Source organism: Stegostoma tigrinum, chromosome 7, assembly GCF_030684315.1.
Source record: "Stegostoma tigrinum isolate sSteTig4 chromosome 7, sSteTig4.hap1, whole genome shotgun sequence".
NCBI classification, from domain to species: Eukaryota; Metazoa; Chordata; class Chondrichthyes; order Orectolobiformes; family Stegostomatidae; genus Stegostoma; species Stegostoma tigrinum.
This window is the reverse complement of record NC_081360.1, coordinates 26,070,932-26,278,665: the sequence shown is the minus strand read 5'-3', so window position 1 is coordinate 26,278,665 and position 207,734 is coordinate 26,070,932. Positions and strand designations below refer to the sequence as shown.

At 42.0% G+C, this 207,734-nt stretch overlaps 2 protein-coding genes across 3 annotated transcripts; both read right to left on the bottom strand.

Moving 5' to 3' along the window:
* Window positions 1-1,007: 1,007 nt before the first annotated feature.
* On the bottom strand, window positions 1,008-10,758 carry prlh (prolactin releasing hormone). Its single transcript, XM_048535112.2, has 3 exons — window positions 10,636-10,758; window positions 10,237-10,400; window positions 1,008-2,374 (listed from the first exon to the last, which is right to left on the bottom strand). Exons 2-3 carry the CDS (start codon window positions 10,334-10,336, stop codon window positions 2,211-2,213), a joined length of 264 nt encoding a protein of 87 aa, XP_048391069.1. The 5' UTR covers window positions 10,337-10,400; window positions 10,636-10,758; the 3' UTR covers window positions 1,008-2,210.
* An 11,563-nt stretch (window positions 10,759-22,321) lies between these two features.
* On the bottom strand, window positions 22,322-142,948 carry mlphb (melanophilin b). Of its 2 annotated transcripts, XM_059647120.1 has the most exons (17): window positions 142,693-142,948; window positions 128,451-128,523; window positions 125,344-125,498; window positions 108,220-108,441; window positions 93,373-93,509; window positions 83,949-84,002; window positions 77,072-77,157; window positions 74,266-74,394; window positions 69,816-70,026; window positions 66,415-66,659; window positions 63,158-63,241; window positions 59,361-59,597; window positions 41,764-41,967; window positions 32,513-32,605; window positions 29,947-30,013; window positions 26,884-26,984; window positions 22,322-25,409 (listed from the first exon to the last, which is right to left on the bottom strand). In XM_059647120.1, exons 3-17 carry the CDS (start codon window positions 125,451-125,453, stop codon window positions 25,383-25,385), a joined length of 2,007 nt encoding a protein of 668 aa, XP_059503103.1. In that variant the 5' UTR covers window positions 125,454-125,498; window positions 128,451-128,523; window positions 142,693-142,948; the 3' UTR covers window positions 22,322-25,382. The 2 variants fall into 2 exon arrangements, with proteins under 2 accessions (XP_059503103.1, XP_059503104.1); XM_059647121.1 differs by lacking the exon at window positions 63,158-63,241.
* Window positions 142,949-207,734: the final 64,786 nt, after the last annotated feature.

Sequence of the window (207,734 nt, the reverse complement as noted above, 5' to 3'; positions counted from 1 at the left end):
ACCATTAGTCACCTAATCTGCAAAACAAAGGAGCAAGATGAACAGTGGAATACAATGTGATACAGAGGGGTATTGCTTTATTATGTGTGTATGTTCAAACCAGTTTCCACCCAATACCAGCTCAATAACTTCTTCAGACAAGTTCTCCAATGATAATGTTAATAAAATGAATGATAACATTAATGAAAAACAGCAGGAAAAAAGTAGTTCTAGTCTTGCAATACTTAAATTTGGCACTTACAATTGAAACTCCTTTAAATAAAACTTTTCTAACAACATGTAATCTTTCTGCACAGTACATGCTTCACCTGAATATACAATCACACCACAACCTCATCAAATGCAGAACTAACACAAAGGTACTTCTGAAAAGGAAAATGAAATTGCTGAACTTCAGAGGCAACAGATGTTCCAACAGTATTTTATCTTTAAGATCAAATAGCTTGAGATGTTTACTGTAAACATCCTATGTCAAGCATTTGACAGATGGCCATTATTCAATACACATTTTACACTTTACATTTAGCAATGTCAGTAGTATGAAATACAATTCTTTTCCAGATGTTACTATATCCATGTGCAAAACCTGTCTTCCCTTGACATCCACACATTTTGAACTTGTTGACAGGAGTTTTTGTATAAAGCAACCATCAGAGCTGTGTTTTTTAGTAACCCTAGACAATGAAATGGATGCCAGATACTTCTCCAGAGGAATGGGATTGATAATTATATTAAAGCAATCTTAGGAGAGCAAGGAAAGACAATGCTTTTGAATCTTTGTTCATAACATCCCAAGGCCAAGCCCAGAGATAAATGGAGCACTACGAAGCTTCAGGTGAAGAAAAATGAACAGCTGGCTACATTATGTATACAAATGGACTAGGTTAATAAGCTGGAAACATGAAGAGGCAAAAAGTTGAATTAGCATCAATTTATTCCTACAGAAAAACTGTCACTTTATCTTAAACTACACTCATTTCCCCACCACCCCCCCCCGCCACCCCCATCTCAATTACTGGGAAACACACCAACGTCATTAAAACGACATTTTTGACTGGAGGCAATGCAATAGCCTGATACAATGTTCCACAGTGATACAACAACAATCTCGCCAAGAGCTAGTGAAAGCCTTGGAAGAAATAGGAAAATTGGTAGATTAGATTTCTGACCCACATGGTTGTTGCAAACACTAATACAGGACTCAGACTCACTGCTTTGCATCATGCTTTAAAAGTCATAAAAAGGTAACAAAAAAACCCTTAGAAAAATTGTTAAATTGGTTTAAGCTTATAGTAGCATAGAACACTTACAGAGGAAAAACTTTTCAGATTTGAAATCTAAATGTCAACAAGCACTTTCAGGAAGGTACCACATTAGTGAAAGTTAGAATAAAAAGATTTCTGTTTTGTATCAATAAGGTACCTTAACCATAACTATTGAAGAACACCATTGTTAGTTTTCTTCTGTTTTACGTTTTGGCTACTATGAACAGAAGATGGCAATTTGCTGTCAAAGTAGCAGGTGTATGAATCAAGAAGACAGAATATGCTACGATTTTACCAATATTTGCGTGAAATGTCTTCGACAGTGCTTCCACAATATAGGAAACTTTACATTTCACATATATTGACCAATCTTGCTCAATGCAGGATAGTCTTAAGGTCAAATTATATATTCATTACTTTCACTGAAAAGAATAGTTTTGGAGTTGAATCTGAGCAAAACATTTTTAAAATGCAACAACTGAAAAAGAAATGAAAATCATTGAAGAGGAATCAAAATTTTGCAGAGAAAGAAAACAGGAAGATAGAAAAGACACGTAGTTGGAACAAACAGCGAATGGAAATCTAAGGCATGAGTGAGAACTGCTGGTTTAGGGAAATGTAGTACCACAATTTCTGACATGGTTCAGCTATTTCTTAAACAGTTCCCTATAATCCTGGCAAATAACACCAAATGACAATGGTAGGCACAGAAGTGTGGATGCACATTGATTTCTAATTGAGTTGAAACTCTGAAACTACTTCAGTTGAAATTTCAGCAGTCAACGTTAAAGTTTTGCTTTTGCACACAAGATGAACCTTGTCTTTTTAATACTGTTCATGTTTTGATAGTTATTTGAGAGTTTTTTTATTACACAATTACAGAAATAAAGTTGAGAAAAAATGAAGCTGGCTTTGTGAGAATAGAGTTATAGGCAGGAGCTTAATTTAATCATCCTGGTTGGATTCTTCACTTTCTTCAATTGGGATACAGACACGACGAGTGCCAAATTCATATTTTCTGATGTTTTCCAGGGTTAGTCCCCGCCTTCCAAAACGGCCCACAGGCCTTATTCCACGTCCGGTATACCAAGAGGAATCGATATCAGCATCTGTGAACAAGGCATAAAGATTTATATAAACAGCATATGAAGTCTGTTACAGCTGATATAATGCAATGAAAAATGTCTGCATCAGACTGTCTTTCACTTTGCTTCAAAATGATATGCCTCTGGTCATGAAGATAGTGATTCATAAGTTCTAAGCGTATCAGAAGTCTTTTACACCTTGCCTTTGTGTAATTTTCAGCAGTTTCTATATTGTTTTATATATCTAGAACAACATTATGAGCATTAGCAAACTGTTCATTTTTGATGTTAAGGATCATCAACTTGATGGAAATGTATAGCAATCCCCCTCCAATAATCAGAGGGAAATTGAGGACCATTATGTAGAGAGATCTCAGACATAAGTAAGAATAGTATGGTTGTAATAGTAGGGGATTTTAATTTTCCAAGCATTGACTGGGACTGCCATAGAGTTAAAGGCTTGGATGGTAACAAATTTGTTAAATGTGTTCAAGAAATTTTCTTTATCAATATGTAAATGTACCTACAAGAGCAGGAGCAAAACTTGACCTTCTCTTGGGTAACAAGGCAAGGCAGGTGACTGAAGTATTAGTAGGGCAACACTAGTGATCATAATTCTATTAGTTTTAAAATAGCAATGGAAAAAGATAAGCCTTCTGTAAAGTTGTTGATTGGAGTAAAGCAAATTTTAATGGTATCAGACAAGAACTTTCAAAAGTTGACTGGAGTAGACTGTTCACAGGTAATGGAACGACTGACAAGTGGGAGGCTTTTAAAAGTATCATAACGAGAGTTCAGAGGCATTATGTACCTGTTAGAGTAAAGGGTAAGGCTGGTAACATTTGGAAACAATGGATGAATAAAGATAGTGAGGTTCTAGTCAAGAATAAGAAAGAATCATTTATTAGGTATGGACAATGGAAATCAAATGCTCTCTTCAGAGGAAAATCTGGATGGCAAAGAGAGGATATGAGAGCCTTGGCAGATAAAGTTGAGGATAATGCAAAGAAATTCTAGGAGTACATTAAGAGCAAAAGAGCAACTCGAGAGAGAATTGTGCCCCTTAAAGATCCACAAGGTCTTCTATGTGATGAACCTCAGGTGAAGGGAGAGATATTAAATGAATATTTTGTATCAGTTTTTACTGTGGTGAGAGAAGTGGAGACTAGAGAACTCAGGGAAATAAATATTGATGTTTTGAAAACAGTCCCCCTTACAGAAAAGGAAGTGCTGGAGGTCCTGAAAAACATAAAGGTGGGCAAATCTCTGGGACCTGATCAAGTGGGAGGCAATGGCCGAGTGGTATTAAGGCTGGAATGTTAATTCAGAGACTCAGGTAATGTTCTGGGGACCTGGGTTCAAATTCAGATGATGGAATTTGAATTCACGAAACACCTGGAGATAAAAGTCTAATGGTGACTGAGAATCCATTACTGATTGTCAGGAAAAACCCATCAGGTTCACTAACCATCAAGTCCTTTAGGGAAGGAAACTGCCACCCTCACCTGGTCTGGTCAACATGTGATTCCAGACCCACAGCAATGTGGCTAACTCATAACTGCCCTCTAGGGATGGGCTATGCTTGCCTAGCCAGCGATGCTCTTGTCCCATGAATGAATGAAAAAAAAATTGTGGGAAGAAATTGCGGAGAGCCAAGAAGTAATAGTTGTATCATTTAAAACCACAAGTGAGGTGCCAGGGGCCTGGAGGGTAGCTAACGTTGGGCCCTTTATTTAAGAAAGGCTATAAGAAGAAACCCAGGAATTATAGACCTGTGAGCCTGATATTGGTGGTGGGTTATTTCATAGATCATAGAATCCCTACAATGTGGAAATAGGCCCTTCGGCCCAACAAGTCTACACTAAATCTCAGAGCACCCACCCAAACCCATCCCCCTATAACCCACCTAATCTACATATCCCTGAACACTACGGGCAATTTAGCACAACCAATCCACCTAACGTGCACATCTTTGGACTGTGGGAGGAAACCCACACAGACACGGGGAGAATGTGCAAACTCGACGCCGACAGTCACCCAAGGGTGGAATTGAACCTGCGTCCCTGGCGCTGTGAGGCAGCAGTGCTAACCACTATGCTACTGATTCTGAAAGATAGGATTTACATGTATCTTGGACAGGAAAGACTGATTAGGGATAGCCAGCATGGTTTTGTGTGAGGGAAATCGTGTTTCACAAACTTGATTGAGGTTTTGAGGAAGTAATCAAAAAAAGATGGATGAGGGCAGAGCAGTAGACACCGTTTACATGGCCTTTAGTAAAGCATTTGACAAGATTTTGCATGGCAGACTACTTGGTAAAGTTAGATCACGTGGTATTCAGGGTGAGCTTGACAATTGGATGCAAAATTGGCTGAATGATAGGAGAAAGAGGGTAGTGGTGGAGGATTGTTCTTCGTACTGGAGGCCTGTGACCAGCAGTGTTCCACAAGGATTGGTATATGAGTCCACTTTTGTTTGTATTTATATGAAAAAATTGGATGAGAATATTGAAGGCATTGTCAGTGAGTTTGCACATGACTCCAAAATTTGTGGAGCAGTGGACAGTGAAGAAGGTTATTTAAGATTGCAAAGAGATTTTGATCACTTCGGTCAATGGGCTCAGGAGTGGCAGATGGAGATTAATTTGGAGAAATGCAAGGTTTGCATTTTGGAAAAGGAAGGGCAGAACTTTTACAATTAATGGAAGGGCCCTGGCTGAAGGTACAGAACAGTGAGACCTAGAGTTTTGGAATTTGCAACACAGATAAACAGGATGGTTAAGAAGGTGTTTAGCATGTTTGCCTTCATTGTTCAGACTTCTGAGTATAAAATTTGGGAAGCCATGTTGAGGTTGTACAGGACATTAGTGAGGCCTCTTCTAGAGCATTGAGTGCAGTTCTCGCCGCCCTGCTATATGAAGGATATATGAAGTTGGAGAGAGTTCAGAAAAGATTTACCAGGATGCTGCTTGAAATGGACCGTTTGAGTTATAAAAAGAGGCTGGATAGGTTGGGACTTTTTTATTGGAGCATAAAAGGTTGGACAGTGACTTACAGAGGTTTATAAAATCATGAGAGGCATAGATAAAGTGAATGGCAAAGGTCTTTTCCCTTGAGTGGGGGAGTTCAAAACCAGGGGACATATTTTTGAGGTGAGAGGAGAAAGTTTTAAAAAGCATATGGGGGCAACTTTTTTTTATACAGACATTGGTTCATGTGTGGAATGAACTGTCAGAGAAATGGTGGATGTAAATAGAGTTACAACATTTTAAAAGATATTTGCATAAGTACATGAATAGGAAAGGTTTGGGGGGATATAGGCCAAACACAGGCAAGTGGGATCGCGAGAGTTTGGGAACATGGTCAGCATGACTGGTTGGACCAAAGGGTTTGTTTCCATGCTGTATGACTTCATAAGGGGTGGAAAGGAGTTTTAAAATGGACATCAAAAGCTACTATTGTGCAAGGGAAGCTCTTGATCTTAAAACTGATGGAAGATAAGACATGGATCAAACATCGTCATATGAAAGGGAAGAAAATATGAGGTCAGAAAAATAATCGCAAACAGCTTGTTTTGTACACTTCCTGCTATTACAGTGGCTCTAGTGTTGACCTGGCAACAGATGTCCATCTGTCCTTTCAGAAGCCTACATATGCAAACATAAAACAAAATCAAAGGATTTAAGTAAATTTAAAAAGAATTTGTTTAAAATGGATAATGATTTTTTTTAATATATATATGTATGAATGTATAAACATATATAAATATATATATGAAAAGTAAGCTAAAGCTTTTGCAAAGTGTTTAATCTAACAAATATATAGAAATAAGAATTCTTGAAGTCTTAGGTGCAAGAGAAAACCATTAAGGTCACCAGTATTTTCATATTTCATTTGATTATATGCCCCAATCCTTGCCCTCACTGCCAAAATTCACAAATCTTGAAACTTTTCATTCTGTGTTTATGATACTTGCATTTAATGCCCTCCTCTAATTTATCGCTAAACTCCGATATCCTCCATATGATGTTCCAGTTGAATTCCCTTAATCCACAATTGCTAAATTTTGTGTTTACTTTTCCTTCAATGCAGTAAACAGTTTATTTTGATCAACCTTGCTAATTCTATTCACAATGTTGAAAACCTCAATTAGTTCCAAGGAAGTCAAAATTAGTCTGGAATAGTTTTGCAGCTAAACACGCTGGAATCAACAGTAATTTATCCTTGGGACTTAGCAACACACTTGTCACATGTCAGTCAATACAGCCACAGTCCAAATGAGAAAGTTTTGACTGCCCTGCCAGATAAATCATGGAAGCAATATTTGAGTGGGCTACATAACAGTACATTAGGCGCCTTTGGCAAGCATAAGGCCCTTATTTACAAATTTAATGAGCCTGGGATACCTAATCGGGGTCTCACAAGATTAGCCATGAGACCTATGCTGATGTAAATTAGTATAAGGCAGCACATTACAATGTTAGTATGTCACATCTAGCAACATAAATGCAATTCAGTTGGAACATTGATTGAAAGCATAAAACACTTAACGCGATGTGTTTTCAATTAGGTGGAAGTTTACTATCAAACCATTCTTTAGTAACTTAATAGACAATTTTAAACTGATTTAAAAATAGAAGTTGAATATGTCAATAGTGCAATTTACCAATCACACAATAAACTATTCCCCTTTACAAGCTAAAATCCACTAATTTAACAAATCCTGCAGAGCACTTGAATCCAAGGGCTTCCCTTCAAACCGTGTTTTCAAGTTACAAATTTCAATCAGCACCACAGCTTTTAAGGCAATGTGTTTAATTTTATTCATATTTTCAAACAATTTCACAATTAAATAGATTTTAAGTTGACTGATATGCATTATCATTCAAAGCAAAAATAGAACCAAAAAAATCCCTTCTCTTAATAATCATTTAAGGTTCTCATCAGCACTGCCATTTCTTTTGCGGGGCAGGAAAAATACTCTTACTAATGCTAAGTCAACAAGAATGTCCAACTGTGTTGAGATAGTCGGCAAAGCTATCCGTGCAACTTTATTTTTCTTCCTTTTGTCTTGTACTTAAAATCATTCATTTCCTCCTAGAATGGCAAGACTTTAAAACCCAAACTTGGTCTTGTTGTTCACTGCTTTCTCACTTATTTTGTCTTTTCTTTCACTCATTTCAGCTGCTAGCTTTATCACATTTCACTTCAAATATTTAACTTTCCAAAATAGAGCGCTTTTGCACCCAGCTAAGAGGTCATTTTTGCTATAACCATGTGCAATAAATAAGGCAGACCTACATGACTGAAAGAGTTAACACAACTGAGCTTGATTTTGTCCTCTTACGAAAACCTTATCTATATTGACTTTCTGATATAGACCTCTAGGGAAAAAAATCAGGTTCAGGATCTTTGGAATTGATTCCTTCCTCGACCAATTAGTAGCGTATTGGTCATTGTCCTCAGTAAGATGAACCAATGCAGCAAAGCCCAAGGATTAAACTTCGGCCTTGCCTATAGTGTTCATGCAACATTGTGTGGTTCTTTTATATACTGGCGTATTGGAAGAGCAACTTGTTCATGCTTCAACTGCATCCAACAGCTCCCCCTCAAGCCATCCTCTTTCCCACTCCAAAAATTCACAGCAGATATAAAATCATGACATTTAATTTATGAGTTTAAAAAGTTGAGGGTTGTTAAATTTGTAGTAGTGCTGTAATGTAAATGAGGCTGAACAAAGCACCATTTCAAAATATTTTGCTCCATTAACTTTAAATTTCTCTGTACAGGTTATGATTGACCTACAGTGTATCACCTCTGTTTATCTTTTCTCAGCAACAGCTTGTATAGTTCTTTTTTAAAATACCAAATCTCAACCCTCACCTCTCTTGTGGCTGCTCCTGGAGAATTTTGATATAATGATGAAAAGCAAAAAAAGAGATTAGGTGAAAGTTGCACTGGCCTTTACAATTTGACATACTAATTATCTTCCTGTTTTAAAAATTTCCTTGACAAATTTTAAAATCATGAATTGAGAACATCAGTGCAGGGGTACAGAGCCCCGAGTTTGTACTTCTCTGTCATGTTTGTTGGGGACAAGATTGAAAATTAAATCATTTCTATTCTGCTTTGACAACCTTGTCCAGTTTAGATGCAGAATGGATTAAATGCAGAATGAGATTCTCCCTACATTATCTAAAGTTCTCCCATAATACTACCCCACTGAGTCCAATCCTGAAGCACAATTGAGATGCAAGACAAAGTTCCTTTGCTGTTGTCCCAACATATGTTCCCAAGTTGGAGGCAATTATGTTCCTCTTACTCTGCACCTTCAATATTCCTCTGCTGCAACTTCAAGAGAAGCAGCTCCAGATGCACAATCTCTCATTACAGCTATTCACTGGCATTTATAAAATGACAGTAACAGTTTGGAGCAATAATGGTGCAGAACTGTGTGCAACATTAGGTGCTGTTATCAATGGCTAGGACTGTTCTGAACTGAGGTCACAGAAATTAATTTTATTTGACCCTCTGTAACTGGCAGGGACTATTTTGGATAGGATTAAATTTCAGGCAGAAAGGCCCTGCAATGTCCTGTGAGAAATCCCCAGAGAAGCAAACCTATTCCCTCTTCCTTAGGATTTTGAACTTTCTAATGCACTTTGATCAATGTGGCAATGGCACCCACCAATAAAATGGTACTGAAAGCAAATTACCATAGATGATGGAAAATATGCTGAATTTCTCCATGACTTTACTAAAAATACAAATAATGTTTGTTAACCATTTTCAAAAATCCACAATTTACAGAAATCCTATTGCAGTGATAAAAACAACATCCATCTTGCTATTTCTTAATGATAAAACAGAACTTTGAAGCTTTTTAAATTTCATACATGCCATAATAAAGCTCTGAATTCTCACAAAAGTGATCAATTTGTTTAGAAACTAGAGTTTATGTTCTAAATCAAGAATACTTCATAAATGTTTTTAAAGTGGGCTAGCTATACATTAAAAAACACTAAGTGATTTGGTTTTAGAATCCCCCAGACAGGGTTTGAAGGTATGAGGTTGAATGGATTACATTTTAAAAATTATTGCAGAGCTATCTGCAGCAGGTAGCTTGACATCAAGTTGAGTTTGTCTGACCAGCTGCAGCCTAAATGCAATTACAATAAAGTACAGCATAAAGTTTCCTGTTGTTCAAAGCTCTGACATTGCCATGGTGTTAGCAGCAACTCAATAACATTCAGCTAGGTCTTCGCAAGTTAGTATTTTGTTTTTAGTATGTTGTTCATATTTCCACACTTGCAGGAAACATGGTTCCAGTTAAGGGAGAACAATTTCTCTAATGAAGTAGAATCTCAGCTGCCAGGTCTGCACATCTTGCCTCGCCCTCCATTAATCTGGAATATTGGCTACTGTGTACTCATTATGTCCTGATAAGTCATCAACAGTGGAATTATCTTGCTAAACCTCTCTACCAGTCTTTCTTTCAGATGCTCTTTAACACTTGTCTCTTTGACCATTTGCTCCAAAATGCCTGTTTTTGGTGTCAAATTTGATTTGTGCCCTCTGTGAAGCACTTTGGATTTATTTTTCCAATCGAAAGCTGTTATAAAGGCACAAGTTTTTTGTTGAAGATGGGTAACATCCTGGGCTGGGCAAAATGACCCGATGTAACTCAAGCAACACTCTCTCACCAACCATAACCAGGCATGGAAAAGGATACTTGGTAGCACTATAATACTGTTTATCCGCCTGCCTTTTACAATCTCAATAAGCAAAAGTTGTCCCTTTTCTTTCTTATTCGTTTGGATGAGTTGGAGAGACCTCCTGATCGCTGACCTTTTACTAATGCAATTCAGGAATAAAGCGATCACTTACTTCTGACCTCCACCGAGGAGCCTTGGACTCGAGAATCCGCGTCAGGAAACGCCAGGCATACCAACAGGCACAAGATACAGCAAACCGACAGCAGCTTCATTCCCTCACGATGGCTAGGGGGCAAGTTTTTGCCGATGGGTAGTGGACGGAGCTTGAGCTAAGCGCTGCGGGGAATAAGTGAGCGCAGCCAGTTAGGAACATTATAACATGACAGAATAACTTTCTTAAAAATGCATCATTTTAAATAAAAGAAAATTCTGCGCTTCGAACAGTTCTGAACTGCAAAAGAAAAAAAAGTTGCAATGCGTGTTTGCACCACAACAAAAATGCATTCACTGTCTATCGAATGCAAGCAGAACTCAGGAGGATTTGCTGACTCCCAACCATGTCTGTACTCACCGCTCGATATCAAACAGGCGGGTTGTGAAGCTGCTGGTCCCATTCACTGCCATCCGCTTTTTATTGTTATTTCGCGATTACGTCAATGACTGGCAGAATCCACTTTGCCAAGTTCCACTTTTCAGGCGTCACTCAGCCAGCACCCTTCCAAGGGTATCTTGCTCATCCACCCTGGCGTCACCTGCACCCTGCAGTGTGTCGCCTCTCAGCATCCGCTTCCTCACATGCCTCTTCCCCTGCTTTTTAAGCTGTTCAGCCTCTCACGGGGCGATTTCTGTGTCTGTATGTATCTAATTACTTGCAAAGTCATCCTCATTGCTGCCTAAGCCCAGAAATTAATATTAACAATAATAGTGGACACTTCCTACATTTGTATGACATTTTGCACTATTTAATTGGAACCGTTAATCCTTAATGGAAAGCATTAATCCAACAACATGGACAATGTAGCCTTGCGTACTCGTGTCTCTCTTTGTGTTTGGACATCATTGACTCTTGAATAAGCTCTCTCTCTCTCTTCCTGACTGTCTTTTTGCTTCAACCTCTGTACAGAAAGCCTTCTCCTGCTACTGTATCCAACAATGTCTCTGATCACCTCTATTAAAATGCAAGAAACAGATGAAACTGCGACCTTATCATAGCATTCTTCTATCGTATAATTTATCAATTATTAAAGTTGATATAATAGTAATACTAACTAAATTGCAATGGGAAGATTATAAATCTCAACTTGTTGACTGCTGAAGGGGCAATCTTATTTCATAACAGCTCTGACAAGGAACAGAAGACATTGAATGGAATTGAAATGACTTTTTCTTGGTTGGCTCAGTCTTCACTGAGATTTAACTTCTCTGCCTAGACATTACATCCATTCTATTTCTCTTTTCATAGGTACCATGCTATTGCTGTTACTTTTGTCTTATGCCTAAGCATTACCTTAGTGCTAACATTCTCTTCTTTGAATCAGTTAATGAAGAATTTGTGCCTCATTGAGTGAAAACCATAATATTGCATGAATCTGTTTGACATTCACTGGGGTGCATTTGACCCAAGAAAGTTCATGAGAGGTTTGCTAGATTGATATTCAGAATTGTCGGTTGTCGTATGAGAATAAGTTGGACAGGTTGGTTTTGTTTCCACTGGAGTTTAAAAGAATGAGGAGTGACTTTATTGAAGTGCATACAATCCTGAGTGGTCTTGACAAGGTGCATGTGGAAAGGACATGTCCTCATGTGAGTCACTTTGTAACTAAGGGGTACTTTTTTAAAAATTAAAATGAAATTAAAATTAGAATTAAATTGTTTTAAAACTTTTCCAATTATCAATGTGGATAAAATATAGGATGTATCCTGGATTACTGAGGGAGTAGGGATGCAAATTATGAGTGCTTGGCTCACAATCTCAAATATCACTTTCATAAGTCATTCTTGCCTGAAGATTGGAGGATTACGATGTTATTCCTCTGATGATTGTCCATTTGATTAGTGCCAAATGGAAATTGGCATTTTGCACCCCATCACATAATAAATCTGTTAGCAAAATTAAATCTTAGTGACTAACGAGGTAGCATGTTTGACAGAATTGGCTAAAGAATGAAGGACACCGGTAAATTGTTAAATCATTACTTCACATCTGTCTTTACTCAGGAGGAGGATGTAGTTTCAGAGCTTAAGATGATGATGGACTGTAAGATTCTTGTATAAAGAGTGAGGAGACATTGAAAGTTTTGGCAGCTTTAAAAGTGGATAAATCCCCAGGACTGGATGGGGGATGGGAGAAGAAATCACCAGGACCTTGACCTAAATTTTTAATTCCTCTCTGGCCATAGTGGAGGTGCCAGAGGGCTGGAGGTCATCTAATGTGGTTCACTTTTCAAGAACAATTGTAGAGATAAATGAGAGAACAACAGACCAATGAATCTCGCATCTGTGGTAGAGAAACTTTTGGAGAAAATTAATCTCCATTTATAGAGTAAGGGTTTGATCAGGGATAGTTAGTGTGGCTTTGTCAGAGTGAGGTCACGCTTAACAAATCCGTTTGAATTTTTTGAGGAGGTGACAGTTGTGTAGATGAAGGCAGTACAGTTGTAGTTTATTTCAGTAAGGCTTTTGACAAGGTCCTGCATGGGAGACTAATAAAGAAGGTAAAAGCACATGGGATAAGTTAGCAAGGTAGATCCAAAATAGGCTTAATGGTATGGGACAGAAGATGTTGGTAGAAGGCTGTTTTTGTGACTGGAGGCTGGTGTCCAATGGATCATTGCTGGGTTCCTTATTTTTTGTGATATACATAGAATATATAGTTGAGGGTGTTACACAGGTTGGGGCTGTTGAGGGGTGAATGAAAAGTGAGCTTGCGGATGGCACAAAGATTACCCAGGTGGTTAACAATGAGGAGGAAGGTCTTAAGTTCTAGGGGGATATAGATGGATTGGCCTGGTCAGTGGAGAATGGAATTTAACCCTTATAAGTGTTGCACTTTGGAAAAAGTAACACCACAAGGGAATACTCACTGAACGACAGGATACTAGAAAGCTCAGAGAAACAGAAGGATTTTCGGGAACCTGTCTACAGATACCTGAAGGTGGCAGGGTAGGTCAACATGAAGTTAAGAAGCCGTATGCGACACGTCTTTATCAGTTGAGGCATAGATTATAAAAATAGGTAGATAATGTTGGAGCTGCATAGAACTTTGGTTATGCCCCAGATAGAGTAGTGTGTGCAGTTTGGGTCACCACATTATAGGAATGGTGTGAATACTCTGGAGGGTTAACAAATGAGATTCACTGGATTAGACCATCTTACCTATGAAAAGAGACTGAATAAGTTTGGGTTGTTTCCTTTAGAGAAGAGAAGGTTGGGGGGAGACCTGATGAAGGTGTGTAAGATTATGAGGGATATGGACAGGATGTGTGGAAAACAATTGTTCCCCTTAGAAGAAGGCACACTTTTAAGGTGAAAGGAGAGAGGAAACTGGATGACATGGACAAGTTGGGCTGCAGGGCCTGTTTCTGTGCTGTAAACCTCTATGACTATGACTCTATCTAGGTCAAGAGATTGTAGGTACCCCGATTCACAATCTTTCATTCACAAGTTGAAGGTTAATCCTTTCAGTGTCTCTAAAGGTGGTTTTTGGGCTATTCATTTCCAGAAGGGAATTGGCAGAGATAGAGCGAGTAACTAGTTGTTCCAAAATTTCTTTTATTTAGTCATCCAAACAGAGTGAGAGAGCGAGATTTAGGTAATTTCTCTTTGCAAGGTGGGTGTTTGTCTTGCATCGTGCATACACAAAGTTGTAGCTACTGTACAAGTAGCTACTTGTCTAGGAGCCAGTCAAGAAGTTGTTACTATGTTGAGCACTCCTGAACACTCATAATTAAATAGAACAGTCAAAAATGTATGTCTGAACAAAACGGCCATGGAGCTATAGTGCCTAAAATTCTCCCCTACTGTTTGAATAAGGCAATATTGTAGATACAAATCACAATGAGTTCCAGCAACTCACTTTAACACCGCAAACAAGTTGTTCCACAGCTCTTGGTGTAAATCAGTGCATTTTCCCATGTTTTCCTTCACAGTCCAAAAACAGGTGATCTTTAAAGGTAGGCCAGGCACTCCTCAGATCTAAAAGCAACAGTCTTTTGTCCATTTGCAAGTTTGCGTGATACACATCAAATAATGATCTGGTCATGCTTGCTATTGTCCTGCAAGGCAGCTTTGATGCATTTTATTTCTGCGTCCAGCTTGCAAGATGGGCAAACGCTATGGCGCTATATACAAAAATTCTGAAAAGGGTAATCTTTGTGGAGAGGTATGAAGCCCAATGTGTATATTGACTGGTGAATGTGGAATTGCAACAGACAGTAATGAAAACCCCAGGAGTTAATTCTCAACTAGTACTAATGAAGGGGGTGCATAAAAACACCATAGCACCTGAGAATGCATTGTGTGAGCATTCTTAAAAACACAACACATTATCAGTTGAACGACTGTCACTGTAAACAGAGGGTGCAGATTTCTAAAACGAAGCATTAATGGGATGTGGAAGGTGTCGGCTAGACTAGCATTTATTTCTCATTGATCGCTCTGTTGAAGGTGATAGCGATGTACATTCTTGAACTGCTGTGGTTCTTGAGTTGCAGTGTCAACCACAATGCTGTTAAGGGAGTTCCTGCATTTTGACACAGCTATGATGAAGGATTGGTGATGTAATTCCAAGTGAAGAAGTTGTATGGTTTAGCAGCAATACGCAGATGGTGGTGTTCACAAGAACTGCTGTGCTTGCCTTTCTAGTTTGTAGATGCTGCGGTTTTGAAAGCTGCTATCAGGGCAACATTGTTGAATTCATGCAGCACATTGTGTAGATGTACACACTGTGACTACTGTGTGCCAATGGTGAAGAAAGTCAAGAAACTCTGGTTTTTGAACTTGATTGACAGTTCCATAGCCAAAATCTTCCTAACATTGCAAAGGACTAACCACTGCTAATTTATACAAACCAGACAGCTTGCCTTTTCTTCTTTTCTCTTTCTGCCCCATTCAAATTTTCTGTCTCTCATCCACTAGAGACATTATTGCTAAATCCCTTAAATGGTCTGCAGATCATGTTTGTGAACTATGGCACCAGTAGCATGGTGATCAAATTTTCTTGCTTGGAGGTCTCCATTTCAATTGAATTAGTTTTCACCAGCTGCTATAATAATGAAGTTAAATTGACTGGTATAGAACTGTTGAAACATTTATTGGAAGAACTTTTTTTTTTAAGTTATCTTATTACTTGTCTGATTCTGTTACAACAACAGGAATCTGATCAGGAAGATTAAATTAATGGCTGAGCTATATAGAGATAGATAAATCCAACATAGGCCAACTACCAGTGTAGTTGTGGAAACAGTGGCTTGTGGTTTGGTGGGGGTTTCATCAATAACATTTTCTGGACAATGTGTGGAACTTAGGCTGTTAAGAGACATTCTTTGTCGTTAGAAAGAAATAACTATGAGAATTGGAGGCTTCAGTACAGACCATCAGCTTGTCCTTGTGCGCATCCAGGATGCATCCCCAGTGAGACAGGGGAAATTGCTACTGATTGTCTGTTATTTTGATGAAACTGAAGATACAAAATACAGCAGCTATCGTTATCCACCTGAACAATCCAGTCACTTTGCTCAGCATCTGCTGGTTGCAATCATTGGCTTCCTCCCACTTCACCCATCCTCCTCAAATCTAACACTCACCCTTTCCATGTCAATTTGCACTGATTTGGCTTCCAGTTTCACCCGCCACTTATTGCTCCCATTAGACATTTTTGACTCTGCCTCCAAAACAAAAACATGAGATTTGACAGTTCCGTTGTGAGATCACAATTTGGGGTCAGAAATTGCACCTCATTCAATAATTGATATATCTATGAATGATTGAACAGCCACTGTCCCTATGCACCATTTTTACAATAACGGATGAGAGGCAGGATGTAACTGAACAATCGTGTAAGTGAAAGGAACAAGATGTGAATGTTAATGAATGAGAGACCCAGCAAGAGAAAACACGTCAGCACCGTTGGATACATGTGAGTCCTGACAGAGTAAGCGAGTGAGAGACTGAATGTGAGTGAAAGTGTGTGTGTGTATTTTATTGTCACAATAAACCTCTTCAGGTGGAGATTTCTTTCTCAGCTGAATCATCTCTGATGATGTTGGATGCACAAAAAGAGTGTCATATGTCTGTTTCACTAACAATGTGCGTGGAATTTAACATATAATTAATGAAAAATATTGGTAGTCATTCCATTACATAAAGCGATTGCATCTGAACAAAATATTCAATCACATTTGCAAATTTATTTGACTACTTTATACATTAATACTTCTGTCATTGACGGTTTAGCTGGATAGGGAATGGGTATGTATGCCATGGCAAACAGAACTGTTCTTGTCGGGAATGGATTTCTTGAGATTAAAGCACCTTATCAGGCAAGGAAAGAACAGCATTACTCTATATCACTGATTATATTCAAAGTAGTTAGGGTTAGACTGGAGAACAGGAAGGGCTTCATTTATGGCTTAACTGTCGCTCATCATTTCAGTAATGAGTCTGAGAAATCATTCTTAAATTCAGGCGTGGTACAAAAATGTGTACTTGAAATAAACTAATTGATTGGACCAGTGTGTGGCACATAGCATTGTTATGAACATTTTGTTGTGATAACAAAGCATTACAGAACATAAGGGAACCATTGAGCCATAATTTGTCACTTGTTACATGTACACAAACTATACTATGTAACTATAGGAAAGAACAAATAGAATATTACACTGTTTTGTTAGAGCATCAAATTTAAATGATAAATTTAGCATACATTATGTACACTCTTGTGGTATTTTGCAGTTTTCCTTCCTGATAAAGATTACCAATGCACGACAGAGCATGTTGGGTAGACGGATGCCAAATTTTACAGCATGATTTAGAACAAGAAGCATGAAATTCTGAGGAAGGGTCACCAGACACAAAATGTTAACTCTGATTTTTTCTTCACAGATGCTGCCAGACCTGCTGAGCTTTTCCAGCAACTTCTGTTTTTGTTCCCGGATGAATTACACTTGCTTTGGAGAAAAGCACACTTAGAGGGGGCATAACTGAAATTTAAAAGAAAGGTCAAATACTGTCCAAGTAGAAATTCTGCTACCTGCTCTGTACCTTGAAATCCAGCAGTTCCTTCTGTAACACAAACCCATTTTTGAGGCCGGTTGCTTAGAAAATTTGAAATTGTCATGACAGTAGCAAAATATATATAAAATATGTATCAATTTTTAATTTCCATCATCTTATTTTAATACCTGAGACCTTTCCTGGGATAAAAGGGTTTCAACAAATTGAAAAACCCGAATGTAGTTTAGGCAAGTTCAGGAAACCATCTGAACTGAAATTGCCATCTTATCTAAACATATTAAACAAGTCACTGAATCAGGGCATCGGGAAACTGGTATATCACACATGCCCGATAAATGCTACATATCGGACAAGCTTGCCTGCAGGGTATCTAAGTAGGAGAGACAATGTGAGACAAAGATGGGACGCACAGATGAAGCTTATTTCAACAGCTGCACATGAACAAAACTAGTGAGAAAAAAATATGGATTGGCACAGCGAGGGTCACCTCCAAAACAGCACCCAGTGAAGATGCATACCAGAGATACATTTTTCACAAAAAAACTCAAGGATGATTACAAATTTCACCAATGTGGGGATCCCAGTTATCAATTTAATAGTTATGGTCTTCGGTCAAAATCAAACACCTCCAAGGCCTTGAGGACTTTTAAACTGCATAACCTTTCTTCTTCTTCTCTGCGCCAGGTTGTCTCTCACCTTTATTAAACGCTATAACTGTGCGTTTGACGTTGCACATAATCACTTTTCTTGGAATTAGTAAATTTAAAAATTCAACTTTCTTTCAGTCAAGTAGATCTTATCAATTGCCTCCTCAATTTTCGTTCGTACTGTTTTAATTAATGGGAAGGATGTGTGCCTAAAAGAAATTAAAACATCTATTGTAACTGAATGAGGTAGGGTTGAAGAGGAGAGCCAGTTCAACCGTCACCAGGTTTAGATAAATTTGGGGGTACAGCTGGTAGTACATTCCCACAGGCAAATGACATAATTGGAGTGGATGATAACAAATTATCCCTTCAAAAGCTGCCTTCAAAAACTCTAAAAACGTTTTCTTGTTCTGTAATATTAAAATGCTAAAATTTCTATGTTTAATATTTTCTAATCAGATTCATAATTCTTTAAAGTTTGTATCACATATAGGTAGAGTTGTTGAGAAGGCCTTTAGCATGTTTGCCTTCATTGTTCAGACCTCTGAATATGCACGTTAGGATGTTATGTTGAGGTTGTACAGGATGTTGATACAACCTGTTCTGGAGTGCTGTGTCCAATTCCAGTTGCCCTGTTATAGGAGAGATATTATTAAGCTGGAGAGGGTTCAGAGGAGATTTACCAGGATGTTGCCAGGAATGGAGGATTTGAGTTATGAAGAGGGGCTGGATAAACTGGGACTTTTTTCACTGTAGCATAAGAGATTGAAGGGTAACTTTATTGAGATGTATAAAATCATGAGGGATATATATGAGGTGAATGGCAGATGTCTTTTCCCATCATTTCAAGACTAGGGAGCATACTTTTTAAGGTGAGAGGAGAAAGATTTAAAGAAGACATGAGAGGCATTTTTTTTTAAATGCAGAGTGATTTGTGTGTGTAATAAATTTCCAGAGGAAGTGGTTGATATGAGCACAGTTACGGTGTTTAAAAGATGTTCAGATAAGCACATGAATATGAAATGTTTGGAGGAATATGGGCCAAGTACAGGCAGGTGGGACTAGTTTAGTTTGGGATTACGGTTGTTATGGTTTGGTTGGACCAAAGCATCTATTTCCATGCTGTATGATTCTATCACTCTAACCTGTTCTGAGATGTTGACATGCCTCTAGAGCAGGTTGGACTTGAACCTTGGCCTCCTGGTTCAGAGTCGGAGACACTACCAGTGCAGCACAAGAGCCACGACACCTATTATTAATGTTAAAGATTTTGTTGAACAGAATAAGATAAATAAGATGGACGTGTTGTCCCTGGAAGTATTAAAATGGGTAATTAGGCACTCAGAGATATGTTTCTGCCCAAAATGAGCTACAAAGTAAGGTTCAAAATATCTGGAGTTGGAAACTGAGGATAATGATGCAGATGAATCTAAATTGGAATGACTGAGATTCCAACTAGAATTCCAACAGAAATGAGGGAAGAGAATTGCACAAAAATGAAAGAGAGGCACAGAAGGGCAAAAGACGGTGAGATAGGAAAGAAAAAAAAAAGAAAATGAGACAGAATGCCAGGAAATGGTGTTCAAATTGAGAGTGCAGGCTCAGATGGGAGAATAACTATGGTCGAGGAACCTTACCTAGTTCAGAATTAACAGCTGAAGTATTCAAGCATGTTCCTTTTGCCTGTACTGTAACGAGGAAGAGGTGGATCCCGTCTTTGTCTCTTTTGTAGGACGAGCACAGCAGTTAAAGTCACATGTCCAGCAATGGACATTGCTGTTACAGAACAGGTTGACAGGGAATGCTCATAGCACTTCATCTTACCTGCTGCAAGTGTCACTGATTCAGAGGCAGCAACACGTGCCAGAGGCACACGGGCAAACATTCCATATCCTCCAGAAGTGTCATGACCAGAAATTTTGGGAATGTGAATGGTTTAAGCAGTTTTCCTTTGGCCAGTGATTACAGGTACATAATGCTGAGACCACCTGTGAAAATCTTCATTTAGGTAATTCACCTTGAAGAGTTCAAAATTCAGTACCCTTTCCAATCCAGACGCATGTATGGGAACAATGAGTAGCAGGTCCCAGTAACAACAAATCTGGCTGAGAGCTGAGCTAACATACAATCTTTGGGAAGCTGAGGTCTGGTAACTATCACAGACTGAAGAGGGAGATCGGAGTGATCTCAGGTAAATGCATTCAAGAAATGCCATTGGCTATTTAAAGAAAATTCTCGATGGGAAGTGATGGGAAATGACCCAATTGCAGGTTTCACTGTCTCTCAGGAACTCAAGTTGCAAAACCAGTATCTGTAGCTTTAAAGGTGGTCTGTGTCATTTCAGGCATGACTGTTGGATCAGAATAGCTGTCAGGAGTTTGGCAAAAGGAACAGCGACCACTGATTGTTTAGAACACCAGACAGAGCAATCAGCATTCTCTGAGATGCAGGGCACTTGCAGACATTGCTGGTGGGTAAAATAAACGATTTTCCAACTGAAAGTATGGAAAGATACAATGGATGATAATAGGGCTCATTGTGAAGAGTGTAGAGATGCCACTAGTTAAAACTGACTTAGTGTGAACTTGTTATGGGTCCTGTAGCAGGAAGTGAAGTTCCAAGCTTGCTAATGGAATGACTTGATATTTTATTGGGAAACAATTTGGCTGCCAGCAAGATATTCCCCTCCAACAGTAAACAATAGTTTACACAAAATGGAAAGGTTGAAGAAAGCCAGCAGCATGCGGGCGAAAGGATTAGAGTTTCAGCAGCTCCACAGGATACAGCAAACCGCATGAGGTTTGGAGAGGCCCTGGAAGAATCACGTAATTTAAATCACTGGGAAGCAGTAGAAAGGCTGGGAATTGAGAGTTACAAAAGCCCGACACATGACAAAAAAATCCATGAGGATGGGGGTGACTCAGGAAGGGCCACTTGAATTAAATAAGGCAAAGGACAGGCCAACAGCATCAGAAAAGTTCAGGACAGATCCGAAGGAGTTAACAGGGCCAGAATTAGGCCATTAGCCATTGAAGAAGGAAAGAAACACCCGGGAAAACAGAGCTGGAGAAGTCGCAAACAGATACCCTGTTGGTATAATTACAGGGGCACGGTGAAGGTGAATCCACACTTGGTGAAAGAGGCATGGAATGTATAACATTCTAAACATCTATTGATGGCAGTGGTGTTCCAAGGAAATTGAAATAGCTTAAAGGGAAACTATTCTGGTCTTACAGAATGATCTGCTAGCTAGCTGTATTTTGGGGCCTAGTCTCTTTCTTTGAATACCTTGTGGAGTCAGTAAAGACTTTCTTAGAGATTTTACCCAAATTTTATGTTTATTTTGCTTTTCCCACACAATAGAAGATTAAGTGAGGGTTTACATTGTTGCACCCGTTGACTTTGGGGGGGGGGGGGGGGGGGGGGGGGGGGAAGAGATTGGATTTGATGAGCAATATGCTCTTTGCTCACGGGGGGGTCTCGGTTCCAAAACTGGAAAGCATTCCACAATCCAGCAGAGACTTTCATCATCAGCACAAACCATGCCAAAATTATAATGCACACTTCAATATTTGCATTGAAAACTTTAGCTCTGCACCTAAAATTTTCTAGAGCTGAATGGTTTAGAGATTATTTCAAGTTATTTCCTCTTACAGAGCAAATATTCAGGCTAGATGGGTTTCCTGGACTACCACCCTCAAGTGTAGAGCGTGATCCAACTTCAATTCTGAAAGGCCCAGAATTAAGTTTCAGACTCTGCCCCCAAGCTCTGAACTCCCCAAATAGCACAGTTTCTCTCTATGTACCTTATTACCTTAAACTTTGATTAATACTCCCCTTAACTTTAGAAGTTCAGGGAATACAACCCTAATTTATGTAAGCCGTTCTTATAATTATTATTTGAAGCTTAGATTATAATTTTAACTGTCTACACTGCACTCCCTTTAAGAGCAATATGTGCTTGAAATGTGATGACCATTGCTCAATGCAAGGTGTGCTCCAATCAGGACTAAACATAGTTCTAAAATAACTCCTACCCATTTGTAATCCTCTATGTATAAATACCAACATTATACAACCTTTTTGATTACTTTCTTTACCTGTCTGTCCTTTTTGTTTAATCTATCACTTCCCTAATTTAATGATTTTATAATGATCTACGCATCTCAGCACAAAATTCTTTTTTTAGAACTGTGTCTACCATTTTTCACCATTTAGAAAGTGTTCAGTTCTATCGTTTTTTCAGGTCCAAGTGGATGAACTAGCATTTACTTACATTTAAATGTGTTTGCCACAGTTTGTTCCCATTCCATCAATCTATTGATAATCTCTTTGTACCACTTCCAAGTCCATTTTGACATGGCCCCCCTCCCCCTCTCCCTCTCCTCTTACCTGCCCTCATTTTGGGTGGTTTGCATCATCCACAAAATAAACTTTGCTAGTCAGTATTTAATTGGCTACATGAGTGATTACTGGTGGTGGTTAGTAATTTACATAAAAGCAAAGACACAGTGATTTTGGTGATGGGAAAGTTGTTCAGTTGTATGTAATAACATTTCTGGGTATGATAAAAAAGGGAAAAAAAACTCTTTGTAAGTGCTCATGGTAGCATTCCTACTTCCGAGCCAGGAGACCCAGGGTTAGAAGTGTATAAAACAAACTTGAACAGGTTGATATAAAAAAAAGTAATTACTTTGTACCCCTTCTGACTCCATTTTGATTTAGTCCCCTCCCTCACCTTTATGACCTGCATTGCCTTTAATGGGTTTAGCACCTAAATTAATCAATTGGAAATCATGGGTGATTTACTGGTGATTGTTAATAGGCAACAAAATACCACATGAAAAAATACCACAGGTGTACAAGTATCAGGTGTTGCCAAAATACTACAGGTGATTTGGTGCTGGAAAAAAACTGGTCAATGTTGTAAATTTATACTATCTACCCATAATCCATACACTCTGATTTATTCTGCTTAACCAATTTCCCATCCAAGTCAAGAAAACTCTCTTTGGTTCCATGAGGTTTAAGTTTAGCTAAGTGCCCCTAATGAGGGTTTTTAATGAAATACCTTTCTTTGGAAGTCATAATATCCATAGATAATCATTTCTCCACACAAAATACTGGATTATTTTCATCAGCTATCGATACTTTCTAATGAATCTGTATAGAGATGTTACTACACCCTTCTGGTGCAGGTAGAAGAAGAAGCCAGGGCTCTTGGCTTAGAGGTAGTAACACTATCACTACTCTAGAGCAACAGCGCCTTGCATTAGGTATAGCCTGCCAATAACTGATCTGCTTTGGCTGTCTCTAATCAGCTGACTATTTCAAGGTATTCTGTCTCTTTATCCTTTATTGTATGCAATGAAATTAGGCCCTATTTTGTCATGGTGCTTCAGTCATGGTCCATGGTCCACTTTCTATGCTGGATAGGCACTGGATTGGGTATGGTGTGTGATGTAATCAGATTGTGACATCAACTGTCTCTGAAAATTTCATTGTGCCAGTCCAGAGAAAGCATATGTTAGTCACTCTGTAATGAACATGGGTGCAGATGTACAAAAGTCATACTCTTCTCTGGAAATGCTATTCAATGGGCCAGTGCTCCAACTTGCAGGTTAAATGCTTTTAATTTATCTCAATCTGGTAAAGATTGTGGAAGTGTTGTGGTTTTTCCCTGGAGGTCTTTTGGTGAGGTAGTGAATCTATTAAGGGACATTAGAAGAGTTGCATACCTATATAAACTGAGGACTGGATCTTCTGTGGGTGAAGTGTATTTTGCCCTTTTAAAAGTACTGATTGGAGACTGCCACTAATTCTGCAGAGAAGACCTGATGAAATTCAGCCAGCAAAGTGCTACCTCTGCAATTCAGGGCTCCCGGGGCAGCAGTTCCACCCCTGAGAGCTCACACGAAATGAGAGGTTGGTCAGGAACACACAATAATGCTCTAAGAACTAAACCAGGTTGTCATTATTGGGTCCCTAATCTCAAGTGAGGGAGGGGCAAAATGGCAGTTGCAGCAAATCAGTCACTGGTGGGTTGGGGGAATGGGTGCGGGAATATATCCTATCATGAGGAGCTGCTGCCAGATGCAACAGGGTTTGGGCTGGGTGGCTCTAGGGAGGCATGGTAGATCCTTGCGATTCCCATTAAATCACTGAGCCACCACTGAATTTTGGTTGCCTCAGTGATTGTTGGTGTCCAGTAGCTCTTTAGTGAGCCTAACTGGCATCCTGCCACAATCAGGTGCACATTGGCCTCCTCTCACTTTGGACGCAACCATGGAAGGGTTCCCTCCCAACGGCTTAGTCGGCCTTAGTGCTGCATCATGTGCAACAATGGTCTGAATTAAATTCTGCCTTGCATTTGCATGAGGTATAGAGACTGTAGTTCCATCTCAATCTGCAATATAACCAACATGTAAAGGCTGTGGACTGGGGAAACTCTGAACATTGGGAAGAGATGTCCATACAGGGGCTCCTTCCCACCACAGATTTTCTGAGGACACTTTTCCTGTCAAGCAGCAATGCTTGTGGTGACTTTGATGCAACAAGAAGATGGTCAAGAACCTTTACCTCCTTGAAGCTGATCTGCGAGCATAGGCCAGAGAGAAAATTGCTCTGCCAGTGCTGTAAAGGTCACTGCTGTATTCAACCTCTTATATAACTGAATCATTCCAAGAGGAAGCAGGTATCATAGCGAAAATCTCCCATTATTTGCCTTTTATTCAGTTGGAGAAAGGGACAACTGCCTTTAGGAGCTGAGGCTATGCGCTGCACATGCTTTCCCCATATCCTGGTTGATGCCCTGTTGAGCATTTAGACAGCCAGCAGTGTGGGTACCACACAGCTCAACCCTACAATCTGGTAAATGAACAGATGGCACAAAGTTTGTGTGCTGCCTACAGGATCTGACACAGAGAGAAAAGAAATGTCTAGCCCCATGCCCAACAATAGGCGTTGATTAATTTTTGCTCCTCGATTCAAGTAATTCCCTGAAACAGATATTCAGCTAACTGGTCTACTGCAATATTATCATTATGTCTCAACCATCATATCCACTGAGACCATTTACCTCTCAAATTTTAGCATCCGATCTTCACTTGCCACATAAAATTGTCACAAAATAAGCATGAAAATGTAGTAGTATGCAAAGCATCAGTGTATCAAAACATCATAATTGTAAAGGGCATTAGAGCTGATGCAATATGGCAGAATGCACTTGCATACATTTCAATGCAAGGAATATCCATTACTCACAATAACAATTGTACATAACTCTGCATAAAATAAACATATAACACACAAGCTGCTTGCATTATGTATCATTTAACAAGCTGATTGCTCTTGGAAATGTAGATCTGTATTCTGATTCAGGGACTCATGCTTTTCTGATGCTCCAGCACACAGGTCATTTTGATGGCTTTTCTCTTTAAGGTTGCTTGGTCATGACTGGTTTCTGTATAGCATAAAAACAAAAGTGCAAACTTAAGGAGAACAATCATGAGTAAAAGTAACAGGCCAGCTGGTTATAAATAACAGGTCAGTCCTTACACCCCAAGACTGCAGCATTTCAAAAAGGCAGCTCACTACGACTTCTCTCAGGGTAGTTGGAGATGGGCAATAAATGCTGACCCAGCCAACAACTCCCACATCTTTTGAATGAATAAAAAAAACTGTTTTGTCCCTTGGGCTTATGAAGACATAATTCTCCATGCTTTTATCCCTGCATATGTTACATCAATGTTTTAAGGACCAAGTCTGAGGCTGAGTTTTTGATCCAACCAGGAGAAATAAGTTACCTTCTCACTACCTTCATAGAAATCTGCTAAAACTACATGCATGATCACAGGTATGAATGACAATAATAGATTTGCAAAATTACAAAAAAATACGTTGCACTTTATTTCTATGTAGCTGGACAAGAAATGTGAAATATACCCAATTAGAGAAGGGTACAGATCTGATCCTGACACCCATTAATGCCTCCATGAATTATCATGCCAAATAGCATGTTTATAAAAGAGTTCTATGCGCTAAAACATCTCTTTAAAAATGTTTGTTGTTTTTCAATTATCACATCTGCCAAATTAAAATGTTTTTTTCCAAATATCAGATCTGCCAAATGATAAATTTTCACTAAAACATGGCCATAAACATTAGAATTTTTCTAAATCTGTCCTCTACACAGCTCACAACAGTTTTATCCAAGGTTACTTATATTTTTATAAAAAGTTACAATGTTTTATATTATCCAGTTTGAGGAACATAAGAGTCCAAACTCTCATTCCCTCCTCAATGTGCAGAGTTAGAATGTTTCCACCCAATATCTACAGTTAGATGAATTAACTTCTCTTTCGGCTCACAGATAATGGATAGGAAAACTGATATCTCCCGTCATTGTCTCCATCCTTGAAGGAGTTGCCATTTTCAAACTTTACTAACAGTAAGCCTCCAGGATAGTGGAATAAAGAAGAGTGGCAGACTGAATTATATTGAACATTGCTCCCAAACACTCAGTTCTGAAGTACAAGTGATAGTGATTTGGATTACATGCAACAAGATGGTCTAACTGAGCAGCCTGTTATCGCAAATATCAGCCTACAGAATTGCTGCAACTATCAAAGGCTGTGCAATATTCCCTAACTTTCTGTTGAGTACTGCATTCCAAAATATGATCACTTTGATCTCAAAAATACTGTAATGCAGAAGTTCAACTTTTTTGATGAAAAGCAACAATGGTTGAGATGGCCAGATGCCAAATCAGGTAACATTTGGGAGCTGAACATGCCATAGGTAGAGGCCCTGAATCACATGGCACTGCAGGTAAGGCCAAAGGGAAAGCAAACCATAAAAACATTCCAAGCTATCTTATAAACTGTATGGTCCTTTTCTTACATTAGGACCTTCACAAAGATGGAGACTCAGCATACCCCAAAAACACGGTCCAATCTTCTGCTTTTGTTAGTCGGATTCCGTTGGGTGAGTGATCCTCTGTTTAGTATGTTTCGTTCAAAAGATTCACTCTTGCTACCTGTAGAAAAGGCATGTTATCACCTAAAACAATGTACAGCTACAAATTGCATAGTTACAAAATTCAGCAAACCTAAGCAGGCTGAGACTGTCCTCTGTCATTAAGAGGGCTATTAGGGGTGATGTATAAAGAACTAAAAAAGGTAAAACGTTTGACAGATGGATTGGGACAAGCTATTTTCATTCACAGCAGCGTTCAAAACAGCCATTATCAACATTAAATTGTCACTAAAAATAGAAATTAATAAGTAATTGACCAGCTGGACCAATGGGCTGAGGAGTGGAGGATGGAGCTTAATTTAGACAAATGAGGTGTTGCAGTTTGGGAAGGCAAACCAGAGCAGGGCTTATATGCCAAATGGTAAGGTTCTGGGGAGTGTTGCCAAACAAAGAGAACTAGGGGTACAGGTGCATAGTTCCTTGAAAGTGGAGTTGCAGGTAAATAGGGTAGTGAAGAAGGCACTTGGCATGCTCTATGGGATGACCTTAAGATGTTTATAAAACCATGAGGGGCATGAATAGGGTGAATAGCCAAGGTTTCTTTTTCATAGGGTGGAGGAGTCAAAAACTAGAGGGCATGGAGTTAAAGTGAGTGGGGAAAGATTTTAAAAAGGACCTGAGTGATAATGCTTTCACACAGAGGGTGGTGCATGAATGGAATTAGCTACCAGAGCTAATTCAATATTTAAAGGCATCCGGATGGGTAAACAAATAGGAAAAGTTTACAGGGAATTGGGTCAAATGCTGGCATATGGGACTAGGTCAGATCGGGATGTCTGGTGGGCATGGCTGAGTTGGACCGAAAGCTTTGTTTCCGTGCTGTATCACTCTATGGCCCAAAAATACTTATGATCCGAAGACTATAAATTCAGTGGGGAGGTATTGGCATAGTGATAACGTTACTGGACTAGTAATCCAGAACTGGGGGTCAGGAGGAATGGGATACAGGGGAACTTAGCTGCTTGGATACAGAATTGGCTGGCCAACAGAAGACAGCGAGTGGTAGTAGAAGGAAAATATTCTGCCTGGATGTCAGTGGTGAGTGGAGTTCCACAGGGCTCTGTCCTTGGGCCTCTACTGTTTGTAATTTTTATTAATGACTTGGACGAGGGAATTGAAGGATGGGTCAGCAAGTTTGCAGACGACACAAAGGTCGGAGGTGTCGTTGACAGTATAGAGGGCTGTTGTAGGCTGCAGCGGGACATTGACAGGATGCAGAGATGGGCTGAGAGGTGGCAGATGGAGTTCAACCTGGATAAATGCGAGGTGATGCATTTTGGAAGGTCGAATTTGAAAGCTGAGTACAGGATTAAGGATAGGATTCTTGGCAGTGTGGAGGAACAGAGGGATCTTGGTGTGCAGATACATAGATCCCTTAAAATGGCCACCCAAGTGGACAGGGTTGTTAAGAAAGCATATGGTGTTTTGGCTTTCATTAACAGGGGGATTGAGTTTAAGAGTCGTGAGATCTTGTTGCAGCTCTATAAAACTTTGGTTAGACCGCACTTGGAATACTGCGTCCAGTTCTGGGCGCCCTATTATAGGAAAGATGTGGATGCTTTGGAGAGGGTTCAGAGGAGGTTTACCAGGATGCTGCCTGGACTGGAGGGCTTATCTTATGAAGAGAGGTTGACTGAGCTCGGTCTCTTTTCATTGGAGAAAAGGAAGAGGAGAGGGGACCTAATTGAGGTATACAAGATAATGAGAGGCATAAAATGGTCACAGAAATTTGAGGGTGCATACATGAGGATCAATGGTCGGCACAACATTGTGGGCTGAAGGGCCTGTTCTGTGCTGTACTGTTCTATGTTCTATGTTCTATAACATTCAAGGGACATAGGTTCAATTTGCACAATGTTAGATGGTGAAGTCTGAATTCAACGAATATCTAGCCTAAAGATGACCAAGTAATCAATTCTGATTGTTGTAAAGACGCATCTATTTCACTAATGTCCTTCCTGCAACAGTGTAGAAACAGCAATATAGCTCCAAGTCAGGTAAACGTGTGGCTTAGAGGGAATTTGCAGGTGGGCTTGTTCCTGATCACTTCTTCTCTTGTCTGTCAAGGTTGTGCAAGCCATGGTTTGGAAGTTGTGGTTGGAAAAGGTTTGGTATGTTGCTACAGTTCATAACAATTTGTGTGTCTGTGTATATGTGTACTACTAATAACACTACTAATAATGTATGGACTATATTTAGGGGGATGTGTGTTTGTGGGTGGGGTGCCACTTAAGTAGGCTACTTCAACATGGATGGTCTCAAGCTTCTTGAGTGTCACAGCTGCATTCATCCAGACTAATGGAAAGCATTCCATCATACCCCTGACTTGTGCCTTGTGGATGATAGAAAGACTTTAAGGAAGCAAGAAGTGAGTTACCGCCTCTGATCTATTCTTGCGGCCACAGTATTTACATGGCTGGTCCAGTTATGTTTCTGATCAATGTAACCTCTGAATATTGCTTGTGGATTCAGCAAAGGTAGGCTGGTGTCAAGAGTGATGGTTAAATTCACTTTTGTTGGAGATAGTTGTTTCCTGGTTTTTGTGTGGCAAGCTATTGATGTGCCATTTATTACTCCAAGCATGAATGTTGTTCAGGTGGGTCTGTCCTACTTGAGGAATGGGTCACAACCAGGGAATGTAATAGAGGAGAATGAGACATTGGCTGTAAGATAGTTTAGTGAGTATGAGTGTGTTGTTTGAACAGTTCTGAACAAGAATCAGATCAGATTCAAGATTAATGGTGTTTCTCTCTCCACAAATGCTGCTAAATCTACTACGTTTCTCCGACCACTTCTATTTATCAGTTCTCCAAGCATGTGCAGTCTTTGGCTTTAATATAGTTTAAAGCAACTTTCTGGGACATTGAAGACAGGTCTCACTGTATTACCCAACTCATATTCAAATAAAAGTTGTCATAAATTCTATTAAAAATGAAATGAAATTGTGACTATTGCCAACTAACTTTTTGATTCCTTATTTCCAGTTGGAATTGAACTTTTTTGACGCGGAGGCTGTTGCATCATCATTGCCTGTAAAAGAAAGGTACATTAGTCAAACAAATTGGTCGTAAAATGATTCAACATCCATGCATATCTCTCAACTCAAAGGCTAGCGATTGCTTCTCAGCGCACAAGTGAAAGCTCCGTGTATAACATAATTATGAAGGGTTGTGACGAGTTTGTTGATAAGTGTGACTGACTGGTGCTTTCCAGAGGCACTCCCTGCATCAATGAGCTGATTTAGGATCTTTACACAAGACACATTTTAATATTTAGACTTGCAGTTAACCCATTTTGAAGAACGAGTAGAGAGAGAATGGTGGGAAATCCTTCTAATACCTCAGTAAAATAAAGGACCTGGGGAGGGGGAGGTCTGGGATTGTGTTGTTAACATGGGAACGGCATTTACCTAAATTTAACCTTCACAACAAGCATGTTGGCAGTGGATAGATTGGACAATGTTTATTGTAGGAAGCCAGAAAGTAAGAAGAAAACATTTTTTAAACTTTAATTGTCCTTTATCATGTACCGCAGTACCTTGAGAGAGTGGGGTCCATCTCGGGGCTGCAGCTTCTTTACAGTAAGCAGGCATACATATTTGTTTAAAAAAAATCCTTAGTGACATTTCAGTGCACACACTGAACTCTGTCGTACATAACTCAAATAAAATAACTTTATATTTCAGAGATAATGGGAACTGCAGATGCTGGAGATTCCAAGATAATAAAATGTGAGGCTGGATGAACACAGCAGGCCAAGCAGCATCTCAGGAGCACAAAAGCTGACGTTTCGGGCCTAGACCCTTCATCAGAGAGGGGGATGGGGGGAGGGAACTGGAATAAATAGGGAGAGAAGGGGAGGCGGACCGAAGATGGAGAGTAAAGAAGATAGGTGGAGAGGGTGTAGGTGGGGAGGTAGGGAGGGGATAGGTCAGTCCAGGGAAGACGGACAGGTCAAGGAGGTGGGATGAGGTTAGTAGGTAGCTGGGGGTGCGGCTTGGGGTGGGAGGAAGGGATGGGTGAGAGGAAGAACCGGTTAGGGAGGCAGAGACGGGTTGGACTGGTTTTGGGATGCAGTGGGTGGGGGGGAAGAGCTGGGCTGGTTGTGTGGTGCAGTGGGGGGAGGGGATGAACTGGGCTGGTTTAGGGATGCAGTGGGGGAAGGGGAGATTTTGAAACTGGTGAAGTCCACATTGATACCATATGGCTGCAGGGTTCCCAGGCGGAATATGAGTTGCTGTTCCTGCAACCTTCGGGTGGCATCATTGTGGCAGTGCAGGAGGCCCATGATGGACATGTCATCAAGAGAATGGGAGGGGGAGTGGAAATGGTTTGCGACTGGGAGGTGCAGTTGTTTGTTGCGAACTGAGCGGAGGTGTTCTGCAAAGCGGTCCCCAAGCCTCCGCTTGGTTTCCCCAATGTAGAGAAAGCCGCACCGGGTACAGTGGATGCAGTATACCACATTGGCAGATGTGCAGGTGAACCTCTGCTTAATGTGGAATGTCATCTTGGGGCCTGGGATGGGGGTGAGGGAGGAGGAGTCAGGAAGGCAAATGCAATGTTGACATTTATTTTGAGAGGACTTGAATATAAAAGCAGGGATGTACTAATGATGTGATAATGGGAACTGCAGATGCTGGAGAATCCAAGATAATAAAATGTGAGGCTGGATGAACACAGCAGGCCAAGCAGCATCTCAGGAGCACAAAAGCTTACGTTTCGGGCCTGGGTCAAAACACTGAGTTATTTGAAACATGAGATATCATTTTTCTGTTGTTTCCTGCCAAAACAACTATCCACCTATTCCTAAGTGTTTAAAGATATTAGAAGGGAAACAAAGGAGATTTTGGCACAGCGGTAATAACACTGGGCTAGTAATCTGAAGGCTCAGGCTAATGTTCGGAAGGCACAAGTTCAATTCCCACCAAAATAGAATCTAAATTCAATTAATAAAATCTGGAATTAAAAGTCTTAGTAATAGTGACCACTGTCAGAAAACTGATAAAATTGAATCCAGATCCACTATAATTTGGTTGACTTTGTAATGGCTTAAAGAAACAGAAAAGGCAACAAATGCTAAACTTGCCAGAATAGCTCCAGAAACTATGCCATTCTGTATTTCTTTCATGCTTGAACCTTGAACTTAGGCAGGGGAGTGCGAATGAACAAGCTATTTAATAGAAGAGTGTATTGAACTGCAATCTTTCCTGAGTTGATGTCTGCCTGCATGCATTATGTAGCTGAGTAATGATCAGAAAGTGTGAATCTACAAACTCAGTGAAACAGGGACTGAAGTAATGTGCTCATCTTGACTGTAACATCTTGAGCAGCAGAAACACTTCACAGCAACAGAGCATTCCAATTTATGGACTTGGACTCTGTTTCTCACTACAATATAGACAGCATCAGTGATAACACATTGATGGCACACACACACACACACACACACACACACACACACACACACACACACACACACACACACACACACACACACACACACACACACACACACACACAACACACACACCTGTCCATCTTGCTTCCTTTTGGGCTTATCCTCAGTTGAAACATTCATTCCAGTAGTACTCAGAGCCGCAATCCAGTTTTCTATGTCAGAAACCTGCAGTATAAAATTGCACTGACATTTCAAACATCTAACACATTGATTTTTCTCATTTAAAAACACTTTACTGGGAGAACAATTCATTTCCATTGGTTCTACTTTCAGACTTTGCCAATTCTTTAGGGACAGTCACTACATCAGTGAGGAATGTCACACACAAGTAGCAGCCCACAGCAGTATATGACCCTGGAGAAGTGTCTGCAAGCAGCATTCGAAGGCTGTGCTAACCAAATGAAGTAAGTATCCCTTCATGCACTGCACCTTTTTGTCTTTGCCCTTTGTTCAGTCCCAAACTCATACATTATTTTTTGAACAACACAGTGGCTGGCATATTGGTCCCATGTTACAACTACTTTACATGCATAATCTCTCCTGGTCAATTAGTCAGCTGTTCTGTGGCTTGAATTGTCATTAGACAACAGCCAAACAAAGAACGAGACAAAAACAGATCAGAAAAAGTCCAATCAATAGACACCTATTGATGATGTATCAATACAAATGTATATAACCAGAAAGACACAGTGAGAATGCAAAGCTAGAGTCAGACACTGTAGGCTCTTACTTTCATAAACTCAAGGATACTGAGCTATCCTATAAATTAACACTTCTGCACTATGGCAGCCACCATACTCATATCATAAGAGCTATAAAAATGTCAATCACACATTCTTGAAATCTTGGCAAGTTTCTCCAATGAGTAACTCAGCCACACAGACTGACAAAATCTGAGGTGTGATCCTTCAACTCTACTGTTTATAGCTGCGTTGCAAGGCGAGGCACCAGATTCACTCTCAGAAGGGAAATATTGGGAACGTTTTCTGTTTCTGTTTATTATCCAGTGGCTTCACTGAAAGCATGCACACAATTAGATTCTGCTGTAATTCCCTGTTAGGGCTCACCTATGAACAATGAGCACTTCAGCAAGGTCCTGGAAGACGTCTGGTATGTGTGGAATTGCTATTCAACAAGAAAGGCTAATGAAATGTAAGAGCAAATTACTGCAGATGCTGGAATCTTTTTTTCAAGGTTAATGGAGCACTATCCTTTATTATGAGACAAACTGCACACAAAAGTAAGGATTATATGCTACAGTTACATAGGGGATGCATGAGACTACATCTTGAATATTTTGCAAAGTTTTGGTCTCCTTATTTAAGGAGTATGAAAATGTACTGGAGCTGATTCAGACGACACTTACTGGATTGAAACCAGGAATAAACATGTTGTTTTATGAGAATTTGTTTTTACTGGAGATTAAACAAGTGAGGTGTGACTTGATTAAAGTGTAGTAGATCCTGAATTGAGAAGGAGAATAAAGAAAGGATGTTTTTCTTTGTGGGTTATTCCAGAACTAGTGGGTAATGTTTTAAAATTAAGGGTTGGCATTTTGGGATGAGGATCAGGCAAAATATTTCTCTCTCAAACCAGTGGAATTGGGATGACCAAACTTTTTTTAAGATTATGGTAGACAGGTTCATTCATTTGCAAAGGAATAAAAGGTTTTCAGGAGTAGATGAGAAGGTAGAATTCAAACCACAAACAGATCAGCCATGATCTTACTGAATGGTGGAGCAAGTTTGAGGGACCAAGTGCCTTACATCTGTTCATATCTCATATGTAAAAGATTCCATTCTGATGTTAGTTCACAGACCTGAAATGTTATTGTTGGTGCTCTGTTCAATGTTTCAATATTTTTGTTTTTACTTAAGAGAGAGAAAAAATGCGAGAGTGAAAAATCAGAGGAAATAAAATAAAATCTAGTTATGGTCGATAATGAAAACAGAACATTCAGAAAATACTCAACAGCAACTGTAGAGAGAAAACTGCTAACATTGCAGATAAGTAACTTTCATTGGATCTAGTACTCCATAGCATCGACGAAAGGTCATCAATTTGAAATGATAACTTTGTTAGCCACGGTTCCTGATGCAGCCAATGCTAGAGGCACTTCAGTGCCATTAGGATCAGAAAAACTGGCTTTGGTTTGGGACATACCGATTCAGAGAGATGTTAATGGCAGAGAAAAGATGTTAGAGGAAAATAAAATTATTTACAGTTTCCAAAGACAGTGTAACCAGTACAGAAGAAAACAATTGAATGAAGACATGTTAACCAGTCAATCAACATGTCATTTGTATAAGACTGTAAGACAGAGGAGCAGAAATTAGATCACTCGGCCCATTGAGTCAGCTCTGCCATTCAATCATGGCTGATAAGTTCCTCAACCCCATTCTTCTGCTTTCTGCCCGTAACCCTTGATCCCCTTAATAATCAGGAACCTGCGTATCTCAGTCTTAAATGTACTCAATGACCTGATCCCCACAGCCTTCTGTGGCAGCAAATTTGTAGATTCAATACTCTCTTGCTGGAGAAGTTTTTCCTTATCTCTGTTCTAAAAGGTCTTAGCTTTTCTCTAAGGCTGTGCCCTCGGGTCTGAGTCTCTCCAATCAGTCGAAGCATCTTCCCAACATCCACTCTCTCCAGGCCATGCAGTATTCTATAAATTTCAATTTGATTCCCTCTCATCTTCTAAACTCTGATAAGTATAGTCCCAGGGTCCTCAAATGTTCCTCATATGTTAAGCTTTCCATTCCTGAGATCATTCTCGTGAACATCCTCTGAACCCACTCCAGGGCCAATACATCCTTCCTGAGATATGAGGCCCAGAACTGCACATAATACTCCAAATGTGGCCTGACCAGAGCCTTATAAAGCATCATTAGTACATGATAATAAAGTGTTAAGCTGGATGAACACAGCAGGCCAAGCAGCATCTCAGAAGCACAAAAGCTGACGTTTCGGGAAGGGTCTAGGCCCGAAACATCAGCTTTTGTGCTCCTGAGATGCTGCTTGGCCTGCTGTGTTCATCCAGCTTCACACTTTATTATCTTGGATTCTCCAGCATCTGCAGTTCCCATTATCACATCATTAGTACATCCCTGCTTTTATATTCAAGTCCTCTCAAAATAAATGTCAACATTGCATTTGCCTTCCTGACTATGAACTCAATCTGCAAGTTTACCTTGAGACAATCCTGGACCAGAACTCCCAAGTCTCTTTGCACTTCAGACTTCTGAATTTTCTTCCCATTTAAAAAATAGTCTATGCTTTTAGTCGTCTTACCAAAGTGCATGACCTCACACTTTCCCACGTTTTACTCCATCTGCCACTCCTTTGCCTATTCTTTTAACCTATCCAAATCTTTCTGTAGCCTCCCCACCTCTTCAATACTACCTGTCCTTCCACCTAACTTTGTATCATCTGCAAACGTAGCCAGAATGCCCACAGTTCCTTCATCTAGATCATTAATGTATAAAGTGTAAAGTTGTAGTCCCAGCACTGACCCTTGTGGAACACCACTTGTCGCCGGTTGTCATCCTGAGAAAGACCCACTCTCTGCTTTCTGCCAGACAGCCAATCTTCTATCCATGCTAGCACCTTGCCTCTAACACCATGGGCCCTTATCTAACTCAGCAGCCTCCTGTGTGGCATCTTATCAAAGGCGTTCTTGAAGTCCAGGTAGATAACATCCATTGGTTCTCCTTGGTCTAACCTGCTCATGACTTCCTCAAAGAATTCTAACAGATTTGTCAGGCATGACTTCCCCTTGATGAAACCATACTGACTTTTCCCTATTTTACTATACATTTCCAAATATTCAGAAATCTCATCCTTCACAATAGATACCAAAATCTGACCCACGACTGAGGTTAGGCTAATCGGCCTATAATTTTCTGTCTTTTACCTTACTATCTTTTTAAACAGAGGTGTCACGTTAGTGATTTTCTAGTCCTCTGGGACCCTGCCTGACTTTAGCAATTCCTGCAAGACCACCACTAACGCTTCCACTGTCTCATTAGCTATCTCCTTTAGAATTCTGGGGTGTGGGCTATCTGGTCCAGGTGGTTTATCCACCTTCAGGCCAATCAGTTTTACTGGCACCTTTTCCTTAGCGGTGGCCACTACACTCAGCTCTGCCTCCTGACTCTCTTGAATTTTTGGGATATTACTCATGTCTTCCACCGTGAAGACTGACGCAAAGCAATTATTCAGTTCCTCAGCAATTTCCTTGTTCCCCACTACTATCTCTCCACCATCATTTTCCAGTGGTTCAATGTCCATTTTTGCCTCTCTTTTTCTGCTTATATATCTAAAGAAACTCTTACAATGTTCATTTATATTACTGGCTAGCTTACCCTCATATTTAATCTTCTCCCTCCTTATTTCTTTTTTTGTTGCCTTCTGTAGGTTTTTGTAAGCTTCCCAATCATCTAGTTTCCCACTGCCCTTTTCTCTTCTGCTTTTATACTATCCCTGACTTTTTTAGTTAGCCATGGTTGCGACATCCTCCCTCTCCCATGCTTCTTTTTCCTAGGGATGAATTTTTGCTGTGTATCCTGAATTACTCCCAGAAACTCCTGCCCGTGCTGTTCCACTGTCTTCCCTGCTAGGCTCCTCTTCCAGTCAATTCTGCCCAGCTCCTCCCTCATACCTCTGTAGTTGCCTTTAATCAGCTGTACTACCATTACCTCTGATTCTATCTTCTCCCTCTCAAATTGCAGAGTAAATTCTATCACCTTGTGATCATTGCGTCCTAAGAGTTCCTTCACCTTAAGCTCCCTTATCAAGTCAGCCTCATTGCACAACACTAAATCCAGTATTACCTGTTCCCTTGTGGGCTCCACCACAAGCTGCTCTAAAAAGTCATCTCATAGACATTCCACAAACTCCTTTTCTTGCAATCTACTACCAACATGATTTTTCTAGTCCACCTGCATGTTGAAATCCCCCATGATCACCGTGACTTTGCCTTTCTTACACACCCTTCTAAGTCCAGGTGTATTTTGCGCCCCAGCTCCCGACTACTGTTTGGAGGGCTGTGCACAACTCCACCTATGGTTTATTTACCTTTGTGGTTCCTGAATTCTACCCAGATTCTACACCGTCTGACCCTACTTCGTTTCTTCCTATTGGTTTAATTTCATTTCTTACAAATAAGGCATCCCCCGCCCCTTGGCCCACCTGCCTAGCTTTTCAATAGGATGTATATCCTTGGATATTTAGATCCCAATCCTGATCCCCTTGCACCCACGTCTCCGTGATGCCTATCATGTCATACCTGCCGATTTCGATCTGTGCCACAAGTTCATTTATGTTATTTCTTATACTGCCAGCATTCAGATATAACACCTTCAGTCCTGCTCCCGCTTCTCATTTTCCTTCCTTTTTCCGGTGTTTGACAGCTAGCCCTTTCCAAACACTCTGTCCTATTGGTGTCTATGCTGGAGACTTTAATAACCTCCCCTGAGTTCTCCTTCCCTGTCATTTCTTCCATATTTTTCCACATAGTTGAATTCACCACCACAGATGTTAACCTGCTGCTTTGTTTCCCATTGGGGCAAGTTCCACCATTCCCTTACCCACCACTTTCTAGTCTAAAGTCCTGTTGACCAGCCTAGTTACCATTTTCACTAGAACACTGGTCCCAGCTCCATACAGGTGGAGACCGTCCCAATGGTACAGATCACTCCTGTTGCAATACTGATGCCAGTGCCCCATGAAAGGGAACCCCTCTTTCCCACACCGCTCTTTTAGCCAAGTGTTTACTTCCCTTATTCTCATGTCCCTGTGCCAATTAGCACATGGCTGGGGCAGTAATCCGGAGATTATAATCCTCAAGGACCCATTCCTTAATTTCGTTCCTAGCTCCTGATAATCCCTGAACAGATCCTCTTTCCTAGTCTTGCCTATGTTTGTTCTGGCGTCGACCACAACAACTGGATCCTCTCCCTCCCGCTCTGATATCCTTTCAAGCCAGTCAGAGATATTCCTTACCCTGGCACTGGGCAGGCAACGCACCATGCGGGACTCTCGATCCTGCTTACAAAGGATACTATCTATCCCCAATTATAGAATCCTACAACTACTTGTGTTTTTGCTCCCCCCTCTTGAACGGCCTCCCTTACCACAGTGCAGCGGTCAGTTGGCTCATCCACCCTGCAGCCCTTTTCCTCATCCACATGGGCAGAGAGTACCTCATACCTTCTGGACAAGGTCAAGAGCTGAGGCTCCTCTGTTTCTGACTGCAGAATCCCTCTGCCTGCCTCGTGTACAGTCACACCCTGCTGTCCATGGCCACTGACCAAATTTGAAGTACTTAATCTACCAGGTGTGACTGCCTCCTGAAACACACAGGTACAGGTACTTCTCCCCTTCCCAAATGTGCTGCAGTGTTTGAAGCTCAGATTCCAGCTCATCAACTCTGAGCTGAAGTTCCTCGAGCAACCAACACTTGCTGCAGATGTGGTCACTGCAGTTCACAACGGGATCAGCCAGCTCCCACATCTCTTACGCCAGTGTGGATTTAGTATTCCGTCATGGCCAATGGCCAGTAATGGAGGGAGTCTATTATGAAGTGAAGTCATAAGACAACAATGTATGCCAGAAGTTTGGATTGTAATTGAAGAGAATGGAGGGGATGAAGATGGATTTCTTGAAGATTTTGGTGATTCATGTTCATCTTCAAACAGACAAAGGAAGAGAGAGAGAGATTTTCCAAATCTGTATTCATGGACCTAAAGACGTTGCAAATGGAAGTGAATTTTAGTTGCGGGCTTTGATCAAATGAGAACTATATAACAGATTTTAGCCATCAGAACTAAAGGTAAAGTGGTCTCATAAGAGAAGCTGAAAGCCTCACAGTAGGGTTTGGTGGTGGTGAGTATTCATAATCTCGAACAGATGAGGCACTGAAGGTAGACACTATATGGCAAACATGGACAGGTACTGATGCCATCAATGGCAGCAAACCAAATGAGGGAGGGTCAGGATTAATCTTAGTGTCCTGGTTGCAGAGCCACCAAAAACCTAAATGTTCAGGTTCACAGTCACTTACCTTTGAGAATGAGTGCATCTTCTATGTCACCCAAACATGCTAACTTTGGTAACGAACTGTGCATAAACCAGGCAGGATTTAACAGACTTATTAGAAAATTACTGTCCACCAGAAGCATTTGTTAATTACAGCGACTTTTTAAAAATGGGATCATGTCTGTGCTCCAATTTCTATTACAATTATTATACATTAACAATTGTGAACTAAAATTACATGTAAACTAATTACGGAGGTTGAGTTTATTCTGAGTTTACCATATTTTTAAAGGTGTGACATGATCAAATGGACATTCCTTTTGAACCGTAATTTATCTTCTCACTTTGTTTCTTCCAGGGGACTGACTCATCTAGCATGGCACATTTCAACCAACTGCTCACCAGTGCCTCAGCTAAACTACCACTCCTTATAAAACAGTCAAGATCATTACTGCTCACAATGCATCTCCGTAACACTGTGTACCTCATCTTCCTTGTATCTATAATGCTTGGACTTCCATAATGCTTTCGCACATTTACTATGTCAAGAGAAGGTATGTAGTACTAAAGTTGCTGCTGTTGATGGCAAGTTGTGCAGTGTCCGTTGAGCTCCAGCACCTTATTTTCTTGGTCTCCAGTCAATGGAAAAGCTTTGCCAAGGGTTACCTAACTTCATTGGAGCAAGTAAAACGGCCTATTTGAATACAACAGATTAAAAGGAAAATCCAGTCTTTAAGGCAAAATTTTTCATCGGTAATATTGAGGATGACTCATTTTTCTCTGCTTTTTGGGGAAAGCAGGAATATTTCAAATTGGCTCAGATAAATAAATGTGCTAGAATTGTGTTGAAATGGTAGACAAAGGAATGCAACTCCCTCACTGAGGTCACTGCTGATAAACAGAGATATAATTTTCTGCTCCTTTTCCACGAGACAGTGTCCAGCCTCGATTTGTCAACTCCCCAGTGGCAAGACTGAAATCAGGAGTTTACGGTGTAAGGAAATGCACTTTCAGAGATCCATCAAGAACTTGACTGTGGTTCTCAATGAAAAAAATTTACTCAGTAAACCCTGCCAAAAACATGAAGTTACTAGTATATTTGAATGGGTTGAACATTATTGTCAAGCCTGGTATATCCTCATTCAACATTTCAACAGTGCACTTCCAGCAGAAATCACTGGATAATAATCAATATTGAGAACTAGCCTGATTTATTTATTAATTACCTCCTCTGTAATTCAGAGGCAAGTGAAACTAATGACATTTTCTCTTCTACAGTGCCAGCTGAGACCAACTGTACCAGCACAGATCAAAGATCAAACCTGGCAAGCTTTCTGTTCTGTACATGCAATGGGCAGTGTTTTTACCAACAAAGCTTTTGGACCTGGGCACCCATCTCTCCTCAGGTTCAACTTGCAGCTGCTAAACTGTCTTTTAAATCTGAAGTGCTTTTACACTGTACCTCACTCTCACTGCATTGAACCTGAGCAACTGCTGAAGCCACCTTATCTTCCAGTTCTGAGAGCTCAGAGTCTGTTGTTGTGGCGGTGTAACTCTGTCTGCTTTGTGCTCGTTCCTCCAGGTCCTTCAGCTGCCTTTCCAAGCCGTAATTTGTGCTGGCTGCCATATACACCTACAGGAACACAATGTGCCAAATTACTCCCTCTTTCTATCTACGACAGTACTTCATAAGCTAGAGGCACATGTGACGATCATTGGAAAACTTTCATGCAGAGACACTGGTTGGTCCAGCTGGAAATATTACTGTTGTGTTTCCTATGTGCCATAAGTTTAGGTTGCATCAAATGATTAGCCTTCTTTAGTGTGACTTTCAATCTGAAAATAGAAGGCTCACATGGCCCTAATTTCCTTCCCCTCCTGGGCTATTAATTCCCAGTAGTCCTCTTGCTACGTGGTTGCTCCATACATCAACTTGATAATGTGCTGTCAGGTTATGCTTGCACAGAAGGCCCCTAAGTAAAAATTAACCTAAAGTTCTCTTTTTTTAAAACTTTCCACTGAAAACCACAGCAGAGCTATATAGCCATGGGTTGCAGAATCCAACAGATGTGTCCCAATTCCTTCTTTCTCCGAGATAAACTAACTTGGCATAGATAGGCACAGGAGATGCAGTTACTTAAGAACAAAAGTGATGATCAATTCAGACCTTCTGTTTATATAGCCATTATATATGCAAGAATTGTAAGGAAATATGAAGCTATCTCCTAAGTACAGGTATTAATATTAACATGGATTTCTTCTTTGAGGTAGACTGTTGCTCTTACATTTTCCTCAAGTTTTCTGTATGCTTCATCAGCTGCGCTCACACTTAGGTCTTTTTCACTGGCCTTTAGGTACAAACTGAGATTTCTGTGAGGTTCGTTAACTGCACCATCTACTTCTGCAAAGTCATGCAATGCTTTTTCAGCTGCGTTAATGATCCTTAACGTTTTCGTTGTGATGTCACAAAGATCCACTGCTGATGAGCGCTGTGAATGCCACATACACAGTAGAAAAAAGTTAGTAAAACAGGCAGGAAGTTAAAAAAAAGCATGAGTGTAAAGATATCTTAAATTCACTCTGGTTGAGGGATTAAATATCTTACCAGTAGACTGAATCCAATTTAAATTCTGTCAACATTCCAACATGGAATATTAAGTGTGATTAGATAGAAATTACCATGTTATCGTACAAACATTTAATGTGACTGCTTAATGTAGGTTTCCCTCTCTGATCTCTTGGTGGAGGCTTTAACTCATTTAACTACACACACAATACCACTTGCAACAAAAATATCTGCATTTAAATAGGAAGTTTCATCCAGAGGGACTATGTGTAGCTCTTGTGCAAAATGAAGAAAATATCATACTGAACACAGTACAGATTGCTAAGTTTGAGTCCAAAAAACACTGCTGAGCTATTGTGGGAACTTCACTCCACATCTAACAATACTATAACTAACAAATACACCATCAGAGTGTATTTTTCTGACACACTGCAGAAATGGAAAATATTTATATTTCCAGCACTAAGACCCATCATCTAAATTAGTTTATGTATGTATAAAGCTTTGAAAGGTATATTAATTTGAAAGGATAAGCTTGTCATTACTCATTAGCAAGAGCATGTAGCATTTTCCAACCGCACTTAATGATTAGAAAACGTGCTGCTGCTTCTGTAATACACTTCTATTTAGTTAAAAGGCTTTGCTATTGATTTAGTGGAAGTCAGTGAGGTTCTGCAATGGCATGCTTTAATTATGCCTACAAGCTTACACTTTCATCTGCTTCCCTCTTAATAGGTCACCGTGCTTTCTATAATGGCTGTGCTCTGTGTACCTTGTTCAATCAACTCTTCCCTCTTCACAATCTTTATTGTTCTTGTAATCTTTGTACTGCACTAAAGGTTACATTATATGAAGTATTGAGCTGAAATAAAAGAGTACATTTGGTTCTACTCAGTTTATAAATGTAGGAGTGTTGCCCATGCCTTAACTTGCAACAAGCCTTGTTCACTTCTCACCCCTGAACTCAGTGACATATATTCGTTTTCAGTCAGGCAACGTGCTGGGTTTAAAATTCTTGTGGTTGTTTATAAATCAGTCTAACGTCTCCCACTCCCTCACCCAACATTTCCCTTCTGGGTGAGAAGCACAGAATCGGTACAATTGCTAGCTCTGTAAACCTACCTCAGGAAAAACCCAGCGGATTCATGCTGTCCCACCAAAAGGCAGTTACAAGGCTGCTGGATACAGGGGCTAGAGTACTAGGGCTGAGAGGAAGTCCTGGGAAAGATGATCCAGGTCTTTGTTCTAGTTGTAAAGCAAAATTAAAAACAGACCTCCTACCAATCTCACTACCTTCCCTGCAATCTCCACCACCCCACATGCCCACTTGGTCCATTCTACTCTCCTTTCCAACCTCTGCTACTCCATCCAATTCCCATGCTCCCCTATTCCCTACACACAAATCTATACCCCTCTACTCAGGCCCAGGACCTTAATAGCCCCCATACCAACTTTGTACCAAGATAATAAAATGTGAGGCTGGATGAACACAGCAGGCCCAGCAGCATCTCAGGAGCACAAAAGCTGACGTTTCAGGCCTACACCCTTCATCAGAGAGGGGGATGGGTGAGGGTTCTGGAATAAATAGGGAGAGAGGGGGAGGCGGACCGAAGATGGAGAGAAAAGAAGATAGGTGGAGAGGAGAGTATAGGTGGGGAGGTAGGGAGGGGATAGGTCAGTCCAGGGAAGACAGACAGGTCAAGGAGGTGAGATGAGGTTGGTAGGTAGGAGATGGAGGTGCGGCTTGGGGTGGGAGGAAGGGATGGGTGAGAGGAAGAACAGGTTAGGGAGGCAGAGACAGGTTGGACTGGTTTTGGGATGCAGTGGGGGTAGGGGAAGAGCTGGGCTGGTTGTGTGGTGCAGTGGGGGGAGGGGACGAACTGGGCTGGTTTTGGGATGCAGTGGGGGAAGGGGAGATTTTGAAGCTGGTGAAGTCCACATTGATACCATCGGGCTGCAGGGTTCCCAAGCGGAATATGAATTGCTGTTCCTGCAACCTTCGGGTGGCATCATTGTGGCACTGCAGGAGGCCCATGATGGACATGTCATCTAAAGAATGGGAGGGGGAGTGGAAATGGTTTGCGACTGGGAGGTGCAGTTGTTTATTGCGAACCGAGTGGAGCTGTTCTGCAAAGCGGTCCCCAAGCCTCCACTCGGTTTCCCCAATGTAGAGGTAGCCACACCGGGTACAGTGGATGCAGTATACCACATTGGCAGATGTGCAGATGAACCTCTGCTTAATGTGGAAAATCATCTTGGGGCCTGGGATAGGGGTGAGGGAGGAGGTGTGGGGGCAAGTGTAGCATTTCCTCCCAGATGTCCAAGTTCTTCAAGGACCGCAACTTTCCCCCGACAGTGGTCGAGAACGCCCTTGACCGCGTCTCCCGCATTTCCCGCAACACATCCCTCACACCCCGCCCCCGCCACAACCGCCCTAAGAGGATCCCCCTCGTTCTCACACACCGCCCCACCAACCTCCGGATACAACGCATCATCCTCCGACACTTCCGCCATTTACAATCCGACCCCACCACCCAAGACATTTTTCCATCCCCAACCGTCTGCTTTCCGGAGAGACCACTCTCTCCATGACTCCCTTGTTCGCTCCACACTGCCCTCCAACCTCACCACACCCGGCATCTTCCCCTGCAACAGCAGGAAATGCTACACTTGTCCCCACACCTCCTCCCTCACCCCTATCCCAGGCCCCAACATGACTTTCCACATTAAGCAGAGGTTCACCTGCACATCTGCCAATGTGGTATACTGCATCCACTGTACCCAGCATCTGCAGTTCCTATTATCACCAACTTTGTACCATCCCATTTTACCCTTATTCGCTCAATGCCAACTTGCCTAGTACCCACTATGGGTTACTTTCATGACTCACACATTGATTGAATGAAGTCTTTAAGTATCTCTTGTCAAATTTATTGTTTTATTTTAAAAAAACACTCTACTTGATAAAAAAATTTACTGGACACAGCTTCCTTTAACGTCCTACAAAATCAAGCATTTATACCCATAATCACACTTTAAAGCCTTTATAAGTACCTGGAACAGTCAATCAGATGGTTATTTGATAGACACCCAGCTGTGACAATGATAGTTTGTGAAATCAGTTATTCAGCATAAGGCTGTTGTCAGCTGACCTAATGAAATAGTAAGCTCTGTTTCTTAACACTGAAAACAGTTGTGCTTTTCAAATATTTAAAAGGCAAGAGATCGGAATGCCTTGATGACAGTTCCTTGATTGTTCTAATAAGCTGGTCAATTACAAGGTCTTTATCCACTGTAACTACACATTCGGGGTCTCCTTTCAATCATCCCATGGGGCATGTGACTTCTCACAAAGTGCAATGGACATTTTCTGAAATGTATCCTGCAGCTATACTTGTGGACGTATCTCCAAAATGATACCTTCCAAAGAACTCTGTAATGTTTAGACCTCCTAACCTGCACAAGTTGCATTTTCCAACTCCTCCTTGCAAAAATCAGATCAGAAGGAAGATAGCTGTAGTTTTACATTAGGAACTGCCTTTGTGAAACATATTCAAATTGTGATCAACTCCAGTTGCTACCCTATTCCCAACTTTCCATCCAGAGAAAAGGGCTGGGGATCAGGTTTAAGACCAATACTTGCTGATTCAGACATCCTGGTTGGAGCTCAAATGTTCAGGCCCTCATCTTTATAATCTGCTCCATTACTAAACCTCCTCTAATCCTAATCCTAAAAACTGACAGTGGACAACTGTAAAGCAGTAAGAGAAGAAGATGAAATATGAGGGAAAGCTAGCTAGTAACGTCAAAGAAGATCACAAGAGTTTTTTTTAAAGATATATAAAAGGTGAAGAAGAGTTAAAAGTGGACGTTGGACTGCAAAATGAGGCTGGAATAGTAATGTGGAACAAAAATGTGCAGGTTTGTGGAACAAAAAATGGCAGAGGAACTGAATTGGTACTTTGCATCATTTTCACAGTGGATGCACCAGCAGCACAGCAGAACTTCAAGACAGTTGGGGTACAGCAGAAGTAAGTGTAGTAGACATTAATAAGGAGAAGATGCTGGGGAAGCTGAAAGGCCTGAAGGTGGGTAAATCACCAGCACCAGACAGACTATGCCCTGGGGTATTGAAGGAGATAACTTGGGATATTGTAGAGGCATTGGTAGTGATTTTTCAGGAATTAGTGGAGTCAGGAGGGCTAAAGTAACACCCTTGTTTAAGAAGAGACGGACGCCAAAGACAGGAAGCAAATGCTGGTTGGCCTGACCTTGGTGGTTGATAAGATTTTAGAGCCCATTATTAAGGATGAGATTGCAGAGTACTTGGAAGTGCATGGTAAAATAGGGCTGAGTCAGCACAGCTTCATCAAGGGGAGATCATCCCCGACAAATCTGTCAGACTGTTTTGAAGGGGTATTGAATAGAGGGCAAAGAAGTGGCAGATGGAATACAATATGGGAAAGTGTCAGTCATAGAGTCATACAATATGGAAACAGGCCCTTTGTTCCAATTAGTTCATGCCAACTATGTTTCCAAACTAAATTAGTCCCACATCCCTCCAAACCTTTCCTATTCATGTACCAATCCTTTAAATGTTATAACTGTATCTGCATCCACTATGTTCTCTGGAATTTCATTCCACATATGAGCCATTCATGTCCTTTTTTAAACTTTCTCATCTCACCTTAAAAATATGCACCCTAATTTTGAACTCACCACCCGAGAGAAATGACCTTTGCTATTTACCTTATCTACTGCCCTCAAGATTTTATAAACCTCTAATGGTCACCCCTCAACCTGTTACACTCCAGTGCAAAATGTCGCAGCTTATTTTTATAGCACAAATCCTTCATTCCTGGTAACATTGTGATAAATCCTTTAACGAACCCTCTCCAATTTAATAATATCCTTCTGATAGCAGGATGACTAGAACTGCAGAAGGTACTCCAGAAGCGGCCTTACCAACATCATGTATAACCTCAACGTGACGCCCTAACTCCTATACTCAAATGTCTGAACAACAAAGGCAAACATACTAAATGCCTTCCTAACCACCTATCTACCTTTGATGCAAATTTCAATGAATTATGTATTCGGATGTCTAGGTCTTTTTGTTCTACAACAGTATCCAGGAACCTGCCATTAATTTCTGATGAAGGGTCTAGGCCCGAAACATCAGCATTTGTGCTCCTAAGATGCTGCTTGGCCTGCTGTGTTCATCCAGCTCCACGCTTTGTTACCCCTACCGTTAATTGTCTCGTCCTGCACTTCTTTGCAGGTGTTCATTAGCTCTCCAAGCTGGATGTTTTGTTACCCTTCTAGGCATCATAGTGTGACCTCTAATCGAGTGTTGGTGTTCTGCTTCCTTCCTGATTTATATGATCCTCAGATGTGATGGTCTCGAAGCTTCTGGTTCTGTTGTTTTTAGCAGCGGTCTGTATACGGGTCTATTTCTATGTGTTTGTCAATGGAGTCCCGTGTTGAGAACCAGGCTTCCAGAAATTCCCTTGCATGTCTGATGTTTGCTTGACCTAGTATGGTCACTCTGTCCCAGTTGAGCTGATGGCCCTCATTGTCTGTGTGTATTGAGACAAGTGAATATTGGTCATGTCTTTTAACTGCCAGCTGATGTACGTGTATCCTGGTTGTCAGTTTGTCCCTGTTTGTCCAATGCAATGTTTATTGAACTCGCAGGATGGTACTTTGTATCTCAAATTGGTCTTGTTTACTGTCGGTATGGGGTCGTTACTCTTTGATAACATTTGGCGCAGTGTTGCTATAGGTTTGTGTGCAATCATGATCTTATGCGGTCTTAGGAGTCTGGCACTCATCTGTAATATATTTTTGAAATAGGGTTGTGCTGCTCGTGTCTTCTGTTGTAACGTGTCCTCTGACTATCATTTGTTTTGTCGGCATCTGCAGACGAAACTTCTTGGGTATCCATTGTCAGTGAAAACTTTGTGTAGGTGTTCCTCATCCATTCTCTGGAGTTCACCCCAAAGTGAACATAAGACACTAGCAATACTAGCTGACTTCAAAATTTGGTCTTACCATGGCCCCATACAACTGAAGCAAAATCTCCTTTCTTGTTGTACTCCAATCCTCTTAGACTATAGGCCACCGTGCTACTTCCTTTAATTGCTTGCTGTCCCTGCACACTGATGTTTTGTGTTCCATGAACAAGTATACCTATGTTTCTCTGAACATCAACATTGATAAGTTTTGTTTAAAGAAGAATCTTTCGACTGAAGCCATATCAGACTAAAAGCATTAACTCTGTTTCTCTTGCTATGAATTCTGCTGGATGTGCTGAATTTCTCCATCACTTCCTCATTTTAATTCATGTTTCCATCATCTACAGTATTTTGCTTTTATCTATGTGTCAGATAATGGTTGACTAAAAAGAATCAAGAAGTAATTTTTGCTTCAGAAAATCTCCTAGGTAAAAAAAAAGTTGTTTCAGTTAGCAGTGGATCTGTGTGGGGTCAGATGCAAGAACAGTTTCTACTGGAGAACGGAATTAGTTCAGAACCATTAGGAACCATTGTGTAAAAGTACTTGTTTGAAAATCCCAGACCAGAATGTTTGGTTATAGCCATCAAAGGGTTAATTGAAGCTAAGAAAGATTAAGCTCAGCAGTGTGAATAATGATGACAAAGACTATCAAGATCTCAAGACCAGGAATTGAAGAAATAGTTAAGTCAAACCTAAGAATGCGGGAGTAGAGCAGGGAACTGTCTCTGCTATTCAAATACAGTAATGTGACAGTTTTGGTACAGTTCAAGTTTTATTCCACCATGTGTTTTGAAATCTTGCAAATAGTGCAAATTGCCTCTTTTATTGCCAAAACCAAATCTACAGTATTGCAAGCTCATGTTTCAGTGAAATATTACCACATTAAATTTTTAAAAATCCATATAATCCATCTGTTTCAGTCGAGATGTCCCAGTAGTAACATCAGCTGGGTTCACAACGCCACACCACTTACTCACTCTTACAATTCATCAGTCTCCATACAAGTTGCCATTTTTGTGACTTCTCAGTTCCGCTGTTGGGTCAAACAAGAAAAACCACTGACCTTACACATAATCATTCAGAGCCAGCTGATGTATGCCACTTTCAAGCAAATGTGAACCTGGTTCCAACAGCATTTGTGCAATTCTGTTTTCCCAGAAGTCTCCTAGGTCGCTGACATGTTTGCCACACTGAGGCTGGTGCTGTTACCATGCTGATCACCATGATGCACGGTGTGTGCTGCCATCTGTATCCATTACATATGGGGGTTCTTTAGAGTTGTCAGTCGTGTGCGAGGCTACCCATTCTCTGGGCTAAAGAAAGAGTCCTTTCGACTAGCCAAGATGCAGTTTAATGCATCTCTGTGACTATCCACAGGGTGTAAGAGGAGGCTGTAAATTGGGCGGGCCTAGCCTTAGGCTTATCTTCCACTAGGTTCTACTTTGATCTCCCGCCAAATCCTCACGCCATCATCATAGTGGGCAGTTCTTATTGCACTCAACCAAATATTAACCCTTTCAAATCCTTTCAGATGTATATTTATGTGGACAATTGTGTTTTTTTCTTCATTCTTACATGTGACGTGGGCGACACTGGCAAGGCCAGCATTTATTGCCCACGCCTAATGACCCCTGAACTGAGGGACTTATGAGGTCATTTCAAATGGTAGTAATGAGTCAACCACAATGCTAAGAGTCTGAAGTTACATGTAAACCACACCAGACAATAAATGCAAATTACCTTCGTTTGGGGTATTAGCGAATCAGAAAGACTATTTTTTTGACAACAGACAATGATTACATGCTTGCCATGAGGCTAATATTTCAATTCCAGACATTTTACTGAATTCAAATTTCTCCAACTGTCCTGGTGGCATTTGAAACCATGACCCTGAGCATTTTGGCAGGATGTGCATGGAGGGTAATTTTGAAATCACAGGTACAATTCTAAAATGAGTGCAAACTGTACAGATGTCAATTTATCAAAAGTGAAATAGAAAACAAAGGCAAAGCAGTTAAGTAAAACTTATTGAGACCACTAGTATGGCCTCAACTGGAGTACTGCATCCAGTTCTTGGTCATGCACTTCAGGGAAGATATGAAGCTATTAGAGAGAGGCAGAAAAATTTATAAAGTAGATTCAGGGTTGGAAACTTAAGCTAGGGAAACAGATAGAGTAGACTGTTTTCCTTGAAGAGACATAAGAATTCTGCAACTCTGAGCCTGAATAGAACAAGAACAAAGAACAAAGAAAATTACAGCACAGGAACACGCCCTTTGGCCTTCCAAGCCTGCACCGACATGCTGCCCATCACAACTAAAAACCCCTACCCTTCTGGGGACTGTATCCCTCTATTCCCATCCTATTCACACATTTGTCAAGATACCCTTTAAAAGTCACAGTGGTATCTGCTTCCTCTACCTCCCCCGGCAGTGAGTTCCAGGCACCCACCACCCTCTGTATAAAAAACTTGTCTCGTACATCACCTTTAAACTTTGCCCCTCGCACCTTCAACCTATGGCCCCTGGTAACTGACTCCTCCTACCTGTTAAAAAGCTTCTGACTGTCCACTCTGTCCATGCCCTTCATAACCTTGTAGACCTCTATCAGGTCGCCCCCCTCAACCGCTGTTGTTCAAGTGAGAACAACCCAACTTTCTCCAATCTCTCCTCTTGGATAATGCCTTCCATACCAAGCAACATCCTGGCAAATATTTTCTGTACCCTCTCCAAAGTCACCAAATTCTTCTGTTAATGTGGCAACCAGAATTGAACACCACATTCCAAATGTGGCCTAACTAAGAGTCTATAAAACTGCAACATTATCTGACAATTTTTAAACTCAATGCCCTGGCCGATGAAGGCAAGCATTCCATATGCCTTGTTGACTACCTTTTCCATATGTGTTGCCACTTTTATTGGCCTTTGTTACCTGTACAGCCAGATCCCTCCGCCTATCAGTACTGTAAAGGTTTCTACCATTTACTGTATATTTTCCATCTGGATTAGACTTCCAAAATGCATTACCTCACATTTTTCTGGACTAAACTCCATCTGCCATCTCTCTGCCCAAGCGATCTGTATCCTGCTGTATCCTTTGACAGTCCTCATCGCTATCCGCAATTCCTCCAATCTTTGTGTCATCGAATATGCTGTGGCATCTCATGTGCGGCCCTGGATAGTGCCAGCTTACTCAGGAAAACACAGCCAAACCTGCTCTTGTTTCGGTCAACCACTTCCGCTACACTATACATAAATTAATGGTCAGTGATGAGCAATGGAAGTTATGATTCATTCTCTTCTCTTTTTTTATCCAGGGATTAAGAAAGACAACAGTAAAGTAAGGTAATAAAATGTGAGGCTGGATGAACACAGCAGGCCCAGCAGCATCTCAGGAGCACAAAAGCTGACGTTTCGGGCCTAGACCCTTCATCAGAGAGCTTGCCTGTACCAACTGTGATGAGTTAATTCATAAGCTAGGTTCATTCCAGTTTAGATGGTTTACTCAGGGGCAGAAAAATTAGTAGTTCCTCCTCTGAATTCTTCTGCACTGTTGACCCCCAACCCTCTTAACTTTAATTAATGTTTATACCTCGAGGAAAAGGCTTTATTTTTACCACATGTTCAAAACAACAAGATTGTCCTCTGGCAAGAACAGGAGTAGGGGAAAGGTCAATATGATACAAGACATTGCTTATTGCTGATTCTGTTAATAGGTTATATTCCCTAGTGCTATCAATACCAGACTAGATTTGAATATGTTTGTGTGCCACATTTATATAACTTAATAGCAAAACAAACTAATATGTGCACAACATGTTTCAAGCCATACTGAATGGCTACTTAAAAGCAAAAGGAAACTGAGACAAAAGAACCATTAGGAAACCAAATGAAGCAGAGTTTCTTTTCCAGGTTAATGGAATGGAGGGGTAACCTCTTCTATCATTTAATAATGGGCTAATGGAACACTAGAAAATCTTTTTCCTTTCATTAAGATATGGGTCTCATAGACTATTGCATCAGTGAGCTGTGACCAAAGACTGTCACCTTTCTTCATTAGAGATTCAGCTTCTTGCTTGCTGATAGCCATATAGCCTACTCAAATGGGTTCCAGAAAAATAAGTACCTCCTGTTTACAAAGCTAAATTCATTGGCGCAGGAAATTAGTCCTTTCCTTGTTAACACTGTCAGCTGTACTGCAATGTTGGTAACAATCCAAAATAAGCAAAATGGTAATATGTTCCAATACAGTCACAAAGGGTCAGTATCGCAGATTTTCTGGTGGTTTGTTCAGAAATACTGGTTCATCCCAAGTTAGTTTTACATCCTATCATTATGTTACAAATCACAGATAATCACTGCTTCACTTTGGAATTAAGTCATTGTTGCGTACAGAAATATGAAAGCCATTTAATGCACAGAAAGTCTCACAATCATCAAATGAATGAGTGATTAATTAATCTGACTTCTGGCACTGGTCACTGATGGAAGAATGTTGGTTCAAGTGGACTTTCTACTCATGCAGTCCTGGACATTGCTGGGCAAGCAGTGTGACAAAAAAGAAACTGTGGATGAGTCAAGGAAGTGATGAAGTGGTTAAGCAAGTTGTTGAGAGTGTACACGCAGAAACTAATGCTGCATTCTCAATGCTGAGCGGCAGCAGGTCAATGGGAATACGGAGGAGGCAAAGGATAGATCCTTGGGAGATGCAAAGGGTAACTGTGTAGGAGCAGAAAAATAAGGCATTGTAAAGTTTAGGTAGATGAGAATGGAACCAGAGAGGGCAAATTCACCACAGTGGTCAAATTAGCAGAGTGGATCAGTGGTTAGCACTGTTGCCTCACAGTGCCAGAGATCAGGCTTTGATTTCACCCTGAGCTGACTGTCTGTGTGGAATCTACACATTCTCCCTGATGTGATTAGGTTTCTTCCAGGTGCTCTGGTTTCCTCCCACAGTCCAAAGATGTGCAGGTTAGGTGGATTGGCCACAGGGAAATGCAGAGGGACACGGTGGGGTGTCTGCTTCGGATGCGGTTCAGAGAGTCGGTATGGACTAAATGGCCTGCTTCCACATTGTAGGGATTCTAAGTCACTGGAGGAGAACAGTTTATCAAAAGCAGGTCAAGCAGAACAAGAATGACTAGTTTAACTTTGTAATAGTCACACAGACATCATTTGAGATGTTGATCTGAACTGTTTCAATTCTATGGCAGAGTGGAAATCTGTTTGGAGAGATTCATGAACGAAGTTCTAGGAAACACGGTCACGGATTTTTGATAGGAAAAGGAGCTGGAAATGGGGTAGCAGTTTGTGTGGACGGTGGGGTTAGGATTTGGTTTTTAAAAGATGAGACAGGGTTTTGGCAGGGAATGAAGTAGGTGGTTTGCAGTGAAGGAATGGCTTGGGCCTTTCCGTTGCATTTCAGGATCATCCTGGGCTAGTGAGCAAAAAATGAAGTGTCTAGGCCTGAAACGTCAGCCTTCCTGATCCTATGATGATCCTGCTTGGCCTGTTGTGTTCATCCAGCTCTACACCTTGTTATCTTGGATTCTCCATCATCTGCAGATCCTACAATCTATAATGTTTTAGGTGGTCTAACCAGGTATGGCAGGAATGGCTAAAACCAATTGTCCTTCATATTTGAGATAATGGGAACTGCAGATGCTGGAGATTCCAAGATAATAAAATGTGAGGCTGGATGAACACAGCAGGCCAAGCAGCATCTCAGGAGCACAAAAGCTGACGTTTCGGGCCTAGACCCTTCATTTTTCATATGAAGGGTCTAGGCCCGAAACGTCAGCTTTTGTGCTCCTGAGATGCTGCTTGGCCTGCTGTGTTCATCCAGCCTCACATTTTATTATCTTGTCCTTCATATTTGTTCAGTTCGGTGTTGGAGGGATTCTTGCGTGGAGTTCTAGGGAAGGAGTCATGAATTTGCAAGGCGACAAGAGATTCAAGGGCTTCAGAGAAGAAAGGGAAGCTGTAGATAATAGTTTGTGTGGACAGTGGGATTAGTCCAAGGAACACGGGGATTTGAAGATGAGGGCTGTGTCATGGAAATGGCAAAGGTGACAGACTATAATGGTTTTAATGGAGAACAGAGAATTAAAGATGGTGGTGAGGTGCAGTTCAGCAGGTTGGTAGCAACATAAATGTTGTAACGAATAAAGGGCCAAAGGCTGGAAAGTTGGAAGTGCCTTTGGAAGTGAATTGGAGAAAATCTTTTCCACATGTAGATGGATAGGAGGCAGAACTGGGAAGGAAAGGAGAATGTAGATTGAGAGTAACATAAGGGAGTATTCAGATCTGACCTTCTCTTTGACAGATACTCTGGAAATAGTGAGGTCATGTGAGTTAGCAAGGTGAAGGAGGTGGGTTGGAGAGATTCTAGAGTTAAAGTTTTAGGGAGGAGAGTGAACAGAGGGGATAAAGCATGGTGAATCACAACAGAAGTCAAAATCGTAAGCGTACAGATGCTCATTGAGAGAAATGGTATGGTACTTATATTCATGGTTGAAAACAAGGTTTTTAAGTCACAGAACAAAGTGAGAAGCTCAAAGCAGGAGAAATTGCAATGAAATAAGGGAACAAGTTACGATTGGAGTCACACTCCTAGTGTGACTATCTGGGCAAAACAAATCCTGGAAGTGACATCCATCAATTTGAAAACTGATTATTATATTTCCATTTTTCAGGCACAAACAAAATCTTATTATGGTATTTTTATTAGTTTTGAACACTGCATACGAGGTGTTAAGATTAAAGAACATGTCTGTTGAGGAAGACATTAATGTACTTTCAGATTGACTCCAGCAAAGTAACTAACTGACATTTTTGGAAGCAGACTTCAGCTGTTTTACTGCATAGTATGGTATGACGAACATAATAATTCACATTTCATGATTGCAAACAGTTGTCCCTTAATTCTTTCTCCTCTTTCATGAACTGAGAGTCATTAGGGATATGAGACAAGGACTACCATTTAGAAATTTCCATTTAACTTTTTTTTGAAAATTACGTGTTTCCTCAATTCAGGTACATTGCCCTGACTTTGAGCAGCAAAACCTCATCAAGTGTATGCATGGGTCAAGAAAGACAGTCCACAGCAAAGAAGGACTCTGAGTGGTGACCACACCAGAGTTGTTGTAACCTGCCAATTATGGTAATCATACTTAGGCAGATTTCATCTTCTTCTTAGGAATGATGCGGTCTACCCTCTCAACTTGACCATCTAAAATGTAGCCTAGGAGAACCAAAGTACATTTCCTACCAAAGTTGGACTCAAAATTTGGTATTAAGGTGGACATTTAAATACGCATTGATAGTTAGTAGCACGTTGTGAACTGCATTACTTTCAGAAGTCATGAGGAATATCAATTTCACAGTAGCTTGTTCCTTATTGCTAACATCATTCCACCATTTTTTTGCTGGGCAAGTTGCAAGGAAACTTGTTGAGGATAAATATCTTTCTACAGGTTCCTGAGAATTTTGACAGTTCTGAAGAGGTTCACCAAATGACATGCGTGGTAACGTTTAAGGAACAATGCCACCAATTGCCAGTTACTAGGATTGCTGGGAACTGAAGGTCAATTACCAGGGATTGAAATTTATGAGCGCCCATCAGGTGACTTTTAGCTGGGTGGGAGAGTGACACGTAGAATAAAGTGGGTGCCCAGCCCACCACCAACCGACCAGCCAACCCCACGAGGTCGCTCCCACCATACGGTGGCTGGGTGTTCAGTGAAATTGGCAGCCTGCCCACCATATGCAAATAAATAAGGGGTAATTGATCTTGTTGAAATGTGTTATTATGCTGTTCAACTGTGCTGGCTCAGGGCTGAAGTGAGCTTGAGCTGAAACTTGAACCATTGCTTCTCTTTGGAAAGCTATTGCAACTTCATGTACTTTTCAAGACAGGATTATCAAATGAGTCAAGAGCCTAACCAGAGAAAAGTACAGTTTTCCAGTTCCCACACCACCTTATCTTGTTGTCTCTGACAATGAGATTGCCTGTTTGTTAAAAAAAAGTGGGTACTTTTTTTGTGGCTGATCAGAGTCAAGCCAGAAGTGGCTTTGATCTTTCGGTCTGCCTGGATTTTAACATAGGAGTACAAGGACAGCCTGCCCACCTGTTCCATCCAATTTTCATTTTCCACTTTGCACGTCAGCTTTCTTCATGAGTTACACTCAGGTTTTAGGCAACTGGCAATGAAGTATCTGAAACTGTTCACACTATGAACACTGTAGTCAGTCCTTCTGGCGGTTATGGTGCACTCACCTTGTGAAATTACTATGGTTTTTCAGGCTGTTGCTGCGGCAGCTATCAGCCAGAGCCAGGCATTTTGCTTTGAGTGAACATGCAGGTAAAGCAGCACAGCATTTCTGCAACAATAACGTCTATGCGTTTGTCTCATTATCATTTTCATCCCACATTGCTGGAAGCTGGAGACTGATCCTGGGTACAGTTTAATAGGCTGGGTGGATCTCCCTGGTAACTTATTTAAACAACTATCAATATATGACATTAATGCCGGTAACTGGAGGCACCTCATCCGAGCCTGAACCTATTCATGTCCAATATTATCTCTACCATGGTCAAGTTATCCCAAATTAAAAACATGATTATTTGCCTTCTTCTGTTTTCCATCTGATGTGCTAAAGCCAAACATAACATTGAGTGGAAATAACATCTAACTCAATGAAGATCAGGGTTTGACCCTGGAAATTTCTGGATCATGGTTAAGTGAGACATGAATTATAAAATCATAAAATCTTATAGCACAGAAGGACACTATTCAGTCAGTGTGTCTGTGCTGGTCATTATGTAGAACTCTTCACTTGGCTCCACTGCCTTGCTGTGTCCTGGTACCCCTGCTAATCTTTCCTTTCAAGAAATCTTCAATTCCAGTTTGAAAGTTGATACTGAACCTGCTCCAGTGAGCCCTTAGGTTCCGCATTCCAGATTATTAACTCACTCTGTAGAAAAAGTTCTCATCTCCCCTCACATCCTTTGCCAGACATCCCAAACCTGTGTGTTTTGATTACTAAATACCCAGTCACTGCAGACAACTGCCTTTTCTTCCAATGTTCCCAAAACACCTCATCAATTTGATCGCCTCTATTAAACTTCCCCTTAACTCCGTGTGCTCTAAGAACAACAACGCCAACTTCTCCATCTTTCCACTTAACTTAAAGTTTTCCACCCTTGCATCACCATGCAATACACTGAATGGGCCTTTCAGTCAATCTCGTCTCTCTTGCAGCATTCATCCGCTTAATTTCACACAACGTAACATGTTCACTTAGCTTGTTTCATTTTCTTCACAACACTCACATTTAAGGACGTGATTGCACTGGAGTGGGGAGCTGGGAGATTCAATAGCATGTCACCTGGATGGCACATCTTAGCTATGAAGAGGGGTTAGATAAGCTCAGGTTGTTTCTTTAGAGCAGGGAAGACTGTGAGAGGGGACCTGACTGAGATGTATAAGATTATAAGAGGCATGGACAGGGTGGAGAGAAAGCAGCTGTTCCCTTTAGTTGAAGGGTCAATAGCAAGGGGTCAAGAAAGGTGGGAGGTTTAAGAGAATTTAAAAAAACACAATAAAATTTTTCCCAGAGGGTGGAATACCCTGCCTTGGAGAGTAGTTGAGGTAGGAACCTCACAACCTTTACAAAGTGCTTGGATGAGCACCTGAAATATCATAACACTGAAGCCCAAAGTCCAAGTGCTGGGAAGTGGCACTAGTGTAGATTTAGACTAGGTATTGTTGTTGCAGTCTCAATGGGCCAAAGAGCTTGCATACTGTGTGTTTCTATGATGTAGGTTCGATTTCATTCAGCTGTTTTTTTACATAAGTACACATTTTCCTGTCATCACTCAATTGGTCAGATTTCAACATCTGTTTTCTCCATTTTTTGCCCTTTTATCAAACACAAATCCCCTGGAAGAAAGCCAAGGGAAGTCCGATTACCTGGATAGAAAGCAGAGACAAAGTTTCAGGTCCAGTAGCCCTTCTTCAGTTCCAAACGAGGGTCACTGGACTTGAAACATTAACACTGCTTTGTCCCCCACAGAAGCCACCAGACCTGCTGGGTTTCTCCAACTATTTCTGATTTACTTTCTGATTTCCAGCACATGAGTTGATTAAAGTTAGATTTCCACATTGCTTCCAATGGTGCTATCAAACTAGCCACTAGTATCAGTTTCAGGACAATCCCAGGGAAGGATTCTGAAGTTTTCTCTCAGTCAGTAGGGTATTATCTAGTTATTGCAAGATATCTTCCACTGCAAAGAAGTTACAAAATGAGGAGCTTAATTGGAGGTAAATAGTAGGCTTGAAACCAAGCCTAAAGAATATGATCAGAGATAATGAGAACTGCAGACGCTGAAGAATCCAAGATAACAAAGTGTGGGGCTGGATGAAGACAGCAGGCCAAGCAGCATCCCAGGAGCACAAAAGCCTGATGTTTCGGGCCTAGAACATTCATCAGAAACGGGGGATGGGGAGAGGATTCTGAAATAAATAGGGAGAGAGGGGGAGGTGGACTGAAGATGGATAGAGGAGAAGATAGGTGGAGAGGAGAGTATAAGTGGGGAGGTGGGAGGTCAGTCCAGGGAGGATGGACAGGTCAAGGGGTCGGGATGAAGTTAGTGAGTAGGAAATGGAGGTGGGGCTTGAGTTGGGCGGAGGGAATAGGTGAGAGGAAGAACAGGTTAGGCAAGCAGGGACGAGCAGAATCCTCTCCCCATCCCCATTTTCTGACGAAGGGTCTAGGCCCGAAATGTCAGCTTTTGTGCTCCTAAGATGCTGCTTGGCCTGTTGTGTTCATCCAGCCCCGCACTTTGTTATCTAAAGAATACGATGCTACAGCACATTACAACTACCACACTGTTAACACAGTGTCACTTAATCTGATGAGGGGTGGATTGTAAATGACTGAACAGTAATGATACACTCAGCAAGTGACTATAACATTTACCAGGTGAGCTAAAAAGCAATCTTTCAATAAAAATCAAAGGAGCTGTGGATGCTGTAAATCAGGAACAAAAACAGAAGCTGCTGGAAAAGCTCAGCAGGTCTGGCAGCAGCTGTGAAGAAAAAAAATCAGTTAACGCTTCGGGTTCTGAGAAAGGGTCTGGTGATCCGAAACATTAACTCTGATGTTTCTCTTCACAAATGCTGCCAGATCTTCTGAGCTTTTCCCTGCAATTGCTTAAACTTTACCAGGTGAGCTTTAGCTGTATATTTCCTCTCAAGAGGATAAGTCTGATCTCACCTCAACGATTATTCCATACCTTTAGAGCCTCAGTGTGTGGGTCTTCACCAGGCGAAGTTAATTCTTGTGGTCTTTCTGTTTTCCTTTTTACCTCTTCCTCTTCAGATGAAGGAGCTTTGTCACTGATATTGCTGGCTAACTCACCCAATATCTTCTTTAGTTTTTCTTCTTCTACATCCGCATCTGTCAAATCAAGACCCGATGCTTCTGAGTCAACCAGGGATGATGCTGGAGCCCCACCAGTGTTGGCTGATGACTGCAAATTCAATGAGAATTTTTAAAAAGATTAAAGCTATTTACATGCATCCTACATCCTCAGGTCTCAAAAGAAGCTACTTATGTAGATACCCTTTGAATATAATGTACAGAAGTAGGTTATTTGGTCTGGCTAGCCTGTATTGCTACTTATTCTACACTGAAGCTTCCTCTCATCCTGCCTTATTTAATTACAACAGCCCTATTCCCTTTCCCTTCCATTGTTTTCAAATGTCCTAAACACATCCAGACCACTCACCTCAACCACTCCCATTCATTGCAATTTACACCTTCTCATCATTCTTCTGGTAAAGAAATTTCTCCTAAATTCTCTATTTGGTTGCTGGGCAACTATTTTACCGATAGTTCTCCACACCTCCAGCCACTCTTAGTTTAGCACTTTCATTAATGGAATAATTCCTACGTCTACTTTCTCATAATTTTGAAGGTCTCAATTGGGTAATCCATCAGCTTTCTCTGTTCAAGAGAAAAGAGACCCAATCTGTTCACCCTTTCCCATAATTCTGGTATCATTCATTGAATCATATACAGCATGGTACAGACTCTTTGTTCCATCGTTTTTCAAAAAAAGAAACAAGCTATATTTCACTAGTAAATACACTACATATGTTATTCAAATGGAATTTTCTTATAAACCTTCAGCAAAGCTTTCCAGTTGTATTTACTTCTCAGTTTGTTTAATAGAATGTTTATTCAAATATCATATTGAATATAATTCAATGCCCGTCTCTATTCTTTACATTAAAATGTTTTGCAAGAAAATAATTCAGCCTTGGGATGAGATAGAAATCTACAACAAGTGACTCAACCTTTACCTGATCAGAAATTAGCTATACTGTGGAAGGAGACAGAGGAAGGATGCAGCTCATTAATTTGATGCAGAAGTGTATACAGTGTCACGTTCATTAGCAAAACCTTCAATAAAACACATATGGGGCACAAAATTGCTTCCCATTGGAGACTTTGTGGTGCTTATCAAATGTAGCTCACACTGCATTCAAGTCCTGGATGAGGTGTGTGTGTGTGTGTGTGTGTGTGTGTGTGTGTGTGTGTGTGTGTGTGTGTGTGTGTGTGTGTGTGTGTGTGTGTGTGTGTGTGTGTGTGTAAGACAACCTCCACATCATCTATTATTTCAAGTCAGATTTTGGTGTTGTTTTTACTGTAAAGTGTCTTGAGGTGAGATTCGGGATGTGGCACAACTACACCCTCACTGTGGGGGACAGGAAGGTTTGTTCTATCCACAACGGGGGGGAGGGGGGCAGCACTGACAGTGCCTTGATATCTTCAGGATAAGATGGACATGGAGTAAAGGCTGCAAAGAGGCAATTCAATGCCATATACTGTATGTGGGACTGAAGGTGTTAATACTGAGAAGTGCCACGGGCACCTGTTAGTATGGTGACTAAGTTATGGATGGAAGAGCTTAATGAGTGAGACCTACATCCAGTCCTCCTCAAAGTCTCTGTAAGAATGACCATCATACCAATGCAGACTGTAACTCACTGCTAACATTTGATAAAGAAGCTCAAGCAGGATGAAGCCATTCAGTGAGCAGGCTGTCAGTTCAGGTACAGCCCCTTGATCTATGCCTGAAGGTCTGAAACTCAGGCACACTGCCAGCTGCGGAGAGCCACCTCCTTGCCCTTGCTTCCAAATGCCACTGACCGCCACCAAGCAGACTTATCTTTCCCCTGGGTCATACTTCACCTGGGTGTATGGAGGGTGGGGAAGGGATTTGGGTTGCTGTCCTGGAAGCGGCAAGTGTTAGGTCCACTGCTTTCCGTCTTTTATATAAATGATTTGGATGTGAATATAGGAGGTGAGATCAGTAAGTTTGCAGATGACACCAAAATTGGAGGTGTAGTGAACAGTGAAGAAGATTATCTCAGAGTACAACAGGATGTTGATCAGATGGGCCAATGAGCCAAAGAGTGGCAGTTTAATTTAGAGCATTGAGGAAAGAGTGGCAGTGAGTTAGAGATGAATGCAAGATGCTAAGAAAAGGTCATCTCTGGCTTGGTGTTTAAATAGCCACAAGTAGGCATATGCACTGCATGTTGAGGAAGAATCAGATGTGCTACTAATGTGCTTTGAGTTAATGAGATATTCCTGTCCTACTACGTGCACATGGTGTATGTAGAGCAATTCCAGGTCATCCATGTTTGACTGGGCGCATGCTGGAATTCAAAGACTGTGCAGGAGTCAGGAAACCACGGCAAAGATGAGAATTTTCAATCTCGGCAAGTGGAAGAATAGGATGACTGGAGCAAGATGGGGGCAAGGTATTTAGATACTGAGGCAAGTTTGAGATGATGGCACAAGAAAACCTGCTAGGGCATTGCTAGATGCCCTCCTAGTGCTGCAAGAAGTATTGATGAAAGATGGCCTGAAAGCATCAAGGACATGCACAGAGTCGGAGTTTTTCAGATTGCGAAGATGCCCTTTCTCCCATTGTATCCAAACCAATCATGTAGCACCAAAGTTCATGAAACTGATTTTCGAGCACTTGGCCTGTAGCCTGTATGCTGTGGCTTTTCACTTGTTCATTAAATATATCTTAAATGTTATATGTATTCCCACTTCTACCACCCTCTCACTCAGTGAATTCTGGATACCTCCACCCTTTTTTCACCCTGGGTTAACAAAATGTCCTCAAATCCCCACTAAACCTCCTGCCCCTTACATTTAAATCTCTGCACTCTGATTACTATCCCCTATACTAAGGGGAAGCATTTCTTCCTACCTAGCCCATCAATATTCTTCACAATTTTGTACGGCTCTGTTAGGTTTCTCCCCCCTACCAACTCTACTTTACGGAAAACACCAGTTGCTCTCAAAGTGTACGGGGCATACAGAAATTAATTAACTGTCTGAGATCGTTTTTCCAAAGGAAATAACTTAATGAGCAATATGCCGCCTGGTAACAGACTGGTCGCCAAACATCTGCCTCCATCTGTTAGAACTGTCAATGGACAGGCTTAAGGTGAGTTGGTTTCGATTTGAGGTTTTGGTTTTAACATGCTTCCTTCTTACTTTACTTAGCTCAGCCATTCTAAGACTTTAAATCTGACCCTATTATAATTCTACCTACCTAATTTTCTTTTATTAATTATTTCTCCCCAGCATAGATACTAAGGATAAATAAGAAACAAAGCAGGATTGGTTTGAGAGAGCAAATATACTGGGGTACAAGTAAGCAAGTTACAATTTCATCCAAACTTCTCCAGCTATCCTACTTTAGGTGCTTTCAGATTGGATTACCTTCCCCTCTGATAAATCATCATCTGGATAAATTAATTGTTATCATTCAGGCAAGTTCAAAATCAATATAATTGCAGCCTCTTAGATGTTTTGTACAAAACCTCAGCTGCCAGGCAGCAAACCCAAACAGCAACTTTAAAATCACTTTCCTTCGCTGTCTTCAATCAAAGATATTTCATATTTATTGATAACATAAAGACACAACTATATTTCTTCATTTTTAACTTGCTTTGTCTGAAAGCACCCATTAATCTGAATTTTTCAACTGTGATTGATTACCTCTACAGAACAAGCAGTCATCTTCTCTTCCAGTCTGCTTAGCATTCGCTCAATAGAAGACATGCGCCTGGACAAATCTGAAATCTGTGGGTAAGGAATACTTCAAGCCATCACCAGCTCACCACCACCAGCAGCAGGATGAAAAAATTATGCAATTCAACAGACTTAAAGAGGATCTTCAGTGTCAGAGAAAATGGTGCACACCAATCTAAATGTTTGCTACTGAGCTAATTGTAAATAACAGATTGCTTTTACCTTAGTCCCAAAGGAGTGGCACAGTGGCTCAGTGGTTAGCACCGTTGCCTCACAATATCAAGGACCTTGGTTCAAATCCACCCTCGGGTGACAGTGTGGAGTTTGCATATTCGCCCTGTGTCTGGGTGGGTTTCCTCCCGCAGTCCATGCGGGTTTGGTGGATTGGCGGTGCTAGGTTGCCTACAGTGTCTGGGGATGTGCAGGTTAGCTTGAATAGCCGAGAGGATTACAGAGATAGGAAAAGGGGGGTGGGCCTAGGCGAGATGCTCTTTGGAGGGCTAGTATGGGCTGAATGGCCTGCTTTCATACTGGAGGGATTCAAGGAGTCCATGACTAATTAATGGATTAAGTGTGCACCATTCCTCATATTTACTCTTGTCGTGATCACCTTTCAAAGCTTACCAGCAAAGCATAGGCTGCATGTAGCGGAGGATCAAAACATAAAAAGCATGAGAGCGAGATGCAGAAATGAACTAGACTGACAGAATTCAATTGAAGCAGCAGCAAACTGAAAAAAATGGGGATTTGCAATACTTTGTGACAGGTAAATTTGTTGAATCTTCAATTTAAAAATGTACAACCTCTATCTTGACTGTTACATCAGTGAAATTGGTGCAGCTTTCACTTCTAGTCTTGGCTCTTCTGTTAGAAGGTAGACGTTCAGCTGAAGTTCACCACAGTGCCCACCCCGTTGACACAGTGAGTTCAACTTTCACTTTTAGTGGCAAAAAACGGGGGCCAGGGGTATTCCTTGGTCCCCCGAACACAGGTTATAGGTTGGAATTTTAAGCACTGTACCTCCTTAATGGCTACAGAGACAAGTTCCTTTGCCAGTTAGAGTTGAGGTTGGTTCTTAAAACTGAAATAAGTGGGTTCTTCAATAAGGAGGCTTAGCAAGAGGATTTAAACAAAAATACAAAATGGCAAAAATATTCTGCCAGGTCACCAGTACAGGGGAAATCCCTCTGTACGGCACGATTTGGCTGAGCCCTAGCCCATGTAGGCAGGAAGGGCTTATAGGCTTCAAAGTTAAACTGTGATAGCATCCTATCGAGAAACTGGTAGGCTGAGTGAAAAATCTTGGTTGCCTAAACAAGAGATAATGTGCTAAATTGGCTGCCAGCCTCATGTGGATGGGCATCCACGACAGATCCAAATCTGCACCTTTCGCAATGACCAGCTATGAAGAAGGCTGAGAAGCAGTCACGCCAGCCAGACATATTCAGGACTACCTGCCTCTGTTCCCAACCTCGGCAGGGCCCAAAAAAAAACTGCACGTTACATTGAAAATGCTGGTGCTGAGAACAAATTCTATTTTCTTCGCAAAGTATAACTGCAGCACCAGTAACAACACTGAAACATCAACACAATGTGCAATTCCAAGACAATCATCTGAACTTAAACTTTTGGCATTCTTTCCTTTTGGAAACCCCTGTAAGCCAACAATGGGGCAATAAAATGTTTCATTGTTCTACATTGTTACAGTCACAGAAACAGTTTGTGCCATCAAAAATTGAAGCAGGGAGGTCAATGTTAGAAACAAGTGTAATGAAGCAAAAAGGACAAACATTTGGGGTGCACTCATGATCAAATTGGATAGCAAAGCAGGTTTGAGAGACTGAGTAGACTACTCCTAATCCCTTTGTTCCTCTAGAGGAAGGTTGAAAACTCATTGTACACAGTGAGAAAAAATCAGTCCATTAAGATTCTTGCTTATCACGGGTTCATGTTTTCCTTTGGCAACGCACCTACATTTGCAGATGGGTGTTATTCACAACAATACACAGTGCCAGAAACGACTGTAGCAGTCACCTGATCGATTACACCAGTTACAGAACATTCTCATCATGTTGTTTGCTAAATTTAAAGGCTAGAATACAAATGCCCAGTTAACGAGAAGTCTGTCTGATATATAATTGTCACTAGGTTGTGCAAAACATGAGCACTGCTGAAAAACAGACATGCTGATGAAACTTTGTGTTGTACTCATCAGGACTGATTTTAAAAAATGCCAAATCTTAAAGGGACCAACAGTTCATATTACATGAGAAGATGGCACTGATTAATTGGCAAGTGGATTGTGATTGCTGAAGCTTTGCCATTGACAATGTGTCATGGAACAATTAACCTCCAAATTTTTGTTTAAATTCAAACCAGGCGATTCAATTCTGAATGGTTGAAGCATTGCCAGGGGATTGCATCAGGGAATAGTTATCTCCAGGATTTTGCTTTGTTGAAAAGACTCAGCGTGGACACATTATGAGTCACATTACAATTGACTGCTGGCATAATTCTTAGCACACCTCAGATTGTTAAGTAAATGTCCAATTATGGAATCACACTAAATGCTGCTTTGAGTTTAGCAAGCACGGTCTAGTTGGTTATACCAGCAGCAAAGAGCCTAAGGGACATGTTGTTTGGTACAGTCCATCAGTTATTGGAATGAATAGGCTACACGCGGCATCATATGGCAATGGAATCCATACGCCACATTACTCATTTGTATGGTTCGTATTATGTCTTTATAGTTTAACGGCAACATCTTGATTGTGAAGAATTCATGTTGCTACTGCATTGTAGCAATGTGTCCGGACTATCTTCACGTGTAGCTCAAATATTTGGGACAATTACAAAGTAATCTAAGGTAGACTTGGCACCTTTCAGGACCAAAACTGGTAGCATTAGGTCCATTTATGAGTTTGAGTGACATTCAGTGAGCAATGATCTAATCAGGATAGGCATTCTCTCGCAAGATTGCTTCGATGTGCCTTATTTCAACTTCAAATCTGTACAATGAACAAATAGTTTGGACCTTATTTACAGCCACTTGTCAATTAATCTATCCCTTCTTTTCAAACAATGTTAACTAATGTTGCCACTGGAATTTATATTCTTATAGTGCAAGATTATAAGCTTTGACAACACATTTGTTTTTCAGCAATACCAGTACATATTGGGTACATTGGCAGGATCCAGGTTGCTTGCATTTTTTGATGACATACCTGACTTCCTCCAGAGACTTGATGTTCCTGTGACGAGCTCCTACTCCTGCGTCGTACAAAGTGGCGCTGATACACTGGAAGTTCAGGAGCTTCGTCATTGTCAGAGCTATCCATGTCAGCGTAGTACTGGGCACCATGCTTGTGATAAGGAATTGAATGCTGAGCCTCTGCTTCTCGAAGGGAGGTCCAGATCCCAGGAACTGAGCGTGTGCGGGGAAGTCTGTACTCATGATGCACCACCTCATCTGAATTCAATTAACATGAAAGTGAATGACAAAGAGAAACAAAAAGAGATATTAACATGTGTTGAAAGGGACCATCATTTATTGTGAAATGTGTGCAAGAATTAGCAACATTGGTCCAGTCCATCTCACAGAAGTTTGATTTAGTTCCAGGAATGGAAGGTCTCACATTAGAAACATGTCATCAAATTGTTCTTAATATCTTTGTCAGCCAAATGTAAAATTTCGGATGTGAATTTCCAACTCATTTTTGAACAAGGAGGGCAAGAGTTCTGTGTGGCACACTCATCAGCGCCATAAGCACTTTATGAGGGCGTGTGCTGAGTATATGGAAGCCCCATTTTCATTCACTGGTTGAGGACAACTTAGTTGATCTAAACTACAGCTATGGAGCAATAGCTATCCCACAGCTTTATGTTAATAAAAAAATGCTTCTGAGGACAGTTGATACTTGGGTGGGGTTTCACACTGTTGCCATCCCAGACATGAGTTGTAAGAAGAGCGGAGAAAACAGAAGGAACAAAAGGGAAATTCTTTCGAGCTTCCATCATACTCAACCAGTCTAATATACTTCATTTCATTCAACAGAGTGCAATGGATTTGAAGTTGCCTTCTATATTAATTGTCATAAAATTTTCTGGATTTCCTAAAGTCAATGGGCCCTAACATGGTACGTAGATGCAGATGTATGAGAGTAAAGTTCTCCTTTCCATTGCCAAAGAATGGTCAAAGTGGGAATGAGTTGTAATCTTAATGGAAAGTCAAGGAGGGTACATGAGAGTAAACCACATCATGTAGGTGCACAGAAATACTCGGTTAAGGGTGACAACAGAGTTTTGTCTCATTTCTCCTTTTGGCTACTTTCAGCAAACATTTAAACCCTTTCCAAACCGGGCATTTATGTTGAGGATAGATAGTAAGGATGGCAGATGCTGGAGAATCTGAGATAACAAGTTCTGGAGCAGGATGAACACAGCAGGCCAAGCAGCATCAGAGCATCAGGAAAGCTGATGTTTCGGGCCTGGACACTTCTTCAGAAATTGGCGGGGGGGAAGGGGATTCTGAAATAAATAGGGAGAGGGGAGAGGTGGATAGAAGATGGATAAAGGAGAAGACAGGTGGAGAGGAGACAGGCAGGTCAAAGAGGCGGGGGTGGAGGCAGTAAAGATGAGTTAGGTGGGGAGTTAGGGAGGGGATATGTCAGTCCAGGGAGGACGGACAGAGCAAGGGGCGGGATGAGGCTAGTAGGTAGGAGATGGGGGTGGGGCTTGAGGTGGGAGGAGGGGATAGGTGGGAGGAAGGACAGGTCAGGGAGGTGGGGACAAGCTGAGCTGTTTTTGGGATGCGGTCAGGGTAGGGAAGATATTGAAGCTTTTGAAGTCCACATTGATACCATTGGGCCGCAGGGTTCCCAAGCGAAATACGAGCATTTATTTCAATTGTTTTCCAATTTTGATTTGCTTCACGTTCAACGACATAAATGGACTTGTGCCAATTCCCAACATATTTTTAACAATACATTCACAGTCTAAGTCCTAAGGTTGGGGATTGTGTTTATCAACATTGCTGTGACAAAGGAGCAGTGAGTCTTCTCCACAAATTTCTCGGTCTTCATGGGGGTGGTGTGTCCTTGATGTAATTAGGTTGCATTTTCCAAGGTTTTGGAGTAGATCTGTAGCTCGGGTTGTGGGTGTTGAGATTGGTTGGCTCGCCAAGCCGGTTTGTTGTTCCACAGACATTTCATTACCGTGCTTGGTAACATGCTCAGTGTGGCCTCTGATGAAGCATTGGCACGTTTTCCCACCTGGGTTTTAAATTCTAGGGTCCGCTGCGATGGATTGCCTCACTTCCGGGTTTCCTCCGTAGTGGAATGTATACGGGGTCGAGTCCAGTGTGTGTATTAATAGCATGCTTCGTGGAGTGCCATGCCCCCAGGAATTCCCATGCCTGTCTCTGCCTAGCCTGTCCCAGGACCTTGGTGCTGTCCCAGTCAAAGTTGTGGTTCTCCTTGTCCGTGTGGATTGAGATGAGTGAGTATTGGTCGTGTCTTTTTGTAGCCAGTTGGTGTTCATGTATTCTTGTTGTTAGTTTCCTTCCTGTTTGTCTGAGTTTTTTGAATAGAAAACTGTGAACTAGTGGACTGCTCAATAATTTTGCTGAGGCTTTTAAAACAGAAGGATAGTGATTGCAGAATGTTCAAAATATGACAGCAGCCTTTATCCAATGCTCAAGGTCCTGAAATGATCCAGTAAAACTTTTGTTGCTTTTGTGGCCGACTAAGGAACAGGGCATTTTATCACAGAACAACGTTTTTTTTGTACAGCACCTTTAATGTTGTAAAGCATTTCAAGGCATTCTGTAAAAACAAAATCAAATAAAAATTGACACTGAGTCAAAGGAGGAGGCATCGGGGTGAGTTTTACAAAGCAGGTGGGATGTAATGCTGCTGGCTCAGCTGATCCCCTGAATCGATTGACTGCTAATCTACCACACGTGACCCTAACAGGATTAGTGTGGGATTTCCACCCTCAAGAGCTGCTAACCAAGCTGACCAGCTGGGACCTCTTTTATCCCAGCAGTGTCGGTCTTCAACCGTGGATGCTGCTTCCCACAAAGAAGACAACATTGATACCAGACTCAAGCACGTACGGAACTTTCGGATAGACAGGGATTGGTGGGATGATCAACTCTTGGGGAATAAATTAAGGGACTTGATGGCAAACAAGCATGGTTGGTGGGCACGGGTTTTCTAGTTAGTGTTAAAGAGCGAGAAGGGTTCACTGGGAGGAAAGCGTGGTGTATATGTTTAGGTGTGCTTTAGAGCCAGAATCAAAGATCAACACCACTGGACAAACAGTACTCTAGCAGTAACCAAGGAGGGACACGGGGCGAGCACCTTTAATATGGGACGGTTCTGTAAAATCCAGAAGTGTTGGTCACCCCAGACTTCAGATATCTAGGGGAGGAGCGTTTCTTCTATACATGAACAGCGAATATATAAGAGATTTTTATTTTGTCAGTAAGACAAGATGTAGATCCAAGGTGAAATAACTACCTTGGTGCTTCACTTCAGAACAATTTTGATTTTCAAATGTTATTATATAGTTTTATGCAAATGGAGTTAACTCAATGCATAAAATGAAAGGAAATGAATAGTACCAGATTTGGAAGATTTGTCCAAGCTTTTCCTTCTTTTGTTGATCTCCAATCGGACTTCAGTGCTAAGCACAGAGTCTGGCATCAACTTCTGTCCCTTCTCCTGCAGGATATTCCGGAATACTGAGGTTAGCTCAGCTTCCCCAACATAAGACCCTTGCCTGGAACCCTCTTCTGCTGTACTGTTGTCAGTGAAAGGGCACTCCAAAAATGACTGAAAAAGGAAATGAAGAAGAATAATGATCTCGGTTGAAGCGTCTGTTAAGAAAGGATTGTCATTGAAGATGTTCTAACCATGTGTCAATAAAACTGAGGACCAGTACTTCCCAAAGGCAAAAACTAGAAATCTGAAATAAAACCAGAAAAAAGTTGGAAAAGTTCAGCAGGTCCAGGCAGCACTCATGGAGGTATAAAAACAAAGTTTAATGTTTCATATTAAAGGACATTTCACTAGACCGGGAAAGGCTCACTGATGGGTGGGAATTTACCATTTTAGAGCCAATTTTGATCGCACAGAGTCCTTGTTATTGTAAGTGAAAGCAGAGAATGGATTGGCCATTTTCCCATGCCATTATGACAGTGGTGAGGCAACTGGAACATTCCTTTTCCATCTTGAGGCCGATTAAGGGCTCTTCATCACTTCTGTTAGTGGGCATGCAGTGGTGTCTTGGAATTGTGACTGGATGAGTCACCCAGGGACCAGGCTAATGCTTCGTAGGCACAGGTTCAAATCCACCATAACTGGTGGCAAACTGTGGGTTGAATTCATAAGAATTAAAAAAGCGTGGTCCAATGACAACCCACGTAACCTCCATCAATTATAACAAAGTGTGAAGCTGGATGAACACAGCAGGCCAAGCAGCATCTCAGGAGCACAAAAGCTGACGTTTCAGGCTAGACCCTTCATCAGAGAGGGGGATGGAGAGAGCGTTCTGGAATAAGTAGGGAGAGAGGGGGAGGTTCCAGGGATGCCTAACCTGAAGACGTTACCCTCCTCCCTCCGGACCAACCTCAGGGAATCTCTCTCCCACTGCAACTCTCTTGTCTTCTTTTCTCTCCACCTCCAGTCCGCCTCCCCCTCTCTCCCTATTTATTCCAGAACCCTCTCCCCATCCCCCTCTCTGATGAAGGGTCTCGGCCCAAAACGTCAGCTTTTGTGGTCCTCAGATGCTGCTTGGCCTGCTGTGTTCATTCAGCTTCACACTTCGTTATCTTGGATTCTCCAGCATCTGCAGTTCCCATTATTTCTGATACAATTTTAACCTCCATCAATTGTTGGTTTAAAAATAATAGAAAATCTACTGCACTCATGTCCTTTAGGCAAGGGAACCTGCTGTCCTTACCCGTTGTGACCTGTCCCTCAGTGGCTCAAGCACGCCACTTAGCTCAACGGCAATTAGGGAAGGGCAACACAAGTCACCCACATCCCATCAAAGAATAAAAGAAAATAATTAATCAGCTGTGGCTGTGTCCTTCAAACTGTGGAATGATAGCAAGGTCAATCCCATCAGCCTCATAGTGGGCTGGGTGCTCTCCAATATGAGCACATTTCGGGCCACAGACAGTTCCCTCCTCCAGTGAAAATGAGGAAGGTAGGCACAGTGGTGCCAGACTTCACTGAGCCAGTGCCAGCCTGGCTCGCTCATTGTCTCCAGATACCATTTTCCTGGTTGGCATTCTTCCATGGTATCCTCCTCTCCTAGGTACTGTCCCCGCAATGGCCACCTAGTCAGGTTCAACAGCTATGCAGTTCAACAGCAACCAATTAGTTACACGAGCCCCATAAAACATGGCCTGGCATCGACATGTGGCAAAGACAGGGTTGTCCCAGGCTTGTGTAGCTGTTGTTGGGATCAGCCTGTTCCTCACTTGACAGGAATGGCCCCTGTCTATCAATTAGTAAAGATCTTGCCACATTAAATTTTGCTAAAAAGGCCAGGGATTATGCAACTTGTGGTTACCTATTTATGTTAGTCCATACAAGATATGCCACAGATAGTCAGATTCTGCTGAGTCAGCCATGTTGAAGTTCATTTGCAACATTAACTATTTAAAAGTTTCAATATCATATATCTAACATGAAAAGTTTGTTTCTGTGCTTGCTGATGTGACTGTACATGATACACACATTCTGCCACCATTATACAGCTAGTGAATGAAAGAGAGAAGAACACTGTTACAGCCGAATGTCACCTGTCATGATATCACATAACTATTTAAAAATTACAGGCTTGCTGTGGCCTGGGTTCGACATTGTAACGCGAGGAAGTCTGTAACCCAAGGCACTTTAGATTTACCTGGTCTTGCTCCAGGTGGCTACAAGTTTCCACTGGAACAGTGAGCTGGAGAATGGGAACAAATGCAGCCAAGGTCTGCGCTATTGATCTCTCTCCATCACTCTACACTGAAAAAATGTCTGTGTGTCGATGCTGACTAAGGATTAGTTAACAGCCACACTGCCCATCATGGAAAAAAGGAACAAGTAGACACTGCCGAGGCCAGCAAATGAAAAGCGGTCAGGCGAGCAAAGGTACTGGAAGGCAATCAATGTACATGGAATCACACCAACATGAATAAAAGCTTTTAGTGTGAAAGGACTAGGGCAAATAGAAGGGAGAAACTTTTTTTTTAGGAGAACCAAATGCAACTACTTTTGCAAAATGTTCCAGATTTTCTGCTGGAAGGAAGGGAATAATTTCAAATTTGGTTTAGTGAGAATGGCCTTTATGTATTTCAAGACATCTTGTTGACTTAGACTAGTAGGGCCTTGGCACCACTTCTAATTAGCTATGACTCCTCAGGGCTGACAACAGGATGCCTGAAATGGGAAAATGTCCCAGTGCTCAGTAATTTTGCATGTTGAACTGATAAACAGAAAATTCTCCAAAGAGAGGAAAAAATACATTAAAAACTTGGCCTAAGTGTTGGCTTGAAAACTGTAGGTGCAGTGAAGTGTGGAATTCTTAGAATGTTTTGAAAATCAATATGTAGTTTGGAATGCCTGTATTACCATAATGTGTGGTGTAACGTTTTCATGCATTTTAAAAGGAAGTGAATTTTCCTCAGTTATTCCAACAACACTAATGCAGTCCTCAATTAACTCTTTGGAAACTGTCAATGTGTTTCTGCACCAGCGTGAAAAATATGAGACACGTGGAATTTCCGAAGTAACATTCACGGTTGAAAGTATAAATATGCTTGAGATACATTAGTGAAGCAAGAGATTAATTTAGGGGCTTTTATGCACTTTCTATTCCTCTGCTGAAGGTATTAACTGATGCCAGGCTCAGATGCACAGATGTCAGCCATACTGGAACTGAGCAGAATGGCTTACTTTTCAAGTCAGCAGCCAGACATCCGGAAGCTGACTGAAATCACAGCCTTGGCTAATGTTATCCAACGTTTTGAGAATTATTCAGGTGGAACGAATGGGAAAGCAAACAGGAACAAGAACCGGAGACAATGGGAATTGCAGATGCTGGAGAATCCGAGATAACAAAAGTGTGGAGCTGGATGAATACAGCACGCTAAGCAGCATCTTAGGAGCACAAAAGCTGACGTTTCGGGCCTGGATGCTTCATCAGAAAAGCGGGAGAGGGAACTGAAATAAATAGGGGTGGGGTGCCGGATCGAAGGTGGATAGAGAAGATAGATGGAGAGGAGTTAAAGGGGCGGGGATGGAGATGTAGAAGTGAGTGTAGGTGGGGAGGTAGGAAGGGGATAGGTCAGTCCAGGGAGGACGGACAGGTCAAGGCGGCGGGATGAGGTTAGTAAGTAGGAAATGGAGGTGCTGTTTGAGGTGGGAGAAGGGATAGGTGGGGGGAAGGACAGGTTGGGGAGGCAGGTACGAGCTGGACTGGTTTTGGGATGTGGTTGGGGGAGGGGACATTTTGAAGCTTTTGAAGTCCACATTGATACCACTGGGCTGCAGGGTTCCCAAGCGGAATATGAGCAAGAACCAGCTCATTTTCTTCTCCCCAGTCCGTAACAGGAGGGTTTATAATCAGAGGGCATCGATTTAAGATGGCTGGCAAAAGAACCAGATGGATGTTGGGGAGTTTTATTTTTATGCAGGGAGTGGTTATAATTTACAAGTCATAGCCTCAGTGAGTGGTGGAAGCAGATTCAGTGGTAGCATTCAAAAGGCAACTGCATGAACCCAGGAAGGCGAAAAATGCAGGGGAAAATAGAGGAATGGAACCAATTGGATAACCCTTTTATGGAGGTGGCAGAGACACAGTGGGCCGAATGGCTTTCCTTTGCATGGGAGGATTCTATGAATCTAGTCTAAGCATACCAAGGCTTATTGTGGAGCTCCCACACAAGATCAGCAGCAGCCCACAACTCCCTCAGCTGCACAGCTCAGCAAATATACCGTATTTTGGCTGTTGAAGCAACTTTGGAGTGGGATAATTAAAAGGCTGTAATACCGCTGAAGAACTGAGGGGATTACCTGTAACCCGCTTCCATCATAATGTGGTGAAGGAAGCTGAAGAGACTGGCGGCGAGACTGTGCAGAATATTCCGAGTCCACATCAAAGTCAGTAGGATGCACCGAAAGCAGACGTTTGTTTCTGCGTAACTGGGGCATATTGAAAAGAAAAGATTGTCAAATATTTTTCAATGCCTTGTACATTTATTTTGAAAAGTTGTCTTTCAAAACAGAACCATGTGGGAAGAATATTGGCAGCTGGCCAGTGTATGATATGGCCTTGTTCTGTGCTACTCGATTCTATGATGTCAAAGTATTTACTGCATCTTTGCATGGATCACAGGTTTGTCACAGCAACCAACTGCCCCCTATTTCAGTGCAAACTCTTGTCAGATAATGCAGTTAGTGCGAAGAAGCTAAGCAAAAGTGTGGTCTACTAAGACTGGAAAACTCGATGATTCCAGGTTACTCACTGTGTTTTGGGTCACCAGAAAAGGCATGGACAGTGGCCACGTGAGGCCATTCCAGAGGAGGTTACTAAATGCTAATCAGGAGAGCAAACACACTGTATTTGTGCTTGTCAGGATTTTAGCCACTGTGCAATGCTATACATCCCAGCACAAAAGATGGTATTTTCTTATTGCGCTCACTGTCCCCATCATTAGTTGTGTTAAAATCAGTAATAATGGATTTGTACCCAATCAGCAACTGAGGAAGTAGCTGTCCACGGGCCTTCTTGCCGGGTCCTTCATTCAGATAGAGGCAAAAAGGCAACAGGGTCTCCACCCATCAACATCCTTGCTTGTTTTTTATACCGTCACTGATGGTGAGTATCACTGACGAGGCCACCATTTTATTGCCTATCCCTAATTGCCCTTGAGAAGGAGACGGTGAGCCACTTTCTAGAACTACTGCAGTCCACGGGGTATAGGGATACCCACAATTTTGTTAGAGAGAGAGTTCCAGGATTTTGACCCAGCAACAGTCAGGAAAGCTGGTATATTTCCAAGTCAGGACGGTGTGTGGCTCGGTGGGGATTATAGAGTTCCCACATGTCCGTTTGCTTTGTCCTTGCAGGTGGCAGGGATTCAAGGAATTAAAAAATTTCAGTTTGAAGTGTCTTTCCATAAAATAACATTTAAACATAAAAGAGCAGCACAGAAGATGAACAAATGTACTCTAGACTGGATATGGAGCAAATGGCCTGGCCAGCGAGTGGATAATACAAAGAAGGATGCAGTTTAGAGTATACAATCAGCAGAGATGGTTGGGCTTGGATGAATAAAGAACAATATCTGATGTATGTACAGCAGGAATAAGAAACTATTCTGTTTACTTATGCAGTTATAAGTTATAGAATTGAGTGATAGTATGTGTATACGACTAAAACAGTACATAACAAGTGAACACTTTTGGCTTTTCAGAGTACAGAATTGCCTTTGATTGCCTAAGACTAGTCTGCTTGCAAAACACTTGAATAAATGATCATTACAACATTTAAGGTGGTTGATGGAGTGCCCTACAAAATGCTCCTCTGCCACCGAACTCACCACTCTGAGGGTGTGGTTTTCTGCCTATGGAATTATGAAAGCAAACAGATACAGAAGTGAGGAAATAGAATCATTAATAAACAAAAGATAAAGATTGGGAATACAAACCAGGAGTGAATGTAAAGAAAATTGAATTTATTATCAAACTAGATACAGAAATTTGCAGAAGTTGCTACTAACAGAAATAGGTATAAAAACTTGGGGGAAATTACATTATTTACAGAAACCATATGCCAAGATTAGAGAAAGGAATTAACATTGTACCAGACACAAAAATTGTCACAGATTCTATTCTTGCACTATCACTTTCCTAGTCGTGTAAGATTTAAAACTATCACGTTATGAGGCTGTCAATTATGAAGAGAAGCTAGTTAAGTTCCAGTTGTTTTCTTTAGAGCAGAGAAGGTTGAGGAAGAACGTGTTCGAGGTGTCTAAAATATGAGGGGCATGAATATCGTGAATAGAAAACAGCTATTGCTCTTAGTTGAAGAATCATTAATAAAGTGGCATGATTTAAAGTGAAAAGTAGGAAGTTTAGAGAGGGCTTGAGGAAAAAGGTGGTTGGGGCTTAGAAATACGCTGCCTGGGAGGGTATCTGCGATGGAAAACCTCACAACCTTTAAAAAGTATTTGAAAAGGTACTCAAAAAGTGTCATACCTTTTTGGCTGTGGGCCCAGTGCGGCAAAGTGCGACTAGTGTAGGTAGCAACATATTTTTGGTGTTACAGTCTTGATGGGTCAAAAAGCCTCTTTTATACTATATGATTCTATGAAATTTTAAAGCTTGCAAGATTTGTAGAATGTAACATTGAATATTTAGTTGAAAACAGTGCCTAGTAAACTTTCACAATTTTGTCCACAACTCTTGACAATATTTGTCCTTTGTTGATATTTTCTAATCAACCTGTTCAGAAAAGTTATAACACACCTCTGGGAGCAGGTATGACACGAACATGCACCTCCTAACCTAAAGACAGGGACAGTACAATGCATCAGAACAGCCCTTTTGTCTTTTGTATAGACGTCTTTTCAGATGTACATTTAGCTTCAATTAGGTCCCATTTCCAGTAGTGTAAATGATTCAGTAGCACAGCATATATTTTTCAATGCAGTCGCATCTGGTGATTGTCAGCATATAGATCATGCAATAAATGCAATACCTAAATTACCATGATGATTAAGGAAGTCCTTTCAAAACTGAAAACAACATTTCAAGTAAATTCTTACTCCACCAATGATTGTCATTTTCAAAGCCAAACATCTAAAAAGGACATTACTACACTATAGCGGTGAGCCTCTTCATTATCTATTGCATTTTCATCCTCTTCAATTACTTCCGCCATCATCTGAGTATTGTGTTCACCTTCAGCAAAGGAAGATAGGAGAGAAAAACACATCATTAATGTTGTGAATGGTGCCTGGCTGTGAAATCTTAGCGTCCTACAAAGCTGCATGTTCGAAGGTCACGTAATGTTGTGCACTTCAGGAGAATGGTAGAGAACATCAATTTCACTTATAGTTCAGTATCTCAATATCCTTTCCTAGCACGCACATCAATTCAGAAAGTTAACACTTGCACTAAGATGCAGGAAGCAAATCTGACTGCTTGACGTAAACTGGTATTAATCAACTCCATGCTTAATTAGTCACTGTGAGGGATTAAGGTAACTTTTGTTCTTGTTGTTGACAGTGGGATGTTGTTTAAATTTAGGAACTATTTGGTCAATCAAATCTCTCGCACTTAACAAATGCATCAGTCACGCAATAGGTAATAAACCATGGGAGTTGACAGGATATAGGCACCTACAGCAACAGGTCTTATGTAACTCTGCGAAATTGTTTAATTGACAAGAAGTAACCACGAAGTTTTCTTTTTTCTCTTCTTGTCGAATAAAGGATGGAAGCCTATGATAGATCACAGAGTAGCTGCATGGAATGGGTTTGTGATTTTCTCACACTATTTTGTAACAACAGTGAAACAGTTAGAATAGCAAGGTAGAACTTATTTGGAAAGCCAGTCACTATATGGTATAGGTAATGCAGCATTTCATCTGCCTTGGTTTATTCCATGATATAAAGCACTCCATCCCTCACCCTCTTTCAGTGTCCCATTTAATTTTGCAAAGCCATCTTTATGTACTAGGTAAGTGAGATTATCCACTCGATAAGCAATCTGCGAGCAGTTTTTGCCACAGTGCAAAATCCAGAAAAAGATCTATGTCAAGACTGCAATGCTGAATCTTTCCAAAAAGTATTAAATTCGAGCAGTGAACGCTGGGATTTGTGTCCAAATGCACCATGTCACTTAGTCCCTTCAAAGGAAGGGACACATTTCTCCCTTTTGATGTTATTAACTTACAACAGAGTACAGTTTGACAGATGCCCATCACTTCAGGTAATTTCACTCGTGTTCATTCTTTCTGTGAACTTTCACAGCTTATTGCTGGTGGGCTACATCACTGAAGGACCCATCATGACTGACCAGATCCTATTATCATGTAAATCGTCTCTTAACGTTGTGGTACGACAATCAGAAGTGAGAAACTGGGCAGGGCATTTGTCTCAGAGATAGTAGGAACTGCAGGCGCTGGAGAATCTGTGATAACAAGGTGTAGAGCTGGATGAACACAGCAGGCCAAGCGGGATCAGAGGAGCAGGAAAGCTGACATTTTGGGCCTAGACCCTTCTTCAGAAATGGGGGAGCGGAAGGGGGTTCTGAAATGCAGCCCAATGGTATCAATGTGGGCTTCACAAGCTTCAAAAACTCCCCTCCTCCAACCGCATCCCAAAATCAGCCCAGCCTGTCCCCACCTCCCTAACCTGTTCTTCCTCCCACCTATTCCCTCCTCGCACTTCAAGCCCCACCCCATCTCCTACCTACTAGCCTCATCCCACCCCCTTGACCTGCCCATCCTCCCTGGACTGACCTATCCCCTCCCTAGCTCCCCACCTATACTCACCTTTACTGACTCCATCACTGCCTCTTTGACCTGTCTGTCTCCTCTCCTCCGATCTTCTCCTTTATCCACCTTCTATCCCCCTCCCTCTCTCTCCCTATTTAGAAAATTTGCACTGCCTTTTCTTCCATAACACCAGACTGAGGAGGTCAGAGGGTGGCACACCTCCATCATCCACCACCAGCTGCTCTGAATAATCAAGAATGAGGCCTAGCACTTACACACTCCACTTCCCCACAAGAACCTTTCATTGATGAACAGTCTCATGTCCACCTCTCACTTCTTCCTCTAGCTATTCATTCAGGGCAGGCCTAACCATCGAACATGGTGCTACATAACCTCTGGAAAACTGCCTTCTTTCTTATATAGCAAGGTTTCACACAATTGAAGGGAGCAAATCTGACTTGGTGTGGCTGAGAACATCTCTATCACTTGAGGCTGGTGAAGAACATGGTACTGTCAGGCAGGATGCAACATAATGGTGTAGGGCTCTGCCCAGATCACACTACTGCCCTGAGCCTCTTGTGTTCCTGAGACTCAGAGGTGGTGTCAGAGGACTGAGGAATTGCAGATGTTTCACATCTTTAAAAGAACTGCAAGGGTAAAACCAACAACTGCTGGCATGTCATTTTACATTTGGTGTTGGCAACCCTTTAGAAATGATTATCTGGGACAAAATTCAGAGCAACTCGTAAAAATGTGGGTTAATGAATGAAAGCCAGCATGGGTGTCCAAATGGAAAATCATCCTTGTCTAACCAGGTTTGAGTTTTTGCAGTAGGTCACAGAGACACTTGATGAGGGTAATGTGACTGATGTAGTGTACAGGGGCTTTCAAAACGTTTTTGATAAAATGCTGCACAACAGGCGCGCACCAAAACAAAAATGAAGTCCATTGAATGCAAATGATAATGGCAGCATGGGTAGGAAGTTAGCTGAGTAAGGAGAGAAAGAAGAGCAAGATGTGACACCTTTTTCAGATTGAAATAAACCATTCTCTGATTCCTACCTCACTCTCAGAAAAACATTGAAAATAGGAGCAGGAAAAGGTCATTTGGCCCTTCAAACTTGTTTTGCCCTTCATTATGATCATGACTGATCATCTAATTCAATAGCCTGTTCCTGCTTTTCCCCTATATTGAATACCTTCTCAAAATTATGTAACGTTCTGGACTCAACTGCTTTCTGCGGTAACAAATTTCACAGACTTACCACTGGGAATGAAGAAATTTCTCCTTAACTTGGTCCTAAGTGGTTTATCCTGTATCCTTAGACTATGATCCCTGGTTCAGGAGTACCCTACTATCAGGGACATCCTTCCTTCAAGGATTTTGTCGAGTCCTGTTAGAGTCTTACGAGTTTCTATGAGACCTCCCTTAATCTACTGAACACAAGAGAATATAATCCTGACAAATTCAATGTCACCCCTTATGTCAGTTCTGCCATCCCAGCTAACGAGACCAAAATTGCACACAGCATTCCAGATGTGGTCTCACCAAGGCCCTGTAGAATTGCAGCAAATCATGTTTGTTCCTATACTTAAATCCCCTAGCAATGAAGGCCAGTACACCATTTGCCTTCTTTACCACCTGCTGCATTTGGATGCTTACCGTTAGTGACTGGTGGAATGAGGACACCCAGGTCTCATTGCACATTCCCCACTCTCTGAGTGCATAGTCATTCAAATAACCCGAGAGGGTAGAATGCAAATCGTGCGACTAGCTGGTCACGGTGGGGGAGGTTGGGGGGAGGAAGGGGGTGGGGAAGGAGACAGAGAGAAAGAGAGAGAGAGAGAGAGAGAGAGATACAGAGAGAGTGACAGAGATGTGCAAGACCCCAAACACATCTTCCGGGTGAAGCAGCATTTCACTTATGCTTCATTCAATCCAGATTATTGTATTTGCTACTCACAACGTGGTCTCCCTTACGTTGAGAACAAATGCAGACTAGTGACAATTTTGGAGAACACCTTACCGTGAGCACCCAGCTGCTTGCCATTTCAATAACCTACTTTGCTCTCATGCTAATATTTTCTGTCCTGGGCCTGCCGTTGGGTTCCAATGAAGCACAACACAAGCTTGAGGAACAACACTTCAGCTGCTGCTTAGGCCCATTTCAGTCTCGAGGTCTCAATACAGAATTAAAAACTTCAGAAACTGGCCATGTTAAGTCTGTTTTTCATTCTTCTTACAAAATCTCCTCCCTGACCCATCCTGCCCCTCTCCCCCAGCCCTTATATTGTTTATGCTTTGTTTACTTTGCACTCAGGGCCAATTCTCTTCCTTTCATACCTTATTTTACTTCCATATTACATCTTATTCTTTCTGCACCATTATCAACCTCATTTGTCTTTTTAACTGGACCCCTGTCAAGAGTCTGTTATTAAAATGTTTTCCAACAGCTTTCAGCACTGAAGAAGAATCATACTTGATTCAAAACATTCCTTGTTTTTCTCCTTCCACAGATACTGCGACAACTGCTGAGTTTCTCCAGCATTCTCCACAATTTTTTTTTCAGATTTCCAGCATCCTCAGTACTTTGCTTTTGTACAAGGATAAATAATTCATCTCTGCTTGGATTGTTGCACTGGATTAAAAAAACCAATGTCATACCAAATTGGTTTCTTACATTCCAGGCTTTTGTTGAAGAGATTTGAAAATAGTAGTGGAGCAATGGTGGTGAGCGGTTTCTATCCTAAGAGAATCTGAGCTTGAAGTGTTGCTCAAGGCAGCTTGCCCGGAGCAACGGAGTTCCAGATGCTTTGTCGATCATCCTTTGTGTAGAATTTCGCCTCACGGCAGCCTCCATTCCATTTCCCTATTGTATTGCTAACCTAAAGGTTCTGCAACTGCAGCCCCCATATCTGTGCGATGATGTATCGACACTGCAGCACATTAACTCTTTTTGGCCTAACTATGTAGTTGACATCAACAGGTATCCATTTGCCATTGTCTACTGAGCTGGTTCCATGATTTAGAAAGCTAAAAATTGGTAGCTCTGCAGAAAATTAGTCCACAGAATCACTACAGTGTGGAAGCAGGCCATTCAGCCCATTGGGTCCACACCAGCCTTCCAAAGAGCAACACACCCAGACCCACTCCCCCAACCTTGCATTTCCTATGGCTAATCCACCCAGAATGCACACTAGCATGACCAATCCACCTAATCTGTATGTCTTTGGGCTGTGGGAGGAAACTGCAGCACCTGCAGGAAACCATGCAGACACAGAGAGAATTGGCAAGACAGTTGCCTGAGGGTGGAATCGAATTCAGGTCGCTGGTGCTGAAGGCAGCAGTGAAAACCACTGAGCCACCAACAGCACTCATGTCTCCCCGTTACAGGGTGGTTACAGCATTAATGAATCACGCATGAACCACCATCCTGGAAACGTCAAAGGTGAAACAAACAAACAAAGAAACCTACAACACAGGAACAGGCCCTTCAGCCCTCCAAGCCTGCGCCGATCAAGATGCTCTGTCTAACCTGTCATCTATTTTCTAACGGTCTGTGTCCATTTGCTCCCTGCCCATCCATGTACCTGTCCAAATATATCTTAAAAGACGCTAACGTGTCTGCGTCTACCACCTCCGCTGGCAACACGTTCCAGGCGTCCACCACCCTCTGTGTAAAGAACTTTCCACGCATATCTCCCTTAAACATTCCTCCTCTCACTTTGAACTCATGACCCCTAGTAATTGAGTACCCCACTCTGGGAAAAAGCTTCTGGGTATCCACCCTGTCTATACCCCTCATGATTTTGTAGACCTCAATCAGGTCCCCCCTCAATCTCCATCTTTCTAATGAAAATAATCCTAATCTATTCAACCTCTCTTCGTAGCTAGCACCCTCCACACCAGGCAACATCCTGGTGAACCTCCTGTGCACCATCTCCAAAGCATCCACATCCTTTTGGTAATGTGGCGACCAGAACTGTACACTGTACTCCAAATGTGGCCGAACCAAAGTCCTGTACAACTGCAACATGACCTGCCAACTCTTGTACTCAATACCCCGCCCAATGAAGGAAAGCATGTTGTATGCCTTCTTGACCACCCTATTGACCTGCATTGTCACTTTCAGGGAACAATGCACCTGAACACCCAGATCTCTCTGTTCATTAATTTTCCCTAGGACTTTTCCATTTACTGTATAGTTCGCCCTTGAATTAGATCTTCCAAAATGCATCACCTCGCATTTGCCCGGATTCAACTCCATCTGCCATTTATCTGCCCAACTCTCCAGTCTATCTATAATCTGCTGTAATTTCTGACAGTCCCCTTCACTATCAGCTTAATTGGCTAAATATGCTTAATTGGAAACATATTTCTTTGCTCCTGCTTCCTTCTCCTAAGAAGGAACAAGTGGATGTTATGTTTCTTTTCTTTCCCATTTCTTTTGTTTCACAGTGAAGTATATTAAATGCTAATGCTATTATACAAATTCATGCAATGTGCCTCGGTTAATAATGTGTTATAAAATTATATGGAATGTACAATGCAGAAAAAGGCCATTCAGCCCATGACATTTGTTCATGCTCCATTCAAACTTCCACCCATGTTTTCTGATCGAAGTTTACTACCACATGTATCTATTCCCAGGGCAGCAAATGATGTTTGGAACCAAAAGGGATCGATCTTGACTATGTGTGACAATGACAAAGGCACTACACTTCTTAAGACCCTAACCATTCACCATGAAACTCTTACCTTGATTTGACTTTCCAAACTGCAACACCTCAATGCTATTGAGTCAGCAATTTTTTTTTACATTACTACAAATGAAGTTAGTGTGTCTCAGGAGGTAATGGACAAAATTACATTAACACCACCACAATTCTTTTAGCTCCAACACAAAGTGATATTGTACTAAGCAGTCATTGGCATTTCAGAGCCCTTAATGTAGTCTAATGCATTCACTAATCCTTTGCCATGGACCACAAACCCAAACATCATCTCGTTTGTAAGCCATACTCAGGAGATGGTTGACATGCTGCCCAATTGAATACTGCCAAGTGGGACTACTCGACACCCATTCTATACTCTGTGCTCTTCACTTTGTTTAGCAGGCAGACCAGCTAATCTGCTGAGAGCCATTTGTAAGAAGTAGTTAGATTCTTACTATTACTTAACATCCAAAAGTGATATCATTAAGGTAATGATAAAATGGAAAACAAATTAAAGATTCTAAAGTTCACTCACCATGCAAGAAAGCATCGAATACATTGTCAAATCCATCTCGTTCACAGCGTGTGTCTACAAGAGGTCAGGCATACATTAGAATAAAGCATCAACTGGATTTATGCTTTTCCTCAATATAACAGAGAATTAAATGCATCGCATAATACCAATAAGTTCATTAGCCTGGAAGATAATTTTCCAATCACTGATGGTGTCCCTGTTGAAGGAAAAAACCTGTACAATCTGCACCGAGGGATATAGGCCAGTTTCTCAAATAGGCAGACCATTCTCTCACCAACAGAACCCAGTGTTACCATAGAAACCCCATACAGATCTGTGCTTCCTAAGAGTTTTAGAGAGGCAGTCACACCTAAGGTGCAGGCAGAGAGCAGCTGAGTGGCCACCAGAAAGGCAAAAGGAATAGGCATACAGTGCAGGAATACCCTGTGGACATTTCCCTTGAGAACAGGTATATTATTCTGGGTAGTGTTGGTTTGTGTGCGTGTGTGTGTGTGTGTGTGTGTGTGTGTGTGTGTGTGTGTGTGTGTGTGTGGGGGGGGGGGGGGGGGGGGGGGGGGGGGGCGTGAATGACCGATAAGGGAAAAACTGCAGTTGCCAGGTGGGCTGACGGCGCTATGACTGGCTCTGGGGCACAGCACGCAAGGGTAATGGCAAACAGGACCTCAGTGATAGCAGACTCAATATTTAGGGGGAAAGACAGGAGGTTCTGTGGCCACAAATGGGAATTCAGGATGGTGTGTTGCTTGCTGGGTGCTAGGGTCTAGGATGTCTCTGAGGGTCCTACTTGGGAAGGGGCAAAACTCAACCTACTCTTGGGAAATAGGGCAGGACGGATGACTCAGTTGACAGTGGGGGCACATTTTGAAACTAGTCACCGTAATTCTTAAATTGTAAAATTGTTACGGAGAAGGTCAAAATTGGTCTACAGATTCACGTTCTAAACTGGAACAAGGTGAATTTCGATGGAATTAGCCAGGATCTTACAGGGGTTGACTGGCGTAGTTTGTTTGCAGGCAAAAGCACCTTTGGCAAGTGGGAGGCCTTTAGAAGTGTGATAGCTAGATTTCAAGGTCAATATGTTCCTGTGAGGGTAAAGGGCAAGGTTGGCAGGAGTAGGGAACCCTGGATGACAAGAGATATTGAAGCTTTGACCAGAAATAAACAAGGCATGGCTCAGACAGTGCAGGAATACCCTGTGGCCATTTTCCTCAAAGACAAGTATACTATTTTGGATTGTGTTGGTGGGGGGTGGGATGCTGGGTCCCCGGAGGTGTATAGGGGATACAGGGGTTTACTGAAAAAGGAAATCAGGAGGGCAAAAAGGGGGCATGAGATAATTTTGGCTGAGAATATTAGGGTGAATCCAAGGAGATTCTTTTAGTATATTAAAGGAAACAGAATAACTAGAGACAGAATAGGATCCCTCAAGGATCAAAGAGGACATGTATGTGTAGAACCACAGGAGATGGGCAAGGTCCTCAGTAAATATTTCTCCTCTGTGTTTACCATGGAGAAAAACATGAAAACTTGGGAACATGGAGAAGTTAGTGGCAATATCTTGGGGACAGTCCACATCACAGTACAGGAGGTGTTGGGCGTATTAGACTGTGTGAAGGTGGATAAATTTCTTGCTCCTGATTAGATATATCCAAGAACTCTGCAAGAGAATGAAAAAGAAATTGTGGGGGCCCTAGTTGATATATTTGCATCATTGTTAGCCACGGGTGAGGTCCCAGAAGACTGGAGGGTAGCGAGCGTTGTGACCTTATTCAAGAAGGGCTGCAAAAACAAACCTGGGAATTACAGACCAGTAAGCCTGATGTCTTAGGAAGATTCTGAGGGATAAGATATACATGCTTTTGGAGAGACAGGGTTTGATTAGGAGTAGTCAGCATGGCTTCGTGCATGAGAGATCATGTCTTACAAATTTGTTCGAGTTCTTCGAGCAAGTGGCCAGGGAGGTTGATCAGGGCAGGACGGTACATGTAGTCTACGTGGATTTCAGTACAGCCTTGGATTAGGTTCCACATGGTAGGTTGCTCTGGAAGGTTAGATCATATGGAATCCAGGGAGAGCTAGCAATTTGGATACACAATTGTCACGATAGTGGGAAGCATAAAGTACTATTGGAAGGATACTTGACAGACTGGACGCCTGTGATTAGTGGTGTGTCTCAGGGGTTGGTATTGGGCCCATTGCTGTTTGTTATCCATATCAATGACTTGGATGAGAATGCACAAGGCATGATTCGTAAGTTTACGGATGACACTAAAGTGGGCGGTATTGTGGACCAGGAAAATCAGAAGTTGCAGCTGGATCTTGATCGGCTGGAGAAGTGGGCCAAGAAAGAGCAAATGGGCTTTAATACAGATGTGTGAAGTGCTGCATTTTGTAAAGTCAAAGCAAGGTAGGAGTTTCATGGTGAATGGTAGGGCTTTAGGGATTATAGTGGAACAGAGGGAGTTCAGGTGCACAGTTCTCTGAAAGTGGAGTTACAAGTAGACAGGGTAGTGAAGAAGGCTTTTGATGCACTGGCCATCACCAGTTAGGGTATTGCGTTTAGAAGTTGGGAAGTTATGTTGCAATTGTACAGGATGTTGGTGAGGCAGCATCTGGAGTATTGTATTCGGTTTTAGTCACCTTGTTATAGGAAGGATATTGTTAAACTAGAACTAGTGCAGAAGAATTTTTACAAGGGTATTGCCAGGACTCAAGGACTGAGTTATAGGGAGAAGTTGGACAATCTAGGGCCTTTTTCTTTAGTGCTTAGGAGACTAAGGGAAATTTCTAGAAGTGTATAAGATAATGAGAGGCATGGATAGGGTGAATGCACTCAGTCTTTTTCACACAGGTGGGGGGTCGAGGATGAGAGAGCATCAGTTGAAGGTAAGAGGGGAAAGGATACATGGGAACCTGAGGGGCAACCTTTTTACACAGAGGGTGATACGCATATGGAATGAGCTGCCAGTGGAAGTGGTTGAGGCAGGTACATTAACAACATTTAAAAGTCATTTAGACGAATGCATGGGTTGGAAAGGTTTAGAAGGATACAGGCCAAATGCAGGGAAACGTGGCTAGCGTGGATGGCTATTTTGGTCAGCATGGACTAGTTTGTACCAAAGGGCGTGTTTCTGCGCTGTAGGACAATGTGGCTCAGTGAGTGCAATTGCTGCATTTCCATCCTTTACTGCAAGCCTACCTCTCCTGTGCTGAGTAGCAGTGAAAGCCCGGAAGAGGTCTGAGAATAAGATAGCTGCTTGATAAAGCAGAACGAATGTGGACGTAAGGAGGTGAACATTCCAGTCCCTACATACTTGAAAATGTGAGAGGCCAACTCTGAGGTAGTAGGCTTCTTGGTGTATTTTGATCATGCTATGACATTCATCTTATTTAAACAGCAACTTGGAATGTGCCAAAGACCAAAAACTGTTTCACTCAGATCAATTGTCAAGTCTCTGGGACTGCTCCCATTTTCTGCCCGATGATCACATGAACAGGTACGTCACATCATGTCTAGTGGTACATTTCTCTGAACATCTTCACTCCATTTCTTTTACTTCTTTTCTCTTTACTCATTTTATAGCATTGCTAATTATTGGAACTTACTGTGCACACATTGGCAGTAACTGAGATGACAATTAAAAAGTACTTCTTCGACCCATATACCAAAGCTAACACCTCTTAATACTTCTCTCTTCCTACAGGAAGAGAAGATGCATGGCCAGCACAAACATGGGATGCCTGACATAAAGCTTTTCATCCCCTTCCAACAGCAGGAAGAGCTGGCAGTAGGGCACAGAGAACTTGCCGATGATGAAGAGGAGATCACATATTTACTATTCTCTCCTGAGCAAGCATATAAGCTGCTACTCCTAGCTGCACCTCAAGAACCATGATCTGAATAAAACCTTGAGTAAGGGTGATGGCTCCCTTCACTGTCAAATCTTTAGATTTTTTTACGCAGCTTCCTGGTGCCATTCCCAATCCATGTACAGAGTATAACATTGGGGTGTAATTTGGTGAGCATCACATTGACACAGGCTGCAAGTGGAGGAAGCTGTGGTTTCTGACACTTGGTGAACTGCTGATCCCAGTATATACAATGAGCTCTTGGAGTGTGCCATTAATAGGCTTGACTGAGCTGTGTAAGCAGGCTGGGCAGTATCTGGCTCAGGTCCCAAAGATCACGCTCAGCCTGCAATGAAGGGCACAGGACTCTGCCCCCAAGTCAGGTCTAATGTTGCGGCTCCAGTGTGTGTTGCATGGCTGCTTGCAGGGGCAGGTCCAGAAGAATAATCACAATCTGCTGCATGTATGTGGCAGCTTCAATCTATTGCCCCCAGTCTTTGATGCACATGTTTGCTGGATAGCTGAGAGGAAGCTCAGGCATCTTGATCTCATTCCAGGTGCCCTATCCAGTAAATGGGTCAGGAAGATGCCATTGTGCATCGGAGTTAATGCCCATGGCAAACAAAACAAAATTAGATGCACTGTCAGCTCCAGGACAAATACATTTTTCTGATCTGAGTGCTATTACAGAGATGTCACGTACTGAAAGTGACATAAGGTGACGAGAGCTGATCTACATTATAACAGCTAAATATTAAGGTCAATTTGTAATGTGGAAGGAAAGGAGTGAGGGAAAGGTGGTTGGATTGTTGTGTTAACTAAAGATGAAAATAGTGCCAGAGTGTGAGAAATGTTTCTAGCTTTAATCCTCGAAATGTAGCATCAGTTTAATGCGGAGATGAAAAATAGCAAAGCTAAGAAGTTGTTTGTAAGAACAGTTTGTAGGCTGACTAACAGTGACCACTCTGTCGGAAGGTATAGACAGGGGAAGTAATAGGAGCTTTTAAGAAATGTGAGGCAACAATCATGGGTGATTTAAATTTAAACACAGACTGGAAAAATCAGATTAAAGATCATCTAGAAGATAAGCTCATAGACTATTTTTGGGTCAATTTCTTACAGTTGCAGATTGTACAACCAGAAAGAGAGCTGGCTATTCCAGACCTGGCTGCGTGCAAAGTGTTGGGAATGATTACTTAGCTTTAGTAAAGGAGTATGTATGGAGAAGTGACTATAATATGACTGAATTTTACATTCATTTTAAAGTAGGGATGAGTGGGCCGAAAGCTAAAGTTTTAAACTAAGGCAACTAAAAGATTATCAAGACAGCTAGCTGGGAAATTAGAGGAGAGGTTAGAACATCAGAGATGCAGTGACAAAGATATCAGAAGACATTTCATAACTTTCAGAAAAGTTACTTTCCAAGGAGAAAAACTATTATAAGGGTACACCATCTGTGGGTAAATATGGAAATAAAAGATATAATGTATGATTTTGTGCAGATTATTGGTAGATCAGGAGATTGGGCAGAATTTAAAAACCAGCAAAGAATGACTAAAAAAAGGAAATTAAAGTAAGAGAAAAAGATAGCAAGAAATATAAAAACAGATGATGTGACTGGATATAAAATGAAAAGCATAACTAAATGAACATGGCTTCTCTAGACAACAAGGGCAAAATCTTCTACTGGTGGCTTCAAAGCTGGACAGATACTCATAATGCATCTTCTAAGTCAGTCCTGCCAGACTGTTCACTAATGAGGCAGCTCCAAGGACACTGGAGGGTCTTCTGCTGAAATTAGGGCAACAGGCATGGAAGTCCTACCCAGGAAATGCTTCCAACCAATCAGAAGCCAGCAGCTTCTGCCCTTAGCACTACACAGGAGAGTACATTAGCTCCTGATAGATTAGTACACTAGAGAATCTAGGAGCAAGGTGAGCAATATTGTGGGGAAAGAGGAGTGGGCGGGACAGTGTCCAGGGACAGGAGTCACAATGAGGAGGGGCAGCTAGGACTGGAAGGAGTGGCTGTATCTCCCAGCAGACAGAAAAATATTGAACAGATATTTTGTGTCTTGTCTTCACTGTAGAAGACAGGAAAGCCATTCTTCAAATGCAAGTAAATTAAGAGGTCAAGGGGCACAATAAACATAAAACAATTGCAAGTAAAATGTACTGGGAAAACTATTAGAACTAAAGGCTGACAAGTCAGCAGGACCTGGTGTAATTTGTCCAGTTGTCTTTTAAAAGAAGGACTGTAAAACTGGGTAGATGGATTGGGTACAATGTTCCAAAATTCCATTGATTCTGGAAAGGTTCAAAAACATTGGAAATTAGCAAATGTGACTCTTCTATAATAGACGTTTAGTGAGGTGAAGAGCAGGACAGACTAGTTAATCTAACATCTGTCACAAGAAAATGCGATGTTATTGCTAAGGAGTTTATAACAGGACTCTTCAGAAATCTTAATGCAACCAAGCAAAATTAACATGGTTTTGTGAAAGGGAAGTCATGTTTAGCTCATTTACTAAAGTTCTTTATGTAAGTAACTAGCAGACTAGATAAAAGGGGATTTGCTAATGTGGTACTCTTTGATTTGTAAAATTTAATAAAATGAAAAATGAAAGTTGACTCCATATAATGCGAGCTCATGGTGCTGTGGATAACAGATTAGAATGAAGAGAGATTGGTTTGCTGACAGGAAGTACAGAGTAGAGGTACATTAATTTTTCAGCTTGGCAAGATCCAACTGCTAGAATGGCACAGGAATCAGTGCTGTGGCCTCTATTATTTACAATCAATGTCAATGACTTGGATGAAGAGACGAGTACATGATTGTTAAATTTGCTGTTGACACAAAGCTGAGTCGGAAAGTATGTGAAGAAGAGGATATAAGGTGTCTGCAAATGGATAAGTTAAGTGAGTGGGCTAATAATTGGCCAATTGAACATAATGTGGGAAAATGCAAACAAGTCCACTTTGGTAAGAAAATTGAAAAACAAAATATTGTTAAATGAAAACAGATTTCAGAACAGGGTGATAAAGAGAGAACTTGGTACTGTGTAAAGAGAATCCCAACAGGCCCATTAAGTCCACATCGATCCTCCAAAGAACATCCACCTCATCCCACCCTCCTTCTCTATCCCTGTATTTCCCAGGGCTTACCCACCTAGCCTGCACATCTTTGGACTGTGGGAGGAAACCGGAGCACCCGGAGGAAACCCACAGAGACTTGGGAGACCGTGTAAACTCCACACAGGCATTCACCCGAGGGAAGCATCAAACCTGGGTCCCTGGTGCTGTGCACCACCCCTAATCACAAAACACGAGTAAGTAGGCACAGCAAGTGATTAAGAAAGCAAATTGAATGCAATCATTTATTTCAAGAGGAATAGACTGTAAAAATAGGTTGTTTTACTACAGAATATTGGTAAGACGACATCTGGAGAATGGAGGACAATTTCATTCCCAATTTGAAAAAAAAAGTAAATATTAGGAACAGTCCATAGAAAGTTTGCTTGAATAAATCCTTAGACAAAGGACTTATGAAGAGAAGTTCAACAAGTTAGGTAACCATTTATGTTTAGAAGAATGACAGGCATATAAAATCCAGAGGTGACTTGATGTGGTGAATGCTGAGAGGATGATTACCATTACGAGAGAGACTGGAATTTGAGGACATAGTTTAAAAATAAGGGGATTCCATTTGGGGCAGAAATGAGGATAATTTATTTTCACTCAGAGTTAATAGTCTGTGGGATTCTCTTTCCAAAGTAATAGTGGCAATCAGTGAATATTTCTTAAGGCTGAGTTAGATTAATTCTTTATTGACAAGGGAGTTATCCAGTACAGAAGATAGCGAGGAGCATACAGTTGAGACTACAGTAAGATCAGTTGTGATCTTATCAAACGAAAGGGCAGACTCAAGCTTTCCAAACAGCCTACTTCTGCTCCAAATTCAACTATTCTAATTTTCCCAACCCATGATCCTGATCAACTTTTCAGCTTAGGAAACTTTGTTCATCCCATTGTATCAATCATATGTAAGGCTGTTTTGTTCACTTCCTTGTATTGCTCTTCCTAATAATATCCTACCACCCAAAAAAACAAAGAGCAAAGAAAATTGCAGCACAGGAACAGGCCCATCAGCCCTCCAAACCTGCAACGACATGCTGCCCATCACAACTAAAACTCCCTATGCTTCCAGGGACTGTATCCCTCTCTTCCCAAGTATTTGTCTGGACTCTCTTTCAAAGTCCCTATTGTAACTGCTTCCACTACCTCCCCCAACAGTGAGTTCCATGCACCCACCACACTCAGTGTAAAAGAAGTGCCTCATATATCACCTTTAAACCTTACCGCTCGTACCTTAAACTTATGCCCCCTCGTACCTGACTCTACCACTCTGTCCATGCCCTTCATAATCTTGCAGACCTCTATTAGATAGCACATCAATGTCTGTTGTTCCAGTGAGAACAATCCAAGTTTCTACAACCTCCCTTTATAACTAATGCCCTCCATACCAGGCAACATCCTGTTAAATCTTTTCTGTACCCTCTCTAAAGCCACCACATCCTTCTGTTAGTGTGGCAATCAGAACTGAACACCATATTCCAAATGCAGCCAAACTAGGGTTCTATAAAACTGCAACATTTCCTGGCAAGTTTTAAACTCAGTGCGCTGGCCGATGAAGGTAAACATGCCCTATGCCTTGCTGACTACCTTCTAAAGCTGCATTGCCACTTTCAGTGACCTGTGTACTTGTACACCCAGATCCCTCTGCCTATCATTACTGTAAAGGGTTCTGCCATTTACAGTTTATTTTCTGTTTGGATTAGACCATCCAAAATGCTCTACCTCACATTTTTCCAGATTAAACTCCATCAGCCATCTCTCTGCACAAGTCACCAACTGATCTATATTCTGCTGTATCCTCTGGCAGTCCTCATTGCTATTTGCAATTCCACCAACCTTTCTGTGTCATCCACAAACTTTCTAATCAAGCCAGTTACATTTTCCACCAAATTATTTATATATATTACAAACAGCAAAGGTCTCAACACTGATCCCTGAGGAACGCCACTAGTCACAGCCCTCTATTCAGAAATGCACCCTTCCACTGCTACCCTCTGTCTTCTAAGACCGAGCCAGTTTTTTTTATCCATCTTCCAAGTTGACCTCTGACCCTGTGCGACTTTACCTTGTGTGTCAGACTGCCATGAGGGGGTCCACCCTTCCCCTCCTGAGCCTACCTTCTCTGTATCTGCCTTTGGAAAAGCTCTCCCTCAATACACTTACAACTAATATGGGACATGGATTGGGAGAGGGTGGACAGAGTGTGGGCGTCTGTGTCTTTCTGTGTGCATGCGTGTGTGCGCGTGTGTTGCGTGCGCGCACAGGCGCATGTGTCTTATCTTCACAGCAGCTCCTGTGTAACCTTGACCGGTTAGTGCTGTGGCATATTCAACATATCACCACTTCTCTTAATTAGAAATTACATATTTTCAAGCACTTGGACTGTAACTTTAGGTTAAAAAGTCAGTAAGAACACAACTGGAAAGAAGGAAACTGCATACCTAAGTTTCGTAGGGAGTGCTTTTCTCCAGACTGAAGTCTTCTGCATAAAGACTGCATCACCTTTGCACTTCCAAAACTTTTGAAACGAGACCTCACATGGTTGTAAAACCAATCGAGTGACCCAGTATTTACAATCCTGAAAAGTATACAGGCAAGCAATTGAAACCAATAGTGTAAACTTTAGCAGCAATGCTTCTTGACAAAAAGAGTTACAGACACAAGCAATGATAATGCCCTATCTCTTATCAACGTCAATTTCCTACACATGAAAAAGCACCAGATTTTTCAAAATATCCTTCTTTTTCCTTATCTACCTCAAGGTTAAATTTTATCTGACCTCACCACTTTACCTAATCCTTTCTCAGCCCCTCCCTGTTTGGTTCTTTATCTCTTCATCCATATATACCACCCACTCTCTACCATTTTAAATTCCAGAACAAAGAACAACATAGCACAGTAACAGACACTTCGGCCCTCCTCTCTGTGCTGATACATTTTACTCTTCCATACTAAAGCTGTCCTCACTTACAGGATCCATATCGCTGTACACCCTTCCTTTTTTGTAATCGTCCAGGTACTTCCTGATTTCCATGAAAGAATAAACACACAGCTTTTATGACATAACCAGGACAAAATTACAAGAACTGTACATTGATTTAGCTAGTTAGCTCAACTGTCACTTCCCCAGATTAGCAGGTTACAGTTGAGCATACTGGTCCAGAATCTGCTGTGTGGATGGTCATTATTCAAGTGTAGATGGGAGTTGCGCACAGAGACCGTGCGGGATCCCCAATTGGAGCAGGCTCCAAAAGAACTGCCTGGAAAATTTGAGATTCCGCCCAGCAATTCCTCTCCACTTGGAACGCTCAGAAAGTCTACATTTAAACTGCATGATTCTGATGAAATTAAACAGTTACTCAGGAAAGGTACAGTATTAAACACATAGTCTAACTCCTAAGAAATTACTCAACTGACCCAATACTAAGCTCGCAAACCTCCAACCACACCTTCCCAGATCACTTACACCCATCGGATCCTGGCCCAATTATGCCCTGGACACCCAATGCCCACCCGTCTTACTCTGGCCCAGATCACAAAGATGCTGACTGCCCTTTCCCACCAATCTCCCTTATTTCCCCTGCTCCCCTTCTGCAGCTAGACCTGACTCTCCTAATCCCCATATCTATAATTTCCCCTAGGCCCTATACCCACCCTTCCCTAAACCTGATTTCTCTTGCTTACCCTGACCTATACTGAATGGTGTATCACTTACCTGATCCCTACCCACTTGGCCTCAATAATGGATGAACTTGAATGAAGGCATCAAACATACTGTAGCCAAACTGGGTGACAACACAAAGATTGGTAGGAAAGCAAGTTGTGAGGAGCTCACAAAGAGAAGTAGATCCATTAAGTCTGTGGGTAAAACTTTGAAGATAGAGTATAATGAGGTAAAATGTTACGTCATCCATTTGGCAGGAAGAATAGAAAGGCAGATTATTATTTAATTGGAGAAAGACTGCAGTATGCCCATGTGGCAAAGGGATCTTTGTACATGAATCACAAAAGATTAACATGCAGGTACAGCAAGAATGCAGGAAGACAAAATGTTGGCCTTTATTGCAAGTGGGATGGAATAGGAAGGAAGCACAACTTTACAGTACAGTGGTAAGGCTGCATCTATAAAATTGCGTACAATTATAATCATTTTACTTGCACTGAAAGCAGGTTACAGAATGTTCACCTGGTCGATGTCCCTTGGTGTTTTGACAAATGAGACGTGGCCTTATCGAAACAAGTTTTTAAAAATTCATTCACAGGATGAATGCATCACCAGCTACAACAGCATTTATTGCCCACCCATAATCGTTAAGGGTCAACTATGTTGCCATGGGTCTGGAGACACATGTAGGCCAGACCAGGTAAGGATCATAGTTTCCTTCCCTAAAGGATATTAGTGAGCCAGATGGGCTTCTCCTGGTAATCAGCAATGGATTTGTGGTCATCATTAAACTCTTGATTCTAGACTTTTTACTGAATTCAAATTCAGTAAAAATTCAAATTCACACCATCTGCTGTGGAGGGTTTAAATCCGGATCCCCAGCACTTTACCTAGCTCTCTGGATCAACAGTCAGTGATAATATCACTGGGCCATCATCTGTCCTTGACAAGGGTAAATGCTCTTCTCTTGGAATGTTTGGAATTCTCTTCCACAAGTAGCAGTGGAGGCTGGGTTATTGAATGCATTCAAGGCTGAGATGGTTACATAATTGATTGACAAGGGATTTGATGGGAGCGGGGGAGTGGTAGGGCACAGACAGGAAAAAGGAGTAAAGTGGAGTTCAGCTATGATCTTATGGAATGGCATAATAAGCTTGATGGACTGAATGGCCTATTCCAACTTCTATTTTGTAGGCTTTCATATTCAGCTGATGGCGCAAAGTTGATATAACACCTCATAAAGTATTAGTGGCAGTGTAGACTGTACTCAGCAGCACTGATCAAATCACTCACAGATCTCCAGTACTTTTCCTCCCACCCTCTCAGGTCCTTTGCCATTCTTCCTTTACATATTGTGATCACCTCAATACAAACTTTAATATATATCATATACATATATATGCTTATTTGTGTTAGCTCAAAAATGATCTCTCCAAACCAGATCATTAATACTTAATTGTTAAGGGTTAATTCACTTGATATTAATGTGCACATCTTCTTGTATTCATTTTGATTAGACCTTAAAGAACCCATTAGGGACTTTCAGCCTAACAGCTGCCTCTCTTCTAGGCAACAGATTCAAATCAAAAGGTAGTTCCACCATTAAACAATTTTCCTTTAAGGAGTTCCAAATTATCTCAACAAATAGTTAAACAATGTTTTAAAATCAATTCTATATATTTTTCCAAGCAGGCAGAATGTGAGCAACTGATTTCTGACACATGGCTTGATGCTGGATCTTTGATACTTGATACGCTTTAAAGAATAACATATGCATTGTTCTCAAAAGGATCTAGAATTTTATTAACTGATGTTCAAGTGCCAACTGGCCTATAAACCAGATAACTCATTTAGCTAGTTACAAAAACAACAGCAAAACCCATGGGATAATTGGCTGAAGTCCATTTAAAGAAAGAGAATCGAGGGCACTGGCGAAGTTAACATTTCATTTTAAAAGTGCAGCCCCTGACTTTTGTGGTAGGTGCCCTGATCTCATTGTGTAACTTTAAGGCTGCTGGTAATCAAAACAATCTCTGGAGAGATGATAGGCTATTTGCCTCATCTCCCTGATGACCCATAGGGATGATGGGAAAGCGTGATAACCTGTACAAAATGTTAGGGTTAGAAAGACCAAGGTTTATAATCTAAGAGCACTTCGTCCAGCATGCAGGTCCACTATGAATTTAAACCAAGCAGAGAACACACAAGCAGATAAAGGCTTAGTGATTAAGAAATGAATAGATTTTAGGTGGAAGAATATGTTGAGGGCGGCATGGAGGTTCACAGTTCTTTACATGAGAACAGTGTGTGCTGGAGACTGAGAGAACTAAACGAGGAAGAGAATGAACATACGAGGCAGAGTGGTGGGAGCTTAAGAAAGGCAAGAAATAATACGCACAGGAATGAAGATTATCATCAGTAATTAAACTGAAAACAAGAAAAACATTTGCAAATGATAAAAAAATTACAGGATAATAGAATTCTTGCAAAAAAAGGTAACTGATTAGAAAGTGAAGTCACCATGTTGGTTCACAGAGTGTCCCAACACTTCCCTCTACCAGAAGATGGTGATCAAGCTCTGTGAATGTTGAGCAGTGTTATTGATATATACGTATAGGGATTTCTGTATATCCCACATGTCCAGTGAGAAGGTCAAACTTACAAATTTCCAATTAGGATATTGCGACCTCTTTTACAGCTGCATTGCAACGCTTACAAGCTGGTTGCAGAGAATTATCCCAAACTCATTTTTAATTTTTTATTGATGAGGTTAGTAATGATGTTTTATTGATTCAGAGCACAGCCTAGTGTGTTTGATGGCACGCTGTGCTGCGCAATGTATTACCATAATATGACAAAAGTTATACATGACTTTTGTTTCATTATTTACCAAGAAATATTCATTGTTGGGGGGGTTTACCTTCTTTACATTTCAACCAATGGCAAGAGGAAACGTCAGAAAATAAAAACATCAATAAACATGACACAAATGTCCTCATTGTTTAAACTAATTTATTGATCGTTGTACAGATGCATTTTCGCTCATCAAAATGGGTCAAATTCAGGTAAAGTCTGTGCAGGATGTTGATTCAAAATTGCATAACTGCAGCTGTAAAGAGCCATGTTTTTGATGTTTTGTTCTTGAAGAGCATTTTATTTCTCCTTGCTAAGAACTATCTTGTACTATCTGCTTCTATTAATGCATCAGAAAAATAATCTAAAAACGTCTATGACTATATGTCTATCAATGTGCCTAAGTAGCATGAACTGCAGATTTTCCCACAGGTAATATATGTTGTCTGTCTGGTGTTTCCTTCAAGTTCCATCTGCTTGTGCAGGTTGCTCCTTAGTTACACGATTTTAGAATATATGTCAGAAAATCTGAGTGCATACATTGGCAAAATGACTGTAATTTCCAGTCTGGTATCTTGATTGCACACACAAAAGAAATTCCACGCTGTTTCAATCACTTTAGGACTAGGACGTGACCAGCATCAAAGCACTGACATTTACATCTGCATTGTAAATGTCTCCAGGACATAAACTCTGCAGAGGACGCAAGTGCTATCAGCTGAAGTTCCACTGGGCAGATCGATTGCAAATCACAGGCAGTGGGAGCTGTTTTAATAAGAGAAGTGAACAAACAACATGCAAGAAACTCTCAAGCAAAAAGTACAAATGCATCAACAATCATTTGGCTGAACTATCAACTTTAGATTTATATTCTTCTCCCACCTACTCTTTTAAATAATGGTGACGTGTTGTATGTTGGCAGCTGAACCTTCACCTTCAAGACAACTGGGAAACTACAGTGAAATTTGTACACATAATAAAATTGATTGGAATACTTTTTCACTCCTGGATGGCTATAATTCTACTCATTACAGCTAATCATCTGAAACATCTTGGTATTTTCAGTATAAATGGAATACAGATAGGCAATGCTGAATGAAGGCAGTAGGAACTACAGATGCCAGAGAATCTGAGATAACAAGGTGTAGAGCTGGATGAACACAGCAGGCCAAGCAGCATCAGAGGAGCAGGAAAGCTGACATTTAGGGCCGAGACTCTTCTTCAGAAATAAGGGAAGGGAAGGTAGTTCTGAAATAAATAGGGAGAGGGGGGAGGTGGATAGCAGATGGATAGAGGAGAAGACAGGTGGAGAGGAGATGGACAGGTCGAAGAGGCAGGGATGGAGCCAGTAAAGGTGAGTGTGGGGGGGGGGGGGGGGGGGAGTTAGGGAGGGGATAGGTCAGTCCAGGGAGGACGGACAGGTCAAGGGAGCAGGATGAGGTAGGAGATGGGGACAGATGGGAGGAAGGACAGGTTAGGGAGGCAGGGACTAGCTGGGCTGGTTTTGGGATGTGGTTGGGAATATTTTGAAGCTTGTAAAGTCCACATTGATACCATTGGGCTGCAGGGTTCCCAAGTGAAATATGAGGCGTGTTCCTGCAACCTTCGAGCGGCATCGCTGTGGTACTGCAGTAGGCCGAGGATGCACACGTCACCTGAGGAATTGGAGGGAGAGTTGAAATAGTTCGTGACTGGGACGTGCAGTTGTTTATTATGAACTGAGCGTAGGTGTTCTGCAAACTGGTCCCCAAGCCTCCGCTTGGTTTCCCCGATGTAGAGGAGGCCACAACGGGAACAGCGGATACAGCACACCACATTGGCTGAAGTGCAGGTGAACATCTGCTTGATGTGGAAAGTCTTCTTGGGGCCTGGGATGGGGGTGAGTGAGGAGGCACAGGGGCAGGTGTAGCACTTCCTGCGGTTGCAGGGAAAAGTGCCAGGTGTGGTGGGGCTGGAGTGGAGTGTGGAGAGGACAAGGTAGTCACGGAGAGAGTGGTCCCTCTCTGCTGAGAGAAAGCCTTGTTGAACTCCAGTTTGCATTTTGGCAATGTACTGTCAGAAATAAAATAAAAAGGCACTGTCCAGGCTGGCTTCCAGCTGCTGAACAGCAACATAAACTCACAAATACCAAACAGCAGAGGAACTTGGAACAGCTAAGGGGCGTCAGGTTCAAGCTCCATTTCAGCAGATGTGCGGATTTCCATCTAAGTGTTTCAAAGTAGCTTTAGCCTTGACACAGTGCTAGATTTTCCAACCACTTCCTATGCCTTGGCAGAAAATCAGGCGTGTGCTATATTTGAGTTCCAGCTCCCCACTGCAATGTTTAGTTGTGACAGTGTTGGATGATGCACAGATCAGGTGTGAATGCAACAACATCTCCTTTAGTTGCTCACTGCTAATCACTATTTAGACTTACAGGTAAATAAACAGAACTTGAGCCAGCTTGCAGAGTAGCAAATTAATTGTGAAGCCGTATGGTAAAACAAGGTTATCTGTTGTGCACAAAGAATAGAAGAGCAGGATATTATTGAAATGGACAGAGGGGTCTGGGAGTCCTGGTGTATGAATCACAAAAGGTTAGCATTCAGATGTGAACATAATTGGGAAGTCAAACAGAATGTTTGTCATTATTGCAAGGGGAATGGAATTTAGCAGTAGAACAAAATTGTTACAAATATACAGAGCAGTGGTGAGACCGTGCACAGTGTTGGCCGTCTTAAAGAGGGATATACTTGCATTGTAAGCCATTTAGAGAAGGCTGACTCCTGGAATGATGAAAAATTGAGCTGGTTGGATGTAAAAATCAAGTTTAGAAGAATAAGTGATTGAACTTATTAAAAGAGTTAAGATTTTACAGGATCGATGTTGGTCTTTATGGGACAGAATCTAGAAGTAAGGAGCACAGTTTCTAAATAAGAGGCCAAGTCCGAGCTAAACAGCTTTCGAACTACAGAGGATTCAAAAGGGACAGGAGGAAAACCTGGAATTAAAGCTTCAATCAGATCAGCCATTAACTTATTGAAAGGCAAAGCAAGGTTTGATGTGTTGAATGGCTAGCTCCTCTTCCTATTCCTTATCATCTCATCATTGTTAGGGTGACAGCGCTTGACTCAAAGCTGGAACAAAGTATTAAATTACAGTTGGATTTCCGTTCTTATAGGATAAAGTTATACGAGCACAAAAAGTACAACTGTGTAAAGGCTCTAGTTTGTGGGATGCCCGTGCCAATTTGAAACAGAAAACTGCTCTATTGTTTTTTTTCAAAATTGTGATATCAGTAGGCCTACGTCCCACACATTCTCGGTGTGCATTTTGGTCCAGATCTTCTCTGTACATTCCACAGAGTGCCAGGTAACATTCTGCAGATATTTCTATTTGAAGCTGCACACCCTAGAAAGGAGATGCTGCTGCAAAGCACTGCAAGCTTCTGGACAGCAAAGCTACGTCTCATCAAGGAATGAAGGGGATACCGAATTTAATGATGCCATCTGGACCATATCAACCAGCAGGTTATATGCTGCACTGCCATTACTTCCCCAACAGCATCCTCACCCCCGACCCAATGCAGACCTCTCGCAGTGCTCAATGTTTCATACCTCCGTCCCTCACCAAGCAACACCCGGGTTACACCCGAATGTCCTTGCACTGCACCTCATGCCACACACGTTTTTGAAGGTACACACCTATTATTGCCTCTAAATTTTGTCAACCACCCATCTGTGGCAGGCAGCATGCAAGAAATCTCACTCAGTTGAAGGTAGTCTGCTCTCTACTACAGGAGCAGGTGCCACAAGCAGGAAAACCAGAGGTCCAGGATGAATGCATTCCATTAATGCCTTTGAGGTGGTGATCTTTGGGTCAGCGACAGCAGGGCTCAGATGGCAGTGGTATCATATGCAGCAGAAGCCATCTTGGATGCTGTTAAGATGCTGTCTAACTATCTGCCCTGCTCACTTCTCACCTTCTCGCAAATGGCGCCATGACATGAAAACAGGAGACAGAGTGACTGTGGGTCTTCTGATTTCCTGTTTATTGCTACCCCACGCCCCCCACCACCATCCAAAACAGTACCCCACAACCTGCTCTCCACATATTCTTTTAGACAGTCAAAAACTTCAGGGTGGCACGGTGGCTCAATGGTTAGCACTGCTACCTCACAGCACCAGGAACATGGGTTCGATTCCAGCCTCAGGTGACTGTCTGTGTGGAGTTTGCACATTCTCCCCGTGTCTGCGTGGGTTTCCTACGGGTGCTCCGGTTTCCTCCCACAGTCTAAAGATGTGCAGACTCGGTGGATTGGCCATGCTAAATTGCCCGTAGTGTTAGGGATGTGTCGATTAGGTGGTTTATGAGGGATGGGTCTGGGTGGGATGCCCAGAGAGACTTGATGGGCTGAAGGGCCTGTTTCCACACTGTGGGGATTCAATGATTCCATGAACTGATGGTCTTATGGCCTCTATTGAGGCAAGTGGAAGGGTGAAAGGAGGATGAGCGCAGTAAGAAAAAGAGAGTGGCACTATACAAATGTTAACAGGCAGTTCAGAGACAGGCTCTGCATGTTGTAAATGACAGGGCATGGGTGGACAGTGACCAGGACATGAGATGGGTGAGCTTACGCAGGAGGGTGAGGGTTCACATCAGCCCTGCTGCAGGGAATCAGGCAAAGGCACTGCAGAAGTGATCCATAGGAAAAGGTGGCAGTGAGACGTTCATTGGCAGGAGTGCCACCTAGCTGACAGTCACTGGCTAGAAAAGAGCAGGTGTCTAGTTGCATCATGGCATAGGTCATCATGCAGAGCCTGGAGACTATCTATCTGTTTCACCATGGAAGTGATGAGCACCTCCATGGCAGGATGTGTGAGCACGACTGCCTGCTGTCTCAGATTCCACGGCAGTCGAAACAGAGGTCTCCAATAATCGATGCTGCAATGGATGCAGGCGAAGATCATGGCTGCTGGCATGAGGCTCACAACCTGTGACATGCTGCCCACGTGGATGTAAATCACAGCGCTCAACCAGGCAGGCAGGCTCTCTCAGCAGGCCAGCAATCCGTGCTCCTGTCGGAATTGCTTGGGTGGCAAGGATTCGGGAGGGTCTGCCCCACAACAGCAGCAACGGCACTGTGATGCACAAATGTGGTCCACTCTGTGAATCATGCCCACCGCTGCTGCTCTGTCAGTGCCCTTGCTGTTGTCTCTCAGCCACCCGAATTGCTGCCAACCATGTTGAGACAGTCCAGTCTGATGCCAGGTTCTCAATACCCAGGGTCCTTGGAGGACTAGTTGCAGCTGCCCCAAGTGAAAGTCAGTGGCCTTCCCTCAGCTGCAGTGCAGTCACTGGATCTGTACTTGTGTACAGCAACAGACCATGTAAGGCCACCCGCAGGAAAAACGTGAGCTACTGCACAAGGATGATTAGCTTTGTTTTTGCACTGCTGATGATAATGTCCTTTCCTCCTTCCCTTCTATCCTTTTCTCCACCCGAGAGGGCCTCCAGGTCCCAAGAGCTAGTGGCTATGCCTTTTAACTGCACACAGCACACTAGCATTAAGAAGGGGTAAAGTCTAGGGTATGGATCTCTCTGTGTAAGCAGTAAAAATTTGCTCGCAGGCCAATTGCATGTGTAATAATTGTGGTTCTACGGCTCTTGTCAAGACCTTCATGATAAAGTTGCTGCAGAGGAGCTTGAGTCATATGTGGAATGGGGGAGCCTTTTTGTAGGGCATGTCTCGGGCCTGAAAACAGTGGATGGTGCAGACAGCCAAAGGAGGAAAACATCATGGTTGCTGACAGCAGTAACAGCAACTCTATGTTCTTGTAAGTGAATATTAACAGGGTTTTACCAAAAATAACTAATACGCGGGGTAGTAAGAAAAAACATCTCCTGCAACCTAACAGACTCAGTCTCCAGTTCCATGAAGTCTGATATGGCACCTTACACATATGCTCAGAAATTATTCTTGAGTAAGCATGCTATTAACCTTTTACACCACATTTCCCAAAGTTATTCAACAGTAGCTTTTTCACCATGAATACTTAACAATGAGCATGTAACAAACCACCAACATTTGACCAAGAGCACTTATCAGGCCACGAGCATATAATAAACTACAGACACTTAGCCAGCAGCACTTAAGAAAACGTGGGCACCAGAAGACCAACAGGTAACCAGGACACACAACTATGAACACTTAACAAATCAAGGACGCTTAACCACGGACACCTAACAAAGAGCACTTGAGAAACCACACACACCAAACTATGAACACATAACTCAGAACTCTCACTCCAACTCCAGCTACCCCCCAGGCCTAGACTGATTGAGGCATTAATCTCTGACAGCATTCTCAGCTCTCATGGAGGAGGTATAGGTGGGAAACGCTCCCTTATTATTGTCTGAGAAGATGATGGTTGTGGTGGTGTGGAATGGCAAGTTTTCTGCAAACAAGAACATTTCTAGAATTGCATCAGAAAACATCCCCATTACAAAAGAAATAGGTTTCTGTACGAGGAAATCCAGTTCCTTTGTCACATTGTGGTCTGCTGGATTAATGGCAAATCGGTTTATTTCCCCTGCTATTTCTAATTCTTTTCTCAAAGGATCATTCTTGTTCTGCAGGTGATCACCATCAGTAACAAGAAGCTTCATTACGATAGTTTTCTGAGAGTCTAAACAGAGATTTTTGCTCTCTTTCTCAAGAGCTTCTTTTTCAAGCAGAAGATCAGCATTCATTATCTGTAGCAGAAAGATTTCCTCAGCATATAATTCACATTGATCTTGGATCTCTAAATATTTCTGTAAAACAAAGACTATTTCCTCCGTCAAGTATCTCTTTCGAATGTCAATTGCGTAAGAACACTGGCTGTCTTTGCCAGGAGTTTTTAGAAGTCTTCTTTAAAAGGCATTTTAGATATGTATTAGAAGCAAAGGGTAGCTAGGGAAAGACGAGGCCCACTCAAGGCTAAAGGAGGGAGTGGAGCCACAGAAAATGGGTGAAATACTTAATGAACACTTTACATTAGTATTCGCCAAACAGAGGGACATGTGGGATGCTGAGGTTAGGGACAAGTGTGTGAATACACTCAGATAGGTCAACATAATGAAGGAGGACGTTTTGGGTGTATTGAAATGTAATAAGGTAGGCACATCCCCAGGGCCAGATGGGATCTATCCTAGGATCATTGTGGGAGACAAGGGAGGAAATAGCTGGGGAATTAACAGATATCTTTGCATCCCCTTTGACCTCAGGCAAGGTTCCAGAGGACTAGACAATGGCTACTGTTGTTTCTTTGTTTAACAAGGGAAACTGATAATCTAGGTAACTACAAGCCAGTGAGGCTGACCTCAGTGACAGGGAAGCTGTTACAGAAGATACTGAGAGACAGGATCTATTCATTTGGAAGCAAGTGGATTTGTTAGTGATCGGCAGCATTGGTTTGTATGGGGAAGATTATGTCTCACCAACTTGATTGAGTTGTTTTGAGAAGGTGACAAGAATGATTGAAGAGGGAAGGGCAGTGGATATTGTCTACATGGATTTTAGTAAGACATTTGATAAGGCACTTCAAGACAGGCTGGTACAAAAGGTAGAGTCTCATGGGATCCAGGATGTGCTGGCTAGATGGATACAGAACCAGCTTGATCATAAAAGACACAGCAGTAGTGGAAGTGCTTTTTGGAATGGAGATCAGTAATGAGTGGTAACGAATGCTGGAACCTTTGCGGTTTGTAATACATAAAAATGATCTGGAGGAAAACATAGGTGGTCTGATTAGTAAGTTTGCGGATGGCATCAAAATTGGCAGAGTTGCAGTGGGGAGGATCATCAAAAGATACAGAGGGATATGGATAGATAGCAGAGTTGGGTAGAGAAATGGCAGATGGAGGTTAATCTGAACTAATGTGAGGTGATGCATTTTAGGTGATCAAATTCAGGTGCAAATTATACAACAAATGGCAGAACCTGTAGAAGCATTGACATACAAAGGGATCTGGGTGTACAGCTCCGCTGATCCCTGAATGTGGCACCACAGGTAGATAAGGTGGTCAAGAAGACATATTGCACGCTTGCCTTCATTGGCCAGGGCATCAAATATAAAAGTTACGCTTCAGCTGTATAAAATTTTATTTAACAAAGTGTGAAGCTGGATGAACACAGCAGGCCAAGCAGCATCTCAGGAGCACAAAACCTGACATTTCGGGCCTAGACCCTTCTCTCTGATGAAAGGTCTAGCCCGAAATGTCAGCTTTTGTGCTCCTGAGATGCTGCTTGACCTGCTGTCTTCATCCAGCTTCACACTTTGTTATCTTGGATTCTCCAGCATCTGCAGTTCCCATTATCTCTGATTAAAAGTTTAGTTAGGCCACATTTTGAATATTGCATGCAGTTCTGGTTGGCATCCTACTAAAAGGCCATGGATGCTTTGCAGCGAGGACAGGGAAGGTTTACCAGGATATTGCCGGGACTGGAGGGTTTTAGGTATGAGGAGAAGTTGGTTAAACTCGGATTGTTTACATGGGAAAGGCGGAGGCTGGGGGAACAACCTGATGTAGGTCTACAAAATTAAGAAAGACACAGATAGGGTGGATAATCAGGGTTTTGTTTTCCCAGGGTGCAAAAGGTCCACTAAAAGAGGCCTCAGGTTCAAGATGAGAGAGGGTCAGTTTAGAGGAGAAGGGCAGAGAGAATGTGATGGGTGCCTGGAATGCATGGCCATTGGAGGTGGTAGAAGCAGGCACGTTAGCAACATTCAGTCATATCTTGCTACACACATGAACAGGAGACGAACAGAGGGATAGAAACCTCACATGGGCAGTAAGTAGCAGATCAAAATAAAGATTAGGAATCGGTGTAGGCTTCATTGGTCAAAGGGCCTGTTCCTATGCTGTGTTTTTCTTCGTTTTTTTGTTCTGTAACATTTACTTTCTCAGCCTCTGAGAGTTTATAGCATTGTGTAACAGCTAACAGCTGGATCATCAGGTCAGCAGTCTCTTTCAGGTAGTTAGACCGCTCTAAATTCAATTTGACTTTGAAATATTTGGGCTCTTTTTGATGCTTGGCTTTAAGCTGCTCAACACTAGAAGCTCTATAGTTTGGGCCTCTTTCAAGCATGATTGAAGATCCACTTCTAACTCCATAATTCAAAACACCTCAGATGTTGTTGTCACTTCACTAGCTGTAGAAACATTTGAAGACATGTTTCCATTCGATTGTGTTTGAGCTACAATCAGCACTTATTCAGCTGCTGGCTCTTGAAGTGTCAGGTATGTACCATTTGTGCCCATTTAGTGTACCCAACTGCAACACTAGCTGGTCCTTTACCTTCGGCTGTGCTGTCTGCAACTTTGTGAAGGACATATTCATGTTTGGTATATATGTGTGGAGGAGCAGCTGATGGTTTAGGATGCTGGTCTATTTCTGCTTCCCTGTGCTGCTCTAAACTTCAACACAAGGAGGATGTATTTATCTAACTATGATTACAGTTACTATTGCTTCTGTGATGGTCTCCACTGGTCTCAAAAGAGACAGTGGAGACCTCACAAACAGTGCTGCCTGAAGCTAAGAGTACAGGAAGGTGAGTTCTCTCTCTGCTCCTCAGATCTTGAAACAGAAAACTTAGATCTAGGATCCCTTGTCGTGGCTGGTCAACTTTGTCTCTAGCAGCTTTGCTCTCTCTGGTTTTGAGTCCATCGTTTGGAGAGAAATGAATGCTGTGTGTTACCTTCTTGTAACCCTAAGGCTGTTTCTATAGCAAAGAGTGATTCCAGGTGCATTGAGTCAACTTCAGTATCTCTTGCATTCGCTATTGATAAATATTTAAAACTACATATGCAGCTCCACTTCATGTGGAAGCATAATGATAATGAATGCACATAAGATTTACGGGATCTCTCTCTTCCATTGTAGTGAATGTATCTGCCCTTCTACGCTAATTTTATACCTATTGTGCCTCAATTTAATGAGGTTAATGGGTCTAAGAAATCAGGGAAATTAAATGCGTCTCGGACGGCTGCTTTATTTCTCAAGAGGAATTCCTCTTGCTCTTCAATGTCTTCTAATGCCTGGACATGTTCAAATCTTCTGTGGTCTGTTTTCCTTTCTCTGTGCTGGCAATCCAGTTCTGTTCTGGTCTCTCTATCAGCACTGAACCCTCTGTAATTCTGAGTGGGCCTGGTGCCTGCGTGTACGATCCCTTAATGCCATCCACTGGGACTGGTATCTCCTCGCACTCTCTGTGGGTGCCTGGGTGAGCCTGCATATCTGTTTCCGATTGCACCCTGTTGCTATTGTGCTTCTCTTCGGGTACTTTGCCACAATGGGGCTTAGGTCATTGGGCTGGCATCAGCTTTCAGTTACAGCACTGTGCTGAAATAATTGGAAGCTGGGACATAACAACTGTCCTCAGGGCTGAGCAAAGAAAAAAGAAAATCAGTCTGTGTTTCACTCCTGATCATTATAGAAAATGTATTTACAAAGTACTGGGTACAGAAGGATCAAGTTTAACACTGAATTGCTCCACCTCGCTGGCCGACGCTCAGTCTACTAATGTATAAAAGCAACGGTAGCTATTCACAGCTGTTGAAAATCCAGTATGAGTCTGACGAGAAAACGGCAGGGGAAATAAGTAATTGAAGGTGACATCAAAAAAAGGAATTGCATGGAAGTGACGGAAATTTGAGAGGTAACTGCATAAGGAAGAGGTATTCCACATAATGTAGAGGAAACAGGACGTGCACGCACACAGGAGGTTGGTTCCATGCAGTGCCTCACCTGGCAATTCGGCAGGAATCGCACACCCAGCCAAGCTCCTTTTTGTTGAATTTGCTACAGCTTTTGCAGGTGTACAGACTGCAATCCAGACACTGACGCTTGCTGTTCACCAGGAACTGAAAGGGTTCCAGGCAGTGAATGCAATGACCTTCGTTAAACTTGGCTTGCTTTGTAAGAAACTTCCTCTTAGTCGTTTCTTCCTCAACCTTCGTCCTTAATTCTCTAGACAGCAGGAAGCAGGAGAGAAGAAACAGGAAAAAATATAGGAAAAGAGATGAGTGAATCAAAGCGAGGAGGGGGGGAAATCTATTGCAATATTTTGTGCATGCACTGCAGTTATGTAAAATTTACATTCTTGTGTTTGCCATAAAAATAACATATTACAGATGGCAGCAAATTGCAAATTTATTTCCTTAAATTTAGGGAATGTAAAAATTATAGGAGAAAATGTAGAAATGTGTGCATTGATTGGACTGTTTAGGAATTCAGATTTGAAGTCCAATAAGATTCATTGACCTCTCAAACTGTCTAAGGTATGCACCCAATATGTACAACGCAGTGAAAATTAGTTATAACTATCTTTATGTATGAAGTGCAATATGTATACCAGTTTTTGCAATAGTTAGATCCAGATGCTGAAGCCAATAGAACAAGAAATAAGACAGAAACATCCACCTGTTCTAAGAGCTTACATCCATGAACTCTCAACATTATAAAATATATAATCTATCAATATTATACAAATGACACAACAAGTTATAAGTTATACATTTTGTGCCTAACTCCAAATGTTTTCTGTTTGGATTTATCTGACTTCAGTACCACCTTTCTTTGAAACATTCCCACTTTGGTAACAGTCCTTTCATAGTCATTAAAATGTATAATGGAATGTTTAAAATGTAAGATCATAATAGTCATAGAAATAAGATGCATTTTAAGAACTTATTTTTTTGCTTCAAAAGCCCAAATATAATGCTGTGATAGTTGCAAGACGATGCTGCAGTTTTAGACTATACATTTACGATCCAGTGTTTCCTTTTATAAAATCTGTTCATGAGATGTGGGAATTGTTGGCTGGACTAGATTCATTGCCTATACATAGCTGCCCTTCAGAAGATAGAAGTGGATTGCCTTCTTGAACTGCTGCAGTGTATTGCAGCATATTGAACAAGCACTGCAAACCTGTGTTAGAATAACCATGGGAGACCGGCTGAATGCTATGATGTTTGATTTCCACTCGAAAAAAACTGAGCAACAGCCAGCCAACTACCTGCTCCAGCCTGCCCCACTGATGGCCTCCCTTTGTGCTGTACAAGTTATGTGATTTTATGTAAATTTTTTTTTGGAATTCTTTGAGGACCTAGCAGGCAACAAAGAACTTTGGTTCACCCTACAGGTGTGGCATACTTGGATTTCCAAAAGGCATTTGATAAGATGCCACATCAAGTCTTTGATGTTCCAGGAAACTGTTCCGTACCTACTCAATTAACACTATTTCCAAGCTACTTTTGCTGATTTTATTCACCTAACCTACATACTGATTATAGTCAGCCATGGTCATTGGAGCACCTTAACAAGTCCCATTTGTTTATTCCTTATGTACTGTCTTACACTGTAACTATTGTTAAGGAGCCTATAAACTATGTCCCAGCCACATCTCCAATGTGGCAGCACAGTGGCTCAGTGGTTAGCACTGCTGCCTCATAGCGCCAACGACCTGGGTTCAATTCTACCCTCGGGTGGCTGTATGTGTGGAGTTTCATATTCTCCCCGTGTCTGCGTGGGTATCCTCTGGGTGCTCTAGTTTCCTCCCACGTTCCAAAGATGTGCAGGTTAGGTGGACTGGCTAGGTTAAATTGGGTCTAGGCCCGAAACGTCAGCTTTTGTGCTCTTGAGACGCTGCTTGGCCTGCTGTGTTCATCCAGCTTCACATTTCATTATCTTGGATTCTTCAGCATCTGCAGTTCCCATTATCACAGTTAAATTGCCTGTAGTGTTCAGGGACAGGTGGGTTATAGGGGGATGGGTCGGGGTGGGATGCTCTGAGGGTTGGTGTGGACTTGTTGGGCTGAAGGGCCTGTTTCCACACTGTAGGAATTCTATGATTCACCCATATCCCTTTGCCTGTAACAGGCAGTCAGTAAAAATTTAGACACCTTCTTCAAAATTCCCCCCTTCAATTCTAATAGGGTCCTGAAAATGATAGGCTGATCAGCGCTAGTATTTGTAGCCCCTTCCCAAAGCCTCCAATTCGGTTTGCAAATGTCCCAAAAATTTAGCCCAACGGAACTTACACAGAGGCTGATGTTTTGATCTATAAATATCATTGAAGGGCACAGACTGGCTTTGTAGACTGTGTATAAAGCAGTTGCTGTTTCGATAAGACAAGAAAATCATGAATTAAGAAACCATAGCCAGTCACTGTCATGCGATATTTGCTCAGCCTCATGACTTGTATCCTAAAGACATGATTTTCTAGCTTAATTTTACCTCAAAAAGTGTAGCAAAAATAATATCAGGAAGTGAAATCAGTAGCATTGGAAAGTTGTTGAATTAAAAGATCATCCAAAATTGCGAGGAAAAACAGTTGGTCTCCATGTGACTGTAGTGCCCTGAGGCAAAAACTCCTTGTGATCCGTTGTCTGTGGGAAGGGATTTATCATCCAAATTTGATTTTTCTTGTTCGATACATTCTTATACTTCCACATATAATTTATTATTATTTTCATGTGCATACTAAACAGACAGTATTAACCGTAACTTCAGGATGAACCAATTTCACAAGCAAGGGATTGGATCAAATCTCTGAAGTCATGCCACTTCCATTCATGAATGATATTAAGATAACAAATCAGAAGCCGAGGCTCAAAAATGCCCTTATCCTTAGTGATGGCAGAGCCCAGCATGTTGGTTGAAAAGTCGAGACTGAAAGAGAATCACAGATTTATTACAGCACAGGAGGCCATTTGGTCCATCATCTCTCAAACAAACATATTGACATGGTACCATTTTCCTTCCTTTTCACTATAACCGAGCACATTGTTTTCTTTCAGTTAATTATGTAGTGACTATCTGAGTTGACTCAGCCTCCATTCACTTCCAGACAGTACATTCCAGACCCAGAGCCCTCACATTTGCTACATTTGAAAATCACTTTATATCAATGCCGACTTGTTCTCGAGCCTTCATGAGGGGGATAGTTTCTCTCTATTTACTTTGTAAAAATCCCCTATGATTTTAAAAACCTCCATCAGATCACCTCTCCGCCTTCTTTTCCAAAGAGAACAGACCAAATTTCTCCTTTCTAAGTTTCTAAGTCTCCTCTCTAAGTTTCTCGTTCTGGGAGCTATTTTTGCAAGTCTCTTTCGCACTTGCTCCAATGTATTCACATCCTTCCAATGGAATGGCACATGGAATTACACAAAAAAAATCACAAGCTGAATTCCAACAAGTGTCCTATAGAAATCTGACATCAAGTCCTTGCTCTGGTACTGTGTACCACCATTAATAATGCCCAGAATTTTGCATGCTTTATTGGTTGTTCTTTCTACCTATCTTACCATATTTAGTTTTCTATATGCAGGGACACACACAGGTCCCTCTGCTCCTGCACCCCCTTAAGTATTGTATCCCCTGTCATATGTTGGCTCTCCATGTTCTTACCAAAATGCATTACCCCACACTTCTCTGCATTGATCTTCACCTGCAACCTTTTTTCACCCCATCAATTTGTTTGCATCTTACAGGAGTTCTACATTGCAAACTATGAGGACAATGTTTAAAATTTTGTTCCATTCACAATGTTTGAAACTGTCCCTGAACTCCAAGATCAAGATCATTAATGCATATGAGGGACAAATGGTCCCAATAATGATTCCTGGAGAACTCTACTACAAATTTTCCAGCCCAAAATTAACTAGTAACCTCTACTCTCTGTTTCCTTTTGCTCAATTAAGGTTGTATTTATGTTGTAACTGTTTCTGATAATGCATGATGTATAACATTTCTCACAAGTCTGTTATGTGGCCCTGTATCGAATGTCTTTTGAAAGTCCACGTACACTACATCAGCAGCATTATCTCCATCATCTCTTTCTGTTACTTCTTCAAAAGTATTCATACAAATTAGTCAAACACAAGTTCTCCTTTAGAAATCCACACTGGCATTTCCTGTTCAATACACATTTCCGTGTAATAGCTAATTCAATTCCAAATAATTGTTTCTAGAAACTTTGAAGATGATGGTTCATTTCAGCCTCTCATTAAATGCTCATTAACATGGACAGCAGTGTTCAAACAATTTGACTCGCTCCATATAATATTACTGGCATCTACTTAAGAGCATGAAAAGCTGCCCACGTTAAGTCTGGTATACAAAAGGGAAGGCCAATCCAGTCTGGTCAAATACCACTCCATCAGTCTATTCTCAACTATCAGATGAAATGTTTCAAAAATAATGTTATCAAATGGCATTTACACCACAAAAACCCGCTCACTGATGCTCAGTCTGGATTCTGGCAGAGCCATGTATCTTGTGGCCACTTTGTAGCTTTGCTTTCAACATGGACAAAAGAACCATGTTCCAGAGGTGAAGTGACAATGACTGCCTTTAACATCAAGGTAACATGTAACCAAATGTGGTATTAATGGACAAATTGGGAGAAAAGTTTCCACCGGCTGCACTCATACCCCAGAGTTTATGGTGGCTGGAGGTGGGTCATGCCAATACCAGGACATCATTGTAACAGTTTCTCAATGTAGTGTCCTAGATGCTACCATCTTTAACTGCTTCATCAATGGCCATTCATCTAACATGAGATCAGATAATTGTTTGACGATTGCACATTATTCAGTTCTATTCATGGCTGCTCAGATACTGAAACATACTGTCCCAGAATGCTGCAGGAGTTAAGACATAATTTGTCCTTGGGCTGTTAAGTGACAAGTAACATAGGACATTAAATGCCCAGCAATGACCATCTTCAATAAGAAAAAATTCTAACCATCTCACCTTGCCAATCAATGGTATTACCTTCACTGATTTTCCCCACCATCAATATCCCAGGGGTAAAATTGATTCGAAATTTAATTAGACCAATCACATAAGCACTGTGGCTATGTGAAGTTTGCACCACATACAAGATGCACTTCAGCAGTTCACCAAGGAACCTTTGGCAGCACCTCCAAACCCATAATCTTTCTCACCTTGAGCGATAAGGGAGGCAGATGCATGGGAACATCTATAGGTTCTCCCCCAAGCCACACACCATCAGCCTTCTCAGTGACATCTTGTTGAACCTTTTCTTAAAAGCCATACAGGCAATATTCACCGTGCTTCCTTCATCAACCTTTGCTCATACTATATTAGATTCGTCAAATGTGATCTGCTTGTTAACAATCTCTGCCATACTCCCTAAATAATTCAAATCTCTCCAACTGTCTGTTAACCTTTTCCCCCCGATTAGTTTGTGAAACATTACTAACCATTGGGCATCCTGAATTACGAGGAATGTCCTTGCATTTTTTTCTTAAATAATTGTGTCACATTTTCTGGCCGTCTGACATCTTCTCTGTATCTACGGCAATTAGAAGATTATGGCTAGCCCTTCCATTCTTTCCACTCCAACTCCTTTCAGCAACCTGGCTCAAACAGACCAGACGATTTATTGATTCTAAGCATATCCAACCTCCCCTGTGTATTCTGAATATCAGCTTTCACATAATCCATGGCCTCTACCACTTTTGCATCTCCCGATATTTTGTCAGCACCTCCTTCCTTTATAAACTCTATTTATTAAGTATTCTAGCATTGCCCTGTGTCTGTGTGAACGTTGCTTTATTTGTCCTCAGTAGACTCTACTCCACTTCTTACTTCCTATCTGATACTTGGAAAATTTTTGGGTTACTTTTTACCTTCACTGCCCTTCTGGGCTCATAACCTTTCTTTGTAGGTCTTATTTTTTTCTTCCCTTTGCCTCTGAACATATTGTATTTGGTCTGATTCTCATTTGAAAACTCCCTTTTTTTGTTTCATCACATTTTTTGCCTTCTTTGTCATCTAAAGCATCCTGGCTTTAGGTTGCTCAACTTGTTGGATTGTACCTAGACTATAGCCAGGTCATCATCATTTTTAAGTATCACCTAAAGTTCTTCGATACATTTTCCTTGCAAAGTTTCCTTTCATTTTACACTGGTCAGACTCCTTCTCATTTCATTTATGCTCACTCTCCTATAATTTTCTTGCTGCTTTCCATTGATGACCTGCTAATTATTTTTACAGTTTAGACTCTACTACCTTGTTGAGACATGTCACTGTCTCTCGCTGAGGTAGAAGTGGGAGACCCTAAGTGGGGTTATGGACTTCTACTGCATGCCCTCCTCCACCTTCTGCTCAATACTTAGCATCTCAGTTACTGGAGGGCAAGGGAGGCCAGAGCCCAAAGATGGCACAGAAGGGGAGAACTGGGCATATTATGTCAATTAGGTGGCACAGAAAGAAGGGGAGTGTGACATCTTCTGGGGTAGACTGATATGTATGGCCAACCCTAAAAGACAAGGCTGGTATGTCCCTCAAAGGCGAGATCACCTGGTCAGCCACCGAGGAATTAAAATCACCGGGTTCTTCTGGTGTCAGCTAGCATCTGAACTAATTTTAGAATTCAAAGTGCCAATTCTTTGGCGTTAAAGTGACAAGACCACAGTCTGTTCTGTAGCACCAAGGTGCAGATGCCTGAAAATCTACTAGGTTGTGAGTTTATCACCATTTATTTTACTTTCTCATTTACAACTTCAAATAATGCAGCACTCTTGCTGAAGTGTCTGCATTACCTGCACCACAGACTTTAGTACATTGGTTGTTTGTTCAATGCTCCAGCCAATATTCACTTACATTGGCTTCAATAGGACAATGATCAGTAAATATATTTCCACCGTAATGACATCCCACCCATGTCCAGTTTAGCCCTGTGCATTTCTGACTCATATATTGTAATGCCAATGACTGAGCCAAGCTGATAAGAAACGGCTGCTTTCCTAGCTAAATATTCAGTGTAACCCTTTCCTAAGTACTTTGTTGCAAAAAAAAAGTGAACAAGAGCCAAGAATTCACCGCAACTACGTACTGTACTTTTGTTACGCCAAATGACACCTGAGAATTATTCGATGGATTGATTATTGTCTATTATGAATTTGTTGAATTTTTAACAATAAGAAAATTGAAACTTTAGTCTGGAACATTTTAGTCACAGGAACAGCTTGTGCCTACTTCAAGTATAAACTGAGGGAATTTTATTTGCTCAGTGGGTGGTTCTGATCAACGGGGATGTAAGTTTTACTAAACACTGCACTGCCCAGATTGCTGAATGACTATCATATGTCATCTCATTGAAGCAGAATGGCTTATGGGCAACTACAAAAATAAAACAGCCACAAGCAAAAGATTTTTTTTCTCCCTTCTGGCTGAATTATGTTGAATGAGCTTCTGCATAATCTCATTCCAGCAGGTTTGGCCAAGAAAATGGCATTTTAAATCCATTTCAAAATTGTGGGGTAACTCCAGTGGTTGAAACGAGAACACTGAAAATTTCAAACATATTCTTCCAATAAAAGAATGATAGCAGCACTCACACAGTGCCTGATGTTAGGTATATTCTTGATCTCCCTTCATCGTGTCTCCAGTGAATCTCCAGCAAGAATTACGCACTTGTGTCGTGTGGCTGTTTCTGTTCGACAAATACAGTTGGCTCTTCAGCACCTCTGGAAGCCAAGGGCCCTGCAAATGGCTCATGCAGCAGTTCTGACAACGTCCAACGCAGCCTGTAGGGGGAAGGCCGCGCGCGCAGACATACTGTGCTGTGTGCCAGAAACTTCCCAACAAGCTACATCGTGATGTCAAACAGCTGCTTCAGTCGGGTTGACAAAATGCTGTCGAAATCTTTACCCACTCTCAAATAGCATGCATTCAGCTCCGAACCCATTCAATATGGTTCAGGGGTTTTTTTTGTCTATTAATTACCCTTTCATGGGATGTGGACATGACTAACAAGGCCGGCCTTTGTTACCCATCCGTAACTACCCTTGAATGGAGTGGCTTCCTTATCTATTTCACACGGTCATCCACATTAGAGCAGGTCTGGAATCATATTTAGGCCGGACTAGGCAAGGATGACAGATTTTCTTCCCTAAGTGTCATTGGCAACTGACTTGCAGCTTGGGTGATTGAGATTAACCTCAAAGTTTCCAGAAGAACATTGCAGTGTTTTAGGAGGTGCTGCCACAAGTTCATAGATTAGCCAGCAAATGTTGCCACACCCTTACAGGAAACGCAGAGGATTTGGCTAACTGCCCAGACAAAGGCTGTAGCAGGAATGGAAGGGTCAGGACCCGAAACATCAGCTTTCCTGCTCCTATGATGCGGCTTGGCCTGCTGTGTTCATCCAGCTCTACACCTTGTTATAGCAGGAATGGAGGCTCCAGTGGCAGAGGCATTTGGGTCTGCAATGAAGCACAGGGCAATGGGGCATAGGGTGAGAAAGGGGATGCTCTGTGGAAAGGCTGAAGGGGAAAGAGAAGGCATGCATCTGAAACTATTTTATTCCAGGCAGGCTGTTCATGCGTACTCTGTTCAGTCTCTGGTTTCCTGAGATAAACTATTCACCACCATTTCCTCATTGTATTCACTTTGTCATTCATCTGCAGCACTCCATCACAGTGTTCTCTTGTTCAAGTTCCAGCACTGAAAGCCACCAACATTAGAAAAACAAGTCCATTGCACCTCTATCCAATGACATACCAATTATGGAAACAAAAGTGAACTACTCACCCTTTTACATCTCCTCAGTGCCTGCCTTACGAATGCCCTGGCCGACTGATCACACACAATGCCACCCCAATGGCTTAAACATGGGTGGCGGAAGGCTGTTACCTTTCACTTGTGGAGACGACAGGTAATGCTGGAGGACAACCAGAAGCTGCTTCGGACCCAGAGGGCCAAAATGCCCACGGCATCACCTCAGCAAGGGTGGCAGCAGTCTGAGCTGACTGATTAATAGGCATTAACAAGGGCAGTAATGGGGTGGCAATGATGGCAGAGTAACGCTATCAACTTGAGGTAGCTCAACAAGGTTCTTGTTGAGCCATAGCCATACCATGTTCTTGGAGAAGCACCTTAACAATATCATTCATCTGTTAGAAGGCAGGGTTTCCATGCCCTGTTGAGCCCCGACATCCATTGCTATGAAAGAAGATGCATGAGCCAACATAGCAGTAAGTTTAGATCTTGTGACCTTCATTTAAACTTCCAATTCGGCAGTGAGACAGAGGCAAAAAAACTGAGGCACCACTCACCAGATGCTGCATTGCAGAAAGTAAACCCTCGGGAGCTAAGAAACACCCTGAACTTGGTTCTGTTAAAAAAAATGGTGGAATGTTCTGCTTTGTGTTTTGAAGTATATGTTCTCTTCACATCTAGTGGTTAGTCAATAGTGCATTTCATCAGTTATAGTAAACATCTCATGAATAAAAATCTCATTTTATTATCCTTTCAGCTATTATCAGAAGTTTGAAATTATTTTACACTTTATTAGTGTCTATGGAGAGCATAATACTGTGTCATTCTGAGTCTGGACCTTGAGGTTCTATGAATACCCCTCAAACATATGTATTTCCCGCATCCGTAATGCCTCTAACGTTGTATCTGTTACCACAGGTCCTTCTGTTTGCTCTAATTTCCATTTTGCAGGAATTAAGTTCTCAGCAACTTTTTTCCATGTTCTTCCAAGGCATAGCTTGCTGTCAATACTTGGTTCTCAATTAATGCTGCTGTGCTGAGAGCTCAATCGCAAGTTTAGGAGAAAACAGTAATGCCACAAATGCTGCATCAAATTGAAAATCATTCAGATGAGGTGTGTTCACAAAATTTATCTATTTCTCCCTTTAATCTTAGCTCTTGTAGGAAAGTTGCAGGTAGTGAATAACTCACCCCCCCCCAAAAAAAGGCTGGATCAATTTCTAGTTTCATAGAATCCTTACAGTGTGGAAGCAGGCTACTCAGCAAGTCCACATTGACCCTCCCATGAGCATGGTACCCAGACCCAATCCCTGTAACCCTGCATTTCCCATGGCTAATCCACCTAACTTGCACATCCCTGGACACAATCGGAAGATTTAGCATGGCCAATCCACCTACCCAGCACATCTTTTCGAGTGTGGCAGGAAACCGAAGCACCTGGAGGAAACCCAAGCAGATGCAAGAGTAATGTTCAAACTCCATACTAACAGCCACTCAAGGATGGGATTGAACTCAGGTCCCTGGCCCTCTAAGCCAACAGTGTTAGCCACTCAGCCACTGTGCCACTCCTGTTCATCTCTCACAATTGCTCCATAACAGAATTTTGAGAAGAGACTTCTTTTGGCTCTTTCTCTGTAAATAATATTGAGAATTTTGCATGATATTAAATCAAAGAGGGAAATGACAAAACTTTGGGCGTTTACTTGAAGTTGCCGGCGAGTATCTCTTAAAAATAAGTCACATAAATTGAACGCCTGTGACAAATAAATCATCTCAGTTAGTCAGCTTGTCATAAGTACCATTGGTGCGCAGTATATACAACCTATTAAATGTACTGCAGCTACATGTCATCCTTCCTTGAAAAAGACCTTTCAAACCTGAGACCACTACCATCTAGAAGAACAAAGGCAGTAAATTCATAGGAATATCAACACCTGCAAGTCATAGAACATCCTAACTTGGGAACTATATTGCCATTCAATTCATTGTGGATAGGTCATGTCCTGCAACTCTGCTTCATAGGAAATTTGACATTGTACCTGGTCTCGCCTACATGTGACTCCAGACCCACAATGATGTGGTTGACACTCAATTGCCATGTTGGCAATTAGGGATGGGCAATGAATGCAGATCCAGCCAACGCTGTCCACAACCTAAGAATTATATTTTTTTGAAAAAAATAGGCAAAACAAAAGGAATTAGCTAACTTAAGAGAACTTGGAATTTATTCTCATGTGCCAGATCAGTGATAGCCAACCTTTGTTGGATTTATGCACAAAAGATTCTTGCAACTGAGACGTTTAAGCCTAAAACAAGGTTAGTTGCCCATATTTGAAGAGTGCTTACACAATACAGGAGTCAGAATGGAATCTCTAGTGGGTAAAATAATTCTAAGAGTTATCTTATAGTTTTGACCATAAATGCACGGCAGAATATATCAAATGGCACGAATACCACATTTTGCACAGCAATAAAATTCAGGGGCAAGTGTTTTGAAAAACCTATCAAGAGACAAGCAATCAAGCCGGGGAACTACAAAAACAAAACAAATGCATTTATGGCCTCAGTGATGTCTTGAGAATTTGGTATTTTTCAGTGAGATCTGATTTGTTCAAAATAAGCTGTAGTCAACGAAATGAAGATCCTGAAATATTTTATTAGTGTCTTATAAGGAAATTTCAGCCATCCTTGTGATGCACATTCATGATTTCTTATGGGTGATACAATGTAATTTGAGAAAGGTGCTATAATACAATGATGCTAGAGTTTTAGATTGTAAGTCAAATTTAGGAGCTTTTGAGATATTATGCAGATAGGGTCTGGAGTCATTTTGAATCAGTGATTCTACTTTGAGAATGTAACTTCCATCTGAGTTAATCATGCAACATCATCAAAGAAAAGTTAGGTCATGTCTAAAGAAACAACATAGCTGTTGTGAAACTTAATTGACCAGTTGTACTGGTTACACACTCAAAACATTTCGATGTATCAAAACATGGTTCATGAAACAGTCTAAAGCTGAGGACAACTTGAGGGAAAATAAAACATTAAAAACATTAAATATGGTGAAATATGTATTTTTGTTTTCAAATAAAGAAATGGTTTACTTTTTAACAATGCTTCTGGGATATTCAAGTGCAGCAAGTTTCATAATATTTTTAGTGAGGAAAATTTGAAAATGTTACCCCTTTAGCCTGGGAAACTATGAAAATAAAAAGGGTTGTTAAAAGCAGTCTCTGATGAAGGGTCTAGGCCCGAAACGTCAGCTTTTGTGCTCCTGAGATGCTGCTTGGCCTGCTGTGTTCATCCAGCCTCACATTTTATTATCTTAGCTGTGAAACACAGGTTCTTGTGGAAGCAGTGGTAATGGGGTTATATGTCATATACTTCAAAGGAATAATCTATACAAGAAATTTGCCCGTTTGGTGTTACAGATGTCATTGCTTCTTGTGGTGTAGTGGACATTCAAAAAATAAGTATCAGTGCATAATGTTAAGAATAGGTTTTGCTACAGTGAAATTAATGTTTGAAAAATAGGAAATCTAGAATTTCACTAATTTGAATCAAATCGAATCCCACCATCTGCTGTGGTAGAATTCGAACCTGGGTCGTCAGAACATTAGCTGAGTTTCTCAATTAATAGTAGAGCAATAAAACTACTAAGCCATTGATATCCCTTGCCTTCTCATTAATTTACAATCTAGCTTACCGAATGGTACCAAAGTATCAGACATGAAGACTTTTGCTTCTAGCCCTCTCTTCTGACTGTTTTGTAGTCACAACTTTGTTGTATAACCTACTTAAACTATGATTTTGACTGCCACTTCAATGACTTCCATGTCAATTAGCACAAGACCTCTTACATGTACAATCAGAACAGGTGAAATATTCAAATATGCAGAAAAAGTGGCATTAATTGTAGTCTCCTATTAGGCGAGGGAGGACAGAAGGCAATTCAGGATTTCTGTCAACAGGCCAATTGATAGGGAAATACCTTCCAACCAGGTGAAGCAATGTCATTGGATGAACTGCCTGTGTGGTGTAGCCATGATGTAGAGATGCCGGTGTTAGACTGGGGTTGACAAAGACAGAAGTCACACAACACCTGGTTATAGTCCAACAGGTTTATTTGAAATCACAAGCTTTTGTAACATTGTTCCTTCGTCTTCACCTGATGAAGGAGGAGCACTCTGAAAGTTCGTGATTTTAAATAAACCTGTTGAATTACAACCTGATGTTGTGTGACTTCTGACCTTGTGTTAGTGCCCTTGTCAATCTGCAACTTGGTTGATCTGTTAAAATTTTATGCAACATTTCATCTATCACTGCACGATACCTCACAGAGTCCACTGCTGAAGGTCCTAAAGCTTATCATTAGCAACTTCCCTCCATCCCAGTCAGAAACTTAGCTGGTGCATCAAGTCTAGTCTTTATCAGTTCTCCATGACTTCATCTACTGTCAACCCTTTGTCCTTGTCATTTATTACTACAGCATGACTAAACTCCCCCCAGTTAAGGAGCATTGTGGATCTACCTACCAAACATATGCTGCAATGGTTCAAGAAGGCAGTTTACCACCATTTCTCAAGAGTAACCAGGGATGGGCAATAAATGCTAGCCAGCCAGCAACATCCACATACCACACGGGAATAAAAGGAAATATGCTTGCCGTTAGTATGAAGTGTTAATCAAAATATTTCTGTGTTTTATACAATCATGGCAACAACTTCACTGAAGTCATATGCCAACAGAAGGTTACAACAGGATGTGACAATGGCCTCTGCTATTTAATACAAAATTAACATTCTGTAAAAACCGAAAGAAATGCAGATGCCGTAAATCAGGAACAAAATCAGACCCGATACGTTAACTCAGATTTTTCTTCACGAATGCTGCCAGATCTGCTGAGCTTTTCCAGCAACTTCTGTTTTTGTTCACATTCTGTACTCGTCGTGTTCACAAGCCTTGTACATTCCTCAGCAATGACAGCGTCCTTTAGCAGGATTTCAAATTTTTGACAAGAGGCCGAGTGGATTGTCTGTGCAGCTTGAAGACAATTTGTTTTATCCCTCTCTGCTTTTAATCATGTAATGCTATTAATTCTTAAACAACATTCTGATGGCAAACATAAAATTTTTGTTAGAGGAATATACTGACATGCTAATGGGTAAGCTGCAGTTCAACTAACTTTCTGCTCCACGTCCAGTGTTATTTGCACATTCTTCATGGAAGCCTTACTTAACAGAAAATGTATCTCTCTAGAGACTACATCAGAACTAATAAAGTGGTTTAGTTCGTTTATTTTACATGGGATCCATACTGTTTTAATAAGCTTCAATGTGTTAACACCTCTGAAATTCTCACTCCTGTCTGAACCTTGGATGTGTTGCATATATTGCCGATGTGCAACCACTGTCTGACTCTACACAGTTAAATTAATCCACAAAGAATACAGTTGCCACCGAACTCAATCTTTTTGTGACTAGTATGATCCCTTCACAACAGCCATCATCATAATCTCCTCCTTCCAGATTCTCTGTGTCATGCCCATCTGTTTGGCGCAGTTAATCACATGATAAAATTTTAAGTCAGATCAAGTGTTAACCATTCCTTATGCATTCCTGGCCTTCATTCATCTGCTATTGCAGCTTCAGTACTGTCATCTGTTGCAGTAATTGGAACTGTGCAAAGTGCTCTCATTCTCATCCCTTCTGTCTGTAACTGTTCCTTTGTACATGCACTGGCATCTGGATGAGCTCGAAACATTGTAGTCATGAAGTGTCCCATCCTTGTTGCCACTGTGGGATGTCCCATTTGTGCCACCAAGTCTGCTATAAATGACTGTGACTGCATCCCCAGAATTGTTTTTGAGGCAAGTACATCCACTCCAAAAGGAAATTTCCCTTCAAGAATAAAGCCACAATTAAGATACAGAGTTTGTCCACATGCAATACTGAATAAGGAATCTCCAAATTGAGGTTCTGCAAACTTTTACACTATTTGATAAAATCTATGATATTTTTGTTCACATAATGATTGTTATCTTTGGAAATCTAGACATCTAATAGATCAGCTCCCTGGAAAAATTTCATCTATATTTCTGGTAATTATTGTCCATGAATCCTATTAAAAGATCCAAACTTCTCAATATCCAATGGACAGGTAGGAAGCTCACAAAATACTTTTCTTCCAATTTTACTTTCTTCAGAGATTGGCCATGCCAAGGGCATACTTTATTTCCTCATTAGTTTTGAGGTTTTGGGTTTAGCTATAACATTGCATTTGTTTCAGCCGAGAGTGATCTGAGACAATGTCCTATACAATGCATAGAAAATACGGTCAGCTGAGCTTGCATATTCAGCCTGCAGTGTGGTAAGTACGAGATTGGACACTAATCTGACCATTCAATAAAGAGTGAATAAGATAAATTGTTTCTTCAACACTAAAGAAATCCTAGCCACTCTCTAACCATCAATATATGACAATCATGAGGTATCCAAGCTTGCGTTAAGGAACAAACATGTTGGCCACATGAATAAAGTAAAACCAATGTGTTCTGCAATATCTATCAGGGAAACTTAAATTTGAAAAATAAAACAAATATCCAAGCCAACTTTGTGCTCTCCTTGAGCCTCATGTAATGGCAATGATTTTGTGCAGGAACATTTTTGTTTCAGAGCTTCCCTATATGGAAGTGGAAGTCTATTATGATCCATCCATACTGTGCTGTTGTCAGCTGATGGTAAGTTACATCGCTGAATCGTCCCCTCCATTCTGGAATCACACACGTCTCCTCTGCACTTCAAATATTAATTGTAATCATGCAAGAAATGGGAAGAAACACAAACCTTCAGTTCCACTTCCAGGCATGGCATACGACAAATCGAATTCTATGCCTCGGGTGAGGTTTTTACATTCCAGTTAGGGACATGTATTAAGAAGACTCCCAATTACACTTATAGTCCAATGATAAAGCATATATCCAAAGTAATTTCTGGATGTAAGTGTTTTAATTGGGCAGAAGTTGCTTTTGTCAACCAAATAACAGCAGCAACTGTGGAAGTGAGGTAGGACCAGTTCAGGAGCTGATCTGACTTGAAGAGAAAAGGGCGACCACTTCCAGTCATTTAGGATTAGGGAGGCTGAAGATAGGGCAGCATATCCCTAACCACCACGACCACCTTCCTTTCTGCTACGTTTGACTCCAACAAGTGGACAGCTTTCCACTTGGCTTTCTTTCACTTTAGCTTTGCCCGGTTTCCTTGATGCTACCCTTATTCATATGTTGTCTTAGTGTCATATGTAGTGATACCTCGGCAATTCAGCTCTTTTGTCCAATGTTGGACCAAGCAGTAATGAGCTTTGGAGCTCAAAGGTCTAGACAGAACCTAAACTGAGCATCAGTGAGTGGGCTCGTGTTGATCAAGTGGTGCTTGCCTTTGCTGAAATCAAACATTGATAAGATTCTACTCTTAAAGAACAATTCGATAAATGTACAGCAAAAAGAACCAGCATTAGATCTTCTTTTTGTACCCCAGTGTTTCATTGAATAAAAAACTAGGAAGATTAAATCTAAATGGCAATACAGCTCATTTTGAGCAAATCTTCCCAAGTAAAGGTTCTTTAGATTAAATGGTACAACAACTCTGAACGATTTTATTCTTCTAATTCTTTCCCCTCTTCCTAATGGTATGATTCCAAATGTTTCATTTTAGTGGTTTGCTCAAGTAATCTGTTTTTCCTTTGTGAGATTTAAACGACAATTAGGAGGGGTTACCAAGTTCACATAGAATGATTCACAGGTAAATCCGATCCTGACCTCAAATGTAACCAGGAACAAGGAAACTTTGGGTTTTGGGTGCTGTGAACATGACAAATTGAAAATGAGGTACACATTAAACTGGATTGAATACACACTGTGATCAGTTGAGCACATAAATTTTACAGGTACTTTAAATGACAGAACAGTGTAAGGAAGCTGCCAACTTATGGTGAGACTGGAGAACCACTGGGGAAATATTTAAAATTCATACTCGAGAACTGGTTCTTGTTCACTAGAAATGCACCATTCTCAAGGTTTCTCATTCCCAACCCAGTGCCACTTACAAAATTTCACTTTTCTACTCCCAACAATGTTTTCCTCATGACATCAAGTCTGCAGGCCATCTTTTCTATCTCAGTTGGTCCTTCTTTTCAGAATTAAAGGATTTAAAAACCCAACCTTTCTGGTGTATAAAAGGGGTCAGTTTCTCTCTTGGTCCCCTCAGTCAGCACCAAGTCCAACCTTATGTTCCTTCAGATTGGTTTCTCTCTTTTAATTTGCTTTACAGTGCTTACCCAAGTCTGTCTTCTTCTGTCTTGCGTAGATTCAGATCTCGTTGAACAACATGTAAGACATGTTGGGCTTCGTCTTCTGTTAGTTTTGTCAAGTCTAGCTTCCTTGCCATATTCGAAGTGTTCCCTTTGCCTTAACAGTGTCAATTGTGCCAGTTCTAGTGGACAGAGTGCAGAAATCTGTATCAACATATATTTCAAATCTTTTCATAAGTTGCAACAAGACATACTCTGGTCCCCTTGTTTCAAACCTTGACAAAGTAATAGGAAATAGCTGCTCAGCTCAAAATTCCCATTCCTTTTTCAGTGCTTCATTCATCTTCCCACTATATCCTTCAACATGTTCGATCATCAACGACACATTTGTTTACGCTCTTGGTTCGAATACATACCCTGGCGGATTATTACAAATCTGGACTAACTTTTGGGTGAACAAACTCACCACTTTTTATCCCAAATTTTACTCTTCACATTTGTCTATTTCAGTCCTTCACTTGAGTACATAACTTGGTTGGATCAGTGTAAGTGTTCATGATGCTGAATTTCAATAATTTTCAAGACTTCTGCTACTCAAGTCTAAGATGCGCCAGTTTGGTGGATTGGCCATGCTAAATTGTCCATAGCGTCCAGGGTAGTGCAGACTTGGTGGATTAGCCATGGGAAATGAGGGGCTAGAGGGATTGGGTGGGAGGGTGAATCTGGGTGAGCTTCATTTTGGAGGGTTGAGCAGACTCAATGGGCCAAGTGGCCACTATCTGCACCGAAGGGATTCTATGAAAATAAACTTAACAGTTTAAAATTTTTACTAAAGTTCTGACATCAAAACCATCAATGTAATTTGTCTCTATAGTATCACAAGGACGATAACGTTCTTCTACCCAGTAGCTGACTAGAGGCAGAGTAGTACCAATTTTTTTTTCTTTCTCGGTTTAAAATGTTTTAAGAGTCCCTTTTAACAACAACTGTGTATTACTGGGAGAGTCAACACCAGAATGTAACAGTTTTCAAATACAATTTATGTCAGAAAGTCTCATCTGCTGTTAGCATATTTCAGGAATTCATTGAAATTAACAGATGGAGAATATTGTACGGGGCCTCGCAATTTCCTGATCAATACTTCAGGCAGGGTTCCGCCCGGGAGGCATGCATTTGTGAAAACAAATCCTCTATGGATTATTAGAGAGTTTAAGATATTTCTTTTGCTGAGAGAATCTTTATAGAATGACTGCAATCATGATTCAGAATGGTCTCATTAACATTCATGCAGTTCCTTTCGGCTGTTGCCTTGCATAAACCAATCCATGGAAAAAACACTTTGGCTTCCACAAACCAAAAAAAACACCAAATATTTATGATTTCGCTCCTTGTGGCCCTAAGGATGAAGATGAATTAATTGGGTCTGTACTCACTAGGACACCAAAAGGCTAGGGTGCAGGAGAGACCTCCCTGAAGGAGAGTGTGGGTTGAAATACAGCTATGACACTGTACAGCCAATGCTCTGACTCTTGAGAGGTTTTGCTGTCCACTTGAAATGTGAAATCAGTACTTTTATCCTCAGGTATAAACGATTTCATTTGCTCTTGATGTTGTAAAATTAAATTTAAAAGTGTTCATTTGAAACACGTGGGCTCAGACTTTTGCACAGTTGTGGACATCCCATGCCCCATCCAAAATGCCTCTTAGATTGTAGTCCTGTTTCTATTTCTGATGGATTCTGTTTTCAGTGGTAGGAGAAAAGGGGCAGGATTGATTCACAGATGGGATGTCAAGTTCAAACAGATCTCACTTTCTCTGGAGCAAAATCTGTTTACTGCAGTGTGTGGCTTACAATTTTTAAGAACAGACACAAATGCCAATAAGAGGTGGATAAGGGCTGAGGAACATTCAAGTTAGAAAATTTCCCCCACGCTTAAATTTTGAAAAACAAAATGCCTCTCTAACCCAAAAGGAGAAAAAAACAAGAATAATGCAAAGTGAAGCACATAATGGCAAGAATGTATCAATGTGTGAATTCAGGGCAGAACTTGAGCAACTAATGCAATGGTAGGCAAACATTTTGTAAGTATACTGAAGGCTGACAATGGAAGGCGACCTTGTAATGCTCTCGATTACAAATCATGTACATGCCCCTAATTCTGATAATTTGCACGGTCTTTGAAAAGTTAGTGTGCACATTATCTATGAAATTAATCCTTTATTTAAATGCACACCAAGGCCCATATCTCAAAATTAGGAGCCAAAACACAAACATCCATCCGTAATTCAGAGGTTCAATAACATTTTCTATTACCATAACATGCCAACTATTGCAACAAAGCTTATCTGATGTTAAGAATGTCCTTTACCTTCCTTTCATTTTCCTTCTTGCTTGAGGTCCTTTTTTTTCAATTAAGAATCAAAGCTTATATTGTGAAACACCATCAAAATTAATAAGAGCAGGAACAAACTGGACAGAAAGTAAGAAGGAGTTTTGAAGTGACTCAAAACCAAATAACTTCTCAGGAGAAGATCGAAGGAGTTAATCAATTCCACAGTTATACATTGGAATGATGGGATATTATTTGAATTCACCCAATCCAACCTGGTGCTTCTGCTCCAATTCAGCCTACCCTTTTTGTTCGTCTAAGTATATTAGAATAACAGTCTCTTTTTCTGTCATTTGTTGTGTAACTCCCCTCAAATGCATTTATACTATTTTCTTTAACAGTCTCTGTGACAGTTAGAGTCTCATTCTCACCACTGTCAACAAACTAAAGTTGTTTCTTTCAAATTCTCCATTGATATTTTTGACAATATTACATTGGTATTTAGCAGTTTTTCTGGACTATAGCTAAGTTTATAAAGTAACTAATGTTACTGTGAGACATTTTGATCTGAAAGCAATGATACGAATACAAGTATTATTCACTGAACAGATTTAGCACAGTGAGGAAAAGCATGTGTCCAGCACATGACGGAGTCAAATTAAAGGAACTCTTTATTAGTAAACGGCAGCAAATGCTTTTTAACTCAAAGAAATCCTTTCCAGGATAATTTTAAGCTTTATTTTTCATATGTTACTTACTACAAATCCTAATTTTTAAATAAATAATATTACTCAAAGCACTTACATTAGATAATTCAGTTCGTTGCTTTAATTCTTAAACAGTCACATCAGAGAAACATAGGAGTATTTAAAATCATCTGAAACAAAAGTGTGAAAACAAATTAAACGTAAATTGTTTAGTCATGTTCCGAGTTGGCATTATGATAAAACTTATTCATGCAGCTCCATTAAATTCCCACAATTACAGAAACCTGTCAGAATTAATGGGTTGAAATTTCACTCTTGGTATTTTTTTTTATTCCTTCACAGGATGAGGGTGTTGCTGGTCAGGCAGCATTTACTGCCCATCCCTAATTACAGGGCCTCGCAATTTCCTGATCAATACTTCTTTTCCATTCAGATGTAAACAAAAACTAACCTCCATCCTTCAACAGCTTTTCATGACAGCACAGCAACAAAAAGGGTCTAGAAGCTGCTTCATTAAACGGAGTAAAGGGCTTTGTTACGCTACTTTAACACAGAGTCCAACCTGTCTCTGCCTCCCTAACCAGTTCTTCCTCTCACCCATCCCTTCCTCCCACCCCAAGCCGCACCGCCATCTACCTACTAACCTCATCCCACCTCCTTGACCTGTCCGTCTTCCCTGGACTGACCTATCCCCTCCCTACCTCCCCACCTATACTCTCTCCACCTATCTTCTTTTCTCTCCATCTTTGGTCCGCCTCCCCCTCTCTCCCTATTTATTCCAGTTCCCTCTCCCCATCCCCCTCTCTGATGAAGGGTCTAGGCCCGAAACGTCAGCTTTTGTGCTCCTGAGATGCTGCTTGGCCTGCTGTGTTCATCCAGCTCCACACTTTGTTATCTTGGAATTCTCCAGCATCTGCAGTTCCCATTATCTCCGACATTATCAGGATGCATGGTTTAAGAACAGTTTCTTCCATTCTGTTATCAGACTTGTGTACAGGTCTTTCATATAACAGAGTTGATCTTTCTTTGACAATTTTCTGTAGCTGTAACACCATATTCTGCATTCTGTTCTATAGCTCTGATGTACTTACGTAAGGTGTGATTTGTCTGATTGACATGCAAAACATGTCAATACTCCCTATTCCCAATTCTTTCGCCTCCACCACATTTGCTCCCAGGATGAGGCATTCCACTCCCGAACATCTCAGATGTCCTCGTTGTTCAAGGGCCACAACGTCTCCCCCTCAGTGGTCAAGAACGCCCCCGACCATGTCTCCCACATTTCCCTTAACTCATCCCTCACACCCCCTCCCCGCAATAACAACCAAAACAAAATCTCCCTCATTCTCACGTACCACCCCACTAATATCCGGATCCAACACATCATCCTCCAATGCATCCACCATTTGCAATCCAAACTCACCACCAAAAACATTTTTCCCTCCCAACTCTTATCTGCTTTCCGGAGGGACCACTGTCTCCATGACTCCCTTGTCCGCTCCATACTCCCTTCCAGCCCCACCACACCTGGCACTTTTCCCTGCAACCGCATGGACATGCTACAACTGCCCCTACACCTCCCCCCACACCCCCAACCCAGGCCAACGAAGACTTTCCATATCAAGCAGATGTTCACCTGCACATCTGATAATGTGGTATACTGTATCTGCTGTTCCCGTTGAGGCCTCCTCCACATCGGGGAAACCAAGTGGAGGCTTGGGGACCACTTTGCAGAACACCTCCGCTCGGTTCGCAATAAACAACTGCACCTCCCAGTCACAAACCATTTCAACTCCCCCTCCCACTCCGCAGATGACATGTCCATCCTGGACCTCCTGCAGTGCCACAATGAAGTCACCCAAAGGTTGTAGGAACAGCAACTCATATTCCGCCTGGGAACCCTGCAGCCCAATCCTATCAATGTGAGTTTCACAAGCTTCAAAATCTCTGCTCCCCCTACTGCATCCCAAAACCACCCAGGTTGTCCCAGCCTCCTTAACCTGTCCTTCTTCCCACCATCCCCTCCCCCACCTCAAGCCCCACCTCCATCTCCTACCTACTAACCTCATCCCGCCTCCTTAACCTGTCCGTCCTCCCTGGGCTGACCTATCCCCTCCCCAACTACACTCACCTTTACTGGCTCCATCCCCAACTCTTTGACCTGTCTATCTCCTCTCCACCTATCTTCTCCTCTATCCATCTTCTATCCACCTCCCCCTCTCTCTCTATTTAGTTCAGAACCCCCTTCCCCTCCCCCATTTCTGATGAAGGGTCTGGGACAAAAACATCAGCTTTCCTGCTCCTCTGATGCTGCTAGCTCTGTTGTGTTCATCCAGCTCTACCCCTTGTTATCTCAGATTCTCCAGCATCTGCAGTTCCTACTATCCCTGAATACTTTTACTGTATCTTGGAATATGTGAGATAGCTAAGTGCTTAGCACTGCTACCTCAAAGAGCCAGGACCTGGGTTCAGTTGCAGCCTTACATGGAAAGGTGCCATGGGGAGGTGTTGGGGGCGAAGGAATAGTGGACCAGGGTGTCCCTGAGGAAACAGTCCCTGCGGAAGGCAGAAAAGGGAGGGGAGGGAAATACATGTCTGGTTGTGGCATGTCGCTGGAAGTGGTGAAAATGATGTCCCCTTTCTTGTCAGTCTACCACAGGGACCGTTCCCTCCGGGACACCCTGGTCCACTCTTCCTTCATCCCCAACACCCGTCCCACGGCCCTACGGCACTTTCCCCTGTAACCAGCAAAGGTGTAACACCTGCCCATTTACCTCCTCCCTCTCCAGTATCCAAGGGCTCAAACATACCTTCCAGGTGAAGCAATACTTCACCCGCACTTCCCAGAATCTAGTCTACTGCATTCGCTGCTCAAGATGTGGTCGACACGACAGTGGGGTAACGAAGCTTAGACAGGGTGACTGCTTCACAGAACACCTACGTTCTGCTTGTAAAAAAGACCTGAACTACCTGTTCAAAACCAAAAGGCCAGTGCATGTTGTAAATCAGGAACAAAAACAAAGTTGCTGGAGAAGCTCAGCAGGTCTGGCAGCATCTGTGAAGGAGAAAACAGAGTTAACGTTTCGGGTCGAGTGACCCTTCCTCAGATCTGCTGAGCTACCTGTTGCCTGCCACTTTAACACACTACCCTGCTCCCTGGCCAATATCTGGGCCTCTAGCTTCCTACAGCGTTCCAGCGAAGCTCAATGCATGCACGCCTCATTTTCTGCTTGAGGACCCTGCAGCCCTATGGATTCAATATCAAGTTCAATAATTTTAGGGCCTAAATTTTCCCTTGTCCCAGGTCCCAACGCCACGCACCAGGTCTTTAGATTAGATTCCTTACAGTGTGGAAACAGGCTCTTCGGCCCAACAAGTCCACACCGCCCATTGGAACATCCCACACAGACCCATTCCCCCTATAACCCACACACCCCTGAACACTGCGGGGAATTTAGCATGGCCAATCCATCTAGCCTGCACATCTTTGGACTGTGGGAGGAAACCAGAGCACCCGGAGGAAACCCACGCAGAAACGGGGAGAATGTGCAAACTCCACACAGACAGCTACCCGAGGCTGGAATTGAACCCAGGTGCCTGGCGCTGTGAGGCTGCAGTGCTAACCAGTGAGCCACCGTGCCTTGTTACAACATAGCCTGCTACTACACGTCCCCTGTTGTTAGTCACTAACTGTTCCCATTAACAACTATTCACCCTCCCACCCCATCCCCCTCTCTGATGAAGGGTCTAGGCCCGAAACGTCAGCTTTTGTGCTCCTGAGATGCTGCTTGGCCTGCTGTGTTCATCCAGCCTCACATTTTATTACCCTTATTCACCCTCCCAGCCTGATCTTTTGTCTGTCCAACTGCTCTTTTCTCTCGTCGGGCTCTATTCTATTGTCTACTCCCTATCTCATCCCTCTCACTATTTTCTGCATACAAACCAACTTTTGCGCTCCTAAGGTGCTGCTTGGCCTGCTGTGTTCATCCGGCTCCAAACTTTGTTATCTGGGATTCTCCAGCATCTGCAATTCCCATTGTCTCTGATCACAAGTTTTCCCAGCTACCATCAGTTCTGAGGAAGGGTCATCGGACCTGAAACGTTAACTCTGATCTTTTTCTGCACAGATACAGCCAGACCTGCTGAGCTTTCAGCAGCTTCTGCTTTTGTAAATGAAATTATAATTTTGATTTACAAACCCATATTCAACCTTTTGAGAAAGTATTCCAACACTCCCTTTCACTGCATTTCCTTCAGTGAGAGCTGAAGAAAAGTAATTCTTGTGGGCTGAATTTTCCCTCCAGCACTGGAGCACAGCATCAAAGCTGATATTCCAGCATGGTACTGAGGGAATGCTCCACTGTTTGAGGTGCTGCCTCTCAGAATGGAAATTAAACTACTGTTCCTGTCCCCTCCAGTGAAGGAAAATGATCTTACAGCACTATGGTGAAGAGCAAGACGGGAGTTAATCATGGTGCTCTGGCCCACTTTTATCTGTCAATCAACATCAGAGAAACAGATCATCTGGCCACTATCACACTGCTATAAGATGGGAGCTTATTGTGTGTATATTTGCCTGCCACATTTATTATGTTACAACAGCAAGATCTGATATTGAATTGTTTCTTCTTTCACAGTTTCCACATATTGAGCTTTAAAGCATTTGTGCACACATTTTAGGAACTCCATTCCTTTATCCCCTTTATCCATCCTTTCCAATTAAAATCATTGTAATTATCATTCTATGTTTAATGCCCTATTCCTTAATTTGCCTGAATATTTCTTCCCCTATCTCTATTCCACTCATAGGTGGTCTGTCGACTACACTTATCAGTGTGATTGCTGCCACATTACCTTTTATCTCTATCTGTATTTCTGTTCTAGTTTTGAGCAGCTGACAGCTACATCTTTTTATAAGCTGTAAAAATAATATCGTAAATAAGTACAGCTAATCCAGCTCCATTTTTCTAATTTCCTATCTTTTTGAAACATGTTTAATTCCAATTCTGATTTTTCATGAGCTATGTCTCAGCAATGCTTAATATATCTGCTTCCTCCCAATATATGATTGCTTAAGGTTTTAGCAAAGATTTGTAGCTCGGGTTATAGGTGAGGTTGTTGAGTTGCTCGCTGAGGTAGCTTGTTTTCATTCAGATGTTTCCTCACCATGTTTGGTAACATCAACAGTGAGGCCTCCGATGAAGCGATGTTATTCTACTCCACTTGGAATTTATACTGTTTTGTTTGTTATGGTGAGTAGTGTCATTTCCGGTTTTGTTCTGTATGGGTTTGTATCAGGGGTCCAATTCTATGTTTATTAATTGCTTTATGGGTTGAGAACCATGCTTCTAGGAATACCCGTGTGTGTCTATGTTTGGCTCAGGCTACTATGGTTATGTTGTCCCCATTAAACTGATGGCCTTCACTGTCTGAGTGTACTGATATTAGGGAAGGTTTGTCATGTCATTTTGCTGCTGGCTGATGTACATGTATTCAGAACAAGTATAGTCAATTCCCTGATTTTTCAGCACAGTCTCCAAAAAGAATATTTATGCTTTTTTTTAAAACAAACTATTCACTCATCTTATCATTTCCAAAGATGTGTAGAGAAATACTGCCAGATCTCCTTAATTCTGCACCCACTTTGAGATTAGATTAGATTCCCTACAGTGTGGAAACAGGCCCTTTGGCCCAACAAGTCCACACTGCCCCTTGGAGCATCCCACCCAGACCCATCCCCCATAACCCACACAACCCTGAACACTACGGGCAATTCAGCATGGCCAATCCACCTAGCCTGCACATCTTTGGACTGTGGGAGGGAACTGGAGCACCCGGAGGAAACCCACGCAGACACAGGGAGAACGTGCAAACTCCACGCAGACAGTCACCCGAGGCTGGAATTGAACCCGGGTCCCTGGTGCTGTGAGGCTGCAGTGCTAACCACCGAGCCGCCCAAGACATTGCCATTTCCTTTCAATCATCAAACTGCCTGACTCCTGGCTGAATAAGATGGTCTGATAAGTGATGTATAAGCTGGAAAAATATATAACATGAGACAGGCTGTAGTTGTTAGCATGAGGAAAGAGATAGGATGAGATGAAAGAACTGAAAGTGTTAATAAGCACAGTGAGACTTCTCACTGCTGGAGGAATTACAGAGATACGGTGGTTTATATGGTCTGCACAAGATTACAGATATTGTCAGGGTTGTGAGATTGCAACAATCACTATTTATTGATACTGTTGAAAACAGTAGCTGGTGTCTCCAGGTATCTTTTTCACTACCTGGCAGAAACCAATCACCAACAGTATCAAAACCACTCCCTCTGACACTTCCATAACTTTATTTTAAAATCGACATTATTCACATGGGTTCTACACTTGTAACCTACAACTCGTCTTTTATTCTTTCATTGGATGTGAGCAATTCATTGCCCATCCCTTGAAAAGGTGGTGATGAATGCCTTTTTGAATTACTGCAATCCTTTGGTAGTAGGCACACCCACAGTGCTGTCATGAATGGAGTTTCAGGATTTTGACTCAGGAATAGTGAAGGAAACATGATACAGTTCCAAGGCAGCAGGGTGTGTGGCTTGGAGGGGAGCTTGCAGGTGACGGTGTTCCCATGCATCTGCTTCTTTTGTCCTTGTAGATGGTAGAGGTTGTAGGTTTGGAAGTTAGGAGCCTTGTTAAGTTGCTGTATCTGGTATATCCTAAACACTGCTGCTACTATGTGTTGGTGAAGGAGAGAGTGAATATTTGAGGTAGTAAATGGGGTGTTGAATTAGTGAGCTGCTTTGTCCTGCTTTGTTTTGAGTTTCATGACTTTTATTGGAACCATACTTATGCCAGAACATAAAGAATATTTCATCATACTCATGCCTTGTGAAGGCAGCTTTTGGGGAATCAGGAGATGATCTACTCACTGCAGATCTTCCAGACGCTGTTCTGTTCCCATAGCAGAGTATTTACGTAGCAGTTCCCGTTCAATTTCTGGTCAATGGTAACACTCCCTCCGTGGATTTTGATAGTGGGGAATTCATTCTCTCTAGGTGGAGAGTGTCATTGCCTCGCATTTGTGTGGAGTGAACACTCCTTATCACTTACCAACCTGGCCTTAATGTTGTCTAACTCTTCCTGCATATGGACATGGACTGTTTCAATATCTGAGGTACCGTGAATGGTACTGAATTTTTTGGAATTATCAGCAAATGTCCTCACTTCTTACAGTGGAGGTAAGATCATTGATGACGGAGCTGAAGCTGGCACCTTTGTAATTTCTGATGCCCAAGTTGATGCTGGGTGGTTGATCTGGTTTTATTCCTATTACATTTTTCTGTGGGTATTTAGTACAACTGGGTGTTTGCTCAGCTATTTCAGAAAACAGTTAATAGTCACAGGTATCAAGGCAGCAGATGTCTGTGTCAAAAGTGAACCAGAGATAACAAGGTGTAGAGCTGGATGAACACAGCAGGCCAAGCAGTATCATAGGAGCAGGAAGGCTGATGTTTCGGGCCTAGATTTCTGATGAAGGGTCTAGGCCCGAAACATCAGCCTACCTGCTCCTATGATGCTGCATGGTCTACTGTGTTCACCCAGCTCTACACATTGTTATCTCGGATTCTCCAGCATCTGCAGTTTCTGCTATCTCCAAAAGTGAACCAAATAGGTTTCTGTAGGCATTCTGAAGAAAAGTCATAATCAGACTAAAAATGTTAACTGTTTCTTTCTCCACAGATGCTGCCAGACCTGTTGAGCTCATCCAGCACTTTGTTTTTATTTCAGGTTTTCACATAATAGATGTCACAATGGCTAATACCAACTTTTAATTCCAGATGAATTAACTAATTGAATACATATTCCATCAATAGCCATTGTGGGACTTGAATCCATGTCCCCAGAACACTAGCATGGCCCTCTGTAGAACTAGTATAATGATTTGGATATTGCACCACCAATTCTCTCGGCTAAGTCACATAATTTCAGATTGAAAGATTCAGTTTTATATGCAAACAAATCGACAACCTTCCTTTATGTCAACAGTGGACTGTAGGTGTATTCAGAAAATACAATGAGCTTTGGCTTTGCGTGCCAAACATATCGTGAACATCAATAGATGGAACTCAATAAATAAATATAAGCCACCCCTTAGAAATACACCAAATAAATTCCTGATAGATTAGATAGTTTCGCATTAAAGTATGAGTCAACAGGATTCAGCATTCAAATGTGCATTTACCTCTAATAACCAAACAAATTTTAATTGCTTGGCCCTGTTGTTAACATTTTCCCTCTCTCTTGCAGGTTCTCTTCTACCCTATGTCACCAGTACTGCTCCCTTATAGGAAATACCTTGTTGAAATTCACATCACACTATAACCAATCACAATATCCAGGTGACTGAAGTTAATTGCACTGCTCCATGTGGCAGTTTGCAAAACCTCTGCACGTCATTTATCTTTTAGATTTGAAAGGTACACCACCCCTCAGACAGTACTGTAACTGTAAAGGAGTTATCCATCTGTGCTCTGCAGAAGAACAAGAATTGTTTTCCAAAGAAAGACATTCTATCATAAGAAATTAGAGACCAAGTCAACAGTGGTTTGACTTAACCGGTCCACAAAATGACACCACCCCACAGAACGGCCTGGAAAATGTTGCAGAACCCAAAAAAGACCGAAACATTAGATATGAACAACAATGTAAACCCTGGTAAGTTTTTAAAGACTTTGGCTTACATAGAATTTACAGCCTAGCATTAGTCATTTGGCTGAAGTGGTCTATGTCTGTTCTCCAGATGGACTCCTCCCAATTTCTGTACTTCTCCAACACTGCCCCCAGTAATCCCCTGGAGATCTAGGTTGGAATCTCACCATAGCAGATGGTGAAGTCTGAAATCAATGCACCTGGAATTAAAAGTTGCAGTAATAGTAGTCATTATCATAAAAACTCATTTTGACCATTAACTTTGAGAAGGAAATCTGCCATCGTTACCTGATTTAACCTACATGTGATTCTGGATCTGCAACAATTTGGTTGACTGTGGATAAGCCTTGCAAGTCATTCAATTGTATCTATCTGCTACAAAGTCTGTTGAAAAATATGGAATCAGATGGACCATTCAAAGACAAAGGACATGGCAATGGCACACACAGTCCTGTCAAATCTGGAATAAGTCTTCCTTACTGATATCTGGTAGCTGGGCTGAAGATGTTCGAGCTGTCTCACAGACTAGTCAAGCAACATGCCTGACAAATCATGTTGTACAATGTCCCAACACTACCACCACTATCCCTGGGTATGTCCTGCAACAGAGGTTGTGGCATGTGGTATACGGTCCGGAAAGAGTCCTGAACATTAACTCCTGACTCTAGAAGGTTCATGGCATCAGGTAAAACATGGCCACAGAAACCTCCTGTTGATTATCACATAATGCACCCCTTCCCCATCCTTCTCAGCTAATGAATCAGATCTCTTTCATTTGAAGACAGCTTAGAGGATGCAATGGTGGTGGCAAGTGCACAGAAGGTACTTTGGTACAGAGCTCCAAAATCCATCAGTAACACCACTACTGGCCGAGTAGGCCATTCAGCCAGTCAAGTCACTTCCACCATTTGATACAATTCTGGCTGATCAACTATTTCAACACCTTTTTCAAACATCATCCCCATCCTCAGGAGTCACTTTAGCTCATAGGTATATAGAAATCTGTCAATTTCTGCTTTAAACATACTCATTGACTGAGTTTCCAAAGCTCTAAGGGGTACAGAATTACAAATTGTCACAACCGGCAATTATAAAACATGCATCCTCCTCTCATTCCTATGCGGCCCTCCCCTTGTTTTGAAATTGGGTACCTTTGGTTCTAACTGGGGGAAACATCTTACCTGCATCTACCCCTTCTGTAGTTTTAACATTTGATAGGTTTTGATGTTTTTCTCATTCTTTGCAAGTCTAGAGAATACAGGCCCATTTTAACTCATCTCTCTTGAAAGGACAGTCCTGTTGTCATGGGAACAAGTCAGGCAAACGTTTATTGCACTCCTTGTTTGTAAACAATATCTTTCCTAAGGTAAGGGAAACAAATCTGCACACAGTATTCTAGTGGCAGTCAAATCGAGGTTCTATACAACTGAAGCAAGGCTTCATTACTCCTGTACTCAAATCCTCTTTCAATAAAGGCTAACATTCTATTAGCCTTTCTAATAGCTTGCCACATCTGTATGTTAGCGTTCCATGACAGATTTATGAAGACATCCATGTCCCTTTGTGTGTTTACACTTTTTAATCTCTTACAATTTAAGAAAATCTCTACATGTTGGTTCCCAAGTGGATAACCTCACATTTTTCCATGATATATTCCATCAGCCAATCTGCAGGAGTCATCCAATATCGACAGAATCTTTGGAGATAATCACCAATACATAATTTCCATTTAACATTCTAGGCTGGATCTGCTGCAGGCAGTAATGGAACAAACAAGAGGAAAAACATACTTGACTTGGTCCTCAAAAATCTACCAAGAGGAAATGGAGCTATTCATGACAGTTACGTTGGGACTGACCACCACATGGTCCTTGTGGAGACAAAGTTCAACCTTCACATGAAGGATACCCTCTAATATACTATATGGTGTTGCCACCGTGCTTAATGGGATAGCTTTTGAGCAAGTCTAGCAATTCAAAACTGTGTATCCAAGAGGGGCTTGGGCTATCAGCAGCAGCAAAATTGCATTAAGCCACATCTGCAGTTTCATTGCTTGGTAAATCTCACACTCTGCCATTGTCACCACGCCAGGAGATCAACACTGCTTCAATTAATAGTACGGGACAGCATGTCAGGATCAGCGCCAGACATACCTAAACACAAAGAATTAACCTGGAGAAGCTGCTACCTACAACTCACAGGAAAAGGACATTTCTGCAGGAGTTCCTCAGGCCCAATGGTCTTCAGCTATTTTATTAATGACCTTCACTCCATCATAAGATTAGGTAGGGATGTTCACTGATAACTGCACAATGTTCAGCACCATTCACATCTCCTCAGATACTAAAGTAGTCCATGTCCAAATGTAGCAAGGCTTGGACATCATTCAGACCTGGGCTGATAAATGGCAGATAACAGATTTGTACCACACAGGTGTCCATGTCCAACCACACGGAATCCAACCATCAGCCCTCGACTTTCAATGGCATTACCTTTGCTGAACGCCCAACTGTCAAATCTGATCTGAAATTGAACTGAGCTTGCCTTGTAAATATTGTGGCTACTAGAGCAGATCGGACCCTAGGAATTCTGCAGTGATTCACAGACTTATACCATATTCAAAGCACACGTCAGGAGTGTGATGGAATACTCCTTCTTTGCCTTGACAAGTGCAGTCAACAACAATCCAAAAGCTTGACACCAATGAATACAAAGCAGGCTTCCTGACTGGTACCCCAACTTACAGCATCAACGTTCACTCTCTCCACCAGTGGTACGCATAAACCCATGACCTCTGCCAGCTACATGGGCAAGGACAACAAATGCATGGGAATACCATTACCTGCAAGTTTCCCTCCAAGCCAGACACCATCCTGACTCAGTCTTATATCACTGTCCCTTAACTACAGCTGGCCCACTGGAACTTCCTCCCTGACAGCACTCTGGGTCTACCTGTGCAACACAGCCTGTTGCAGTTCAAAAAGTTAGCTCACCACTACGTCCTCCAGGGAAATAAGGGATGGCAATAAATGCTGAATGAGGCAGTGTCACCAACATCCTGTGAATCAATAAAGCAATCAGCTATATAGTGCCATTTTCCATCAGTGATAAAATTGAGCAAGAACCATTTCACAACAGTCTGCCAAGGATCCTAAGAAAGCAAATAGCAGGAATTTCAGTTACATAGGTATAGGCGTAGCAAAATTTATCTCTGGAACATTCCAACTAGCTTATGAAGGCTATGGGATTCATATGTAACAATGACCAGCTTTAATCCATTTGGAAAATTAATACATGCAACCATCATGAAAGGGTTCCAAACCCCTTGGAATGGTGCAGGGTAAATCACAGACAAAGGTAACAGGCCTTCTGCAATCCATACATATACCTGGGCACTATATACTCAGGTGACACTAACTGGTTAGTGGGTGTAGTTGGTACCATTAAAAAAACACATGAAAATGCTTAGGTTCGGACAACGCCTTCAGTCAAAAACCTACCACAGTGAAGGAATTTCCATTTATAGGATGCTTTTCAAGGCTTCAGAACATCATGAAGTGTTCCTTAGACAAAGAATTACTTTTTTAAAAATGTAGTCAAGGAAACACAACAATTGCACAGCAAGATCGCACAAATACAAATAAGTAAGATAATTTCTGGCAATATCAGTTAATGGAAAAACATTGACTGGGTCAGTGGGATATCTCCACACTCTACTTTGATAAATGTTATGGGTTCTTTTACATTTACACAACATTCATTCAGGATTGTAGTCAGTGGTCAATCTGGATTATAACTCATGAGCAAGGCTTGAACCATCACCATCTCCATTATAAGCCTGTGTTACCACTGAGCCAAGGCACCTTTTTTGCTTCTTGATTTTTGTTAAAACTTCAAATTGTCAACTTATGTTAGGAGTGAACCGCATTAGTTTTGCGACTTGGGGCAGAATACATCAAATTTAAATTTCTCAAGCTCATGTTTATATTCTTTGATAAATTCACCTCCCCTCCCCATCTTTCTTAGTGGTTCCCTCAAGACCGATAACCCTACACACCAGCCCCAGTTGTCCATTTCTCAGAACTTGGTATCCCAGCCTTCATTTCACCATTGGCCGTCAGTCCTATATTCATCTACTGTGTGCTTACCATTTGGAATTCTTGCTGTAAAAACTTACGCTTCTTTTGACAATCCACACCACTTAAAAACTAATTTAACATCCTCTTAATTCCTCTTTCTCTGACTTAACATTTTTAAAATTATGCGTTTTTGGAATGTGACTTGGGAACCTATCTACACTAAAATACTGTTGGTATTTCTCGTCTTTATACAACAAAATTATGCTAAAAATAGAAAATGAACTACAAGGAAATGTGTTGGATGCAGACCACTTTCAACACAATTTAGAAACATTGGTTAGGGAGGCTCTTATATAAAATAAAATAAAAATAAAGAACTGCAGATGCTGAAAATCGTAAACAAAAATAGGAATTGTCAACCTTTTAAAGCAATTTCTGCTTTCATTTCATTTTAACACACATTTCTTTGTATAAATTTTACAACTTTGATGTACTCAATCCTGTGTCTTCATGCAAGTTAAAAGTAAACAATTCAAGTTTGCTTCCTCAAAGCATCAGGACCAAACTACGCAAACAAATTTCTTTCTCATCCTGCATGTGTGCCCAACTTTGTTGCTCAGTTAAAGATATGGAACACCCTCCCTCACGGCAGTGAGGGTGTACCTATACTAGACGAACTGCAGCAGTTCAAGAAGAGGGGCTTACCACTACCACTGTCCAGGGCAAGTAGAGTTGGGGACAAACGCCCTGTAAAAAAGTTTTTCAGAAATAAAAAGTACAAAGATACACGAAAACAATTGTGAATGCTCTTTACAATCTTGATCATTTCTTTTTAAAAATATTTGATTTGTATCTTAAGTTTCTAAAGTGAACTGCTACTCCCTTCCTGACTAGCTCACTGGATTCCAATCATATTCTTGAGCTCCCTATGATATTGTAAACGCATTTGTCAAGATTTACTCTGATGTTCCAGGGTAATTGTATCTTAGAACTGGCAAATAGAGATAATACGAACTGCCGATGCTGGAGTCTGAGAAAGCAAGGTGTAGAGCTGGATGAACACAGCAAGCCACGCAGCGTCAGAGTAGCAGGAAAGCTGACGTTCGGGTCCAGACTCTAAGAAGGGTCCAGGCCAGAAGCGTCAGCTTTCCCGCTACTGTGACGCTGCCTGGCTTGCTGTGTTCATCCAGCTCTACACCTTGTGAAGTAGCAAAAAGAAGAACCTTTCACAAAATCAGTTGCCAAAAACTAAATTATTCCTACGATGTGTTTATGTTGAAAAATCATGCAGTAAATCCAAAATAAAACAAGAGCTAAATGTTCTCTTAATAATTAATTAATATCACCAGATTTAGCACAATATCCCAGTATTAATATTCTGCATTCATTGCTGTAAGTTATTATTCTGCATTTCAGACCCACACAACTTTAAAGGATCCACACATCTATAGCAATGCGTTTCAATATCGAGCTTTACCCCAGATTACAATCTGCTGTATCAATAACCACGCCAATAACCTTCTAAATTTAATTTAATAATTCCAAACATTACCAATTTCAGAGCAAGTCATCACTGTGGTGCAAGTGATCGAAAAGTCTGCATTTCATTTGAAATTGCTCATGAAGGACTGCGTTGCCAAACTCCTGCGGTCTTCCTGTTCCAGCCTCTGTGAGAGGTCTCTGTCCCGCACCTCACAATCACATGTCACCGCTCGTATCACGACCCGCAGGGTCACAAAACCTACACTCGCCGGAAAGAAAATATCACATGCAACCGAAGGAATGCTTCAAGTAGCCTTATGTCTAACCACATGATGTTGAACCAATAGCTTGCGATAAAAGAAAGCCTGAATGAAAGAATGAATAGCCCTGTTTCTAGTGCAGCGTAGAGCCGGGGAGTCTGATGTACATTGTGTAATGCACCTGGGAGTCTGATGCAAACATTTTGAACCGGAAACTTGACTAAACTGTGGATTTGAGCAGGGAGTTTGATTTCTACGGGTATACTTAGAGCTGGAAGTTTGAAGTACATGGGATTACTGAGACCTGACACTTATTTACACAGTGTAAATCAGCTGGGAGTTTGATGTAGGGAGTGTTGTTTGGAGCTGGAACTTTGCACACAGGGCTTTTTAGAACAAAGAACAAGAAAATTACAACACAGGAAAAGGCCCTTTTGGCCCTCCAAGCCTGCGCCCATCGAGATCCTCTGTCTAAATCTGTCATCTATTTTCTAAGGATCTGCATCCCATTGCTCCCTGCCCATCCATCTACCTGCCCAGATACATCTTAAAAGACACCATTGTGTCTGTGTCTATCACCTCCACCGGCAACATGTTGCAGGCACCCACCACCTTCTGCGTAAAGAACTTTCCACGCATATCTCCCATAAACTTCCCTCCTCTCACTTTGAACTCATGACCCCTAGTAATTGAGTCCCCCACTCTGGGAAAAAGCTTCTTGCTAACCACCTTGTCTAAACCCCACATGATTTTATAGACATCAATCAGGTCCCCCCTCAATCTCCATCTTTCTGATGAAAATAATCCTAATCTACTCAACCTCTCTTCATAGTTAGCGCCCTCCATACCAGGCAACATCCTGTGAACCTCCTGTGCACCATCTCCAAAGCATCCATATCCTTTTGGTAATGTGGTGACCAAAACTGTACACAGTACTCTAAATGTGGCCGAACCAAAGTCCTATACAACTGTAACATGACCTGCTAACTCTTGTACTCAATACCCCGTCGGATGAAGGGAAGCATGCCGTATGCCTTCTTGACCACTCTCTTCCCCTGCGTTGCCAACCTCAGGGGACAATGGACCTGAACACCCAGATCTCTCCGAACATCAATTTTCCCCAGGACTTTTCTATTTACTGTATAGTTTGCTCGTGAATTAGATCTTCCAAAATGCATCACCTCGCATTTGCCCGGATTGAACTCCATCTGCCATTTCTCTGCCCAACTCTCCAGTCTATCTATATTCTGCTGTAATCTCTGACAGTCCCCTTCACTATCTGCTACTCCACCAATCTTCGTGCCATCTGCAAACTTGCTAATCAGACCACCTATACCTTCCTCCAGATCATTTATGTACATCGCAAACAAAAGTGGTCCCAGCACAGATCCCTGTGGAACCCCACTGGTCACAGATCTCCAATTTAGGAAACCCCCTTCCACTACGACTCTCTGTCTTGTGTTGCCTAGCCGGTTTTTTATCCATCTAGCCAGTACACCCTCGACCCCATGCAACTTCACTTTCTCCATCAGCCTGCCATGGGGAACCTTATCAAATGCCTTACTGATGTCCATGTAAACGATATCTATAGCCTTTCCCTCATCAATCAACTTTGTCATGTCCTCAAAGAATTCTATTAAGTTGGTAAGACATGACCTGCCCTGCACAAAACCATCTTGTCTATCACTGATAAGCCTATTTTCTTCCAAATGGGAATGGATCCTATCCCTCAGTAACTTCTCCAGCAGCTTCCTCACCACTGATGTCAGGCTCACCGGTCGATAACTACCTGGATTATCCCTGCTACCCTTCTTAAACAAGGGGACAACATTAGCAATTCTCTAGTCCCCTGGGACCTCACCCATGTTTAAGGATGCTGCAAAGATATCTGTTAAGGCCCCGGCTATTTCCTCTCTCGCTTCCCTCAATAACCTGGGATAGATCCCATCCGGACCTGGGGACATGACCACCTTAATGCCTTTTAGGATACCCAATACTTCCTCCCTCCATATGCTGACTTGACCTAGAGTAATCAAACATCTATCCCTAACCTCAACATCCGTCATGTTCCTCTCCTTGGTGAATACCAATGCAAAGTACTCGTTGAGAATGTCACCCATTTTCTCTGACTCAATGCATAACTTTCCTTCTTTGTTCTTAAGTGGGCCAATTCTTCCTCTAGTTACCCTCTTGCTCTTTATATATGAATAAAAGGCTTTGGGACTTTCCTTAACCATGTTTGCTAAAAATATCTCATGTCCCCTTTTAGCCCTCTTAATTCCTCATTTCAGATTCACCCTACATTCCCGATATTCTTGCAAAACTTCGTCTGTCTTCAGTCGCCTAGACCTTATGAATGCTTCCTTTTTCCTCTTGGCTAGTCTCACAATTTCACCTGTCATCTGTGGTTCCCTAATCTTGCCTTTTCTATTCCTCGTTTTCACAGGAACATGTCTCTCCTGCACGCTAATCAACCTCTCCTTAAAAGCCTCCCACATATCAAATGTGGATTTACCTTCAAACAGTTTCTCCCAATCTACATTCCCCAGATCCTGCCGAATTTTGGTATAGTTGGCCTTCCCCCAGTTTAGAACTCTTCCTTTAGGACCACTCTCATCTTTGTCCATGAGTATTTTAAATCTTATGGAATTGTGGTCACTATTTCCAAAGTAGTCCCCTATTGTAATTTCAGCCACCTGGCTGGGGTCATTCCCCAGCACCAGGTCCAGTATGGCCCCTTCCCGAGTTGGACTACATACATACTGCTCTAGAAAACCTTCCTGGATACTCCTTACAAATTCTGCTCCATCTTGACCCCTAGCACTAAGTGAATCCCAGCCAATATTTGTACCTCTATCTCACACTTGTTGTTGGGAGGCCTGTAGTACAGCCCCAGCAATGTTAGTGCAGCCTTCGTATTTCTGAATTCTGCACATATTGCCTCACTGCTCGAGTCCTCCATAGTGCCCTCCTTCAGTACAGCTGTGATATCATCTTTGACCAGTAATGCAACTCCACCACCCCTTTTACCTCCCTCTCTATCCCGCCTGAAGCATCGATATCTTGGGACATCTAGTTGCCAATCATGCCCTTCCCTCAACCAAATCCCAGTAATAGCAATAATATCATACCTCCAGGTACCGATCCAAGCCCTAAGTTCATCTGCCTTATCTACTACACTCTTCACATTAAAACAAGTGCATCTCAGACCACCTGTCCCTTTGTGTTCATCATCTGCTCCCTGCCTACTCTTCCCTTTAGTCACGCTGTCTTCATTATCTCATTCCCTACAGGCTTTAGTTACTACCTCCTTTCTGTCCAACATTTGGTTCCCATCCCCCTGCCACATTAGTTTAAACCCTCCCTCACAGCATTAGCAAAAGTACCCCCAAGGACATTGGTTCCAGTCTGGCCCAGGTATGAACTGCCCAATTTGTAATAGTCCCACCTTCCCCAGAACCGGTCCCAATGTCCCAAAAATCTGAACCCCTCCCTCCTCCACCATCTCTCAAGCCATGCATTCATCCTTGCTATTCTTTCATTTCTGCTCTGACTAGCATGTGGCACTTGTAGCAATCCTGAAATTATTACCTTCGAGGTCCTACTTTTTAACTTGGCTCCTACCTCCCTAAATTCTGCTCGTAGGACCTCATCCCATTTTCTACCTACATAATTGGTGCCTACATGCACACGACAACTGGCTGTTTGGAGTACCCTGGCTTCACATGGGACAACAGTGAATACCAAAACCAGGCATGGTCACCTTGTAAACGAGGAACCGGGTGGTAGAGGTGCCAGCCAGGTTGTGTGGGAACGTGGATGAGAAAATGTGAAGCTTGTGGGATTAACAAGATGGCCTACTTGGAAGGAGATGTACATGTCTGGGACACAAAGATCTCATCAGGACCCATTGTTATGCATACATACTCTTCCTTTTGCTTCTAGATCGTGCAATAGGGTCTCAGCACAGACCTCCGTCCATGGAGCATTCTCTGTGGCTATGATCTATTTTCTTCCCAATGTCCTGGCTACAGCGAGAAGGCCTGTACAAAACCCCCATTAGAATCTATATTCCTTATAGTTCCTCAACTCAACATGCCTTCGAACTTGGTAACACGTCTTGCTATCAATTTAATTTCATTTCCTATTAAAAAGACAATCCTGTACCCTCTGCCCATCTGCATGCCCTTTCAATGGGACCTGTATCCTTGCATATTTGGATTCCAGCCCCAATCCCATTGCAGTCATGTCTCTGATACCCACAACATCGTACCCATCAATTTCAATCTGCGCTACAGGGTCATTTACCTTGTTTCATATACTGCATGCATTTAAGTACAACACCCGCAGTCCTATGTTGGCTGCCTCCCGTCTCATAGTTGTCTCCTTGTCTGCTGTGCCTGAAGTCAGATTTCTGAGCCTTTGCATACTCTCAGTTCTATTCTTGGCTCTGGAAACTTTAATAACATCAGCTGAGCCCTGCAAGCCTTTAATATTTTCCATGATATTCCATGCAACTGAATCCAACCCCCTACTATTTATTTTAAAGTCCTACCCATAGCCCTAGTCATGCAATTTACCAGGACTCTGGACCCAGCATGATTCAGCTGGAGCTAATCCTGTTAAAACTACTGTCTCCTTCCCGAGTCCTGGTGCCAATGTCCCATGAATTTGAGCCCGTTTATCCCACACCAACTTTGATCCACATGTTTACCTCTGTAATCTTGTTGACTCTGTGCCAAATAGCTTGTGGCTCAGGTAGTAATTTGAACATTATTACATTTTTGGTTTTGCTTTCTAATTTAACTCGCAGCTGTTCATAGTCCCTCAGCAGAGCTGTTTTCTCTTTCTACCTGTATCAGTTGGTACCACTGTGAACCACAACAAATAGATCTTTAAAATGACTGACTGCAACAGTCTGAGTGTTTGCATTGGGCACAGAGAGTTGACCCCTTTTTCAAAGAGGTATGGAACCAACCGACCATGCCCAAGTTTCTGGAATGAAAATTCATCCTTGACTGACTGTGCTGGGATCCCATGACTGAAGAGTGTCTCCCTTCACAAGATGGAGGGCTTCTGACATAGTTGTTTGATTGATGCACATGCACAGTGTGTCTCATGCACTCACCATCATGCTGTAGGTGTCGGATTGATGGAGCACAGTGCCAAACAGTAACACACCCACCCACTTGATTGGTCACTGCTGACAACCATGACAAGCTGTCTGACTTAAGACACCAAGGTGGAGAGTTGGATGAGCACAACAGGCCAAGCAGCATCAGAGGAGCGGGAAAGATGACCCTTCTTCAGAAAAATACTTTGTGTCTACACAAAAATGCAAGATGAGATGTGAGAACTGTGATAGTACAAATACCTTGAGGTGCCCTTCTCATGATACACTCTGACCCAAGCACAGGAAATGGCCTGTTAACTTTTCTTCCTGTCCCATGCCCTAAGCAGGTGAAATACTGATATACATGCACTTCATTTCATTTATTGCACTGGAGTTCACTGCTCACAATGCTCCTCTGCATTGGAGAGGCCAAATGTGAATTGGGTCATATCTTTGCGGAACTCTATTCTTTCTCAATGGTATAATTCTCTCACGACTTACTCTCTGGCCTCTCTGTCTTTAGCTTCCTACACTGTTCCAATCAATCTCAATGCAAGCCTGAGGCACAGCATCTCATCTTTTGGACTTTTGTTTTTCTTACTTCTGAACAGAATTCTTAGTGACAATTTCATTTTTACATTTGCGCATCTAGCCATCTCTTGTGTCTCTTTACTTTTCCTATCGCTTTCTCACCATCATCCCTTTGCAATTGAGCCTCCGCACCCCAACATTTCCCTGTTTCGCTTCAAAAAAAACTATTTGGTCTCTAGTCCATCATCCTGAAATGTTAGAATACAAGGTGTAGAGCTAGATGACCACAGCAGGCCAAGCAGCATCAGAGGAGCAGGAAGGCTGATGTTTCAGGAAGGCCGAGACCCTCCCGAAACATCAGCTTTCCTGCTCCTCTGATGCTGCTTGTCCTGCTGTGTTCATCCAGGGCTACACCTTGTTATCTCAGATTCTCCAGCATCGGCAGTTCCTAGTAACCCTGAAATGTTAACTCTATTTGACTCTCCACAGATGTTGCTGGGTCTGCTTCATGTTTTCAGCATTTCTGCTTTTATTTCAGACTTCCAGTATCCACAGAATTATCCCCTTAAGTCTTGTTTATACCAAGCAGCTAGTTCAAAACAAAACAAGTCCCCTAACAGTTGGAAGAAATATCCTTACATTGTACACAATATTCAGTTACAAACTACATTTCTTTGAAATTTTTAGTATTGCTGTATGATGAAATAGGAAATAAATAACCATAAATAAATAAATAATGGAAATTTAATATAGTAACTTATTAAATGTCAGTAAATCAATACAGAACTACAGGCAGCTCCTCAAGCCTGTAATAGCATTGTTGATTTGTATCTTAACTCCAGTGCCTCCTCTTGGCTCTATGCATTTTTATGGTCATATCAAGCAAACTTTAAACAAAGTCAAATTTAAAGTTATGGGTTAAACTGACGTGTTGCTGTATGTGAGGAAGGCACACACTGCTAATGCTATTTGGGTACAGATGTACTTCCTAGCTTCATTAACACCCCTGCCAACATGAACAGTTTCTTTCAACCCGATAAATTTCTTTTCAAAATTCTTAAAATCTCAATCAAATTATATTTTATATAATCTCTTCTCTAAATCTAAATGTCGGAGTCCCGATAAAGAAATGTTTCGATGCTTATTCTGAAACTTTGATTATTCTAAAGTTTGCAGCCTGATCCCAGATACATAATAAATTAAATTAATTACTTTGACATGCATTTTTCCTGAACTCGTAGCCATGAAGTGCAGTATACGATGTAAATATTCATCAATTTAAATTAATCCTTCTTCCCTGGATACCAAAATCAATGTAACAGATTGAGAGATTAGTACAAAACATCTATTTCAACCAATGTTATTTGAAGAATAATTAACATTTAGCTCCCAGTTGTTCAATTAATGTTACAACTTTATGATCCGTTACAATTCAAATTTCCCTCATACAATATCCGTGCCACCCTCAGCAAAATCGTTTGAAAACAAAAACAGCTTCAACAGCTGTGATTTCCTTTGGGGTTGGACTATAAGATCGAAAAGCTAGAAAAATAGCACAGAAAGCCATCAGTCAGGTGGCAGGAGGCTGTGGCCTGATGCCTTCTGGCTGCCTGTCTGTACATTGGCAAATTGACAGATTGGCCTTTCCCGGGGGCCCACTTAAGTAGCCAGTATAAAGGGACACACCCCAGCTCCGTGATTATTTATTCTGCGTCAGGGCAGCAGACAGGATCATGGACAGGGTGGGTCTGACCACCCAATGAAACCAGATAGTCTCCCAGTCAGCTCTGTGTGTCAGGCTTCCATTTAGAGTACTGTTTGGGCCAAGAAGAGGCATCCTCAATAATACTGGTCACAGCCACCCCTCCCTCCTAGCCAAATCCCAATTAATCACCACACGTGTGCTCATTGACCAACATTCGATCTTTGTTAATTAACAGATTGATTTTAATATTCTTATCCTCATTTTCAAATTTTTCCAAGATCTCAACCTTCCCTAGGTTTCCTCCAGTCTGTCAGCTCTTCAAGGCTCTCCTCTAATTCTGGTCTCATGAACATCCTGATTTTATGCAAGCAAATTGACTGTGCGTTCAGCTGCATAATGTCCAAGCTCTGGCATTCCTTCTGTAAATCCCTCCAGATGTCTGTCTGTTTCTGCTTCCTTAACAGCTCCTTAAAGTTGACCTTTATGATCAAACTCTTGATTATCTGCCCTGATATCGCTTTCTGTGACTTGGTGTCATGTTTTGTTTGAATACATTCATGGAAAGTACCTTGGGCAATTTTCTACTTTGCAAATGCTATGATATTATTCCAATTTCTAAACAAGTTGCAGGAAGAAACATTTCAATATGATAAAAATTTTGCAATGCTAAAAAAACCCACTTATTTTAAAAAGAACTGAATGCCAGTGTTGGGAGGTTGTGCTTCTGTTATACGACACATTGATGAGACTGCATTCGGAGTATTGTGTACAGCACTGCTCACTGTATTCAGGGAAGAATATTAATGCATTGGAAGCAGCTTGGACCAATAACTGGAAGCAGATTACCTTATGACAGAATAGATCCATGCACTCTCGAGTTAGAAGAGTCAGTGGTGACATAATTGAAACATACAACATCCCAAAAGGAATGTAAGGCAGGGGTCTTCAGAACCCAAGAAAAGCCAGATTGGACTCTAAATGTTAACTCTCTCTCTCTTTCTCTCACAATCTCTCTGCACCCACCCCAACCACCAAATGCTATCAGATCTGCTGAATGTCATCATCACCTTCTTTTTCCACTATGTATTTCTAGCACAGAGTCACAGAGTCGCACAGACATACAGCACGGAACCAGACCCTTCAGTCCAACTCGTCCACGCCAACTAGATATCTTAAATTAATCTAGTCCCATTTGCCAGCATTTGGCCCATATCAGTCTAAACCTTTCCTATTCATGTACCCATCCAGAAGCCCTTTAAATGTTGTTATTAAATGCCACTTCCTCTGGCAGTATGTTTCATACACTCCCCATCCTCTGTATAAAAAGCTTGCCCCTTAGGTCCCTTTTAAATCCTTCCCCTCTCAACTTAAACCTATGCCCTCTAATTTTGGACTCCCCTACCCAGGGAAAATACCTTGTCTATTTACCCTATCCATGCCCCTCATGATTCCATAAACCTCTATAAGGTCACCCTTCAGTCTCTGACACTTCAGCGAAAATAGCCCAGTCTATTAAGCCTGTCCCTATCACTGAAACCCTCCAAGCCTGGCAACATCCTTGTTTATCTTTTCGGAACCCTTCAAAGTTTCACAACATCCCCCCTACAGCAGGGAGACCAGAGTTGCATGTGGTATTCCAATAGTAGTGTAAGCAATAATCCTTACAGCCACAACATGACCTCCCAACTCCTATACTCAATGCATTGATGAATAAAGGCAATCATACCAAATGCCTTCTTCACTATTCTATCTACCTGTGACTCCACTTTCAAGGAACAATTAACCTGCACTCCAAGGTCTCTTTGTTCAGCAACACTCCCCAGGACCTTTCCATTAAGACCTGCCCTGATATGCTTTTCCAAAATGCAGCACCTCACATTAATACAAATTAAACACCATCTGCCACTTCTCGGCCCATTGGCCCACCTGATCAAGATTCCATTGTACCCAGAGGTTAGAGGTAACCTTCTTCGCTGTTCACTACACCTCTAATTTTGGTGTCAATGGCAAACTTTCAAATCACACTTCCTATGTTAACATCTAAATCATTTTTATAATGATGAAAATCAGTGGACTCAGTGCCTATCCAGTGGCACACCACTGGTCACAGGCCTCCAGTCTGCAAAGTAACCCTCCACCACCACCATCTGTTTTCTACCTTCAAGCCAGTTCTGTATCCAAATAGCTAGTTTTCCCTCTATTCTGTGTGATTTAACCTAGCTATTTAGTCCACCATGAAGAACCTTGCTGAATACCTTACTGAAGTCAATATAGATCACGTCCACAGCATTCTCCACAGCTACCAGCCTTGCCCTTCACCCTAACAGGAACATACTCTCTCTGGACTCCCATTGTCTCATTTTTGAAGGAATCCCAGCTTCCAACTGTCCCTTTAACTGTGAACATCCACCCCAATCAAATTTTGAAAGTTCTTGCCTAATGCTGTCAAAACTGCTTTCCTTCTTTTTTAGAACTTTAACTTTTAGATCTGGCCTATCCATTTCCACCGCTATTTTGAAACTAACAGAATAATGGTTACTGGACCCAAAGTGCTCCTCCACTGACACCTCAGTCATCTGCCTTGCTTTATTTCCCAAGAGTAGGTCAGGTTTTGTACCTTCTCTAGTAGGTACATCCACATACTGAATCAGAAAATTTCCTTGTACACACACAACAAATTACTTTCCATCTGTCTGCATTATCTGCAGTATTTTATTTCTTTTTATTTCTGAATTAGGCTGAGCCTACCATTGTAGAGCTAGACCTGTGAGAGGGTAAGTGGCAATATCAGAACAAACAGAGGCACCACAAATATGGCATATGCACTCAGAAAAATTCAACAGAAGTGTAATGAGCAAAATAGAGGTCTGTACATCACTATTGTAGACCTTACTAAGACATCTGATACTGCAAACAGAGATGGGCTGTGTTAAATCCTTGACTGGATATCCCGTTATAGGTTCCTGCGGATGGTGAAGCAGTTTCATAAAAATCAGCACAGAAATGTCAAGCATAACAGTGAACTCTTGAGATCCTCCCAGATCTCCACTGGTGTAATATGGCAGGGAAGTGTGCTCACCTTGATCTCATCCACCACTTTCTTCAGCTTGACACTGCAGTAGGCAACAGAAGATGTAATGGAGGGACTTATGGACACTTCTAGCCTAATGGAGGTCTTCTCAACCCCAGGTGTTTTCAGGGTCACACAGAAACAAAGGATAGCTTCATCTTTGAACTTTTAATCATTGATGGCTGCATTACCCTGGCCCATAGTCAGTCAGATCTACAAAGTATCACAAAATGGTTTTCCGAGGCAACATAATAATTTAGACTAAAAAGCAGTTTAAAGCGATCTAAGGTCCAACGATGGCCTGCACTCCAAGAGGAATATGGAGAACCAAACATTGTCATCAAAGGAATCGAGCTAAGTGCTGTCAAAGAATTTACCTATTTAGGGAGCTCCATCTTGTTTGATGCCACCATAGACAAAGAAGTGGATAATGGGCTTCCAAAAGCAATCAGTGCATTCATCAGATTTTACAAATGAGTGTGGAGTAACCTCAGATGAAACACAAAGTGCACAAGGCATTGGTCCTCACCATCCTTAATATGGTATGAGGCCTATACTGCTGCATGTATGCCCTGTTGAGTTCTTCCACCAGTGATAATTTTTAAATGTCCTGCAGAAACACATCACAAACTTTGAAGTCTTGGAAACAGCTGAACATCACCAGCATTGAAGTCACCCTTCTGCAAAACCAATCTCAATGGGATGGTTAAAAAAAACGGCGGCACGGTGGCTCAGTGGGGAGCACTGCTGCCTCACAGCACCAGGGACCTGGGTTTGATTCCACCCTCGGGTGACTGTCTGTGTGGAATTTGCACATTCTCCCTGTGTCTGCATGGGTTTGCTCTGGTTTTCTCCCACAGTTCAAAGATGTGATGGCTAGGTGGGTTGGCTATGCTAAATTGCCCATAGTGTCCAGGGGGGTGTAAATTAGATGGATTAGACATGGGAAATGTTGGGTTGTAGGGAAATGGGTCTGGGTGGGATGCTCTTCGGAGGGGAGGTGAGGACTTGTTGGGCTGAATGGCCCGTTCCCACACTGTAGGGATTCTATGACAATGTGAGCGACAAGCACCTGCCCAATTTTGAGTCGTATGGAGTGTTGACCACTGGTAAATGGAGTCAAATATTTCAACATTTCAAGTTCCTCTTTGTTTCAGAGTGACCACCACTTTTGGGAAGTGGAATACATTGTTGTGATACATTCTGAGTGTACAGACACCATTGAGACTAAGCAAAGAGCCAGCATGATAGAGAAAGAGAAGGATCCAATTGTCTCCAGAGATAACTACATCATCACTTGTGCTTACTGATGAGCCCATGATGGGCTTGGAACCAATAAAGATAACCTGTCTAACATCTTTGTGAAGAAATGCTAAAACAGATCTCAAAAACAGAGGTCAGACTCTGAGTGGGAAGGTAAACTGAAATGGCAAGATACAGCCTGTCAACTAAAGGAGGTTGTGCTTGGAAAAGTAACCTGCCAATTGGTGTTTCGTCCCCCAACTGAAAAGAATGTATCATTTAAAATGATTATTTGGACAAAGTAAACATAAATTATCGTGTCAAATAACAGTGACGTGGGAAAAACTCAACCACCATTTTCACAAAGGATTATAGAAGCATTGAAATTTATGGCATGGAAGGAGGCCATTCAACTCAGCATGTCTGAGTCAGCCAACAAAGCATTATCCAGCCTAAGCCCATTTACCAATATTGAATATGTAATCTTGTGGATTACAACACTTCAATGCATATCCAAGAGCAATGTGGGCTTCTGCTTCAACCACTCTTCAAACAACAAGTTCAGATTCCACACTCCCCTCTAATCTGTGCTCCCTGGTCATTGACCTCCATGCTTAGTGAAATATATGTTTCCAGACACTGTCAAAGGTGCTTCTAATTTTATCAACACTAATTAAATCTCTCCTCACTCTGCTCTAGTCCAAAGAAAGCAATTTCAGCTGATCTAATCCTGAGAACTCAAAACCTTCAGTCCTGGCAACATCCTCTTGAATCTTCTTGTACATCTCTAGTGCAATCACACCCTCTCCGTCATGTGATAAGAACACAACATAATATCTTAGCTGTGGCCAAACTGGTGTTAATAACTATTTTAGCATAACCACATTACTTTATATTGTGTGTTTTAGCTAGTAAACAAAAATATCCTATATGCCTTCTTAAATATCTTATGCACCTGTCTTGCTCCCTTCAGGAATCTTGACCATGTAGCTCTGCATTATTCTGTCATGTACTGTCTATTGTGTTTCCTTGTGTGCCTTCCCCAAATCCATAACCTTATACTTCTCTGGGCTGAATTCCATGTACCATTTTTTTGTACATCTGGCTGCGCTTGACAGGATAAGTACCCGAGAAGCTTCTACTCCTGTCTAACACGTGGAAATCTAAGCATGTGGGGTCACAGTCTCACTGTAAAGTGTTTGATCGTTCATGCTAAGAATAGGATTGAGATGAGAAGAAATTTCTTTATACGCAGAATTGTCAATCTTAAGAATTTTCTGTCAAGAGATACTCTGTTTTTGAATGTATTCAAGATTACAAATGGTAGATCTGTGATCTCTTAGGAAATCGAAGGAAATTTGGAGTGGGCAGTACCTTAGATATAAGCAATATCCATTGTCACATGGTGGTGCAGATGCGAAGGTATAGTAATCGTCTTCATTAGCTCTTGCTCCTTATCTTCTGACCAGTTTACTTATATTTTCCTTTTGTCCTCATTACCAATCACATGGCCAATTTTTGTATCATCTATAAAATTCCTATACATACCTCATCATTGAAGTCTAGTCCTTAATGTATAATCATTAAAAGCAAGGAACAAAGTGTTGAGCCTTGTCAAACCCCAGGAGAAACAGCCCTTCACAATCATGAAAACACCACACAACCATCTTATCTTCTAATAAGGTACTATACAGAGGTTGTGATCAGCACGTTGTGAGTTGCTGAAATCAATATTAATGTATAAGCCTTTAGTTTAACTGGAGAATTTTAGGTCGCCCTGCACACTGGATAAAAACAGAAAAGCTGCAAATACTCAAGTCAAGCCCTATCTGTGGAGAGAGAAACACGAAGTGGAATCTTATTGAGGCATCAGGGGTCTCGCTCCTGGCAGTAGACCTGGCAAGAGACACATGTTCACTTTTATTGGGAAGGCCCATTCGATCCTAGTTCACTCAGTGAGTGCTGAAGTCAGACTGGGCCTTTCACTGGAGTCAGGGCGCAGGAGCTGAGATCGCACCTACAAAGATCCACTGCCCAATAGGAGCTGGCAGCTCTTTTGCTCAGCAGTGCCTCTGATAACGAGTTGGATGCTGCTGGAACTGCAACCCAGGATTAAGGAACAATCCGGGCCACAGGCAGGTAATATTTGGAGGGTTTTCATGGGTGGGGGGGAGGGTGCGCTTAGTGGGATCACCCCTAGTGGTTGTTTATTGCACAGCTTTACTTGGCATGTGCACCACATGTCAACGCACCAACCTGTAGCTATTTAGTGCCACTGATGGCATGATGCAGGCCTGGCATGGTCATTAATTGGTCATGTAATAACTTCTATTAGGATCAGTTGGGGGCTTTCTCCCTTGGTGTAACTGTGGCAGAGATAACCAAGTGATGGTACATCTGCTTAATTTAATGCCCTTCTAGTCTCAAACACGACACAAGAGCTAGCAGGTAATTCTACTTGGAGTTAACCTCATGATGTTTTTTCATGAAAATGTTTATCTGGACATTGAACACCTAGCCTACCCAACCAAGTGCCCAATATTACCTCTCTTCAACTGGAACTATAGTACATCATTTGGAACATCAAAACATTAAGAAAGTGTTGATCCAGTTCTTTCTTTTGTTCTTTAATTTGACTCCAGTCAAATTCATTCAATATTACCATAAATGGAAAGGTCATCAGCTGTACGAAACCTGATTTATTTCTCATCCCACAACTAGGATTAAGACTGATTGCCTCTCAGCTGTAACCTATCTGCAACCATACACAAAACACATATAGAATCTTCTCTGTTGATTTTTACTTAGGAAATTTTATAAGATTTTGAAAGCTATTTACAGACGGCAATCCATTCAAGAAATTGTGTGACAATCAAGCCTTACCACTGAGGACTCGCATGACAGCAAGACTGTCAAAGCGATTTAAGTGACTAGTTGTCCTTGATTCTAAGGTCAATTGCAATTCTCCCCACATGCATAACACTAATGACATAGACTTCGTCTCTATTCTGCTTCCCAATTGTCTCGATGTGAAGAGTGGAATTACAAACAAGCTGCTTTCAAAAACCCCACGATTATTTGAAAGATCTCAGCTGGAACATCAACTAAATTCTTGCATAAGAAGTTATTGAGTCCAAAGAAAAGCCAAGGACCATGGAAAACAATGACAGAATCACAAAGGATTCTTCCTGTTACACTGTCAAAACTCAAGTGACCAGTAAATCTGTCTTTTCAACTGTTGGCCGAGCAAAGAAATTTCCCCAGCTACAATTCCAAGCGCTCTATGGCTAATCCTTATCATAGCTCTGCCAGCACTCCCTTTGCATTACTCTGAGGGGTCATCCTAAAGTATGGTCTGTTATACTGAATGAGGTTCAAACTTTCTGACTTGAAGGACAGTTCTTGACAATGGAGCGACTCAGAAGACAGTTCACTTTAAGGAACTTACCTTGTCCCACTTCGCACAAGCCTTTCATGCTCTAATGACATCTTTGTGCTTTCCAGACTCCAAATCTTTCTATCTAAAATATATGGCTCCTTTTAATTGTGTCAGTGACATCTACTTCAAATCTTCTGAAACAAGAGAGTTTCACAGTCTCGTTACCAAAATGAAATTCCTCCTAAATCATTTTATTGATTGTTAGTGATCAAATTAAATTTATGGCTCCTGGTTCTGCACTTACTCGCAAAGTGGGAACAGATCTTTCCTGCCCACTCTATTGAATTCCTGCCTAATCTTAAAGATCTCCATTGGCTCCTCTCTTAGTTTTATTTCCGTAGAGAAGAGCCTCATCACCTCATCTTTGGCTGCTGGTTGCTGAATCTTGGCAACATTTCCTTAAATCTGTACTATGTCCAGTCCTCCAATTATCATTTGTTGTAGCATGGATATCAGAATGAAAGCTTCTGCAAACTTTGAAATGGTGCATAAATTTCTCAATCTTAATAACATGCATACATGATGAACAGGAATGCATCCAACACAATCTGTCAAGGACAACACTTCCAACTTTTTGCCAGACTTCAGAAACCTGCCTGAACTCCTGCCCTGTTTGTAGCCATCATTCCAACTTTTGTGCCAACTAGTCCCTCACCTCACATGCTTTGACCTATAACGTTCCTTCTGTGAAATGTTATCAAAAGGCATAAGATCCTGGATGGCGGCGCTGGCAAGGTAGGCAGCATTCGGTTTCCTGGCCCCATCTGCTTCATATCGGCTGCTTCCTCCCTTCTTTCCTTAGCCTTTGTGTCTTCTTTCTTTGTTCATTTTCTTGCTGTTGGTGACAGCAGAGAAGGTGACATTACAAAGGAGGGTGGCCGGAGTGGGACTTTTGGCGAGGTGGCAGCCTGGCCTGGCAGCAGATCCAAGGATCCCTGGTTGTGGTAGGTCCAGAGCAGGGTCTCCAGGCATTGTTGAGGCAACTGAAGCGGCGGGGTTAAGGACTCCTGGTTGTCATAGGTTCAGAGTAGAGACCCCCTGAATATTGGTGAGGCAGTGGTGACAGCTCCTATTTGTGGTAGGCCCAGAACCAGGGACACCCAGTATCCGTGTTGGCCACAGTCAAAGAGATGGCACTGGAGAAGGGTGAATCCAACGTTGGTGGGTGCAGCGCAGGTGGTGGTGGGGGTTTTGGTGGGGGGTGGCACTGGTGCGTGTAGCAGTAGAGATGTCATTCGTGAGCCGGCTCAGGCCTCATGGTGGAGGTGATGGAGCAAAGATGGGCTCTTTTTCAGCTACATCTTTTTATTCTTAAACTATTCAAAATAGCACTGGGTTGTGGCAACCGTTGAAGCTTTTCATTGTATTTCACTCTGTTGTTCATTGTAGAGTACAAGTAACAATAAGTCATCATTCATCATACACAATAGCTTCTGTTTTGCGATATCTGCACTCTCTGATATTACTTCAAAATGATTCATTCAGGTTAGCTAAGTACCTTTTTAGAAATCTCTGCTAATTATTACTATTACATTTTCCCACTCTAGACTTTATGTTATCTCACTTTTAAACAAATATTCCAATACCCACCAATGGTTGAAAGTAAGGCCTCTGTTTACTTTTATCTCCACATTTGTCTTATCCTCGATGTCACTGTACTGCGATCCCTGCTCCATAGATGATTTCAATTCTAAAACTAAAAAACAAATTTCTGGAAAAGCTCAGCAAGTCTGGCAGCGTCTGTGGAGAAGAATCAGAGTAAATGTTTCAGGTCAAGTGACCTTCCTCAGAAGAATTCTACTTCTGTTACCTGCTGCGATTGTTTTCCTACTGTTAGATCAAGTAAATCTTTCATCCTTGTAATTCTTTATACTTTGGGCAGAACAGTGCACAGAACTCACTGTGAAATATCTTTCCCCTCACTTTCATACCTTGCTATTTTGTTTGGAACCCCCATTATTGTGATGCTATACTTTTACTGATTTCAGAACCTTTTCTATATATTTCTCCCTCCATTTCATTCTCATAGTCTAGAATATATCCTTCATTGAGTGACAAATCATTTCTCATTTGTTACTATCTCAGTTAATTATACCCTTTATTGCTGCTGTCATTGTATCATTAATTATGATTAACACAATCACCCCACTTTCCCTTGTTCCCTTGCTGAATAAATTGTAATCTGCACTATTTACCAGCTTATCCTAGCCCACTTTATTCTGTAACCACATGAACATTAATCTTGTTACCACTATTTCACATTTCAACTCAGCTGGTGTTGTGGGCTGTACTCACAGCTATTCTCAACTGGGTGATGATAGTAAATCAGTTTTAGTCACTTCACTCTGCATTACATTTCCAAGAGATAGCGATGAAAATTCATTTTTCAAACCAACTAAGATCTCAGGCCCTTGGGGATATGTGTGCTCTCAAGAATAACATGGCTCCAGCGTTAAATGGGCATGCTTGTTTCATAGAACCTTATAGCCTAACTAGTATAAAGGGATTAGTACACACTTGCACTGACAAGATAATTTGAAGTTAGTATGGTTGTTGGGTGTGAGGAAAGTCTCACATCATCTTCTTCTTCTCAGGACACTGTCCACCTCTGAGATCCCAATGAATAAACTAGATCCTCCAATTGGGCAAACGGCAAAGCCAAAATTAATACTCTTCCCTCCGACTGATAGGTTGTGTTCTGAGGGTCAGTTGAGTCATTGAGAAGTTGATGACAAAGAGTCACAGCACTAGGCTTAGAAGTAAAATGTCAATGTTTTCCCACAGTAAAATGTCCAGAGAAAAATAATTGCTGCTTAGCTTGTGCAGTACTGATGTCCTTTAGATGTCATTATCATTGTGGCTCATCATCACTTTTGATGGCCACTTAAAGAAGTGAAGTAAGTACTAGGTCTGTCAGTGACAAACACACCCCACAAAAGAAGAATAAAAAGGGCAAGGATAAAAACAGCATGATGGATTTGAGCATCATGGCTACTTACACATTCACTCCTAGCAACCCACCTCACTCCCAAACATTCTGCCATATCTGACTTTTGCAAATTTGGAGTGATTCACTAGTGTCAGCAACACCTAACGGTTTGCGAAAATAAATCAATCATAGATTTTGGTAAGATCCAGCCCTTTAAACACCTTCTAGCAGATAAGATGATTTAGCCAGAACTGGAAACCCAGATTACCTCCTTTCCCTGCCTAATCATTCAAGATGACAGCTGGTCTAAAGTACCCACAGCAGACTGCCAACAGCACAGCTACTGCCACATTAGATTTTTGGAAGGCAGGTGTCAGAACAAAAGCTAGAATCAGTTTGCTCCTGTCTGCTTTGTGTTCCTGGCGTGGCATTCTGCACAACTGTTTACAGCCAATATCTATGGCACAACAGCTATTCCGGAATCACATTCTAATCAAGGTCCATTGCTAAATGCCAAAATAATCGTAATCCTTGTCAAACCAAATATGCTTGCACTTTTCTCACCTCCATACAGGGGCCAATTGCAGAAGTTGGGACACTGTGAGCCTCCTTTGAATAAACAGACAGGCAGCATGGTGGCTCAGTGATTAGCACTGCTGTTTGACAGTGTGAGGAACTTGGGTTCAATTCCCGCCTTGGGTGACTGTCTGTGTGGAATTTGCATGTTCTTTCCTGTTTCTGATTGCTCTGATTTTCTCCCAGAGTCCAAAGATGTGCAGGCTGGTAGGAGTGGCCATGGTAAATTGCCCATAGTGTTCAGGGACATGTAGATTTGGTGGGTTATAAGGGGACGGGACTGGGTGGCATGCTCTGACGGTCAATGTGGACTTGTTGGGCTGAAGGACCTGTTCCCAACACTGTAGAGATTCTATCATGTTTTAATCATAAACATTGCAAAATGTAAGGTGGATATTTTAGTATGATTGGGTAAAGGGAATGGAGAAAGCAATATACAGACAGAAGAAACAAACCCAGAAGGAAATGATAATTGGAACAGTTCAAAACTTTGTGAACTATGTGAAATGTACAGAAGCATGAATGAAATGGAAGTAAAGAAAATATGAGATTAAAAAAAGTGAAGGAAAACAGAATCAAAACATGGGGTTTAGGCTTACAGCTGGTTCCCATATGTTAAAAATAATCACACTTCAGATTCTGAAATGTTAGCCTCCTTGTGTTTATTACAGCTCATTACGCTATTCGGTAAGGTGACTGCCTTTGGCTGATGTTCCACGACATCACAGATGACTGTTCCGTGCAGCCAAGAAAGTGACCCCCAAACACGCTTATACTCATCAACTGATTCCTGGCTAATCAGTTCCTACCTTTTACAGATATTCCATTCACACTGATGTTCACAGTTCCTAACAAGCTCAGTGCAAACCTGAAGAATGAATTCATCCATGTCTGAGGCATCCTACATTCTTTGGTCAGAAGGTAGGCTTCCACATTAACCTGATTTTCTCGCTCATTTCAGTTTCTTCAATATGATCCAAGTCTTTCAACTGGTGTTGTTAAACTTCAAATAGCAGTCAATACAGAGAGAATGTGGCACAGCCATTTTCATTCATGGGAAAGGACAAAAACCGAATACAGAAGTTACAATATTTTCCAGGACACATCTACAACTTCGAGCTTATGAAGATTTGATCCCGCACTTATTCATTGCTACAGTGCTGTGGTTCACTTGGGACATTTTGCCCTGCTCAGAAAGCCCTAAATCTGTGGGAATAAACTAAGATTCTTAATTTGTCCATGCAGCCCTTTCTAATCTTTACAAAGCAGGTTGCACTATTAATATTTATGATTCTCTCACAGATTATCTGTAACACTGTTCTGAGCCATCTGCAGTTCGGAGATAAATCTGCTGGCCTCGGCCAAAGTGTCTCAGTATCTGAACACTGAAGTGAAGATTTTTAGATTACTTTTTAAAGAAGTAACTCAACGGCATGTTCTGTATTTTAGAATAACGACATTAATGGTCTGCAAGAAAAGAAACACAGCCATTAGAGCCATTAGAAGCAAAAGTCAAAAACGTTTAATTAATATTTTGACAAATGCATGATACTGTGCACTAATTGACAATTGATTTCAAGCATACAGAGAAGTTATCTTACCTCTTATGTCATTATCTTAGTTTATTATCTTCCTACACGTCATGGCCAAACACACTGACATTTTCTTAAAAAAAAAGGATAGATCACAAATTTAAAATTGCATCAGTTCTAAATATTACAAATGATGTTTGCCTGTTCTAATGGCAAAACAGAGTCAGACACCAAGGCTGCGATAAGATAGCTAGCCTGGATATGTTCAACCACAGATGTTATCATAAGCAAACTCACTTAAACTCATCAGTAAATCATACCCAACTACTTCCTGCAGGAGTCACTAAATGGTCATCAGAAATAGGAGCCTGTTGGATATTGCTACACTCCATTGCTAGACGGACTACAGATTTTATTTATGGTCTGATAACCATAGATATATAGAAAATAGGAGCATAACTAGGCCATTCCGCTCTTTGAGTCTTCTGTGCCATTCAGTATAATTCTGGCTGATCATCCCTATCAGAACCCTGATCCCACTTTCTCCCCATATCCTTTGATCCCTTTAACACAGTACAAATACATATCTAACTCCTGCATGGAAATATTTAATACTTTGACCTCAACTGCTTTCTGTGACAGAGAATTCCACAGGCCCACCATTTCTTGAGTGAAGAGATTTGCCCTACCCTAGTCCTAAATGGCCTACCCTGTATCTTTAGACTGTTAACCCTAGTTCTGTACTTCCTGGTCATTGAAAACATCCTTCCTGCTTTCACCTGTCCCGACCTGTTAGAATTTTGTAGGTTTCTATGAGTTCACCCTTATTCTTCTAAACTTGTGAGCGCAGTTCCAGTTCCAGTTCCCAGACTGTCTTTGTAATGTCAGTCCTGCCATCCTAAGAACCAGTTTTGTAAACTTTTGTTGCACTAATTACCAGAACATCCTTCCTTAGATAAGGAAGCCCAAAACTGCACACAATACTCCAAGTGTGGTCTCACCTTGGCCTTGTACAATTGCAGACATCATTGCTCCTGTACTCCAACCCTCTAGCTATGAAGACCAACATGCCATTTGCATTCTTCGCTTGCTGCAGCTACATGCTTGCTTTCAGCGATTGGTGTACAAGGATACCTGGGTCTCATTGCATTTTCCTATTTCCCAATGAACTACCATTCCAATAATAATCTGCCTTCTGGTTTCTTCTACCAAAGTGGATTACCTCACATTTATCCACATTAAACTTCATCTCCCATCTAATCAATGGTTAAGTTAAATGGATCTCTCCCCTTATGGATACCTTAATCCTAGACCCAAATGAACTTATGTTTTAAAAAATCCAATTTCAACAGACTTTCTGGAATTGAAAAGGAGTGATTTTATTTGTTAGTAATTGTGACAAGAAGTGTCAATCAGAAGAGAATAGATGAGTGCCAAAAGATAGAAATAACAAAAAGGATACACAGATCAGACTATGAGTTGTTCATGAAGAACAGATGACATGATGGTGCACACATTATTACAGTACACTAGTAGCATTGATGTTGGCAGTTAAGCCGCTGATTTCGAGACTCTTGAACTTTACAGGATGGTGTAAATTCTATTATTTAGATTCCTTTTGGCAGTATCTGAATTCTAGTATTCAGAGGTTGAGAATGTTTTCTCTAAGTTTACTGCAGAGCATGGATGTTTAAAATGTCGGTTCTTGAAGCTATGACTTTCACAGCATTTTGATCCACACACTAAAATGAATGGCAATTAACAGACCCCATGGACTAGTGTTGCTGTAAATCTTTAAGCTCTCTTTCGTATATTCCTGAAGGGTAAAACAGGTGGCTTTCGGCTAAGAGGGAGAATAGTCAACCTCCTTGATATTGCTTCTTGTTAAGGCTCTCCTTGTTTGAAGTTTTTTGAAGGTGTGACCTATGAGCTTCACACAGGAATGTGCAAAATAATCACTACATTTACATTTGCAGCTTTATTTCCCTGTATCTCTTTTAAAAACAAACACATTTTGAAGTTGAAAGTAAAGCGTCTATAAATACTTTGGGGTTCTAATGTGTTGCTGTCACGAAGTATGTAGTTACATGCTCCTTTGAACTGATCATCATGCCTCAGATTTAAAACAACTTTCAAAAAAAGGGAAAATAAAAGTGAAGCAATTCTTGATTTTCTTTCCTGAAGGTAAAGTGAAAAATGAGCCAGAGAAGCCAAGGAATTATCAGTTCCAAACCATTTTGAGATAAGTCTTCTGTTGAGCTGAACATGTGCCCAAGAATTAGGCTGATGATTACCTTATGAAATTCATTTTTGCACCACACACCAACTTGATGTACAGTTCTTTAAGGTGACAGCCCAAATTGTACTCACCTCTGTTTCAGCAACATTTCTATTAGATGTATAACTGAGCCTGACAAAGCAGAAGCTGTCCAACCTATTGTGCATATGGGAGATGTGCTCATTCCCCCTTCTTCTTGTGTTTGAATCTCAGATGCTACAATCTGCAACTCAGCCAAATCGGTTATCAGGAGTCAAATCACAAAGCAATTCTGCTAACCTCAGTGGAGGGAATGGAGCATCAGTTTAAAATATTAAACATTTTCTTGGAACATTGTCTGACTGTTAAAGACATGGCATGATATGGTGGTGTTGAAATGCCCATCAGCAATGGTTTAAATGGCGGAGTGGACTTGATGGGCCGAATGGCCTTACTTCCACTCCTATGTCTTATGGTCTTATGGTCTTATATGAAGGCAATTAACAACTAGATCTTTTGCATTTTTTTAAAGTTGTTTGGTTAGCACATGGAGAAAGAAGTAAGGAGAAATCTCCAACCAAATGTTTTATTAGACATTTGGCTGCAAGGCTAAGTAATGCACTAATATCTCCTCCGGTGATATTTTCCACTGAAAGTTCTGTTTGTACTTCAGCAGTCAAGGTTTAGAAGGAAGGCTCTCAGTTCAAAGCAGCAAGGAAAAAATCTTGAGACAATCAGAGTAAATAAACTGGTAAAGGCTACTTTTTCCATTATTAAAAGCATGAAGATTTTAGGAAGAAGACCGTAACTGAATACTCAACAGTTAAAACCCTGGAGAAAGAGAGAAGGTAGTAATGAGATAATGTTACACTTTAAACATGACAAGGATGTAGAGAGCAGCAAAATTTGGAAGGATGTTGCAGGCAGCAAAGAAGCTTGGAAAAGCATAGCTCAGACAAGATCGGCTATCAAATCGAGAAGAGGTTGTGCCAAGGTGCACGATGTTGGGTAAACCTCTAATACCACATATTTAGATTTTGTTCCAAGATTTTGTATCCAAAGTAGACATAAATGTTGCACAGTATTGAATTCTGACAGGTTTCTTTTCGAAAAATCTTGCACTCCCAACAGGTAATTCTATTTTTGGTCAAAAACTTCAGGTGCAGATGCATGAAAGAGAGAAAGAGAGTGAGGGAGAAACATAGAAAAGACTTTTACTTAATCTCAAATAATTAATGGGCAAAAAATCATGGGAATTAAGGATGAGTGTAGGAAGATAATAACATGAGCAGGGTAAAAAAATGGAAAAGCAGAACAGATCCTTGGAAGACAACTGAATTAATGGGAATTGAATTAAGAGCCAGTAATAACAGCAGAGAGTGATTAAACGAAGTTATAGAACTAAGTTCATAGTTTTAGGGAAAGGTCATTTCAAAATATTCTGGGAGGTATCCAAAGCAATATAAATGATTCACCCAAAGGCAACAAATTGATTCAGTGGATCAGGCCAGGCAACAAGATCACAAATATGACAAACAACGTAAAATAGTCAAGAATTATCAAGCAGATTAGCATTGACCTACAGGCATAAGACAAGTATCTCAAGTGAGGTCAATATTGCATGTGCAAGGATGGATTTGGAAACATTTTAGATGAAACAGAACTGCGATAAAGTTTAAAAATCAAAGGCAGGTCCATGAGACAATAGAACATAAGAAATAGGAACAGAATTCGGCAGTTTGGCCCCTCAAACCTGCTCCACCTATCATTACAATCATGGCTGATCTAACATTCCTCATATCCACTCTCCTGTCCTTTCCCCGGAACCCTTAATTCTCCTACTGATCAAGAATCTATCTATCACAAAAACTTGGGTGACAGCCTTCTGTGGCAAAGGGTTTCAAAGGTTCTCAACTCTCTAAGAGCAGAAATTTTGCCTCATCTCAGTCTTAAATTGTTGCCCCTTTATTCTGAGACTGTGCCCTCTTGTCCTACATTCTGTAGTGAGGGGAAATATCTTCTCAGCGTTTACGCTGTCAAATCCCTTAGGAATCCTGTATGTTTCCATGAGGTCATCTCTCATTCTTCTAAACTCAAGTAAGTAGCATCCCAACCTGTTTAAAACTGACAATTCGGATCTGGACCCTTCAGAAGAAGGGTTCAGACCAGAAACGCCAGCTTACCTGCTCCTGTGATGCTGCCTGGCCTGCTGTGTTCCTCCAGCTCCACACCTTGTTATCTCAAACTCCAGCAGTGGCAGTTTCTACTATTTCCCAACATGTTTAGTCTGTTTTCATAAGACAATCCCTCCTTGACAGGGAGTAGTGAACCTTCTCTGAACTGTCTCCAATGAAATACTATCTTTCCTTAAATAAGTGGACCAAAACTACGCATGGTTTGTCAGATGTGACCTCACTAGAACTTTGATTACTTGCTGTACCTGTGTTTTGTGTGCAAATGCCCCCAAGTCCCTTTGTGTTGCTGCTTTCTGCAGCTCTTCTGTTTTTTGTTTACCTTTCCAAAATGAACAACTTCACATTTTCCTACGTTATACTCCATTTGCTAACATTTTGCCCCCTCACTTAACCTAACATTATCTCCCTGTGAGTCTTCGTATCCCTCTCACAAGCTGCCTTTCCACATCTTTTTGTGTCTCTGCAAATTTAGCACATGACATTCACTTTCTTCCTCCAAGTCATTAATGTATGTTGTAAGTGGTTGTAGTCCCCATACCAATCCATGTTACAGGTTGCCAACATGAAAAAGAAACATTATTCCATCCTGCCACTTCCTGCCTATGAGGCAATTATCTATCCATGCCAATTTATCACTTCCAACATCATTGGCTCTTAGCTTATGATTTAAACTTTTGTGATGTACCTTGTAGAATACCCTCTGGAAGTCCAAATACAAAACATTACAGGTTCCCCTCAATCCACTCTGGTTGAGATTTCCTCAAAAGACTCTAATAGATTTGTCAGTCGTGATTTTACTTTCATGAAGCTATGCTGACTCTGAGATTTGATTTTCCAAATAGTTTGCATTTTTTCCTTAATAAGTGATTCAAATACTTTTCCAACAATAGATGTTTCACTAACTGGTCTTTTTTTAATGTCCCTTCCTTTTTAAATTGAGATATCACACTAACAGTTTACTAATCATCTGGTACTTCTTCAGAATCCAATATATTTTGGAAAATTACAAGCGCTATCTCTGTAGCTACCTCCTGTAGGATCCTAGGATACAAGCCTTCAGGGTTGAGGGACTTATCAGCCTGTTGACCCATTAGCTTGTCTAATACTACTTCTTTAGTGCTGGTAGTGGTAATTCACTCCTTCCCATACTCTTTAGTATTAATGGGATGTTCAAAGTACCTTAAATGTACTCTAAAGACTGATGCAAAATATCCATTTAATTCCTCTGCCATTTATTATTTCTCATAACTATCTTCCAAAATTCATTTTCTAAGGAGCCGATGGTCACTTTGGCCACACACTTTCTTTCTGTATTTTTAAGAAGCTCTTATTGTCAGTTTTAAATTCCTCACCAGTTGGGACAAGGTAACCATCGTAGCCCAAGACAAACATGGACACACACGGGAATTCCTAAAGGCATGGTTCTCCACCCTTAATGCAATCAACAAATACATAGAATTGGACCCCATATACAAATGCATATAGATCAAAACCAGAAATGACAGTACTCATCATAACAGACCAGACAATATAAATTCCAAACGGAGTAGAATAACATTGCTGAGTAGAATAACATTGCTTCATCAGAGGCTCCACAGATGATATCACCTAACATGGTGCCGAAATATGTGAACAAAAACAAGCCAGCTCAGTGTGCAAGTCAGCAACCTCATCTACAACCTGAGTTACAGGTGTTTGCCAAAACTTTAAAATCATAGAGCTGTACAGCATGGAAACAAGCCCTTTGGTCCAATTCATCCATGCTGATCAGACATCCAAATTTAATCTAGTCCTGTTTGCCAGCATTTGCCCCATGTCCCCCTAAACTCTTCCTATTTATATGCACATCAGATGCCTTTTAAATGTTGTAATCATACCAGTCTCCACCTCTTCCTTTGGCAGCTCATTTCATACACACACCACCCTCGGTGTGAAAAAGTTGCCCCTTAGGTCCTTTCTAAATCTTTCCCCTTACACTTTAAACCTTTGCCCTCTAGTTTTGGACCCCCTACCCTGGGGAAAAGACCTTGGCTATCTACCCTATCCATGCCCCTCATGATTTTATGAACTTCTATAAGGTCATTCCGCAGTGTCTGAATCTCCCAGGGAAAATAGCCCCAGCCTATTCAGCCTTTCCCTATAACCCAAACCCTCCAAACCTGGCAACAACACTGTAAATCTTTGCTGAACCCTTTCAAATTTCACAACATCCTTCCTACAGCAGAGCGACCGGAATGCCATGCGATATTCCAAAAGTGGCCTAAGCAATGTCCTGTACATCCACAACATGACCTCCCAACTCCTATACACAATGCATTGATTAATAAAGGCAAGTACACAAGTGCCTTCTTCACTATTCTGTCTACCTGCAACTCCACTTTCAAGGAACTATGAAGTTGCACTCCAAAGTCTCTTCATTCAGCAACACTCCCCAGGACCTTATCATTAACTGTATAAATCATGCCCCGATTTGCCTTTTCAAAATACAGCATATCCCATTTATCTAAATAAAACTCTGTCTGCCACTCCTCAGGCCATTGGCCAATTTGATCAAGGTCCTGTTGTACTCTAAGGTAACCTTCGCTGTCCAATTTTGGTGTCATCTGCAAACTTAATAAACCATCCCTTCTATGTTCAAATCCAAATCATTTATATAAACGATGAAAAGCTATGGACGCAGCACTTGTGGTACACCACTGGTCACAGGCCTCCAGTCTGAAAAAAAACCCTTGATCACCACACTCTGCTTCCTAACTTTAAGCCAGTTCTCTGTCCAGATAGCTAGCTCTCCCTGCATTCCATGTGATCTAACCTTGTTAACCAGCCTAACATGCAGAAATTGAATGCATTACTGAAGTCCATGTAGATCATGACCACTGCTCTGCCTTCATCAATCCTCTTTGTTACTTCTTGAAAATACTTAGTCAAGTTAGTGAGATATGATTTCCTATGCACAAAGCACATTGGCTATCGCTAATCATTCCCTGCTCTTCCAAATATATGTAAAACCTATCCCTCAGGATCCCCTCCGACAACTTGCGCGCCAATGACGTCAGGCTCACCAGTTTATAGTTCCCTGGCTTTTCCTTACCATCTTTACTAAACAGTGGCATCACATTAGTTAACCTCCACTCTTCTGCACCTACTTGTGATGATCGATGATACAGATATCTCATCAAGGGGACCAACAATCACTTCCCTAGCTTTCTACAACATTCTAGGGTACAATTTTTCCCATAGAGTGGCTACTGTTTAGGGGTCTGTATATCATCTCAGCAAGTCTTCTTTTCTTTATTATTTTAACCTCCATGCAAATAGACTCTGCATCATCCAAGCCTTGATCACCTCTCACAACTGCACTCATTTCATTTCTTATTAACAGTGCTACCCCATCAACTTTTCGATCCCTCCTGTCTCAACGATAGGTCAAATATCCCTGCTTGTTAAGTTCTCAAATTTCATCTCCTTGTAACCATCTTTCTGTAATGGCTACAACATCATATTCATTTACCTCACTTCATGCTGTCAGTTCATTTACCTTATTCTGAGTGCTTCATGTATAAAAATACAAGTAGAGCTCACTTTGGAGACAAGCATTTCAAAACAGAAAAGTATATCTCAATTAATAACTCACATTAATTAACTACTCCTTAATTATTTATCTATTCGAAACATGCGTTAAGGAGGAAGTCTCAGATTACCTCTATTATTTGGGTAAACACTAAACTGCCCTATTACGGCAGAATGGAAGATCACTTGAATTCTGCTTCATGCTTTTAGTCTGAAGTATTGTATAAGGAGTTTTGAAACTGCCTTTTCAAAACACTTCAGTAAAATTGGCTCTTCAATAAAATTTCTATCCTGTAATGTTTTAATTAGAAATCTCACAACATTTAATGGTGAAAGCTATAGGGGCAGAATATCAAGCAGTTGAGTCATGCAACCTGCAGAACAATTTTGTAAACAAAATGCTGCTGAAACCAATACATGGCCATTGCATGATTTTTCTCACTGCACTAATGCAATATAAAGCTGATTTTTTTTAAAAGAAAAATAAAAAAGAAATACTTTGCTTGACACTTTAACATTCACCAATACATTCTTTCATTCAATCCTTTTCATTTATATGCATGTTCTAGTTTTTTTATCACTCGTAAATGTGTTTCATGTGTCAGGAGACACAGTCCATCCAGTGTGGAAGATGTGACAGGCTGGAACTTGAGCTCCTGTGAAAAAGAGAAGGAACTGCCAGATCTGAAGTAGGATTATTGGACTCAAAACCAAGACTCTGCTTTCTCTCCACAGATGCTGTGAGACCTGCTGAGTTTTGCCAGCAATTTCTGTTGTTATTTCTGATTTCCAGTGTCTGCAGTTCTTTGGTTTTGTGCTCAATAAAATAGTGAAACAATTCTGCTTTCTTTTCTTCTGAATTCAACTTCCATCTCTGTGCCTAATTTTGAAGTATACCCAAGAGACTCAGCAGGGAGTGTCTAATTGTATTGTAATACATTCATGGTTATTAATGACGCACAAGAAGCCATTTGGTCCATTGAGTCCAAGCCAGCTCTCTGTTGAGCAATCAAATCCAGTCAGTCCCATTTTTCTGCTCTATCTCTATAGACTTCTTTGTTTACACCCTTCAAGTATGTCTAATTCCCTCTTGAAATCGTTGATTATTGCAGCTTCCATTATCCTCATGAACCTCAAATTTGTGATCATTACCACTGTCTGTTTAAAATATTTTTTTCCCTACTATTGCCTGCATCTCTTTTACAAAACATGAAATTAAGTTATCCTAATGTTTGTACTGTCTACTAAAGGGAACAGTTATATTTTGTCTGCCTTGTTGGCCTGCCATTAACTTGTACACTTATCCCAAATCCTACCCCAATCTCTTTTGCCCCAGCAATTTCTGTTTTTCCTTAAGTAAGACCCCAATTCCCCAAAGTAATATTGTAGGCAAAATCATTGGAATTATTTATCATTGGGATTCATCTGGTAAATTTCCTCTGCAGCCAGTTCAGGTCATTCTCCCTGAATTGTGCTGACCATGACTGGATGCAATGCTTTGATGGTCAGCTATCCAGAATACTACAAAAGCTTTTGTCCTCAATACCTCTGCTAAAGTTTTGGTTTAGTTTTCTGTGCTTTACAATGGCACCAGAGAATGGTGACACTATGAAATACTTTTCACTGTATTTCATTGCAAAATTCACTCAAGAATAAATAAATAAATCTAAATAGGTCTAGATCTAATCTGAAGGGAAAATGCATCCTAACACAAATAAATAGGATAAGATTGTATATGCCAGATAATCCACATCATGGGGCAACAGGCTAGACATACTTATTGAAGGGATTTTGTGAGATTAATCCAGAGTATTATGAACTTTAGTGTATTTTTCCTTTGGATGACAAGCTTTATTCTGTCTGGGAATGGCAGCTGGAGTGTAAACACCATTCCAATAAATTCAAGGAAATTGCTTCAGTAAGTAGGATATGAAGTATTTTACCCCCTAGCATCACTAAGTTCCTGTTTTTCAAGCTATAGCATGATGTTTTAACAGTGAAAGTTTCAATTAGGCCTGATTGATATCTCAAAGAGATTTCTTCTGAATCCATCAGACTATCCTAATTCCATGACTGTGACTTTCCACTCTGATGAATTGACACTACTAATCCTGTTTAGTTAGTGTTTGAAACCCGGATGGCATTTGGGTCTGTCAAGAAGTTCAAAATAGCTGGAATGCTGTTCTTTTTAAGAACATGAATCATAATTGGTAGCAGATGCTTAAAGGAATGTGTTATAGTAAATTAAAAGCCTAGATATTCTCTCTGAAGAAACAGGGAATTTATAATTCTTTAATTGGATATTGGAGTAAATGGATTAAAATCAGGTAGTAGGTGGCTTTTAGCGTAAAAAATATGGATTCTTCCTATTTTGGGGTGAAAGATTCACGTCGCCTCCTCATTTGCGTGGTTATAACATTCACCTGATCATAACTCACACTGCTGGCTGGCTTAATCTTAAACAAATCACCTAGCAGTAAGTGGAACTAGCATGTGTCCCAAACAGTCTGCTCCTCTTAAAGGAGAGCTGCCCCTCTTTAAAGCGAGCTGCACCATTTTGTGGGACATTGCTGCTGACTACCGGCAGTACAATTAGCTTTTAGCAAATGTTGGAAAAATGGAATTAACAGCCAAGACAGAGGCCTCCAAGGTTCACACTGAGGGCCCCAGAGGTGGCAGGCAACATGAGGGACAGAGGTCATTTCCACACAAGGGGTAGCAAGGCAGAATGCCTGCAGTAAAATGTAATCTATGCTCTTGTGAGTAAACAGCAAGAAGCATCATTGAACATAACTATATGTAGAGGATGTTAAGAGACGTATCTTGGAGCCTTACAGACCCAGGCTTTTGTTCCATGGGACCTGACTTCATAATGAAATGACTCCTCTCTGATGCTTGTACCCAGAGTAAAGACAGCAGTTTTAATTTCTTTTTTTCTGCTCCTGCCACCAAGTTATTTCACACCATTCTATTTTAATCATGAACACTTAATCATAAACATTTAACACTACTGCTTCACTTACTCCAAACCCCTTCCCCCATTATGATAGTAGTAAAAATCGGTAACCATTTCTGAATTTTCATCAACGAGTTTCTCGTGGATCACATTGCCATCTTTCACCCATCGATAATTGCTTGTGGCTAGGACTCAAGTTTAATTTTCTCATGCTCCACCTTCCCCAATACAATCCAAATGATACAGACCTCACACCTACCACAGCCTCCACGTAACTTAGCGATGCAGAGGGATCAAGATCTCGTGACACATGAATCACAAAAAAGTTAGTAAGCATGTGCAATAAGCGATTAGGAGGGCAAATGAGATGTTGCCATTTATTAAAAGGGGGATGTAAGAGATAGATAGGGAAACCTTGCACCAATTTTCTCTGTTATTCATGAAACCACATCAAGCGTACTATGTACAGTTTTGGTCTCCTTCCTTGAGAAGGGATACAATCATTAGAGGCAGTTCAGAGAAAGTTTGCTCAACTGATTCCAGAGACATGGGGATTAGTTTATGAGGACTTGCTTGACAAACTGAGCCTGTGTGCATTGAGATTTAAACAAATGTAAAGTGATTTTTGTGGAAACATACAAGATCCTGAGCTGAAGTCACAGGATGGATACTGAGAGAATTATCATTTTGCAGAAAAGATTAGACAGTTCAATAATCAGTCTCCTATTTTTGACAGGGTTGAAAATAATTCTTTTCTCCCAGATGATTGTGAAGTTGCAGAACTTTCTTCCCTAGGAAGCAGTGGAGGCTGAGTTAACTAAATTCCTGACTGACGAAAGAGTTAGAGGGTAAATTTAGTAGACAAGAAAGTTATGTTAATGCCAAAATCCAATCAACAATAGTTTTACTGAATGATTGAGTGGACTTGAGGGGCTGAGCAACCTTCTCATGTCCTTAATTTGTCTGTTCATATGTAATTCCACCTGCTCAATTGTTGCAGAGACATCACTCAAACATAGTGCAATATAGTTATTGACATTGTTTTATCTCTCACACAGGGCAAGATTGAGCACAATTGCAGAGGCTAAGGCACATCTGTATCTTCTGACCTCTATGGAGAAAATGGTTCGCTGCATCATGGAGATGGCAGTAACATGGCCAATTGCATTTGGCATTGCTGACAATGTTAAGGATGATGGTGTGTACTGGCCTCTGCTCCTTCTGAATCCCCACCTCATCTTGCTTCCTGCCATGAAGTATAAGATGTTGTTGGCATGACTGTGGATCACACTGATTTCCAACCTCCTCTTCTCCCATCTCAACATGCTTCTTCTCAATTTCTGCTTTCAGAAACCATCTACCCACACGCATCAGTCTGATGGACAGGAGTGAAAAGCAGTGCCAAATAAGCAGTTGCTTGAGCACTCATCACCAAGAGTTCAGATACTAGCACTGCGTGAAAAATAGAAGATAGTGTAGGAACAGGATCTTTACCCTGTAAGTCATGGGCAATGTGTGGACTGCAGAGGGAAGGAGGACAATCCATGAACCAATTCATCTGAAGAAAAAATTGTATAAATTATGCTGTAAGGTAATACAGTACCAGCACTTGTGGTATATAAAAAATGCTGAAGAGCATTACATTGAGGACTGCGGCAGACTCACTGGACAACCAATGGTCAAATTCTTTTTTGAGGGCTCCTCTTGCAATTTTCCTGATTGCTTTTTTTTTGACGTTTGCGGACTACCTTTTAGTTTTTAAGTATCATCTTTCATTTCCGTTAAATCCTTTATTGTGTATTGCAGAATGCAGGTGCACAGAATCAATACCTTCTGAATTTGTGTTAACAGAGAGCAGTAGTTGGATACACAGAGCAGCAGAATTTGAAAAAAAATTCATCAATGTTCTCAGTAATCTTCACCACTTCATTATGTTTAACGGCACCACTCACGAGAGAACCTTTATTTTCGAGACACCACGATATTTGGAGATCACAGGCATAAGTTAGCACCAAATATTTCTTCCAAAAAGACCAGCACTTCTATACACAGAAAATAAGAGCACCCTAAATATATATTCTGTTGAGGTCACAGCAAAATAGTCACATGTTTGACTCTAACACAGTCACTGCAATTCCCTCTGAGACATGATTACTCATAAATTCAAAGCTTTGTTGAATAAAAGCGTTCAATTTGAAATCATCTAATGGAAACAGTGCTTTGTACAAAGTTGCAGGCAGCAAATGCAAAAGAGAACCAGCCTCTAATTGTAGGAACAGCTCCTCACTGATTCTGTCCAACTTACGCAGGGAGGTGAGTTTACTCTGATTCACCACCCCCATGGTTGAATTTTCCCAGTGTATTTTGGGAGTTGAGGACAACAACTTGCCACTGTCAAAGAAACGGGGTGGGAGTGGAATTCAGTTTCAATGTGACTCTGGTCCTTACAAAGACATTCGAGAACATCCTTTCCTTTGAGGAAGAGACCTCAAGGCTCAGAGCTGCTTGCTGTCTGCCTGAAAAGCAATGTGGTGTTCTCTTCCATTGCAGGTCAGCAGCCATGCTGCAACCACTTGGATTGCAATGTGGAGGAGCAGTGGGTCAAGTACACATTAGACAAGCACTAATTGAATTTGTTGTTACATAATGGGACGATGGAAGGGCTTTTGCTAGCGACTTTTATCATGGAATTTTGGCCAAAAAAGTGCAGTGGTGAGATATTGCAAAAGATTGGAATGGTATGAATTGTGAAACCAGGTTGCTAAAGGGATGACCTTTTAAGAGATTGGAATCTGAGAAGGCCCTCATTAAAAGCTTGCCTTCAATGAAGGTCTTCTCAATATCTCATCTCTTCTTTCTTATTTTCCTCCTCCTCCTTCTCTTCCTGAATTGACTTCTGGATGTTTCTGCCTGGAGGGAGGAAAAGTGATTTCTGCAAGTCAGTGGTGAGGAGGTCCTACTATGGACAACCCTCCTGCTCATCCTTCCACAGAGAATCTACCCTGTCTGCAGCCTCTGCTCCAATTGCCTTTAAGGACGCAGGCCCAGCAATATAGTCCCTCTCTGTATCTACCTTTTGATTTTTATGGAAAACCAAATCCTTTGCCCTCTTTTTATGGATACAGTAACACTCCTTGGCAAATTCAACAACTCATCATGTCTGAAACAAACTCTCTACTACTTCCACAAACTTTTGAAAGCTCAAATATTAATGGAATTAATTGTTAAAAGCACCTAACCTGCAAGATGGGTGCAAGGTTCTTTAAATATCACTGGGCGGGGTAGATTCTGTGTGCAGGTAAAGCACATTCATCTGACACTAGAAATGGAAAAATCATGATTCAGTAATGTAGGGAAAATTAGCCAGAAAGGCTGTTTGATGTTGTGTTTTGCCACTGTAAAAATGCATCTAACAACTGCCTAAAGCCTAAAGCCTAAAGGACCCAACTACAGTCTGCTGTCTAGAAAGGGCTAAATGAAAGAAAATCCCATTCACCACAGTAAAACCCTTCTCCCCAGCATTAGAGATAGCAAGAAACATATTTTTATCTCCCACTCTGGCTATTGAGGTCATGTGCTGATCGCTCTGTATGAGTTTGAATGGGTGTGAAAGGCTAGTACTGAGCAATGCCATTAGCACTCATCCATTTTGATGATGTCACTGGGTTTTGCGGGCAGAACAGCTTTGCACTGTGGGACTGTGATGCGTCCTTCTCAAAGTCTCTATAACTGTATCTATCATATCACTGTAATGTGTAACTAGTTGCTAACATGCAATGATCTACATTTTCCGATTAGACAAGTGGCTTGCCTATAACTACACTAGACCAAGAAAGCCCTGTAGTTACACTTAAAGAGGATGCTGGTAGTAACCCTCATTGTGAGCATTAGCCCATGCAAGTATAGTGAGCTGGACTGCCCAGACTACAGAGTGTGGTAATGAGACAAATGGACTTGATTAGGTCCAGTTTTGAGATAAATCATATCCAACTTGAAGCATCAACTTGGTTACTATTTCTGCTCTGGTTTTCCAAGCCCTACTTTTCAAAATAGTTTACTGTACAAGCGCTTAGACGACTTGCGTACATATCCTTTCTCTCAGTGGTCCTTAGGTAAGATGATCATTGGGGACTGAGGACATGCATGTCAACAAGTGAGATAACAAGATGTCGAGCTGGATGAACACAGCAGGCCAAGCAGCATCAGAGGAGCAGGAAGGCTGATGTTTCGGGCCTAGACCCTTCATCAGAAATGGGGGAGGGGAGGATGGTTCTGAAATAAATAGGGAGAGAGGGGGAAGTGGATGGAAGATGGATATAGGAGAAGATAGGTGGAGAGGAGACAGACAAGTCAAAGGGGCAGGGATGGATCCAGTAAAGGTGAGTATAGGTGGGGAGGCAGGGAGGAAATAGGTCAGTCCGGTGAGGATGGACAGGGCAAGGGGGCGGGATGAGGTTAGTAGGTAGGAGATGGAGGTGGGGCTTGAGGAGGGGGGAGGGGATAGGTGGGAGAAAGGACAGGTTAGGGAGACAGGGATGAACTGGGCTGATTTTGGGATGCAGTAGGGGTAGGGGAGATTTTTAATCTTGTGAAGTCCACATTGATACCATTGGGCTGCAGGGTTCCCAGGCGGAATATGAGTTGTTGTTCCTGCAACCTTCAGGTAGCGTCATTGTGGCACTGCAGGAGGCCCAGGATGGACATGTCATCTGAGGAATAAGAGGGGGAGTTGAAATGGTTTGCGACCGGGAGGTGTAGTTGTTCAGTGCGAACCGAGCGTAGGTGTTCTGCAAAGCGGTCCCCAAGCCTCCGCTTGGTTTCCCCAATGTAGAGGACGCCACAACAGGAACAGTGGAAGCAGTATACCACATTGGCAGATATGCAGGTGAACATCTGCTTGATGTGGAAAGTCTTTTTGGGGCATGAGATAGGGGTGAGCGGGGAGGTGTAGGGACAGGTGAAGCACTTACTGCGGTTGTAGGGGAAAGTGCGGGTATTGTGGGGCTGGAGGGGAGTGTGGAATGGGCAAAGGAGTCACTGAGAGAGTGGTCCATCCGAAAAGCAGATAAGGGTGAGGAGAGAAAAATGCCTTTGGTGGTGGGGTCAGATTGCAGATGGCGGAAGTGTCAGAGGATGATGAGTTGGATCCGGAAAGTCATTTTTCCAGGAAAGTACTGTTGGAGCTGCATAAACTTAAGAAGATTTCAGGAAAATATTGCAGGGTACTGAAAACAATGTAAGGTAAAGTAATTCTAATTGTTATGAATTCTTGATAAACTCAATGAATAAAACGACAGTTTGATTTCTTACTTGGTAACTGCAAAATTACTGCAGATGCTGGAATCTGTACTGAAAACAAAAATTGCTGGAGATCACAAAGGGTCATGCAGCATTCATGGAGAGAGAGCAAGCTAACATTTCGAGTCTAGATGACCCTTCATCAGAAATGTTTTGAGGTGTGGAGGGGGTCAACATTTACGCAATAATCAGGGGGTGAAGTGCTGGGGGAGAAAAGATGTTGATAGAGCAGACTAAGTGATTGGAGTGTGAGAAGGCAGAACAATGGTGTGTCCAACTGCCACACTGGAAAGAACAGGCACTGTCACTGGGGTGGGGGTGAGGGGAGAGAAGACATGATGACAGAGAATGTAGTGAGTAAAGTTAAGAGAAAGGGAAGGAATGGGAGCAGATTCACAATCTGAAGGTGTTGAACTTGAAGTCCCGAAGGTTGTAAATGTTTAGTCTGCAAGTGAAATGTTGTTCCTCCAGTTTGCAGTAGGATTCACTGGAGCATTGCAGCATGCTGAGGACAGACAAGAGGGCATCCAAGAAGGGCACTGTGTTGAAATGACTGGCTATGGGAAGATCGGGGTTATGCTTGCACACAGACAGGAGATATTCTGTGAAGCAGTCACCCAGTCTGCATTTGGTTTCTCCAGTGTGGAATAGGCCACATTGGGTGCAGTGAATACAATATGCCACATAGGAGGAGGTACAGATGAAATGCTGCTTCACCTGGAAAGATTGTTTCGGCCCTTAGATGGTGATCAGCGAGATGGTGAAGGGGTACGCGTTGCATGGTTATGTGGGAAGGTGCTGTGGGAAGGGGAAGTAGTGTTGATGGCTGAGGAATGGACTCGGGTGTCCCAAGGAAATGATCCCTGTGAAATGCAAGCAGCCGGAGTGAGAGGAAGATGTGTTTGGTGGCAGCTTTCTGCTAGAATTGTCTGCCTTTGAATGACAAGATTATGGAGCTGCTTTTGAAATTATCTATTGGTCTATAGTCCATTCCTGATGGAAGTCACAATGACAACTGCTTCTTGCTATTCTTTTTGGACAACTTGCCTTGGAGAATCGTGGCACTGTTTCTTGAAACCTCATGTCCTCCATCATCACCTCTATGGCTTGATCTCACTTCTCCCTGCGTCCAAATATTATTGAAATCCCTATAAACTTTGCAGCACTTTGTTCTCCAACACATCCTCTTCCAGAATCTCACTGCTGTGTAATTTTCAAAACCCAAGTTGGGGATCACCAATGTTTTTGCTCGCACTGATTTTCATCTATCTTTCAAAGAGGCAAAGTTTATCTGTGTTCCATAAAAATGAGTATTTCTGCTTTCAACCCATTTATTGGCCCTGCATTATATCCCTTTGTCTGGTGGAGTTTTTTTGTTTGACAGTAACCATATATTCAGTGAAACGTGTCCAGCTTTCTCTTTGCACTATATTGCATAATAGTAATTTATCATTTTAATTGAAAAGCTACACAGACAAGAAATGCCTGCAGTCAAAAGTGCCTTCACAATTGCATGTCTAAATAGAGTGCATGACATTTTATATGGCACGGAGGTACTTGGAACTCCTGCTGGTAATATTTCTAATTGTTTACAAACATAAGCTACAGAAGCTCGCATGTTTACTTGATGATTCAGTTGGCATTTTTCACAGAATGCTGTTGTCTGAATATTTTGAATGAAGAATGAATTTAAATGGCTTTTTCCTTGCTGCCATTTGTTTTGGGGAAGGGTCACTTGACTCAAAAGCTTAAATCTGATCTCCGTTCTCAAATGCTGCCAGACCTGTTGGGCCATTCCAGCTATTTTTATTTTTGATTTTAATGAAGGTTTCTTTGATTGTGTGCAGGTTCTTCAAATAATTCCTCAAACAAACAACGTGAAATATAATGAATTAAAGCAAAAATAGACCATCCTATGTGCTTTCAAAATTATTTTACAGTAAACACCAAAGATATGAATCTGAGTAAGCTGAAGCAAAGCCATTCAATATCAAAATCAGGAATCCATGGGGTTTAAAAGGGAAAATCCTTTAAACTTGGTGCAAAAATCACCATGGCTAGGATTGGTTACTTGCCTTTGGAGTTACTACCCCTCTTGGAGGGTCTAGGGAATGGCTGAAGTGTTTGTATGTGCCTTTTTTGGGGGGGAAGAGGCTTATTACTATGGGCAGTTGACGTGGTATACATGGACTTCAGTAAAGCTTTTGATAAGGTTCCACATGGTAGGCTATTGGAGAAAATACAGAGGCACGGGATTGAGGGAGATTTAGCGGTTTGCATTAGAAACTGGCTTTCTGTAAGAAGGCAACAGTTGGTGGTTGATGGAAAATATTCAGCCTGGAGTCTGGTTACTGGTGGTGTGCCACAGGGATCTGTTTTGGGACTACTGCTGTTTGTCATTTTTATAAATGACTTGGACACAGGCATTGGTGGATGGGCTAGTAAGTTTGTAGATGACACTAAAGTCGGTGGAGTGGTGGACAGTGTGGAAGAATGTTGTAGGTTGCAGGGAGACTTGGATAAACTGCAGAATTGGGCCGAAAGGTGGCAAATGGAGTTTAATGCAGATAAATGTGAGGTGATTCACTTTGGGAGGAATAATAGGAAAGCAGAATACTGGGTCAATGGAAAGATTCTTGGTGGTGCAGATGTGCAGAGGGATCTTGGTGTCCATGTATATAAATCCCTGAAAGTTGCCACCCAGGTTGATAGTGCTGTTGAGAAGGCCTACGGTATGTTAGGTTTTATTGGTAGAGAGATTGAGTTCCGGAGCCGTGATGTCATGCTGCAATTGTACAAAACGCTAGTGCGGCCTCATTTGGAATATTGTGTGCAGCTCTGGTCACCCCAATACAGGAAGGATGTGGAAGCATTGGAAAAGGTGCAGAGGAGATTTACCAAGATGTTGCCTGGTCTGGAGCACAGGCCCTATGAAGGAAGGTTGAGGGACTTGGGTCTGTTCTCATTGGAGAGAAGGAGGCTAAGAGGGGATTTAATAGAGACATACAAGATGATCAGAGGATTAGCTGGGGTGGACAGTGAGAGTCTTTTTCCAAGGATGATGACTTCAGCTTGTGCAAGGGGGCATAGCTACAAATTGAGGGGTGATAGATTTAAGACAGATGTCAGAGGCAGGTTCTTTACTCAGAGAGTGGTGAGGGCATGGAACGTCCTGCCTGCCAATGTAGTTAACTCGGCCACATTAGGGGCATTTAAACAGTCCTTGGATAAGCATATGGATAATGATGGGATAGTGTAGGGGGATGGGCGTAGATTAGTTCACAGGTCGGCGCAACATCGAGGGCCGAAGGGCCTGCTCTGCACTGTATTGTTCTATGTTCTATATATGTCTGTGGGGGTGAAAGAGAGGTGATTTCAGTGTTTTTGAGGTAGGGTAGGACAGGGTTGACGACAAGAAATCATAAGAGTTTTGGACGTGGAGATGATTAATGATTTCAAAAGAATTGTATGTCACAGAGCATTTGGGGCCTGCCACTGCCCCATCTTGGTGAAGCTCAATAGGAGAGGGAATGGAAGTAGAAAACTGGCAAGCTGGCTGGCACCAGAATTTTAACTGCCTCCCCTTCTTGCTTAGTTCACAAATATTGCGGGACATAAAACTGCCTTTTGAGAGAGTAATTAGTAAGCCACATGGGACTTTGTGCTTCATTAATATAGGGTTCGAGTGCAAACTGAAGGAGTTATGCTCTGTTAGGACACCATTTTTGCATCCAGTTCTTGTTGGGAGGGTTCTTCAGAATATTCCAAGGATATTTACAAGAATGGTTCCCAGAATGAGGAATTTTGTGAGTTACACAAATTGAGTTGGAAGAGCTTTTTCCCATTTGCCAAAGGTACAATAAGTACAGACCATAGTTTGACGGTTTTGGGCAAGAGATGGTGGTTAGCAGGGGGTGGGGGTGATGGAATGGGTGTGTGGTAGACTGGAGAAGAGCCTTTTTACCGAGTGTGTGGGTATGAGATGCAACACCCCACTGCCCATGAGGCATGTTGAAAGCAAAGCTGATTAATGGTTTCAAATGAAATTGGATGAACGCTGAGGTGAATAAAATCGCATGACAATGTGGAATGTCGCAGCAGAATTATACAGCTCTGTCCTTCCTATCAGAATGACTCATATTTCAATAATCCAACCTATGATCTATCTATGCTGTGTTTATGCAGCTTCACACCATGTTAGCTCAGATTCTCCAGCATCGGCAGTTCCTAGTATCTTTGATCTCTCATACTTGGTTCTTTAGAATGCTCCTCATAAAAAGATATTCACGTTTCGGGTGCAAGATCACGGAACCATCATATCCATAGACCGTTGCCCAGACTGGGTGCTTGGGTGACAAATATTCCATGATGGGGAGCGGGCGGGTACTTAACTAAAAGAAGAATACAACAATTGTGCGATATGCAGTAGAAGATACCTGGAAGTTTAAATGTTGATTGATTCTTCAGGGTCAAGACCAAGAGATTAACTAGAACGGGGTGAATGAAGGGATCATAAGCATGGTCCATGATCAGAAGTAATCGTCATGTCAACAAATGACCATGCATTAAGGAAAACCCCTGCAGTTGTGTAAGAAGGCAATCTCGTAGAGCAAACCCAAAAGTGGAAGTTGAGGCCTCAGTTTAGATTAGTCAATGAAAGATCACTGAGTCATCTCAGAGCTAGCAGAAGAAACTTCCATGGCTCTCAGATTTCAAATGGCTGCCAATAAACTTGAGAGCAAACTCATAAGATTAGTTAAACAGATGGAGAAAATTTGAAGATTATTCCAATCTAATTCTAATTCTAGTAAGGGGCAACCAGATTTTAAGGATAAATACTGAAAAAAGCCCTTTATAGATGGGGTTTTTAAGGCTAAAATGAAGTTAGTTGCAAAAGGTTTTATTGAGTGTTTGGACACTACAAATGTGAGAGCAGACTCTCCTACAGCTGCAGAAGTAATCTTCAAAATATGTTTTTTTTTAGCTCTTTTGGCCGTATATTCATGGGAGTGCAGATGTATCACCAGAAAGTCACATTTTTGCAGGATGATACTTCTCAGGGAGAAGTGTTTGCCCAAAGAGGCAGCAAATTCAAAAGGAAAACAATGAAAGCTAAATAATTGCATCTACAGCCTGAAACATGCCTCCAGCAAGTGCCACTTTCGGTGAAAGCTGTTTTGTTGAAATTGAACTGTGCTTGATTAAAAAGCAAAATGTTTTCTTGGTGTAATGAGGGAGAACTTACAGTCAACTTTGAGATGCATGTGGAATTTTTTTAATGGGGAATTTGAGAAATGTGTTATTAGCAAGATGAGATTAGAATTTAAAATTAGGAGTCAGGATTCTGGGCTGTTAGTTTACATAGTAGGTCTGGAATGACTTACTGTGAACCTTACATGTAGGGAATTTTACAACATTCCAATTAATCATACTAAGTTATCACAGAAAGTTAACATCATATCTAAAATAGTGACACAGCAATTGCAAAGCTTGATTGATCAGTTATACCTGTTAAGCATTCAGACTCAATCAGATTGAAGCATTATAGCGAAACATTAAAGTACAGGATGTTTTAAGATCCAGAAAAAGTATTAGAAATGTTGAAACGCGATTAATATGTACTTATAAGAACATAAGAACTAGCAGTAGGCAATTCAGCCCTGGAGTCTGTTCTGTCATTTGATACAATCAAGGCTGATCTTATCTCAGTCTCAATTTCACTTTCCTGTCCACCCTCCATAGCTCTTCAATCCATTGCTAACTAAAAATCTGTTCATCTCTTCTTAAAATTACCGGATGTCTCAGCATCCAACACAAATATTCGATGCTTTGAGAGAAGTAATTTCCCCTCATCAGTGTTTCATCCTTTATCCCAAAACAATAACCTCTTGATCTAGATTGCCTCACATGAGGAAACATCCTCTCTATCTCTACTTTTGCAATCCCCCTTAGCATCTTATTCAACTTAGTTAGATATCCTCTCATTCTTCTAAATTCTAGAGAGTATAGGTCTAAATTGCTTAATCTCCATGAGATAAATCCCTCACCTCTGGAATCAGTCTAGTGAATCTCCCCTGAACTGCCTTCAATACAGCGATATCCCTCCTTAAATAATGAGACCAAAACTGTATACAATGCTTACAATGCTCACTAATGCCTTGTCTATTTGCAGCAAGACTTTGTTACTTTTATACTCTATTTGTTTTGCAATAAATGCCAAAATTTAGTCACCTTCCTTATTATGTAGTTTACCTGCATGTTATGTTCCCACCCTATGAATTGTTAAGTGAGCCATAGAACATAAATTGAGTCATTTTTGGCAATGCTCGGGGGAGGAAATGGCCCAGTGCTATTATCGCTGGATGTTAATCCGGAGACCCAGATAATGCTCTGGGGCCCTGGGTTTGAATCCCGCCACGGCAGATGGTGGAATTTGAATTCAAAAAAATATCTGGGATTAAGAATCAAATGATGAACCCATGAACCCATTATCAATTGTGGTAAAAACCTATCTGTTTCATTAATGTCCCTTAGGGAAGGAAACTGCCATCTTTACTTGGTCTGGCCTAAATATGATTCCAGACCCACAGCAATGTGGTTGACTCTCAACTGCCCTCTGGGCAATTAGGGGTGGCTAATAAATGCTGTCTGGTCGGTGATGCCCTCATCCTGTGAATGAATAAAAACAAAAGTCCAAATCTTCCTGATGGAGACTCTAGTCAGCTGATTTCATAATATTACATAGAACATAGAACAGTACAGCACAGCACAGGCCCTTTGGCCCACGATGTTGTGCCGACCTATTATTCCACTAAGATCGAACTTCTCTGCATTCCCTACATTTTACTATCCTCCATGTGCCTACCCAAGAGTCGCTTAAAAGTCTGTAAAGTATCTGTCTCCACGACCATTGCTGGCAGCACATTCCACACGCCCACCACTCTCTGTGTAAAGAACCTACTTCTGATATCTCCCCTATACCTTCCTCCGATCACCTTAAAATTATGCCCCCTCATAATAGGCAATTTTGCCCTGAGAAAAAGCCTCTGACTATCCGCTCTATCTCTGCCTCTCATCATTTTGTAAACTTCTATCAAGTAATCTCTCATTTTTCTTCACTCCAATGAAAAAAGCCCTAGCTCCATCAGCTTTCCTCATAAGATCTTCCCTCCAGTCAATCTCTTCTGCACCCTCTCTAAAGCTTCCACATCCTTCCTATAATGAGGCAACCAGAACTGAACACAATGTTCCAAGTGTGCTCTAACCAGGGTTTTATAGAGCTGCAACATAAACTTGCAGCTCTTAAACTCAATTCCCCTGCCAATGAAAGCCAATATTAATGATGGGTGACAATGACAAATATTGTCATTTGTCTTGGGAAGTTATGAAAATAAATATGGTTGTTAAAAGTGGTCTGGATGCCAAAATACTGGTGGTGATGGGAATACTGTCAAACTGGTGGTGATGGGAATCATTAAAACTTTATGTCAAGGCTGGTAACAATGAGGTGTAACTGCGTGGTTAGTACATTCCAATCCATACAAACAATTGTCAACCAATATGTTCGGTCCAGTTTCAGGACTGGTCACATGTGTAATTTAGAAGATCTCCCTCATAGAACTCCTCTTTCTGTCTCTCTGGGAATCTTGTCAACTATGCCAACTGTTGTGGTGAAAGAGAGACCAGCCTTGAATCTGCTGGATTCACGATCAAGTCAGCAGGATTCAAGTTTGCAAAGATTTTTGTTCCAGATGTAACCTAATATTATGACATGAAATCTAATATGACTTACTAATGTTGTTACATGTAATCTCATATGACTACATATATTGAGATATAATTTAAAATGATGCCACATGTAAACTGATATTGCTACATAAAGACTAGTATTGCTACATATTACTTATTATTACCACATATAGCCTGATATAGTTATATAGACTTGAACACCACCCCCAGTTCCCAACCATTGCTCAACACCCTTCTAAAAGCAAATTATAATCTCATGGCAATCTATCAGCTCAAATGGACTAAACCCAGTGCATTCATTTGAAGAATCTCTGGTCACTAAATTGGTTGGCACAGTAGCTCAGTGGCTAGTACTGCTGCCTCTTGCACTATGGACCCAGGTTCAATTCCAGCTTTGGGTAACTTACTGTACGGAGTTTGTGCATTCTCTCCCATGTTTGTGTGGCTTTCCTCTGGGTGCTCCTGCTTTCCCCCCATTGGCTAAATGTGTGTGGGCTAGATGTGTTAGCCAGGCTTAATTAGCCCATAGTGTCCAGGGATGTGCAGCCTGGAAGGATGAGATATGTTAAATGTGGAGTAGAGGGCTGGGTCTGGGTGGGATGCTCTTTGGAAGGTCAGTGAAGACTTGCTGTGTTCAATGGCCTCTTTCTGTAGGCACTCTATAATGAGTAGAAAGCCGAGCTAACTTTTCCATTTCAAACCCAGCAGTAATTTCCAAAAACGAAGTAGCCCATGGGAATCAGGTTATCATTGTAAAGATGGGCAAAATTGAATACAAAGCAAAAAATTAGCCCATTTGAGCCTTACTCCGCCACTGTTCTGATTTTTAACCTCCAGTCTACGTTCCTGCATACTTTGATAATCTTTCCTCCCCTCGGTAATCAGTAATCCATCTGCCTATCCCCTGAGTTCCTTTACCTGCCTCTTTGGCGGTCATTCCCTCCTGTCCTTGACCACTGATAATTTTGGAAACACCCTATCTGAAAATGTGTGACTCTCTCCTGGTGCAAAGAATCCAGGATACATTAACACCCTCTCTTCAGGCTGTTGGTCAACCTCCAGCTCATAAACTCTGGTAAAATCGAGTGCTGAAGGCCAGAGGTTTTTATTTAAAGTGCTTTAGTGTGCTGTAGCGTGAAAATGGCCAAGGAAGTCAATGCCTGAAAGCAAGAGTGATAACAACTCAGAGATAACAAGAAGTGCCGATGCTGGGGTCAGAGATAACACACTGTGTGGACCTGGAGGAACACAGCAGGTCACGCAGCATCAGAGGAGCAGGAAAGCTGATGTTTCGGGTCGGGACCCTTCTTCAGAAAAAAGTCCTCTCCGCGTCAGAGGGAGAACGGCAGAATCAGTATTTTGTGCTTCAAAGTACATGAGCTTCCAGGATCAGCTGGTGTTCAGATTGATGTTTTTGCCAGAGGCTCCCTTGTGACCAGTCATGAGGATACTGGCTCTCTTCCGTCTCCACTGTAGCCTCATTATCCATTTTGGAACAACCACCACATTGCCCTATCAACTCCTCCATGGGCATCAGGATGGTGGGAAATGTGATCCCGAACTTATTCTGGGACTTTTACTTTGTGCTTGGGCTCTCCTTTCGCCTGGGAATTTGAAGAAATGTATCGGTTGTCTCAGAAGAACAGGAACTGCAAACAGCTGGCTGCCATTTTTGCTGCCTTGTTGGCATGTGTCTGACATAGTGCCACTCTCACGTGCAACCAGCTTCCAGCCAGAGCTAGACTCCCACTCCTCCAGGTCATTATTGCCTGCAATATAGCCTCTCACTTGCTCTCACCCACCCCATTCCACTACATTACAAAACTTGCATGGCCTTCATACTGCCTTCTCACTTAGTTAGCAGGTAGGATTTGTACTGTGGCGTGATGATATTATTTAATGTAATAGTTGACATGATAGGGCATTTTTCCTTTGCCATGTTCCCACATAACATCCTCGTGCAGATAGAAAACAATGGACGATAAAAAAGGTGGCTACCTTTTTTATCACCTGCCCTGGCACTAACAGCTGTGCCACTCACTTTCATCTCACTCAATCTTTCTAGCCCCTCTAGGCAGAAATGCCACTCGCATTGTCATTCCTCCAGGCCAATAAGATGGAGGGGAATCTCTGGTAATACTCTCCAAATTTTACTACCAACTTCCTCCCATCTCTTTCCCTGCATCCTGGAGTCCAGTAAGAATTCTGTATATTCGCTTTGTTTTTCTCTCTGCAGATGTCTCCTGACATTCTGAGTATTTTGATCATTTTCTGTGCTTTAGCGTTTCCAGAACACATGATTTCTTTTTTTTTGAATATTGTTGAATTCTTGGGGGTAGAAAATGAACACTTTGAGTCAGATTTATGGTAAACAAGAACACAACAACCCAATTATTGCACAATTTCATATCAGGGCTTGCCATCATCATTTTATTGTGCAGAACATCTTTTGAACAAAGGATGTTTTATAGTGATTGACCTGAATAGACTCTACTTCATTGGACAAAGGCAGCAGACAATAACAACACATACAGTGTATGACCTGTTTGTTCCTCCTGATTTACTATTGAACTTGTTAACACAGTAGGTTCATCATATGACCTCTCCAAGTTGCAAAGCAGCCAGTTGGATGAGATGCAGGCTTCAGAAAGGGACTAACGAAACAGGAAGGAATCGCTTATTTGAAATGAGTTTGCCTCCAACAGGGTGTTTTACCTGATGCGAGAATATTTATGTTAAGTCCCATAACGTATGAATGTGAGCGTGAATAGTGTTATAATGATTGTAATGAGGTCAACCAGGTGGGTCTCATAGCATATGAGTTCCCTGATTGGGGCTGTTAACCTGGTCCAATCAGAGAGCCCTGGCTGACAAACATTAACAGGAGTGTCAGAAGTTGGGTTCACTCTGAGACCTGGCTCTGTGTGAGCTGGGTCAGTGTCATATACTATGCATGTGTGAATAGAAGGTGATTGGGTGACAAGTTACCTGCCTTCGGTGAGTTATTTCAATCATGCCATTGAAAACCCCAATAAATTTTATTACAGTAGCTGTTACTCACAAACATTACATTTCTCAGATATCTAAAGGTCAGAGTTGGTATCAAGTAAATACATTACCATAAAGGAGTATGCTTCTAGCAGGGCATCCTGCTTTAAGTAATTCCCAGAGAAGATGGAGTATGATCTACTTCTCCCCCCCCCAAGTTACATGTTATGACATCATGTGCATGTCTCTTAAAGCTTTACTTACACTCTGGTGATGTGACATCATGTATCAAGTTGCCATGATAGTACGATTAGTACCTAAAATTTGGCCTATACTTTTCGACTAAAACGTGGCAGGTAGGATTTGTACTGTGGCGTGATGATATTATTTAATGTAATAGTTGACATGATAGGGCATTTTTCCTTTGCCATGTTCCCACATAACATCCTCGTGCAGATAGAAAACAATGGACGATATTCCACTCTTGCCTCCAACTCCAGCAATCCACCCAGCAAAGAATTGTTCCCAGAGATAGTAGGAACAGCCAATACTGGAGAATCTGAGATAACAAGGTGTGGAGCTGGATGAAGCAGGCCAAGCAGCATCGGAGGAGCAGGAAAGCTAACGTTTCTGGTCCGGACCCTTCTTCAGACTCGAAGAAGGGTCCAGACCCGAAAAGTCGGCTTTCCTGCTCCTCTGATGCTGCTTGGCCTGCTGTGTTCATCCAGCTCCACACATTGTTCCTAGATCCTGCTCTTCTTTGATTTTTCTGTACTAGGAGAAGATTTAGCAATGTCTATTTTCTGCAAATAAATGGCGGATTGTTCTAATTGTGCTGTGGGCAGATGAGGAGAGATTATCTTATTAAAATCAGTCATCTCTGATTGCTTAGGCATTAACCTGGTGGGCGGCACGGTGGCTCAGTGGTTAGCACTGCAGCCTCACAGCACCAGGGACATGGGTTCAATGCCAGCCTCGGGTGACTGTCTGTGTGGAGTTTGCACATTCTCCCAGTGTCTGCTTAAGTTTCTTCTGGGTGCTCCAGTTTCCTCCCACAGTCCAACATGTGCAGGTTAGGTGGATTGGCCATGCTAAATTGCCCGTAATGTTCAGGGGTGTGTGGGCTATAGGGGGATGGGCTGGGTGGGATACTTCAAGGGGTAGTGTGGACTTGTTGGGCCGAAGGGCCTGTTTCCACACTGGAGGGAATCTAATCTAATCTAAAGGGCCTGGTTGGTGCTTTTAAGGTGGGTTTTAATTTTATACCGTATGAATAAAATAAATTTGCAATAAGTAATAAAGGTTGCTCTTCCCAAACTTATTTATTACTGTTTTCCTACCATAAGAAGATATGCTCTCTCTATAATACCACATCACCGTTATAACTCATAGTAAACACACCTCATATTCAAACTAGACTCTTCAATTGAATTCTAAATCATCAGTCTTCTTACTGATACATTTTTCCTTTCTCTCATCACTGACTAAATAGTACAATGCACCAAGTTTCCTCTTAGCTCCCTCAAAGGCAGCTTACAAAAGGATGCTCATTCTCCTACTTGTCCCGGTGTAGCCATGTTTTGTGCATCATGAACATATTCTCAGAATTTACAAAAGATATTCACATTTCATTAACAATTTCTGGTAGACATAATAAGTGGACTTTTTAAAAGATAAAAACACCACTCTTCCCGAGAGGCTGTCTATAAAACTTGTGACATTTGATTTTCCAATGTCCCCAGATTACTGTCGCTCTTAAGGCTTAGACCAGAGCTTCCCAATGTGGGAAGTCAGGAGCCTAAATGGGGTCATTTTGGCTGACTATTCTTCGGTTGGTCTTCTCCTCCCAACCCCTCCTCCCTCCACCCTTGCTTCATGCTCACTGAGGAGTTGTAACAACCTTGAGGCCTTGAAACGGGTTCACGGTGGGGGAAAAAAGAACAGGCTTCCTCTGCAGTGCTTTCCTGCGCCAATACGTTAGAATCATAGAAAGCCTACAGTGTGGAAAGAGGCCATTCAGCCCATCGAGCCTGCATCAACCCTCTGAAGAGCAACTCATCCAGACCTAGCCCCTTACTCCATCTCTGTAACCCCACATTTCCCATGGCTAATTCACCTAGATTGCAAATCCCTAGACATATTGGATAATTTAGCATGGCCAATTCACCCAATCTGCATAGATTGCATCTATGCAGGGAAAGGGGGAACTCGTGCACTCAGCAGGAACCCATGCAGACATAGGGAGAACATGCAAAGTCCACACAGATAGTCACCCAAGGTTGGAATTGAGTGCATGTCCCTGGTGTGGTGAGGCAGAAGTCTTAACCACTGAGCCGTTGTGCTGCCTCTTTTTCCCAAGAATCCCTATAGTGCAGAAAATAGTTGCACATTCTTGATATAATGATACTGATAGGAGGATTGAGGTTTGAGAATGTCACCTTTTCGTGTGGCTTGGGTTCCCACCAAATTAATGAATTAATTAACTTGCATTAAATAAGGTCAGCCTGACTATATTATTGGAATAGAAATACAAGATATTTAGAGTCACAGTGTAATACAGCATATAAACAGCACCTTTGGTCCAACTCGACCATACTCCCAAACTAAATTAGTCCCACTTGCTGCATTTGGCTCACATTTCTCCAAATCTTTCCTATTCATGTACTTATCCAAATATCTTTTGAATTTTATATATTACCTGCATTCACCACCGCCTCTGGCAGTTCATTCCACACTCTAACAACTCCCAGTGTAAAATGGTTGCCCCCTCATGTGCTTTTCAAATCTTTCTCCTCAAACCTTAAAAATATGGCCCCCTGGTTTTGTATACCCCCACCGTAGGGAAAAGTCCTTTGTTATTCACTTTATCTGTGCCCTTCATGATTTTATAAACCTCTATAAGGTCACTCCTCAACATCCTCTGCTCAAGTGAAAAATGTCCCAGCCAATGTCCAACAGATCATTTGAAACATAAGGTCATTACGACACACTGCAAAATGAACAGTCTGTTCTCAGCTTCATCATAACAAACCAAGAATAATTGGACAGCGATATAACAAAGTAAAAATGAATAAAGATTTCCACAGAAGAATCACAATTAATGGCAAATGGCAAAATGTTTAGCAGCTGAGATGCGATTCATATGCTCTCATAGAGCACCATCAGTTATGATTGTATTTCAGCAAATATTCAAAAAAAATTTCACCATAATTTTATTAACTTTATTTCCTTTAGTTTCAGACAGTTGTCTAAAAAAGAAGAAAGTACGGCTTTAGTGGCTGCAGCTTTAAAACTTGTCTTTACTGGAATGCATTGGAAGTTGTACACAATGTTGCTTTTTCTTAGACTAGCGAGAGCTAAAGCAGGGCTGAAGTAGAGCCAAAGGGATCTAAACAACAATGTTTTGATTGGCTCCTGACCCGGTGACCATGACTTGTGTGGGGCCTGTGTAGCAGAGAACTGGCCAGCCTGCAAACAGAAAGCATCAAAAAAATCCTTGCGTATGTTTCTTTTTGTCTTGTGTGCGGGTACTGGACATACCTGCATTAACAGATAGCTGTCTTCCATTCATGCTCCCCTGCTAACCTCTTTTTGGTGTCAGATTTAAAACTGAGATGAGGAAGAATCACTTCTCTCAAAGAGTCATGACTGCAAGGAATTCACTGTCCCACAATGTGGTGAACACAGGGACATTGAGGAAATTCAGACAGGAATTTTAAACACCATGGTAGATGGTGGAATTTGAATTCAATAAAAAAAAGTTACTGAAATTAAAGTTCCAACAATGACTATGCAGCAATTTCAATTGTAGGAAAACCCACCTGGTTCACTATTGTGTTTTAGAGAACGTAACTGTTGTCCTTAGTTTATTAGATTATTTCAGAATAAGAATGAAGAACATTAGTCCAGTAGTGCTTTAATGTCAATATCACATATTCTTTTATGATACTGTTCTTCTTGAATCTCATTCCCTCCTTCTTACTTTACCAATGTAGTTGAATCCATTTCCTCCTCCTCCTTAAATAATCATTTTGGGTTTTTGCTTTCTATATTCTCACATTTTCCTTTGCACCAGTCTGGTCTGACCTACATGTGACTCCAGTTTCACAGCAATGTGGTTGACTCTCAGCTGCCCTCTGAATGGCCTAGCAAGCCACTCGTTGTGTCAATCACTATGAAGCCTAATCAAAGAAGCAAAACAGAACAGACCACCTGGTATTAGCCTAGGCACCAGAATGGACAACGGCAAAACAGCCCTGTTGGTCCTAAATAGCTCTCCTTACTAACAAGTGAGGGCAAATGCTGAAATTGGGGGAGCTGTCTCATAGCTTTTTCATATCTCTTGCCCTTGTCCTTCTAGATGGAAGTGATTGTGAGTTTGGAAGGATGATGGGTGAATTTTTGCAGTGCACCTGGTAGATAGCACACACCGCTGCTCCTGAACTTCGGTGGTGAAGGGAGTGGATGTTTGTGGATGTAGTGTTGATCAAGCAGGTTGCTTTGTCTGGATGGTGCCAAGCTTCTCTCGTGTTGATGGGGCTGCACTCATCCAGGCGAGTGGGGAGTACACCTTCATGGTCCTCGCTTGCACCTTTTAGATATTGGACAGGCTTTGGAGAGTCAGGAGGTGAGTTACCCAATGCAGTATTCCTAGTCTCTGGCCTGCTGTTGTAGCCATTGCATTTATGTGGTAAGTCCAGTTGAGTTTCTCTCAGTTGTAACCCCACGACTGTTGATAATGGGAGATTCAGTGATGGTAACACCATTGAATGCAAAGCGGTGGTGGCTAGATTGTTTCTCATTGGAGATGGTCATTGCCTGACATTTAAGTGACTTGAATGTTACTTGCCACTTGTCAGCTCATGCCTGGATGTTGTTGCATTTGAACATGGGCTATCTTAGCATTTGAGGAATCATGAATTTTTCTAGACATGATGCAATCATCGGCAAATATCTTCACCTTAGGCCTTACGATGGAGGTAAGATAAAGCAGCTGAAGATGATTGGGCTGAGGATACCAACCTGAGGGATGCCAACAGAGATGTCCTGGAGTTGAGATGACTGATCTCCAACAACTGTGGCCATCTTCCTTTGTGTCAGGTATGACTTCAACCAGTGGAGAGTTTTTCTCTTGATACCTATTGATTCAATTTTACCAGAGCTCCTTGATTACCCATTTGGCCAACTGCGGCCTAGATGCCAAGGGCTGTCACCTCTGGGAATTAGCTCTTTTGTCCATGTTTGAACCACGGCTGTAATGAAGTCAGGAGGTGAGTGGCCCTGGCAGAAACCAAACTGGGCATCACTGAACATGTTATTGTTGAGCAAGTGCTGCTTGGTGGCACCGTTGATGACACCTTCCATCAATTTACTGATAATGGACAATTGACTGATGAGATGGTAATTGTTCAGGTTAGCTTTGTCCTGCTTTTTGCGTATAGGGCAAACCTAGACAGTTTTCTACATTGTCGTCGCAGATGCCAGTGTTGTCACTGCACTAGAAGAGCTTAGCTAGGTGAGCAGCAGGTTCTAGAGCACAAGTCTTTAATACTATAGTCAGAATGTTGTCAGGCCTTATTGCCTTTGCAGTATCCAGTGCCTCGAACTGTTTCTGATGTTACATGGAATGAATCAAATTGTCTGAAGACTGTAATGCTGGGGGCCACAGGAGGAGGCTGAGATGAATCATCCACTTGGCACTAATGGCCGAAGATTGCTACAAATGCTTCAGCCTTATCTTTTGCACTGATATGTTGGGCTCTTTCAACATTGAGGATGGGCATGCATGCAGAGCCTTTTCGTCCAGTGAGATGTTTAATTGTCCATCACCATTCTTGACCGGATGTAGCAGGACTGCAGAGAAGGAATGGTTAGCAAGTTGATGACACCAAAATTGGTGATGTAGTGGATGGTGAAGAAGATTATCTCAAAGTACAATGGGACCTTGCTCAGATGGGCTGATGGGCCAAGGCATGATTTTCATGTCTTTGGAAATTCAAGGACTAATTAAGGATAGTCAACATTACTTTGTGCAAAGGAAATTGTGTCTCACTAGCTCAAGTGAGATTTTTGAAGAGGTAGCAAAGAAGATTGATGAGACCAGAGTGTTGGATGTGATCCATGTGGACTTCAATAAGGTGTGCAACAAGGTTCCTCATTGTAGATTGGTTAGGAAGGTTAGATCATATGGAATACAGGAAAACTAACTATTTGGATACAGAACTGACTCGAAGGTAGAAGACAGATGATGGTGTTGGAGGGTGGCTTTTCAGACCAGAGGCCTGTGACCAATGGTGTGCCACAAAGGTTGGTGCTAGGGACACTGCTTTTCATCATTTATGTAAGTGTTTTGGATGTGAACTTAGGAGGTATGGTTAGTAAGTTTGCAGATGACACCGAAATTGGAGGTATAGTGGACAGCAAAGAAGGTTACCTCAGAGTACAACAGGATCTTGATCAGATGGGCCAATGGTCTGAGAAGAGGCAGATGGAGTTTAATTTAGATAAATGTGAGGTACGGCATTTTGGAAAGGCAAATCAGGGCATGACTTATACACTTAATGCTAAGGTCTTGGGGAGAGCTGCTGAACAAAGAGACCTTGGAGTGCACGTCTATAGTAAGTGGAGTCCTACGGAGATAGAACAGTGAAGAAGGTGTTTCATATGTTTGCCTTTATTGGTCAGTGCACTGAGTATAAGAGTTGGGAGGTCATGTTGTGGCCACTTTTGAAATATTGCTTTCAGACCTTGCTGCTACAGGAAGGATGATGTGAAATTTGGAAAGTTTCAGAAAAGATTTACAAGGGTATTGCCAGGGTTGGAGGGTTTGAGCTTTACGAAGAGGCTGAATAGGCTGGGGCTATTTTCCCTGGAGCATTGGAGACTGAGAGATGAAGTTTATAAGATCATGGGGAGTATGGATAGGATGAATGGACAATTTATTTTCCCTGGGGTGGAGGAGTTCAAAACTAGAGGGGAAATATTTAAAAGCGACATAAGTGGCAATTATATTATGCAAAGGGTGGTGTGTTTATGGAATCAGCTGCCAGAGGAAATGGTGAAGGTTGGTACAATTACAACATTTAAAGGGTGTCTAGATGGGCACATGAACAGGGAGGGTTTAGATGGATATGGGCCAAATACTGACAAACAGGACTGGATTTATTTAGGATATCTGATCGTCATGGATGTGTTGAACCAAAGGGGCTGCTTTCATACTGTACATCTCTCTGGCTCTATGAGTGGCAGATGGAGTTTAATTTAGATTAGTATGACGTGTCCCATTTTGGGAAGGCAAATCAGGGCATGGCTTAAACAGTTACTGCTAGGGCCCTGGGGAGTGTTGCCAAACAAAGAAGTGAGGTGCAGTTTCGTAGTTCCTTGAAGGTGGAATCACAAGTAAACAGGGTAGTGAAGAAGGTGTTGGTATGCTTACCTTTATTGGTTAGAGCATTCAGTATAGCAGTTGGGAGGTCATGTTGCAGCTATACAGGACATTGGATAAGCACTTTTGGAATACTGTATTCAATTCTGGTCTTCCTGCTATCAGAAAGATGTTGTTAAACTTGAAAGGGTGCAGAAGAGCTTTTGTACTCCTAAGATGCTATTTGGCCTGCTGTGTTCATCCAGCTCTACACTTTGTTAACTTTGTACAAAGATGTGTTTGAACTATAGGTAGAGGCTGAATAGGCTGGGGCTATTTTCCCTGGAATGTCGGAGGCTGAGGGATGACCTAATATGAATTTATAAGATCGTGAGAGGCATGGATAGGATGAATAGCCAAGGTCTTTTTCCCAGGGCAGGGGATTCCAAAACAGGAGAGCATAGGTTTAAGGTGAGAGGGGAAAGATTTAAAAGGGACCTTAAGGACAACTTTTTCACGCAGAGGGTGGTGCATATATGAATGAGCTGCCAGAGAAAGTGGTGGAAGGCTGTTATAATTACAATATTTAAAAGGCATCTGGATGGGTACATGAATGGGAAGGGTTTGGAGGGATATGGGCCTAATGTTGGCAAATAGGACTAGATTAATTTAGGATATCTCATCAGCGTGGGCGAGTTGCACTGAAGGGTCTGTTTTTATGCTGTACAACTGTACGACTCTGCTACTGTAGAGCTTAAATCTGATTTGCTGGTTTTGGGTTTGTGTAGCTCTGTCTATCACTTGCTGCTTATGTTGTTTGGCATGGAAGTAGTCCTGTTTGGTAGCTTCACCAGGTTGACACCTCATTTTTTACGTATGCCTGGTGCTGCTCCTGGCGTAGCCTCCTGCACTCTTCATTAAACCGGGGTTGATCCCCTGACTTGATGGTAAGGTTACAGATTGTGCTGGAGTAAAATTCTGCTGCTGTGACAGCCCACACCAGCTATCGCGATTGATGTAACTGACTGGCTTGCTAGACCATTTCAGAGTCAAACACATTGCTGTGGGTCTGGAGTCACATGTAGGCTGGATCAGGTGAGGATGGCAAATTTCATTCCTTGAAGGACATTAGTGAGTCAGATGATTTTTTTTTTCTGATAATTGACCTTGGTTTCATGCTCATCAGTAGATTCTTAATTCTAGATTTTTAAAAGTTGGATTCAAATTCCCACATCACCCGTGGTCCAATTCACATCAGGTCCCCATAGCGTTAGCAGAGTTTCTTGATTAATTACTCAGTGATAATATCACTAGGCCATCATTTGATAACCCTTTTGTTTTTGTACTAATCACTACCTTATTAGTAACACAGCTTGGTGAACAATGGTTGAAAACATGCTGATGAAATTTATTTCACTGGTACAGTCAGTAGGCAAGATAATTCACAGATTAAACACGTGGTTTACCATCTAAATTGCATGAGACAACCCTTGAAATCTTTGCTTGTTGAGAATTTGACAGGGTGGACAGCATAGATTGCTGGTGAGCAGACACATGCTCATAGAAATGCTAACTTAAAATCACTTGAGAAAGATTTGGGTATGTTCAAGTTTGATTGCAAGGAAGGAAAGATCAAAGGCATATTGTCAAAATATCCACAAAATTCCCGAGGTTAAATTGCAACATAGAAGACCTCCTACTGGAATTTAAATTATTTTAAAAACAAAAAAGTGCTATGGTTTCTCGATTCAGTTATGTCTGAAGCAGAGAAAAGCAAGCACTAAGGTTTGCTTAGCAATTGGAAATGAGGTTTACAATGAATTAACACATCATGATTAGTAGCTGATGAGCTAAAAGATCACCAAAAGATGTTGGTCACATTAGAAGATGCATTCAGAGTTAGACTAAACTTGCATTTCATGGATTAACGTTCACGCCATTTAGACAGAAGGCCAGAGGATCTATGCATAGAAAAAGGTTCATAATGTGACTCTTTTTCAGATGGAGAACTAGCGAACAGGACTCCTTCACCAATTTACAATAATGCAGAGTGAACATGCTTAGAGTTCAAATGCAGGTCAAAGGCAATTTGCACCACGCTGATGGTGCTTGGAAATCTAGCATTGGCTTGTTAATGCTGCAGACATTTAGCGGAGGCTCACTGTTGATGTTACCTAGAACGGTGACTGATTGTCTGGGAACAAACCTCCCAGCTCAGTGAACCAGCTTACATGCGGAACAAAATAAAGACCCACACTTTTGTGGACTGAGTGGAGGAGAGCGCTGTGTTGGAGGTGGAAGGAAGACGTCGGGTTGGCTGTGCACCCTTGCAACCGGTGGATCTTAATGCTGGCTTCGGCCTAAGGCTGGTTCAGGGAAGCAGCCAACCTGCAACGATGGCTGCGGCAAGTGCTCGTGCCTCAGGTCAGGGGGTCCGGAACACCATCTGTCTTTCTGTGAAGAAGGTGGATGAAGGTGCACCTGTGGACCGCACATTCTTCATGAAGAGGGTCCGGTTGGACTGTTGCGGGTTCGCTGCTACAGACATTTACTGCCTGCGGGATTTCCCCGGAGGAGGTTTTTACGATGTAACCTTCAGGAGTGCCAAGCTTTGCGAGCGCTTCCTGGAGGTTTTCAAGGAGAAAGGAGGTGAGGGCCCCCTCTCTGTATTGACCGCTGTCCCGCTATTTGTGATGCCAGCGCAGAGGAGCCGTATGGTGACTGTACACATGTACAACCCGCATGTGCCAGCAGTTGATATCCTGACCTTCCTCGGAATGTATGTGAAGGTGGAAGGGGACCTAACTGACATCATGGACTCCTTTGGCATCTGGACAAGTAAGAGGCAGGTCAAGGTGACACTGAGGATGGGCGTGGACGGGAACATCATACACCCACCGTCCAGCTTCGCGATCGGCGGGAGCAAGGGCTACCTGACCTATGCAGGGCAACCTAAAGTCTGCCATGCCTGTGATAGGTCAGGTCACGTGTTGGCCGACTGCAAAGCCACCATCTGCAGGAACTGCAGGGAGGAGGGACATCTTGCAAAGGATTGCCCACGAGAGAGAAGCTGCAACCTTTGCGGGGAAGTGGGCCACCTCTATAGGGCATGCCCACGGCGGGGGACCACCTACGCCCAGGTCGCCAGCAGGGACAATGCGGGGCCAGACCCCCCGGAGGAGAGGAAGGCACCAGGGCCCTGCAAGGACCCCACTAATGTGCAGGAGGGCCAGGTCGTGCAGGAGGGCCCAGCCCCGCAGGACAGACCCGAGGCCGTCAAAGTGCCCCTGCAGGCTCCGCTCCCTCCCCGACAACCCGGAGTCGATGGAGGCGGCGACAGGCGACCCAGGGGAGTTGACGACGGTCTGGAAAGCGAGGAGGAAGGTACGTCGGCGGGCCCAGGAACCGCAACCATCAGGTGGGAAGAGGCAGCTACAGGGGGGCTATAAGAGCTCCTCTGACGGGGGAGATTCGGAGAGGGCCCGCCCGCAGCAGAAGCTAAAGATCTCAAGGGAGAAGGAAAGCAGCACCACGCTTCCAGGTGATGGGAGGTGTCCTGAGGCTCCCTCCAACACCCAGTCACGTGCCGCTGGGGCACTGGAGGGCCCCCCGGAACTTCCAGGCGGAAAGGAGGAAACGACGTGTCCCCAGCCTGACCCAGAGCCGGACTCTCCTGCCTCCGTACCCCTGACGGGGGGATGCCACCCGGAAGGCAGCATGGACGGTTTCCTGAGCCCGGAGAGCGTCCAGCAGTTAGCCCGAGCAATGGGCATGAAGGGACAGATAGAGGGGCTGGACCTTGGACTTGGGGAGGGTACTGCGGTCACTGCCCACAATGGGGGTACGAGTTGCGAGCATTAATGTGCGCAGCGTCATGTCCACTGCAAGATGTGTGTCCACGTTGGCCTACCTGACCACCGTCAAGGCGGACCTCCTGTTTCTGCAGGAGTGCGGGATATTGCACTTCAGCAGGTACGGGAAATGGTCCGGCACCTGGACCTGTGGGCCTTCGATCTGGTTGAGGGGTAACGACTGTCGCTCCTCGGGCCTGGCTATTCTGCTGCGGGGGCGCGACTTCACCATCTCTCAAGTTCAGGAGGTGGTGGGGGTGCGCCTCCTAGTGGCTGACGTCACATACAGGAACGCTCCCCTGAGGCTGATCAACGTGTACGCCCCAGCGGTACGGAGTGAGCGGTTGGCCGTCCTGCAGCTGCTTCCACCCCTGCTGGCTACGTCCAGGCCGGTCATCCTGGGCGGAGACTTCAACTGCATCATCGATTCGGATGGAAGATCCGGCATGGGGACAGCGGGTGGGGGGAGTCAACTGGACGTCACATCCAGATTCGTGATGGGCACGGTGAAGGATGCCAAGTTGCTCGAAGTCTTCAGCACCCCTGCAGACGGAGCGCAGCGGAGGTACACCTGGTCGCGGCCAGACGCGTCTATTCGCTCAAGGATAGACTTCCTGTTTGTGTCATGGGCGTTCTTGGTCAGGTCCACCAGCGTCGAGCCGGTGTTCTTCTCTGACCACTGCCTCCTGCTGGCCGACTGTCACTTACAGGACGACCAGCAGGCCGGCAAGGGGATGTGGAAGCTCAACACGACTCTGTTGACCCCAGAGAACGTCGAGGAGCTTAAGAGGGAGTACGCCAGTTGGAGAACCGTGAAATCCCTCTTTGAGTCTCCGGGCAACTGGTGGGAGACAGTGAAGGAGAACATCAAGAGGTTCTTTGTCCTCAAGGGTGTTCGGAAGGCGTGAGAGAGGCGGGGAAAGCTGCCGCGACTCCAGAAAAGGGTGCAGAACCTGCTCCTTCTGCAGTTGATGGGGGTCGATGTCACGGAGGACCTCCGCGAGGTGAGGGGCCAGCAAGCCTCGCTCTTCGCCGTGGAGGCCTCCAGGATAATCTTCCGGTCCAGGGTCCGCTCTGTGGAGCAGGACGAGACGTGCTCGTGTTTCTTCTTTCAGAAGGTGCACAAAGAGAGCTCTGTGCTTAGCCGGCTGAAGGAGGACGATGGCTCGGTGACGTCATCTCGACCCAACATTTTGAGGATCAGCAGATCCTTCTATGCCGGACTGTGCGACACGAAGCCCACGGACAGCACGGCCTCCGAGTTGTTCCTGTCGTCTATCACGGAGGTCTGAGACGACGGCACGAGGGAGTGGCAGGACTGGCCGATATCCCTGGACGAGCTGACCAGAGCCCTCAAGTCCTTGGAGAGGAATAAGACTCCGGGAGCGACAGCTTACTGGTCGAGCTGTATTCCGCTCTGTGGGACCTGGTCGGCCAGGACCTGCTGGAGGTGTACGATAGTGCGCTTCGGGCAGGGGAAATGTGCAAGTCCATGAGCAAGGGCATCATCACCCTCATTTATAAGAGGAAGGGGGAGAGGGAAGAAATTAAGAATTGGCGTCCCATTTCACTATTGAATGTGGACTACAAAATCCTGGCCAAGGTCATAGCCAACCGGGTCAGGTCTGTCCTGGAGTCGGTGATTCACCCTGACCAAACCTGTGCTGTGCCGGGCAGGAAGATCGCTGAGAGCCTCGCGCTCATCAGGGATACGATCGCCTACGTGCAGGACAGGCGGGTGGACACCTGCCTCGTCAGCCTGGACCAGGAGAAGGCCTTCAACAGGGTCTCTCATGCTTACATGGGGGCCGTCCTCTCCAAATTGGGGTTCGGGGAGGGCATCCGCAATTGGATCTGGCTGCTCTACACCAACATCGTTAGCGCAGTCTCGATCAACGGGTGGGAATCGGACAGTTTTCCCGTCAGATCTGGAGACAGGCTGGGCTGCCCGCTCTCTCCTGCCTTGTTTGTGTGCTGTGTGGAGCCCTTCGCCGCATCCATCAGGAAGGACGTGAGCCTGAAGGGCATGACTATCCCAGGCAGTGGAGGCCTTCAGGTCAAGACCTCCCTGTACATGGACGACATCGCCGTCTTCTGCACCGATCGTCGGTCGGTGAGTAGGCTGTTGGACATCTGCGGCCAGTTTGAACTGGCCTCGGGTGCCAAAGTCAATAGGGGTAAGAGCGAGGTCATGTTCTTCGGGAACTGGAACAACCGCTCCTTCGTCCCTTTCACCGTCAGGACAGACTACCTGAAGGTGCTGGGTGTTTGGTTCAGTGGAGCTGGGGCGTGTATTAAGACTTGGGAGGAGTGTATCACCAAATTGAAGCAGAAGCTGGGCAGGTGGACACTCCGGTCCCTCTCCATCGCGGGTAAGAACCTGGTTGTCAGGTGTGAGGGGCTTTCGGTACTGTTGTATGTGGCGCAGGCCTGGCCTATTCCCTGGAATTGCGCTGCTGCGGTCACCCGGGCATTTGGGGGTCGAGGATGGACCGGGTCCGCAGGGACACCATGTACAAAGACCTGGAAAATGGGGGAAAGGGCGTACAGAACGCCTCCCTCGCCCTGATGGCTACCTTTGTGTGCAGCTGCATCAAGCTGTGCGTAGATCCTCAGTATGCAAACACCAAGTGTCACTACTTACTGAGGTTCTACCTGTCCCCGGTGTTGCGAAGGATGGGCCTGGCCTCGTTGCTGCGGAACGCTCCGAGTAGTTGGACCGTCCCGTACCACCTGTCCTTCGTGGAGAAATTTTTGAAAGGAAAATCCTTTGACCACAAGGCCGTCAGGCAGTGGTCAGCACGTAGTATCCTCGAGACCCTTTGGGAAAACGAGAGGGTGGATCCCGTTGTGTGGTTCCCCACGCAGACTGCCAAAGTTGTTTGGCAGAATGCCTCATCGCCAGAACTTTCAAACAAGCACAAGGTCATTGCTTGGCTGGCGGTGAGAGGGGCTCTGCCAGTGAGATCCTTTATACATGCCCGGAATCTCTGCGCCACCGCACGCTGCCCTCGAGGCGGCTGCGGAGGGGACGAGACTGTCGATCACCTCCTTCTGGAGTGTGCCAATGCGCAGGATGTCTGGAGGGGGATGCAATGGTATTTGTCGAGGTTCGTCCCGAGCAGCTCCGTGACGCGGGACTCCGTGCTCTATGGGCTGTTTCCCGGGACGCATACCGAGACCAACATCAACTGCGCCTGGAGGACCATCAATGCGGTGAAAGATGCTCTTTGGTCTGCCCACAACTTGCTGGTCTGCCAGCTGAAAGAACTGACCCCGACCGAGTGTTGCAGACTGGCGCACTCCAAGGTCCAGGACTACGTGCTGAGGGACGCGCTAAAGCTTGGGGCAGCCGCCGCCAAGGCGCAGTGGGGAAAGACCACGGTATGAAACCCCTCGTCCAGAATGGAAAAAAGGGCCCTATCTGGTAACTGGGCCCAGCTGGCACCTTCCCCAACTGGTCAGGGGGCCAACGGGGACTGTGCGGGGTGACGATTGCCGGGGTATTTTCTTCGCTTTTTTTTCCTTTAGTTGGTGTACGTACCCCCTGGGTACCCCAAAGCGGCTTGCATGACTGGGTAGGTGTATAAATATGTTTTATTTTTTGTACATCTTATGAATAAAGTATATTTTTTCAAATAAAAAAAGGCGATGAAACGTCTGAAAATGAACCTTCCAGCTCAGTGAGCAAACTTACATCCAGCTTGTGAAACTTCCTATATTTAAAGGCAGAGATAGGTAGAACAAATTCAGAATACTATCAATACTAACAACACGCTAATGGTAGTCAGGAAGATGGAATGCTTACTCCAAGATGCAATTGAACTATTGATAACATTACAAAGCATAATCAACACCAAAGTTCAAAAGGGGAGATCATACATTACCATCCTTGATACATTCTTTGAAGAAGTAATAGAAGCAGTAGATGAGGGAAACACTCTAGATTCTAATGCATTTGGATTTTCAAAAGGCTTTCAGGAAGTTTCATGGTAAAGGTCACAGTATGTGGAAATAATGTAGAAGAATAGACAGACAGGAGAATTGAACTTTATTGGGAATATATGGAAACATATAATTCAAACATCAACAGATTGAATAGTAGGGCAAGTTTAAAAGGCCAAATGGCTGACACTACCCCTGAATTTGCATGTTCGTACCTGGAAGGGCTGGGAGCTCTTTTAGCTAGAAAAAAATGAAGGCTGTGGGGTGACTTGATGGATATCTTTATCAAACATTTTCATTTTCATAAACATCGAGCTCATACATGCACCTGCAGGAGGGTCCAAAAGTAGAGTTCATAAACAGTGACTCTTAAATCCAATAAAACTTTGTTTTAACTGTCACTTTATGAACTTGCACTCTTGATAAACAGGCAAAAATTATAATCCGCAAATGTCATGAAGTTTGCTGTATTATTCTATCCAATTATTATAGTTTTTAAATTTATTTAGCTCAATATAAATATGTTTGTGTAGGTTGGATGGCCATATGAAATATCAAAGCTGATTCAATTTTGAGTCAATATCTCTTCAAGTACTGCAATATAGCCTGAAGTCCAAGTTGTTGTAGGTGCGAGTGAGAAAGCTCTCCACTGATAAGTTTTATTTAAAGTTGCATGATTATGTAAGCAATTTATACTGGAAATAAAGTATAACAGTGATGTGTATACCCCTTTGCACTATGTTTCTATTACTTAGCATATATTTTTACATTGATTATGTGGACCTCTTTATTGTCTGGAATATTTGATCAAACAGCACGTAGGTGCCAGTTAATGAAACGCTTGCTGTATTAACACTGGATCTGTCAGGTTGAATGGCCTATTCCCATGCTGTAGAGCGATGAAAATAATAATGTTAAAAGATTTTGGGACAACAATGTAATTATAAGTGTTAGAAATTATTGGACTGCTTTGCAGAATGCAGGCACTTTTAGCATAATATCAGTTGCTGAGGAGTACACTTGACTCAGTTCCAAATTGGTATAGATTCAACCTTGGATTAGTTTCTGTTCCCTACAGTTTGATAGCTTTCTGGACAATGGAAAGTGTTCTCATTTGAATTAGTGAAGTTGGATTGATTCATCTAACCACATGGCTTTTATGACTTATTTCTTCTGCAGTTCTAATAGTTCAAAATATTATTTACCAAGCTTTCTTGTTAAGAAGAGTTATATATTGTTGCACAGATCTCCCTGGCACCTTTTGTACGGGCACTGGTCAGACTGGCCTCCTGCCATACCCAGATAAAAGAACTTCCCTTCTTTTCTGTCCGGCCTTTGGAAAAACCTTGGGGAAGATGTTGCTAAAGCAGCTGTTCCTTTTTGCCTGGTTTCTGAAATCTCCAAGGGTGTGTGGGTGTGATGTGGAGAGATGAGTGACGGTCCCTTGTTGCAGAGACTGACATGCTGTTCGGTGACCTGTAAAATATGGAAGTTGTAACCCAGGTGGTGCAGATGGGAGACTGAGCTTGCTACTCTCCTGTGCATAAAATCTAATGTCTTCCCTCTGCATGCACACATAAAACCAGCTGAGAAGAACACAGTCACGTGAGAAAACCTGACCGACACCCAGGAGAAGTCTCTCGTGCTTTTAGACTCACCTGCACACTTTGTCCCAAAAAAAATGGCTCTGTCCATTAAGAAACACAGAGTGAGAATCAATAGAAACTATTTCTGCCGGTGAGAGTATCCAGGATGCATGTACCTAGTCTAAACATTAAAGCCAGGCATATCAGGAGTGAAATTAGGAAGCACCTCACACTCAAAGTGAAGTGGAAATTAAAATTTCTCTTTCCTAAATAACAGCTGATGCCAACATTATATAATTTTTAATTGTAAATCTGAGACTGATAAATTACTCATATCGTTAACCATAGGGATTTTCCAGCTGCCTGATGGACAGGAATGAAGGTACAGGCTTTGCTATTGAGGAGAGCCTTGAGAGGGGTTTGTAGACTTGGTGCTTCAGGGATTCCAGATCTTCTGGCCTCAATAGGACACTAAAAATAATGCCTAAAAAGTACTTGTGTGGATCCAGTCAGTTGCCCAGTTTGGAATTACTTCCTTTCTTACAATAGCCTAGTTTTTGCCAATGGTATATATTTAGCTTTCTCCCGAGCCATTTTGCTGCCATTTCAGAGCTTCAGTTAAATGGCTGGAAGACAGGGAGAAAGGAAGATATTGGCGGATCAGCCTGTTGAGAGATTTTAGTTGCCTGCTAAGTTTCTGTGAGGCAGTTAGGGTTAAAGTCACCCCTGCAGTATTTATCCGATTACCATGCTTCTTTCAACTCTAGATTTTTTTTTCCCCACTAGTTAATTACACTTTGGCTAGAGAACAATTTAAAATGTGAAGCATTTTTCATTTGAATGCCTGCTGACAAAGCTCTAGAACAAATAATAGTGGAAAACACATGCAATAACAAAACAAAGAGAGGGTGAGGGTATGTTAGATATTAATCGTGGCTATCATTGCCTTCGTACAGA

What these genes read in the sequence shown, in the direction of transcription:
- prlh (XM_048535112.2), bottom strand. Translation starts at nt 10,336, where the DNA reads ATGAAGCTGCTGTCGGTTTGCTGTATCTTGTGCCTGTTGGTATGCCTG. An exon ending in CTCCTCGGTGGAGGTCAGAA is followed by an intron (nt 2,375 to 10,236) that starts GTAAGTGATCGC and finishes CCTTGTTCACAG; the next exon opens with ATGCTGATATCGATTCCTCT.
- mlphb (XM_059647120.1), bottom strand. Translation starts at nt 125,453, where the DNA reads ATGGCAAGGAAGCTAGACTTGACAAAACTAACAGAAGACGAAGCCCAA. An exon ending in ATTCGATGCTTTCTTGCATG is followed by an intron (nt 77,158 to 83,948) that starts GTGAGTGAACTT and finishes CCTTTGCTGAAG; the next exon opens with GTGAACACAATACTCAGATG. An exon ending in AAGTCTCTGGAGGAAGTCAG is followed by an intron (nt 63,242 to 66,414) that starts GTATGTCATCAA and finishes CCTTACCCACAG; the next exon opens with ATTTCAGATTTGTCCAGGCG.